Source organism: Corythoichthys intestinalis, chromosome 18 (genome assembly GCF_030265065.1).
Source record: "Corythoichthys intestinalis isolate RoL2023-P3 chromosome 18, ASM3026506v1, whole genome shotgun sequence".
Taxonomy (NCBI): domain Eukaryota; kingdom Metazoa; phylum Chordata; class Actinopteri; order Syngnathiformes; family Syngnathidae; genus Corythoichthys; species Corythoichthys intestinalis.
The window spans coordinates 25,787,137-26,075,494 of NC_080412.1; the positions used below are offsets into that span (position 1 = coordinate 25,787,137).

At 40.3% G+C, this 288,358-nt stretch overlaps 10 protein-coding genes, 2 long non-coding RNA genes and 1 other non-coding gene across 23 annotated transcripts; 6 read left to right on the forward strand and 7 right to left on the reverse strand.

Moving 5' to 3' along the window:
• Window positions 1–6,251: 6,251 nt before the first annotated feature.
• trnav-aac (transfer RNA valine (anticodon AAC)) lies at window positions 6,252–6,324 on the reverse strand. The gene has a single exon. It is a non-coding gene; the product is annotated as a tRNA-Val (tRNA).
• Window positions 6,325–7,056: 732 nt separating this feature from the next.
• On the reverse strand, window positions 7,057–10,821 carry LOC130906741 (heterogeneous nuclear ribonucleoprotein A/B-like). The gene is made up of 9 exons (XM_057821333.1): window positions 10,692–10,821; window positions 9,675–9,853; window positions 9,344–9,512; window positions 9,119–9,277; window positions 8,039–8,170; window positions 7,845–7,959; window positions 7,614–7,766; window positions 7,466–7,552; window positions 7,057–7,397 (listed from the first exon to the last, which is right to left on the reverse strand). The coding sequence occupies exons 2-8, from the start codon at window positions 9,827–9,829 to the stop codon at window positions 7,485–7,487; spliced, it is 951 nt and encodes a 316-aa protein (XP_057677316.1). The 5' UTR covers window positions 9,830–9,853; window positions 10,692–10,821; the 3' UTR covers window positions 7,057–7,397; window positions 7,466–7,484.
• Window positions 10,822–11,916: 1,095 nt separating this feature from the next.
• LOC130906742 (maternal B9.15 protein-like) lies at window positions 11,917–14,723 on the reverse strand. Its single transcript, XM_057821334.1, has 4 exons — window positions 14,393–14,723; window positions 14,179–14,316; window positions 12,970–13,228; window positions 11,917–12,333 (listed from the first exon to the last, which is right to left on the reverse strand). The coding sequence occupies exons 1-4, from the start codon at window positions 14,563–14,565 to the stop codon at window positions 12,118–12,120; spliced, it is 786 nt and encodes a 261-aa protein (XP_057677317.1). The 5' UTR covers window positions 14,566–14,723; the 3' UTR covers window positions 11,917–12,117.
• Window positions 14,724–14,945: 222 nt separating this feature from the next.
• slc25a14 (solute carrier family 25 member 14) lies at window positions 14,946–32,437 on the reverse strand. 2 transcript variants are annotated; one of them, XM_057821332.1, is made up of 9 exons: window positions 32,290–32,437; window positions 31,447–31,609; window positions 28,617–28,755; window positions 28,417–28,511; window positions 24,404–24,489; window positions 24,227–24,322; window positions 23,877–24,001; window positions 23,593–23,806; window positions 14,946–17,252 (listed from the first exon to the last, which is right to left on the reverse strand). In XM_057821332.1, exons 2-9 carry the CDS (start codon window positions 31,508–31,510, stop codon window positions 17,211–17,213), a joined length of 861 nt encoding a protein of 286 aa, XP_057677315.1. In that variant the 5' UTR covers window positions 31,511–31,609; window positions 32,290–32,437; the 3' UTR covers window positions 14,946–17,210. The 2 variants fall into 2 exon arrangements, with proteins under 2 accessions (XP_057677315.1, XP_057677314.1); XM_057821331.1 differs by lacking the exon at window positions 32,290–32,437 and having other exon boundaries at window positions 31,447–31,721.
• Window positions 32,438–33,932: 1,495 nt separating this feature from the next.
• Window positions 33,933–40,054, reverse strand: LOC130906370 (uncharacterized). Of its 2 annotated transcripts, none has more exons than XR_009061316.1 (3): window positions 39,853–40,054; window positions 36,208–36,333; window positions 33,933–34,181 (listed from the first exon to the last, which is right to left on the reverse strand). It is a non-coding gene; the product is annotated as an uncharacterized LOC130906370 (long non-coding RNA). The 2 variants fall into 2 exon arrangements; XR_009061315.1 differs by having other exon boundaries at window positions 36,185–36,333.
• On the forward strand, window positions 39,852–43,169 carry LOC130906371 (uncharacterized). The gene is made up of 3 exons (XR_009061317.1): window positions 39,852–40,237; window positions 42,267–42,416; window positions 42,639–43,169. It is a non-coding gene; the product is annotated as an uncharacterized LOC130906371 (long non-coding RNA).
• A 1,426-nt stretch (window positions 43,170–44,595) lies between these two features.
• Window positions 44,596–46,576, forward strand: LOC130906867 (glucose-dependent insulinotropic receptor). Its single transcript, XM_057821540.1, has 2 exons — window positions 44,596–45,082; window positions 45,237–46,576. The coding sequence occupies exons 1-2, from the start codon at window positions 44,596–44,598 to the stop codon at window positions 45,806–45,808; spliced, it is 1,059 nt and encodes a 352-aa protein (XP_057677523.1). The 3' UTR covers window positions 45,809–46,576.
• A 6,152-nt stretch (window positions 46,577–52,728) lies between these two features.
• Window positions 52,729–76,077, reverse strand: LOC130906368 (dual specificity protein kinase CLK2-like). Of its 2 annotated transcripts, XM_057820634.1 has the most exons (15): window positions 75,079–76,077; window positions 70,312–70,348; window positions 64,916–65,062; window positions 57,306–57,406; window positions 57,127–57,218; window positions 56,908–57,025; window positions 56,775–56,841; window positions 56,587–56,700; window positions 56,134–56,300; window positions 55,816–55,910; window positions 55,614–55,743; window positions 55,402–55,484; window positions 55,099–55,178; window positions 53,036–53,126; window positions 52,729–52,970 (listed from the first exon to the last, which is right to left on the reverse strand). In XM_057820634.1, exons 4-15 carry the CDS (start codon window positions 57,340–57,342, stop codon window positions 52,818–52,820), a joined length of 1,227 nt encoding a protein of 408 aa, XP_057676617.1. In that variant the 5' UTR covers window positions 57,343–57,406; window positions 64,916–65,062; window positions 70,312–70,348; window positions 75,079–76,077; the 3' UTR covers window positions 52,729–52,817. The 2 variants fall into 2 exon arrangements, with proteins under 2 accessions (XP_057676617.1, XP_057676618.1); XM_057820635.1 differs by lacking the exons at window positions 70,312–70,348; window positions 75,079–76,077 and having other exon boundaries at window positions 64,916–66,045.
• Window positions 71,526–75,531, forward strand: si:ch211-247j9.1 (rho GTPase-activating protein 24). Its single transcript, XM_057820636.1, has 10 exons — window positions 71,526–71,907; window positions 72,367–72,480; window positions 72,649–72,856; window positions 72,948–73,080; window positions 73,150–73,223; window positions 73,302–73,423; window positions 73,500–73,716; window positions 73,982–74,250; window positions 74,366–74,981; window positions 75,122–75,531. The coding sequence occupies exons 1-10, from the start codon at window positions 71,856–71,858 to the stop codon at window positions 75,393–75,395; spliced, it is 2,079 nt and encodes a 692-aa protein (XP_057676619.1). The 5' UTR covers window positions 71,526–71,855; the 3' UTR covers window positions 75,396–75,531.
• A 138-nt stretch (window positions 76,078–76,215) lies between the features above and the next one.
• On the reverse strand, window positions 76,216–92,626 carry LOC130906366 (putative monooxygenase p33MONOX). Of its 6 annotated transcripts, XM_057820628.1 has the most exons (10): window positions 91,495–91,651; window positions 90,868–91,061; window positions 87,850–87,897; window positions 81,237–81,298; window positions 80,981–81,156; window positions 80,750–80,864; window positions 80,526–80,653; window positions 78,714–78,817; window positions 78,462–78,634; window positions 76,216–77,926 (listed from the first exon to the last, which is right to left on the reverse strand). In XM_057820628.1, exons 4-10 carry the CDS (start codon window positions 81,259–81,261, stop codon window positions 77,712–77,714), a joined length of 936 nt encoding a protein of 311 aa, XP_057676611.1. In that variant the 5' UTR covers window positions 81,262–81,298; window positions 87,850–87,897; window positions 90,868–91,061; window positions 91,495–91,651; the 3' UTR covers window positions 76,216–77,711. The 6 variants fall into 6 exon arrangements, with proteins under 6 accessions (XP_057676611.1, XP_057676610.1, XP_057676613.1 ...); XM_057820627.1 differs by lacking the exon at window positions 87,850–87,897; XM_057820630.1 differs by lacking the exon at window positions 87,850–87,897 and having other exon boundaries at window positions 90,868–90,940; window positions 91,495–91,643.
• On the forward strand, window positions 91,929–117,596 carry pof1b (POF1B actin binding protein). Of its 3 annotated transcripts, XM_057820631.1 has the most exons (13): window positions 91,929–92,788; window positions 98,057–98,155; window positions 111,830–112,062; window positions 112,314–112,338; window positions 112,423–112,497; window positions 112,568–112,660; window positions 112,727–112,840; window positions 113,257–113,409; window positions 113,518–113,640; window positions 116,306–116,443; window positions 116,532–116,599; window positions 116,673–116,790; window positions 116,886–117,596. In XM_057820631.1, exons 1-13 carry the CDS (start codon window positions 92,417–92,419, stop codon window positions 116,889–116,891), a joined length of 1,617 nt encoding a protein of 538 aa, XP_057676614.1. In that variant the 5' UTR covers window positions 91,929–92,416; the 3' UTR covers window positions 116,892–117,596. The 3 variants fall into 3 exon arrangements, with proteins under 3 accessions (XP_057676614.1, XP_057676616.1, XP_057676615.1); XM_057820633.1 differs by lacking the exon at window positions 98,057–98,155 and having other exon boundaries at window positions 91,930–92,788; window positions 111,833–112,062; window positions 116,886–117,595; XM_057820632.1 differs by lacking the exon at window positions 98,057–98,155 and having other exon boundaries at window positions 91,931–92,788; window positions 116,886–117,592.
• A 5,905-nt stretch (window positions 117,597–123,501) lies between these two features.
• On the forward strand, window positions 123,502–130,022 carry LOC130906157 (homeodomain-interacting protein kinase 1-like). The gene is made up of 4 exons (XM_057820140.1): window positions 123,502–123,765; window positions 126,015–126,206; window positions 127,986–128,167; window positions 128,232–130,022. The coding sequence occupies exons 1-4, from the start codon at window positions 123,559–123,561 to the stop codon at window positions 128,413–128,415; spliced, it is 765 nt and encodes a 254-aa protein (XP_057676123.1). The 5' UTR covers window positions 123,502–123,558; the 3' UTR covers window positions 128,416–130,022.
• A 17,756-nt stretch (window positions 130,023–147,778) lies between these two features.
• Window positions 147,779–165,311, forward strand: LOC130906097 (protein sprouty homolog 3). Its single transcript, XM_057820032.1, has 2 exons — window positions 147,779–148,291; window positions 160,042–165,311. The coding sequence occupies exon 2, from the start codon at window positions 160,137–160,139 to the stop codon at window positions 161,019–161,021; it is 885 nt and encodes a 294-aa protein (XP_057676015.1). The 5' UTR covers window positions 147,779–148,291; window positions 160,042–160,136; the 3' UTR covers window positions 161,022–165,311.
• The last annotated feature ends 123,047 nt before the right edge of the window (window positions 165,312–288,358 follow it).

A 288,358-nucleotide genomic window follows, 5' to 3' on the forward strand; every position in this document is an offset into this window, starting at 1 on the left:
TTGCATTTCAATGTAAAAGTCGATTTCTCGTGCTAATGCTAACACAAACATGAAACTTTCCCTCCACATGGGAAAGTTCCCTTCTGCGTCACAGTTTACATAGTTTTCAGTTGTCGCCTTACCCCTCCAAATGTAAAGCTAGCATTTAAATATATGTTATAATGCAATGAAATAATCAAACTAGTACTTAAATACACAATTTTATCCATTTTACCATAAATGTCGCAATTGCCGCTGTCAGTTCCATTGAAAACCACTACAGCGCTGCTTGTGCTTGGAACTACCCACACCCTACAGCAGTACTTCTCAAATAGTGGGGTGCGCCCCCCCAGGGGGGCACAGAGCAATGTCAGGGGTGGCACATGTGACCTCGGGGAACATGCTTTTTTTTTTTTTTTTTTTTTTTTACCCGTACTGGAATAAAGTGTACTTGCACATCCACTCAGTGGGTGGCAGTGGCGCTCTCATTTTCAGAGTGTGCGCAATATTTTTGAACTAAGCAAGAGCACACAGAAAAGAGATATGAAGAGCTGTGAGTGTGCGGCGTTTTCGAAAGCCGTTTTCCAGCCGGACTCACACAGCGACCTTCTCCGGTTCTCACGTGTCCGCCCGAGAAGTGCCATTTTCGGCTTGGGATCGTCACGACGACCGCTCTCACCTACGGTTCTCCCTCGGCCACCGAGAATGCGCTTTTTATCGTGCCGTTTGCTTTTTAATACATTGGGAGATGAGGAAAGACCACTTTTTACCGTGTCTAAAAATAATTCTAGCAGACAGCCGGAAGCCAAATCAATTAAGATGCCATTTAAAGACATTATACCCCAATCTCATTGATAAACTGCTTTTTTTTCAGCGAAAACGTGCCGAATATTGCCAACAATCGTCCCGCTTTGTCATTGTAATATCAGTAAACCAGTGAGCACTGTTAGCCTGCTCAGTGCAAAATAACCCCACACCACTGCAAAGGAGGCAGGTGAGCAGCAAAAATAAAAACTGTCTCTTTTTTTTCTTTAATTCAGTTTTGTTTTTTTGGTCAAAATTTTTGGCATATTGTCCTCACGTTTCTAATCAATTTTAATTTGTTATTATTATCTGATTTTATTACACTTTTCTGTATCAAGTGGTCAAAAATGTACCTTGAGTGTATTTTACAGTTTGGATATGACTTTTTTTTTTAATTCAGGCAAATTGATGCGTGTTGAGTCTTTCCTGTTATAAACAAAACATTGTTAATAAAGTTATACTTTATTATAAGTTGATCTATGTTACTTTTTTCTGTAAAAGAAAAACAGGACAATGTTACGCAGAGGTGTACTTATTATTGTAATTTTATAGACAAATGATACTATTTACAGTAGCGGCAGAGAGTTTGGGGGGGCGTGGAACATTTACGTCTTCCTTGGGGGGGCGTAACAGAAAATAATTGAGAAGCACTGCCCTACAGGAACCACGTGACCACCTGCGGCGACATCAAAGAGTGTCGCGACTCTCTTTATACGACTCTGTGCTAGGCTAGGTAGCTGACAGCCTACAAGCTATGCCCACTTGATGCTACACTAGATATGATATGCATATAGAACTAGATGCGAAATGACAGACTGGGCGGCGTGAGTAAACAACCGCCATCTTAAAGCAGTTGACTTCTTAGAAAGGCTCTGTTGTAGTGAAACTTCCAAGCGAACCTAAGTATTTTTTTTTATCTGAAACACTCCTAAATCGGCAAAATCTTGACTTGAATCTCACTTTAAATGATGAAACAGTTGTAAAACTTTCACGTCGAACGTAGACAGAAGGGAACTAATGCAAAAACAGGAGCGATTTTAACAACTTTAACGGTTGATTCACTGAAGTACCATGAAGTGCAGCCATCAAAAGATATGATAGAAACTGCCAAAAGTGCTACATACAATTATAACAAAAGTCACGGTTAAATTTTAGTAATCATGATGTAGCTGAAGATATTGATTGTTCTTTCATTGCACCAGGTTATATGTGACAATATTACCAATAAATTCATATTATTTTTTAAATTGAGTTTTATTTTTGTTTCATATTGCACGTTATATAAAATGTTGTAAGATTAGTCATCAGTTTGTAAAGGCTTACGTCACTATTTGTAAGATTGCCAACGGCCTCGGGTTGACAGGTTTGATATCCCCTCATCATTTTGCATAACCAAAGATTTTTAGCACAAACTGTCATCAACTACTGCATCTCAGGAAGCTGACATGCATGCTCGTTGTTTTCATTGGGGTCTCAGACTCTCTGACATTCTTCGGTTGTTACCCACTTTAGTAGGCGAATGCTCACTCTCGATGGCGTATGTTATAAGTAATGAAGACAGAGTGTACACAGATTGGGAATATAGCGAATAAATAACGAGCAACAAGTGGTGATGTAGTGGTAAAATATAACAGTGCTTATATGATCATTCATAGTACTCAGACTAGGAGGAAGATGGATGACTTTGATATGACAGTGTAAACCAGTGGTCCCCAATCTTTTTTGCACTTGGTCTTCTCATCGCGTTTCATGACTCACCATCAGGTCAAAGGCAGTGACTTACCACCCTTGTATCCATAGGTTTCACTAACATTTGTGTTGATTCATGGTCATTACAGCTTGAAGGGCAATTAGCTCAAGTGGTAGAACGCTCGCTTATCCTTTGCGCCTGCTGCACTCTGCTGTTAGAGCAAAGTAAGCACAAGTAAACCCAAATTAACCCCCCAAAATAAGCCAAGTAAACCCAAAAAGTAAGCCAATCAGAACACCAATCAGCGTCTCTGTTGAGCCAATCGTGGCCTGAGCTGGTGGGTTTATTTAACGGCCATTGTGTCGTCGCTTCATCGCAAATTGTCAGAACTGCACTAGCGAACCGTAAGCTTGAAAATATTTTTCTCCGTTAACCAGTAAATATGTAATGTGTACTGGTATACTCATGAATGAACTCGTTCATTAGAAATATTGAGTCTCATCATGTCTATGACGTACATCTCTGTTTGGTTCAGAGCGCCAAACGGTTTAGCTGACATAAGCTATCATAATGCATTTATTAAAACCCTTGCTTTACGGAGATTCTGTCCTGCTGAATACAGTACATTGTACCGTCATTTTATTAATCATCTTCAATGCTATATTTTGTGCATCCCATAATGCTATGAAATCATATATCCCCCGCCAAAATAAAGAACCAAAAATGTACCCGATATTATACAAGCAAGTGCCATTTTTATTAATAATATATATATATATATATATATATATATATATATATATATATATATATATATATATATATATATATATATATATATATATATATATATACATATACATATATATATATATGTAATATACAGCGGGGAGAGCAAGTATTTGATACACTGCCGATTTTGCTGGTTTTCCCACTTGCAAGCCATGTAGAGGTCTGTAATATGTATCATAAGTTCTCTTCAACTGTGAGGGACGGAATCTAATACAAAAATCCAGAAAATCACGTTGTAGGATTTTTAAATAATAAATTTGCATTTAATTGCATGAAATAAGTATTTGACACATCACAAAAATCGAACTTAATATTTGGTACAGAAACCTTTGTTTGCTATTACAGATACCAAACGTTTCCTGTAGTCCTTGACAAGGTTTGCACACAGTGCAGCAGGGATTTTGGCCCACTCCTTCATGCAGATCTTCTCCAGAGCCTTCAGGTTTCGGGGCTGCTTCCGGGAAACACGAACTTTGCCAATGGGAAATCCCATTGGCAATGTATCAAATACTTGTTCTCCCCACTGTACAAATATATATATATATATATATATATATATATATATATATATATATATATATATATATATATATATATATATATATATATATATATATATATATACAGTTGTGGTCAAAAGTTTACAGACACTTCTGAAGAACATAATGTCATGGCTCTCTTGAGTTTCCAGTTATTTCTACAACTCTGATTTTTCTCTGATAAAGTGATTGAAACAGATACTTCTTTGTCACAAAAAACATTCATGAAGTTTGGTTCTTTTATGACTTTATTATGGGTGAACAGAAAAAAGTGATCAAATCTGCTGGGTCAAAAGTATACATACAGCAGCGCTAATATTTGGTAACATGTCCCTTGGCCATTTTCACTTCAATTAGGCGCTTTTGGTAGCCATCCACAAGCTTCTGGTTGAATCTTTGACCATTCCCCTTGACAGAATTGGTGCAGTTCAGTTAAATTTGATGGCTTTCTGACATGGACTTGTTTCTTCAGCATTGTCCACAAGTTCTCAATGGGGTTTAAGTCAGGACTTTGGGAAGGCCATTCGAAAACCTTAATTCTAGCCTGATTTAGCCATTCCATTACCACTTTTGATGTGTGTTTGGGGTCATTGTCCTGTTGGAACACCCAACTGCGCCCAAGACCCAATCTTCGGGCTGATGATGTTAGGTTATCTTGAAGAATTTGAAGGTAATCCTCCTTCTTCATTATCCCATTTACTCTCTGTAAAGCACCAGTTCCATTGGCAGCAAAACAGCCCCACAGCATAATACTACCACCACCGTGCTTGACGGTAGGCATGGTGTACTTGGGGTTAAAGGCCTCACCTTTTCTCCTCTAAACATATTGCTGGGCATTGTGGCCAAACAGCTCGATTTTTGTTTCGTCTGACCACAGAACTTTCCTCCAGAAGGTCTTATCTTTGTCCATGTGATCAGCAGCAAACTCGAGCCTTAAGGTGCCGCTTTTGGAGCAAGGGCTTCCTTCTTGCACGGCAGCCTCTCAGTCCATGGAGATGCAAAACACGCTTGACTGTGGACACTGACACCTGTGTTCCAGCAGCTTCTAATTCTTGGCAGATCTGCTTTTTGGTGATTCTTGGTTGAATCTTCACCCTCCTGACCAATTTTCTCTCAGCAGCAGGTGATAGCTTGCGTTTTCTTCCTGATCGTGGCAGTGACAAAACAGTGCCATGCACTTTATACTTACAAACAATCGTTTGCACTGTTGCTCTTGGGACCAGCAGCTGCTTTGAAATGGCTCCAAGTGACTTTCCTGACTTGTTCAAGTCAATGATTCGCTTTTTCAGATCCATGTATGTATTTTTTTGACCCAGCAGATTTGATCACTTTTTCTGTTAACCCATAATAAAGTCACAAAGGAACCAAACTTCATGAATGTTTTTTTGTGACAAAGAAGTATCTGTTCCAATCACTCTATCGGAGAAAAATCAGAGTTGTAGAAATAACTGGAAACTCAAGAGAGCCATGACATTATGTTCTTCATAAGTGTATGTAAACTTTTGACCACAACTGGGAAAACCCATTGGCAGTGTATCAAATACTTGTTCTCCCCACCGTATATATGTATGTATGTATATGTATATATGAAATAAAGTCCAATTTCAAGGTGGTTGTGGTAGGGGCCTGCTACTGTCAAGTGAGTTTGGGTAAAATGTTGCCTATTTGTAAATTCTTTGACTGCTGAGTACAGAAGGAGAAATATAAATTAAGTGTTTTTATTTATGATTTCAAAGAATATCTATGTATGCATACCCCGTTTTGCGCCAAACTCATCATAGTCAACTCCTCATGGTGCCGACTGAGGAGGTAAACAGGACGGTCCTGTTCTGCCATGTGCTGCCACATCAGCTGGGTCCAGTGCTGCAGACCAGGCTCTTGTGAGTTGGCTGCTCATTATTAGTCTTATTAGTTAGTGTTGTATTGAATTTCCCTTCAGGATGTATAAGTATTTTTCATTCATTCATTTCATGTGGTTTATTGATTCATTTTGATATTTCTACGCAGCCTACAGTTCTTGGACCTGATGACGTCCCTGGCTGGGATAAAGTCCAGGACTTGGCTGCATACCTGGTGTCCCTCCGTCACGCACTAGATGGATGAACAGCAGGTCACCGAGGTCGTCCGCCTGTGGATTGCTCTACCTGAAGGGGACAAGCGGAGGATCCACTACCAGCCCAGAAACCAGCCCAAGCTGGCCCATGGACGCTACAAGGCCCCTAAGAACACAGTGTGGACAGTGTGAAGAGTATGGTGGGAGAATGGCGCACACACGGCCTTTTAAGTCAAGGGTCGCGTTTCCTTTTAAGTCAAGGGTCGCGGTTTCGACACAGCCCGTGACATTACATTTTACTAATCTGGAATACAATATGCTAAAATGTTATCCAGTAGTTCTCCATTTACTATTTTATAAAACCCGGCCCCTCTCGCCGCAGATGCAAAATTTTTGTTTCCGCCCGGTCTCGAACCGGGGACCTTTCGCGTGTTAGGCGAACGTGATAACCACTACACTACGGAAACTAGTCGTCGTTACGACAGAGTAGTATTTATATTGTAAAAATGTTCCGTGCGGCATCATCTCTTTTGACCAACCTTTTACTCCACGTTTTACTGGCTGCCTTACATTAATGATTCGACTTCCGAGACAAAAAGAAACTCTTACGTTTGGGCAACTGTGTCATTAGCTCGTCATGATCAAGTAATGACAGATCGATTATGGTGGCCGCCATTTTGTTTTTCATGGACATTTCTTGTTCGCCAAGTAACCCAGCTGTTCTGTGCTATACTACCACCTACAGGAAAATACACGCAATGTGCTTTACAATAACATTTGGAAAAGGAAGTACTGTACTGTATTGAATAGTTGCCGCCCAATCTAAAGTTTGTGGGTTTGATGCCACACCCTGGCTAAGTAGGACACACGTGATCTTTGCAAAATTACCGCCATTGCAAACGTACTACTCAAAACACTTGTGTTCAAATATGGCGATCACGAGTGCATGTGTTACATGAATAATTGTATCCAAAATACATAAACTGTACAAGAAGTCCCAACATTAAATGGGCAAAAACTGACAATGAATTAAAGACAAAGATTTTTCCCAAAAATATTTCCTGCTTTGTGAAAATTGAACAAAGGTAAGAGAAACTAAAAACCTAATTAATTTGTAATTGGTTAAGGCCATTTTCAAACTTTCAATTAAAATAATTCAACATCCCTCTTGAATGGCTTGAATTAAAAGAACACAGTAATGAATTTTTCTTTTTTTTTTTTTATTTGTCAAAAAAGCTCGTTTACAGCGCCAAGACATCCAACCTGTAAAGCCTGCCGACATGTAAAATACCCTTAACAATACATTAGAATCAAAACGGGTACCAAAAAGTACAGTAAAATTACACTTCCTTTCAATGGAAATGTTGGGAAGGGAAGAAAAAAAAAAATAACACAGAAGGGAAAATAAAACCTTGAAAAAAATGAAAGAATACAATTAAAAAAAAAAAATGGAAAAGTTACATTTCTGTTTTTTTTCTGTACAAATGGTCTTCTGTCATAAAAGGAGTCGCGTCCATCCAGTTCAGTGTTTGCCTGGATCCTGAGGGAAATGAAAGGACAATGTAACTGTGTGGAAGGGGAAAGCAAAAGAAGGCAAGGACGACATACCTCACGTGTGTTACTCGCATCAGTATGGCTTGTAGGTGCTCTGATGGCCCCGTCTGGGAGCCTTGCCATAATTGGGGCTGCCCTGGCCTGGCAGAGCAAAAGCAGTTTACAACCACATTCCAAAAGACAATATTTAAATAGAACTTACTGTAGTCATAGCCGGGATATCCATAGTAACCACCGGAGGGGTAGTCGTAGCCGCCATAGCTGCTGTAGCCTCCGTAGCTGCCATAGCCTTGGCCGCTATATGCCTGGTTGTAGTAGCCCCCGTAGCCGCCCTGGTTCCAGCCTTGGCTCTGACCTGAGATTTCAGACGAAGCAAAGCCATTAGTATCATCAATCCTTACGACTTTCAAAATGAGACTCATTTTGATCAGACCTCCTCGGGCGCCTCTTCCTCGGCCGCTGAATCCACCGCCGCGTCCTACGGCATACTGCTGCTGTTGTTGCTGCTGCTGGTAAACCTCTTTGGGTTGGGCGATCTTCAGCTCGCACTGCGGAATGACCCGACATTAAAACACCTTGACGCATTTCTTTTCTTTACAGAAAAAAAATAAAATAAAGACGCCATACCGTTCCACCCCCAAGGCTTTGGAACTTCTTTGCCATGCACTTCTTGACGCTGGCTTCCTCTTTGTACGTGACGAAGATGAAGCCCCTCCTCTTCTTGGATTTGGGTTCCACCGGGAGCTCAATGGTTTCAATCTGCAGAACATATTAACAATGCGTTGAATGCGATGAGGTTTGATTTATTTAAAACGAGAGGACTGGCTTTGAATACTAGTCTTTCAGTGCCATTGACAGCGCCAGATGCCCAACCCATATTTGCCCCTCCCAGTTGGACGTCTAGCGCTGACAATGGCAAAGCGATGAGTTAATTGCTTAGGTAATTTGAGAATTAGGACAACTATTTTTCAACAAGGCACAGATTAACCTAGAATCAAATCTGTAAAAAAAAAAAAAAAAAAAAAAAAAAAAAAAAAAAAGTGAATAAACTACGACCGCCCGCCTCACTCTTTGAGTGTCTCTTCCCAACACGAACGTCCTCTACTGGCTACCTCAGAATATTCAGGCAACAATAAGTCAACAATCAAATCATCCCTGAGACCAAAAATAATAATTACTACTAGTGATCTGTCCTCTAATACAGGGGTTCCCAACCTATTCCACTAAGGCACACTGTGGGTGCAGGATTTCATTCTTACCAAACAAGATGACAACACTTTTTCCCCAATCTGGTGTTTTACAAGTGCAATCAGTTGATTGCAGTCAGGTGTGGCTTGTTTTAGCAGAAGCCTCATTGGTTCAACTGTCTCTGCTGGATCGGCTGGAACAAAAACCAGGACCCACAGTGTGCCTTGAGGACTGGGTTGAAAACCCCTGCTCTAATAACTGAGAACTAACAATTTTAGTGTGTATAAATATTTACAACCAAGTTTTTATTTATTTATTTTATTTTTTTTTTTTAATCAAAAAGCCACTCAACTAGCGATAAAAATATAAATTAAAATAAATGTAAATGTCATCTTTTTAATCAATAAACAGCCCCAAAAAAAAAAAAATGCATGTTACACATCTTGTTTTAAGTATTAACAACAATGAAAACTTTTTTTTGCTTGTTTGCCGACGCCACTAAAAACTGGCGGCGCTCACCTCTCCATAGGCGCCAAAGTGTTTCCTGATGCTTTCCTCGGTGGCCTCAGGGTTCAAGCCGCCTACAAAGATCTTCCTGGCGGGCTCCCTCTTCATGGCCAGCGCCCGCTTAGGGTCGATCTGGCGACCATCCAGTTTGTGCTGGCTCTGGTTCAGCACCTGCGCATTTGGAAAAATAAAGAACCGTAAGCGACCGCACCTTGTGCAGTTTCCGCAGGGACCCACCTTGTCCACGCTGGCGGAGTCTTTGAAAAGCACAAAGCCGAAGCCCCGGGAGCGTCCGGTGGCCGCGTCGATTTTGATGGTGCAGTCAGACACCTCGCCAAACTTGCTGAAGTAGTCCTTGAGGTCCTTTTTGTTGGTTTCCCAGCTCAGGCCACCCACGAACATTTTGCTGCAAAACACGGAGGCACAGCTTAAGTCATAGTCTGCCATTGACGGTGGTAGACGTCCGTTCCATTTGCACTGGGAGGGTGGCAGCGAATGAACGAATCTCCCAGGTCAAATGGAATGGATGTGTACTAGTGACAAACTCATTGAAATTCACAGCACTCACCCTGCATCTTCTTCACTTTTGCTGGCGTCGATCTTGTTGCCGTCGTCTCCGCCCTGGTTGTCGTCGTCGGCCATCAGCTCGGCCTCTGCGCCGTTCTGGTCCTCGTCACCGTTCTGTTCCGATGTCTCCATGAGCAGGATGTCAGCGTCAGCCATTGCAAGGATGAGTTTTTAAGGTAGCTTGAGGTGTATTGGGAAAAAAAAAACAAAAAAAAAAACCCAGCACATTAAATGCTGAACAACCGTAATTCTTTGAGGCGCTTATGACCAAATGAGTTTGAAGTAATACTGTTTGGAGAGCCTAGTTTGGGGGAAGTAGAATGTTTGAATTAAATAATGTTTGTGTGACTTATGGTCATTTTTTTGTAATTTTCACGCGTTCCCGGGGATTAAAGCCCTTAGTTACTTGAGCTTAAAATGGACTTTAATGGCCAACAGTGGGGGGGGGGGGAGCTTCTCATTCATACAAACGCACGCTGTTATCGAGACCAAAACATACGCAGTAAACAAGACCGCCGTTTGAAATTCGAAACCTACTACGTTGATTTCACATGAATCGCATTCAACCGAGATATTTATTCGACCCTGAAATCACCTAACGACGTGAAATGTTTGGTAACAATAAGATGGTGTCTGCGTGCTAACAAGCCGCGCATTCATGAAGGCCTTAGTTTACATTCGACCACCCGAAATTCAAACAAATCAGCGTCTACCTCACGAGGTAATTAGATGAATCGCAATAATGCATTTAAAATGTGCATTTAGCAAAAAATTTACCCTCGAATGCGTGCTAACCATTCATTCACCATACGTAACATACGCCTCAATGTAAACCATCACTGTTAGCCACCTAGCTCCCGATAGCATCGTCTCAGCGCTCTAGAAAATGCAATTCGACGCAATAAGGCCATAGTCGAAGGGTACCCCAGAGGGGATATCGTCACACACAAGCGAGTAAGTTCACGAGTTATAACAATAAATACTTAGATTGAACGAAAAAACAGCGAAAATATCTTACTTTTAGAAGGTGGGAAAAAGCGGGAGACGCCGGATAGTTGCTCAAAATGGACACTCCGAATTCGCCGCTAACTCGTGGTAGGTTATATACGACCGGATGTGGCCGAGCGTCGCTACACGTCTCAACAACGATCCTCCCGATTGGATGAAATAGTGCGCGCGCCAATAATGACGACGCGCCATTGGCCAGCCGGCGGCCGTGCCGAGAGGCTGTGACTTAAACATGGCGACTGAATGAATGTCTCGACTCAGTTGACTGTTGCTTAGCCTCGTCCTGTTGAAAACCTTCAGAGCATGTTATAAGCGATATCCTTGATTTTCAACGAGCAGTAGTTTTCACCTATAATCAAATTTTCTAGCTAGTGTGCACTAAAAGCCTACAGTACTTGTGCACGAACGTTGAGCCGGATATCAGCGTCAGGGATAAATTTATGGTCCATATAATGACTGGGTGAATACTGAATAGTATTGGAAATGCAGAGAAGACGCCGAAACGTATTGCAATTTGAAACTGATCGTTATATTTTGAGAGAATGGCCTAAAATGAGAGAACCCTGAGTGCATGAGATAGTGTAAAGCGCTTTGAGCGCCTAGAAAGGTGGAAAAGCGCTATATAAGTGTAACACCATTTACCATTAGTTAGGGGTGTGACAGTATATTAATATGGCCTAATCGCAATACTTGGCATCCCAACAGGTTTATCAATATATCCCCAAGAATCAATATAGTTTTAAGATGTTTAATAAAGGAACAGGTTGCTATCAAACATTTTCACTAGTGTTTTAACTTACTGGCTGCCATTGACGGCACTAAACAATCGTTTTAACTGGAAGGGGCACCAATGGCACTCAGACACAAGTAGCTTTTGACAAAATGGCCACTGTTGCTTTTCTTTAATCCTTACCCATGCATCGATAATTGTATCTCCATATTGCGAAATAGTTATCTTGAGTTTATCGGAATGTACCCAGATTTTCACCCCTAGTACGAGTTTTACTATTAGTAATATTCTCCAACTGACTTTTTGGTGCACAAGTAGAATAACTCCATATTACACACTTCCTTTGTGGAATTCAGTTGTCAAAAACTAATGCAGTTTCCCTTCACTTGAAACATTTAAGGATGAATGTACTACCAGTATGTTCACTTGACCTGAGGTCCATGTACTTGTGCACAGTCATAACACCAAAAATGGATGCGCATTCATATGAAAAAAAGTAAACAAATGAACTTAAGTGTTTATTTCTTTTCACCAACAATTCACAGTTTAGTTACTTTATTAAATGTAAGTGGAGTTTAAAAACACATTTACAGGTAGACTTAAAAGCACGAGAGTATTTCAAAACATTTAAAAATTTTAAATCATGAACAATAAGTGAAAAACCTATCCTTTAAAGAGTCAAACACTCCAGTCAATCTGAAAAGTTCTATGAGCGGGATTTGCTGACCCAGTGGTACTTGTCCACACGAGGCCCGGTGAAAGTGAACGTGGCCCGGTACGAATTGAAACCTTTGGTGGCAGTCAGCTGCTGCGGTGCAGGAGGAGGAAGGGGCGCGTGAGGCAGAAAGACATCCCCGCCGAAGGGCTTTCTCATGGGGTAGGTGAGCCACGTTTGGGGGGCGCCTGAAGCAAACTCGCTGAACTGAGGACAAAAATTTAAAAGAAACTTTACTTTTTTGTTTCAATTAGACAAAAGTGATTAAAAGTAAGGGTGGGACAAACCGAGTAATTACAATAAAATTAAGTCAATAATAAACAATCTCACACACGTTACATTTCAAACACTGAACTTTATCGGTGCACAATAACTGGGTACGCTTGAAAACAGAAAAAAATAAGATTTGGGTTTGTGCAAATAACCATAATGTTCTAGTCTTGACATAAAGGACCCACATATTTTTTGTGCCAAGGTTACATGGAATATTAGGCCTCTCCATTAACCATTTTTCTGGTTCCAGCAGAACTTTGCCATTTTTTGGTCTTTTGACCTTTAAAAAACACCCCGTTCTAAAAGAAATCCTACAATAGCGGTTTAACTTCAGATTACTAACCCCCCAGATTGTTTTTCCACATTTTTTAATTGAAATGCAATCAATTGCATTTTCCCCAGATTATACGATTCGATTAATTCATCCATCGAAATCATATCAATTTAAAAACATGGCTTTTTGGGAAAAATATTGCTATGCGACCAACCAACATTAATTCCCTTTAATTAAAAAAGTTAAAGGTTCATCCCTATTAAAAAGTTCTTTTCAGATGCCAAGGTCTGATTTACCCGGTAGACGCTGTTCGGGTTGCTGACAGTCGGGATAGTTCTGGGTTCGGTGCAAAGCGGAGACAGGCTGCCATTGCCATTGCAACAGTCCTCTTTCTCGTCATCGTTGTCATCGTCGTCGTGATCCGAAGAGCTATCCTCAGGCACATCCAGACCAGCGCGCTCCACAGCATCATGGACACGCCGAGTAAACTTCCCGTCAGAACGCCGCCTGGCGTCCAAAAGAGACACGCAGAAGGGCGAGCCGTGTTCACCGTACCTGCGGCAGAAGTCAGTCTCATTTTACCCAATTTTGAGGTTAGTGTCAAGCAAGGGTGTAGGTTTGGTCTCAACATTGGTAGGGACGATATAACAGCATAACCTCTATGTACACTTTTTAACTAGGGCCAGGACATTATTTAAAGAAAAAAAAAAAAAAAACATTGGGAGAACGGTTTTCAGGGCTACATTTCTCACAAATATAAACCTAATTAATTGATAGGCTAAATCATCAATGCAAAAATATATCTGTATTAACTTTCATGTGCATTGGTTTAGGTGATACACAGTTCGATTCAAACTTTTGTTTTCAAAAACTACTAAAGAAACATTTTGAAAACTTCAAGAAAGGATTTTATTACCTAACTGAAATAACACAATTTTGCCAATAACCTCAACTATCCAGGAATGCAAAAAATAAACATTTGTCTTAAAACCACTCAACATCGTCTAAATAACAAAAAACAGTCAGGGTATAACAAAAAAATGGAGCCTTCCTTCAGGTAAAACAGTACTCCTACTGTCCACAAGCACAGCTGAACAAAAAATTAAAACTTTTTACCTCTACTGTGATTAATAATGCATGATTTTTTGGAAGAAAAACTGCATATGCTGCAAATATATATTTTTTAAATAAATAATGTCGCAAAAAATACATTTTAAATACGGTAAATGAAACTCATTAGCCAATCAAACGTGCGTTTAAGGGGGGGGGGGGGGTGATTGACCGGCACTTTATGAAAATACTTAATAATGGTAGGGTCAGTTCCATCCTTACAAACATATGGGGACACAATGTAAATTACCTATATAACTGAAGTCATCATATGCAAATAAAATTGCTTTAAAGTTGGTAGGGACAATTTGAGCATCCTGAAAAGTTGGTAGTGTTATGTCCCTATGCAAACGTACGCCCTTGGTGTCAAGGTTGCACACAAAATATCTGCACACCTGCATGACACCTCGCCGGGGTCAACCCACACAGTGAACTCCCGTGGTAGGCCGAGGTCCTCGTAGCAGACACCGCTCCTCTCGCACGCCTTCTGAACCACCGGATCCTCTGGTTGCATGCGGTTCATTCTCAGACACCTGTACAAGAAACCATATCCAGTATACCCATGCTTTCAACCATTTTGGGAACACAAAAACTTCAACTGACGTGTACCTGTAGGCCTGTCCCTTGGTAGGCATGTTAGGGTACCAGTGATTCTTATAGCACTCCAACAAGGCCGATGTAAGCGCGGCGGCGAAGCATTCTCGCCCGTCGTTGTTTAGACTTCCGTAGCGCTTTACCAAACGGGTCATAAAAAACACAGCAGCGGCTATTTCTTCCTTCATGATGCAGTTTTGAATTCTGGAGGGTCAAGACCGCTGCTCTCCTAAAATGTGGGGACGGTGTTTAAAAACACGTAGGGTGCTCCTACAACAAAAAGTAAAATTAAAGAAGAAAAACAAGGGAAAAAAACAGCTCAAGCAAACAGATTTGCTGTTGGAGCTCCACAAATTAATCAGCACTTGTTCTTAAGTCAACACTTGTAGACAATTGAGTTAATTGGCATGGGCGGAGCTAATTATTTAATTGGTTCTAAAGGAGGAAGTCTATCATGTGGTGTCTGCTGTGAATTTATGAGTTTATCAGTAAGAGATGTTCAATCCATTTGAGCTGGGAAAACCCTCCCAGTTCAAATGGATTGGACGTCTATCAACATCACATTAGATTTTCCATTTACTCAGTTTATAATATTTTTTAAATATATCTTCAGCGCTTCTTTCCATTCATGAAATAAGAGTACAGTGCAGGGAACAATAAAATCACCAGATTCATTTTATTATTTGGAGTGTACATTTAATCAATTCTGACTCTCCCAGTAGATGAAAAACAAACTCACGTTCAAAACCTCCACCATAAAACCCCTAAATTCAAACAAGCACAGAAATAAAACTAACCACACGAAAATGCTGAGCAAAAAGTGCATTTTGTTGCATTTTTCATAAATTTAGTGTGGCCTTTATAAAAACATTTTAATGACCTATAGGTATAGTATATTTCAACTCTTTTATTCAACACAACATAAAGGCAAAAGGTGCTTTTAAAAGCTACAATCAAAAACTCCCCAAACACTTTAAAGTCCCAAAATTGTATTTTTTTTTTTTTGTAATAAGATGACTTTTTTGGGGAATGAACAACTGGAAGTGACAACTGGCGAACAAAGACGGGAGCGTAACAGAGTGAAATACTATATAAGCCGAGCACTGACAAAAGCAGCATCATTCAGAAGTGTTAAACCACAAAAATAAATACTCAAAAAAAAAAAAATCAACCCACTCGTGAAAATACATGCCAAACAACAACAATGTAATCAGAAGCCGCATTCTGTGATCAACACACTCACTACATGAGGCTTAAGGTATCAAAATATGACAATAGATGCATCCTAACATCCTTGTGGCGACCATTTGTTTGTGAACTGTCCATTGAAAAGAAATTCAAGCCAAAACTCCAAACGACAATTTCCCCCAAAATATATAACATGGCTCATTTTGTTTCGAAAGCTTTTCAGTGAACCCTAACAAAAAGTTAAATTGGAGCTAAGGACCTGTTTTCACAACATACTGTATCGCAGATTCGCATAAGTTGAAAAACTACACCGACAAAAACTTACATCAGTAAAACAAATGATCTTGACTGTGCCGTCAGAGTTTTACCAAGTATTGCCATTAAGAACTGTAAAATTCCACATGATTTGGTTTGTTCAAGCAAAAACTATGTAGCTTGATAAATTGCGTACATTAATTATGCAGGAGATACCCTCTAAGACATAACGTGATTGAGCAAAAAAAAAAAAATCAACCAAGCGATCCAAGGACTCCCACTTCTGCTCCTGTGTGAGACTCTTCCAGTCTCTTTGCATGTCTGTCGTATGAAATCAGAATTCTTGGCCTGTTTTACCGTCACTTCATTTCTCCTCTCTGTTGCGACCTACTGTGCCGAGAGTATCGCATAATGTCATGAGAAGGTTGTAACACACTGCAAGATGTCTTCCAAGCAGGAGAAAAGCGACAGTAAAATCAGGCTACTAAAATCCAAATGTTGTCAACTGAAAGTGTAAAAAGACTGAAAGAGTCACAGATTTAAGGTTTGTGTATTTAGTCAAAACCTCGTTAGCAACAAATTTTGGCACGTAGCAATGACCCGAATGAGTGCCGCCAGAGTTAGAATTTTTTTTTTCTCAGCATCAACATTCTAACAATAATTTTTACCAGCATCAAAATTCAGCAGCAATATTTGCGGCTCACTACTTTTTAATATGTGTAAAAATTCAGTGCTAGAATTTCGATGCAGAAAAAAATTCAAACTCCGGTAGCTCAGATGTTCTTCTGTACTTCCGCCTTGCAGTTGGAGCACACTTCTTTTAGCTGCTGTGCTTCCACCAGCTCCGCAGCAAAGGCTTTGTCTCAGATTGATACTCGTGTTGGGATTTTTCCGCCTCAAGAGTCACGAGCCACAAACAGAAATAAAACTATGGCACCTTACTATAAAGTCTGTTGTAACAGACGGACCGTTTCACTCATGAAACATTTCAAGCCTTGCAAAGCTTGTAACTACATATTTGAAGAAAAGCTGAGGTTTAAGCACACTTGGTGCGAGAGAGGAACAGGGTTCTAAGTCCCGCTCTTGCCAAACCGCTTGCAAAAAGTAGCTGCCTGGTCTCAGTGTTCACGACTGTTGAAACAGAATCGGTCACCCACAAATAAATAGCAAAACTCGAGAAAAGAAAATACATGAGGTGATGGATGAGTGTGTGTGTGGAGGTTGGCTGATGTTTTGGTTGAGTTGCTGGTCAAGGAGTGTGAATGTACAGTATACTGGGACCGCAACTCTGCCAGTGCTGCTGCCGCCTCTTCTGCATCTCTGCAAAACGCTGCGTGTCCAACTCACACAGTCCAATAGATCAGTGCTGTCCCGCTGCGTGTTTCCACGCTTACAACGGGAGCTTCTTTAGCTGCTCAAAGGTGATGAAGAACTGAAATGGTGGTGAAGGAAAACATTCGCTGACAAAAAAGCTAATACCGTCATTTTCCGACTATAAGCCGCTACTTTTTTCCTTCATTTAGAATCCTGTGGTTTATAGTCCAATGCGGCTTATTTGATGATTTATTTAGGTTAATAGGTAATACTTCATTTGGCAGCGGCGTCATAAGACCGTCATAATTATGACATTACACTATCATGGGCATTACTGAATGCTTATCACAGATGTTATTAAGTGTCATCCGGCAAATTATGTCACGAACTCCATTTAGGTCCAGCTCAGCTTTTTACATCCATTCAAAAGTGAGAATTTACCGGATCACACTAAACAACATCTGTTATAAGCATTCATTAATGCTCATGACTAGAGCTGGGAATCTTTGGGAACCTAATGATTCAATTATGATTACGATTCAGAGGCTCAGATTTGATTATAAAACGATTATTGATGCACCCCCCCCTTTCACCCCCCCCTTTTTTTATTTTTAAATGTTTTGTACATTAGTTCCAAAATTGTTCAAAAATCCTCTCAGGCTAAACCAAACTACTATTTCAGTATCAAGTTAACATATAACAGTAAACAAATATACAAAAATAACAGTAAATAAAAAACTCCAGTCCCCATTCTGTATCAGCAGCTTTAAACTACATTCAATTAATTTAATGTTGTGAATCAACTGTTACAGTTGTTAAAATTGCTCCTGTTATTCCACAATTTCGCTTCAGTCTACTTTTGTCAAAGTTTTAAAACTTTTTCATCATTTAAAGATAGATTAAAGCCAAGATTCTGCCGAATTATGAGTATTTTAGATAAAAAGTTAATTAGGTTCGCTACAACAGAGCCTTCTAGAGAGGTCTACTGCTTTAAGATGGCGGCCGTTTACTTACGCCGGAAAGTCTCATTTCGCATCTCTGTTCAATAATACATGTTCTAACACCGACGTCGTCTGTCATTTTGCATCTAGTTCTACATATATATGATATCTACTGTAGCCGTATTTTTTGTAGCAACTAGCAACTGGGTGTTGTTTGTAGCGGCTGTCAGCCGCAGTCAGGTATAATTGTTTTTTTTATCTAGCGGCATGAGTTGAACATGATATTCACTCTCGGTTCGTTCCTCATTGCGTCCCAAAGACCGCACTGACTGTGTTTTACTTCCGCTTTACCTGGTATAATTCAATAAATTCAATAATCGGAATTTTGATATTTGTGAATCGTTCTCGAATCTTCCACGGCAGAATCGCGAATAATCTAAGAATCGGAAATTTCGCACCCCTCTACTCATGACAGTGTCATATCATAATTATGATTGACTAATGAAAGTCTTATGGCACCACTGTCAAATTAAGTGTTACCACATACCATAACTAGCAATTTATGAAGCAATTGGAACAGTGACTGAAGAAAAAATTTGCACAGAACATGAATTTATATTGTTATTTACATCTGTAGCGCTGCATTGCATGCAAGGAGGCATGTAGGACAACAACAGTGCTGACAGCAGGTGGCAGCAGAGGTTAATTGTAAGGGAGCAGTGATGGCCAAATGAAGCTTCTTGAAGCAATGAAGCTTTGCAGTTAATTGGTTCAAAGCTTCATGGTGGTTCATTTGGTCTTATGCCAGTCGTATGATGCCGCTGTCAAATAAAGTGTTACCTGTCAATATCTTTTGGTGTAAATATCCCATAATACAGTGAGGACATCTGAACCTTATAGTCCAGTACGCCTTATTTATGAACAAATTTCGTTTTCGTGTCAAATTTAGTTGTTGGCGGCTTATAGTCAGGTGTGCCTTATAGTGCGAAAATTACAGTATTTTACAACCTTTGATTTTTTTTTTTGTTTTTTTTTTTGTCACTCCCTGAACATAGGACTACCTCTTACAACATTTTATATTTATTTGGATTTTATACTCTTATACTTGCAAGTCACTTTTGAGATTTTTATTTTGTCCTGCTCTGTAAAGGGAGATGCTCCACAATTTCATTGTACAACTGTATATTGACAATAAAGGGCTATTCTATTTTTTAGTAACGTTGTGCACTACATCCATACGCCGAGATGTTTTTTTTTTTTTTTTTTTTTTTTTTGGGGGGGGGGGGGAGCCCCCCGGGGGGGGGGGGAGATAGCCCCCCGGTGGCCAAAAAAGTCATTGCATGTAACTGACTTTCCTATATATGAATTTAAAATTGAGATTTTGCCGGTAAAATGTTGTCTATAAAAGTTGAAAAGCAATAAACAACAAAAATGAATGATATGAACAAAAATATATATTCATAATGCATTAAAATTATTTTTCGAACACATCATTTGACTAGCACCTTCGAGACGGCCATTTGCTTTGCTTAGCCAAAACCACCTGAGGACAGATTCTGGCTAGAATATTCAGGCAAAAAGGACGCGGCGTCTACTTCTCTGCTAGGTAAGACCGAAAAATGTGCTTGCCAACACATACACGCACACAGCCGGGATGCCAATATGTACACTGCTGGCCAAAAGTATTGGCAGCCCTGCAATTCGGTCAGACAATGCTCAATTTCTTCTAGAAAATGATTGCAATTACAAATGCTTTGGTAGTAATACCTTCATTTATTTTGCTTGCAATGAGAAACACAGGAGAGAATGGGAAAAAAAAAAATTTAACCATTATCATTTTACAAAAAACTCCAAAAATGGGCTGGACAAAAGTATTGGCACCCTCTGCCTAATATTTGGTAGCACAACCTTTAGACAAAGTAACTGCGAACAACCACTTCCGGTATCCATCAGAGAGTTTCTTACAATGCTCTGCTAGAATTTTAGACCATTCTTCTTTGGCCAACTTCTTCTGGTCTCAAAAATTTGAAGGCTGCCTTATCCAAATTGTCATTTTCAGATCTCTCCACAGGTGTTCTATGGGATTCAAGTTTGGTCTCATTGCTGGCCACTTTCGATGTCGCCGATGCTTTCTCTCAAATCATTTTCTAGTGCTTTTTAAAGTTTGTTTTGGGTCATTGTCCTAGTGGAAGACCCATGACCTCTGAGGAAGACCCACTTTTCTCACACTGGGCCCTACGTTATACTGCAAAATTTGTTGGTAGTCTTCAGACTTCATAATGCCATGCACACGGTCAAGCAGTCCAGTGCCAGAGGAAGCAAATCAACCCCAAAACATCAGGGAACCTCCGCCATGTTTGACTGTTGGGACCGTGTTTTTTTCTTTGAAGGTCTCGTTTTATTCCTGTAAACTCTATGTTGATGCCTTTTCCCAAAAAGCTCTACTTTTGTCTCATCTGATCAGAGAACATGCTTCCAAAACGTTTTGGCTTTTTTAGGTAGGTTTTCGCAAACTCCAGCCTGGCTTTTTTATGTCTCTGGGTCAGTAGTGGGCTCTTCCAGGGAATCCTACCATAGAGTCCCTTTTCATTCAGATGCCGACGGATAGTACGGGTTGCCACTGTTGTACCCTCGGATTGACTGCAGAACAGCTTGAACGTGTTTGGATGTTAGTCAAGGGTCTTTAACCACCAGCCGCACAATCTTTCGTTGGAATCGCTCGTCAATTTTTATTTTCCGTCCACATCTAGGGAGGTTAGCCACAGTGCCATGTGCTTTACACTTATTGATAAAACTGCGCAGGGTAGACACAAGAACATTCAAGTCTTTGTAGAGGGACTTGTAGCCTTGAAATTGCTCATGCTTCCTCACAATTTTGCTTCTCAAGTCCTCAGACTATTCTTTGGTCTTCTTTCTTGCTCAATGTGGTGTGGTACACACAAGGACGCAGTACAGAGGTTGAGTCAACTTTAATCCATTTTAACTGGCTGCAAGTGTGATTTAGCCATTACCACCACCTGTTACTGTATGTGCCACAGGTAAGTAACAGGTGCTGTTAATTACACAAATTAGAGAATCATCACAGGATTTTTCAAAGGGTGCCAATACTTTTGTCCGGCCTACTTTTGCAGTTATGTGTAAAATGATAATGTTTTTTTTCCCCATTCTCTTTTGTGTTTTATATTGCAAGCAAAATAAATAAAGATATTACTACCAAATCATTTGTAATGGCAATCATTTTCTGGAAGAAATTGAGCATTATCTGACAGAATTGCAGGGGTGCCAATATTTTTAGCCCGCAGTGTACGAGCATGGGCTAAGCTAATATCCGAGCGTATATCTTAATAGTTAATTTTATTGCTGACACTGTGTTTCAGGGTCATCAACATGTTTTGCCTCGCCACAAAGGTCGAACTCCGCCTATGACTACATCCTCTATAACGGGGTGGGCAAACCGGTCCTCGAGGGCCGCAGTGGGTCCTGGTCTTTGTTCCAACTGACCCAGCACAGATAGTATAACCAATGAGGTTTCAGCAGAAATGAGAAGCACCTGACTGCAATTGACTGATTGCACTTGTAAAACAGCAGATTGGTGAAAATGTGTCCTCTTAATGGGTTGCAACAAAAACCCGCACCCACTGCGGCCCTTTGTGGAATAGTTTGCCCACCCCTGCTCTATAACCTTTGATTGTGGGCTACTGCTTTTATGACGGTTTGTTACTACTGTCGATCTTAAGTAATGATGCAAATTAGTTAACAAAAGTGAAAACAAATCAAGGGAACCAACCACTTTTTGGCAGCCCTTTTAAATTTTGTCTTAGTTTAGTCTTCTGAACGAAAATACGTATTAGTCTTATTCATATTTTAGTCTTTTCAAAATGTGTTCGTTTTCGTTATGCTTTAATTGAGGGAATCTCAGCCAAATTTGGTCTAGTTTTAGTTGACCGCTACTCAAAATGTTTTCGTCTGTAAAATCCAAAACTTTTAGTTAAAAAAAAAAAAAAAAAAAAAAAAACTTTCCAGCTATTTCGAATGACCATTGACGACGAGCACATATTATACTGTCTACAAGGACGATGGCAATTTTGTGATGATAATACACACCATTATATATCGTCGTATTTCAAGCATGTTGTCATATTTCAAGACAAATGACGAGTCAAATTCGGATGTTGAAAGGATCGTATGTCGAGGTACCAGTGTATTGCGACTAGAGCTGAAACGAATACTCGAGCAACTCGAGTAACTCGAGTTTAAAAACTGATCCGAGTAATTTTATTCACCTCGAGTAATCGTTTATTTTGACAGCTCTAAGCATCACGTTTTGCTCGGACTACTTTTAATGCGGGACAACGCGCTGATGTCACGTGCGTAGAGGAAGAAGCAAAAAAAAAAAAAACTTACTGCAGCCGACAACCGCTACAAACGACGCCGACGTTGCTAAATACTAGCCCGCTCATGCTACGTTAGTTGCAGGTGGCGTCCAGTGAGTCTCATAGAGATCACATGTATGTTGAACTAGATGCGCAATGACAGACTAGGCCGCGTCTGGGCAGCGTTAGCAAACAGCCGCCATCTTAAAGCAGTAGAGCGCTAAGCGCTAATAAAGAGCGCTAAACGCTAATATACTGTATAAGATTAACGTTACTGTCACTACTAGCTCACCTTACGTTAGCACTGCGGAGGGCTAGGTTTCAATTAATTAAGACCGCTTTCGATGCGTGGCTAACGTGTCTTACATACAGGCTATAACATAACATAGCGTTGTGGAGTGATGAGCGTGTCAAATAAAAACTCAATAATGCTAACTATCAATTTTAGCTCAGTAATCATTGCTGGATAAAACACCAAGTAGCACTAGTCCCTGATGTGCTCCAATACAGCCTGTATCATACATTTATTTTGAACAGTGCAAAAACTCAAAATCCTATCAGGACTTACAGTTTAGACTAACTTAAAACTTAACTAGAACTTAAAAATGGCTTGACACAAATAGAAATTTAATTGAAAAACGTAGGAAAAAATCCTAACTTTTAAGTGATGTGTGTTATCAAGCGTAAAGGCATTTTTAGGTGTGTTTATATATATACATATATATATATATATATATACTTTTTAAAAATAAGATCTAAAGGTTTTTTGAGTGAAAGCAGTGAATTAGTCATTTTTTAAAATTCTAGTTACATCTGAGATGCAATTGTTGGCTGTTTTCAACAATATACATCAAAAATAAAGACATTGATTGACTGAAAATGATAAAATGTCTTGTTTTCTCATGTATATCTATAATTGCTCTTCACCTAAAAATATATTTGTTTTATCCAATTACTCGATTAATCGATAGAATTTTCAGTCGATTACTCGATTACTAAAATATTCGATAGCTGCAGCCCTAATTGCGACCTATCACCATAGGTATATTTACGAATTGTTTCACTGATATAAAAACGTGATTTCACTTGATATTTTCTAGATCCCTTATATATCTAGAACCCCTCCTCAAAATGAAAAGGATACAATAATGTTCCAAGGCCCCAGCCGCAGCCAGTTGGGCCAGAACCCTTTATAGAGCGCGAAGAAACCTTCGTTCCTCCACGTCTGCATCAAGCCATCCAACGTGCCTTTGTACATGGGTGACCCTGAAATCACCCGCTGGTTCATCATGCGCGTACGCACCACATCCACTGGGTTGGATGCCAGTGCTCCTGCCAGGCCGCATGTGAAACTTGAACTATGCACCCGAAAAAAAAAAGACATAGTTAAAGCCAAGATTGAGCTCAACTCTTAGCAAACAGCCTTACATGAAATGCGTCAAAATGGTGTCACCCATAACACCGGATCGGAGGAGGTGCTTCTTTGTGATATCGTAGACGGGAAGTTCCACGCCGACGACAATGGCAGCTCGCTGCGCCGTGGGGATGACACCCTGATGACCAGAAATTCACATTTTACTCTTTTGTTGCTTTTGACGATGATAGACGTCCAATCATGTGGCTCTTGTCATCCTTCTGCTGTGAATTTAAGCGAGTTTATCACTAGTAGATGTCCAATCCATTCGAAGTGTGATCCCTCCCATTTCAAAGGGATTGGATGCATATCGCTGTCAATGGCAGCTAAAGAGATTAAATGGATGTGAATGGTGCCAACTCACTCTCCACAGGCCTTTGGTCCCCTCTGTCTGGTAGATGTTGATGAAGTTGGACATCATGCTGCCTTGAAGCAGACTGCCCTGTGCCTGCATTCGGATCTGCAATCAAACAAATGTCGTATTTTAAAACCTGATGATTAATTTGTCTCTTGTTGAGGAAAAAAAATCATAAACGCTCACCTTAAGGACATCTGTGGGATTTGCCAAAGAGGATGACAGTACGCCAGAAACGACGCCACAGAAAACGTTGATGACCATGGTCTCATCTGCCATCAAAAAAACATTTGCTTCACATAATTTCAACAATTTTATTTACAGTTCGACCGAGATAGGATTTTCAAAGGCTGATACCAATTGAAAAATGTATATATTTTGTAATATACTATATTTGTAATATAGATTTTGTAAGCAGATATATGTATTTTTAAAGCACATTGATGAGGAAAGGCAATAGCATACTGCACGAATGCTATTTTTGGACCGCAAGGCTGCGTGACGTTACCATCATAAACCGGAAGAGGGTCAACGTAGAAGCACACTCGCATAAAACCAATACTAGTCTCCTTGTTTTCTGCCGGTAATCTTTCAAGAAAGAACATGCAGAGTAAAACACTGCTGCTATGGAGCTTGTAGAAACGACTCTAGACATTACGACCGTCCACATACAGTGCCTTGCAAAAGTATTCCCCCCCTTGAACCTTGCAACCTTTCGCCACATTTCAGGCTTCAAACATAAAGATATAAAATTTTAATTTTTTGTCAAGAATCAACAACAAGTGGGACACAATCGTGAAGTGGAACAACATTTATTGGATAATTTAAACTTTTTTAACAAATAAAAAACTGAAAAGTGGGGCGTGCAATATTATTCGGCCCCCTTGCGTTAATACTTTGTAGCGCCACCTTTTGCTCCAATTACAGCTGCAAGTCGCTTGGGGTATGTTTCTATCAGTTTTGCACATCGAGAGACTGACATTCTTGCCCATTCTTCCTTGCAAAACAGCTCGAGCTCAGTGAGGTTGGATGGAGAGTATTTGTGAACAGCAGTCTTCAGCTCTTTCCACAGATTCTCGATTGGATTCAGGTCTGGACTTTGACTTGGCCATTCTAACACCTGGATACGTTTATTTTTTAACCATTCCATTGTAGATTTGGCTTTATGTTTTGGATCATTGTCCTGTTGGACGATAAATCTCCGTCCCAGTCTCAGGTCTTGTGCAGATACCAACAGGTTTTCTTCCAAAATGTTCCTGTATTTGGCTGCATCCATCTTCCCGTCAATTTTAACCATCTTCCCTGTCCCTGCTGAAGAAAAGCAGGCCCAAACCATGATGCTGCCACCACCATGTTTGACAGTGGGGATGGTGTGTTCAGGGTGATGAGCTGTGTTGCTTTTACGCCAAACATATCGTTTTGCATTATGGCCAAAAAGTTCAATTTTGGTTTCATCTGACCAGAGCACCTTCTTCCACATGTTTGGTGTGTCTCCCAGGTGGCTTGTGGCAAACTTTAAACGAGACTTTTTATGGATATCTTTGAGAAATGGCTTTCTTCTTGCCACTCTTCCATAAAAGCCAGATTTGTGCAGTGTACGACTGATTGCTGTCCTATGAACAGACTCTCCCACCTCAGCTGTAGATCTCTGCAGTTCATCCAGAGTGATCATGGGCCTCTTGGCTGCATCTCTGATCAGTTTTCTCCTTGTTTGAGAAGAAAGTTTGGAAGGACGGCCGGGTCTTGGTAGATTTGCAGTGGTTTGATGCTCCTTCCATTTCAATATGATGGCTTGCACAGTGCTCCTTGAGATGTTTAAAGCTTGGGAAATCTTTTTGTGTCCAAATCCGGCTTTAAACTTCTCCACAACAGTATCTCAGACCTGCCTGGTGTGTTCCTTGGTTTTCATAATGCTCTCTGCACTTTAAACAGAACCCTGAGACGATCACAGAGCAGGTGCATTTATACGGAGACTTGATTACACACAGGTGGATTCTATTTATCATCATCGGTCATTTAGGACAACGTTGGATCATTCAGAGATCCTCACTGAACTTCTGGAGTGAGTTTGCTGCACTGAAAGTAAAGGGGCCGAATAATATTGCACGCCCCGCTTTTCAGTTTTTTATTTGTTAAAAAAGTTTAAATTATCCAATAAATGTTGTTCCACTTCACGATTGTGTCCCACTTGTTGTTGATTCTTGACAAAAAAATTAAATTTCATATATTTATGTTTGAAGCCTGAAATGTGGCGAAAGGTTGCAAGGTTCAAGGGGGCCGAATACTTTTGCAAGGCACTGTATGAAGGATGTTTTCTTTACACGTTTCCCGAAGCCAAAAACTAAGGGGAAAAAATGTGAACAAAGGATGAACTCGTGCAGACATCCAAAAGATCAGATTAAGCAAAGTGAATTCATTCGTCTTCATATGCAGTAAATATTTTGTTCGGGGCCCTGGTCCTACAGATCGCCAATCCTACCCCGAAGAGGTAAGCCATTTTGATATTTTTACTTATTTTTTTTAGCGTGCCGTTTTGCCGTGCTGCTTCTATCTGACAATGAATGACCTGAAAAAAATTAAAATTTTATTTTTATATCACAACAGTCATGTAGGCCTATTTTTCTAAAATACTGATATTTTAATAATTTAGCCATGTTTGGCCATGGTCTTTTTGTAGTAAGCCTGTTCATGCCTACAGGTAGGCTCCAGATTTAACAGCTTAACCTTTTCTGTTGTGAAGAAACAACCTTAGTAAGGAGGAAGTGTTCATGAAAAAATTGAAAGTGTTCGTTGGCTGTCACTGAGTAGCATTTGCGATCGCTACACAAAAATAGCTATATAAATTACCTCCAAGAACGGTCAGAGACGCAAGACAAACATAGAATATAATATATAAGAAAGACAGGGCATATGGTGGTAAAGGATAGCTTGTTGAAATAGGAGAATGTCAGTGTCGTAAAGCAATGCACACAAGAAAAAGGTGTCGATACAAATGCTACTTCTTGATCAGGTCTGCTCTTTTTCCCAGTCTTTTTCAGCCCTTAACACTCAAGCCATCTCTTTAACTGAAAATTTGTATGTTCTTCCACATCTTTACCAGTGAATTTGGCACCAGCGACATCATTTTCGGACAGAATTTGTAGGTTTATCTCAGTAAACAGCTGGTTTGTACACTATTTACAACCATCTAGCAGGAGGGACAAACGCGAGTTTGACCCCTCTAGCAACAGTTGCTAACATCATGAATATTATTGAGCAAACCTGACGTGTTACGAGCGGTACGCTATTAAAACACACACTATATAAATGTATGTATGAGAATTCAAATCTGCCAATAGCTCTCCAAACATTTAATGCACTTTAGTGTAACAGTACACACTTACGTGAAACAAAAAGTACAGAACGGGTAAGGAGCAGCAGAAAACGGCAAAATACAACATATAAGAAAGTCAAAACAGTAACCTGACTCACAAATGTTTTCAGTAGAAGTACTGGATTTAAATTATTTCCATCTTCTTTCTTAAGTTCAGAAAATGACTGCAGATTGGATGAGTTATTGCACACAACGATTATGGTTAGCGTTTAGCATTAGAAGTTAATGTTAGCAAATAGCTTCCATGCTATCAGTTAGCATCTACATAGCATAATCAATTACCGTATTGGCCCGAATATAAGACGGCCCTGATTATAAGACGACCCCCTCTTTTTCAAGACTCAAGTTTAAAAAAAGACTTTTTGAACACCAAATTAATTTTTATACAGAAAATAATTACAGTACATCTGAAACAAATGATTATAACAATATAGCGTCGTGAATGGGTATAAAGTCTAAATCGCGAATATAAGACGAGCGCGACTTTTTCATTCTTATTTCAATGCAAAAAAACACAGTCTTATATTCGGGCCAATTCGGTACATTCCTGGCCGACAGCAACAACTACATTAGCTTACGTATGGATGACACAATTGTTTTTTTGAGCTTACTTACAATGCTTGAACAAGGAACAAAACAAGAAAACTGGAGGTGCAAAATTCACATTTAACAAAGATCATCATCTAAACAGTGAAAATAAGTTATCCTGTTATATCGGCTTTTAATTTGTAAATCGTAAATTAAAAAAAAAAAAAAAAAAACTTCACAAATCAGCCAGCTGGTATATCAGTTGATGTTTAATCATATTTCTATGTTATAATGTTACCTTCCGGGCGACTGACAAAAAGCCTCTTCAGGGAGTTATAAGTTCCAATCTTGATGGTCCCGTAAGATGCTTGTCTCAAGAGCGCAGGTGAGATCCTGCGAAAAGCACACACAGAGTTTTTTTTATTAATAAAGAAGACGTATTTTTTCAGTTTAGTTTTCTCTTAAACTGTTACTACTTGAAAATGCAAAGTTTTTGACCCCGAGTAGAGTGCCCGGATGCCCTCCTCTTTGCCGATCCTGAACAGGGCGTGGAACATTCCCCTGTAGCGCACTTCCGTGTACTGGGACTGACCCTGCACCTGGAGTCGCGTCTTTGTCAGATCGATGGGGAATGTGCCTAAAAAAATATATATATAAACGCAGTTGTTAGTACACTGCGGGTGTGGTTCTAACCTTGTGTTTGTTCCTTTGGAACATTAAAATACTCAATAGTCACTATGACCAAGCCGCATATTCGATTAACTATTAACACTTTCAGTGCCGTTGGCAAAGATTGACATTTAATCATGTGGCTTGTTTTTATCCTGCTGCTGTGAATTTAAATGAGTTTATCACTAAAAAACATCCAATCCATTTGAACTGGGAGACTGGCAGCTGCTAACGCTCCCATATCAAGTGGACTGGATGTGTATTGTCATTGGCAGCCAATTAGTTAAAAAGACAAATATGTAAAACTTGAACATTTACACATTTACTATCGGCTGTTTTCAGAAGAGCCGAGCCCTGATTGACAGACATTTTAACACATTTCTACTTTGATTTTTCAAGACTCATAAAATATTGTGCTCCGTCTTCATATAAGGTCAAGGGCGTAGGTTTGCATAGGGACGGTAGGGACTAGAGGTGTGCAAAATTTCCGATTCTTAGATTATTCGCGATTCGGCCGTGGAAGATTCGAGAACGATTCACAAACATCCAAATTCCGATTATTGAAATATGCCAAGTAAAGCAGAAGTACGACACACTCAGCGCGCCGCGCGGTCTTCGGTACGCAATTAGGGACGGAGCGAGAGTAGCTAAACATCATGCTTCTCATTACCCGGCCCCTCGCCAATGCTCAACTCACGGCTCTAGCTCAACTCATGCCACGAGATAAAAAAAAAAAAAAAAAAACATACCTGACTGCTGCCGAAAAGCTGCTACAAGCCACATTATGTTACGGTAGATATCATTTATATAGGACTAGATGCCTTATAGCTTCGGTATCGTTACCAGCACATCTACAAAAAACTAGATGCGGGCGTTAGTAACGGCCGCCATCTTAAAGCAGTACACTTCCCTGCAAGGCTGTTGTTGCGAACCTTCCAAGCGAACCTAATTAACTTTTTATCTAAAATACTCCTAAATCGGTAAAATATTGACTTGAATCTATCTTTAAAATAGTTTTAAAACTTTTACATGTTGAAACTAGACAAAAGAGAAATTATGGAATAACAGGAGCAATTTTAACAACTTTAACGGTTGATTCACAACATTAAATTAATTGAAAGTAGTTTAAAGCTGCTGATATAGAATGGGGACTGGAGTTTTTTTATTTACTGTTATTTTTGTATATTTGTTTACTGCTATATGTTAACTTGATATTGAAATAGTAGTTTGGTTTAGCCTGAGAGGATTTTTGAACAATTTTGGAACTAATGTACAAAACAAATTAAAAAAAAAAAAAAAAAAAAAGGAGTGGGGTGCATCAATAATCGTTTTATAATCGAATCGGAGCCTCTGAATCGTAATCGTAATCGAATCGTTAGGTGCCCAAAGATTCCCAGCTCTAGTAGGGACATAACCCTACCAACTTTTCAGGATGCTGAAATTGTCCCCACCAACTTTTAAGCAACCTTATTTGCATTATATAATGACTTCAGTTATTTAGTTCATTTAGATTGCCTTCCCATATGTTGTAAGGATAGAGTTGACCCTACCATTATTAAGTGAATTACAGTACCTTAATTATGTTCAGACTTACATTGACCACTTTTCACTTGCAGAATGTGTCAGTCCATTTTTTCCCCTCAAACGCACATTTGATTGGCTGATTACTTCACCCCCCCAACCACACACACAGACAAACACACACGCATTCACAACCTGACAGAAATAAAACATGCCGCCGCCTCCGCCCTCTTTGAAAACGAGGGATATTACAAGTTTTTTTCTGCCAGCAGCCGCCACTGTAAGTAATGTAAAAAGATGTCAATGTAGTGGAGGTGGGAAACACACCACTAATTTTTCTACAGAAAGTCTGACCTGCATTAGAGTTAGCAAAACATTAATCTGTGTAAATTTCTTGAATTTCGAGAAGGAAGCTGGGTTGAGAGAAATATCCTCCTGTATGTTTTCTACTGTTAACGTTAAATAAACTAAGAAATGTAGTGAAGTAAGGATTGCCGCCTTATAGACAGTTAATTGATGATTACCAAGTTCGTATTTCTTGTGTATGTTAATATAATTTGTGTCCAGATATTGAAATTTAAATTTGCTGATAAAATCCAGACATTTTTTGGTTTTCAAGTTTTCAAAATGTTTCTTTTATTAGTTTTTGAAAACAAAGGTTTGGATCTAACGGTGTATCACCTGAACCAATACACATGAAAGTTAATTTTTAATTAATTATTAATTTTGCATTAATCATTTAGCTTATCAAGTAATTATGTTCATATTGGTGAGAAATTTAGCCCTGACCAATGTTCACCCAGTCTGTTTGGTCTTATAAATGTCCCGTTCCCAGCAAAAAGTGCACATGCATGTTATGCTGTTATATCATCCCTACCAATATTGAGACCAAACCTACGCCCTTGTATACAGTACATCTGCTCTATCTGATAGAATAACTCTAATATGACTGTTTGTACACTATAAATAAAACAAAATGTCCTCCGATAAATGTAATAAAATAACCCCAATAAATTCAGAGAAAATATCATGAAAATGTGTCAACTGCATGTTTAAAAAAAATTTATAAAGTAACTTTACATGATAAAAAAAAACAATGATTGCCGTGTCTCGATCTTTGACGAGGTGCATCACCTACCGAATTCTGCGACAATCGAGGCCATCCCGCCGTAGATGAACGGCTTCCAGTTCAGGTTGGTCATCTCTCCTGCTGCGGCAGCGCCGGCTGCGGCCGCCTCTGCCTGCTGAAGTCCGGCTAGGAACAACAGCAAAGCCCCCAGACACAGGTCTACGCAGCAGCGCTGTGACAGGAGGCGAATAAGCGCAACGTAAAACATGATGCTATCGAGATGATCGGGGACTCTCTCATCAGCATCCGCACTCGATAGAACACTGCGGCCGGAAATTGACAACTGGGCGGCGTCACGACGGCTGCTTCAATGCTATTGGCTCTCGTACATGCCAATCAAAACCACAATGTAATGTCGAAGGACGGTTGAATATAATAAGAATTTTAAATAAGTTTTCTTTTTGTTGGTTTTATGAAGACACGACACGACGTGTAAAAAACTATACACGCATAAAAAATGATAATAACTAAATATTTTAGAACAGACGGACACGGCGGCAAAAGTCACGAAACGACGCTTCGTCGCAATTGGTTGATCACTAACATCAGTCATACGCTCCGCGATTCTATTGGAGGAGGACGAACCTTGCCGAGTGACCGTCGAATGTAACAACAATAAAATAACTTCTTGATTAACTCACGTAATTGACAGTCAAATTAATATATTTATATTAAAATGTAACTTCATCATAAAAATCTTGAATTTCTAAACATGAATAGCTGAAATCGAAGAACACTGTCCTAATGAGTTAGCCGTTGTCGGCTAGTCAACTAGCACTTTCAGGGGATTACTACTAGCCTGTTGGATCGCTTCCAAACACTTTCCGATACAGATAAATTATTCTTACGTACCTGAGCAGTGTCAATAAAATGCAGCAACTGCTAGTCCGCTAGCTTTTCCATGATTCAACACTTATGTAGGGTTAACTCCGACGAAGCGAAGAATGACAAACTTGTTTGTCGTCGCGTTCTGCTTAGCTCCATGTAAGCTAATGTCAAGTGTAACGGAACCATTTTAGCCATGGTTTCCGGTTTGCGCTTTCAAAGTAAAACGGCTGTAAAGCTCAATATCGTAATGTTTTTGTTGTTTGTGATAAAAATCCAAGAATAAAAAGATGGAAAATGTGCAATGTGCATAAAAACTTTGGCACTCCAACAGAAAACATATCAATTTTCAATAGATCTTCCTTTTGTGCAAATAACACCTTCTAGACGTTTCCTATGACTTTCAGTTAGTTTCTGGATTTTGGATAGAGGTATTATGGACTTTTGGAATTTTTGCCCCTGTGTAACTATTTTGATGCATTTTCACATTTTAGTCGAATATGTAGCATAGGGAACTAGTCCCTATTTGTTAGATTCCTGTTAAATGTTGGGGGGGAAATTTTTTGTTTGTTTGTTTGTTTATTTTTTTGATAAATGTGTTGAACTCACTTATCAACGCAATAAACTTACAATATATATGGTGGAAAACACTCAGGTGACTTGAAGTTCCACTCAGACATCCCCAATTTGGCCAAATTTCAAAATTGTCCTATATGCATGAGTGAAGCATCGTTTAAAAGCTTAAAATCCCTATTTTCTGGGTGAAGAAAATTTTTGAACTGGAGGGTATTAGAAAAAAATAATTAAACCCCTAAACCCTACCTCGAGGTGAGAGCATGAGAGAACATAATTAAAGACACCATTTTTTATTTTTATTTTAACTAGATATTATCGCATACTTACCTCATTTCGAACCAAAACCTTCGTATAGCATGTATCACAGGCTGTCAAGACACAGCTGTGAATGCCCACAGCCGGACTTTTTAGGGATTTTATGGGTGAAACACGGTAATATAACTAGGGTCGCAATGTAGAAATCATAGACATCAATCAAGGAGTGGGTGAGATTTTCTTTTTCAAATATTTACCCTTTAAAATGTTTTTTTTTTTCTATTTTTCTTTGTTTGGCTCGTTTATTTATCATCTAAAATATCGGGAAAATGCAACATTAACAAAAAAATACAATTAAGGGATAGTTATGAGGTAGATATCCGTGACCTATTTACAGACACTATTTTTTTTTCATTGTGATGTAATTTGTTTAAAAGTTGAAAATATGCAAGTGAATAATTTTTTTAAAGTTTTTTTTTTAACTAATTATGAGACATCAATGAATGATTAAGCTAAAAATTATAGACATTTCGAATAATAAATATAATTACTTACCTTCTTATTGTGGCTGAGTTCAAAAACGATTGCGCTGTGTTTGTAAACGGGGGTCTCCAGGGTAAAATGGACAAATTGAAAATAGTTTGGGGGCTTAATGCGCCATGAAACAGTAAACATATATACAGTAATTGAAAAAAAAAGAGTAAACTATCAGGTTTGGCCAAATGTTTTCATATACTGTATATTTATGCACTATTTACAACGCAAGCTGCCCAGGCACAGGTTATTGTGACTGTAGATGCAATTAAAATACTCATGAAGCCAATATATGGATGGCGTAGTTTAATTTAAATCAAACAACATAAGTCAATAGCAATCGTGTTAAAAAAAATAGTAAGAAGGTGGTGTTGGTGCTGAGGCCACCACAGCGGCAGCAGCAGGAAACATCACTTTTCTAATCATGGTCCATTACTAATAAATATTATTACTGCTCATTTATGCTGTCGTCATTTCCAGCCAAGGTTCAAACAATGTTGCGAAGCAGGTGGCCGAACCTCTTGGAAAGTTGCTGGAACAGTGACATCAGGTTGCTATGGCGACAAAGAGCAAACATGAGCCAGTGAGGAGAGAAATATTAGCGGTGAAAATACAAACGTCAAGGATCCACGTAATGAGTTCAGAAAGACCTTTTGCATCTATAGTTTAAAGCAGGGGTCAGCAACTCGTGGCTCCGGAGCAACATGCAGCTCTTTGAAACTTGAAGTGGCTCAGTTTTATATTAAATAAATGAATATTTGATTAAAGTTTATTCTAGGGATTGTGAGATAGAACAAAGAAATGTAACGTCCCTTTAATAGGTAGATCAAGTCATTAATTCACCAACTACATAAAATCACAGTTGTCACCGGGAAGGTGTACCTACAAGTCTTTGCTCTATTCACAGGCGCAAAGATGTTTAAATGGGGATTAAATCCTTATTTATGTCAAATATGCACCACAGAATATATGTATACATAAATATATATGACGGAAAACACTCAGGCGACTTGAAGTTCCGCTCTGAGACCCCCAATTTAGCCAACTTTCAAAATTGTACATCATTGGAAAGCTTAAAATCTCAATTTTCTGAGGGAAGAAAAATTTTGAACAGGAGGGCATTTTTAAAAAGAAAAAAAAAAAGTTTTTTTAAACAGCAAAACCCTATCTGGAGGTGGGAGCACGCGAGAGCAGAATTACAGACGCTATGACTTTAAGGAGATATAGAGTACTTGCCTTGTTTCGATCCAAAAACTCCTGTAGCATGTATCACTGAGTGTCAAGACACAGCTGTGAATGGCCACAGCTGGATTTTTTTTTAGGTATTTTATGAGTGAAACATGGTAATATAACAAGGGTCGTGATGCAGAAATCGCAGACATCAAGGAGTGGTCGAGATGTTCTTTTTCATATATTTACACTTTTAAACATTTTTTTTTCTATTTTTTTGTTTGGATCGATTATTTATCATCTAACATATCGGAGAAAATGCGACAGTAACAAAAAAAATACAATTAAGCGATAGTTATGAGGTAGATATCCGTGACTTTTTTACAGACGCCATTTTTTTCATTGTGACATAATTTGTTTAAAAGTTTAAAATATGTGAATGAATAATTTTTTAGAGTCGATTTTTTAAATAAAAAAAATAAAATTTTAAATATGAGACATCAATTAATGATTCTAAGCTAAAAATGACAGACATTTTGAATAGTAAGTATAATCAATTACCTTGGTTTTATGGCTGGGTTGAAAGAAATGCGGTTGCATGACGTCTGTAAACACTGGTTTCCAGGGTAAAACGGACAAATTAAAAATAGTTCGGGGGCTTAATGCGCCATGAATCTGATAGGGCAGTATTTAGACATATTGTTCTATCAAACACAACTGTTATTTTGGCTTAAAATATAGCAGTTTATTTTAAAGAGGGGTGCAAGAGCAGAAACTGCTTTTTCAGTCTTTTCTGTGTTTTCCGCCATATACATACACACATACACAGTCGACCTGATGCAATCAGTTCAAAAGTCATTATGTGCGTGCGGCTCCTAAAGATGACTATTTTGCCGAAACTAAGTCGAAATGGCTCTTTGAGGGTCAAAGGTTGCCAACCCATGGTCTACAGTGTAAGAATTGATGTATATAGAAAATAATAATGTCCTAAAAGACTTTGTAAGGTACACCTGCACATTCTTATTTGTTACAACTCTTAATTGTATTTTTATCAAAATAATCATGTATTTAGCAACATAGTTTTTTGCTCGTAATGTTCACTTGCTGATCAAAAAATGGGATTTGTCAAACACATATACTTCTACTGTCACAACACAAATTCTGCTTTATATAATCTGTTAGATCTTAAAAGTTTTCAACTTCCCAGATTCCAGTAAAACAAAACCAACAAAAATCTGCTATGCTGCTGATTTTGATTCATTCATCTTTTGTCACATTTTGTAATTCACATTATAGCTGCATTAAACACCCGTGGTGTAACCCTCATGGAAATACAAAATGTACATTTGATGTCATTCGGGTAGTATGCTGTAGAGTGGGGGTGTACCTAATAAAGTGAGCAAGCCTCACCGGGGTCCGGCTGAGGTTCCGCCACTGCCGCCGCTGCGTTGGCGCTGACGGCACAGTAGCTTGGCCGCATGCCTGACGCAGTACATCACCACGGACAACAGGGGGCTCTTGGGGGGCATCTTCAGCCTGAGACACAAGTGAAAACGGGAAATGTATGATGTATAATGTGTGAGCAGAGTCCGGTGGCTGGATGGAGCCCTGGTGGCCATTTATCTTGCTTAATACTTTAATGCCATTGGCGTAGTCACCTGCCACTCAAACATGTCGGAAGTAGCGTGGAAGTTGAATCTTTGTGTCAAAATGATTCAATCGAAAAAAAAAAAGTCCCTTCAAAACTCTTTTTACTTAAAAAAAAAAAAAAAAAAAAAAAAAAAAACGTGCGTTCAAAACTTTTTCCACTTAAAAAAGAAAAAAAAAAAAAAAAAAAAAAAGAGTTTAAAACTTTTTGCTTTTCAAAAAAAGTGACACTTCAATAAAAAAATATATATATTTCAAATAATATATATATTTTTTTTTTCAAAAAAAAATATTTTTGCAAATGTTTTTTTTCTTTGATTAAAAATAGTTTTTTTGACTGAGGCAACTTTTATTGGGATTGGATGATTTAGACACAAATGTCCTACCCATAATATGGTTCAAACACAAAAAGGATTGCCTTAATCAGAGAAAGAAAAGTGTTCAAATGCGAATTTCTGAGTCTCAGATATTTTTTCACATTCAAACCTTTTTTTTCTACGATTTTTTTTTTTTTTTGATTGAAGTGATTTTTCTTTTGAAAATATATATTTTTTGTTTGAAGCAACTTATTTTTAATTGAATAACAAAGACACAAATGTCCAAGCCAAAATGTGGTCCAAACGCAAAATTACATTACTTCAATCAAAAAAGTTGTTTCAATAAAAAAAAAAAAAACTTGACTTAAATTTTTTTTTAAAATGTTTCAATCAAATAAGAATAGTTTTCAAATACATTTTTTTAAGTTTCAAATTTATTTTTGCATTCAAACACTTTTTTTTTTTTTTTTTTGATTGAAGTGACTTTTTCTTCGATTGAAAATACATATGATCGAAGCAACTTTTTTTTTGGATTGAATAATAAAGACACAAATCTACCTCTACCTAAATCTACCTATATAGTTGTAAAGCAATAAAACTGCAACAAAAATGAATGAAATGAAGCAACTTAGACGGTCATGTGCTTTGCATATAAAAAAAATAATAAATTCTAATGATTTTTTGGGATTAAATGATTTAGACACAAATGTCCTGCCCATAATATGGCCCAAACAAAAAAAGGATTGCTTCAAGCAAAGAAAACTTCTTCAATGAAAAATTAAGTGTTCAAATGCAAATTTTTCAAAGTCAAATATTTTTTCGCATTCAAAAATTTCTACCATAAGTGAAATTTTTCTTTTTTTGATTGAAATGATTTTTCTTTTTGAATATATATATATATATATATATATATATATATATATATACATACATACAATTTTTTAAGCAACTTATTTTTTGATTGAATAATGACAAAAATGTCCTAGCCAAAATGTGGCCCAAACACAAATCAACATTACTTCAATCAAAAAAGTTGCTTCAATCAATTAAAAAAAAAAAAAAAAAAAAAAGAAAGAAAAATAGCTTTCGCATGCATTTTTTTGAGTTTCAAATGTATGTTTGCATTCAAACACTTTTTTTTTGTTTGAAGCGACTTTTTTGGGGGTTGAAAATATGTATTTTGATTTGACTTTTTTTTTTTAATTGAATCAACTTTTTTTTTTTTTGATTGAATAATAAAGACACAAATCTACCTCCATATGGCTCTGCCCAGGAGAGATACAATTTTTGACTGAGGTAACTACATTGGCACGACACCACCGAGCGTACCATATTCAATGGATGACGATCTTGGCAAAAAGTATTGCCTAAGCAGCCTGATTTTGAATTCCCCTCAAGAATGATGGGAAACAAAAAAACACTCATTGTCAATTTATTATTATAAATATTCTGGTAAGTTAATTTTATTGCTGACACTGCATTTCGGGGTTATCAACGTGTTGTGCCTCCCTGCCCCAAAAGTCAAACTCCGCCTATGAATATACTATACAATAAATATAGGCTGTTTTTCTAAATACAATGCCAAGATACTTTAAGCATTTCAGTTCTCAACAAATTTAAACCGGCAGAAAGAAAGAGTAATCGCACAAAACGCTTTATTCAGTTTTACTTACTGATTCTTCCTCGATCACCTTGGTAACAAAAAAAAATGTGAAGTCAGGAAGGAGGCGTTGTCTCAGGCTGTTAACAGAACCCAAATCGGAACTCTAACCTCGCTCCCACGGACCACAGGCCGCCATAAATGCTGAGGCGTGCGCTTTGCAAAAGGTCCTGAAAGGTCCAGTGGCGCTTGGATAACATTGACGCATTGTGTCAAATGTGGCAAGAGCTATTTATGTGTTTTTTTTAGAGAGGGGTGGGCTGTCATGTTGTTAAAAAGCTCTCAGGTTGCTGTTAAGTCTTATCGACAAGTCATTGAAAGCTGATGAACCAGATGATGCTTGTTATGTGACAGTCAAAAGTAAATTCCTGTAGTTATTTTATTTATAAATGTTTGGCAAGTAATGGGTGTTAATTTTGTAAAATTATGCTACCGCACGTTAATAGCATTTCTTTCAGTATTTTGTTTGCTTCTGATTAGTATTAGTTCAGATTATTATGAAGTCAGTTATTTAAGTCAGTTTGAAAAAAAAGTCATTGCTTTGATAGCGTTGTAGTTTTGGCCAACTAAATAATCATTTTACATAAAGAGTTACTGTAGTATAATTACTAGGGTTGGGAATCTCTGGCATGAAGCCGATTCGATATGTATCTAGATACACAGGTTACGATTCGATTAAAAAACGATACATTCTTAAGGCCGAGCGATTCGATATGATTCGATACAGTTTAAGAACGATACGGTTCGATCCAGAGTGGAAACGATACGATAGTAAACATTTGTTGTGTGTGTTCGTACAGTATTTTAAACATATAAAAAAAAGATTAAAAATTAAATTAAACAAAAAAATTTCATACCACTGTTATGTTTTATTTTTTTATGAAAAAAAAATAAAGCTTACTATATGACCGTCATTTTGTTGGATGGGATTGATAATAAAATAAAACTCCAGTGACAGACAACAATAAAGTGCAGTAATTTAATTAATGTATTTCCTAGTGTTTTGAACACAATAGGTAAGTAATTTAAGTGCAAACTTTCAATGTGAACATCTTACAAGCAAAAAATATTCGTTATATGCAGCAGCTCTAGAAAAAAAAAAAAAGAATTAAACCTGTTAGTGTTATCATAAATAAATAATAAATTATGCTTTACCACTGGTATAACTGGGGGAATAAAAACATGGCATTTTAGACGGACAGGTCTATAATCATTACTTTAACCTTATACACAACAAAGTCATTAATATGCCTGTGCTTCCACATTTTTTTATTCCTCATGACTGTCTATATCTTTTTTGAAGGGCAGATTTTTCTTAAGGAAGACCAACTGATCCACATGATCATGTTTAAGTAGACTGCGTTTCGTGGAAACAATATGCCGCCCTTTCCACCATTGTAGTGGGTTATTTTTCAGTTGTTAATAACTCACGATGTCTGTACCGCTTCACACTAGCTCTGTCCCATTCGAACAGATCTGGCTGCCTTCGTCACTTCAAAGTCCGACTTTAGTTTTCCTGGGTGCGTTGAAAATCAATCGCTGCACGTCGCTGGCGTGGTGCGCAAACTGTCAATTGTTTTAGCATGTTGCTTCGTTGCCACTACTAGTTTCGTTTTGGGCTGTGAAGAAAACGCTACGGAGTGGGCGTTACAGTGGTTTTGTTAGCTCTTGCGTTGTTATGACACGCCCGTGACGATCGGGTAATGACGGCGACTACCAGCGGTTCTGCCTAAATGAATGGGAAGTTAAGGCAACCACGACGGCGGTCACCATCTAAGTGCGCTGTGTGGTGAATGACTCAAGCGCAGCATGTGAGGTAAAAGCTAAATTATTATCATATTAAACAATGCATTGAACTAGGCATTAGAAGCCGATTCTTGTGCTCGCGATAGCCGGATTCTATCTCTACTATCGGTTCATTGAATATTTAATGGCTAATTACTGTCAAATGGTAACTTTACTATCGATACAGCTGTATCTCTCACTTGTAAAATCGGATATCCGGTCGTATCGGTTTATCGTTCTCAAGCTTAATAATTACGTGACGGTAAAACTGGTTCAGGCAAGATTATAAAGGGGAAACAGAATAGACAAGTTTCCGAGGTACTTCCGCTTTACTTCCTAATGTCTGCAAGCGACTTCCGTTTTGCAATTTCTCCATCCAAAACAACAGTGGAGCTGGAGTAACATTACTCATCACAAATCCCTTAAAAAAGACAATTTGGAAATATCGCATCGATCTGACATCATCACGACAGGGGAGGACAATATGTTCATGAAAGCAGATGTGGAACCAAGCTCGTGCCACCACAAAGACCGGGTGATTTTGTAACCATGTTGCCGCTGTGTTATGGAAGGTATGTTCTTCCTATCCCTGCATTTTCGTGTGTCTGGTGCTCAAAAAATATACTAAAGCCAATATGTTGCGTATGATAGATAGATAGATAGATAGATAGATAGATAGATAGATAGATAGATAGATAGATAGATAGATAGATAGATAGATAGATAGATAGATAGATAGATAGATAGATAAATTTATTAACAGACTCTAGGTCCAAGCCACAACCACACAATACAAGGGAACAAACCATACAAAACTAAAAACAACATAACAATAAAAGAAGGTAAACTACAGTGATACAAAAATTAGGCCATCTATTGGCCCAGTTTTAAAAGGCACCTATTCCAGTGCTTCCAGAACAGTGACAAGCAGCGAGTAGAACTATGCGAAATGTTTGTCAGGCCCCAGACAATCACATTTTCAGAACATTTCAAACGATGAATAAAATTAAACATTAGCACCCTTAGAAGGGCCTGGAGTGTATTCACCCGAGCAGATACAAACATTTCAGAGGCACTGCACCATCTAGGCTTTTTCAGCAAGATTCTCAAAGAATCATTGTATGCCACTTGCAGTCTCTGAAAACTTGTCTTAGTGTAATTTGACCACAGATGTGCAGTGTATAGGGGAGTACAATAAGCCTTGAACAGGGCGAGCTTGACCTCATCAGAGCATGGACCAAATTTTCGAGAGAGAACATTGGCTTGGACATATAATGAGCGACACTGTCGCAATATGTCCTCGTTGTCAGTCAGAGTGTCCGTGAACAGATGAACAAGGTATTTTACCTGACTACAGGACTTTAAAACTTGACCAGACAAATTAAAATTAGGGAAAACCAACCGTTTGTCCTCTTTGGTTCTTAGAATCATAATGACACTCTTTGATTCATTGTATTTAATGCTGTGTAACTCCCCATACCCGGAAGAGCTTGGGCTGAGAAGCACATAATCATCTGCATACATTAGATGGTTGACCACCAAGCCACCAACCATGCAGCCATTTCTACACTTATTTAAAAGTTTTGACAGGTCATTCATATAAAAATTGAATAAAATTGGAGACAAAATGCTCCCCTGTCTGACCCCATTGGTAACTTGGAAGGGGGCAGACATACAGCCGTCCCACTTAACCTGCATAGTTTGATGAGTGTACCAATATAAAAGAATTCTTATGATGTCATTGGGAACTCCCGCTTGGCTTAATTTCCTAAACAACTTCCCGTGGTTTACACGATCAAAGGCTTTGGAAGCGTCTAGAAATCACATAAACATAGACGAGTTTTTCCTCAAATAGGTGTTGACCAATTCTTTTAAAACATAAATACACATGTCTGTGCCATTGCTAGGTTTAAAGCCAAACTGATTATCTAAAGAGTTGATTAATGTACTAACTCTCTCCAGCATGAGGAGTTCAAATACCTTAGAGAGAACACTAGCAAGGGCGATTGGTCTGTAATTGTCCGAGCTGCTTACTTTCCCTGCTTTATCCTTGATGACAGGGACCAGCATCACCGACATCATAGAGTCGGGAAGACAGCCGTGAACCATAAAGGAAGTAAAGCAGAGTGCAAGAAGTGGAACTAGCCTCGGACTAGCATGCATAAGATGTTCAGCAGATATAGAATCCATACCTGTGGACCTATTAACTGGTAAGTTTTTAATGACGTGAAACACCTCATGGGTCTTAATTGCGCACACCTCTTCGACATTGCCCACTTGATAGACTTGTTGCTTTTGATATTGTTATTAAGATGATGATTGTAATTATGATGATCTTTTATTTACTACAACTACTGTATCTGCTGCTAGCCTGTCGCTGATAACATAATTGTGCCATCTACACATACTTAACTATGTTCGTTTATTTACAGGTGGCAGTTAGGCAAGGGAAGATAAATCGGTGTGCCTCACAGCAACACTTACTGTATATTGATGGACATATATCGAGACTACGTTGTTCCACCCACGGGCGGCCAAAAGGCTGGGGCTGGAGGCGGTGTCTCGCCTTGCGGCGGACTGTCAGCTCGATCCCGACATCCAACTTTTTTAACTGCAGCAACTTTAAGATACGCTATTTGAGCTGGAATTACCAGGACAGCGGGAGAAAACCTGTCTGGAGGCCGTAATGTCAGGAGGCTCCGTAACCCTGCTGTCTGATATCATAATAATAATAATGATAATAATAATAATAATACATTTTATTTCTAGAGCGCTTTTCAAAACACACAAAGACGCTTCACAAGAGACATGGAATCACAGTACGATAAAAAGGTATTAAAAGGATAAAAAATTAAAAGCACAATAAAAAAAAGTAAAAATATAACAGAGCTATGGGTTATGGTGGGTAACAAAGAGTGAACAGTTGTGTTTTCAGTCTAGATTTCAAAAGTGATTGGGTAGATATGCTGCGAAGATCAGGGGGTAGGGCGTTCCAGAGCTGGGGGGCGCAATGACTAAAAGCTCTGGAACCAAAGGTGGAGATACGGACATGGGGGACGGAGAGGGGAAGAATAGTGGTAGAGCGAAGTGAACGGGTTGGATTGTTTAGACGGAGAAGATCGCAAAGGTAGGGAGGGGCCAGGGCATGGAGTATTTTGAAGGTGATGATGAGGATCTTGTAGTTGATTCTTTGTTTGACGGGAAGCCAGTGAAGTTGACGGAGGATGGGGGTGATGTGGTGTGTTGCGGGGGTTCGAGTGATGAGGCGTGCTGCTGAGTTCTGGAGGAGCTGCAGTTTCTGGAGGGACTTGTTAGGGAGACCGAAGAGCAGTGAGTTGCAATAATCGAGCCGGGAGGTTATTAGATTACAGACCAGGGTGGAAGCGGTATGGCGGGTGAGAGAAGGGAGGAGGCGAGAAATGTTGCGAAAGTGGAAATAGGCTGATCTGGTGATTCTGTTGATATGTGACCGGAAGGAAAGTGTGCTGTCGAGGATGACACCCAGACTCTTAACCTGAGACGAAGGAGAGATCGTAAATCGAGATAAATTGTGATTTACTGACGTGTTTTGCAGATGCACCAATTGCACCAAATCCGTTTCAGCCCTTCTGCGTTCGGCAATTGTAATATAATTTGTAATTAACTTCATATTGGTCACTCAAGTGGCTGGCGTATCAATCTAAACTTCATATCAACACAGGCTGACAGGTTGTTATGAATTTGTCCACAAATGATCAACTAAATGATAAGAACAAGCATACAATCTCATCTACGTCGTGCTGAATCCATTTTTGGAGCATTTTGATTTTGCAATATCAACTTTGTCAACACACTTCTTCAACCGCAATTCATGTTGTTCTTTCTAAACCGGAAGTTAAGAGCAGACATTTTCCAAGATGGCGCCGTCCATATTTTGCTCAGGAAACTTGTCTATAACTGTAAAACATTTGGGGACCCCAGAAGGGAAAAAGCCAAAAGGAAAAGAAGAAAATCAGTGTTGTTTTCAACTACAATGGTGACTTAATCCTGGTCTGTTGAGGACAAATACAATGATAAATTAGCATAAAGTATACCAGAACAATGTTAAAATGTATTTTTTTTACAATACGACTTCATCAAACCTTTCGATTTTTGGTCCTATTGCGCGAGGCTGTGCAAAAGGCTAATTAGCCACATCTGTTTGTGTGTGAAGCCGAGTGGAAAATGTCTCTCCTGCAGGTGGGTGTGAGTGAAGTGGCGCTAGCGGATTGGACTTTAACTGGAGCACCTGTTTAAAAAAACTCACCTAGGCCGGATCCTAGGCGGGCATGTCGGAAAAAGAACTTAATTTTATCAAGGGGCCAGATGGCAGAAGGTTGCAAGTAGAATCCAGATCGCATTGGCGCCGGTATGACTGTGTCCGAGGTGAAGCCGCGGGTGACTGCTTGGATCCTGAGCGTAGCCTCTTGTCTGATTGTGGGAACCAATATCCTGGTGGCCACTGCCCTTCTGCGGCTCCTGGCCAAGAGGCGCAGCCAGAGCTGGTGTTTCGTCCTCAACCTAGCCCTGGCCGACAGCCTGGTGGGCTTAGCAATCACCGGCCTGGCCACCGAGGACTTTGGTACCAACGTCACCTACGTGGACCTCGGGCATGACGCACGTCAAGGTAGCGGAAACACCTCGTCTGTCGCTCCGGGAAAGGGCCGGTGTTTGATGCGGATGGCCTTCGTGATGTCGCCGTGCACAGCGTCCATTTTGTCCATGTTTCTGATCTCACTTGACCGCTACGCTGCTATCAAGGTACCCCTGAGGTACTCCAGGCTCTCTGGAAAGGGGACGGCGACCGGGTCTCTTCTGGCTCTTTGGGCTTGTTCGTTCATCATGGGATTCTTACCAGGTAAAACTGCCGAGTTCATCCATCACTACAATTGGATGCTGAATGTAGTCATCCCCTGTTCATGGTCCCTCCATATCACAGCAATTTTTTGGGGTCCAATACAGCTAATCAGCATATCTAGTGAGTAGGATGTATATTTCCAACATGTCCACAGTGATGGTCCGCCAGTTGCAGACAGACGGCTACGGCGGCCTGTGCGCTTTCTTCTCCGTCATCTACCCGACCGGCATCATTGTCCTCTTCAGCGTCTGCTTCTTCCCCGTCCTTTCTGTGTTCGTCTACATTTACATGGACATACTGAAGATAGCTTGCGGTCACCAAAGGCAGATCTTCCAGATCAGTCAGGCAGGATCTCGTACCACAGCCGAGGGCATCCACCGCCTGCAAACTCAATGGCCCCAAGCAAGGAACCGGTACTGGAGTCACGTCAAGGCCTTGAGGACTGTGGCCTTACTGGTGGGCTGCTTCCTGACCCTGTGGTGCCCCTTCTTTGTGGTTAGCATCGTGCAGCTGCTGTGTAAAAGCTGCCGTCTTATCGCAGTGTTGGAGAACCACCTATGGCTGTTGGGCATGTCTAACTCGCTCATCAATCCGTTGGTGTACGCCTTTTGGCAGAGGGAGGTGAGGACGCAGATTGCAGGCATGTTTGCGTGCATGGCAGGAAGGGGTTCGACTCCCGGTCCGGTCTTGGAGGGTGGTGATCTTCAGTCGCATGCGCAGACTTGAGTTAAATCTGGCAGTTTGAATTTAAATTTGTGGAGCCAGTATACTTTACATAGGTTACATCCAGGAATGGTCCCCATCCACCAAGACATTTTCACCATGACGTCACCTACTGTATACCAAAATCTTTAACCATCTCTTTGTGTCCAATACGCAGGGGTCAAAGTGGGCCAGAACGGTCAGGAACGCAGTTCCGGTATAAGATTCAGGGCCAGAATGCAGTTCCGGTATAAGATTCAGAGCCGGAATGCTATTCTGGTACACGGTGCTTTGATTCCGAAAATATGACGGCAACTGTCAAAACGTAATTTAAAAAAAAAACAAAAAAATGCTAAGATGCCACACATGCATTTCATCTCCATGAAGAAAACAATCTACCAACATCAGATTTACATACACAAGTGTTAACAACAAGCGCAATAAAGTGCTTGTAGCATAATCCATTTCCACCAATATTTATTATTGATTTTATTCCACGGACTGCATAGAGGTTTCCCCAGCTGCTGCAGTTATCTGTGTCAGACGATGACGAGTCACGTCAAAGTGCGAATGCATGCAGCAAAGCAAAACGCCTGGACTCATTTATCCGTTCAATTGGCTGACATACTGACATGTGCATGTTTTCTGGAACAGCAAAAAAAAAAAAAAAGTTGTTGAATTGATGCGACAAAAATAGGGCAATGCAACATAAAATGCATCAAATCTTTAAGAGCAATGAAAGAGTTGAGGAGGCGTATTTATCATAATTAGTTAGAACATCTTAGCTGTCAATGTGCACTTTGGACTTATATTTGTTTATTTAAGTTAGGCTACTTATTAATTTCCTTATGATTTAAAAAAGTCAATGTTTGCGCGATCTTCAAAATATATTCCATTTCCCTCTGCATGTTATAAGTCAGTTGTACTTATTTTTCTGAATGTATGTTACTTATATCTTTATTATTTAAAAAAAAAAAAAAAAGTAAATGTTTACATCAATTTACATTACTTCAATTTTAATATACATCCTACATTCTTAAGTCGTTAAAATTGAGATTTGGCATTTAGTATGTGAGGAAATGTGGGAAAATTTAGGAGCTGGAGGGAGGTTGGCGTTATTGCTGTTTTTGTTAACTTTTTTTTTGCAAATCATTGAAAAAAGACAACTTTGAATGAAAATCAGTTTTTGTATGTGTTTTATAAATAACTGTTCTAAAACAGTTTTCTTTGCATTTCAGTAGTTTAAGAGGTTTGACAAAAAAAAGAAAGAAAGAAAGAAAGGAAAAAATAAATAAACAAAATTTCTGGCTCCGTGGCGACCTTCACGCCGGGGAGTTCCGGCAAGAAATTCTAGCCACTTTCACCCCTGCCAATACGTACATATTGTGCTTGACAGTAATTCTAACTGATTTACTGTGGGGCTCTTGTTGATAACAAACCCACAGACTCTGGTTTATCTAAAGGTTTTCATGTGTAGTTAATTATTCAGTCATGGAAACATCCTGGTTCGCTCCACTGCAAATAAATCTGCCAGTGAGGCCACATGGATGATGCTCAGCTTGGATACATATTGACTTAAGTGTGACTGCAGGCTGTCGTGTCTGTGTAATCTAATAAGGTAAGGCAGGTTGTAAGGACTCATTTGGAGCTATATTCCGTATCAGAGGGGTCCTGTTGCACCATCAAACAATTCCAAACGGGATATTTTCAACGGTGCGTATTTATTCACAAGAAAAAAGTGAAAAGCATGCCAATGTGATTCAGCAACAGGAATGCTCTCCATTATGACAAAATTCAGTTTAAAAATTCAACAAACTCAAACCCTTAACTCATTCATTGCCTATGATAGACAGCAATAGATGTCCAATTAATTTAAATCGAGAGGACTGACGGTGAATGCTCATACTGTATTTCAGTGTCAGTGACGTTAATTCGCCCCTCCAAGTCAAAATTGATTGGACGTCTCGCATCGTCTTTGGCAGCCAATGAGTTAAGCAGTAGCTAGAGGTAGAATGTAACTCTATATACAGTAAACACTTGATGATATATATATATATATACAGTACACATCTATACATTAATAGGGTGTTCCAAAATATGTATACACACTTTAACAGCTGATAATTAAATGATCAGTTTTTTTCCCCAGATTAAACACATTTAAATCAATGATGTTAGCTAGTTTAAACAATGAATGAAGGAAATTAATCTAAAATGCTACTCAAAGTGCAAAAAAAGTTTAAATATAAACATTTTATGTTATTGGCTGCTATATATATACACACACATATACAGTGGGGCAAATAAGTATTTAGTCAACCACTAATTGTGCAAGTTCTCCCACTTGAAAATATTAGAGAGGCCTGGAATTGTCAACATGGGTAAACCTCAACCATGAGAGACAGAATGTGGGAAAAAAAACAGAAAATCACATTGTTTGATTTTTAAAGAATTTATTTGCAAATCGTGGTGGAAAATAAGTATTTGATCAATACCTAAAGTTCATCTCAAATTTCTCAATACTTTGTTATGTACCCTTTGTTGGCAATAACAGAGGCCAAACGTTTTCTGTAACTCTTCACAAGCTTTTCACACACTGTTGCTGGTATTTTGGCACATTCCTCCATGCAGATCTCCTCCAGAGCAGCGATGTTTAGGAGCTGCCATTGGGCAACACAGACTTTCAACTCCCTCCACAGATTTTCTATGGGGTTGAGATCTGTAGACTGGCTAGGCCACTCCAGGACCTTGAAATGCTTCTTACGAAGCCACTCCTTTGTTTCCCTGGCTGTGTGTTTGGGATCATTGTCATGCTGAAAGACACAGCCACGTCTCATCTTCAATGCCCTTGCTGATGGAAGGAGATTTTCACTCAAAATCTCTCGATACATGGCCCCATTCATTCTTTCCTTTACACAGATCAGTCGTCCTGGTCCCTTTGCAGAGAAACAGCTCCAAAGCATGATGTTTCCACCCCCATGCTTCACAGTGGGTATGGTGTTCTTCGGATGCAATTCAGTATTCTTTCTCTTCCAAACACGAGAACCTGTGTTTCTACCAAAAAGTTCTATTTTGGTTTCATCTGACCATAACACATTCTCCCAGTCCTCTTCTGGATCATCCAAATGCTCTCTAGCAATCCGCAGACGGGCCTGGATGTGTACTAGCTTCAGCAGGGGGGACACGTCTGGCAGTGCAGGATTTGAGTCACTGGCAGCGCATTGTGTTACTGATAGTAGCCTTTGTTACTGTGGTCCCAGCTCTCTGCAGGTCATTCACTAGCTCCCCCCGTGTGGTTCTGGGATTTTTGCTCACCGTTCTTGTTATCATTTTGACGCAGTGACGTGCGGTCAGGGGAGGCAGGTGAGGCAGAGCCTCACCTGTCATCATGACAAAAAAATAATTATAGCATCAAATTTATATTAATATTTGTCCATTGCTCTTTATGTATGACTCATTTCAAACATTTTTTATTGTCAAAATCGCTGAATTTGCCCATTTCCTGTTCAAATAACGAAATGAAACGAGAGGTGCGGCAGCAACGAGTAAAGCCTCACCTCTGATTGCGCAATCCATAACAAACTGGGTTGATACATGGAATTGGAGCGTGCTGGTTGCCGTACATCTGCATGTCGCCATTATAATGTTTCCAGATACGTTTATTTGACCTGATTTTCCACAGTCTGGCTAATGTCTTTAACCCTTAAAGTTTAATGTTTGTTAGCGACATATTTAGTTTTGCTGATGGGAAATAAAACCGCAGTGAAAAAGCACAGGCTGCGGCAGATAGTACTCTGCCGCACTGAAAGGGGGCGTACGTGAAACTGGACTTTCCGTCAAAAGTGGACGCGATTAACAACACCGGAGTTAAAAGGTTTGCTTCAAACTACGGGACAGAAGATAACTCGCGCTTTTCAAACGGACTGGTACACCCGAAAAGACTGGCTATGTGGCTGTCCTTCGAAAAAAATCGGCTTTGCTGCTTTCCCTGCCTTTTTTTCTCAACTTGTGCCAATGTCTGGACTAACACGAGATATTGTGACATTAAAAAACTACCACGAAGCCTCAGCAAACACGAGAGCTCGACCACTCACATTAAAAGCCTGATTGCTTTAAAAACTTTTGGAAGCTCAAGGATCGATTTGGCTTTGACGAACAGCGGAAGCTCAACGGTAGCATCCAGAACGCTAAGGTAAAGAGTTTAAAATACCTCATTAATGCAACCTGCATCCCAGCTAAACAGGAGTTAACATTTCGTGGTAACGATGAGCGTGTAAGCTCTTCTAAACGTGGCATATATGTAGAACGATTACATGGTTTTGCTGAGAAAGATGAAAGGTTAGCTAGACATTTGGACACATCCACTGTGTGTTCTGGCTTGTCAAATAGAACACAGCGATCTAATTGAAGCAAGCCTCTCCATTGAGGCGGAGAGATTTTTTTAAAGTAAAGGAAAATAAGGAGGACTTTTACAAAAAGGGCGTAGGTTTGCATAGGGACGGTAGGGACATAACACTACCAACTTTTCAGGATGCTAAAATTGTCCCCACCAACGTTTAAGCAACCTTACCTTTTTTGCATGATATAATGTTCAGTTATTTAGAGAATTTAGATCTTTCAATAGTTCCATATGTTGTAAGGATAGAATTGACCCTACCATTATTAGTGAATTATTTTCATTATGTTTATGCTAATAAAAACCAGACATTTATTCAGGAAGTTTTCAAAATGTTTCTTTAGTATTTTTTGAAAACAAAGGTTTGAATCGAACAGTGTATCATCTGAACCAATGCACATAAAAGTTATTATCAGTAGATAAGGATTTATTTTGCATTGATCATTTTGCCTATTAATTAACTAGGTTCATATACATGAGAAATGTGGCCCTTTGCCCCCTTCATCCAATCTGTTTGGTCTTATTAATGTCCCGTCCCCTGCAAAAAGTGTACCTACATGCAGGTTTTGCTGTTATATCGTCCCTTCGAATGTTGAGACCAAACCTATGCCCTTCCAAAGTAACGGCGGTTTTTGTGGTGAAGGACAGGCGCAAGACCACAAACAGTTTTCATTTCAATCTTATAAAAAAAAAAAAAAAAAAAAAAAGAGCTTAGACTAAGAAAAATACAATAGAATATTTAAAAACTAAATTTTGGCCTTAAATAAAATATTCTTTGTTTTTCTTTTCAAACTTTTTGTTTAGCAATCTGTAATAAATTGATTAAAGTATCAGAATTACAAGTTTTAGGTCAGAATTCTGTGGTTTTGTACACCACTCTTTACTCTCATTTATGTTGCATGAATTATCGCAAATGCATGTTATTTTCTTACTTTTACGTATCGATAATATGTACCGTGTGTGCGTGTTTTGTGAAGAATGCTGATGAGATATGAAATAACCAGTAGCCAATTGAATAAGCTACCCTTTTTGGTTTATATATTTGGAAATCTGACACTAAAGGAGTCAGTGCCTCACCAACCATGAACCTCACCGCACGTCACTGTTTTGACGCCACAGGGTGAATTCTTGCCTGGAGCCCCAGATCGAGGGAGAATATCAGTGGTCTTGTATGTCTTCCATTTTGTAATAATTGCTCCCACAGTTGATTTCTTTACACCAAGCGTTTTACCTATTGCAGATTCAGTCTCCCCAGCCTGGTGCAGGTCTACAATTTTGTCTCTGGTGTCCTTCGACAGCTCTTTGGTCTTGGCCGTAGTGGAATTTGGAGTGTGACTGACTGAGTTTGCGGACAGGTGTCTTTTATACCGATAATGAGTTAAAACTGGTGCCATTAATACAGGTAACGAGTGGAGCCTCGTTAGACCTCGTTAGAAGTTAGACCTCTTTGACAGCCAGAAATGTTGCTTGTTTGTAGATGACCAAATACTTATTTACCACTCTAATTTGCAACAAAATTCTTTAAAAATCAAACAATGTGATTTTTTTCCCACATTCTGTCTCTCATGGTTGAGGTTTACCCATGTTGACAATTACAGGCCTCTCTAATCTTTTCAAGTAGGAGAACTTGCACAATTGGTGGTTGACTAAATACTTATTTGCCCCACTGTATATACATGTATACATACACACACACACACACACACACATATATATATAGGAGGAAATGTATTTGCACCTCTTGTGATTTTGCAAGTTGACCCACTTAGAAAATAGGTAGAGGTCTGAAGTTTCAATCATATATGCATTTCCACCTATAGAGACATAATCTAAAAAAATAAAATAAAATCCGGAACTCACATTGTATGATTTTTCAATAATTTATTTGTAATTTACTGGGGTCTATAAGAATTTATACCCCTGAGAATAAGCAATAATTATGACACTCAAAGAGTTGTCAGTCTACTTGTACTGTATACAGCAGAGAATGAATGTATCAAATCAAATGTATTGTCAGATTTTGAGCCACAACCTCCTTTCCTCAGTCCGAGACTTGAAGTCGTGGCTAGATCTTCCAACATAACAATGATCCGAAAAACATAGCCAAGCTGTCAAAGGGGTGGCTGCGTGAAAAGCATACCAAGGTTTGTAATGGCCAAGCCAGTCTCCAGACCTCAATCCAACAGAAAATCTTTGATGGAGCTGAAACTTGGTGTTTCTCAACGACAGCCCCAAAACCTGACAGATCTAGAGAACATTTGTGTGGAGGAATGAGCCAAAATCCCTGTTTCCATATGTGAAAGCCTGGTGATAAACTACAGAAAGCGTCTGACCTCTGTAATTGCAAACAAAGGCTTCTGCACTTAAGATTAGCACAGATTTTCTCAGGAGTACAAATACTTATGAAGCACAGTAAATTACAAATAAAACATTGATAAATCATACACTGTGAGTTCTGGATTTTTTTTTTTTTTTTAGATTATGTCTCTATAAGTGGAAATGCATCTACAGTATGATTGAAATTTCAGACCTCTACCTATTTTCTAAGTAGGTGAATTTGCAAAATCACAAGGGGTACAAATACTTCTGCTCCTCACTGTATATTTTTTAGATTCCCGGTATGTGTGTGTACGTGTGCTAGCTTTGTTTATGTCTGGCCGTTCTGGCGGGTTGGAAAAACGGGTGCCACAGCGCCTCTTCCAGGGTGATTCGCCGGTCCACGTCGTAATCAAACATGCAAGCCAGAAGATCAAACAGCTGCCGCTCATCCTCACTGCGCCTCGGGAAACTCTGTCACACCAGACCACACTACATTATTCCTGTTTTTATTCCTATTTGACTTGTGTATTGTGTACCTTGAGAGGCTTGCAGTGTTTTCGGACATATTTTCCCGAGGAGCTACGCTCGTCCCAGTCAAGTCGCCCGTTGAGGACGTACTGCTGCTTTCTGAATAGTCGACAAGAGAGTGGTTTACTCATTGACGGTGATAAACGTCCAATCCATTTTGACTGTGAGGGCTGGCAGGCGATTGTTTAATGAAATGCCAGTCATCCAAGTTGAAATGGACTTGTTGTCTGTCACCTCTCAACAGCAGTGATTGAGTTACATGTAGATCGTACCCCAACTCTCGGACTTTCTTTTGGGACCAATAACTCACTCAAACCCACAGTTGTTCTCCTGCTGCACTGTAGCTTAGGCTTCTGTTCTTGACTGACTCTAGTTTTAGCTAAACAAGCATGAGTGTGCCACATCACACTACAGGCTAAAGGCTGCGCACGCACACCCTCTATTGGCAAACCCGGAACTTACAAGCATAGACTTCACCATTAGTTGACGAGACAGCTCCTAAATACATTGCCCCACGCCTTCCCGTAGGGGCCCGACCCTGGCTGAGCGTTGTGAAGGCTTTCACTGTGATAAACTTAAACACACGCTGCATTCTAACGCAGGATTTATGTGTAAACTGGATGAAAGTTTTACAGCATTCAAGATAATTATTATGTAAAATAGCACCATGCATACACTTTGAAACATTGTGGAAAAAATGTAATAAATGGAAAAAACTAGCGTAACTTAAGCTTGAAATATTTACATGAAATGTATGACAACTGCCCGTTTTTTTGCTTTTGACCAAGAATCTAGACTGTTTTACGTTCATATTTATAGAAAATTCCAGGATTTACACATTTGTTTACATGAATTTTCAATTTAAAAAGGTATTTTTTTGTGATGGCCGCCATGTTGGATTTTGTATCTATACATAATAGCGTAAATTTACATTCAAATAATCTGGTTATTTTCGGCCAACTGCCCATTTTTTAGCAAAAAAAAAAAAAAGTCACTTAGACATTTCTGCGTCCATACAAAACAAACCTCAGCTTTTACGTGTTTTATTTTATGTAACATTTCAATCTAAAAACGACAAGGGCTAGATAGCTGGCAAGACATGCTGAGGCAATTGTGACATTGGAATTAGACCTAAATAAGTTGTGATTGTAGATGGAAAAATGCAAATTTTGCTTTTGTTGAGTAATATATTAAGATGATTCTGCATGCTTTCCTCGAGTATTAAGTTTCTAATGTGAAAATTGAGTGATTTATTAGCTGTTAAAAACATTTAAAAAATTAAGTCGGTATTTCGGGCAAAAACCTAAAAAAATATATACTATTGATCCTGAAAATATAGGTGACGATGCCTGCATTTGGGGACTTTTGGGCATCTAGCGTAAAATCTGAGAATTTTATTAGCATTTTAAGTTTTCTTATACTTATATAAAAAATAATTAATCAGGATTTTATTAGGGAACGACTGAATTTTTTGATGCCACTGCTCATGAAGACTCATAAATGCCAAAGGGAACTGCCTGTTTTGGTTTTAGGTCGCCAGCGGCTTTGATTTAGAAAAAAATTTGAATTTTAAGTTTTTTACAAAAGGATAGTAAACTGATAGTAAATTCTATGCTACAAGCGACACAGGCACCGATAAGTCCATGTGCTTTGCACACATTCTACTGGCAAATTCCTAACCTACATAACTACTAACCAACTCCAAACTATAATTCGGTAATTGATTAATCAGCCTTGATACAAAAAAATTACAAAATAGGGCTCAGAGGATCGATATATACTGGCCCATACTAAATAGCTACCAAGTTTTAAGACGATCAGTTCACGAATGACTGAGTATTAGGACTTTAAAGCCAGCGTCCAAGAGAAGAACAACAACAATCTGAATGGCGGCTTAACAGGCCTTCAGCCAGTAAAAAATTGCAAATATTTTGTTATACAGTGGATGACCAACATTTGTGAATAATTGACACCCATTAAACTTTTTAAAACCAAAAGGCTTTTTGAATAATATGGGGTGATTTATACTTTAAAAAAATGTACATAGAGTAGATATTTGTATCTGTGTTACCTGGTTTGTTTCAGCAGTTTTGACGGGATGGGTCCCAGAACTTTCTCCATCATGGCCAAATGTTCCTTACTGTCATGGGTCTGGACAACACACAACAATATGAGCAACTGGCTTTTGATGGACAAAAAAAGGACTTTCATTTGGGTTATTCACGATTGGCATGCTATAATACAATACTGGTAGAATACAATAATTCAATCTTAAACCATCAAGAAAACCGTTTCAGCAAACATCGTTTGGAATCTTTAAATCAGAAATGACAGGGTTTAATAAGTGAAGACCAGCTGTGGCACGTGTTCATACCGGGAATAGCATCTGTCCAAGGTAGTACTCCATGAGAACGCAGGCCAAACTCCAAACATCACAGGACTGATTCCAGCCAAGATCTGAACAGAAATGTTAAAAAAAAAAAAAAAAAACTGAAAAGCTTCGATTTATTTCCATGCAGCAAGATAATTTGAAATATGAGTATTTTGAGTGATAAACTGGTCCTGGAAAAAAACACGTGTTAATACCAAGTATGATTTCCGGAGCTCGATAGTGCCGTGTTGACACCACGGATTCATGGTGCTCGTGATCGAAAACGGCAGTGCCGAAGTCCACCACCTTTACATCCAGACTCCTCATCTTCATCTCGTCTAGTTTCTGACATAAACAAGTGTTTTCTATTCAGTACTTTTTTAGAGGGCTCAAGAGAAACTGTAGGGAATCTTTTACCGTATCGTTGTTGAACTCCATGTCGTAGTCAGAGCAAACAAATAGGATGTTTTCCGGTTTTAGATCGGTGTGAGTCAGCTTATTGCGGTGAAGGACTGAAAAGACACATGAAAAAAAAAACTCTTCTCAACACATTTAACCCTTTCAATGCCCTTGACGATGATAGACATCCAATCATGTGGTTATTTTCATCCTTCTGCTATGAACTTGAATGAATTTATAAGTAGATGTCCAATCCAGTTCAAATGGATTGGATGTCTACTGGTGATCATGAAATGGATGGGGTTGAGCTTTGGAAGTGCAAAACTCTTGACTTACAACTGACAGCTCTGAAGATTTGGTAGGCCATGTGTCGGATCTGTTCCACGCTGAACGGTAGGAAGTGGTTTTGCCACAGGATCTCATAGGTACTGAGACCCAGCAGCTCCAAGACCAGGCACACATGACCTTGGTGCTCGAACCAGTCCAACATCCTCACACAGGCACTGGAGAAAATTGTAAAAAAAAATTAAAAAGGGAAAAAGTTGCTGTGAGGAATTATTTAAAATCAGAAGTTTGACACTCAGACCCTTGGATTCACAAAGAGTAGTGTTTCACTTTGTTTCTGAAGTTGCGGGGTTCCGCACAGCTCCTTTGTAGACACCATTTTTGTTGTTTTTGCTTTATTAAGGAAATGGCTCTTTTGGTACAATTGAAAGCAACTGTGCAGTACTTTGGGATTATTATTTCAAATACCACTTGAGGAAGTCTTTGTAGCACGAATCAACTCACAATCTGTTGTCGTCATCCAAGGAGTTGATCTCCTCCAAAACAGCAACCTCACACTTGGCTGCCTGCCAGAAGCTTTTGTTGTTGCGGGCGATCTTCATCGCCACATGTGTACCTCTGAAACATTAGCAAAAGCACTTCCGATTAACGCATGAAACTGATTTCCTGCTAAATATCAAAATGGAGCTTACTTGACTCTGTCAATACACTCCACCACCTTCCCGAATGCTCCAACTCCAAGTGTTGACACCACCTCATCTGGAAAGCACTTTCAATTACGACCGACTGATTTCCCAAAGACAGAAAGAACAAAAAGCCACGTACAGCGTTCCTTAATCACCAGTCCGTCGTGGTAGAGCATGTGGCCCGCCTCCTCATCAGACTCGTGGCTGCTCTCTGTTCGACTACTCGGAACATCATCGTTGAGGTGAGTGGACTTGAACTGGAGTGAAAAAAATGTATGACACTGAAGCACATCTACCATTTCTTATTTAAAACCTGTGAAACCAGTATATCAGACACAAAGTTGGGGAAAGTGCATACCGAATGGTGAGTCCCTGCTGAGATGTGTTGGTCGTCACTTATGGTGTTCCTTGTCTTATCATGGACTGAGTCGCTTTTGGCCTTATGGCTGTCTACCAAAGAAGACAAATCACAGATCAACGTGGATCAAGCACAAGCATTTCAAGGTCATAACTTAAAAAAGATTCATGTGGAAATACCTAACCAAAAACCCAAGTCCTGGTCTTTCCTGCCCATGGTGCTGTTCTTAGGCTGCTGAGCCTTGCCTCAGCTTCTCCAATAAAGAATCGAGACTTGACACCTGGAGCCACGAAAAGAGAAGTTTTATGATAGCTACGAGATGGCGAAATGACAAACACGACTGCTACTGTAATGCATTGCAGTAGACTCCAGTTAGGACTGGTACCGTATTTTTCGGACTATAAGTCGCACCTGAGTATAAGTCGCAACAGCCATAAAATGCTCAATGAAGTGGAAAAAAACATATATAAGTCGCACCGGAGTATAAGTTGCATTTTTGGGGGAAATTTACTTGATAAAATCCAACACATAGAAGAGATATGTCATCTTGAAAGGCAATTTAAAATAAAAATATAATAGAGAACAACATGCTGAATAAGTGTACAGTATGATAATTAGGGTTGTTCCGATCATGTTTTTTTGCTCCGATCCGATCCCAATCGTTTTAGTTTGAGTATCTGCCGATCCCGATATTTCCCGATCCGATTGCTTTTTTTTTTGCTCCCGATTCAATTCCAATCATTCCCGATAATTTTTCCCGATCATATACATTTTGGCAATGCATTAAGAAAAAAATGAATAAAACTCTGACGAATATATACATTCAACATACAGTACATAAGTACTGTATTTGTTTATTATGACAATAAATCCTCAAGATGGCATTTACATTATTAACATTCTTTCTGTGAGAGGGATCCACGGATAGAAAGACTTGTAACTTTGTATATTGTGACTAAATATTGCCATCTAGTGTATTTGTTGAGCTTGCAGTAAATGATATTGTGGCCATGCCCAAATGCATGATGGGAAGTGGAACCATGACTGTGCATAGTGCTACCTATTGATATACCTTCTCTGCGTTGGGAAATACCATAAGGTGTTAAGAAAAAGATCAATTGCTACCTTGCTTCCCCACATTGCTTCCCACTATATTTCTAATCGTAGGGAGAGGGATTGTAAGGCTTTAGCCAAATAAAAAAAGGCTCCAAAGGCTGCCAAAATTCACTCTACTCATTTTACGCTGCCTTTTATCTCTCTATATAGGTAAAAGGGCGCCATTACAGATTGAGCGCGACAATGCGTGAGTGGATCGTGCGGCGCATGCATTAATTGCGTTACATATTTTAACGTGATACATTCTTTAAAAAATTAATTACCACCGTTATTGGGATAAATCTGATAACCCTACCTTAAGCCTAAACTAAAGACTCTGGATGAGTGTAACATATTATGTCTGTAACGTTAAATACAATTAGAAAACGTTTACAAAATATATATATCTTAAAAAAAAGGCATGGCCGATATTTTTTGCTGATTCCGATACTTTAAAATTACGTGATCGGACCCGATCGATCGGGATGCCGATCGATCATCTCTAATGATAATGTTACATGATGCATGAACAACGAAATGCGAACGTGGCCTGTATGTTAAGGTAACATGGCTATTAAGAGTTATTTAATAACTATAGCATAAAGAACATGCTAACAAGTTAATATGTTAATAATTTCACACATAAGTCGCTCCAGAGTATAAGTCGCATCCCCAGCCAAACTATGAAAAAAAACAGCGACTTATAGTCCAAAAAATACGGTACTTTATTTTATTTGCAGTTAAGTGCCATCGGTGAAATTCTTTTGAAAAGTCATTGCAAATTGAAAATTCTGCTTTTTTTCCTTTGGTTAGCTTTCATGTATCATGGATTTTGTCTTGCGATTTGCGATATTCTGTTTCTGTCTCAGAGAGAACTGGTTTCAACTTGTGACCTCAATGTAAAAGAGGACTGCAAATGGCACAGAGAGATGATGGATGTTTACAGCTTGGAACGCGCGCCTTGAATCCGCCCAGAATTCCGTTCTCGAGGTGTCCCCAGCTTCATGAAACACTGATTCCAGCGTGTCTGTTTTCAAAGCTATACATAGTGAATGAGCCGTTTCGGCTTCCTGCAGAGGTGACATGATAACGTTCCCTATGGAGAAATTTGTTACATGACATGGGGACCTCAATACAATTTTTCTTTTTCTTCAGATCTCGGACCTAAATTGAATGCCCTCTTTGCCGCGTCATTGTTCAGTTCATTCCTTAATTTTAATAGACCGCCATTTCACTTGGATACTTTTTTCTAGATTCTTAGAGGAAGTTAAACTGTGTTGATTGCTGCTTTGACAAGTCAAGTGCAATTATATGATGTTACTCACGCAGGCCGAGGTCTCGCACCCCTCCCCCAAACAACCATAAACCCATTTCTACAAATAGGGAACATACCTTTGGCTGCAGGCTTGGTGGGTGGGTGTGGGTGCTATTACCCTCTATGTTGTTTCTTACTCATCTTTTCATCCCCTCATGCTCCCTTCACGAATGAGATGGGCAATGCTTTCTAGCAAAGCATTTGGGGTTTATTCACAAATGCAGGTGTAGCATACGGAATAAGTCCCTATTTGTTAGATTCCTGTAAAATGTTGGAAATTTTGTTTGTTTGTTTGTTTTTTGATAAAATGTGCTGAACTCACTTATCAACGCAATGAACTAACAATATATATGGCGGAAAACACTCAGGTGTCTTGAAGTTCTGCTCTGCTACCCCCAATTTGGCCAAATTTTAAAATTGTCCTATATACGTACATGTGTGATGCATCGTTTGAAAGCTTAAAATCCCTATTTTCTGGGGGAAGAAAAAATTTGAACAGGAGGGCATTAAAAAAAAAAAAAAATGAAACCCCTAAACCCTAACTCGAGATGAGAGCATGAGAGAGCATAATTAAAGACACAATTTGTTTTTATTTTAACGAGATATTATCGCATACTTACCTCATTTCGATCCAAAACCTCCGTATAGCATGCACAGTGGGGCAAATACGTATTTAGTTAACCACCAATTGTGCAAGTTCTCCTACTTGAAAAGATTAGAGAGGCCTGTAATTGTCAACATGGGTAAACCTCAACCATGAGAGACAGAATGTGGAGAAAAAAACAGAAAATCACATTGTTTGATTTTTAAAGAATTTATTTCCAAATTAGAGTGGAAAATAAGTATTTGGTCACCTACAAACAAGCAAGATTTCTGGCTGTCAAAGAGGTCTAACGAGGCTCCACTCGTTACCTGTATTAATGGCACCTGTTTTAACTCATTATCGGTATAAAAGACACCTGTCCACAACTTCAGTCAGTCACACTCCAAACTCCTCTATGGCCAAGACCAAAGAGCTGTCAAAGGACACCAGAGACAAAATTGTAGACCTTCACCAGGCTGGGAAGACTGAATCTGCAATAGGTAAAATGCTTGGTGTAAAGAAATCAACTGTGGGAGCAATTATTACAAAATAGAAGACATACAAGACCACTGATAATCTCCCTCGATCTCGGGCAAGATCTCACCCTGTGGCGTCAAAATGATAACAAGAACGGTGAGCAAAAATCCCAGAACCACATGGGGGGACCAAGTGAATGACCTACAGAGAGCTGGCACCACAGTAACAAAGGCTATTATCAGTAACACAATGCGCCGCCAGGGACTCAAATCCTGCACTGTCAGACATGTCCCCCTGCTGAAGAAAGTACACGTCCAGGCCCGTCTGCGGTTCGCTAGAGAGCATTTCGATGATCCAGAAGAGGACTGGGAGAATGTGTTATGTCAGATGAAACCAAAAATAGAACTTTTTGGTAGAAACACAGGTTCTCGTGTTTGGAGGAGAAAGAATAATGAATTGCATCCGAAGAAAACCATACCCACTGAGGTCATGAGAGGGAATGAAGGTGAAATAATTTCATAACAAGAGAAAACAGTGTTTTAACATGTCTAACATTAATTGACAGTCAAATGTAATGGCAGAGGCATTCATATAAGTTCCAGGAAATAACATAACAGATGTGTGCGAAGGCACAATTACAGGACTTGCAGAACAAGCCCACAGTCAATCACAGGAAGGGGGGCAGCCGCTCTCTTTTGTGTCAAAAGGCGGGTAAAACAACCCGGCTGTCCCGCATACTGAGAGGGACCCCCCGGAGATAAAGAGAGAAGACCTCGCCATCTTGCAGAGGAATTTAAACCAATCAGAGCAAGCTAAGAATAATTGCAGATATCACATAGCCAATCAATAGTCGATAGGAACATGTATTTGCATATTGTGTAGTATGAATCATTCTTGGGCAACTCGGGGTGTGTGCTTCTCCTGATAGACACAGGGAAGTACGAGGCTGTACTGAGAGGGACCCGAGACCCAAGTGCTGTATTAGATTTACTTGTTAGGACTAAATCCACTCGTGTGTGAAAATGCCGGCTTCCTGACGCCTTTCTTTTCAGAACGAATACGCGTAATTGTTGGAAGAGTGTTTGGTGATAAGGTAAAACTTATATAACACTAAAACGGAGTCAGGTAATTATTGCGTAATATTTTAAGGTATGAATTATTCCCAACACCACTGTGAAGTATGGGGGTGGAAACATCATGCTTTGGCGCTGTTTTACTGCAAAGGGAGCAGGACGACTGATCTGTGTAAAGGAAAGAATGAATGGGGCCATATCTCGAGAGATTTTGAGTGAAAATCTCCTTACATCAGCAAGGGCATTGAAGATGAGACGTGGCTGGGTCTTTCAGCATGACAATGATCCCAAACACACAGCCAGGTCAACAAAGGAGTGGCTTTGTAAGAAGCATTTCAAGGTCCTGGAGTGGCCTAGCCAGTCTCCAGATCTCAACCCCATAGAAAATCTTTGGAAGGAGTTGAAAGTCCGTGTTGCCCAACGACAGCCCCAAAACATCGCTGCTCTAGAGGAGATCTGCATGGAGGAATGGGCCAAAATACCAGCAACAGTGTGTGAAAAGCTTGTGAAAAGTTACAGAAAACATTTGGCCTCCGTTATTGCCAATAAAGGTTACATAACAAAGTATTGAGATGAACTTTTGGTATTGACCAAATACTTATTTTCTACCATGATTTGCAGATATTTTTTTAGAGCAGTCAAAGTTATCGCATTAACGGGCGGTAATTAATTTTTTTAATTAATCACATTAAAATATTTGACACATTTAACGCACATGCCCAGCTCAAACAGAATAAAATGACAGCACAGTGTAATGTGTGTTGTTACTTGTGTTTTTCGGTGTTTTGTCGCCCTCTGCTGGCGCTTGGGTGCGACTGATTTTATGGGTTTCAGCACCACATGAGCATTGTGTAATTATTGACATCAACAATGGCGAGCTACTGGTTTATTTTTTGATTGAAAATTTTACAAATTTTATTAAAACGAAAACATTAAGAGGAGTTTTGATATAAAATTTCTATAACTTGTACTAACATTTATCTTTTAAGAACTACAAGTCTTTCTATCCATAGATCGCTTTCACATAATGTTAATAATGTTAATGCCAGCTTGTTGAGTTATTGTTATAATAAACAAATACAGTACTTATGTACCGTATGTTGAATGTATATATCCATCTTGTGTCTTATCTTTCCATTCCAACAATAATTTACAGAAAAATATGGCATATTTTATAGATGGTTTGAATTGCGATTAATTACAATTGATTAATTTTTAAGCTGCAATTAACTCGATTAAAAATTTTAATCGTTTGACAGCCCTAAAATAAACTGCTGTATTTTAAGCCAAAAGAACTGTTGTGTTTGATAAAACAATATGTCTATATGCTGCCAGAGCAGATTCATGGCACATTAAGCCCCTGACCTATTCTTAATTTGTCCGTTTTACACTGCAGACCCCCGTTTACAGACGTCGCGCAACCGCTTTTGTTTCAACCCAGCCGTAAAAAGATATGTAATTATATTTCTTATTCAAAATGTCTGTCATTTTTAGCTTAGAATATTTTATTTAAAAAACCAACAAAAAAAAAAACAACTGAAAAAAAATTATTTACTCGCATATTTTAAAGTTTTAAACAAATTACGTCACAATGAAAAAATTGGCGTCTGTAAAAAAGTTACAGATATCTACCTAATAACTATCACTTAATTTTATTTTTTTCGTTACTGTCGCATTTTCCCCAATATTTTAGATGATAATCGATCCAAACAAAGAAAAAAAAAAAAAAAAAAAAGTTTAAAAAGGGTAAATACATGAAAATGAAAATCTCGATTACTCCATGACGTCTGCGATTTCTGCATCGCGACCCTAGTTACGTATATTACCATGTTTCACCCATAAAATCCCGAAAATTTCCAGCTGTGGCCAATCATATCTGTGTCTTCAAACTTGATGATACAAGCAATATGGAGTTTTTGGATCGAAAAAAGGTAAGTACGCGATAATATCTCGTTAAAATCATGGCGTCTTTAATTCTGCTCTCGCGTGCTACCACCTCCAGTTAGGATTTTTTTTTTTTTTTTTTTTTAAACCCTCCTGTTCAAAAATTTTCTTCCCCCAGAAAATTTACATTTTAAGCTTTCAAATGATGTATCACACGTGCAAATCGGACAGTTTTGAAATTTTGACAAATTCGAGGTCTCAGAGCGGAACTTCAAGTCACCTAAGTGTTTTCTGCCATATATATATATATATATATATATATATATATATATATATATATATATATATATATAGAGAGAGAGAGAGAGAGAGAGAGAGAGAGAGAGAGAGAGAGAGAGAGAGAGAGAGAGAGAGAGAGAGAGAGAGAGAGAGAGAGAGAGAGAGAGAGAGAGAGAGAGATAATGGACAGATGGAATTTTTAAATAACACATTTACCAAGTGTCATTCTCGCTCACTCTGTTAGGGTCACTGCCAAATTAGAAGCCCACAGCTTTGTGCTTTATGCCTATTATGTGATTCAAAAATCATATGGTGTCAGCGACTGAGGCGCTAGACTGTAAATCAACGGTGGCAAGGAAGACTCTTAGCGCTTGTCAACACGCAGGATTGTTGTCACTCACTTTAGAGCCTGAAAGTCTCAAAGGTGCTGCCAATGGTGTCGAATGGACTGGACGTCCCACCGGCCAAGCTGCAGCGTATTCAGGGTCTGGCTAGCCACTAATTACATTTAGGTTCTATAATCCATTTCTATTAGGCTGGTATGACCAAAACGTCTTCAACTTGTTCATATTCTGCTAGGCCTGGGTGATATATCGATTTTATTAATGAGCTTTTTGAGCTTTTGAAATCATGGAATCATTTTTCATCAAAATTATTCCATAATAACCAATTGTCATACTTTTAATGAAAAACATCTTAACAATTTTGATTTCAACTTTTTTTTCTATATTTTGAATTTAGATATTTCAAAAGTTGAATTAAAATAATTGTTAGAATTAATGACTATTTCAGACAAAATTTTTATTGAACAAAGATTTAATAAAATAAAGAATCATCCCTCAGATACTGTGATCTTTGTGTAGTTTTCATTTATAATTAATATTTCCAGTATATTTGCTGATTACTAATTGCGTAGAGAGGGGCCAAATTTTGCCACATCAAACCTAATTTCATATTACAGTATTTCCATTCCTTTGCTTGTTTGGGGACATTTATCACAAGTTAGCCTGGCAAGTTATTATGAATCGAATTATAAAGTCAGTTTTTGGCTTTTATTCGACTCTGAAAAATCTTTGAACTTACCTTAATTCAACGAACGCAGAATAAGTGTTTCTCTGTTGTGCGTTCTCTTGGCCTGATGTTCTTAATGCTTTCCTGCAGCTTTGACTCCTTCTTGCTCCTCTTCTTCCTCCCCACAAGGTGGAACGTGAGTGCCTGATGCCACGCGGCCTGCCAAAAAAGGGGTTATGGAATTGGCGTGACCAGTGCAATAAAACATGATGTCCTTCGAAAAAGCAAGACGTCGGACATTCCCTCGAAACACCGCGCCAGCGGTAAAAGTCACAGCCAGCCGCAGTGAAATGAGACACGAGGAGTAAGGTGGGTGGGGGGAAGGAAACACCACTACCCCCGACCCAGATGACGACCCGACACGGGCTCTTCTTTCAAAAAAGAAAACACGGCCCTTCTAATTTTACTAGCAGATAATGGTTTTGTAATGTAAGGGTACACTGTATTTGAGGAGGTGTTGTATCTTATGCAGTGTTGTTCCTCACCTAGAATGTCAAGATGCGTCACTCGTTTAATGATAAACATTGAAAACCTAGTGCTTCATTTTGTCCAGTAGCGGTGCTACGCAGGGATCCTTTGTAGATTTTAAAGTCAATATTGTTAAAATAAACTCAACTAACTGTAACTGACAACATTAAGTTTTTTGCTACAAGGTGAGACAAAATGAGAGATGGTGTTCCTCAGGGCTCATGTCATAGCCCCCTCTTATTTAAAAACAAAGATTTGCTACTGTGGTGACAGTTTGTTGGATATCGACGATGTGGAGGTGGCACCAAAACAAACAGCTTAGCAATGTTCCTGTTCCTTAATTCACATGGTATGTCAACACCTATCTTTAGCGGCAAGTGGCAAGAGAGCAAGGCAACAGCGCCTTATCTAAAAAGTCAAACTAAAATTAACAAGACAACACCATTGGCTATGCGCACTCCAACCGCCGGCCAGACAGCAGAACAATTTTACAACAGCTGCCTCACGTTCTTGCGGTGACCCACCGTGGGAGGGAGTGATTTGGTTATTAGATATTGAAATTACCGCAGTTACATAACATGCTAAGGGGAAAAGATGACACTTGAAATTTCACTTTAATGGTGTCAATCTAATTACATAACGGGTTTATTGAAGTCACAATGAATGTATGGACAAAATGTGGAATCTGTTACAGTTCACCTTTTTTGACGATATCAATATATTTGTCATAATACAGGTTTTATTTGCGACATACAGTGAGGAGCAGAAGTATTTGCATCCCTTGTGATTTTGCAAGTTCACCCACTTAAAAAATAGGTAAAAGTCTGAAATTTCAATCATAGATGCATTTCCACTGATAGAGACATAATCTAAAAAAAAATCTGGAACTCACATCGTATGTTTTTTTCAATACTTTATCTGTAATTTACTGCAGTTCATAAGTATTTGTACCCCTAAGAATATCAGTGCTCATATTTAGTGCAGAAGCCTTTGTTTGCATTTACAGAGGTCAGACGCTTTCTGTAGTTCATCAGGTTTTCACATTTGGAAACAGGGATTTTGGCCCATTCCTCCACAGAAATCTGCTCTAGATCTGTCAGGTTTCTGGGCTGTCGTCGAGAAACACCAAGTATAGGCACTATCCAAAGATTTTCTATTGCATTGAGGTCTGGAGACTGGCTAGGCCACTCCTTGGTCAGCTTGGCTGTGTACTTCGGATCATTGTCATGTTGGAAGATCCAGCAACGATTTATGTTTAAGTCTCTGACCGGGGGAAGGAGGTTGTGGCTCAAAATCTGACGATACATTTCACCATTCATTCTCTGCTTTATACAGTACAGTCATCCTGTCCCCTTTGCCGAAAAGCAGCCCTAAAGCATGAGGTTTTCACCAGCATACTTCACAGTGGGGATGGTGTTCTTGAGATTGTACTCCTTCTTTTACCTCCACACACGATGAGTAATATTTGCACCAAAAAGTTCTACTTTCGTCTCATCTAATCACCGACTTTCTCCCATGACCCCTTTGCATAATTCAGATGGTCCCTGGCAAACTTCAAATGGGCCTTCACATGTACTGGCTTCAACACGGGAACCTTCTGAGCAATGCATGATTTAATAACATTGCACCACAGTGATCTACTGACAGTAGCCTTTTAAACTGTGCATCCAGCTCTCTGCAGGTCATTGACCAGCTCCTGCCATGTAGTTCTAGACTGAGCCCTCACTTTTCTTATCATGAGTGATGCCCCACGAGGAGAGATCTTACATGGAGCCCCAGTAGATTATAAATCATGTTTAGCCTTTTCCATTTTCTAACAATTGCTGCAACTGTTGATTTATTCCCGCCAAGCCGATTTCCAATTGTTCCATCGCCTTTTCCAGCTTTGTGGAGCGCAACATTTTTTTCTCTTGTGTCTTTCAAAAGCTCTCTGGTCTTGCCCATTGTAGCTGTTGGATTATGACTGACTGCGGGATGCACAGGTGGCAATATTGAGCTCAAACGGGTTGTGGGTGGTTACTCATGGGGTAAATGTGGACTTTTTTTAAGGTAGACCGACAACTCAGTCATAATTATTGCTGATTCTCAGGGGTACAAATACTTATGAACCCCAGTAAATTACAAATGAATTATTTAAAAAACGATATAATGTAATTTCTGGATATTTTTTTAGATTATGTCTCTGTGAGTGGAGATGCATCTATGCTTGAAATTTCAGACCTCTACCTATTTTCTAAGTGGGTGAACTTGCAAAATCACAAGGGGTGCAAATACTTCCGCCTCTCACTGTATGCATTTGGCAGTAAAAATTACTATATGAAGTAGAGATGTCACGTCATTTTCAAAGTATCGGAATCGGCAAAAAAATATCGGCCATGCCTTTTTTTAATATATATATATATTTTAATTAAATCGTTTTCTAATTGTATTTAACGTTACAGACATAATATGTTACACTCATCCAGAGTCTTTAGTTTAGGCTTAAGGTAGGGTTATCAAATTTATCCCGATAATGGCGGTTATTAATTTTTTAAAAAATGTATCACGTTAAAATATTTAACGCAATTAATGCATGCACTGCACGACCCACTCACGCATTGTCGCGCTCAATCTGTAATGGCGTCGATTTACCTATATAGAGAGATTAAAGGCAGCGTAGAATGAGTAAAGTAACTTTTGGCAGCCTTTGGAGCCTTTTTTTAATTGGCTAAAGCCTTACAATCCCTCTCCCTACGATTAGAAATATCATGGGAAGCACTGTGGGGAAGCAAGGTAGCAATTGATCTTTTTCTTAACACCTTATGTTATTTCCCAAAGCAGAGAAGATATATCAATTGGTAGCACTACGCACAGTCATGGTTCCACTTCCCATCACGCATTTAGGCATGGCTACAGTGTCATTTACTGAAAGCTCAACAAATACACTAGATGGCAATATTTAGTCACAATATACAAAGTCAAGTCTTTCTATCCGTGGATCCCTCTCACAGAAAGAATGTTAATAATGTAAATGCCATCTTGAGGATTTATTGTCATAATAAACAAATACAGTACTTATGTACTGTATGTTGAATGTATATATTCGTCCGAGTTTTATTCATTTTTTTCTTAATGCATTGCCAAAATGTATATGATCGGGAAAAATTATCAGGAATGATTGGAATTGAATCGGGAGCAAAAAAAGCAATCGGATCGGGAAATATCGGGATCGGCAGATACTCAAACTAAAACGATCAGGATCGGACCGGGAGCAAAAAAACATGATCGGAACAACCCTAATATAAAGTACTCTAAGTTAAAATTTGTTGAAAAGCCATTAATTTAAAAAATAGTACAGTCATATAAAATGGAGAAGAATTTTCCTTCTTTCATCCTTCAATCGAAGAGGTAAAAAAAATATACAATTTTTGTTGCACATTTACTGGAGCGTGATTTATTCATTCAATTAGTGTGAGGAGGTGCTTCAATATTTCATTCATTGAAAAGCTTGTTACTCAGGCGCACGCAGAGTTATGTCGTCATCATGGTGATCCTCAGTTCTGTTCAGATCGACGGACAGCTGTTAAAGCTCTCGGCCGGAATTAGAAGTCTGGGAGACCATCGATCAGTTAGACATACGGCCGGCCGTTAATATCTATTGTGTGCTCCTGAACTGATAGAGGATCATTGTGTGTGTGTGTGTGTGGGGGGGGGGGGGTTATTGTGTTTTCACATGTACAATGTTTTGCACCATTTACCTGGCATCTTTTTAGACTTAGAAATCAATCTTGTGGGGTTCCTCAGGGCTGCTTTCAAGAGCCAATGTTCTCTTGTTCTTTGTGAGAGTTTTTACATCCCATTTAGACTTGTGGTAATGAAAATGATTCCCATGTTACTCCAAAACTCATAAGATTCTCCGTGTTGGCCTAGCTCAAATGCAATACATAGTCTTCGTATCTTATCCTGAGGCAACCAGAGGTTTCCACCCTTAGTCTATATACAGCATAACTGCAATTTACTTGTGACTATATGCAGAGTTAACTCCACTTCTTTTCTCCCAAGTCAGTAGAGAAAGGTGCCAGTTCGCCTGCCTAAAGAAAACAGATGGAAGAAATGTTCAGCTGTAGCAGCCTTTCCAATAAGTTGATCCAAAATAGGTTTCCAGGGAGTTTTAATCAGGGTGCCAATTATCCAAGTGAAAGTAGCTACACATTTTCTAATTGATTTAATTAAATTAAACAATTTGTAAATTATTTCCAAGACGGCACAAAGAAAAAAATGAAATCAAGTTGACATAGGGGAGCTTTTTACATTGAGTTTAAAAGTTGACAGAGAAAACCAGTCTGTCTCGCTCTAATGTAAATCATGGAGACACTGTGTGTGAGCGTGTCTTGCAGCAGACCATATCTCAGCGACAGAATCAGAAGCAGATCATCTCTATCTTTCCCCTCTGTCTTACCCGCTCTCTCTCTTTCTGCTGTGATTACTGGAGTAAAAGAGGGCTGCGTCGCAGAGAACCAATTTTCCTAATGCACTAGCACACATATACGGCATCACGGTTATTGATGATGTAAATGGGGAGGGGGGCAACACGAGGCCACACGTAGTGCTGGGAAGTGGGAGAGAGAGGGAGGGAGAAGGAAGATAGGGAAAGGACAAGCTGGACAAAGAGAGGGACAAGCCGGGCAAGGAAGAAAGAAGGGGGGACAGGATGGAGGCGAGGGAAGAGGACACCCAGATGTTGTAGGATGGGACAAGACATCCAGTTAGAGGGAGTGTGAAAAGGGGGCTGCTTTAGTATTGGATTTTTATGAGTGTACAAGAGGAAAAAAATGGGACAGAACTTCCAAGACTGACGGAATAATGCTGCTTTTGTGATTTCAGACAGCCAGACAAAAAAATGGGCTTACAGAGTAAGTCCAGGGCAGTCCAAAGAGGGTGTTGTCTACTGTGGGACTTACCCTTTAACTGGAGGAGTCAACGACTGAAGGAGGAAAGCTTTCAGAGAGAGAAATAAGCACATTTGTATGAAGACACTTGTTCAATGAGGATGCAAGAGATGGATGATGTCGGTTTTCTTTAAATGATTCAGCTGTTAGGCACGCCACGGACAAGGAGAACAGAACAGTGGGCTTGTGAGGCCCACCACCAGAAAGACTAGCTCTCAACTTTTTATTTTCCACTTGGGGATTGATTTTCACCTTTATGATTATCTCCAAGATCAAAAAATCCCAAATCACCATTGAAGGTTCTGGAACTACCATGGACATACCACCTTATCCTGTTGTCGAGCGCTTTCTGTTCCATCCCAAACTTTATGATTTCCACAGTGGAATATCTCCTGGATCAAAATATCTGTAACTGCAAGTTTCCACCTCTAATCTCCGAGACCTCAATTCTGACATCCTCCCTTGGACAATCTTCTCTTTTAGTTTCCTCCTTTTAATAGATATTCTACCAAAGACACTTTTCAGGTTTTGGATCTCTCAGGATCATTTAAAAACATGAAAACTGACTCAGAATGTCAAGCATTTACAATGAACCAGGAGTGGAGGTTTAATCTCCAGACGTCATTGTCCTTCCTTGGACATCATGGGTTTCTCTACTTTCCATGCTGTATGGTTTTCACTGATTTTTTTTTCTGATCTCCTGAACCTAAATATTGATACTCAGAAATCTTGACCCTGAACTCCTTTGGGTAGAACTCTTTATTTGTATAAGTACCATGATCATCTCTTTAACAACTTGGAAACAAGGTTTCAATATTAAGTATTCAAAAAGGCACCAAGAGTGGAGGTTTAGAGTCTTCCAGAATGGGTTTTTCTTTCCTAAGCCTTTTTTGTAGGAGCATCGGATCCTTTAGTATCTGCATGGCCAATTCTGTTAATCTGTAGCCCAGATGATACCCTGGACTGACAACAAATCATCCATAAGGCTGTATTGAATGAAGATCAATGCAACACCCGATGAAGAAAACATTCCGGGACCATCCATCATTCCACTTAAATTGTTCTAGAGCAGGGCAGGAGTCTGTCTGTCTGTCTGTCTGTCTATCTCTCTCACTTAGTGAACCACACCCAGGACAGGTCGCCTGCCAGTCATTGCAATTGATTCAACATCATCTAGCGATGTGAATTACTACACGTATTCCAGAGCCATCAATTAACTTCCCTGTAGCGTATATTTGTCCAGGGTCATGGTAGAGACTGGATTCTATCCCATTTGATTTTGAAAAGTCAGCAAAGTGAACCGCTACATAATTTCTAGAACCCCTTGACCAAAGATGCGTCATTTCTAATTTAGTGCAGATGGAGCAGAAGACAAAAAGAGCTAAAAATTAAACGATTGATGTCACAGAACACCTCAGATTGGCTGATTTTGTACCACCCTTATCAAAAAAAAGTTCAACCTGCTTGATCTGCACGTGAGCGTTTAACAATCATTGTTACAAAGACAATCTGCGAGTGAGAAAGAGAGAAAGAAAAGAGCGTGTGAGTTTTGCAGCATGGGACTCAGCTGCTTCAAGTCCTGGAAACATGACCGAGCAGGCCTCAAAGGTGACATACACACAAACAACATATTAATCCCATTAGATCATATGGGTGTCCTTGAAGTCAAATGCTTACTTGGGGCTTTTAACGTTCCTTAATCTAACTTTGAAAATGGGAGCATGATGGAACCTATAAGTATCATCATGCATCTTGTAACTGATGTGTGCGTCATGGATGGAAAAAAATTAAGTTAAAAGAAGAATCTTTAGAAACTACTGTAAATCTATGGAGACTGTCTTGACAATAATTGAGATGTTTAGAGCCTCAGCCTCCTGTGATCTTATCTTGCATTAGCATAATGTAATTTCCCCTTCAGCTCAATAAGTAGCTTCTGCTACCCCACAAAACGTGGCTCAACCAGGGGAAAAAAAAAAGACCACACATCATTTTGACGTTAATGTTTTGGATAAGATTGGATTATTCTCAACCAAAACATAAAAAGCATTTTCGGGTTGGTTTCTGCAGGGAACAGAGATGTGTTGGCCAGCCCAGGCTCATACTTCTTCCTGTCCAACAGCGCTGGCCAGGGGGACGAGTGGCTGAAAAGCCTCAACAAGGGAGTCTGGATCCCCTTCACAGGTATATTAAATCAGCCTTTTTGTCCTCGAATTCATCCTGAAATTGCTTTGCACATTACTAAGCAGCTCTCATTAGTGTAAACGTGGGTGAAGCCAATTCTACCACAGCTCAGTAAGCCTTTAAACGGTACAGGTTTAAACTACTGCATCCCCACAATCTCCTGCCTAGGTGTCTTTGGCCAGCGTCTAGAAGAAACGGTACTGTACGAGCGTCGTTACGGCATAAGCTCGGTACCCCTTGTAGTGGAGCAGTGCGTGGCCTTCATTCGCGAGCGGGGTCTCCAGGAGGTGGGCTTGTTTCGACAACCGGGACGAGCAAGCTTAGTGAAGGAGCTGCAGGAGGCGTTCGACGCTGGGGAGAGGCCCTCTTTCGACAGGTGGGGACAGTAAACCTCATCATAAAAAAAAAAAAAAATGCTGTCATCCAAGTCTCATGGAAATTTCAAGCAAAGCTTGCTGTGTTTGCAGTAACACAGACGTCCACACAGTGGCGTCGCTGTTGAAGCTCTACCTGCGACAGCTGCCAGAGCCTTTGGTTCCTTTCAGTCACTATGAGGACTTCTTGCTCAGTGGCCAAATGCTTTTAAGTGACCGCATGCAGGTGACACAATACTCGAAGAAAATTAAATTACTCCTGAAAAGTAAAACATTGCAAACACTCTCTGTACAGGGATTGGAGGAATTGAGCAATCTTCTCCAGGAGCTACCAGTTGCCAATTTCAATCTGCTGAAATTCATATGCCAGTAAATCCCATAGATACTTAATACTCGTTTCTGGCTGCTTGTACCAGTGTAAAGAATCTTTGCTTTGCTTGTGCACAGGTTTCTCAATGAGGTCCAAAGTCACTCAAAGGGGAACAAGATGAGCTGCAATAATTTGGCCACAGTCTTCGGGCCAAACATTCTCCGAGCCAAAACAGAGGACCCGCAAAGCATCATGGGGGGTAAACGCCAACTCATAGAGTTCATGTGGTCTGGCTTTTATGTCAGAAAGAGTCCAGTTGAATGATTTTGTTGTAGGTGCAGGACTGGTTCAAGCACTGATGTTGGAAATGATCAGGGAGCATCAGTCCCTGTTCTCCAGAGTCTTAGTACCGGTTCCTGCACATACAACTGCAGGGTTTTACGCATCGCCTGCTGCTCTCAGACGACCTCATCTGCACCAGTGCCCCTGCCCTCGCCAGATGTCACTGCCGCTTATTGCGGAGCGATGCCGAGAGCCGGCACAGAGTACCAGGTATGCTTGAGATTTCCAAGTGAGTTCCATGCTTCCAACTCTCAAAAATATCTAAATCCTGTAAAGAAACATTCAATCCAAAGACGGCCAACCGTACACATGCTCTGCACTTCAAGAACAGTCAAAAAACTTCAGAAATACAAAATGCAAAACTTTATTGAGGTCAATGAATAAAGTGTCGATAGTTGGCTATTAATTTAAAATATTTAGACCATTAACATAAGAATTTGAAAGCGTACACCATTTTTTTCCTTTCTTCCTACAGCTCTGTTTCTCCAGCTGCGGCCACGTCCGGCCACAAGACACTCCTTGGCCATCGCTACACATCTTCGCATCCAGAAACCTGCTTCTTTCCACTACTTTCCCCAAGTAAGAACCATTACGAGGGGAGAACCAGAGAGCAATGCCAGCAGCTGATCAGTGGTGGATCGCCCCCTGCAGATGTCCATAGCTCTAAGGAACCTAAATCTGAGCACATGAGCTGGATGGAAGTCTGGAATAGTCTTGGAGAGCCGCGCGACACCGTTGGCAAAGGTACTTGTAGTCTGTAGCAGTGTAGATAGTTGTGTAAAAACAATATTATAGAAGTTGAAATACAGATGTGAACATGATACTTGCATCATTTAACCAAGTATTTTTTACTTTCGAGCACTGGCAGATGAGCCATTGTGGATTCCTGGTGCCACCCAAATGGCAGTGGCAGAAGGCGACTGCACCAAAGGGACTGACACAAATGTGCCCAGTAGGAGCAGCAGTGGAACGCAGGAAGACAGCACCCCATCCGATTATGACAATCTGGACAGCGCGCATTCCAGTCAGATCATGGAGGATGTCGCCAGTGAACATTTAGACCCCAAAGAAGAACGAGACTCTGGTGAAGAATCCGAGGAAGCGTGGCAGACAGTCGACGACTCCTCATCATGGTCCTCCTGCGAGGTTTTACCACTGCTTAAGAGTGGGAGTCAGGTTAGTCTTGACGTGACACCAAAGAGATCCCCGTCAAGCCAAGCAGCAGAAGATGACAAACGACTTGACGGCGATGCAGAAAGTGACCATAACGAAGGACGCCATCTGAACACTCCAACATCTGGCTCAATCCTCAGCCCTCTCAGCACAGGGAGCTCTGAGGTGTTCCTCCCCTCGGGTCCTCCAGAACTTTCGGGTCCTGAGAACCAGTCACAGCCTGATGACGCGCAGTTGCTCCTGGCCGAGCTTCGGCAGCAGATGGCCCAGCAGAGGACCGAGTACCAGGCCAGGATCCACAGGTAGTGATACAAAACTCTGGGTTCTGCAGTATTCTGGCAAGCTGTATTTTCCTGGATTATAACCAATGTAAATGACAAAAAAAGCAGAAATGCTAACCTGGCAGTATTCACAAGAACCTTTTGATTCTTTTGCCACACAGACTGGTGCGCTGCAACGATGCCCTCGAACGGCAGGTGGCGGCACTTCGCGACAGTCTGGAGAGGCAGAGGCGCAGCCAGAGCGCGGCTGAGGTCAGGATCCGCGATGTGGAGCGGGCCAGGGCTGCAGCGGACTGCCACAACTCCACACTGCAGGCAGACATGGAGCTGTTTTTCCAGACAAACAGAAAGATCCGAACGCAGGAATGGAAGGACGATAATGTTGATGATGCTGATAAGGGAGGAAAGACTGAACGCACCTTAAAGAGCCTATGAGAATGAAGGAAAGGATGAAATATCAGTCCTTTAAACTTTTATACACATAAGAGGTCTGTGTTCACTTGCATGATTACTTTTAATATAGAGGACCGAATACAAACGTTCAACCCTTTGTGTGTTTTTAAAAAACTTATCGACATCATGACCTAGAAAAGTGGGTGTGCCAACAGCTAATGGATGGCAGTGCAATGACACAAAATAAACTGAAAGCAGAATTTAAGGTAAAAAAAAAACAGTATCAAAAAAGGACTGCTTTAATGACAATATGTGTACACCATTTTTAAGACAGGCTAAATACTTAATTCTATAACTGAGACATTGATTCATCCGTGAATGGACCAAACATTAAAATCCCCAGTTTACAGTGTATTTACGACACACTGAAGTGACTGAACACTTCAACAGGTAAGACTAAATCTTAAGCCCACAGACAAAATTTAATATAAAACACAAACCTTTTTGAAGAGAATTAGACATTTATTCTCAATTCCAGTCGGAGACAAACATATCCAGGCGCTACGAGTCAAAACAAACAAGGAGGACGTGTTTTGAGACATACTTCAGTCCATTTTGAGGATTGGTGGGTACGATACAACACAAAGATCTTACATAGAGGCCTGCAAGTGCACTTTGTTCGGGCCTGCCATGCATTTCTAAAACTAATTAATTCATTGACGCTTTAGCTAGGATATGACCCAAAAAAAAAAAACAAAAAAAAAAAACTATACTTCTTATTGTATGTTTCTGTATATTATACAGTATTCACAACCTCAAAAAGTACATTTGTCAAGTAGTTTCAGCACAATTTATGTATTTCTTTTTTTTTTTTTTTTTTTTAATTTTTTTTAATTTATTTAGAACTGTTTATTTATTTAGGGAATCATTACCCATGTAACAATTTTTATGTAATCTATGTCAACTGGTAAATCTCTGTTCCTTATTCCCAGTAGGGCCCTTGCAAGACTTAATCAACTCTTTGGATATTGACAGACACAGACAAAAATATTGACTTTTGACAGCTGGTGTTATTATTTTTTCTTCGTTTTAGGAGGCGGGAATGCCACAGTAAGGTAACAGCAACACCACTTGGGCCACAATAAATCAAAGTGCAAAAGCAACAAAAACAACTAAAAAGTGCTACTTAAAGAAAATACAGGCCTGACATACAACATAACCGTTTAAAGAGCAGTCTGGATTGCTCCGTGCTGCATTTCAGGCATTTTGACGGCGGCAAAAACAACAGGAAATCTTCACTACACATCTAGTCATTAAAACAATTATAAAAAGATTGAAAAAAAGAATTTTCAGTTCGAGTGGATCTCCCATTTTCATTAGATGCACATTTTTAAATTCAGTATACTTCATAAATATCTTCATATATTTTGATTGGACCATGGCTCAACTTTGTAAATCATAGCAGGAAGATGAATATACCGTGCAATTAAAGAACAAGAACCCTCAGTTAGTTTGAAATGATTTGGTAACATTATTAAGGGTGATCGTTTTATTTTGCCACTACTTGCTCCACATTGGTTATTATTAACAAAGTATAGTGATTTGTCAAGTTAACAAATTTCAGTTTCGATTCACACTGCAACACAAATTTAAAATTCCCGTTATTAACCTTGCATCAACATTTTACAGTATTAGTGATAATTAGTATTAGTTAATTACAATGCAGTGGGACCTCTGGAGTCTTTAAGAATAACCACTGAAAAGCTGTTACTTGTATTACACAGTGCACAACATCTCTGTACTTTTAGGAATATCGCTACAAAACAAACATGGTACTGTTTAGTTTAGGTTGATTACAACTTGAATTAAAGTCAACCCTTACGAGTTGCTGAGGTCATTTTTTTCTCTATAAATACTAAACTTGTATTTATTATCTGTATTTTCGTGGACTTTATGTAATATGTTATATTGTGGCGGTTAACAGCTACTCATAAGGAACAAAAAGTCCCCAAAAAAGATATTAATGTACTAAAAATAGGGTTTTTCTTTATAGTCAAAAACAAGTTTTCGGGCCTTTTTTTTTTTTTTTTAAAATACACCAGATAATAAGTCAGACACATATTATCAAGGGTGACATTTCAAGATGACTTTGAAATGATAGTGAAATGGTCCAATTTTTTTTCTGTTTTTGTGCTCAGCTCACAGTCTAATATTTTAAAGAATTGCTTCCTAATTATAGGTTCTACTTTAGAAAGGAGCTGGCTTCATGAGATGTAGCTGAAAACTAATAAAATGAAAAGGGGAAGCAGTACGTGACCTCGTAATAGAGTGGCTGTCAATCTGGTAACAAGACGTGGTCTAAAAACCAGAAGGTGTCAGGATGTTCATGTCGCGTGGCTTGAGCTTGTGCGGACGAGCGCCCTGCCGACGCCCGTCCACTGTCGGGATCTCCATCTTAGGTGGGGCGGCTGCCTTCTGGGCGTCGGGGCCGTCAGCAAGTCGGGTGGCCGTCTGTGACTTCGCTGCCTCTGCGGCGCTGGCCTTGTTGCCACGGTACACCTGCAGCGCAAAGCCTGCAGGGTAAAATAACATAAAAAGAGAGTAAATAAATAATATAGAATAAAGCAAATTGTGCAGACCAGTGTCACACTGAAGTCCAATCGTTGCGTAGTCACATACTGCATGTGAACTAAAGACTCATGCTAAACTGACACACCTAATTCTTCAGTCACCTACCCATAGTTTTGCTGGGGCAAAAGTTACGTCTTCCACATTCACAAAGTCCTGTTCCCCTGTGCTGTCTGTGTGAATGTGTGGCACGCTTGTTTTTTATTTTTGTTTTTATAAGCAGACATCCACAACAGCCACTGGTCTGAAGGTCATCCGTTCACTCATTAACATGCACCTCCTCTTTTGTTTGCCTTTAGTTTCGCTTCCCGCCTAAGTGTCTTTGCTCCATTTATTCACAAACATAAAAATGTTTACACGATGACTAGCAACCTCGTGGGATAAGTCCCATACTGCTTCATTAAGTCTAAAGCCATATGTACACAGAGTCTTCTGCATTCACCACGACACTATTCGGCAACAGAAGCAGTCTGTAAAGACCTGGCGTTGAAGGATCGGCGCCAAGATCGGAGGTGGACTTGTGCACGAGTGGCCGTGGCCCAAACACGCCCCAGCGCTCCAGCATGCCTCCTCCTCCGTCACCTCCTACCAAGTCCACGCTGCTGTTGGAGGAACTCACGCTGACGTCTGAGCTGGTGCTACTGAACCAGCTCCTAAACAAAAAAAAGTCAACAACAAATGTGGGCAGGGGGCGGCTAAATATTAGCTCTGATAGTTAAGGTCTGGGTGTACCTGCGCTGATGTTTAGGTGAGGTGTGCGGTGTGGTGGATGGCGTGGACTGGGCTGATGAGTTATGACGCTCCTCCCGAGCCTCCATGCTCTGGATCTGCATTTTCTACAAAACAAAGAAAGCGTGAATGCAAGTTTAAAAGGCAAAAAGGCAAGATTTTAGCTGTAATATTCAAACTAATCGGGATCCCAAATGGTGAACAAAGGTTGCAAACAGTAAAACAAAGTTGTTTTATTTATAATAACTAGGAGTAGGAACCATTGACGGTGCTAGATGTCCAATTCATTTCAATTAGAAGTCCAATTGATTTGGACTTCCAATCCAGTCCAAATAAATTGGATGTCTAGCGCTGTCAATGGCAGCCAATACGTTAACACGGACACTATTACAGTGGAAAATTTCTAAATTGAATGGAAAATACAGTGGTACAGTGTATCACAAAAGTGAGTATCCGCATTTCTGCAGATATTTAAGTATATCTTTTCATGGGACAACACTGACAAAATGACACTTTGACACAATGAAAAGTAGTCTGAGTGCAGCTTACATAACATTTTCCCCCTCAAAATAACTCAAAATATAGCCATTACTATCTAAACTGGCAAAAAAAGTGATTACACCCCTTAGAAACTACGTACATCCCTAAACGTCCAAATTGAGTACTGCTTGTCATTTTCCCTCCAAAATGTCATGTGACTCGTTACAGGAGTGCTGCCAGCATTGCTGCAGAGATTGAAGAGGTGGGGGGGTCAGCCTGTTAGTGCTCAGACCATACGCCGCACTCTACATCAAATTGGTGTGCATGGCTGTCACCCCAGGAGGAAGCCTCTTCTGACGACTGTACACAAGAATGTCAGCAAACAGTTTGCTGAAGACATGTCAACAAAGCACATGGATTACTGGAACCATGTCCTATGGTCTGATAAGACGGGCGGGCTTGTGTACTCGCTTTTGTTGCCAGGAGTTTAGATATTAATGGCTATATTTTGAGGGGAAAATAAATTAACTATTATATAAGCTGCACACATACTACTTTTCATTGTCAAAGTGTCATTTTGTCAGTGTTGTCCCATGAAAAGATATACTTAAATATCTGCAGAAATGCGAGGGGTGTACTCACGTTTGTGACACACTGTACCTCTATTTACGAACGTCTCTATGTACAGAATTTTCAGGTTAAGACATGTCTCAACGGAAGAATATTGCCTCTTGTTAAGAAAGAAATTTTAGGATACGAAAGGCAAAAATACAGTATGGTACTCACAGCTCCCTGAGGTTACTGAATGCAACATACTTATAGCTGCTCTGCCATTGGGTATTGCCTAGCATTCCTGGCTTCCAAATGGTAAAGAGGGATCTCTACTGTATGTGTGTATCCCAGCACCCTCTTCATTCGCTCCTTGTTTTCCAACAGCTTTACATGCGTGTAGTAACTTTTATTCTTTATTCTTGTTTTTATTTACATTATGCACAACTCAGATTTTATGTTTATTGTGCAGTAATCTAATCGTAACATTTTTTTGTTCAATGTTTTGATGCATTTTTATGCATTATAAAAGGTTAATGTCTGAGTTTTGGAAAGCTTGGAACAGATTTCGGCATTTACAAGGAAAACGCTTCTCTATGTACAGAATTTTCAAGTTAAGAAACTACTTCCAGAACCAATCAATTTCATAAGTAGAGGTACCACTGTATATTGATTCTTGGCAGCAGCACACTAGTAACTTATTGGGATTTAAATTCTAACAATATACCACAATAGGGATATATTTTCACACCCCTAATAATAATACAGAAAAATTCACAGAATTACCTGGAAGGATTCTGGCATACGGTGGTGGTGTCTTGTCTCATCTGCAGTGAGACCTTTGTGGGGTGTGTAGCTGGTGTCGGTCAGCCCCGCCTTCTGCTCAAATTTGTACATGCTGTCATGAGTCTGCTCTATGAGAAAAACCCACCCGCCCGCAAATATGGTAAGAAAGGCCTTCAAATGTTAACTACTATCATATAGTTAAAGGTTGGCTTTAGTTTCCCTACTGGTGATGAGAGAGTTGAGGATGAGGGAGGAAGCTTTGGTCTTCACCACACTCGTGGGCCTTGATGGTGCGCTATCGTACATGTTAGAATGACGCAAAGCAACACCTTCGTCTTCCTGGTGGCGAAACACATAGACCAAAACTAAAACTCATTCATATTATTTATTTTTATATTATTTGTTTTCTTAATGTTTTTGCAAGAAACACGGATGGTTGTGGATTTGTGTCTCACCTCAGCCAGTTGATTAAACTTCCTCTCGGGCACAACAGGGCGCCTCCAAAGATTGGTGATGTTCATGTCGTGCGGGGGGGTGGACATAGGCGCCTCCAGGTTGTCATCGTAACTGAGCGCCCGGCGAGTCATGCCGATGGGGAGCTTCATCCCGCCCATTCCAGAACCTTCAATAGCTGCCAATGCAAACACCATTTTATTGTATTTTTCTTCATTAACGAGCACAATATTAGTCCAAATATTCTTTTCAGTTTACCTGGTAAGTCACCTGAACCAGACATGGCTTCTGTACTGTTTGGAGTAAATATTGAGCAGAACCTGTGGAAACAGGGACGTAAATATTTTCCCACTTTTCACATGACACAATCAGAGGTGGGTAGTAACGCGTTAAATTTACTCTGTTACATTTACTTGAGTAATGTTTTGAGAAAATTATACTTTTTAGAGTAGTTTTACTCCAGCATACTTTGTACTTAAGTAGATTTGTGAAGAAGAAACAATACTCTTACTCCGCTAATTTGGGCTACACTAGAGTTGTTACAGTTTCCCTATTTATTCTACATATTGACTTCATTTTTGTCATTGATGCTGAAAGCGGCCGTCTCAGTTTCACCAATGAGCCATTGCGACAATAAACACATGACTCCATTATACCAATTTGAGGTAAAAAAAAAAAAAAAAAATCTCCACAAGAGGGCACTCATCCTCTTTGGACAGGCAATTTGTCATAGTGTTTGTTACGAGTACCCCTGGTGGTCAGGGGCCGCGGCGTAACATAAGACGGCAGGTGTGCAATGAGGAGGCAGTGACAAGTCAAAATTGCAAATAAAAAGTTTATTTAACAAAAAAGAAACAATGGCTACAGAGCACACAAACATTTACCCAACCCCCTGCACTATGCAGCAAACACCAAATAAAAGTTCCAAAAACCCCAACTAAACCTAGAACCTAAAACAACCCCCAAACTAAAACACTACAGTGACAGGCACCTATTGTGCCCCAAAATACATGGGTGGTGTTGCCGCTCTATCTAATGGACTAATACAGAGAGTTGGTACCTACGTGAGGTGGGAGACACGATGTATACCTGCAGGTGTATAGCTAAAGTCCCTACCTCTGTGCTCTGCGCCAACCTAAAGAAAAAGACAAAAGAGACCATTAATAAACAAGTGGCAGAAAGTAAACTTCACAAAAAGAATCAAAGGCAAAACATAACAGGCTTCAACAAACCAAGACAACCAAAATGAGAGCTGCCACCGCCTCTCTTGAACAGAGCAAACAATTCAACTTATATAGTGGCAGGACGAACAGATGATTGGATGATTGACTAATGAGGAAGTGGTTCCAGCTGTGGAGGCCTTCTGAGATCACAGGTGGAAACTACTGCAAATGAAATATACAGGTGAAAACAAACATAAACCAGTATAAAGTGAAAGGGAACACATACATACCTGAACAAAAGATAAATTACTCTCCATCTGTAACACTCCCCCCCTAAAATATCAACTTCCAGTTGATAAACAGGCCTATCCGGAATAGCCCATCCAGCCAATGCAAGCGAAATTTCAAAAGGGTAGCAAAGCTATGGCGAAGTAACTAAACTGGCTTCGAACCAAAATAAAAGATGCCACATCATAAATAAAAACCCTGCTACTGACCACGAGACAGGGCATCAGCAAATACGTTGTCAACACCCTTTCTGTGTTTAATGACGAGGTCATAGCCCTGGAGACACAAAGACCACCGCATCAACCGCCGATTGTGATTGTACATTTTATGTATATACACCAATGGGTTGTGATCTGTATATACAATCACGGGCGCAACACTGGAGCCCACATACACATCAAAAAATTGCAAAGCCAGAAGAAGAGCCAGGGTCTCCTGTTCAATAGTCGAATACTTCTGTTGACATCGATTGAATTTTTTTGAGAAGTAGGCAACCGGGTGGTCCAACCCTTCATCGTCTGGCTGCAATAAAACTGCTCCAGCACCCGTACAACTGGCGTCGACCTCCAAGGAAAATGGTCTTGAGAAATCTGGAGCGCTCAAAACTGGGGCACTACATAATAGAGCCTTACAATTTTCAAATGCTCGTTGGCATAGGTCAGTCCACTGAAATGGATGCTTCGGACTGACAAGGTCCGTTAGTGGTGCGGCCACAGAAGAAAAATTCTTACAAAAACTCCGATAATATCCTGCCATACCCAGGAAGCGCCGCAATTCCCTCCTGGTGGTAGGCACTGGAAAGGAGTTTATGGCTTCAATCTTGGCTGCCAAGGGGCGCACTTTTCCACCACCCACTTGCTTACCCAAGTAGGTGACTGAAGCCTTACCGAACTCGCACTTAGCCAAATTAATGGTAAGTGAGGCATCAGCTAGACGCTGAAAGATGGTTCTGAGAGTCCTAATGTGATCTTCCCACTCATTTGAATGGATGACCACATCATCCAAATATGCAGTACAATCTGGGACATCGCCCAGGACGGTATTGACCAACTTTTGAAACGAAGCCGGCGCATTCTTAAGCCCAAAAGGCATCACAGTGTACTGCAGAAAGTTGTCTGGTGTTACAAAAGCAGAGATATCCGACGCACGATCAGTAAGGGCCACTTGCCAATACCCCTTTAACAAGTCCAACTTTGACACGTAACGTGCCGAGCCAACTGTATCAACACAGTCATCAACGCGAGGAAGAGGAAATGCATCTGGCACAGTCAGGTTATTCACCTTCCGGTAGTCAGTGCAAAACCTGAACGTTGAATCGGGCTTTGGAACAAGGAGGCATGGACTACTCCATGGACTAGAGCTAGGTTTTGCCAGACCATGCTCGAGAAGATATTGAGTCTCCAGTCTCATGGCCGCCCTCTTTACTGCATCGACCCGATATGGATGCTGTTTTATGGGTCGTGCATCACCGACATCAATGTCGTGCTTTAAAACGTTTGTGCGAGATGGAACATCTCCAAACAACACAGTGTTTTTAAAAATCAAGGACTCCAAATCCTTCTGCTGGTCAGTGCTCAAGTGAGTCATCAGACTGGACAAATTGTTCAACATTTCCGTATTGGACAACCGAGGAGTTTGCAACTGGAGCCTACTGGTGTCCAACCCGTCGTCATCACACTCCGTTGTGTACTCCTCTGAACTGGAAACAGTCACCGCAACTGCGGCCACTAAAGGCCCACTCCCAGTACTAGAACGGTTATGATATGGTTTGAGCATGTTAACATGGCATACACGTGTTTTTCGCTTACGGTCGGGAGTCTTGATGGCGTAATCGGTTTCACTGAGCTTTTTCTCCACAGTGTATGGACCTGAAAACCGAGCAGACAAAGATGAACCTGGAACAGGTAACAAAACCAGTACCTGGTCACCCGGCCCAAACGAACGACAAACGGCGGTCTTGTCATACCGTTTCTTCATGTCGCTCTGCACTCCCGACAAACACTCCTTGGCCAAACTACATGCTCTGTGTAGCCGCTCACGAAACCGGCTCACATAACTGAGGATTCGATGTGTGAGACAATGTTGTTAACACCTGCTCAAAAACACCAGGAAGGAAACTGGTACCCTGATCAGTCTGTACCAATTTCAGCAGCCCAAAAGTAGAAAAGAACTTGATCAGAGCCTTGACTACAGACTGCGATGTTATTTTTCCCTGAGTGGTATGGCTTCAGGATATCTTGTCGCTACACACATCATAGTGAGTAAATATTGATTACCCCTCTTCGTCATGGGTAGCGGGCCGACGCAATCGACAAGGATATGTTCGAATGCTTTGCCCAGCACAGGGATAGGATGTAGGAGGGGCTGGTTTAAGCACCCGACTCTGCTTCCCCACCACTTGGCACGTATGGCATGTTCGGCAATACTGCACAACATCCTTTTTCAAACCTGGCCAGAAAAACTGTTCCAATACATGATCGTAAGTTTTTGTCACCCCTAAATGACCTGCCCATGCATTTTCGTGAGCTAGTGATAAAACTGCATGGCGGTAACGTACAGGGACAACAACTTGAACAACGCTAAAATCTGTGTACAAACGAGACTTCCATTTTAACAGCATCCCATTTTCAATAAAATACTTTGCATCTTTATTTTTTAATGCATGCGGGTGCTGAACAGCCTCAAAACATTTGTTCAAACTGGTGTCAGATTTCTGCGCAGCAATAAGGTCATCGCGAGTCATAGCTAAAGAAACTGAATCAAAAGCCGATCCTTTTAACTCCGTCTCTGTAGTCTCACTCTTCTTCAAGTCAACTAATCCGTCCGCGAAAAAGGTGTTCGATAAATCGACCTCATTACCCAGCTTTTTCGCTTGTGCACGAGTGACGACAAAGACCGGAAACACATCAGGGTAAGCCTGCCCCAATTCATCTGATTGCGACTCATTTGGTTTCTGCACGACTTCCAACACCGGCGTGACCTTTCCACCGGCGATGTCGTTCCCCAACAAAATAGTGACACCTGGCATCGGCAACGATGGGCGAACACCCACCGAAAATGTGCCTGCCAAGAGATCACAAGACAAGTTTACACAGTGTAAAGGTACAGAGAGGTACTCCATTCCAATTCCTTGGACCAATACATTCGAGCCACATGAAGACTCTTCATTAAAAGGCAATATATCACTCAAGATAAAAGATTGGGCAGCTCCGGTGTCCCGAAGGATGCGTATCGAGCACTTCTCACCTGAGCCCAGAGAAACATAATCATCGAGCATAAAAGGTTCATAAGACGAACCCCCACCTTCATGTACTCGAACCGGTTCAGAGCGCACAGCGCATAACCCAATCGGGGAAGATTCAGCCTTACGGTCATCATTTTTCCGCTCTGGACAGTTGGCTATTAAATGATCATTTTTATGACAAAGAAAACAGCGACGTTCTGCCGAAGGAGGTGACGACCCCCGCCCTGACCAAGACCGGCTTTTAAAACTCGATTCACTTTTGTCCCGTTTCTCAAAGTCATCTTTTTTATCAATGTGCTGTCGATGAGTAATCACATACTCATCTACCAGCACAGCTGCCTCGGACACGTTAGTGACCTTCTGTTCATTTAAATAAGTGGCCAGCCGATCCGATAGGCTATTTTTAAAATCCTCCATCAAAATTAAATCACAGAGCGAATTAAAATCCGTGACTTCACTTGCCTTTAACCAACGATTGAAAAGAGTTTGCTTTTCACTAGCAAACTCAACAAATGTTTTCTCCGGGGCCTTCCTGTGAACACGGAAACGCTGTCTATATGCTTCAGGAACAAGGCTATATGAACGCAGGACAGTCTCTTTTAACGTAGCATAAACCATGCTATCCCTCAGAGGCATTTTGTTCATCACATCGCGAGCTTTCCCAATCAACTTGCTCTGTAGCAAGGGCGCCCACGCCTCCGGTGGCCATTTAAAAGCCGTGGCTATTCTTTCGAAGGTCTCAAAATACTCATCCACCTCCGACTCTCGGAATTCGGGGACGAGACCAATTTGCCGACTAGCGTCAAATGGCTTCTGTGACGAATTATCACCCTGAGTTGCGACCAAATGAGTTCCGGACGTTACATCAAGCCTTTTCATTTCTAGTTCCAATTCCTTTAAGCGGACAGCATTTCTAGCCTCAAGTTCTAATTTATACATGGCCTGCTGATGTTTGTATTCGAGCTCACGGTCCCTCTCCTCTTTTTCAAGCTTCAAACGAGCTAAGCGAACCCTTAACCGAGGGGATGAACCGGCTCCATCAAAAGATGACCTACGGCTAGTGGGAGGAGTCGCACTCCCCACAACCCGAAAAACCGGAGGAACTTCCTCCTGAGAATCCAAAAGACCCTCTACCCCCTCAACAGACACGCCCTCTTTAACCAGCAAATCAACGACCGATGCCTTCAGTTGAGCCCAAGTTTTAGACATCAGGAGCTCAACACCAAAATGCGCACCGATCGCACAAAAATCCGCTTTTCTATAAAGGTCCAATTGTCCCACCGTGGGACCTGCCAAGAAATCCTCAACACTAAAGCCTGTGGCCATTATCTACCACGGCGCGCAGGGAATTACCAAAAAAGTTAAAGTTAAATAAACAAAACTCGCAATCCGACCGCCACTGCACACCAACACACCTGCCGCCTCCGCGGAACCACAAAGTTCCCGGACGAGCCCCCAAATGTTACGAGTACCCCTGGTGGTCAGGGGCCGCGGCGTAACATAAGACGGCAGGTGTGCAATGAGGAGGCAGTGACAAGTCAAAATTGCAAATAAAAAGTTTATTTAACAAAAAAGAAACAATGGCTACAGAGCACACAAACATTTACCCAACCCCCTGCACTATGCAGCAAACACCAAATAAAAGTTCCAAAAACCCCAACTAAACCTAGAACCTAAAACAACCCCCAAACTAAAACACTACAGTGACAGGCACCTATTGTGCCCCAAAATACATGGGTGGTGTTGCCGCTCTATCTAATGGACTAATACAGAGAGTTGGTACCTACGTGAGGTGGGAGACACGATGTATACCTGCAGGTGTATAGCTAAAGTCCCTACCTCTGTGCTCTGCGCCAACCTAAAGAAAAAGACAAAAGAGACCATTAATAAACAAGTGGCAGAAAGTAAACTTCACAAAAAGAATCAAAGGCAAAACATAACAGGCTTCAACAAACCAAGACAACCAAAATGAGAGCTGCCACCGCCTCTCTTGAACAGAGCAAACAATTCAACTTATATAGTGGCAGGACGAACAGATGATTGGATGATTGACTAATGAGGAAGTGGTTCCAGCTGTGGAGGCCTTCTGAGATCACAGGTGGAAACTACTGCAAATGAAATATACAGGTGAAAACAAACATAAACCAGTATAAAGTGAAAGGGAACACATACATACCTGAACAAAAGATAAATTACTCTCCATCTGTAACAGTGTTGTTCTGGTCTGAAATAGATGATTTTTGTGTAACTATTTTGGCATAATATGGTCATGTAATAGGTCATATTACAGTACAATAACAGATCATACTGATGAAGTTGTGCTGAGAAAAAAAAAAACAATTTTAACCAGTTCAGACCTAAACATGCTGCTAATGTGACACGACACATTCGCGTCTCTGAACCATTTAATACACCTAATTTAGTTGCTATTGCCACTTCTGTGAGATGATTGGATGAAACGTTACCCATCGAAATCAAATAATGAGGTTTGGCACGCCCTCTTTGCTATTTTTGGCTCTTTGAAAATGACTGACCAAACATGAGTATCTGAACCTTTTGGAATTTCTCACATTTCTGCATAAATTCCCCATCAAATGTGATCTGATCTTTGTCGAAATCACACCGATGAAAATACAGTGTCTTTAACTTTAACTAAAACCCAAATATTAATAGGTTTTAATATTGTAATGTGGTAGGCATGCAAACAATAACAGAAGGAGGGAAAAATAAGTGACCCCTCTCCATAAGGCAATTTAAAGAGCAATTGAAACCATTTTTACCACACATTTTAAGTCAGGTGTGTACCCAATCACTGATGAATGGTTTAAAGCTGCCCTGCCCACTATTAAACACTATAAAATCACACAAATGAAAAAACAATAACAAAAACCATACAAACATTTATAGGTTTTCATATTTTAATGAAGATAGTATACAAACAATGACAGAAGGGGGGAAATAAGTAAGTGAACAATCACACTTAATATTTTGTGCCCCCCGCCCCCTTTGGCAGCAATAACTTCAACCAGACGCTTCCTGTAGCTGCAGATCAGTCTGGCACCACGATCAGGACTAATCTTGCCCCATTCTTCTCTACAAAACTGCTGTAGTTCAGTCATATTCCTGGGATGTCTGGCATGATTCGCTCTCTTTAGGTCATGCTACAGCATCTCAATGGGGTTCAAGTCTGGACTTTGACTTGGCCACTCCAGAACGTGTATTTTGTTCTTCTGAAACCATTCTGAAGTTGATTTACTTATGTGTTTTGGATCATTGTCTTGTCGCTGCATCCATCCTCTTGCTAGCTTACACTGTTTTACAGGCGGCCTCAGGTTTTCCTGCAAAACATCCTGATAAACGTTTGACTTAATTCTTCCATTAATGATTGCAAGTTGTCCAGGCCCTGAGGTAGCAAAACAGACTGAAATCATGATGCTCCCTCCACCAAGCTTCAGGGTGGGGATGAGATGTTGATGTTGGTTAGCTGTTCCATTTTTCCTCCACTTGGACGTTGTGCGTTACTCACAAACAATTCAACTTTGGTTTCATCAGTCCACAAAATATTTGCCAAAACTTCTGTGGAGTGTCCAAGTGCCATGTGCGAACATTAAACAAGCAACGTTTTTTTTTTTTGGACCGCAGTAGCTTCCTCCGTTAAGCCCTCCCATGAACACCATTCTTGGCCATTGTTTTACATATAGTTGATGCGTGCACAGAGAGATTGGACTGTGCCAGTGATTTCTGTAAGTCTTTAGCAGACAAGCTGGGGTTCTTTTTTCCCTCTGAGTATTCTGCGCTAAACTCTTGGCGTCATTTATGGTGGACGGCCACTCCTTGGGAGAGAAGCAACAGTGCCAAACTCTCCCCATTTGTAGACAACTTCTCTGGTCACAGGCGGTTTTTGCTATGGGCAATGTGGGCGACCGCCCAGGGCGCAATCTATTTGGGGGCGCACAAGCGCCCTCGAGAAAAAAAAAAAAAAAAAAAAAATCCGCTAGTTTTCTGGACTAATACCGCTCATTTCCACGTCAAGTTAGTAGGGTGGGCGCTAGGGCGCCCCTTACTATCATGTCAACTGCTGCTGAGAGTCGTGTGTGTCAGAAGAATAGGCAGGGGGAGACGGGAGGGGGATCAGCTGCTCGCAACTGCAGAGTGAGTGAGCAGTACGAGTCTCACTCACTCTCAGAGGAAAAGCAAGGAGGGGGGCGGGGGATAGACTGAGCTCTCATGATCCCAGGCCACACAACACAAACTCCTGCTTCCAAATAAATTGTATTTAATTCATGAAATTAACATAGATATTATTAAATGTTGTTCAATAATATATTTAACAAAATAACGTAAAAAACGGAACACATTCTTGTGTTTGGTGTTGGGGGGGGGGGCACATCAGTCAATGCTTCTCATAAGGACATTTCTTAGCAGGTCTATGTTTTACAGTGGGCGGGGCAGCTTTAAACCACTCATCAGTGATTGGGTACACACCTGACTTAAAATGTGCAGTAAAAATAGTTTCAATTGCTCTTTAAGTCTCCTTATGGAGAGGGTTCACTTACTTATTTTTCGCCCTTCTGTTAATGTTTGCATGCCTACCACATTACAATATTAAAACCTATTAGTGTTTGGACGGTTTTAGTTAAAGCAGACACTGTATGATCATCTGTGTGATTTTGACAAAGATCAGATCACATTTGATGGGGATTTTATGCAGAAATGTGAGGAATTCCAAAAGGTTCAGATACTTTTTCATACCACTGTAACTTCAAAAAGGATAACGTAAAGTGCTAATTTCTCATCAAAAACACATTAACATTAGAAATAACCAATAAAAGCATTAAATATCCCCAACCCAAAAATGCACTTGGTTCTGGTGTTATGGTGGTGTAAAAATCAGTGCAGATTTTTATTTTTATTTTTGCCCAGCAGAAAAAATACGGGTCTGAAGGGGTTAAAACAATCGGACATTGTCAACAGTTACTCACAATGTTACAAATTATTTGAGTATTCTTTGCAACGAATAAATTTCTACTTGTGCTCGAGTAAATTTTTGGATGAGTACTTTTACTTTTACTTGAATAATATTATTTAGAACTGACACTTTTCTTACTTGGGTCATTTTTTTGGCTACTTTACACCAACCTCTGGTCTGGACACAATAGAAAAATAGTACTCTGTATACAAGCAGCTATTTAACCTGTGATTAGAGTGGCAGTGGAGACCAGAAGCAGGCCATGGATGTGCTCATCACGCCTGAGGTGGGTTTACTGCTGTGGACCAAAATGATGGAGAAGCTGAGGTTACATCAGGTCTGATGGGACATGACAACAAGTACACTGGCTGTTCATTGCTGGTAAAAGGCCACGGGCATCCAAGCCAGAGGATGAGCAACTGCACAAACAGGAGAGAATCATTGTCAACACTGTAACATCTTGATATCCCGTGGCCAACCATGACAAACACAAAATCCGATTCAAAATAAGTGCTAGCAGTGCTGAAGTCGAAAGCTAAACGTTAGTAATTTTCAACGGCGCTCCACTGTAGGACGAACGAAGGAAACTCGTTGGCTTTAACGCTAAACATTTGTATAACGACGGTTTGCGTGCGTGTCACCTACGCCGAATTGAAGAGTGGTAGATTAACCATACATGTCAACGCATAATAGGCGTACAACAACGTTCGAAGTGAAAACATATTAGTGTTTTTCATTCGTAAATTATCGCAACGCGATTTGGTGCCGAAAAAAAATAGCGGAACAAATCCATGGCATGAAGGACAAAACCGATGGACACAGCTGGAGGCGGCAGCGGTATATCTGTCTTACCAAACGGCGACTTCAGGGCGTTTGGCTATAGTTTCCAGTGTAAATTTCCGACGATGAATGGACAGTTTGGGAAACAGTTGATGATTTGTTCGACGGCCATTATGATGATTTATTATACAAAAGATTTCCGGAATGAACGGACGAGGTTGTCATAGTCTCGCGAGAGTTCCGGGCTATTGTTCCGAAGGGAAAATAAACTAACGTTTTACTCACAACTTTGAAGCCATTTAAATTGTATTTTAGTCTTATTATCGACTTTTTCTGTTGCAAATATATACCAATACTTTTTTAGTGACGTACAGCATTAAACAATTATCTGATTCACTGGTGGCTCTCTGGCTACATCTAGTGGTCAATTGAGCAATTGCGCACAGAATGACGTAATACAAAATGACCTGTTGTTACATTCATGAGCCGAGTGGCAGACGTTTCCATGGCGAAAAGGGACTTAGTATCCGTCGAGTAAATAAGTCAATTTAAAATAGTTGTTTGAGCATTTATTGGATTGCATAAATAAGGAATGAGTATACTTGACGTAAAGCAGTTTGCCTGGGCGTTTATCATCAGAACACAGTCTTTCATTCCTAATTTTAAAAAGATGTACTGCACCAGCAAGGCATTGAATCAAACTGCTCGAACGAGACAACAACAAGTGAAACTTCCCTTCGGTTCCACCCACTTTCACGGAGACAACGTCGACAATTGCCTACCGAGCAACAACAGCACCTCCCCTCGAGCGCTGGCTTCTCCACCCCACCCCCGGGAGCGACTCTACTAACCGGACTTTCCTCCCGAGTACTGCCGGCAGAGGAGGAAGTAACACCGAAAGACTCACCTCTCCTCTCCGCCAGGCACCAGCGTGTTGGAAACACTTTCAAAACTTTTCTGGAGGAAGTGTTTTGTCCGTATCTCTACAACAACAATGTCCGTCCAGAGCCAAAAAACTACCACGACTACTTACCGGACCGTGAACGTGGCCTCGCCCGAGCCGGTGATCGGCGGCACGACCACCTACCGGACCTTGAACGTGGCATCTCCCGAGCCGGTGAGCGGCAGCACGGTGCTGACCGCCACGACGGGCCGCTCGGCCTCACCGCTCCAGTATGCCGTCAACGGCAACTACAGTACGCTGCGCTACCTGGTGCCGGTGCAGCCGACTGTGCAGCAGCAGTCGTACGTGCTCGTGCAGCAGCCATCCGTCATGCAACAGGTGATGTCGCCCGTCTACCTGCAGGGCGTTCCCCGCTTGAGCGTCAGCAGTGTGGACTCGGAGCTTCTGTACCAGCAGAACACGGTGAGGTCCGAGTTTACCTTGAACGCCACTACTTTACTACACTACTCAGCAGGGGTGAAAGTGGTTAGAATTTCTTGCCGGAACTCCCCGACGTGAAGGTCGCCACGGAGCCAGAAATTTTTATCTTTTTTATTTATTTTCTTTTTTCTTTTTTTTTTTTTTTTTTTGGGGGGGGGGGGTCAAAACAACTGCAAATGCAAATGCAAAGCAAGCTGTTTTGGTCAGTTATTTCTATAACACATACAAACACTGATTTTCACTCTAAATTGTGTATTTTTTTCAATGATTTGCAAAATAAAAGTTAACAAAAACAGCTATAACCCCAACCTCCATCTCCTAATTTTTATTTTCCCTCATTTCCTCACATACTACATGCCAAATCTCAATTTTAACTACTTAAGAACATAGGATATATATATTAAAATTGAAGATGTAATGTAAACGTAAACATTTACTTTTTATTGTGCTTTTTAATAATAAAGATATAAGTAACATACATTCAGAAAAAATAAGTGCAAATGACTTATATCCTGCAGAGTTAAATGGAATATATTTTCAAGATCGCGCAAACATTTACTTTTTTAAATCATAAGGAAATGAATAGGTAGCCTAACACAAATGAACAAATATAAGCCCAAAGTGCACATTGACAGCTAAGATGTTCTGAACCTCCCCATCAGAGCAAATAAAAAGAAATATGATAAATAAGCCACCTTAGCTCTTTCCTTGTGCTTAAAGATTTGATCCGTTTTCTGTTGCATTGCCTTATTATTATTATTATTATTATTTTTTTTTTTTTTTTTTTGCTGTTTCAGAAAAATTGCACATCTGAACCAATCAGAGCTAAGTATCTCTGGTGATCACATGTCAGTATGTCAGCAAATTGAACGGATAAATGAGTCCAGGCGTTTTGCTTTGCCTCGTGGATTCGTCAGACTCAGATAACTGCAGCAGCTGGGGAAACCTCCATGCCATCCGTGGAATAAAATAAATAATAAATATCGGTGGAAACTGATTACCCTACACAGCACTTTATTATGCTTGTTGTTAACACTTGTGTATGCAAATTTGATGTTGGTAGATTGTTTTCTTCTTGGAGATGAAATGCATGTGTGGCAGCTTTGTATTTTTCTTTTTCTACCTAGCGTTTTGACAGTCGTCGTCATATTTTCGGATTCAAAGCACCGTATACCGGAACAGCGTTCCTGCCCTGACTCTTACACCGGAACTGCGTTCCAGCCCTGAATCTACTACGGTTTTTCACTTTTTGCGGCGGGTTCGAGTCCCCATTAACCACGAAAAACGAGGGATCACTGTATACGACATAGTCTAATTACATAAAGGGCTGCAATTAATAATTATTTTCATACTCGATTAATCCGGCGATTAATTAAACGATTAATCGATTAATCAGATAAATGTCACTTCTTTCAGTTACCTTCACAATTTACTTTAAAGTTGTGTTTGGCATGTTGTAGTTGCAATGAAGACAAAATGGATGACTATTTCTATCAACTGTATCGATTATCAAATTTGTTGGCAACTAATTTATAAATCGATTTAATCGATTAGTTGTTGCAGCCTTATTGAGAAGCTAGTTTAGACAATAAGATGAATGAAAATTTGCAAAAATGTGAATTGTTGTTTTCCAAAGTAAAAGCAGCATTTTTGTTCATGTCGTACTTTGACTTAACAAAAATATAATGAAGAAATCTGATAATATTTACAATTGAGAAGTTATATGTATGTTATAATTTCAAGAATTTAGACGAGTTTAAGGTGAAGACAGTCCTAAACGATTAATGGGTTGTTAAAATAGTTGTTGATTAATTTGCTCACCGATTAGTTGTCGATTAATCGATTAATTGTTGCACCTATAATTACATAATTACATTTAAAAATGTATCGATACAATTTTTATATTGCTTTATCTTCAAGTATGTTCTCTGTACTCACAAGTAGAAACACTTTGGCAGACCGCTAGAACTTTATTTTGGAACAATTCCTGTTATTTGCTGATAAACTCACCTAACCACTGTGCCCAATTTGTGGTTTGGTGCCAAATCATTTATGTAATCTGAGATGATAGTATCATTTAGTCAAAGTAGTGCTGTTGCCACCATCTTGTAACATTTATAATGCAACCTGTTTTACGTGGCTTCAATTACTTGGGGATTTTGAGGGGAACTCTATGGTATAGAATTTCTAATATAACTTTGGCACACTACAATGTTACAAGACAGTTTTGCCTCATAGTAACATGTAGTTGCCCTTAGAGTACGGTAAATTTAATACTCTATTGTGCAGAAACATACAGTAGTGGAAAAAATGTGATTACGTTGGATATTGGTATGAAATTAATGCTCAAATTACTTTCTATTTCATAAAGTGTATTATTGCATGAAGGATACTACATTTTCCTTTAAAATATACTAATACTCAGGTGTGATGAATGGATAGACTCTATTATTGTATTTTTCCACAATACTGTAATAGCAATTAGCTTGATTAGTACACAACTATAATGGCTGTGTACAATGCATATACAGTATGTGCGCTTGTGTTTTGCTTAAACTTGTGTTTGAAAGATGGCTTCATGTGATTAATAAACATTCCTAAAGTTGACTTTTTAAACTTTTGGGAGTTCCAATATAACATAAGTGAACCATGTGTGATGAGGTGTCTTAATTTAGCAATGCTGTGTGTGGGCGTTTGCATTTTGTGCAGCATGTATCATCATTTTGGAAGCATAATTTGCATTGCGGAATTTGATTGAATCATCATATTCCAGCTTCTTTGCATGCATGGACGAGAAGACAGTTCATGAATAATTCATTTCTTGTGTGTGTATTTTTAGGTGGGATGCATGATGCAAAACTGTTTGCATGTGCATGTAGTGTCATCTGACCTCATTTTAACACGCCGCCTTGACTTCTCGGAGCCTATCATGAGCAATTGTTTGTCATCATGATGGATATGAGTGACTTGTCACTCATGTTGATGTATCTTTTTCACCCTGTTCAGTGAATGAAATTGAAACTAAACAAAGTCCATCTGCCGAGGATAACTGCTACTGACTGGAGCGGAGTTGGGCCAATTGCCTAGTGAAAGTTTTTCAAAGAAAACACTGGAAAACACCAGCTGCGTACCAAAAAGGTCCACTTCCTGGTCAGTTCTGGCCATGGGTCCTTGTGACTTTTTGGTGCATCCTGTTATTCCAGACGTGTACACCCAATTTCAAATCAATCAGTGAAACTGGCCAGGAGGGCTTATTTTTTCCCAACTTTTGAGTTTTAAAATTGTTCCCAAAATGGCTCCTTTAAACCAAAACAGCCTCCTTATCGCTCAATTTCAGCCTAAAAGACCTTTTCATGCCTCCTGTTATGGTAAACATCCCAATTTTTAATAAATTGAGTGAGTGGTGTTAGGACTATCCCTGAAAATCCGTCTCCAAACAGCTGCTTAAATCTAAAATGAGTGACTTTCTGTACAATTTCCAGGATGGGTGCTTGAATCCTTTATGTATATCCTAACATGTCCTTCTAATTTCGTGCTGATTGCTGAAACTGGTATCACGGGGATCTATTTTGGTTAAGTTTTCCTTCAAGATTGTTCTGACTAAACTCTTTCAAAATATAACAGCCACTTCCTGTGCTTTGCTTTTATTTGGACCCTACCGTTGTTTTTTGAACATTTATTACCAAAGGATTTCCTCTGGATCCTCTTTGTCTTTCAACCCCACAAATTTGTTCTCCTGTTTGAGTAGCTCAAGTTTAACAGAAAACGAGCGAGTGCCATATCCCGCTTACTTGGCTGTCAAGGTGGCACACCTTAAAGTCCAAAAAGATAACATATTCTTCCACCCGGTTGCCCCCCCTTCCTGATTTGGTGGCCATTGTCTGAGTTCATATGAGGCCGAAAAAGAAGAAAAAAAAAAAAAAACATTAAAATTGAAGACAACGCAACAATTTCTAATATATTCAGACAGACGAGAGATGCTAGTCTTATGAATAATATTTGAAAAGCGGTTGTTGGAAATGACGTTACATTAATACTCTGGAAGGACAAGTTCCTATTGTTTTCAATAAGACGTTAGGCTTCACAGGCAGAATGAAAGTCACTCCTACAACTAAATAGCAGACGTAGCATAGTACAGCTACTTGGTGTCAGGTTATCAACTCCAACCTGACAGGTGAGGCTATAAAGTGATGGTGCTAGGACCAGAGTAAAACAAAAAGAACATGATTTAAAGGCGTTTGAAGCCAGTAACATTCTTCAGCTTCTCTTTGTGCTGCTGCTTAGTGCTCAAAGAGTCATTATGTAACACCATGTGGACTTGTACAGCCAGCAGAGCTGTTTGGTTAGGGCTGTTTTCGACAAATATGCTTGTATTTAAAGAGAAGAACCAGGAAAACCTAATACAATATAATTAAAAGCATCTAATTGTTGAGTTGCAAATGATTGGAGTTCATAAAGTTTTGGAACTGATTTTTAAAAACAAAAATAACAATTCAAAAGTAAATACTACATTAGGATTTTTTGCCCAAATTAATTTGTACTGAAACCACCTTAAATCTAATGAAATTTGTGATGTAGTTTTAAGCTTACACTGTTTATTTAGTTGTACACTTCCATTAATTAAACTGTCGCTTGTATAGCTAATTATGTAACAAAATCTAGAGGGATCAAATGGCTTTAAAAAAAAAAAAAAAAACTGATTTCATTTTTTTTTTAAATTTAATTACCATAGTAATATAATAGCCGCAATTTAACCCGCCCTCCCCACCACACACACACACACACACACACACACACACACACACACACACACACACACACACACACACAAAACATCTCACAATCACACAGCGTCCCGCAAGGTTTAGTTAAAAAGAAATAGTTTGTGTGTGGTACTCATCTCATTTTTACCCAAAAATTCATAAAAACTATTTCTTAACATGATACTTGAAGTAACCACAAAACTCCACTGCCTGAAAGCACTTTGAAAACATGTCTGAAACGACAATGACTTATTTGATCTGAGTCTTGACTTTTATCACAGTTGCGTGCTTGATAGTCTGCCAGTTAACACAGTTCCGGTCATTACATTCTAACAGTAGCGTCTACATTGACAGCTTTTAGTAGCGGAGCAGACTGACTTCCCACATATTCCTCAAACAGGAGTACAAAGACGCATTATTCGTGGGTTACAGGACTCCGGCGGCCACGGCTTTCTATGAACATGGCTCTTTCTTCCTCTTGTCTCAGAGTGTGAGCAGGAACTCGTCCTCAGGGTTGAGCTTGTCCTCCAGTCCCCCCAAGAGCCCCGAGCCCAGTGTGGAGGAGGAAGAGGAGGAGGAGGACGAGGCAAGGCACACACAAACACACCAGTTTTAGTTTCCCCACCGCAGTTAAAGCCATCTCGTAATGGTGGAAAATCTCTGGGATGCTGTCCGCCTGGCAGGTGCACAAAAATGTGTCCTTTGCTTAGGAAAGCCATTGGTCTTTGTTTGCTTATTTTTGTGTTGTGAATTAAGCCTTTGCTCTAAGGAAACAACAATACATTCTCTTCAGTTTCGGAGCTTAAAACCTGTCACAACAGGTTGTAGGAGTTGACTTTCAAGTGTTATTAGTGCTGCAAAACTGATGACAAAAAAAAAAAAATCATTATTTCCGAATTTTAAAGGCATTTGCACCGAATGAGATTATGATGCTTGTTTTAAAACGCTCAGCTAATTTAGAGCTCCTTAATTTAAAGCAACTCACTTTTTTGATAACTAATAATAAAATTAACCGAATAATGACATCACATTTGTGGCCACAATATTAACGTTTGCGATACTTTCCACGTGGATGCCAGGTCTCAGTTACAATTACAGTATATAATATCATTAATTATAGTAATTCACATTTGCATTTATGTTCTCATTTCAAGAATGAGACTAGGTCCTAAATTTGCTGGAAAGTGTCTTACGTTTGACCCAACCAAACTGGGGGAGTGTGTGTGTGTGTCTATCTGTGTGTACGTGCAGACACGCCCATCAGCGCCGAAAGCGAATGAGCATGTGTTGGTAGTTCAATGTGTGTATGACAAAAAATTCAAGGGTGTGTATGTGTAACTAGAAAGGTGTGTCCGTGGCCACTTCCCACACGTTTTTGCTGTGGGTGGGTACATTTTGTGGAATGTCAACTTGCAGCATCACGTATAAGACGGGCGTGGTCACAACTGATCTGATTTACAGTATAGACTCACTCTTATTCTTGGAAATCACCTTTCCTATTAAAATGACACACAGTTGATTGATCTTATAGTTACAGTCCAGTCATTGCGTATTCACTACGTTCCTCCCTTAACTAGCATTTCTTCAAAATTAAAGGTTAATAAAGACTGTCATGAACTTTTCCCACCAGCTACGAGAGTTAACTCCAGCGTGTTTTATGTATCTAGCGGTGGTAAAACGTTGAGTTTTTTTCTCTGGCAACTGTCCGTGTTGAGAAAGAGAATGTGTGTATAACCTAAACCTAAGACGAGTCATCCACACGTGCTTTTAATGGAAAATAATTCATTTTGGTTCTGATGGTAATAATGTTGAGCTGTGGGTTTAGGACTGCATTTATTTTCATTTTATTTAGAATATTTTTTTAAATTTTTATTTTAACTTAACATTATACTTATGTTCCAATTTGCTAATATGTTTTTAAAAATGATCTTTTTATTTTTAAACCCAGATATCTCAAACACATTTTAGAGCTGAAATTGCAAAACCGTGATACTGTTAAACCGTGATATTTTGGCTTAAGGTTATCATACCATCAGAATATTATACTGGCACATGCCTATATACAGCCATAACATTTTGTAGGCCACAGTTGTGTACCAACTGTTAATATTGTTGCTTTCATGACTCTAAATGTCCCCCCAAGTCGTTTTTTTTTTTTTTTTGGTTTATTTATTTATTTTCTTAAAATAACAAAAATAATCACTTGCCCTATTAAGGGTTAAGAGGATTCAGTAAATGCTTTAATTGAAAGATGAGCAACTTTCGCTTACTTTGACGTACTCGTGCCTAATTGGGGCTACAGCTAACTGTACTTTTAAGCACGTCTCTGTTCTCGTGTGGACGGAGCATTAGCTGAGGCGGTCGTTCTCGCTGCTGCGAGGAATGTGCGGCATTCCCGGCTAATTATAGGCCACCTTCGTGAGGCTCAAGCATTGTGATGAAGATGGGAATGCCAAAAGGGAATTTGTGTGTTTGTTGTGAAAACAAAATCAACATTCTCTGCATGAATTGGATTGTTTGGGTTCAGTATACTAGTGTTGTTTTGGGCAGCCCTTTGAATTTTAGTCTTAGTCTTTTTGACGATAATACTTATTAGTCTTAGTCATATTTTAGTCATTTCAAAATGTGTTTGTTTTCGTCTAGTTTTTGTTGACAAAAATTCAGACTACCATAATTTTCGCACTATAAGGCGCAGCTGACTATAAGCCACCACCCACCAAATTTGACACGAAAATGGCATTTGATCATGGATAACTGCACTGGACTATAAGCCGCAGCTTTCCTCACTGTATTATGAGCTATTTACACCAAAAGATATCATTCAGTAAAACTTTATTTGACAGCGGCATCATAAGACTGTTTTAAGACCAAATGAACCACCATGAAGCTTTGAACCAATTTGTCCATCACTGTGCTCTTGTGGGAGACAGTCAACCTCTTCTGCCACCTGCTGTCAACACTGGTGTCGTCCAACATGCCTCCTAGGATGTATTACAGCGCTGCTTATGTAAATAACAACTCAAAATTGATGTTATGTGCTAATTATTTCTTCAGTTACTGTTCTAGCTGTTTCATTCATTGCTATTTATGGAATTTGGTAACGCTTTATTTGACAGTGGCGCCAAAAGACTGTTATAAGACCATCATAATTATGACATGACACTGCCATGAGCATTAATGAATGCTCATGACAGATGTCCTTTTGTGTCATCCGTCAAATTATCTCCCTTTTGAACGGATGAAAAGATCGGAGTTGGACATAAATGGAGTTAGTGACATAATTTGCCGGATGACATTTAGTGACATCTGTCATCATCATTCATTAATGCCGATGATAATGTCATGTCATAATTATGACGGTCTTATGATGCCGATGTCACATAAAGTGTTACCTATTAACCCAAATAAATAAAAAAATAAGCCGCATTGGACTATAAACCGCAGGATTCAAAATGAGGGAAAAAGTAGCGTCTTATAGTCCGAAAATTACGGTAATTTCTTTTAGTTTTAGTCAACGTTTACTCAATATTTTCGTCTTTAAAATTCGCAAGTTTCATTCCAAAAACAAATAAATAAAACAAGTTTTCTAAGTTTCAACTATTTCATATGAACATTGACAGACAGGCACACAGTGTAGCATCTACAAATCTATCATGTGATAATACACACGCGGCAGGAAAACAGTCCATTTCTTTCAATTAATTATACCCCCCTGGACGTCACGAACTGTATGTTGTCAGAGTTTAAGAGGATGCTCGCCGTTAGACATAGCCTAATGCTAACGCGAACGTGAATGCTATGCTAACGCTATGAGTTACATTTTGTGTGTGATGATCACTCAGTACAGACCTTTAAATGCTAAAGCAACATTGTATAATCTCTATTTCGAAGATAAAAAGACAAATCTTACCGGGTGTTTCTCAAAACAAGCAGTGGGAACACTGGAGAAGACTCATGTAGGTGAGTTGGGTGGGGCGCAGCAGGTCACATGAGTGACACAATCAGATACTGTTATAATGTAGGCTAATTACATGTAAAATGTCACACATTGTGAACATGTGACAGAAACTGGCACATTTTCGTCTCGTTCTCATCTCGTGAGACGAAAACTGGCATTCGTGTCATTATGTTTTAGTCACACAAGACCTGTTTTTAGATCATTATTGTCTCGTCATTGTCATAAAAAAAAAGTTCGACGAAATATTTTCGTTTTAGTCATTGTTGACGAAACTAACACTGGTCTCTACTTTGTAATAGAATCGTCAATAGGAATAATTAAGACCTTTTCCTTTGACTTGTTCAGTGCCATTGACGGTGATGTGGCTCTTTTTATCCATATATATATATATTTATCCAATATATGTAAATGAGTTCACTAGTTTATCACGATTCAGTGTCCAATCCATTTGAACTGAGAGGGTGGCAGCTTCGTTCATTCGCTGCCAACCCTTCCACCTAAATGGATTGAATGTCTAACACCATCAGTGGCAGCCAATGCGTTCTTTTTTGTGTGAGAGACTTCACACAAGGTGAGGGAACATTTGATTGTTGCTTTTATATGTCCTTTAATCAAATTGTTTTCTTGACCATAACCTGAAAATTCCATTCTTGACGCTCTATAGCGCTCAGTGTTTCCTTTCCTTACAAATAAATTCTATGGTGACATCACCGATGAATAGCAGAACATTTGCAGTTTGATAGTTAAAAGATCTGGTGGCTATGAAAGCAGTATACATTAGACCCACTAATAAAAGTAGGTGTGTGTGTATCACTGGTAATGTAGGTCAGTGGGTGACACAGTGGCTCTCAGAGTGTAACGTTAGAGGTTGTTATTGAGAAAGAGTCAGTTTACCAGACTGCCTCTTTGTGGAAGTCTTTGTGTTTTTCCATGTCATTAAGATTTCTTTTTCGTCATAATATAATACTGTGTATTCCACCAAATGGTGTCCCATGAAAAATACTGTAAATGCCCATTACAGCAAATATAATTAGGTTTCATGATCACACTCACTGTTGAGTCCATTTGAACCATGCTGCAAGCATAGACAGGTTTCTTCAAGTATTTTTCTTGTATAGTTAATCTTTTTTTCCTTGAAAACCAAGACATGAAGGCACAAGACTATTCTTGCAAATTTACTTGTATTTTACCTTCAGAAAAAAATACATAACAGCTCACACGATTGGACATTTTTCTTTCTCAAAAAATGTATATGAATTGCAAGTCAAAGCAATGTTTTCCTAATAAACGTATTCTGATTTTAGTACGTTTTGGACTTTTTAACTAAGAATTAATGACTATTCTGTTTACATTCCTTGATGGTAGTTGTTGTTTTAATCTCAAGTCCACTTATCGTAACTTCCAATGATGTTTGTAGGAAAAATAGACTCCCACTTTTGCAGCGGAGTTCATTAACAGCCTCGGCAGCTATTTTTACTTGTTTAGTTGTTGGTCTCGTCCCGTCTAGGGTCTGGCATGAACTCAGCCTTAAGATTTGGCATCTGCTGATTGTCTATAAAGCCAGCAAAGCACTTTCTCTTATTGTGTGATTATGAACACTACTACCTCTGTCCTAGCATCACCTAATGAGGGCTTTTAAATTTCTTCACATTCAGTGTTACTGTACAGTGTTATTTCTACTCATTTGATATTCAAGTCAATTGATTGAAATGCTCACTCATGGTGCCCCTTTATCTCAAAGCAATTATTTATATGCGTCTTCATCAAACTGACAGTCCTTGACCGGTTTTTGGACTGCACTTGCTTGGTTTCTACGCATGTATGACTGGCATGCGACACACCCGCATATGAGTTTTAACCTTAACTCATTGGCTGCAATTGACGGCGATAGACATCCAATCCGTTTGAACTGGAAGTGCTGCAGCCCTACAAGTTCAAATGCATTGGATGTCTTCTAGTGACAAACTCATTTAAATTCACAGCAGAGAGTTGTCACCATTATGTCAATTTGTGATGTTCCATCGAGTCCTTGTGGAATCTAGCAAAGCGACTCCGAGTATTTACAAAGCGATGACATCAACACTTTTTGTAAGACGCAAACGCCAAAGTATGGGCTAAAATGTCAGTACACGCCACTCAGTCGAGTTGGTCAACTAATCAATTAGGATTGTCATTTACAGTCTTACTAATTACAGTAATTACTGGGTAGTTGTATTTCAAAATAATTGTCATTTAATACATTGAATGCAAAACATAACCTATGCTGAAATGTTAGCAAAGTACTTAAAGCAACACCAGGTAACTTTTCAACCTTTATGAATCATTTTCATAACATTTGTGATATGTAGACTGACAACTAGTTGAATGAAACCTCTTTTATATCTTGAGGGGGTCTTTATCACTTTTACCGGCACTGATTGACTTTGAGGATGGTGGCAGGAGCCCTGCCACACACAAAAAAAATACAAATGTGCTGACTGCTTTACGGCATACGTCACTTCCCCCTTTTCCCATTCATTATAGACAAGTTTCCTGAGCGAAATATGGGCGGCGCCGTTTTGGACAATGTCTGCCTCGAAAAAACTCATGAGTTGCAGTTGAAGTTAGCAGTGTGTTAAAGAAGATAAAACTACAAAATCAAGCCAGAGAAACCCACAGAATCTCCAAAAATGGATTCAGCATGATGTAGATGAGACGTAGATGAGATTGTATGATTGTTCATATCACTTAGTTGATCATTCGTGGACAAAATTATAACAACCTGTCAGCCTGTGTTGACGTGAGGCATAGATTAATACCTGAGTGACCAAAATGCGGTGAAATCAAAAATTACATTACATAGGGGTGTGACAAAATATCGAAATGGTGATATATCGTGATACTTTGTATCCCAAAAGGTTATCGATATGCTCCTGCAAAGAATCGAGATATTGTTTTAAAAAGGTGTCACTGTTTAAAAAAAAAAAAAAAAAGCAACCAACAAGTTGCTACCAAAATCTTCCACCATAATAATGTCTCAGTTAACTCTAAGGCTGCATTGTCCAATCCATTTAGACTGGGAACGTTTTTTTCTTTTTTTCATTCGAAACCAGAGCATTCACAGTTTTTCTTTCCGATTTTCAGGGCATTTACAGGTCATTTCCTGTTGAGTTTGAGTCACTGCCTATTCATTTGGGTGATTCTCAGGTCACTTCCTGTTCTGTAACTCAAACAGGAAGTGACCCATAAAATACCCCAAAATCAACAGGAAGTAACTCAAAATCAACTGGCCCAAAATTACCCCATTGCCTGGCATTGGCTGTCACTGACGGCCATAGACGTCCAATCCGTTTGAAGTGGCTGCCACCCTCCCAGTCCAACCCGTTTGAAGTGGCTGCCACCCTCCCAGTTAAAATGGATTGGACGTCTACTAGTGAAAAACTCATTCCAATTCACAGCAGAAGCTTGTTTTTCTGTGTATTAGCTGTTTGTAGAATATCCCAGAATGATTTCCTGACCAGTGTATCGATAATCGTTGTATCGCCATATCGTCAGATCATTGTTATCGTGAGCTTTGTATCGCACATCGTATCGTATTGTGAGGTACAAAGAGGTTCCCACTCCTAATATTACATTTGCGAAATGCAGAAGGGCTGTCACGGATTTTCTTGTTACAAGGAAATACTATAATGTATGTACATATAAACAAAAATAGTATTTCATTCTTTTTTATTGCAGATATTGATCGCAATAAAGCATTTGGGCAACACTATTCCATTTCTTGTTTGATTTAATACGACTAGTGCATGTGCAAAACAGGTCAATAAATCACAACTTACAAAATGATTAGAAAAATATTCACCAAGGTTCAGCATACGAGGAATGTGTTATCAGACAGCAGAGCTTGAAGGAGCCAAACTTTCACCCGACATTACGAAACCCTAAGTGGCATTCCGATGGGCCTTCCCCCGCTGTCCGAGGTAATTCCAGCTCCTTCCAGCTCCAATAACGTATCTTAAAGTTGCTGCAGTTAAAAAGCTCGTAGATGGATCCCGGGGTCGAGCTGACGGTCCACCGCGAGGCAAGACACCATCTGTCCCAGCCCCTGCCTAAAGTAGAACGTACGTAGTCTTGATATATGTCCATCAACGTGCAAGTCAAGATTTCTTCCCTTGCCTTACAGCGTTTTCCAGCTGTAAACAAACTGAAAAAAATAAACTTGTAACACTTTCAGTTATGCATTTACATGATTGTGCCATACTACATGTACTGATTAGCAAGGGGCTAGCAGCAGATATAGTAGTTGCTAGTTGTAGTAAATAATGTTAAAGCTCATCATAATTGCAATCATCGTAATAACAATATCAAAGGCAACGAGTCGTTTCATGCGCAAGATTTTAGCTTTAGTATTTTTTGAGCACCGGACACATGAAAATGCAGAACATACCTTCCAAAACACAGCGGCAACTCGGCTACAAAACACCCAGTCTTTGTGGTGGCACGAGCTTGATTCCACATCCGCCTTCATGAACATATTGTCCTCCCCTGTCGGGATGATGATGGTAGATGGATGCGATATTTCCAAATGGTCTTTTTTAAGGGATTTTGATGAGTAATGTTACTCCTGCTCCACTGTTGTTTTGAATGGGAAAATTCTAAAACGGAAGTTATTTGCAAACATAGGGAAGTAGAGCGGAAGTACCTGGGAAACTTGTATATAAATTGGAGGTGTATTGCGCGAATTTTGCTAAGATGGCTGAGCACCAAAGGGACAAAAAGTTTTGTCTCAGCAGGAAAAAGAAAGGAGGCTACCACAATATAAAGAATAAACATTGGCTCAGCTTTCACTCGCTGGCATGACACCCTCAACCGAACTCGTCAGCGCTTACAAGTTCTGGTGGGGTTGTGGGGTTAGCCACAGTAAACCACACAGTTGCTAACCGTCAGAAGCTATGGTTTTGCCACAACTGGATTCATTACCTTATTACTTTTCATCCTTCACACTGCTGCTGGAAACAGAAATGTTGTTTAATCCATCTGCAGGCGACCATCATGATTTTACAACACTATGCGTGTGTGCGCTGGTCCTCATGGGAAATGCAGCACTAGTCCTCATGGGAAACGCAGTCTTCCTTTAGGCAAAACACTACCTCTTTTGTCCACCGGAGTCGCTAAATCGACCAAAACTGAAAAGTTACCAAGTGTTGCTTTAAAATTTTAATGAAAAAACACTTTTTGGACATAGAAAACAAACACTATTATAAACTGAAGACAGCCTGCACTGGAAATGATGACAGCTGCCCTCTTTTCTTTGTTACTTGGTGTCCTTATACTTTTATCCATTCGGTCTGCATTGAAAAAAATCGCGGCCAAAGTGCAGGCAGCCGCACCTTTTCTTTTTATGACAAGTATGTAATTGGCCTACAGCCTCTATTAAATATAAAGCATCATTCCATTTCCATTTTTTGTGTTAATTTTGAAAACCAAATCTTGAAACACTCATTTTTTAATTAGCAATTGAAAATGCCGAAACCGAACGATACGCAGAAAGAGTCAAAGTGACAAACCGGTCATCCAGTTTGAACAACAACAAAACCAAGAGATAAAACTTTCGCTTCATTCCCATATCAATCACTTTTGCGGCGTCTCGAACAAAATAATTTCAGGTGTCTGCTGACAAAGGAGAGAGTGACAGGTGAATGTTTACAGAGTAAAGTTGTGTGCTCTTGTGCAGAATGATTGCAGATAACAGGTTATGCAACATTGAGTAGGACTATGTGGCTACAGATAAGGTGGAGGCGGCGCTGGGTGTGTTTGGGCTTATGTTGCTTGAGAAGCAATGGTCGACCTCATTGGAATCCGTTTTTTTAAGAAAGTTTGTCCTGAGTACGTTTTTACAGCAAAGTTTACTGGTTGAGTTGAATCTCCTCCTGAACGCACATAGATGGAAGTTCTCTGTCGTAGTGACGGAAATATGTCAGCAGGGGGTGGTGCTGGATGGTAATGCATGGGCCTGTGATTATTTTACAAGCATTTGTGATTGTTACAATTGTTTTATGTACAGTACTGTGCAAAAGTTTTAGGCAGGACACCTGCCTAAAACTTTTGCACAGTACTGTATATTTTTATTATATTATGTATATTCAGGATATACTGTATGTATATATTTTCCCCAAGTGGAAGCTTCCATGATCCTAATAAATTTAATAATCAAAAAAACATATATACAGTACTGTGCAAAAGTTTTAGGCAGGTGTCCTGCCTAAAACTTTTGCACAGTACTGTATATCAGGTTTGCTGTGCAAACTTAATTAATTAGGCTTTATTGTTATAAACCAAGAAGGTTAAGCTATGCAATTGGAAAGAATCCAGTCTTTAAATGCAATTTACCTATAGTCACTTTCCCGTTCTTATTTTTATCATTGGTCTTTGAGCTAGGGTGGGCTAGATTGTGGCTTCTTTCCAAAATTCTTGTTATGCTATTCATTTTCACGCAAAAAATAACGTGGGTTGTAATAGCCCTTTTGTCCAAAACGGACCAAGGCATCAAGCAAGTCTGTGGCGAGAGTCACGAAGGAAGGTTCTGGTCTACCTCGAGAACTGCCTGGAACCGCCAGACTATTCTCCCTGTATTTTTCAAACACTGTAAGAAATAGTCTAGGACCCAGCCCATTAACGGCCTCTCGAGCAAGGTACAAAATCAATCGTCCAATCAGATTTGTTTATTTGCGTGACGTGTTCTTAACGAGTAACGTCACTCTTGCGTGCCGAAAGTCGTCTCTACAACAACACAAATGGCGAACGGGAGAGCCGAGAAAATGTTCCAATCCGCGGTAAAACCAGTTTTAAATGACCAAAAACACATCGAAAAAAGTCATTGACAACAATCAACATGGCTCGTGCTAGCCATGTTGAATAAACTCCTCCATTCTCCGCTCACGCTAATTACTTGTCGCTTTAACAACGTCACGTCTGCCCAACGCTGATTGGTCCACTCCGCTGTCTGTGGCTGGCTCCGCCCTCGGAATTTGATCCGCCGGACGATCGCCAGACTCAATCGCTGGAACAGCGGTGAGTCTGGTATACCAGGCAACCTCGAGAAGTCGGGAAACGTGACAATAACCTCCAAGTTTGAGGCTGAAGGCGAAGCATTCGAGTGATGTCATTGGTCGGCAGCAGCAGTTTTTCTAGTTTGTTACGGCATAAGTTATTGAAATTATGTAACTTCATTATAAATGTCCAATTAACGAAAATTAGTTGATTTACCTTAACTGAACTAAGCACCTCAAAAACCACCTCGGCTATCCCCCCCCCAATGTTTACTCTAGGCAATGTTTCTGGGGTTTCTAGATTATTTGCACCCCTGAAAATCAGTAATAATCACAACACCGAAAGAGTTGTCAGTCTACCTTAAAAAAGTCCACCTTTACCCCATGAGTAACCACCCATTTGAGCTCATAATTGTCACCTGTGCACCCCACAGTCAGTCATAATCCAACTGCTACTATGGGCAAGACCAGAGAGCTTTTGAAAGACAACAAAGGAAAAAAAATTGAGCTCCACAATGCTGGAAAAGGCTATGCGACAATTGGAAAGCATAATAATATAATAGATAATCTACCTCGGACTGGGGCTCCATGTAAAATTTCTCCACGTGGGGCATCACTCATGATGAGATAAGTGAGGGCTCAGCCGAGAACTACACGGCAGGAGCTGGTCAATGACCTGAAGAGAGCTGGATGCAGTTTCAAAGGCTGCTGTCAGTAGAACACTACGATGCAATGGTTTAAAACCATGCATTGCTCAGAAAGCCAGTACGTGTGAAGGCCCGTCTGAAGTTTGCCAGGGACCATCTGAATGACGCAGAGGGGTCATGGGAGAAAGTCATGTGGTCAGGTGAGACCAAAGTAGAACTTTTTGGTGTAAACCTTACTCGTCATGTGTGGAGGAAAAAGAAGGATGAGTACAATCTCAAGAACACCATCCCCACTGTGAAGTATGGGGTGGAAACCTCATGCTTTGGGGCTGCTTTTCCGCAAAGGGGACAAGACGACTGTACTGTATAAAACAGAGAATGAGTGGTTAAATGTATCGTCAGATTTGGAGCCACAAACTCCTTCTCTCAGTCAGAGACTTGAAGACGAATCCTGGCTGGATCTTCCAACATGACAATGATCCGAAGCACACAGTCAAGCTGACCAAGAAGTAAAAAGCATATCAAGGTTCTGGAGTGGCCTAGCCAGTCTCCAGACCTCAATCCAATAGAAAATATTTGGATGTAGCTGAAACTTTGTGTTTCTCAACGGCATTCCCTAAACCTGACAGATCTAGAGAAGATTTTTGTAGAGGAATGGGCCAAAATCCCTGTTTCCATATGTGAAAACCTGGTGAAGAACTACGGAAAGTGTTTGACCGCTCTAATCGCAAACAAAGGCTTCTGCACTAAATATTAGCAATGATTTTCTCGGGTACAAATACTTACAGTGGGGCAAATAAGTATTTAGTCAACCACTAATTGTGCAAGTTCTCCCACTTGAAAATTAAATTAGAGAGGCCTGTAATTGTCAACATGGGTAAACCTCAACCATGAGAGACAGAATGCGGAAAACCCCCCAGAAAATCACATTGTTTAATTTTTAAAGAATTTATTTGCAAATCATGGTGGAGAAGAAGTATTTGGTCAATACCAAAAGTTCATCTCAATACTTTGTTATGTACCCTTTGTTGGCAATAACGGAGGCCAAACGTTTTCTGTAACTCTTCACAAGCTTTTCACACACTGTTGCTGGTATTTTGGCCCATTCCTCCGTGCAGATCTCCTCTAGAGCAGTGATGTTTTGGGGCTGACGTTGGGCAACACGGACTTTCAACTCCCTCCACAGATTTTCTATGGGGTTGAGATCTGGAGACTGGCTAGGTCACTCCAGGACCTTGAAGCCACTCCTTTGTTTCCCTGGCTGTGTGTCTGGGATCATTGTCATGCTGAAAGACCCAACCACGTCTCATCTTCAATGCCCTTGCTAATGGAAGGAGATTTTCATTTAAAATCTCTCAATATATGGCCCCATTCATTCTGTCCTTTACACAAATCAGTCGTCCTGGTCCCTTTGCAGAAAAACAGCCCCAAAGCATGATGTTTCCAGCCCCATGCTTCACAGTTGGTATGGTGTTCTTCGAATGCAATACAGTATTCTATTCTAGCGAACCGCAGACGGGCCTGGACGTGTACTTTCTTCAGCAAGGGACACGTCTGGCAGTGCAGGATTTGAGTCCCTGGCGGCGCGTTGTGTTACTGATAGTAGCCTTTGTCACTGTGGTCCCAGCTCTCTGTAGGTCATTCACTAGGTCCCGAATGGTTCTGGGATTTTTTCTCACCGTTCTTGTTATCATTTTGACGCCACGGGGTGAGATCTTGCATGGAGCCTCAGATCGAGGGAGATTATCAGTGGTCTTGTATGTCTTCCACTTTCTAGTAATTCCTCCCACAGTTGATTTCTTTACACCAAGCATTTTACCTATTGCAAATTCAGTCTTCCCAGCCTGGTGCAGGTCTACAATTTTGTCTCTGGTGTCCCTCGACAGCTCTTTGGTCTTGGCCATAGTGGAGTTTGGAGTATGACTGACTGAGTTGTGGACAGGTGTCTTATATACCGATAATGAGTCAAAACAGGTGCCATTAATACAGGTAACGAGTGGAGCCTCATTAGACCTCGTTAGAAGAAGTTAGACCTCTTTGACAGCCAGAAATCTTGCTTGTTTGTAGGTGGCCAAATACTTATTGTCCACTCTAATTTGGAAATAAATTCTTTAAAAATCAAACAATGTGATTTTCTGTTTTTTTTTCCCACATTCTGTCTCTCATGGTTGAGGTTTACCCATGTTGACAATTACAGGCCTCTCTAATCTTTTCAAGTTGGAAAACTTGCACAATTGGTGGTTGACTAAGTACTATTTTGCCCCACTGTATGAACCCCAGTAAATTACAAATACGTAAATTATTGAAAAATCATATAATGTGAGTTCTGAATTAAAAATATTTTTAAATCATTTCTCAATAAGTGGAAATGCATCTATGCTTGAAATTTCAGACCTCTACCTATTTTCTAAGTGGGTGAAAATCACAAGGGGTGCAAATACTTTGGCTCCTCACTGTATATATAATAATAAAATAAAACAGAAAAAGAGTTTCAGTCAATTTTTTTCCACTTTAATCCATGTGCTCACGTTCTTCCTCAGCAGCAAGAATGAAGCCTTCAAGGATACAGGAAGAAGCAGAGAGGACAAAAAGTTGTAAAACATCTAAGTTCTACACTTTGCTTCCAGGAGGAGGAGGATGAGGAAGCAGTGGAAGTAGAGGAAGTGGAGATCGTCAACGTTATACAGCAGAAGCCGCCGCCGGCCATCGAGAAGATCTCCCGCACAGAAGTGAAAACCGACCTAACCGAGGCAACCAAGATGGACACGCGCTACTTTGCCGCGTTGCTGGCTGACGTCTACAGGAAGAACTGTGACATCCACTCCTGTATCTCCGAGCATGTGTCCAAGATCAGAGGACAGTAAGTCCAAGTCGGATTGAATGTTCTTAACCCCCTAAAAAGTTGTCTTAGGTGATCAGTCTCAAAGAATTCTCAAAAGGCCAGACAGACGTGTGATATTTGACACCTGACGTTGTTACACAAACATAACATTATGTGGCCAAATTCAACAGTGGAGTAGGAGCAGGAATTTCAGAACATTGTTTTCTGTTAATTTCCTTTAATGTCCGATCAAGGATATGTACTGATTCTTCCTCCATTTTGTGTTACAGGAAAGTGGATCTCAGCGTTGACCAGGTGAGACTGCAGCCCTCCAATTTCAAATTGATGGTCATCTAGAGCCGTGAATGGCAAAAGTTGTAATGATGTGGGTGTGTTCAGGTAGAAGATGTTGAGAGTATGCTTCCTAAAGGAGCCACTGAGCTGACCAAACAGCAAATCCGCTACCTACTGCAGGTCAGTTATTAGGAATCTGCTGCAAAATGACCATGTCTAACAAATTGTCAATGGTTATGCATACGTGTAGACTCGCCTAACTGCAGATAAGAGCATGCGTCTGCTGCTCTCCACCTTCAGCAGTCTGCGAGAGGAACTCCTCCACATGTCCGAGGATCTGCGGGTAAACAACAACGGTGCGCTCGACGGTTTTAATACGACTGGCCTTCAAATGTTTTGTGCATTCCAGCGTCTGGAGAACGAGAAGGAGACCCTGGAGAGAGATCTGGCCTTCAAAGTGGATCAGGCTCGCCAGTACGACAGCCTCCTGGAGGAGGTGCGTGAAAACAACAGACAGCTTCAGGTAAGAAGAATATGCGGCCGAGCCCGGGCATGGGCGCATATTAAGTCATTAAGCCATTAAGTTAATAAATAAGTGAAGTGCAATATAAAGGTTTGAAAAAAAATCTTCACGGTCTGTCTTGAAAATGCAGTTAGATCTTGAATTCTTAAAATTTTAAATTGTGCTGCATTGCTTCGATTAGTTATTTCTTGGAGTTGCTGATTTTTTGAGAGTTTGGCTGTGAAATTTGTCTCAGAATTGGCATGACATTTTATTTGAAATGCTTTTAAAAGATGTTTAAAAAGTCTTAAATTTCACTTGGTGACATGTGTAGAAACACAAAGATGCGTTTCCACCAAGCACAGCAGTTCTGTTTGGTGTTAACACTGTTCTGAATTAAAAGTCCGATCTGTAGACATTCTATTTTGTGTATCCAGGTATCACTGAAGGAAACCACCGCCTCCCAGCGTTCCCTGGAGAGCCAGCTCATGAGCGCCCGTAACACCGACTCAAGCCGTGACTTCCGAATACGAGAGCTGGAGGGACGCATCCGAGCTCTGGAGAAAGAGAACGAGATTCTCCGGCAGAAGGTTGCCAACTCCACCCATTTTCAGTCGAACCTCCTCACTTTAAGTCGAAAATGTCTCCTTCTAACTGTCTTCCTAAATACCCCCCAATCACCCCTACTCACCTTGCAGCAATTATTAGGGCAGTCTAACAGCAGCACACTGCACATCAAGACCGAGGAGTTGTCGCGTCAGTTCAACGAGCAGCTCGGGACCATGAGACAGGAGAAAGACCAAGAGATTCAGCGGCTGCGGGTGAATGTCTTTTATTGACCAGCTTAGGAAAATTAGTCATGTTTAAATTCTACTGTCATTTTTCAGGTAGAATTTTCTAACTTTCTTTCTTCAAATTTTCTTTTATACCAAAAGCATCATTGTGAATGCCAGGGGCAAAATTCATATCGTAGGTGCAGACAGAATTAAGAAAATCTCTCACATTGTATTGATTTTTTAGTTTAATAGTACCTAGGGATTATGAAAAAAGTGTGCTTACATCCCACTATGATACATATTGTCTGATATTACAATTTTCAACATCAATCGTCAGCAGGGCCGGCCGAGGCCATTTGAGGGCCCTAAGCAAAATAATGCAAAGGGGCCCATATTTTTGGCCCACCATTTCGTCACAGTGTACTGTGAAACCCATACATGCAATCCAACCCATACGTCCATATTTTGTATATTAATCAGATTTTGTTGCACTGCATACTTCAAACTTCTCACCCCAAATGATTGTCAGTACTTACAGTAGATAGCGCCAAACCTTTTTCTAAAAGAGGAAAGAAAGAGGTTAAGGAAGAACTTTAATTTTTTAAGCTTGTAATCAAGTCTCAAAACTCACAAAAGTCAAATAAAGCAAACTGTAGTAAACAAAATAGAATACAAATTAAACAATTGCCAGATTGGGGGCCCCCTAGTGGTCAGGGGCCCTAAGCAGCTGCATAGTCTGCGTATAGGCTGGGCCGGATCGTCAGTGGAATTTATGTGGGAATGTATGCATACTCCAACCTCTGAGAATATCACAGCTATCATCCCAATATTTTGGACTCGACGAATGTTTTAAACTGTCCTGTTTCAAGCGTCAAAACAAGAATCGTATATATTTTGTTCTTTATTGAACGGTAAATTGCTAGTGGCGGAAAACACAGACAAGACTGAAAAAGCAGTTTCTGTTCTTGCACTCCTCTTTATAAGAAACTGCTGTATTTTAAGTGAAAAGAACTGTTGTGTTTGATAGAATAATATGTCTATATTAGGGGTGTCCAAACCTTTTTCAAAGGGGGCCAGATTTGGTGTGGTAAAAATGTGGGGGGCCGACCTTGACTGACGTCCTTAATATATCTAAGCAAATTTTAGCAAGCTATTCTGTGTGTCACATTTGCTTTATTATTTTTTTTCAATTAATATTTTTAACAATCTCGCAACTAGCTTTTGTGGCGTTCTCTTTCGACTCTTGGGCTCTAGCGAAATACTGCTGCTGTGAAATTAAACTAACTTAATGTTGCTTCAATTTCTTGCTGCGTATCTTCCCTATAATCTTGTCGTACATGTCAGCGTGTCTTGTTTGGTAATAGCGCCTCACATAGAACTCTTTAAAAACGCCGACTGTCTCTTTGCAAATGAGGCAAACACAGCTGTTGCGTATATTAGTGAAGAAATAGTCCAATTTCCACCTATCTTTTAAGCGTCTGCCATCGCAGTTAACTTTCTTTTGTTGATTGTCGCCATTTTAGAAAATTGCAAGTAAAGGGTAACATGGGGTAATGTTGTTTAAAGTGCTGCTGCCCTTTAGTGGGTAAATGAGGAGCAGCATTTAGTGTGTAAGCTACTTCATATGCTGGTAGCAGTACTGCTAACCAATTTATTAAGTCTGTGTGCGGGCCAGACGTTATTGATTTTATGACAGAGGCTGGGGGCCGGATAAAATTTGACCACAGGCCGCATTTGGCCCCCGGGCCGGACTTTGGACATGTCTGGTCTATATGCTGCCATAGCAGATTCATGGCGCATTAAGCCCCCAAACCATTTTTAATTTGCCCGTTTTACCCTGGAAACCCCCGTTTACAGACGTCCCGCAACCGTTTTTTTAACCCAGCCATGAAAACAAGGTAATTATATTTATTATTCAAAATTTCTGTCATTTTTAGCTTAGAATCATTAATTGATGTCTAATATTTTGTTTAGAAAAAAAAAAAAAAAACGGCTTTAAAAAATTATTCACTCGCATATTTTAAACTTTTAAACAAATTAGGTCACAATGAAAAAAATGGCGTCTGTAAAAAAGTCACGAATATCTACCTCATAACTAGCGCTAAATTGTATTTTTTGTTACTGTCACATTTTTCCCGATATGTTAGATGATAAATAATTGATCCAAACCAAGAAGAACTTGAAGAAAAAAACGTTTAGAAGGGTAAATATATGAAAAACAAAATCTCGGCCACTCCTTGATGTCTGCGATTTCTGCATCGCGACCCTTGTTATATTGCCATGTTTCACCCATAAAAACTCCCAAAAATCCAGCTGTGGCCATTCACAGCTGTATCTTGACACTCAGTAATACATGTGACATGGAGTTTTTGGAACAAGGTAAGTACGTGATAATATCTCGTTAAAGTCATGGCGTCTGTAATTCTGCTCTCGCGTGCTCTCACCTCCAGATAAGGTTTTGCTGTTTAATTTTTCTTTTTTTAAATGCCCCCCCGTTCAAAATTTTTCTTCCCCAGAAAATTGAGATTTTAAGCTTTCCAATTATGTATCACACATGCGTATCAGACAATTTTTAAATTTGGCCAAATTGGGGGTCTCAAAGCGGAACTTCAACTCACCTGAGTGTTTTCCGCCTCGTGTTTTGTATTTTGTGATGAAAAAATTTATGAGAATCAGAATGCTTATCTGCTGTGTGTCTCTCTCTTTCAAGACCCAGATTACTAAGCTCCAGACAGAGATCACCACCGAAAGGACTTCATCTGCATCGGAGAAGAGTCTCCAGTTGAAGATCTCCGAGCTGCTCGCCATGCTGGAGCAGCGACAGACCACCATCACCCGACAGGAGGAGGTCGGCAAAACAACAGCAACAAAAAACAAAACATACATATTCTGTTCAAGTGTGTGATGCTAAAATTAGAATCCTGACATGCCTTTAGGAGATCCGGAGGTTGATGACAGAGAGAAACGACAGCTCCAAAACCACCAAGACTATTATCACCAAAAGGTAAGTTGCGCCACAACTTCATTTATCCATCCTACCCTGACCATGTGATTTTTATTCTTTTATGTCACTGTAGGTACAGAAACCATTACCCCATCCTCGGCCTGCTGAGTGACGACTACGAGGTGACCAGCTCACCCATTGGCGAAGACAAAACTGTTGTCATTGAAAGATCCGGAGAGATTCTTAGAAGGGTATGTAACAGAACTGTTCCACCAATGAATTGCCTCCTCTTGGTGGCTTTAAAGTGTTACTGCAGGCAATTTAGTGACCGCTTCTCTCGCGATAGGAATGAGAAAACAAGAAGAACAAGTAGATCGTCCATCAAGTCCATTCCATCAAGTCTGTAGCGTAGTTTCAATGTGGGAATGCAACTGATGTTTTATTTTTATACTAATACAACCATTCAAATATATTTTTTGCATTGACCAATTTTGGGCAAACGATGCCTAGCATTGTTTTTGCTCATTTGATGAGGTTATCCCAGTAAGGTAGAATTGACGCTGTAAATATTTAAATATATATATTTGTGAGCCGGTTATGAGAATAGGGGAACTTTTACATCTGATGCTAATGTCTAATCACATTTATTTAAGGGTGTTATGAAGGGTGTGCATGGATAGAGGTGCTTTTGGTTATGGAGTTTTTAAAAGCACAATATAATGTCAACTATTATTTTTGGTGTGAATGCTTTTTTTTTTGTCCACTAGGAACTAATCTGCAGCCTGGTTAGCATGGGATGCTAACTCATTAGCGATAAAACCTGCTTTAGAAAATACTTTTTTAAAACTGAATACTCATTACAGGTTTGTCTGATGTTTCCAAAAATGTTATGTTAGCAATGTAGGAGGCTTCTGTCATTTCTGCTGTGTCTGAGATTAAAAAACATTTTCTTAATTTGGATTTGTTTTTCTCGTTGTGTGCTTTGTTTCATTGCCTCCCGGCCTTTCCCAGTTGAAAAGGATTAGACAACACCTGGTTGTGTGATTTTGGCTGATACCCAGGGGTGAAAGTGGCTAGAATTTCTTGGAACTCCCCAACGTGAAGGTCGCCACGGAGCCAGAAATTTGATTGATAGATTTTTTTTTTCCTTTCCTTTTTTTTTTTTTTTTTTTGTCAAACCTCTTGAACTACTGAAATGCAATGAAAACTTTAGCACAGTTATTTCTCTAACACATACAAAAACTGATTTTCGTTCAAAATTATTTAAAAATTATTTTTTTAATGATTTGCAAAATAAAAGTGAACAAAAACAGCAATAACCCCAACCTCCATCTCCTAATTTTTATTTTCCCTCATTTCCTCACATACTAAATGCCAAATCTCAATTTTGACTACTTAAGAACATAGGATATACTATATTTAAGTTAATGTAAGCATTTACTTTTTTTTTAAATAATAAAGGTTAATAATAAAGGACAAAAGTAACATGCATTCAGAAAAATAAGTACAAATGCGTATATTATGCAGAGTGAAATGGAATATATTTTGAAGATCACACAAACATTGACTTTTTTTAAATCATAAGGAAATGAATAAGTAGCCCAACATAAATGAACAAATACAAGTCCAAAGTGATCATTGACAGCTAAGATGTTCTGAACGTTGTGTGTTTCTCCCAAACAATTCACTTTTGGTTTTATCAGTCCACAAAATATTTTGCCACAGCGTCTGTGGCGTGTCCAAGTGCCTTTTTGCGAACATTAAATAATCAACATTGTGGCTTCCCCCGTGGTCCTCCCATGAACACCATTCTTGGCCATTGTTTTACATACACAGTAGTTGTGTGCACAGAGATATTGGACTGTGCCAGTGATTTCTCTAAGTCTTTAGCAGACACTCTAGTGTTCTTTTTTTTTTTTTACCTTTTTGAGTATTCTGCGCTGAACTATTGGCGTCATCTTTGGTGGACGGCCACTCCTTGGAGAGAAGCAATAGTGGCAAACTCTCTAAATTTGTAGACAACTTCTCTGACAGTCAATTGATGAACATCCAGACTTTTAGAGATGGTTTTGTATCCTTTCCCAACTTTATACAAATCAACAATCATTGATCGCCGGTCTTCAGACTGCTCTTTTGACTGAGCCATGATGCACATCAGACAATGCTTCTCAAAAAGACAATTCTTATCAGGTGTGCGTTTATAGTGGGCAGGGCAGCTTTAAACCACTCAACAGTGATTGGGCACACATCTGACTTAAATTGTTTGGTAAAAATTGGTTTAAATTGCTCTTTAAATGTAGTTAGGCAGAGGGTTCACTTACTTATTTTTCCCCCTTCGGTCAATGTTTGCATGCTATCCTCATTAAAATACGAAAACCTACCTTTTTCATACCACTGTATGCTTTTGGCCAAGATGCCTGTCCATTGAATATAGTATATCCGGTCGTGTCTCTGATTTACAATTTACGTCTTTAGTGGGGCAAACTGAAACCCCGCTCGCTATTTTGGTGGTGCACTCTGTCATTTCATGATCCATGTCTTCAGTCCTTGGTTCTCGCTGAGTAGTTGTTGTCGCTTTGAAAGCTTCGGTTTGGAAAAAAATACGTATATCCATCTTGCCTCTTCTGTCTTCAGGTGGTTTATGTTAAGCAAAGCAAATGACAGTCTCTAAGGTGCTAGTCACATGATCTGTTCAAAAAATAATTTTGATCTATTATACAAATATTTTTTTCTTCATTTAATTAATTTTTGTTGTTTGTTATATTGCTTTACAACGTTTATCGACAACATTTTACCAGCAAAGTCTTAATTTTAAATTCATATGTAGGAAAGTCAATTACATGCAATTATATTTGCGGCCACCTAAGGGGGTATGTCCCCCAGCTACCCCCTAAATCTCCGAACATTCGTTCATTTTCTGCCACCTTCCCGCGTCAAATCGATTGGACAATCTACTACTAAACTAATTTGTGAGAGGCTGTTTCTTGGCCAGAGGAAGAACACATTATATATTTTTTACCACACTGGCTGCCATTGACAGTGCTAGACGTCCAATCCATTAGACATGGGAGGGTTAGCGGCAAATGAACAAATTTTTTTGTGGCATTATTTTAGTGCAGTGGGTTCGATCGAACCACAGGGGTTCAATGAGTAAGTCTAAGGGGTTCGACGAAGGTAAAGAAATGCAGAGCCCTATTTTTGTATGCTGATTAAATCTAGGCAAAGTAGATTTTTAGACCAGGTTTTGGACTGATTTGTTCCCAATTTACAGGCTTAATCCATTTTTTAACTACTAGACCTAGATCTGATGCGAGGAGGAACCGGTTTGCTCAGTGGAAGGTTGACTCACACTTGGTATGAGGGAATACAACAGACCAATGGGCAGCGTGGTCTCAAATTTTGACCTCTTTATAAAACAAGCTGTCAAAATGAGAAGAATTTTGAATGGGAATTTGCTATATCATTAACTTGCTAGCTTAGATATATCAGTTTTTAATTAAAAAAAAAAAATCTATATATTTATCATCATATTCAGAAGTGTTCAGTGAATCCAAATAGGAAACTTGTGGGGTTCTGTATCTTTAGCAAGGTTAAGAGCCGATACTGATACAAATTTTGGGACCAATATTAGTATCAGTATCGTTGTAAAAAAATAATGGCGCCCAATGAGTTAATTTGTTAAATTTTGCACTGTAGTGATAAAACCAGCAGATGACGCTATTTACTCCCCACATGAAATGAGGTCACTACAGCTCTTTTGCGTTTGTTGGCTGCCTGGCCGACTGCTCTTCACTACACTCCACGTAATCCAAGATTCAAAAGACATCCCTGATAGGCATTCAAAATGAAGAATAGAAAACGACATGTGAGAATTACGTATAAAAAGAGAGGCTCCACCACGTTGTAATCCCTCCCCGCCATTGTCTCACTTACACGTTTCTGGACTCGATCGATTATGCAGGCCGTTCGACGCTATGTAGGCCTCGTGAATTAATTATGAGGCGTGACAGTGGAAGGGGCGGGGGCGAAGGAAAAAAAAAAAAAGCAAACACAAACAAATTTCAGCTGTGAGATGGCACAAAAAGGTCAAATATGTAAAATCCTGCAGAAGAAATTAGGATATGTTAGCGTAATGTTAACTGCGACTAACACAATTGATGTTCCACAGCCATTACTTTACCCTGAGTGTCATCTTGGATAAAGTCTTTGGGAAAAAAAAGTCAAAACACAAAAATTTCTCTCAATATTTCTCCTTATTGTTGGCGCAAAATCATCGTAAAAACATAATTCTGATATTATTTGGATGTTGTTTGATTTTGTGCACAAACCTGAAAGTAGACATGCGACAATTAACTGAAGAAAACCTATCATTTAAATCAAATAAATCAAGTTAGAACTATTTTTAAAATCGTTGAGAACATTTGTCCTAAAATGATCAAAATCCTTGGAATTTCAGCCATTCGACAGTAGATATTTTGTAATTTTTTTGTCTAGTCCTCCATGCAATCTGCCTCATTATCTTAGCACTCATATCCTGTATTTGAATAAGGATATTAGTAATCATCGGAATATAAATTGAATATTAAAAGCTATAGTCAAAATATGCACAAACAGTAACTTCCATATCATTCAACCAGCTCGTGTGGACCGCGTGCAATTCCTAGTGTGGGTGTCAGATGCATCCATGTAAACCCAATCTCCCTGTGAAGGGCCTGGGGGGAATTTTAGAGCAATGGAGGCAGGAAGAGCAACTGCATTGTCCACATCAAAAATGTTGTTAGCCATAATCAATGCTGCCTACATTATTACGAGCCCCCCACCGCCCCCACGACTGTACCCTATGCATACTACACTATAATCAGATCAACAGGCTTTATCGGCACATTTTGGCAGTTTCCATTTTGACATGAGTGGGAAAATTGCGTTAAATAAACTTGAACATACTATGTATATATGGGTTACATATTGTTTGGATTACAGTTCACAAAAAGTGGTTTATGTACATTCCAAAATTTTAACTTCTTTCAAAATAATTAATCATAAAAGACAGATGTAGAAGTAAAAAAACAGCAAGTCAGAATTCTTGCCCAAAATAAACTCCGGTTGACTGCTGACCCCCTGGGTATGTGGGGCACTGTTTCTTTCTGGGGTAACAGAGTCGATAGGCCTTGCAGGCTTTTGAAGGGGGAGGGTCAAAATGATGGTAGTACACAAGCTCATTGAAAGTTTATGTAATGAGATGTTAAACCATTACAATGTTCAACAGCCACGAAAACACCCTCAGAATCCCTCGTTCTTTCTGATCAAATGATTTTTACTAATGTGACACAAAGTTTGACTTTTGGGGCAGTGGGGGGCACAACATGTTGATAACGCCCGAAACTCGTGTAAACAATAAAATTAACACACAAGAATATTTATAATAATAAGTTAAAAATGAGCGTTTTTTTTTTTTTTTTTTTGTATCCCATCATTTTTTAGGGGAATTTTAAATCAGGCAGCTTAGGAGAGTTATACTTTTCACCAAGATCGTCATCCATTGAATATGGTACGCCCAGCGGTGTTGTGCCAATGTATTTACCCCCGTCAAAAACTGTATCCCCTGGGCGGAGCCACTGCGCTGCACTGATTTTCTTGATTTCCGTGTTTCGGTGATGTAGTTATCTACGAGGTTTTAAAACACACCCCATCCATAAAAAAAAATAAAAAAAAAAAAAAAAAAATTCTGTCGTACAATGTAACATACGTTCTGAACGTAAAAAAAACGGCAATGTTTTACTGTTTTACTCGTAGGATGACCTGTAACTGTTATTACTGTAAGTCAAGTCCTGTATGGAGTTTCTCCAGTTTAATAAATGTTGATGTCCAAAATATATAATTGTGGTTCTTATCTCGCGTCAATTATCTCGCGTCAAATAATTGTTTAAGTTAACATAACTCATAACTAATGTGTGTGTGCGCGCTCCCACAGCCAGGGGATAAAATTTTTGACGGGGGTAACTACGGCAAGACACCGGTGGTGGCTCTGTTGTACATTTGGCATCTTTAGTGGTGCAAATTGAAACTCTGCTCACCATTTTGGCGGTGCTCTCTGGCGTTTCATGGTCCACATTTTTAACCCTTGGTTCATGCTCAGTAGTTGTCTCTTTTGAAAGCTTATGTTTGAAAAAACTATGCATATCCATCTTGCCTCTTTAATCCTCGGGTGGTTTTGGCTAAGCAAAGCAAATGACTGTTCGAAAACTAATTTTGACCCATTTTTAAAATATCGTTCATTTTTGTTGTTGTTGTTGTTGTTTTTTTATTTATTGCTTTACAACTTTTCTAGACAATATTTTACCGGAAAACTCTTAATTTTAAAATCATATACAGGAAAGTCAATTACATCCAATAACACTTTTCGGACACCGTGGGGGCTGGCCCCTCCAATCTCCCCTTAAACTCCGTGTATGCCCAAAATACACAAAAAATTGAAGTCATTGTTTTGTATTGGTGCGATAAAGTTTGTATGGGCTAAGTCACTGGCATTAGATCAAGTAGGCATACCTCATCAAAACGTATTTAAACGAGGAAGACAGATGTAAATTTGATATTTTGTCAACTTCTGTATCAAGTGATTTAAACTACCATAAAACATACTCAGTGACCTAGGACTGGCAGTGAATGAGATAAACAAATGATAACTTTTGAATAGACGTCCACTATCCCTGAAAGTGTTAAAAGTATTAGGATTATATTTTCTTTATAATGCTTTAAATAATAATTAATACGAAACTTTATTCTGTTACATTTTCATCCCTCAAGGTGATGTCAGACTCACGGCACTGTTTAATGTCAAAAAGAAACTGCAAACATCATTGATGTCATACTTTATTACAATTCAACACTTTGTGTGTTGCCTGTCTTTGATCATCTTTGTGTGCCGCCAGATTGTTTGAGTTCCGTTCCTTAGGACGCTTGAACAAACAAAATGCTTTCCACGTAAAGTAGATAGAAAGTGGAAATTAGTAGTGATAAAGATGGATTCATCCCCGTGCGAGGCCGCCGACTGCCTGTGCCCGGGAGCCAGGCTTCACTCGCCATCCTCCGGCTACAAGGTACTCTCTGTGATGGGCGAGGGCACCTTTGGCAGAGTGGCCAAATGCCACAAGACAGACACCAACACGACGGTGGCAGTGAAAATGATCAGAGACCAGGGAAACTTTGCTGTTCAGGCAAGGTTTGAGGTCAGAACACAACACACCCAAACAATATGTTGAACTAGACATGTGCCGATTACCGGTTTCAAGGTATACTGTGATATGAATTTTTTTTCCCGTCATACCGTCCCTAAGGTATTAACTATTGTTTATGTCCTAAAAATGTATAGAGAAATCCCTCACTTGCAGCTGTAAGGCTCAATCCTCCAATCCTTGCTCAATGTCAGTGAGTCAACTACTCTACACGATGTCTGGAGGAAGTGAAACTCCTGAACTTTTCCCCCTGTCAAAGAAAACGAAATCGCTGTTACGGGAATACTTTGGTTACAGATACAATGGGGCAAATAAGTATTTAGTCAACCACCAGTTGTGCAAGTTCTCCTACTGAAAAGATTAGAGAGGCCTGTAATTGTCAACAAATTATCGGTATAAAAGACACCTGTCCACAATCTCAATCAGTCACACTCCAAACTCCATTATGGCCAAGACCAAAAAGCTGTCGAAGGACACCATAGACAAAATTATAGACCTGCACCAGACTGGGAAGACTGAATCTGCAATAGGGAAAACGCTTGGTGTAAAGAAATCAACTGTGGGAGCAATTATTAGAAAATGGAAGACATACAAGACCACTGATAATCTCCCTCGATCTGGGGCTCCATGCAAGATCTCACCCCGTGGCATCAAAATGATAACAAGAACGGTGAGTAAAAATCCCAGAACCACACGGGGGGGACCTAGTGAATGACCTACAGAGAGCTAGGACCACAGTAACAAAGGCTACTATCATTAATACAATGCACCGCCAGGGACTCAAATCCTGCACTGCCAGACGTGTCCCCCTGCTAAAGCCAGTACACGTCCAGGCCTGTCTGCGGTTCGCTAGGGAGCATTTGGATAATCCAGAAGAGGACTGGGAGAATGTGCTATGGTTAGATGAAACCAAAATAGAACTTTTTGGTAGAAACACAGGTTCTCGTGTTTGGAGGAGAAATAATACTGAATTGCATCCGAAGAACACCATACCCACTGTGAAGCATGGGGGTGGAAACATCATGCTTTGGGGCTGTGTCTCTGCAAAGGGACCAGGACGACTGATCTGTGTAAAGGAAAGAATGAATGGGGCCATGTATCGAGAGATTTTGAGTGAAAATCTCCTTCCATTAGCAAGGGCATTTAAGATGAGACGTGGCTGGGTCTTTCAGCATGACAATGATCCCAAACACACAGCCAGGGCAACAAAGGAGTGGCTTCGTAAGAAGCATTTCAAGGTCCTGGAGTGGCTTAGCCAGTCTCCAGATCTCAACCCCATAGAAAATCTGTGGAAGTAGTTGAAAGTCCGTGTTGCCCAATGACAGCCCCAAAACATCACTGGTCTAGAGGAAATCTGCATGGAGGAATGGGCCAAAATACCAGCAACAGTGTGTGAAAAGCTTGTGAAGAGTTACAGAAAATGTTTGGCCTCCGTTATTGCCAACAAAGGGTACATAACAAAGTATTGAGATTAACTTTTGGTATTGACCAAATACTTATTTTCTACCATTATTTGTAAATAAATTCTTTAAAAATCAATGTGATTTTCTGGGTTTTGTTTCCACATTCTGTCTCTCATGGCTGAGGTTTACCCATGTTGACAATTACAGGCCTTTGTAATATTTTCAAGTGGGAGATCTTGCACAATTCGTGGGTGACTAAATACTTATTTGCTCCACTGTAGGGTAGAGATGGCCGCGGCTTAGAGAAGGAGGGTCTTGAACGTTTACCACCAGTTACGAGTGTTAACTTCAGCATGTTTAGTGTGTATAGCGGTGGTAAAACATATGGTGCTTTTTTTTTTCTCTGGCAACTGTCTGTGTTGCGAAAGAGTGTATGTAAACATGTAAAAAAATACGAGTCATACACATTTTTATGGAAAATCAATTATTTTTGTTCTGATGGTAATAATGTTGAGCTGTGGGTTTATGCTCACCTAAGGGACTGCATTTATTTTAATTTCATTTAGAATATTTTGTTATTCTTGTATTTTACTTGAATTAACGTTATACTTATGTTCCAATTTGCTAATATGTTTTGAAAAATAATAATCCTGGTCAATGTTTTCTTTTTTTTAACCCAGATATCTCAAAGTAGCACATTTTAGAGCTGTAATTGCAATACCATGATACCGTGAAACCGTGATAATTTAGCTTAAGGTTATCATAACGTCAGAATATCATACAGGCACATGCCTACGTAGAACATTCCACACTTGAGAACCGCAATTCTCGTATCTATAGATTGAGGCACTACAGAAAATTCAAATGCTGAAAAACTACACTAGTCACCTTGTCCAGTGGCTCAGCACCTTCAGCTACATGGGTTACATCTGCCTTGAATTTGAATACTTGGACAAGAGTTTGTTCGACTTCATGAAGGAGCGACATTTCCAACCTTTGCAAGTTATGGAGGTCCGACCAATCGTCCGCCAGGTACACTTCCACTTTGCCATGTTACAATCACATGGATGTACAGAAAACATGCAGGTGTATTGGTCATATTTATGTGAGAAATATTACCCACATACAGTGCCTTGCAAAAGTATTCGGCCCCCTTGAATCTTGCAACCTTTCGCCACATTTCAGGCTTCAAACATAAAGATATGAAATTTAATTTTTTTGTCAAGAATCAACAACAAGTGGGACACAATCGTGAAGTGGAACATTTATTGGATAATTTAAACTTTTTTAACAAATAAAAAACTGAAAAGTGGGGCGTGCAATATTATTAGGCCCCTTTACTTTCAGTGCAGCAAACTCACTCCAGAAGTTCAGTGAGGATCTCTGAATGATCCAATGTTGTCCTAAATGACCGATGATGATAAACAGAATCCACCTGTGTGTAATCAAGTCTCCGTATAAATGCAGCTGCTCTGTGATAGTCTCAGGGTTCTGTTTAAAGTGCAGAGAGCATTATGAAAACCAAGGAACACACCAGGCAGGTCCGAGATACTGTTGTGGAGAAGTTTAAAGCCGGATTTGGATACAAAAAGATTTCCCAAGCTTTAAACATCTCAAGGAGCACTGTGCAAGCCACCATATTGAAATGGAAGGAGCATCAGACCACTGCAAATCTACCAAGACCCGGCCGTCCTTCCAAACTTTCTTCTCAAACAAGGAGAAAACTGATCAGAGATGCAGCCAAGAGGCCCATGATCACTCTGGATGAACTGCAGAGATCTACAGCTGAAGTGGGAGAGTCTGTCCATAGGACAACAATCAGTCGTACACTGCACAAATCTGGCCTTTATGGAAGAGTGGCAAGAAGAAAGCCATTTCTCAAAGATATCCATAAAAAGTCTCGTTTAAAGTTTGCCACAAGCCACCTGGGAGAGACACCAAACATGTGGAAGAAGGTGCTCTGGTCAGATGAAACCAAAATTGAACTTTTTGGCCACAATGCAAAACGTTATGTTTGGCGTAAAAGCAACACAGCTCATCACCCTGAACACACCATCCCCACTGTCAAACATGGTGGTGGCAGCATCATGGTTTGGGCCTGCTTTTCTTCAGCTGGGACAGTTAAGATGGTTAAAATTGACGGGAAGATGGATGCAGCCAAATACAGGAATATTCTGGAAGAAAACCTGTTGGTATCTGCACAAGACCTGAGACTGGGACGGAGATTTATCCTCCAACAGGACAATGATCCAAAACATAAAGCCAAATCTACAATGGAATGGTTAAAAAATAAACGTATCCAGGTGTTAGAATGGCCAAGTCAAAGTCAAGACCTGAATCCAATCGAGAATCTGTGGAAAGAGCTGAAGACTGCTGTTCACAAACACTCTCCATCCAACCTCACTGAGCTCGAGCTGTTTTGCAAGGAAGAATGGGCAAGAATGTCAGTCTCTCGATGTGCAAAACTGATAGAAACATACCTCAAGCGACTTGCAGCTGTAATTGGAGCAAAAGGTGGCGCTACAAAGTATTAACGCAAGGGGGCCGAATAATATTGCACGCCCCACTTTTCAGTTTTTTTATTTGTTAAAAAAGTTGAAATTATCCAATAAATTTTGTTCCACTTCACGATTGTGTCCCACTTGTTGTTGATTCTTGAGAAAAAAATTAAAATTTTAAATCTTTATCTTTGAAGCCTGAAATGTGGCGAAAGGTTGAAAGGTTCAAGGGGGCCGAATACTTTTGCAAGGCACTGTACTAGCTGACCATGACAAACGTTGGCTATTTGTTTTTCACCCGGTTTTTTGTCAGCTGGCAAGGGCTCTGGACCACCTTAAAGGTGCACGAATCATTCATGCTGACATTAAGTTAGAGAACATCATGTTTATCAACCACCGAGAGCAGCCTTACTGCGTAAAAGTCATCGACTTTGGACTGACGCACGACGTTGCGGACGCCAGACCGGGCTCATACATTCAGAGCTGCCCCTACCGGTAATTTTCTGGTCGTTTCCGACATTTTTCTAGAGCCGATTTAATATTGTTGATGATTGCTCAGGTCTCCGGAGATCTTGGTGGGGGCACCGTATAACGAGGCCATCGACGTTTGGTCCATGGGATGCGTAACTGCTTTTTTGTACATGGGCACACTTATTTTTCCAGGCAAGAATGACTACGAAATGGTAAATATCAGTCAAGGTTCGAATTTGGATCTCTTCTTGGTTGAACCAAATGGTTCCTAAGGTTAAGATTAGTGGGATTATTATTAGATTATTCGAAAATTGATTGGATTGTAAATGTTCTCCCTTCTCTCTACATATGTAATATTAGATATTTTCGAGTGAAAAACAAATTTATGATTCGCTTAAACACCAAAAAAGGCTTAAGAGAGTGCCATCATGGTTACAGATGACTGCAAAGGAAGAGGAGGTGGTGCTTGCCAGTATCAACAGATCTGCCACAATGATTGCAAAGATTTCTGGGACTTTTTATTTTTTGTGTAGTTTTAGGGTGTAGATTAAGGTTTTGGTATGTTTTTAGTGTTTAAGGGAATTTTTTGAATGCTTTTTGATCAGGGGAGTGGTTCTTGTTCTCAAGTAACACTATGTTTGCCTTTTAAAGTCACAGGTTCCCATGGCGACTTTGTTGTGTTGTATCTTCAGATAAGGTACATCACAGAGACTCAAGGAGCCCTTCCAGACAGCCTTCTGGTTTCTGGCAAAAAGACTGAACACTTTTTCCACAAGGAAAGTGAAACCAGTCTCTGGAGCTTTAAGGTACTCACTCATTTGTGCATCAAGGTGGGATTGAACTGACTCGTGTCCTGTTCAGGGGTGATTTTCACAATAATGTTAAGAAAAAACAATTCTATGATCACCGTATGCTTTTCACCAGAGGATGTCATAGGTCTCATACAGTAATCCATACAGTAAGTACTGTAGGTCAAGTGTTAGACTTCAAGTTCCAAGTAAGTTCCAAGTACTTGTGTCAATGTGAAATGTTTCTGATTTTTGAGTTGCAAACCTTGCAGATGTTAAAATGGAAACGGGCAAAACTTGTCAAATGGTGTATTTGAAGTCTTCTCATGCATAACAAGTAGTGTTGCACCGATACCATTTTTTGGCCCCGATACCTGGCTGTTCAGTATCGGCCGATACCGATACCATTCCAATACCACAAATATATATGGCGGAAAACGCTCAGGTGACTTGAAGTTCCGCTCTGAGACCCCCAATTTGGCTAAATTTCAAAATTGTTATATGCATGTGTGATATATCATTGGAAAGCTTAAACGCTCGATTTTCTGGGGGAAGAAAAATTTTGAACAGCAGGGCATTTAAAAAAAAAAAAAAAAAAAAAAATTAAACAGCAAAACCCTAACTTGAGCCGAGAGCACACGAGAGCAGAATTAAAGACGCCACTAGTTTAACGAGATATTATCGCGTACCTGCCTTGTTTCGATCCAAAAACTCCGTGTAGCATGTATCACCGGGTGTCAAGACACAGCTGTGAATGGCCACAGCCAGATTTTTTTTTTTTGATTTTATGGGTGAAACATGGTGATATAACAAGGGTCGCGATGCAGAAATCGCAGACAAGGAGTGGTTGAGATTTTCTTTTTCATATAGTTACCCTTTTAAACGTTATTTTTCAATTTTTCTTTGTTTGGATCGATTATTTATCATCCAACATATCAGGGAAAATGCGACAGTAACAAAAAAAATACAATTATACGATAGTTACGTATGTGGTAGATATCCGTGACTTTTTTACGGACGCCAAATTTTTCATTGTGACATACAGTGCCCTCCATAATTATTGGCACCCCTGGTTAAGATGTGTTTATTTAGCTTCTAATATATTTTTTTTAATTCAAATAATATGGGACCTTAATGGAAAAAAAGAGACAAATCCAACCATTAATACAAGTGCATTTATTCAGTGGGGAAAAAATCCCACATAAAGGAATAATTATTTGACAGTAAATAATGTGTGTCAAAATTATTAGCACCCCTGGCCAAAAGCACACGGTCCCAGTTGAAGCCTGGGACTATGTGCTTTGGTCAGATAAGACCAAGATTGAGCTTTTTGGCAACAAACACTCTAAGTGGGTCTGGCGTGCCACGAAAGATGCGCATGCTGAAAAGCACCTCATACCCACTGTGAAGTATGGGGGTGGGTCAGTGATGCTGTGGGGCTGTTTCGCTTCCAAAGGCCCTGGGAACCTTGTTAGGGTGCATGGCATCATTAATGCTTTGAAATACCAGGACATTTTAAATCAAAATCTGAAATACCAGGACATTTTAAATCAAAATCTGTTGCCCTCTGCCCAAAAGCTGAAGATGGGTCGTCACTGGGTCTTTCAGCAAGACAATGACCCTAAACATATGGCCAAATCTACACAGAAATGGTTCCCCAGACACAAAATCAAGCTCCTCCCATGGCCATCTCAGTCCCCAGACCTTGTTTTGTTGATAAAAGGGGGTTGTACAAAGTATTAACACCAGGGGTGCTAATAATTGTGGCACACATTATTTGATGTCAAATAATTATTTTTTTATGTGGGATTTTTTCCCCACTGAATAAATGCACTTGTATTGAAGGTTGGATTTTTCTCTTTTTTTCCATTAAGGTCCCATATTATTTGAATACAAAAAAAAAAATTATTACAAGCTAAAAACCACATCTTAACCATGGGTCCCAATAATTATGGAGGGCACTGTAATTTGTTTAAAAGTTTAAAATATGCGAGTGAATATTTTTCTTTTTCTTTTTTTTTTAAACTACATATTAGACATCAGGTGGCACAGTGGCTGAGTGGTTAGCACGTCTGCCTCACAGTTCTAAGATCAAGGGTTCAATCCCGGGCTTCGGCCTTCCTGTGTGGAGTTTGCATGTTCTCCCCGTGCCTGCGTGGATTTCCTCCGGGAACTCCGGTTTCCTCCCACATCCCAAAAACATGCATGGTAGGCTGATTGAACACTCTAAATTGTCCGTAGGTATGAGTGTGCGCGTAAATGGTTGTATGTCTCCTTGTGCCCTGCAATTGGCTGGCAACCAGTTCAGGGTGTCCCCTGCCTACTGCCCCGAGTTAGCTGGGATAGGCTCCAGCAACTCCGCGACCCTCGTGAGGAAAAAGCGGCATGGAAAATGAATGAATGAATGAATATTAGACATCAATTAATGATTCTGAACCGAAAATGACAGACACTTTGAATAATAATTATCATTACTTACCTTCTTTTTATGGCTAGGTTGAAACAAAAGCGGTTGCGGTATGTCTGTAAACGGGGGTTTTCAGGGTAAAACGGACAAATTAAAAGTAGTTCGGGGGCTTAATGCCCCATGAATCTGCTATGGCAGCATATAGACATATTGTTCTATCAAACACAACAGTTGTTTTGGCTTAAAATACTGCAGTTTCTTTTAAAGAGGAGTGCAAGAGAAGAAACTGCGTTTTCAGTCTTGTCTGTGTTTTCTGCCATATACTGTTTATATGAAGAGCGACATACTTGGATATGAAATTATTTCTATCATGACTTTGTCAGGCTGCTGCTTACCTTTGTGAAACAGGAAAAAGACTAATACAAAGTAAATCCAGCACAACAACTCTTTATTGCATACCTGGTATGGGTGACGAATAATAATAATAATTCAATACTAATTGATCACAGCATCCTGTCTCTCTATCAGCCTCCCTCTCTGTGCACCAGCAGCAACATAACTACATCTTTATAGCAATGCATAAATGCAAACAGTGCACAAGGCTCTCTCACACACTTACTTTGCTTACTTCCACAGCACTTTTGAGTCCAACGTCAACAGGTCTCAAAGTACAGTGGCATTTCTTTCAGTTAAAGACAACAAAAGTACAGTACCGTAGATGAAGTGAACTGACCAGGGTTTGCTGCGCCGGTCCAGCCCCCTTCTTCCGAACAGCAGTCCTGCTTTTGCAGCCTCTATCTATTTGTGTTCATTCACATGTTTCATCTTCAAATGTTTTATCGGGTTCGAGGCATTGAAACTGTCCGATTTAACTCCACCTCTTGAAACTTTCAGGCCGGAAATCTTGCATGCAGCCATTGTACTCAATGTTTCTATGCTGAAATATTTTGAGACCGCCGACATTTCTCACCTGGTTTGTTTTTCCTCCATGGGACATTTCTCACCTGGTTTGTTTTTCCTCCATGGGAAAAAGTTGCACTGGCATTGGTTATGGGCAGCTATTGGCCTGCTCTCATTGGCCTGGAGCAAGCCAATAGCAATAGCTGCTTAAATGGCATGCAAAGTGATCACGTGTCATCACACAAGACAGAGTGTAGTGAGTGTCAGGAGAAAGAAGGTTGCGTTCAAGTGATACCAGTAAATGGTATCGGCGCCCTATTTGTTGGTACTCGCCGAAACCGATGCCACCATTTTAGTGCAGTATCAGTCCCCCCGCCGATACTGGTATCGGTGCAACATTAATAACACGTCAAAGCCCACCTGAATTTAATTCAATGTTAACTCCCTTCAGACATCAGAAACGTACCAGCAAGAAACCGGGATCAACGTTAGGACACATAAGAAGCTCAATTTAAGTTCCCTTGATCACCTCCTACAAGTACGCTTTAAAAGTATCGAATAAGAATCTTCATGAAGTCCTCATAAGGTTTGTTTTCCAGCTCCAGCAGTTCCAGTGGTCTTACACGAAAGAACCCTTGGACCAGCTCGTTTATTGGGCCGATAAACTGATGTTTGTGGATATGCTGAAAGGAATGTTCCGCCTCGATGCGTCCCTGCGGATGACTCCCCAGCAGGTGCTCGACCATCAGTTCATCAGCATGACTCACCTGTGGCCTCACTTCGCCCTCAGCCCCCAGTAAGAACCTAAAAACTCAATTTATCGGTGTCCGCCTGTTAACGGGAGCTTTTTTTTTCTCACCCCAGCGTCAGGTTTTGCGGTAGACTCATGGCCACCACTGAGCCCAAGTATCCCGATGATAAAAAGATGGAAGCGTTGCCACAGAATCTCCCTGGCAGTATTTACCCAAAAAACCATCAATGTAGCTGTGGCTCAAAGAAGAACCAGTCAGGACAGAAGAAGAAAATCGAGGATGGAATAGCGGACCAAGAACGGCCCCTTACCAAAAAGCTGAAGACTGTAAATGCATCGTGTCAACCCAGGTAGGCTCAGCTACCGTGATCATCATCAACATGTAACACCATTCTTACGGTCCTTTTCCAAAACCAGTTTCATGTCCGACCACCTCTATGTGCGGCGTCTAGAGGACTCCGTGCAACCGGTCCCCCCTCAGTCCAAGGTCTCCAAGAAAACAAGGCAGCATTCAACAGTGTGTCTCAGGAAGGACATGAGGAGGGCCCCAGTACTGGAGCAGGAACGGAACGGCGTCCCAACCACCCCCTAAACTGAACTTGCCATAACAGTAATCTTTTCAAATTTTAATTCTAACGCCTAACCAAAATCCTGATGCCCGTTACCCTCTGTAAAGGAATAAAATATGTATTTTTGGAATTACTCGTTTAGTTTAGGAACAGGGTCTGGATTCACTAACTGCAACATCCTCTAAATTTAACCTAATCCTTTTGTTGCATCCCTACTCGGATTCTACACTTTTTATATCCTCAACAGGAATCTTAACCTCCTCTGAAATGAAATATGTCCAATCTAAGAAAACAACCCTCTGAAATGAAATCAGTCAAGACACCAGGATGGTTCCGTCATAGGCAGTGTTGAGAGTAACGGGGTAATCTAACTAATTACTTTTTCCGCCGTTACAACGCCGTTACCGTTACTGACGGTCAAAAGCGGTGCGTTACTTACTCTGAATAAATTGAAGAAACTACCAGCCGTGTCGAGTTGACTCTCTGCTCTGTTGATGTGTCATCCAAGACTTGGGGTGCGTTCAGGTTCGAGAATAGTGCACGTACTTCTGACTCCAAGCTGTTTGTCCCTGCTCATTCAATTAGACAATGCTTTCCAAAGTTTGGTAACGTTTCTGTGTTTGCTACACATGATGCTAGCCTCGTTCCCATCTCCCATTGGCAGCCAGCAATAATTCTGCTTTCATCTTGAGGACGGCAGACGCTTTGAAGGTGACGTGAATTGTCGGGAAACGAGCCTACCTGAATGCAGCCCCTCGAGAGATGCGATGGAAGTGATTGTGATTGGTTGAGGGTTAGAGTCATGTGTCATGGTAAGCCAATAAAAGCCGGTGATTTCACAAGCAAACCGGAACAGTGCGTGCGGCAAACACACACACGCAAAACAGATGCACAGGGTCGGGATGGCAGAGCATTCAGAAGAAAAATTGTCCTTTAAGAGGTGGAGATATAGACACTAGTTCAAGATTGTCGAAATTAAAGGAAAAAACCTGCATGTAATGTATAATTTATGTCCCGGGGCAAAGCTTTTGTCGACATCTGTGGTAAGCAATTCAAATCTGCTGAAGCACCTAGCAAGTTAACTACCTGTCTGTTCTCTATTCCACTGACTCGAATACTGCTCAGAAAATTTCAAATTCTTTGACATACAACAAGTTCTTTTTAAAGTAACGGAAATAGTTACTTTCCCTGGTAACTAGTCACTTTTACTTTAGAGTAATTCAGTTACTAACTCAGTTACTTTTTTGAAGAAGTAGTGAGTAATGTAACTAATTAATTTTTTAAAGTAACGTGCCCAACACTGGTCATAGGAAAAGAAACTGCATCCCAACCATTTCCTACGTAGCTCAATTTTTTACCGTTTATTTCAAAATAAAAGCTTATCATGGATTTTTGTTCCGTCTCGGTGTTTTCTCTTCTCTTTTCTCGTCTTAAAATAGTGAAAGGATTTCAAAATACATAGCAATTTTGCTCATTCATATCTATTCTTTCCTCAATGTGTGTGAGTACACAAATTGACATAGCGAACATAAAAAGCTCTGAAAAGAAATCAGACGTTGTGGCAAAGTTGCATGGGCTGTACTGAAGTCATCAATTCTCTTGACAGGAGTATGTTTCCTGATATATATTTTTTTAAGCCAAACTGAAAATAAAACGTGTCAATAACTTGCACAAGTCACAAAATAACACAAAGTATTAGGGATGTCCCGATCCAGGTTTTTGCACTTCCGATCCGATACCGATACTGGCCGATATCGATACCGACCTATCTGAGCATGTGTTAAAGTTTAAAGTTATTTAGCCTCCTTACTTAGTTGTCAGACTCATGTTGAAATAGGTTTTAGAACTCTTGATAACAACTAGCCAGCTGAATTAGATGAGTTTGAATAACACACAACGGTTGGTAACAAGAAACTGACCTGTTTATTCAGTGACAAACACAAAACATTATAAATAACAAACAGAAATGGCAAAGTCAGTCAGTAAAACGTGCAAATAATATTGTAAACTGTCTTAAAAAAAGCAAAACACACCAACAACTTCAGTGGAAAATCCAACAAATCCCCCAAGCTATTAGATGCTTTTAATGTTTCATGCATTAGTTACAAAAATTGCATAAAAAGCCTCTCAGGTTTAAAGAACCGACTATTTCAGTATCAAGTTAACATTTTAAAACAGTAAATAAAATAGTTCCCATTCTGTATCAGCAGTTGTAAACTACATTCAATTCATTTAATTTTGCGAATCAACTGTTAAAGTTGTTAAAATTGCTCCCGTTATTCCATAATTTCCCTTCTGTCTACTTTCGACATGTGAAAGTTTTAAAACTGTTTTTAAGATAGATTCAAGTCAAGATTTTGCCGATGTAGGAGTATTTTAGATAAAAAGTTAATTAGGTTTACTTGGAAGGTTCACAACAGCCTACTAGGGAAGTCTTCTGCTTTAAGATGAGATGGCGGCTGTTTACTAACGCATCTGGTTGTCAATACTTCAATGTTGCTAATACAGTCGAGTCTGTCGTGTAGCATCTGGTTCTATATACATAGGATATCTATTATCTCCAGTAAAACGACGTTGACGTAGTTTGTAGCGGCTGTCAGCAGCAGTCAGGTATTCTTGTGTTTTTTATCCAGCGGCATAAGTTGAGCTAAAGCCGTGAGTTGAGCCATTGGCATTACCTGGGTCTATGACAAGCATTATGTTTACTTTCGGGATGCAATGCGGTCAATTTCTCATAGGAGGGTTTCAGTTACGTCACTGTCATGACGCGCGAATTCAGACGGAGGGCAGGAAGTTAAAATGGAGAATGCGTCTATGGTGGAAACTGTTGCGGAGAGTCGGTATTGTAAGGATTTAGACCCAATTTCAAAACAAAGATATACAAAATTAATTAGCAAATATGTTGGAAGCGACCCGTATGTTATGAAAATGAGCGCGTTTTCGACAGAACTTCGAGATTTACCGGTGTTCTATTACGAACTATCTGGTCCTACAGACCTCATACTACACCAGACAGCAGATGAAAGCCTACAAAAGTCTGGAGGCATATAATTTTTTTGTCAGCGGGTGGGTAAATCACCTCGGTACTAAACGGCTTCGCGATAATCATCGATTGGTCTTTGCCAGGGTGAGTATTTACTCATTTATTGTTTGACGTGTTAAGATGCTAGCAGTACCTGCTGTAATGTTAACAAACATGCATTACATCTTAACGATCATAGACGTGAGTCTGACAGTCGTTGTGGAGACGAGGTCGGGCCATAGTTAACACTATTAGTGTTACCTCTTTCCATACAACAGAGCAAAAAGGCACAAAATATCTGCTAATGTATTCACATTTTTCCCACTGTGATTTTAGTGCCCACACTCTCACCAAGATGAGGCCAATCTGCGCTTGTGTGCTGGAGGAAAGGGCTTCTGCCTCATCAACGATGGGGAAAATGTCATACTGAACCGGAGTCATGACTACTATTACCAAGTTCAGGCACAGCTTCACATTGTAGATGCTGAGTACTGTGACTTTGTTGTGTGGAACCGCCATGATATTTTTGTTCAAAGGATTTTGCCTGATCCTGCATTTTGGGATAGTGTGATTCCCAAAGCTGAGTTTTTTTTTGTTAGTTTTTTTTAGAAAAAGTTTACTTCCAGAAATACTGGGACAGCAAGTTACAAACTTAGATGTGTAATTCAATTGTAAATATGTACATCCACACACTCTTGAAAGTGGGCAATATATTATTAAATCAATACTGTTTTATGAGACAAGATGACGTTTTGAATATAGTTCTGGCTGTTGTATAATGTTCCTTGAAAATTAAATTCACATTACTTGTCAGAATTGGTTCACATTTTGTGAGAGCACTGTAATTGGGTTGTATATTGAATAGCACTGAAGATGTTTATTGAAAAGATTAAATGCCATTGAGACAGTAATACATGGTGGTTTATTTACAAGATAAGATTTTTCAACAATTGTTATATCAGCTACAATAACATAGTGTGCAATATATCAGCTACAATAACAGTGTGCAATAATAAATTGGAATCCATTTAACTACAAATAACATATTAATACAGTTGGACCATGAGTGAGAGCTCAGGTGCGGGACTGATTAACAGCCCCCCCCCACACACACACACACAGCAGTGGGGACCATATTAGTTAATTCATGAATATGCAACTTTGACAGTCTTAATCTGCTGTCAATCACATTTGTAATATTTGCTTTTAATGCTGTTTACACACCTTAGTAGGACTGCAATAATTTACCTAGATTATTTAATGTCCCATTCCCACTGATGTCCTCTGATTGTGAGTTGTCAGCTAGCTGCATCGGTTTTGAGTTCGCAGCTGTCTGCCTCAGGTCCGGGCTCATACTCCGGCTCTTAGCTGTCTGTTGTAGATCCAACATAGCCTCTGCACATTCCCACTGTCGCTGTTGGTCTTCGTTGAGTTTGATCCTATGTTCTTGTTTCAGGGATGCCTCTGATTTGGACTTAGTTTTTTGGTAACCGATGTTGACCGCCGGAGCCCAGTCTAGTGAGTCAACCTCACCCAAAGCGCTGCGGCAGCCTAAAAAGTCCCAAATAAGTCTATATTACACCACCGGTAATTAACAGATAACTACTAACAACAACCTAATGTCTTATAAGCACAACCACAAAAAATAAGTCGGCTGGCTAACATACCTCTGACGAAGTGGTCGGAGCAGACTCGGGCATTAGCAGACTCAGCTCCCCCCGAGAGTAGACGTAAGTTTGAAATCCACTTTTTACGGCGTTGTTTTGTGAGTTTTTTTTTACATCTCTCACCTTTGTGGACGACAATGTTTGTCACTCTAAAAAACTTCTTTTCTTTTTCTCGGTTAGAACGATTGGAGCAACCGTAAACAGCACAGAACATTGGCATTTTTCCAGACGACAAATCCTGTTTCTAAATAGCGGTACTTCACTTCCTGCCCTCCATCTGATTTTGGCGCTCTCACAAGGCAGCGCTGTGACGTCACGTGAAACCCTCCTATTGCGTCCCGAAGACCGCGCTGTGTATTAGTTCCGCTTTACTTGACATATTTCAATAATCGGAATTTGGATGTTTGTGAATCTTTCTCGAATCTTCCACGGCCGAATCTCTCAAGGATGTAATGACGGCTGGGCATGTTGAACCGTGGTTCTAAGTGTTGGATCGTGCGTCTTTACTCACGTGAGATAATGTCTCGTCATCCAGAATGAATTCTTCGGCAATGACTCTTGTTATTCCCTGGGCTTTGGGACTGTCGAGTGCCAGTTTGTCACGCATAGCAAAAGTTTCTGCCAGTGTTAGTTGCGTAGGACCTTTCTTTTTGTCTTCGGTTTTCTTAACATACTCCTCATATTGTTTGTGGTGGTATTTCGCTAAATGCTTGATTAGGTTGGTTGTATTAAAACTTCTTACAGCTTTACCACTACGCTTGACTTTATTGTGGCATATGTTGCTCTCTGCCTCTTCGTCTTTGTCGTCCTTTAAGGTGAAATTATCCCGCACAGCTGACATTTTTACCGATAAAATCTCTCGGTAAATTGGGAGACGGTAATGTAAATGTAGTGTGTTGAAGGTGTGCCGTAAAATGCGGACCGGATTTTCGGGAAACCAAAGCAAAAACTGGAATGGATTATGTAAATCGGTGCGCTTGAAAACCCGGACCGGACTTTCAAAAAAACTGGATCGGAAGTCTGGATCGGAATTTTTCCCGTGTCCCGATCCGATCCGATATTTGGATCGGATCGGGACATCTCTACAAAGTATACACACATGTGTCCATTTGAGCAATAGCACTAGCAAATTAGCTCACAAGCAACAAACAATGTAACTGCCTTTCAGTATATATGTACATAAAATGAAATACACATACAGTAACTTAGAACTATGCAATTCCCATGAATATATACAAATGAGGACTATAACTCACAAGGGATTCCTGTATTAGACACAGTGTGATGAGACTGTGAGAAGTGCCACTAAGTACTGGATTCAGACGTTAGCTGGTCTGTATAGCAATATCTATTAGTATGGGTTCGCGTTGACATATAATCACGTCAGCAGTGAGCGCAGAAAACCAATAACATCAGTCCCAAGCGCCAGCAGAGGGCGACAAAACACCAAAAAACACATGCAAGTAACAAGTGGACATGGCAGTATCTGTATTTTCTCACCCATCATGCATCGCAATAAGGGAAGAGCGGGACGGCCACTGATGCACTGGTGCTCATTATTAAAACTTTTATTCTTAGTCAGGAAATGCATTCGAGCCCCGGTGGCTGGAGCTCCTTTCAGACACAGGAAATGGCCGCTTGGCCAACAGCCAATCGCGCTATCTCAAGGGGGAGGGAGGAGGGAGGAGGGGTTCATCCGGAGCCAATCAAGCCAGGCCTGGTCGCTTAATGGATCGTTGTGTCGACTCATCTGCGCACACACATATCAGTGCAATTAGAGGGCGTGTGGGTGTTACTGCTGAACTCTTTTACTGCCATTGACGATGATAGACGTCTCTTCATGTGCCTCTTGTCATTCTTCCGTGAATTTGAGTTCATCACCATTAGACATCCAAATACATTTGAACTGGGAGGGAAGTCTGCGTGCACACTGAGACGCAAAAGTGCATGAAGTTAGTAATATGCATGCTCAGTGTGTTGGTGGCAGCACAACTAAAATGTTGAGTCCTGCATGTAACCCTTCTGCTCCAGTTACGGAATTATGGGAGGCTGTTGCCAGATTAAATTAAGCTATTTTCAATGACTCGAGTTGGGAGATTGTGACGGAATATTTGGGCCACACAAAGAAAGAAAAAAATAGGCATATGAGAATAAGGTTGTACCACTACAAAATGAATTAGCCGCTCTGCATCCATACTTATTATGTAAAGATACACAATATAACAACTTTAATCTCATAATATTGCAGTGTGTTTCTCTGACTTTAATATCACATTATTAAGACTGTATTCTCGTAGTCATATTTATTTTTTGAGCAGCTCTCATGTCTTTTTGATATAGCATTGGCAACCCCGGAGATAGCTGCCACCGAAACTGTTTTTTTTGTGTGTGTGTTTTCAACTGTTTAAACCGCAACGACAGGGTGGACATTATCAAGATTTTTACATTTTCAGCCCCCTAAAATGTGGTCTCCGTCTAAACGATATGGACATCTGAAAACGATTTTTGCGTTTTCCCCTCGTTACCATTGCCCTTACTCAGGTTTACTATGTGTAGACTGCAGGGCGTAGGTTTGCATAGGGACGGTAGGGACACAACACGAGCAACTTTTCAGGATGCTCAAATTGTCCTTACCGACTTTAAAACAACCTTATTTGCATGATATAATAGGTAATTTAAATTATCTTTCCATATGTTGTAAGGATAGAATTGACCCTACCATTATGATGTGAATTATGTTCCTGATGTTTAGACTTAGACTGACCTCTTTTCACTTGCTGAATGTGCCAGTCAATTTTTTTTCCCCTCAAATGCACGTGAGATTGGCTGACGACTTAATTTATTTAAAATGCATTCATTTATTTTCTACTTTATTTTATTTAATTGGAGCCTATCCAGGCCTTTTTTTCAGATAAACATACATTCATCATCATCGAGGTTGTCATTTTTTTGTAGAGTTTGGATGTACTTGTGGACAAAAGCAGTAGTGTTATACCTGAATGAAGGCTCCAGTTTTTAAAAATTTATCTGTTATACCTTCACTAAGAAGTTTTTTCAATTCTAAATTATTTATGTATTTCGATGTTCAGTGATTTTAAGACAAATTTTTATTTTATGCATTCCTGGATTCAAGGGCGTGGGTTTGGTCTCAACATTGGTAGGGACGATATAACAGCATAACCTGCATGTACATTTTTTGCTCGGGATGGGACATTAATAAGACCAAACAAATTGGGTGAACTGGAGTCAGGGCTACATTTCTCACGAATATGAACCTAATTAATTGATATGCTATATCAGGGATGCACATTACGACGATCATGATCGAGCACGTTTTTCTAGTTCTATAGTTTCCAGCAGAGTTCACTAAATTTCTCACAGTTTAAGTAACATTAACAGTAGATAACACAAACAGAAGGACACTTATCTCTAAGCAGCTTCTTACACGAGTTATGTAGGTTAGCAAGTTCACACAGTTTAATGTTATGCTAACTCTGATGCAGATCGAACCTATAGTAGCAAAAGATGTGTTCTCCGCCATGTCTTTTTACATTACTTACAGTGGCTGCTGCTGGCCGAAAAAACTTCTAATATTCCCTACTTCGAAGGGGGTGGTGGAGGCGGCATGTTGTCAACATGTATTTTTGTCGGGGCTGTGTTTGAGCGTGCATGTGTGTGTCAGGGTGGGTCAAGCCAATTGAACGTGCTTTTGGGGGGGGGGGGGGGGGACTGGTGCATTCAGCAAGTGAAAAGGGGTAAATGTAAGTCTGCACATATTGAAAATAATACACTTAATAATAGTAGGCTCAATTCTATCCTTACAACATATGGGAAGACAATCTAAATTACCTATATACAGTGGTATGAAAAGGTATCTGAACCTTTTGGAATTTCTCACATTTCTGCATAAAATCACCATCAAATCCAGCTTTGTCAAAATCACACAGATGAAAAAACAGTGTCTGCTTTAACTAAAACCACCCAAACATTTATAGGTTTTCATATTTTAATGAGGATAGTATGCAAACAATGACAGAAGGGGTAAAAATAAGTAAGTTAACCATCACATTTAAAATTTGTGCCCCCCCTTTGGCAGCAATAACTTCGACCAGACGCTTCCTGTAGCTGCAGAACAGTCTGGCTGGCACATTGATCAGGACTAATCTTGGCCCATTCTTCTCTACAAAACTGATGTAGTTGAATCAGATTCCTGGGATGCCTGGCATCAATCGCTGTCTTTAGGTCATGCCACAGCATCTCAATGGGGTTCAAGTCTTTTGACTTGGCCACTCCAGAACGTGTATTTTGTTCTTCTGAAACCATTCTCTTCTCTTCTCTTCGCTCGACCGGCCAGCTTTTTTTTAGATGTTCCGAGGTCAAAACTTAAACAGTGGGGAGACCGATCCTTTGCGGTTGCTGCCCCCAGGCTGTGGAACAGCCTTCCCTCCGAAATCCGCACCACCACGGATGTAGGTCTTTTTAAGTCTCGGCTAAAAACGCACCTTTTTAGACTCGCCTTTTACAAAGATTAGGATAGCCTGGTTTTATTAGCTTAAGGACTTTTTTTTAATGTTTTTCGATTTTATCGGTTTTATTGTTTTACTTGCTGGACTTTTATTGTGATGCGCTCTTTGTTTTACTTTATTTTTTAAATGTCATTGTATAATATCTTCCCATGGGCTCACCACCTGTGGGAGGGGCCAAAGGGGTCGGGTGCGTAGGGAGTTGGGCGGCAGCCAAAGGCGGGGGCCTTGGCGGTCCGACCCCCAGCTGCTGAAGCTAACTCTTGGGACATGGAATGTCACCTCTCTGGCAGGGAAGGAGCCTGAGCTGGTGTGTGAGGCAGAGAAGTTCCGACTAGATATAGTCGGACTCTCCTCCACACACAGCTTGGGTTCTGGTACCAATCCTCTCGAGAGGGGTTGGACTCTCTTCCACTCTGGAGTTGCCCATGGTGAGAGGCGCCGGGCAGGTGTGGGCATACTTATTGCCCCCCGGCTTAGCGCCTGTACGTTGGGGTTTACCCCGGTAGACGAGAGGGTAGCCTCCCTCCGCCTTCGGGTGGGGGGACGGGTTCTAACTGTTGTTTGTGCTTATGCACCGCACAGCAGTTCAGAATACCCACCCTTTTTGGAGTCCTTGGAGGGTGTGCTAGAGAGCGCCCCCTCTGGGGACTCCCTCGTTCTACTGGGGGACTTCAACGCTCACGTGGGCAATGACAGTGAGACCTGGAGGGGCGTGATTGGGAGGAACGGCCCCCCCGATCAGAACCCGAGTGGTGTTCTGTTATTGGACTTCTGTGCTCGTCACGGTTTGTCTATAACGAACACCATGTTCAAACATAGGGGTGTCCATATGTGCACTTGGCACCAGGACACCCTAGGCCGCAGTTCGATGATCGACTTCGTAATCGTGTCATCGGACTTGCGGCCGCATGTTTTGGACACTCGGGTGAAGAGAGGGGCGGAGCTGTCAACTGATCACCACCTGGTGGTGTGTTGGCTCCGATGGCGGGGGAAGATGCTGGCCAGACCTGGCAGGCCCAAACGTATTGTGAGGGTCTGCTGGGAACGTCTGGCAGAATCCCCTGTCAGAAAGAGTTTCAACACCCACCTCCGGCAGAACTTCTCCCTTGTCCCGGGGGAGGTGGGGGACATTGAGTCCGAGTGGGCCATGTTCCGCACCTCCATTGTTGAGGCGGCCGATCAGAGCTGTGGCCGTAAGGTGGTTGGTGCCTGTCGTGGCGGCAATCCCCGAACCCGCTGGTGGACACCAGCGGTAAGGGATGCCGTCAAGCTGAAGAAGGAGGCCTATCGGGCCTTTTTGGCCTGTGGGACTCCGGAGGCAGCTGACAGGTACCGGCTGGCCAAGCGGACTGCGGCCTCGGCGGTTGCCGAGGCAAAAACTCGGACATGGGAGGAGTTCGGTGAGGCCATGGAAAACGACTTCCGGATGGCGTCGAGGAAATTCTGGTCCACCATCCGGCGTCTGAGGAGGGGAAAGCAGTGCACTATTAACACTGTGTATAGTGAAGATGGTGTACTGCTGACCTCGACTCGGGACGTCGTGAGTCGGTGGAGAGAATACTTCGAAGCCCTCCTCAATTCCACCGACACGCCTTCCTTTGAGGAAGCAGAGTCTGGGGACTCTGAGGTGGGCTCTTCGATCTCTGGGGTTGAAGTCACTGAGGCGGTTGGTAAGCTCCTCGGTGGCAAGGCCCCGGGGGTGGATGAGATCCGCCCGGAGTTCCTAAAGGCTCTGGATGTTGTAGGGCTGTCATGGCTGACACGCCTCTACAACATCGCGTGGACATCGGGGACAGTGCCTCTGGATTGGCAGACCGGGGTGGTGGTCCCCCTTTTTAAAAAGGGGGACCGGAGGGTGTGTTCCAATTATAGAGGAATCACACTCCTCAGTCTCCCCGGTAAAGTCTATTCAGGGGTGCTGGAGAGGAGGGTCCGTCGGGAAGTCGAATCTCAGATTCAGGAGGAGCAGTGTGGTTTTCGTCCCGGCCGTGGAACAGTGGACCAGCTCTACACCCTCAGCAGGGTCCTCGAGGGTGCATGGGAGTTCGCCCAACCAGTCTACATGTGTTTTGTGGATTTGGAGAAGGCGTTCGACCGTGTGCCTAGGGGAATCCTGTGGAGGGTGCTCCGGGAGTACGGGGTACCGAGCCCCTTGGTAAGGGCTGTTCGGTCCCTGTACGACCGGTGTCAGAGTCTGGTCCGCATTGCCGGCAGTAAGTCGAATTCGTTCCCAGTGAGGGTTGGACTCCGCCAAGGCTGCCCTTTGTCACCGATTTTGTTCATAACTTTTATGGACAGAATTTCTAGGCGCAGCCGAAGCGTTGAGGGGCTCCGGTTTGGTGACCTCAGCATTGAATCTCTGCTTTTTGCAGATGATTTAGTGCTGTTGGCTTCATCAAGCCGTGACCTCCAACTCTCACTGGAGCGGTTCGCAGCTGAGTGTGAAGCGGTTGGGATGAAGATCAGCACCTCCAAATCCGAGACCATGGTCCTCAGTCGGAAAAGGGTGGAGTGCCCTCTCCGGGTCGGGGATGAGATCCTGCCCCAAGTGGAGGAGTTCAAGTATCTTGGGGTCTTGTTCACGAGTGACGGTAGGAGGGAGCGGGAGATCGACAGGCGAATCGGTGCGGCGTCTGCAGTAATGCGGACGCTGCACCAGTCCGTAGTGGTGAAGAAGGAGCTGAGCCGAAAGGCAAAGCTCTCGATTTACCAGTCGATCTACGTTCCTACCCTCACCTATGGTCACGAGCTTTGGGTCGTGACCGAAAGAACAAGATCCCGGATACAAGCGGCCGAAATGAGTTTCCTCCGCAGGGTGTCCAGGCTCTCCCTTAGAGATAGGGTGAGAAGCTCGGTCATCCGGGAGGGACTCGGCGTCGAGCCGCTACTCCTCCGCGTAGAGAGGAGCCAGCTGAGGTGGCTCGGGCATCTGGTTCGGATGCCTCCCGGACGCCTCCCTGGAGAGGTGTTCCGGGCATGTCCCACCGGCGGGAGGCCCCGGGGACGACCCAGGACACGCTGGAGAGACTATGTCTCTCGGCTGGCCTGGGAACGCCTTGGGATCCCGCCGGAGGAGCTGGTTGAAGTGGCTGGGGAGAGGGAAGTCTGGGCTTCCCTGTTAAAGCTGCTGCCCCCGCGACCCGACCCCGGAACAAGCGGAAGATAATGGATGGATGGATGTATAATATTTTCCTGCCTTTTATTTATCTTGAGCCATGTTTTGTTGTAAAGCACTTTGAGGGCCTTTCGGGTTTTAGTAAAGGGCTATATAAATAAATTTGATTGATTGATTGATTCTGAAGTCTATTTACTTCATTGTCTTGTTGCAGCATCCATCCTCTTTTTAGCTCCAACTGTCTGACAGACGGCCTCAGGTTTTCCTGCAAAACATCCTGATAAACTTTTGAATTCATTCTTCCATTGATGATTGCAAGTTGTTTGAAGCTCCCTCCACCATGCTTCACGGTGGGGTTGAGCTGTTCCATGTTTCCTCCACACATGACGTTGTGTGTTACTCTCAAACAATTCAACTTTGGTTTCATCAGTTCACAAAATATTTGGCCATAACTTGTGTGGAGTGTCCAAGTGCCTTTTTGAGAACATCAAACGAGCAACAATGTTTTTTTAGACAGCAGTGGCTTCCTCTGCGGAGTCCTCCCATGAACACCATTCTTGGCCATAGTTTTACATATAGTTGATGTGTGCACAGAGTTATTGGACTGTGCTAGTGATTTCTGTAAGTCTTTAGCAGACACGCTAGGGTTCTTTTTTTTTTTTTTTTTTTTTTTTACCTTTCTGAGTATTCTGCACTGAACTCTTGGCGTCATCTTTGGTGGACAGTCACTCCTTGGGGGAGAAGCAACGGTGCCAAACTCTCTGCATTTGTCGACAAATTCTCTGACTGTCGATTGATGAACATCCAGACTTTTAGAGATATTTTTTAATCCTTTCCCAGCTTTATACAAATCAACAGTCTTTGATCGCAGGTCTTCAGACAGCTCTTTTGACCGAGCCATGATGCACATCAGACAATGCTTTTCATCAAGACAATTGTTACCAGGTGTGTGTTTTATAGTGGTCAGGGCAGTTTTAAACCACTCATCAGTGATTGGGCACACACCTGACTTAAATTGTTTAGTAAAAATTGGTTTCAATTGCTCTTTAAGTGTCCTTAGGCAGAGGGTTCACTTACTTATTTTTCCCCTTTCGCCATTATTTGCATGCTATCCTCATTAAAATATGAAAACCTATAAATGTTTGTGTGGTTTTAGTTAAAACAGAAACTGTTTTTACATCTGTGTGATTTTGACAAAAATCAGATCACATTTGACTGTGAAATTCCAAAGGTTCAGATACTTTTTCATATCAGAGTAATTAAACTCATTATATCATTCATATAAGGTTGCTTAAAAGTTGGTGGGGACAATTTGAGCATCCAGAAAAGTTGTTAGTGTGTCCCTATACGCCCTTGCCTGGATAATTAAGATTATTAACATGTGCGTATGTTAATATAATGTATGTTCAAATATTGCAATTTATATTTGCTTATAAAATACAGACATTTATTCTGGAAGTTTTCAAAAATGTTTCTTTTGTAGTTTTTGAATGTTGTATCACCTGAACCAATACATATAGAAAGTTATTATGAGTCAATAAAGATTCATTTTGCATCGATCATCTAGCCTATCAATTAATTAGGTTCATATTCATAGAAATGAAGCCCTGACCCCCATTCACACCCAGCAAAAAGTGTTCATGCAGGTTATGCTGTCCCTACCAATGTTGAGACCAAACCTACGCCCTTGGTAGACTGGACACACTACTGGTCCTAGTTGAGTTACATTTGCGATTGCTACTTTAGTACACGTGCATAAAGTGGCTTTAATTCAATGATGGGAGAGGGTGGGGGTTGAGAGGGAGGAGTATATGTGTGCGAGAGAGAGCGAGAGAGCAAAAGTGCGAGAGAGCGCACAGCCGTCTGAGCCATTCATCTCTGGAGATGAGACGTGGACGCGACAAGAGGGCAGGAAAGGAGTTCTTTGGAACAATTTGTGCCTCTCATCTTTTGACTTTTATGCACTTCCTCACTCTTTAAGCTGCTCCCGTCCATGAACAGGCACTTCTTCCTCATCCCTGACTTGCCCGCTCGCCAGCATCCTCAGAAGGCAAACACTCTGTCTCATTTTGAGAAGAAGGCGGTGGTGGTGGGGGAGGAGGTGACCTCAGGAGGACGCACAGGGATCCCAGCTCCGGGAAAAGGAGGAGGAAGAGGAGGAGGAGGAAGAGGGCACATCCTGCTGATAGAAAGCATCTACGAAGCCTTTCTATCCCTCCGTGCACACGCACATGGACATTTAGGGCCTGTTTTCATGCAAACTATTACAAGGGTTGAGAAGTGAATCTCTAGCTACCACAGGCGTGTATAGTGAACATCACTAGTTTACGTGAGGATAATCTGCATTAAAGGACAATAAGGACGAGCTGCGCGAGTGCAAAATGGATCTCAATCGAATCAGAGGTAAGTGCATCCTTTAAAAGTTTGTGGCTAGGGACCAAATATCAGGTGCATTCATCACTTTGTAAGGACAAAAGTTTGCTAACACAGTCACGTGTACTTTTGATGTCAAGGAACGAAAATCATATGTGAGTGTGTGTGTTTAGGTATTTATGACTTCATAAAATCCGGCAAAAAAACCACACTGCCATATTTTGAAGGTGTTTAACCCCAAAGACCTGGTTCTGTCATACTTGGACATGACATTTTGGGTCATGTAGGCCTAAGTGTTAACATTTGGTATTAAAGTGATTGTGTATACCGTCCAAAATGTCATCCACTTAAAAAAAACATAAAATGAATCACTAGTTGGACTGATTGTGAATGGCCATCTTCTGCGTTCGTTTATTCGCCCCTCCCTGTCAAAATGGATCGGACATCTAGTGCCGTCAATGGCAGCCAATGCTTTAAATGAGTGCCCTACTGTATATAATGAGGAGGCCTGATCATACTTGTGTCTTGTGGTGTGGGCACCAAAAACCACAGACCCATAAAGGAAGTTCATGCTCACATGTGTTCTTGTAAAGTGGTGAAAAGTACACCCAGTACATCCCAACACATTTCTCAATAACTATCATATCATATCTATTGTCAAATTAACCTGATAAGGTGACAGAAAAGTTCTCATAAACTGATGAATAAAACAAAAAGTCTCATATTGCAATATGGCGACCAAAAATTACCACCTCCCACAGAAGGTGTTTGAGTGGATACTCCATCATGTTATGGGGGCCCCGTGCAGCATGACAGATAATTCCCTGTCCCACCCTATTTATCAACTCATCGAAGTTTCTTTTTCAATTCATCATGAGGATCTCTTCTGGCCTGGGTACCAAAAATCAAAATTTTGGTCTGTTTTTCAGGTTTTATTTGGTCACAAAATAACACAAAAAATCATGCACCATTCCATAACGGACATTTGTGTGTGGGTGTGTGTGTAAACGTGACCGGGACGCTTGCAGGGGTTGCCATCGATTGTCCTCAAGGTCGGATGCAGAATGTCGATACCCATCTCCGCTGGGGTGGGCCGATGGATGGTGGGAGTGATGGAGTGACGTTGGGGGAAAAGTGAATGTGAATGATCGAGCGGAGAAGTGCTTGAAGGAATAACCAACCAAGGCAGAGAGGGGAGCTGCGAGGCGGAAGTGGGGGTGAGGAGGGAGGGTTGGAGGGAGGGGGGTTGTCAAATGATGAAATGGATGAATGGATGATGGAGGAAAGGAGGGAGGGGATGAATGGAGTTTTTTTGCCACAGCAGAAGCACTAATGCGCCGACTAATGCACTGTAGAACCACAGCGCAACAGAAATGTATGATTTGCACGAAAAGACAACTTTACAAAGTTAGATTTCCCTCACATTGCTGTTAAAAAGTATTGGGACATGCCCCTTAACTCTTTATAGGGTAGTTTAACTCAATGTCTGCTATTGCAAATGCTGAAAATCCAATCCATTCCTATTTAATGTCAAATCAACTTGATAATGTGACACTGTTTGAATAAGGTATATCCTGTATAGACCCTACCCACCGACGTCACAAAATCACGTGCTCGCTGTATGGTTCCGCCCACTTGTCCGTCATTTTGTGTCTGTAATATCAATAGCAATTTATAATGCATTTCATGGAAGACCCGGTGCTTTCGGATGCCGTAAACTCACTTGATGCGTTGCATAAAAGGCGTTATGTGGAAAAGCTTCAGTTTATTCATTCGCCAGATCCATATTTGATGCCTAAATCGATGTTTTTCGACCCGCTGTCTGCGCCGTATTTGCCTGACATCTGCTAGCTACCCTGAACTGTACAACTATCTTGTCCACACAAAATCAGCCTATTCTCACGAAAGTTTGAAAAACTTTAAGAGCTTGGAGGCTTATAAATACTTCGTTGCTGGTTGGGTGAAACAGGTCCTCATCCACGAAAATTCGGCAGGAATCTATCTTGTGCTTGGAAAGGTGAGTTACGAAATTTTCAATTCAAAATCTTTTGTTATTGCTAACATCCACTGTCAAATCTAATGTATTTCATGTCGTTTGTCAATGGAGTTAGGGCTTTTAATGTTCATATGGTTTAGCGATAGCACTCTCACTACATACATACGTGTATGTTGTCGGCGATTAGCCTAGCAATGATCTTAATTGTGGTTGTCAGCCCAAAACCCTCTAAATATATATTAAATGCATCTTACCAGATATAAAATGACTACTACATAATCTGTGGTAATCGTTTGGAGCCCAGTCTTCTCGTCGAATTGCAGCAGCCCATCTCGCTCTCTTCTCTCCGGGTCTCTCGGAATCCAGTAGAACTTCAAGTCTCTCCGTCTTCTCCGTCTATCTTCTCTGTTATTGCAACCGACCGCCACACACGCCTTCACCATTTTGATTATTAATGTTAACGAGCAGAAAAACACATCGTAAATAGGAGGAATGTACGTAGCCGTAACAGGGAAACATGATGTGTTGACGGACAATTGGGCGGCACCAGTCAGGAGGAAGGAGTTGTGACGTCACGTGGGTAGGGTCTATAGCAGTGATCCCCAACCACCAGGCTCGAGGCCGGTACCGGTCCGTGGCCCATTTGCGACCGGGCCGCAGAGAATAATGAAAATTTGTTAACGACCGCAATCTCGCCTGTACCTTTTGACACTTCAATACTAATCCAAGTAGAGATGGGTGTACGCGCCCTCTTGTGGTTGGCCGCCCTTACTGGGGTGTTTGCAGCCCAGCATCAGTTAATGTAAACAGTGACGTTACGTAACGTACGTGTCTTTGGACACCTTTTTTCACGGGAAAAGGCCACCTTCTGAGCCAGAAGAGGATGCCACAACCAAGTCCATTCTGCATAATATACAGGTATGGCTAAAAGCTAGCAAACGAGGCAACAAAAGCAAATAGACTGAGAGCATCATACCTCGTGATGAACCGTATTGCAAGAAACTTTTCATGATTGGAGATAACTCCTTATGCTTGCGACTAAGGATATTTGACGTCAAGTTTTAAGAGAGGCCGCTGTTAAAAAAGGTTGTTCAGTGAGTTATCTTTCCCTTGATTTAATGTCCGTTTTTATATTTTCTGTCATTTTCTGCCACACATTTCCGGTCTGTGCAAAAAAGGCCCATGTCACATACAGTGCCCTCCATAATTATTGGCACCCCTGAAAAAGATGTGTTTTTTAGCTTCTAATATATTTTTTTAATTCAAATAATATGGGACCTTAATGGAAAAAAAGAGAAAAATCCAACCTTCAATACAAGTGCATTCATTCCGTGGGGAAAAAATCCCACATAAAGAAAAAATTATTTGACATCAAATAATGTGTGTCACAATTATTAGCACCCCTGGTGTTAAATCTTTGTATAACCCCCTTTTGCCAACAAAACAAGGTCTGGGGACTGAGATGGCCATGGGAGGAGCTTGATTTTGTGTCTGGTGAACCATTTCTGTGTAGATTTGGCAATATGTTTAAGGTCATTGTCTTGCTGAAAGACCCAGTGATGACCCATCTTCAGCTTTCGGGCAGAGGGCAACAGATTTTGATTTAAAATGTCCTGGTATTTCAGATTTTGATTTAAAATGTCCTGGTATTTCAAAGCATTCATGATGCCATGCACCCTAACAAGGTTCCCAGGGCCTTTGGAAGCGAAACAGCCCCACAGCATCACTGACCCACTCCCAAACTTCACAGTGGGTATGAGGTGCTTTTCAGCATGCGCATCTTTTATGGCACGCCAGACTCACTTAGAGTGTTTGTTGCCAAAAAGCTCAATCTTGGTCTCACACAAAAATACACATGGTCCCAGGCTTCAACTGGGACCGTGTGCTTTGGTCAGATGAGACCAAGAATTAAAAAAAAAAAAAAAAAAAAAAAATATATATATATATATATATATATATATATATATATATATATATATATATATTTTTTAGAATCTAAAAAACACATCTTTTTCAGGGGTGCACTGTAGATCCGTGGTGCAAAAAAGGTTGGGGACCACTGCTGTATAGTGTATATTCATTTGTTTTTAACATTTTATTAATTGTTCCGGAAGGTAAGGGGCATATAAGTTGTATGCAGAGTTAGCCAAAAACCTGCGGTTCCTCCATAATTCACCAAAAACTTTCCCATTTATTATTACTAATGGGATACCATTGCCATGTATATCGTTTTATCCATTTCTAATGTCCAAATTTTCCCCCTTCATTTTCAATGGCAGAAAAACATGGGTGGTTGTGATTTTTGACCAAAAACGTACTATCACAGCCCATTCACATTCAACTGGCGCCCAACTAAGTTGATGCATTGACAGCCATGTACTGTAACTCGATTCTATTGATGCTGATTTACTTGGATTCCACTGACAGCCATGTACGTCCATGCCATTGACGGGCATGTATGCCCATGCCATTGACAGCCATGTACGTCATTGCCATTGACAGCCATGTTTGTACATGCCAATGACGGTCATATATTATGATTCTAATGATGCCAATGCACATGGATTTCACTGACACATATGTAAGTCAATGCCATTGATGGCCATGTACGTCAAAATATCAACACGAATTGACATGATATCAGCAGTAAATGACCCTAAAATGTCCACCAAATCAACAGGAAGTGACCTGAAATCTGAAGGCTGTCACAACAAGGGGTTTACTTGCGAAAGCAAAGCTACCGTCGCAATTCCTCCAGAAATTGCATCTTCTAGTTTAAACATGTGTTTATTCATTAAAGAATTTAAAAATAATATTAAAAAGAACAATAATGATTAATATAAAAAAATCACACACTTGTAAACAAAATGTTAATATTGTGGCCTACATGACCCAAAATGTGATGAGAAAACTGGTATGGCCTAGTGCAGACATGTCTAAAGTCCGGCCCCGGGGCCAAATGCGGCCCGTGGTCAAATTTCATCCGGCCCCCAGCCGCTGTCACAAAATCAATAACGTCTGGCCCGCACACAGACTTAATAAATTGGTCAGCAGTACTAATACCAGCATATGAAGTAGCGTACACACTAAATGCTGCTCCTCATTTACCCACCAAAAGTCAGCAGCACTCTAAGCAACATTACCCCATGTGACCCTTCCAATTTTCTAAAATGGCGACAATCAACAAAAAAAAAAGTTGACTGCGACAGCCGACGCTTCAAGGATAGGTGGAAATTGGACTATTTCTCACTAAAATACGCAACAACTGTGTCTGCCTCATTTGCAAAGAGACAGTCGCTGTTTTTAAATAGTTCAATCTGAGACGATATTACCAAACAACACACTCTGACATGTACGACAAGATTACAGGGAAGATACGCTCTGAGAAATTGAAGCTAGGTCAATTTCACACCTGCAGTATTTCGCAAGAGCCTGAGAGTCGAAAGAGAACGCCACAAAGGCTAGTTATGAGATTGTTGAAATTATGAATTTAAAAAAATAATAATAAAGCAAATGTGACGCACAGAATGGCTTGCTAAAATTTGCTTAAATATATTGTTCTACGTAAAGGACGTCAGCCAAGGTCGGCCCCCCACATTTTTACCACACCAAATCCGGCCCTCTTTGCAAAAAGTTTGGACACCCCTGGCCTAGTGGGTGACATCAGAAACACTATAGCTTCTTGTGAGTATTTTATTTATTTATTTGTGTGTATATTTGTTTGACTTTTTGTCTCGGTCATGAAATGGCTTATCTTGACACAGCCAAACTGGCGGGAAAATTGAACTTTTTTGTGGAACTGTTCATGACAGACACGACTACCAAAATGAACAATGTCATCTAAAACCGGTTTCTGAGGTCGAATTTTCTTTTAATTCCAGGGTCTACAACAAAGCCAATTTTGGAAGAAAGCCCTTAAATCCCAAAACATTGAACCTGCAAATGCGAATACATCCTAAAAATGGTCCGTTGTTGCTTCGTACTTTTTCATCAGTTTATCATGGCCCTCTTGGGACCTTGTCCAAACTCAAATGGTTCCCCACCCCTATGGGAACTTGCTCTCCGACTTTCCCCTCAGACGTCCTTTCATCATATTTAGATTTCAAAATCATTCACAGCGTCATGATCCTTCGGTCATTGGCTGACCCTTCCCTTCCTGTGACCGCCCCCGCTCCCCTCCCGGTCTTCAGTGTCTATTTCAGTCTTTCCGTCACGGTCAGATTCAGCACATCCGGTATCTCATCAAGTTTATTGTCATCCAATCCTGCTGCTGCTGCTCCCAGGAGACCATCAAGGAAGGAAAGCCTCTGGGTCTTAGTGCCTAGTGTTTCCAGAGAGCCAAAATTGTCTTTGAAATGGGTAATTAGCTGTGTCAGGTGGTGTTCTTCCACTTTTAAAGCCTCTAAATATCTTGATCTTACACGTCAACTATTTTTTCTCTTGGAAACAGAATTACCCCCCCCCCCCTCCACCTTTTACTTGCAGTGGCTTTTCAACATAGCTTGGTTGCTTGCATGAGGTCATCACGGAGATAGCTTGTTCAGTCCATTAAAAAGCCCCATCGACCGTCCACACTCAGCGGAAGTCAGAGCAAAGAAACACATTTCGACCTTGAGTGAGTGCGTTTTGAATGCATCATTTTTCAAATAAATCTTGCATTGCATTTGATGGTGTGTCTGATAAAATCTTCAAAAACTGTTTTTGTGAAGGGCCAGGAGCATAGTGCACGTTTAGTTACACGCGTGCGAGTTTGCGTACGTGTGTGGTGGTCCGCTCATCCCGTCACACTGATACTCCCCCAGCACCGCGCTGGGCCTTGCTCAGGTTACTACATTGCTGGCCCTTCGTTTACATTTTCTGCATTTCACTTTAATAACAAGTAATAATCAGAGTCTGCAATTATGTTTCCAGCTTGACATTAACTCATTGGCAGTTCAAATAGGATGCTTCGGAGAAGATGGCATCTGTAATTCATAATCTAAAGTTGGGCAAATGATAGCTGGCATAAGATTTTTGCCAAGGATCCACAAAGGTTAAGTTGATGGGACTTTTTGATATACAGTGGGGCAAAAAAGTATTTAGTCAACCACCAATTGTGCAAGTTCTCCTACTTGAAAAGATTAGAGAGGCCTGTAATTGTCAACATGGGTAAACCTCAACCATGAGAGACAGAATGTGGAGAAAAAACCCCCCAGAAAATCATATTTTTTGATTTTTAAAGAATTTATTTCCAAATTAGAGTGGAAAATAGGTATTTGGTCACCTATAAAACAAACAAGATTTCTGGCTGTCAAAGACGTCTAACTTCTTCTTAAGAGGATCCACTCGTTACCTGTATTAATGGCACCTGTTTTAACTCATTATCGGTATAAAAGACACCTGTCCAAAATCTCAGTCAGTCACACTCCAAACTCCCTTATGGCCAAGACCAAAGAGCTGTCAAAGGACACTAGAGACAAAATTGTAGACCTGCACTAGGCTGGGAAGACTGAATCTGCAATAGGTAAAACCCTTGGTGTAAAGAAATCAACTGTGGGAGCAATTATTAGAAAATGGAAGACATAAAAGACCGCTGATAATCTCCCTCGATCTGGGGCTCAATGCAAGATCTCACCCCGTGGCGTCAAAATGATAACAAGAACGGTGAGCAAAAATCCCAGAACCACAGACCACCAGACCTAGTGAATGACCTACAGAGAGCTGGGACCGCAGTCACAAAGGCTACTATCAGTAACACAATACGCCGCCAGAGACTCAAATCCTGCACTGCCAGATGTGTCCCCCTGCTCAAGCCAGTACACGTCCAGGCCTGTCTGCGGTTCGCTAGAGAGCATTTGGATGATCCAGAAGAGGACTGGGAGAATGTGTTATGGTCAGATGAAACAAAAATAGAACTTTTTGGTAGAAAAACAGGTTCTCGTGTTTGGAGGAGAAAGAATACTGAATTGCACCCGAAGAACGCCATACCCACCCATGGGGGTGGAAACATCATGCTTTGGGGCTGTTTTTCTGCAAAGGGACCAGGACGACTGATATGTGTAAAGGAAAGAATGAATGGGACCATGTATCGAGAGATTTTGAGTGAAAATCTCCTTCCATCAGCAAGGGCATTGAAGATGAGACGTGGCTGGGTCTTTCAGCATGACAATGATCCCGAACACACAGCCAGGGCAACAAAGGAGTGGCTTCGTAAGAAGCATTTCAAGGTCCTGGAGTGGCCTAGCCAGTATCCAGATCTCAACCCCATAGAAAATCTGTGGAGGGAGATGAAAGTCCGTGTTACCCAACGACAGCCCCAAAATATCACTGCTCTAGAGGAGATCTGCATGGAGGAATGGGCCAAAATACCAGCAACAGTGTCTGAAAAGCTTGTGAAGAGTTACAGAAAACGTTTGGCCTCCGTTATTGCCAACAAAGGCTACATAACAAAGTATTGAGACTGAACTTTTCATATTGACCAAATACTTATTTCCCACCATGATTTGCAAATAAATTCTTTAAAAATCAAACAATGTGATTTTCTGTTGTTTTTTTTCCACATTCTGTCCCTCATGGTTGAGGTTTACCCATGTTGACAATTACAGGCCTCTCTAATATTTTCAAGTGGGAGAACTTGCACAATTGGTGGTTGACTAAATACTTATTTGCCCCACTGTATATACATGTATACATACACACACACACACACACATATATATAGGAGGAAATGTCACTTTTGAAATTTGGTCAAATTGGGGTCTCAGATCCAAACTTCAAGTCACCCGAGTGTTTTCCGCCAAATACTTATTTGCCCCACTGTATTTGACCTTGAATCCTGAAGGAAGTGAAATGTCTTCAATGTTTTGCTGAAATACAGACATGTAGCTTATGACGAGTATGTAAATTTGAGTTGATTCTCTAACCTATTCCCCTTTCACAAACGTATCCCGGTAAATTCCCGTGTAGGGTGACATGGGATTTACTCGCGTCATTGCTTTCACGCATGTAGAGATATCCCGGGAATGACGTGGGCTGGACACTTTCACTAACTTGTCCCGTGTTGCCCACTGGCACTCTCTTTGCCGGTCTTGCGAAATTTTATAACACGGACATTACGTCATTTTTGGTCAGCATCGACTGTCACAATGTTAGTCAAATCGTGTTTTTTTTTACAGAGCCATTTATGGGAGCGTTCCCAATGTCGTAACTGCAGCCAATTTAGGCTCATCAAGACTGTATTCAAGCCCAAGAGGGTGGCGAGATATTAACTTACTGGGCGCAATTCAACACCTCTGCCGCCCTTATTTTGAAATCCCCTACGTCGTGCTGGTATTTGAGTGTTGTTTTGTTCTCTTATCGGTTCTCTGCCTACTGCTTAGGTTACTATTATTGATCCCCGTCGACCTACTGTCACGGAATATTTGTGTTATTTCCCCTTTACCGCGATCGCATGTATTTTTCTTTGTATTTAATAAACCCTTGAACGCATCCCTTTGTTGTTTTATGATTTGAGGTCCAACCTTGTTTCTGCAGTTGCGGACCCTATCATCGGCAACAAAATAAACCACACATTAAATTTGGACGATGGACTCTCTTCTTAGGCTCTACGATCCAGTAGCAATTTAATTTCGTTATGTTTTTAGTTTAACTTAGCTATCTCCAGCTTGCTATGTTGATAATTACAATGTTTGTTTACCGCTTTTCGTCTTACTGTGAAGAAAGAGGAAGTGACGATCGGCCCGCCATCATATTTACATCATCTGCTACCGTGCCGTCACCCGGGAATTTAATGCTTGCTTTCACATACGCCTCATTCAGGGACTTTTCTGGGCATTATTCTTTTATTCTTCTAAGATGGGACCCGGGATATGTCCGCGGAATCTCCGTGTCAGTCGACCCGGGAACATAAGCGGATTTTAAGGGGGAGTTCTGGGGGTCCAGCCCCCCCCCCGGTGGCCGAAAAGTGCTTGAAGTGTAATTGCTTGAAATTGACTTTCCTATATATATATAAAAGTTGTAAAGCAATAAAACTGCAACAAAAATAAATGAAAAAAAGTAAAAATAAAAAAATTATAATGGGTCAAAATTATTTTTCGAAGAGATCATGTGACTAGCACCTTATACGGTCATTTGCTTGCATATAATTTTCAACAACAACAACAAAAAATTAGGGGAGGACAATTTTAATTTTCAAATGATTTTTTTCTTTAATTGAAAATGTTTTTTTTGATTGACTTTTTGGGGGGATTGAATGATTTAGACACAAATGTCCCAACCATAATATGGCCCAAACAAAAAAGATTGCTTCAATCAAACTTTTTCAATGAAAAATTAAGTGTTCAAATGCAAATTTTTCAATCTCAAATATTTTTTCGCACTCTAAAACGTTTTCTATGATTGATTTTTTTCTTTTTTTGATTGAAGTGATTTTTCTTTTTGAAAATATATATATTTTTGAAGTAACTTATTTTTTGATTGAATAACAAAGACAAAACGTCCGAGACAAAATGTGGTGCAAACCTAAATCAACATTACGTCAATCGAAAAAAAAACTTCAAAGAAAAATAGCTTTCACATGCATTTTTTTGAGATTCAAATTTATTTTTGCATTCAAACACATTTGTTTTAATTGAAGAGACTTTTTTTAAAAAATTGAAAATATATATTTTGATTGAAGCAACTGTTTTTTTGTTTTTTTTTTATTGAAGCAACTTTTATTTTTTGATTGAATAATAAAGACACAAATCTACCTCCATTCCATTCCTTCAAGAATGATGGGAAACAAAAAACGCTCATTTTCAACTTGTTATTACAAATCTTCTTGTAAGTTAATTTTATAGCTGACACTGCGTTTCGGGGTCATCAACATGTTGTGCCCCTCCTGCCCCAAAAGTCAAAACTCCGCCCATGCCCGGGAAATTGCATTCATATGTTTTGGCTGCCCGTTTAAATCCTGGGATTTTAACGGTGTTTCGGTGTATGTGAACAGGCTCCAGACCTCAAACACAACTCTTAGACTGAAGAGGAAAATGAAGTTCAGACTTCGAGGAGGCCTCAAGTTTATGTCAGGTTCTTCCCTCTCCCAATTGACTAGATGTCCACAAACAGACAAAAGAAATCTTTGGTCATGCTTTTATCTATGCTCTACTTACATTTTTGGCGTACCCCTTGAACGGTCGTCTGAGGCGAGCATTGTCTTTAATGAGAGACTTCTGCCTTTTCTCGCATCTGCTTATCCATTCATCTGGAGCTTTTATTCAATTGAGTCTACTTTGCTGCGCGTGCATTTCCTGCACTTGTCTTTATTTTCCTTTCCCGAACGTCTATCTGACATCTCGACACCTAATTTATGCAGGGACACAAGGCCCTCTCTGTTGGCCTGAACGCTATCACAAGCAATGACCTATATTTATGACCTATATTCTTATATTTCTTCAGGAAATTTTCTTATTATGTTGATTTTTATTACATGAGTTTGTTAAGTTAATGTGAACTCCTAAAATTGTAATGTTGCATGGCTGTAACTTGTAATGGGAATGCCTCCATTTGTGGGCCATTCTCAAGGTTTTCCTCAGATGGAGTTTTAAGTTTTTCTCTGCCCTTTTGGGGTTTAGATCAGGGGATTTCGGCATATTTCTCAAATGTGAGCCCGTGAATCCCTGACTAAGGGCTATATAAATAAATTTGACTTGACTTTTCCTGACTTAAATTGGGCATCTTGTTAAGATTATGCAAAAGCCTCTGGTGGCATTTTGGCACCAGGCGACTAACCAACACTCTTATTTTATGACCCCTTTGGTTGCAGGTCTGTCCGATGTGCCTTGAGCCTCGGCCCAGTGCCTCACACCTTGGTCCCACCCGCCGTGGCAGTCAGACTTGGACGCCACTCAGTCCGTTAGGATGGAGCTGGACGGAATGGACCTCCAGCAGGTCCCGGTGCTGTCGATCGACCAGATCCGAGCCATCCGGGCCCACAATGACTATGTAGACCGGCCGGTGGCGCTGGAACTGGCGTCACAGTCGGGATTTTTCTACGCCCACGATGAGCGCCACCCACATGGGATATACTCGCAGTACCCTCAGCCGTCCCGCCACACCGCTCTGCCCCGCAGCCAAAGTCAGCAGCACGCTCACACGTCCCGCATCAGCCGCTCCAGTACCATCAGCTCCTCCATGTCCCGGACCAGCGCCGGTTCAGACCAGAGGCTGCTGGCGGGTCTGACGCCCTCGCACTCCGGCCTGGCCTCGGTGGTGCGCGCTCAACCAAAAGGGGAGCTCAAAGCTGACAATTCCTTAAGCAAAATCTTAGCCGAAGACGAACTAGGCCGGCACCAATTCATCTGCGAGCGCTGCGCCCGCTGCAAGTGCCACGAATGTTGCGCCCCGCGCCGACTGCCCTCCTGCTGGGCCTGCGGTCAGCGTTGCCTATGCTCAGCCGAAAGCGCGGTGGAGTATGGCACCTGCTTGTGCTGCGTCAAGGGCATTTTCTACCACTGCTCGGCTCAGGATGATGAGGACAACTGCGCCGACCGTCCGTGCTCTTGCGCCCCGGCCCACGCTCTGGCCCGCTGGGGCACCATGGGTCTCCTGGCTCTTTGCCTGCCCTGCCTATGCTGCTATCCCCCCGCCCGGCTGTGCCTCGCATTGTGCCGCTGTGCCCACGACCGGGCCACGCGACCCGGCTGCAGGTGCAGCAACACCAACACCGTGTGCCGCAAGATCTCTGCCTCCAACCCCAACCCGGGCCATCCCTCCGTAAGCAAAGGTGCGGAGAAGTCGCTATGACAGGCCTGGACGGGTGGCATCTAGGTGCCTACCTTACTAGTGCTCACCTACTATGTATGCATCCACCTGTTCTCCAGCTCAGGAGGGACCAAAAGCTTTACTGTGCCTGTTCGCCTTGGAAACTACAAGCTCAATCTAAGAACTGAACTGAACTCGCCTTCCTTCTTCTGCCTAATCGGGACGTCTAACAATATTTATTTATTATTGGACGCCTGCTGACCCTTTGGGGTCGAAATCCAGACTACGGACTATGTAAGGAACTCTCGGTTAAACTACATATGGGATGTAGATGCACCTAAAGGTTTGAAAGCTAAGAAATGGATGGTGCAAACATTCACGGCAGATCTAGAACAATTTGACACACTTAAAAAAAAGGAACCACACATTGTCTGAATGGAATTTCAATGCCATCATTTGTATATAAATGCACACACTGCATTGCGTAAAACTCGTGGGCCACTGAGGTAAATTGTACTTGGGTTAAATCTCAGGCAACTTTCAAAGTTCCTGGAGAATCAAATGGTGGTTTCCAGGACTTTTCACTCAATCCTCGGCCAAAATCAATGGGTTCTACATGCCATTTCTTCAGAAATCTCAAAGAAAAGCCTTCTACCTGAATCTTTCCTCACACTAACTTTTTGGTAGCAGCCTCAGTCTTTTGCGCTGTACATTTTGCAGCACCTCTGGAACACTTTGACACCTGGACGATACTGTGCAAAAGTTGCAGGTCATCAATAGTGAGCGACTGGTTCCTGGGCGATCAGACATTTGATTCTGGGACTGTGCACTTGCTTGAAATGCTTGGGATACATCCTTGCACGAAGTCGGTGGTAACTTATGCGTTGTATGTGCAGCATCTCTGGAACTTTCATCTTCAAAGACTGAAACTGCATTCGCCACCAAAAACCAATGCGCCAGCCTTCTTGAAAATCAACAATGAAAAAAGAAAAGGTGGCCTCAAACTTTTGCACAGTACCGTACAATGTTTAACAGTTGGTTATTCAACAGCAGGGTGGGCCAGGTGGGCGTTTGCCCATCGAGTCTTTGTGTGTGCGTGTGTTGGTGTACTGTATGTGTGAAGAAGAAGAAGAGGGAGCTGTCTTTGTCTTTTTTTAGCCTCGCTGCTACATCTTTGCGCTGGTCCGCTCGGGTTTCTCAGCGTGTCGCTGCCCAAACCTCGGTCCTCCCGCATCTCCACCCTACCCTGTTCACCAGTTTATCCTACTATCCCATCCGCCGCGCCTGCCTCTCCTCTTTCGTCGGCCGGTGGGCTAAAAGCCTCCCGGCGAGAGTTGATCAGACGGGCAATTATCTCCGTGATTGCTCTTAATGGGCCAGACGAGAAGCAGGAAGGAGTTGCGGTGTTTTGGCGGACGGAGAAGAAAGCGGGACGAGGGGGAAAAAAAGGGCCTGGCTCGGGTTTCCAGACGTGTGTGTGCATGTGTGTGCATGTTCTCAAGCGAACGTGCGCGTGTGTTATGGGGTTGCATGAAAACAACACCCGAAGCGTTAAGACCTTCCTTTGCGATTATATTTTTATATGCAGATACGAGCGAGCGGCGTTGAAATAATTTTTTTATCGAGCTTTCATGAACAGTCAGGGGGAACATACACAAAGGAATTTCAAAAATGATGCACAAGGATTTAATAGGGTAGGATACAAATGGTTTAGCCATTGACAGCGCTAGACGTCCAATTGATTTCGAGTGGGAACTGTGAATGAATGTTTATTCGCCTCTCCCAGTTGTAAGTGACTCGACGTCTAGTGCCGTCAATGACACTGAAATATGAGCATTCAGTCTTCCTGGTTTAAACAAATTGGACATCTATGACTGTCAATGGCATGCGAAGAGTTAAATATTATGAAGAAAAAACAGTTTAATTTTAAAACTTATAAGCCGCTACTTTTTTCCTTCATTTTGAATCCTGCAGCTTACAGTCCAGTGCGGCTTATTTATTGATTTATTTGGGTTAATAGGCAACACGTGCCTCATAGCATGCATTGCAGCGCTACAGATGTAAATAACAATCGAAATTCATGTTCTGTGCTAATTATTTATTCAGCTATTGTTCCAGTTGTTTAATTAATTGCTAGTTATGGTTTTTGGTAACAATTTATTTGACAGCGGCGTCATAAGACTGTCATAAGACCGTCATAATTATGACATGACACTATCATGGGCATTACTGAATGCTTATGATGGATGTCATTAAGTGTCACGTGGTGAATTATGTTGCTAACTCCATTTATGACTAGCTCAGATGTTTAATATCTATTCAAAAGTAAGATAATTTGGCGGATTATACAAAGTGAAATCTGTTATAAGTATTTATAATATATATATATATATATATATATATATATATACATATATATATATAAGCATTCATGCTCATGTCATATTATGATTGTATAATCTGGTGTAATCTGGTATAATCTGTTTTATGGTGCCACTGTCAAATAAAGTGTTAGCAAATGCCCGTAGTTAGCTGGGATAGGCTCCGGCACCTCCGCGACCCTCGTGAGGAATAAGCGGCATGGAAGATGAATGAATGAATGAAATACCATAACTAGCAATTAATGAAACAACTGGAACAGTAGCTGAAGAAATAATTAGCACAGAACATGAATTTTGATTGTTATCTACATCTGTAGCGCTGCAATACATGCTAGGAGGCATGTTGGAAAACAACAGCGTTGACAACAGATGGTAGAAGAGGTTGACTGTCTCCCCCACGGGTGCAGTGATGGCCAAATCAAGCTTCTTGAAGCAATGAAGCTTTGACCCAATTGTTTGCAACCATCATGAAGCTTTGAACCAATTGGCTGCAAAGCTTCATGATGGTTCATTTCTTCTTGTTATTGTCGTATGATGCCGCTGTCAAATAAAGTGTTACCAGTTAATATCCTTTGGTGTAGATATCCCATAATACAGTGAGGACAGCTGAGGCTTATTTATGAACAAATGCCCTTTTTGTTTCACATTTGATGGGTGGTGGCTTATAGTCAGATGCGCCTATTAATGCTAAAAATTCGATATTTAATTTAGAGTGTTACTTGTAGTCAAAACCAATGTGTTTTTCTGTTTTTATTCATTTCTATTTAATTAATTTAGTGTTTATTTGCACTGTGTTGATTTGAAAATGCATTTATAAATTAAAGAAATATATATATATAAATCACCACTATGATTAATACTTTTAAAACATACAGTAAAACCAAACTTAACACATGCTAATATTTAAATAGTCACTTCCCCTATAAAGGTCTTAAGTGTCAATTTTTGAATAGCTGTCCACTGAAGTGATCACTGTCCTTGAAAGGGTTACAAGTAACACTACAGTGACAAAGATCTTGTGTTTTGAGAATATAATCGTAAAACTACAATTTAACATTTTTCTCTAAACTCACTTCCATTTGACAGCAGATGTCCAATCCATTTGAACTGGGGAGCTGGCAGTGATCGTTAACTGTGAGCAGCAGCAAATGATTGCAGTGCCTTTTTGACCATTAAATCCGACTAAATCCTTGCAAGAATAAAACCGACCATAGGGAAAAAGAAATATACAAAGAGACCACTATGAACTGTCATGTGACTGCTCATGTTGGAGAAAATACTTTTATTTGACTGAAAACAAAACTTGAATTTATTCTTGGATGTGCGCGTAGAGGTACGTGTTATATTTTAATATTTATTTGTTTCACGTTGTATGACGCACATGGATTATGGAATGGTTTTTTTGTACGGAGGAGGCATTTTTGGTTTGTGCTGGCGGCTAACTCCAGTTGGCTGTCTCTACGATGGAGGTGGGTAACCTTTCTTCCAATCAGGGGCAGTTTCAGTCCTCCAAGGGCTACATTTATAATATGTGTAATGTGATTTTGTCTTTTTTTAAACAGCAGTATATTGTTTTTTTTTTGCATGTTGGGGCCGGATCAAATGCGCTTCCGGGAGAGGCTGCATTTTGCCCCCTACACCTTAGGTTGCCCACCCCATGCTTCTCACATTATAACCACTACACAAGCTTTTGGTACACAATTGGCATCTTGTTTGTTTGTTATAGAGCAATTTAAGGAGAGTATATGGAGAAAATATATGTAAAAGTCTCTTTTTTTAATTATTATTATGCTACATGAACATGTATTTCTTTGCCCATGTGGTGTCATTGGTTATTTATTTCCAGGTTAACCGTCACCATGGCGTGAAAACAGTGTGAGTGTGCTTGTTGTATGTTTTTGTTGTTGATTTTCTGCCTATTTGGTGTGGCTGCTGATGACCATCCAATAAAAAGGAGCTTTCCAAAGATCCATCAACATCTCTGTGTGTTTTTTTACAGGTGAGTTGTAAAATTATACGATTGGAGAATCGAATGAAGGCTTAACATTAAGAGAAAAACAGGGTAATACAAAATTTTGTGATTGAACTTATAGTATGAGTTTGCGAAAAAAAGATCTGACGAAGGGCTACACCTAAAACAGTTGGATTAATGATAATTTTGCAAATTAAAGTTTCAATTTTATTTTACACAGAGAAGACATACAAAGTGCTATAAACAACAGAAATGTACACTCACCGGCCACTTTATTAGGTACACCATGCTAGTAACGGGTTGGACCCCCTTTTGCCTTCAGAACTGCCTCAATTCTTCGTGGCACAGATTCAACAAGGTGTTGGAAGCATTCCTCGGAGAGTTTGGTCCATATTGAAATGATGGCATCACACGGTCGGTGCAGATTTGTCGGCTGCACATCCATGATGCGAATCTCCCGTTCCACCACATCCCAAAGATGCTCTATTGGATTGAGATCTGGTGACTGTGGAGGACTGTGAACTCATTGTCATGTTCAAGAAACCAGTCTGAGATGATTCCAGCTTTATGACATGGCGCATTATCCTGCTGAAACTAGCCATCAGAAGTTGGGTACATTGTGGTCATAAATGGATGGACATGGTCAGCAACAATACTCAGGTCGGCTGTGGCGTTCCAACGATGCTCAATTGGTACCAAGGGGCCCAAAGAGTGCCAAGAAAATATTCCCCACACCATTACACCACCACCACAAGCCTGAACGGTTGATACAAGGCAGGATGGATCCATGCTTTCATGTTGTTGACGCCAAATTCTGACCCTACCATTCGAATGTCGCAGCAGAAATCGAGACTCATCAGACCAGGCAACGTTTTTCCAATCTTCTATTGTCCAATTTCGATGAGCTTGAGCAAATTGTAGCCTCAGTTTCCTGTTCTTAGCTGAAAGGAGTGGCACCCGGCGTGGTCTTCTGCTGCTGTAGCCCATCTGCCTCAAAGTTCGACGTACTGTGCGTTCAGAGATGCTCTTCTGCCTACCTTGGTTGTAACGGGTGGTTACTTGAGTCACGGTTGCCTTTCTATCAGCTCGAACTAGTCTGGCCATTCTCCTCTGACCTCTGTCATAAACAAGGCATTTCCACCCACAGAACTGCCGCTCATTGGATATTTTTTCGTTTTCGGACCATTCTCTGTAAACCCTAGATATGGTTGTGCATGAAAATCCCAGTAGATCAGCAGTTTCTGAAATACTCAGACCACCCCTTTTGGCACCAACAACCATGCCACGTTCAAAGTCACTCAAATCACCTTTCTTCCCCATACTGATGCTCGGTTTCAACTGCAGGAGATTGTCTTAGACCATGTCTACATGCCTAAATGCACTGAGTTGCCGCCATGTGATTGGCTGATTAGAAATTAAGTGTTAACGAGCAGTTGGACAGGTGTACCCTAATAAAGTGGCCGGTGAGTGCATTTCATAGTTCATAAGAGGATAAAATAATCAAATGTTTAAAGTAGACCTCAGACTTCAAGGCTTGTAGGCTCTAATAAGCCACAATTGTTCTCTTTTACTATAATATGTTACATGTTTTGTACATGTACCTACGGAGGGCACCATGTTTTACGCAAGCAATGGACGCTTGGGTTATGACGTGGATTGTCACTGTCACTCGACAAATACTACCGGGTTACTGCAATTCATTCTATGCGGCGAGACGTCCAACACATACGCTCTTCGGTTAAAAGCAGCGAGTACTTACTATTTGTGTTTTTATTGTGTTATTGATGTTGTCTTTTGTTATCTTTTCATTGTCTCAAAATGCTTTTTACATGTGTTTCCCTCTCATACTTTTAAGCATTGTCTTTTCTTGTGTTAGCTTTAAAACAGATTGTTGATTTGTTGACCACATTAGTCATGTAGCATATTTAACCCTATATTGCCAAACGTATCACATTTGATACACCTAAAATTTCATGATTTTGAGACTAATTCAGAATTTTGACATTTCTTTTTGAAAAAAAAAAAAAAAAGATGGATGCAAGTCAACACATGCATCTGCAGGTTCCATGAAAAAAACAAACAGGATTTAGCAAGGGTTATAGATATCTGAGCGCTTATTACACATATTGATTTTGACTTTTCTTTTTACAAATTTGAAAAAAAGGTTTCATTAGGACCTTATTTTTCATATTTTGGGATTCTCTAAAAATTGCTTCATATTGCTGGCATTAAAGGGTTAAGCTACCCTTATTTGATATTTCTACATCGACGTATTTTCTTAAGGCATCTTTAGTATGTTCTGCCTGTATGCATCTGAATAAAACAAGCTGAAAGTGCATGGTAGAACTTTGGGTGTCAAATTCGCCTCTTGTAGGATATTTTGCCGGTGTATCACATTTCGGCAGAACACCGTTTTCTTTCCTACTCTCGTTTCGTCTCATCCCATCTTTCCTGTTCATTTTGCTTTTGCTGCTCGTTTTGTGAAATATCGACAGTGCTGTCATGCTCATTAATGTTCCTCTTGGGTTCAAACTGAAAGGGTTGAACAGATGACATGTTTATGTCGCTAGAGTCATACTCTGGAAGCTTGGCAGCGTAACTATGTGACGTCATCGCCCTGTGACATCAACAACAATGGCGACCAACTAGTTAAACTAATTTTACAAATTGTATAAAACTGAAAATATCAACAGTGCTTTCAATATCAAATTATTTTAACTCATAATAACTTCTATCTTTTAAGAACTACAAGTCTTTCTATTCGTGGATCAATTTAAAGTAACGAGAGTAAAGTTAAATCATGATAAATATTTGTCAAATTGGAAGAGCAGAGTTTTAATATAACAAATAATAAATTTGTAACATTAAGAAAACTTATGATATTGCAAAAACAAAGTCAAAATAGTTGTATTTCTAAAACTCTTGCTATAGGATTAGAGTTGACATGTTGGAATAAATCAGTGTAATGTCACAGAAACAAACCCCTATGTTCCCAATAAAACAAGATACCCTGAATATTACAATAAACATTACTAATTTTTTCAATAAATTTGTGAAGTTATTCAAAAGTATTAATGTCGCGAAAATAAAGTCGCATGATGAACTTAAAAAGCAGTCCTTTTAAGAAAAAAATATGATTCTACCACTTGAATGTCAGTTCTGAACCTTTGGCATTTGTCCAGTGCCCTTGTCAATGATAAATTTAGATCGGACGACAATCAGCTATCGACCCAAGATAAGTGCCTCGCCTTTTGGTCGGCGACAGCGATCCAATGGATGGCTCGACACTTGAGGTTGTTTACTGAGTGATCATTGAAGAATGTGCGGATGGCGCACAAAGAGAGTCTTCCTGCTCTCCAAGTGAACAGACAACCAGCCGTTGACCCCCTCTGTCAAAGCAAGGGGACCCCCCTATCCTCTTGTCGCCCCTGGGAGTCCCCCTCATCGGGACAAAGCAAGCTGTCCGTCAAAGGCCCATACAACTGTCAATCAATCACGAGGCTACCCGGAATGTTTACTATTATTTTTGTTGTTGTTTACAGCTGTCAACACTGGGTAGGCAAAATGAACCAGGGGTCAGAGGTCAGAGTGGGCGACACATCGGTATCTCAGGAGGAGGGAAAAGGGGAAATTTCCTCTCAAGTTGTGAAGGCTTTACAGCTATTTTGGTAAGCGAGGCAAAGAAAATGCACAAGAAAGCAGCCATTTTATTTTGAACAAACCAATTTAGGATCATTCTGGATATTTCCCAGTCACAGGGTCTCACAATTTTCTCCAGGTTTGGATTTTTTTGGAGTTTAATCCTTTATAAGATGACTATTTTTGGTAATCAACTGAAAACAAAACTCCACATATGACCAGATCACATTTCGGGTTATCTCGGCCACAATATTAACATTTGCAATTGTGGCTAGTGTTTTTTTTTCTTAAGTATTAATAATAATATTTCTTTAATATTAGTCTCAAATAAAAATATAATTCCATCAAGTGTTATTAAAAACAAACTTATTTTATAGAATACATACATAATACAAAATATACTACAATGCAATGACAGTCTAAAGCAATGATTCTTAACCTGGGTTCGATCGACCCCAGGGGTTCGGCAAAGGTTAAGACTCACCCTATTTTCATATGCTGTCTAAAGTTTTGGACTGGTTTGCTCCCAATTTACACACTTCATTCCACTCTTTCAACTGCTATCTCTCTATCGTATGGGAGAAGAAACTGGTTTGTTCAGTGGAAGGTTGACTCGCACTTGGTATGAGGAAATATAATCTGACCTACAGGCAGCGTGGACTGCGCAAATAATTAAAATAAAAAATAAAAAAAAATAAAATACAAACAAAATTTGCCTCATTTTACGCCATGAAAATAGTATGTGATGCAAGGATGCGACGATAAAATGAGAATGTAGACATGAAAATAACAAAACGAACAGTGTGAAATCACAAGATAATTTCCCAACTTGAAAATCAACAGCAAAAGGTAAAATTATTTGGAGTCAATTTAATATTTGAATGTGATTTCACTTAGATATTAGCTCGCTAGCTTAGCTTGGCTAACATTGGGGGGGATAATAATGCCGAGGTGGTATTTGAGGAGCTTAATTCAGTTAAGGTAAATCAACTTATTTTCATTAATTGGACATTTATAATGAAGTTTTTAGTTTATATTCATTTCAATGATAACAATACAAAATTTCAATAACTTATCAAACAAGAAAAAGTGTCGTTGCAGAACAATTGCATCACTTGAATGCTCGCCTTCAGCCTCAAACTAGGAAGTTATCATCACGTTTCCCGACTTATGGGGTAGACCAGAACCTTCCTTCGTGACTCTGGACACAAGCTTGCTTGATGCCTTGGTCCATTTTGGACAAAAGGACTATTATAACAAGCATCATTTTTTGCGTGAAAATGGGTAGCCCAACAATAATTTTGGAATGAAGCCACAATCTAGCCCAGTCTATCTCAAAAACCAATGACAAAAATAAGAACTTGAAAGTCACCATGGGTAAATTGCATGTACAGACTGGATTCTTTCCAGTTGAATAGCTTAACTTTGTTGGTTTATGATAACAAAGCCTAATTAATTAAGTTTCAATAGTCCCCCAGTGGTCCTCAACCTTTTTTGCACCAACGACCGGTGTGATATGGGCCTTTTTTTCACCGACGGGCAGTGTGTGGCAGAAAATGACAGTAAATACAAAATAAGATGACAGGGCTGGAAACGAACATTAAATGTAGGGAACATTTAACTCACCATCAGTGTTCTTAATCTTACTTTTAAAATGTAATTAATTACAGTTACAAAGTACTTCTCCCAAAAAATGTAATCGCGTTAGTAAATCACTTACCTGAAGGTAAGAGTAATTAGTTACTTGGCAAAGTAACTGGTGATAATTTTTTTTTTTTTTTCCCCTCAAAAACAAAAAACAAAAAACAGGTCACACAATGTGAAGTTTAAAGGGTTTTTGGGACAATTGGCCCTGGCCCAATTCTTTACCCTAAACTTAACTAGACACAGGGGTATTGCGGATATTGTGATAACTAGATAGTAATCTTTGCTATGTTTGGAAGTCATTTAATGTTGTGAATCAACCGTTAAAGTTGCTCCCGTTATTACATTAGTTCTTTACTGTTTACTTTCGACATGAGAAAGTTTTAAAACTGTTTCATCATTTCAAGTTAGATTTAAGTCAAGATTTTGCTGATTTAGGAGCATTTTAGATAAAAAGTTACTTAGGTTCGCTAGGAAGGTTCTCTACAACAGAGCCTTCCTGAAAAGTCTACTGCTTTAAGATGGCGGCTGTTTACTAATGCATCTAGTTCTTTATACTTTATACAGAGTTGAACTCACAACCTCTGGGTTGGGGAACAACTTCTCTACCACTGAGCCACGCACGGGCTCAGGTATACTGTGTTCAATGTGACGTGGCACAACAATGGAAAGCAACTTCAGAAAGAGCGTGTAGCAGCGATGAAGAAAATTTATTAAATTTTGGTTCATTTAATAATTTATATATTTCTTTGATATTTCAAAAAAAACCTTCCAATTCGCAGACATGTTGCGTGTGAGCCAGTAGTTTTAGCGAGACATCGTCAGCCAGCGTGTTGCCTGTTTTGATTATGTTACCAAACAAGAGGACTAAGGTTCTTCACACTATTTTGTGTTTCGGTGCCGAATTTTCGGTCACATCTCTAATTTTTACATTAAACGAGATGAACCAAATGAACCAGATGTTATTTAATTATTTGACAAATTATAATATTTTCTCGGATTTTGGCATGAGATGAATGAAGATATGATTGGACATGTCAGAGCAGACACTACTCTTTCTTACACTGAATTTTGAATCTGGAAGACTGGAAGGAGATCAAATTGAGAAATATTTGTGACTGGCACAATATAAGGTTGCTCCACGAGATCAGTAAAAGAGCAAGCGTTGAGGAAAGTTGAAGAAATAAAATACTTTGCTCATCCTTATCATTACTGAGACTGTGACTCCAAGTAAGGAGATTTTGAAATTGAGACGCATTTGAGATCGACACAAGTACTCATAGTTGTCTCTTGGTGAGATCTTGAAAGGAGACAACTGTGACACTTTGTTCAAAAATCGTGCCAGTAGAACTATTCTCAAGACCTTGTCATGTAATGCTCACTATGAGACTTGAAACATGAAACAAATTTGAGAAAAATGAGAAAATTACTCTGGTCTCGATTATTGCTGATTCGTTTCTCAGAGATGTAAATGAGACATGAACAAGATCTCATCTTCAATTTTGCTTTGCTATGGTTAGACATAGGCCTACCACTCTTCCTTTCGTGAAATGTCGAGCTGCCAACCCGCGTCATCACCAACGTCTGTTGTGCCGAGTAAATCGTCGTCATCTGACGCCTCAGGTTCAAACATGTAGGGATTAATTGTAGATAATCTTTCCTGGGAGCCTTTGCCATTGTTAGCGTCACGCAAGAGCGATCCTAAATGGTTACTTTCGGTGGAAATATCACTAATATTGTTGCTGCTGCTATGCTCGCTGTGGATAGTCTTCTGTTGTACTCGGGAATTTACGTCACACTTCCAGGTTTGGGAACGGACTAATAACGGAGTGCAAAAAAACAAAACAAAAACGAAAATTATCCTCATAGCTACGCTTTAAGGTTTAAGGTTTATGGTTGTTTTGACAAACTCATCCAAAGTTTATATTCGTAAAATTACACCGAAATACGAAACACTCTTCAACTGCCCTTTTAACAGGGAAGACTGGCTATGAAGGCTTATCTCTGTATTTTATTTATGGTGCTAGACGTCCAATCAATTTTGACTAGGAGTGGCGAATGATCCTTATTTTTTCGCCCCTTCCAGTCAAAATGGATTAGACGCCTGACGCTGTCAATGGCAACCGAAAGAGTTAAATGAGTTCCCTACAAAAGGGTTAATTCAGCATTGTGAATTTTATTTTGGCATGCACACAAAAAATGCTAAAGAAGCCGTACCTGGAAAATTATAAAATGCCTTCACTAAAAATGACCAAGAAAGCAGAAAATGTTGGTTCAAAGCAGCCATTTTTGATAATTTACCAAAAACATGAAAACTGTTTCAGCCAAAAGGAGAAAGAACAGAACTTTCACAAAGAGGAGGATAGTGGGATGGAGGGTTATGGGGCTTGGAGGGGGGGTAGGATGGGAATGTTATCAGCAGGGGTCACGCGGTCAGGCGAGAAGTTTCAACTCGCTTCCTGTTTCTGCTGCTGGGATGACAACAACAACAACTCCCCTGTGGAATTCAAACGCATCCCCTACCGACCGTTCCTCCTTCATTTTTGGAGCAATTTACAACACGATCCTTTTGGAATGAAACAAAAAGTCAAACATGGAATGTCAGTTAAGAGTTGTTGGCTTGTGTTCAAGCATGCAGCTGCTGTGTTCAAGGACGCCGATAAAGCATCTGCTCGCAGCACGTTCCCACCCTGTTTACGAGCTCGGTCGAGACCTTTGCGCTTTGTATGTAGGAAGGGAAATAGATGGAGAAAGTACAGACTTGGGAAAAATTATGACATTTGTACTCCCACTTTCATAGACAAAACATGTTTACTTAACTACACTGTAAAAAAACAACAACAAAACTCAAATTCAGGGAAAATTCTGTGGCAGCTGTCGTTTCCAGAGTTTAACATTTTGAAAAACCGGGAGAATGTATAGTACTTTGTTAAACGTCAACTGTAGATTAGAATTTTGTGGTTGAAAATTATGATAGTATAATCTTATGATTGATAAGTAATAATCTACAAATGTCATGGAACAAGTCTTGATGATGGTGACATCACATCACTCTTTTTCAGAGGTGGGTAGTAACACGTTACATTCACTGAGCTGTTATATTTGTTTGGTTACCTATTTCTTCTTTATTCTACATGTTGACTTTATTTTTGCCAGATATGCCAACAGTGGCTGTCTCATTTCCACCAATGAGACATTGCAATAATAACACGACTTTATACCATTATAGACAAGTTTCCGAGGTACTTCCGCTTTACTTCTGCATGTCTGCAAGAAACTTCCGTTTTAGAATTTCTCCATCCGAAACAGTGGAGCTGGAGTAACATTGCTCATCAAAATCCCTTAAAAAAGACAATTTGGAGCAGAGGTTGCGCTAGACATTTTCGTTGTCTGTCATTTTGACTGACAGGGTCATAAAAATCCAGTCATAATCTATTTTTACCAGTCACTTAAATTTTTAAAATGATAATGATGACATATTCAATAGTATTTAGTTTTCATTCATTTTTAATTAATATTGTAATGCTTGTTTGGCGGCGAAAAATTAGACACGGAAGTTGTATTTTTCTCCCCCTTTCTTACTCTGCTTACCGCCAACACCAACAAAACAACTCCACTCCCAAAGAAAAAGAGGCAACTATATAGACCCCAATCACCAACGTCACACAATGATCTTAATTGTGGTTGTCAGCCCAAAATCTTCTAAATATATATTAAATGCATCTTACCAGACATAAAATGACTACTACATAGTCTGTGGATCGTTTGGTGCCCAGATTTCTTGTCGAATTACAGCAGTCCATCTCGCTCTCCTCTTCGGGTCTCTCAGAATACGGTAGAACTTCAAGTCTCTCCGTCTATCTTCTCTGTTACTGCAACCAACCGCCACACACTTCTTCACCATTTTGATTATTAATGTTAACGAGCAGAAAAACACGCCGTAATAGGAGGCATGTACGTAGCGGTAATGTGTAAACACGACGAGCTGACGGACAATATGGCTGCTCCAGTCAGGGGGCGGAGTTGTGACGTCATGTGATTGGGGTCTATAGACAAGTTTCCTGAGCGAAATACGGGCGCCGCCATCTTGGAAAATGTCTGCTTCTCACTTCCGGTCCGGTCGAGTAGCAGTGTATTAGCAGTGTATTGACGACGATAAAACTACGAAATCAAGCCAGAGCAACCCATGGAATCTTCAAAAATTGATTCAGCACGACCTAGATGACATGTAGATGAGATTGGATGGCAGTTCGTGTCACTTCGTTGATCATTCGTGGACAAAATTATTAACAACGGTCAGCCTGTGTTAACGTGAGGAATGGATTGATACTACGGCCATTGGTGACCAAAATGTGGTGAAATTACAAGTTATATTACATTTGCCGACTGCAGAAGGGCTGACATGGATTGTTTTGTTACAAGGAAATGCTACAAGGTTATGTACATATGATGTAAACACAAATAGTATGTCATTCTTTTTTTTATTGCAGACATTGATCGCAATAAAACATTTAGCCATGATTCAATTTCTTGTTTTATTTAAAACGATTGGTGCACTCCAAAACAGGTCAATAAATCACATTTATAAAAGTATTGCAAAAATAGCATACGAGAATGTGATATCAGACCGCAGAGCTCCGGAGCCTCGTGAACAAATAGCGACATCACGGAGGCCCTCGGCGGCATTTCGATGTGCTTTTTTCTCGTCCTCGGTAATTCCCGCTCCAATAGCATATATTTAAAGATGCTACCGTTCACAAGTTCGTAGTTGGATCACGGCGATCTCGGCGAACCACCGTCTGTCACAATTCCTGCCTCTCTCGGCCTCTCCCGGGAGTCGAGCTGTCATCATCATTGTGGAACGCAAACGATATATGTTCGATATATGTCCATCAACGTACAAGTCAAGTTGTCTTCTCTTTTATAACAGCATTTCCCAGCTGTAAACAAACGAATAAAAACTTGTAACACTTGGATTTATGCGGTGCATTCAAACACGATTAGCAACAGGCGACTAGCAGCAGTAGCAGAAGCTAGTTGTTGTAAAAATGATAAAACTTCGTAATTACAATCATCATCGTAATATCAATAGCAAAGGCAACAAGTCGTTTCATGCGCCAGATTTTAGGTTTCGTATTTTTAAAACACATTACCTTCCATAACAGCGGGGGCATGACTGCAGGAGCTGTCAGTTTTGTACATCTCCTTCCCTCCCACCTGTATGACGAGTACGAGCACCCATGGTTTGGAAATCGACATGGTACGAAGCATGGAGGCCTTGGCTTGGTTCTCCACCCGCCTACATCAAAATAACATTCCCGGGATCTTGTATAAAGACCTTCCAACTTCGATTCCACCGCCATTGACTTCAACGGTAAACAGGCGGAAACGGAAGGGGAAGGAAGACATAAGGAAGTAAACCGGAAGTACCTCGGAAACTTGTCTATACACAGGCGACAATCTAGTCCACCAATTGGGTGACGCACTGGCACACCGGGTGCACCAATAAGAACCTCGCGTTGATGTGTCAATCACGGTGCTGCCGCCAGACCACGGTGATGCTACAATATTCTGACAGAATAGCCAACGACGTCATGCATTAAGAGAGACAATAGCTAATTAATATGCCACCCTGTGGTCTGGGGTGTGAATTGCAACCTGTCAAAATGACGGACGGACTTCAGTTTTTTCCGTCACCGTTTTAAAAAACCGGTCAACGACGGAAAATATTCGGTTAACGCGACCCCTGATTTGGAGATACCGCGTCCATCTACCATCATTACAACAGGGGAGGACAACATGTTCATGAAGGCAGATTTGGAACTCCACCACAACGGCCAGCAGTTTTTGTAGCCATGTTGCCGTTGTGTTTTGGAAGGTATGTTCTTCCTATCCCTGCATTTTCATGTGTCCCGTGCTAAAAAAATACTACTTTATACTTTAATCGAGTTAATCACTGCTTAAAAATTAATTAATCGTAATTAATCACAATTCAAACCATCTATAAAATATGCCATGTTTTTCTTTAAATTATTGCTGGAATGGAAAGATAAGTAAAGTAGTGATTGAAAATACACCACCAGGTGTCAATGGCGAGTTTAAAATTAATTAGAGATCTAGCCAAGGCAAAGTAAGAGTAAGTTTTTAAAAAGAGTGTTTTTTTTTTTCTTTTTGCATTGTGCGCTTTTCTTTTTGTGAACTTTTTTTTTTTTTTTTTTTTTTTTTGAGAGATAGGAATATATTTTTTGTTGTGCTTTCACTAAATGATACTGTAGCGACTTAACTGTTCTGCCCAAATGCATGATGGGAAGTTGGGCAACCATGACTGTCAGTGGTGGCTGCAAATGGTATACAGTAAGTTCTGCGATGTGTTAAATTAAGTGTGTTAAGAAAAAGATTGTCTCCTGCTCTGCCCAAATGCATGCTGGGAAGTTGGGCAACCATGACTGTCAGTAGTGGCTGCAAATGGTATACAATATGTTCTGCGCTGTGTTCAATTAAGCGTGTTAAGAAAAAGATTGTCTCCTGCTTCGTCCAAATGTATGCTGGGAAGTTGGGCAACCATGACTGTCAGTAGTGGCTGCAAATGGTACACAATATTTTCTGTGTTGTATTCAATTAAGTGTGTTAAGAAAAAGATGGTCTAATCGTCAATGAAAGCCTGTGTCCACTCACATTTCTCTGCCTTTTCGCTCCCAGTGTGCTAAAACTGCGTCATTGTAAACTGTTTGAGGCATCGCACAAACGGGTAATTCCGTGCATGCGTTAATTGCGTCAAATATTTGAACATTAATAATTTAAAAAATTAATTACCGGCCGTGAACGTGATAAATTTCGCAGCCCTAAAAAATACTAAAGCTAAAATCTTGCACATGAAACGACTTGTTGTCTTTAAAAGTGTTATTACGATGATGATTGTAATTATGATGATCTTTAATATTATTTACTACAACTACTGTATCTGCTGCTAGCCTATTGCTAATCAGTATGTGTAGATGGCACAATTATGTTAACGCATAAACGCAAGTTTTACAAGTTTTTTGTTCGTTTGTTTACAGGTGGAAAACGCTGTTAGGCAAAATAAGTTGATGTGCCTCACAGCAACACTTACTGTACTTTGATAGACATACACTCACCGGCCACTTTATTAGGTACACCTGTCCAACTGCTCGTTAACACTTAATTTCTAATCAGCTAATCACATGGCGGCAACTCAGTGCATTTAGGCATGTAGACATGGTTTAAGACAATCTCCTGCAGTTCAAACCGAGCATCAGTATGGGGAAGAAAGATGATTTGAGTGACTTTGAACGTGGCATGGTTGTTGGTGCCAGAAGGGCTGGTCTGAGTATTTCAGAAACTGCTGATCTACTGGGATTTTCATGCACAACCATCTCTAGGGTTTACAGAGAATGGTCCGAAAAAGATAAAATATCCAGTGAGCGGCAGTTCGGTGGCCGGAAATGCCTTGTTGATGCCAAAAGAATGGCCAGACTGGTTCGAGCTGATAGAAAGGCAACCGTGACTCAAATAACCACCCGTTACAACCAAGGTAGGCAGAAGAGCATTTCTGAACGCACAGTACGTTGAACTTTGAGGCAGATGGGCTACAAATCTGCACCAACTGTGTGATGCCATCATGTCAATATGGACCAAACTCTCTGAGGAATGCTTCCAGCACCTTGTTGAAGCCACGAAGAATTGAGGCAGTTCTGAAGGCAAAAGGTGGTCCAACCCGTTACTAGCATGGTGTACCCAATGAAGTGGCCGGTGAGTGTATATCGAAACAATCTCTTTCTTACCGGGGGCGGCTGAAAGGCTGGGGCTGGAGGCGGTGGCTTGCCTCGCAACCGATAATAATAATTCCAATAATTTTATAAATTGTGATTTATTGACCTGTTTTGCACATGCACCAATCGTTTTAAATAAAACAAGACATGAAATCATGTTGTCCAAATGTTTTATTGCGATCAATATCTGCAATAAGAAAGAATTACATACTATTTTGTTTACAGTCTATGTACATACCTTGTAGTATTTCCTTGTAACCAAAATCCGTGTCAGTCATTTTGCATTTGGCAAATGTAAGATTATTTGTACTTTCACCGCATTTTGGTCACTCAAGTGGCCGGCACATCAATCTATACCTCATGTCAACACAGGCTGACAGGTTGTTATAATTTTGTCCACAAATGATCAACGAAGTGATAAAAACCATCATACAATCCCATCTACGCCTCATCTATGTCGTGCTGAATCCATTTTTGGAGATTCCGTGGGTTCCTCTGGCTCGATTTTGCAGTTTTAACTTTATCAACACATTGCTTACTTCAACCGCAACTAATGAGGTTTTTTTTCTAAACCGGAAGTTCGATGCAGAAAATTTCCAAGATGATGCCGCCCATATTTTGCTCAGGAAACTCGTCTACACCAATAAGAGGTAACAATGTTTTTTTCTCCACCAGAGGGCACTCATGCTCTTTGGAGGGGTGTTGTTTCTTACATTGTTTTGGTCTAAATTGGATGATTTTTGTGTCATCTTTTTGGCCTAATATGGTCATGTACTGTAATAGGGTATAGTACAGTATTCATTGCCCCTCTACTCCAGTCGGAATTCCCCCACACTTTTATCTTAGCAGTTATAGCCCAGAAAAAAATATTGAAGCGTTATACCCAATAGCAACACTAGAGGGCATGAGCGACATTTGAATGAAATCAGACTCACAATTGCGACGTCAGCGCATACGCACTTCCTTTTGGAAAGTTGGCCTTTCTAATTGAGAGGGAAAAGTTTCGTTCCAGAAAGATATAAAAAGATAAAGAAAAGAAAATTGACAGATGGATCAACTGTTGCTGTGTGCGTCTGTTGCTTAATACGAATTCAGTTGGTCGCATGGTGAAAATATTGAGCAGAAACCACTCAGTAAGATGTGGAAACACAATTCGCTAATGTTAAATTTACATTCATGGCTAACTGGTAGCGCCTTATTCATTCAGGCCAAAAGCCTTGTGTGAGAGGAAGAGGACCAGGCGTAGTCAGTTAAGACTATAGAGGAAGTCGGCGTGATGACGTCACCTCGCTTAGCAACGTGTCGCCATTTTGCGAAGGGGGCACGCTTAGCTAAACATTCTGTAGACAAACATCTGAAATTCATATATTTCAGGTGTGTTTTGCATTTTTTTTCATAAAAACGTCTTAAACATGGCTTACTACTATCATGAGTCACTGCTGACAGACACGAGGAGGCGATACAATTTAAAATTACCGTGTATTGGCTTGCAAATCTGTCCAAACAAAGCCGCAGCTGATAGCTGGATGATCAATCCAAAGGAATGGCCTGCAGTGGAGTTCGGAAACATCTACAACTACCTCATAAAGTCACCCAATAAGTTGACCTTTATAAATTACGTGGAATATGTACTATGTGGAACTAAGAAAACCGGTAGTATATACGGAGTGACTATTTCTGCCGTAACCGGTAATTCGCCTCCAAGCGTTATTTAACCGTGAACACGTCACGGCAAAATAACCAATTCCAACCAGGCCAATAATATACCGATTGACTAATTAGAGAAGTTCACCGCAAAAGAAAAATAACGCTTTGCGAGTTGCTAGTTACGTTACTAATAACCACTGCCTAGTCTATTGAATCCTAGCAGCTAATTGTGGCAAAAAAAATCGATTAAAGTTTACCCACCAGTAATAAAATGTTGGCTGCAAACGTAAATGTGCTTGGATTTAGGTTCCCACAGGCGAGAATAGTCCACAGAACCGTCTTCTTTTACTGTTCCTCGATTAATTGCTTTCAGCCATTTGTTTCTCCTGTTCTTTTCACGAGGAAGAATGAAAAACTTCAAATGCGGCTCCGAACTCTCCCTTGTGTGACAACCCGCAACACAGCAACTTTTAGTCATTCCGACGGAAAAAAGACCGCAAATAAGACGAAAGTTCAGTGCGTTTGTATTACAATGCACGACAGAGCAACTGCTTGTGACTCGTCTTTTGCCCCTATTTCAATATGGCGACGCTTTGTTGTGGCTGGTGACGTCATTAATGCCCGGATGTCCGACTGCCTCTATTCGTTGAGATGATTTTATTTTTATAATGTTCTGTTGTTTAAAATGGTATAAAATATATTTTCCATTTGGAAGGAAAAGAAATGTAATTTATGTTTTTGATTATGGAAAATATACCATTTACAGTATTGCATACAAAACGCTTTTGAAAGCGTAATTAACATTTTTGTGTTTGAAAATATTATTTATTGCATACAAAATGCTTGTTGATGATTAGATGTTTCATTATTGCATGTTTACGCTCAGTATTATTTGAAAAAGTTGTACAACAAAAAAATTGAAGTGAAAGATTGAAACTGAAAAGATTGTAACCCAAGACCTGTGTTAAATTCAGGTCAGGTTTTTTTTTTGTGATTAAAAAAAAAAGAAAGGTCATCAGCATGGATTCAACGATGGTGAGCTAACCCAGAGTGATTTGAAGAACCAAGGACCTCGAAAATTCTGGACTAACTGTGTGGTAGGATTGTATCAGTCATCGGACTGATACCTACATTTTTCCTTTTTCTTCCAAAAAGTTCACTTCAACAAACATTGGGGGAAAAAACTATAGCAATAGAAAACTGAGACATTGAATTAGTTGCCATTGCAGCTAATATTGGACAATTTTGACTTTGACAAAACAATTGACTTAGACTAGACACAAGACAATTTTTTTTTAATTTTATTGTTTGTTATTACTGGTTCATTGTTGTTAAATGTTAAATTTTTTCATTGTATTGTTCATTAATAACATAGGTTTCCAACTGCCTAAAACTGATGTTTGATGTGGTCATCGTATCAAAAACAATAAGCCGAACCTAGATTGCAGCTCCTACCATTGTACATATCAAAGGTTATAGATAGGGGCTACACAGTCAAACGTGCTAACTACTGAGCTCCTGCAGACCAGTGGGTAGAAGTGTTGTGCATGTAGAACAGGGGTCGGCAACCTATGACACGCGTGTCAGCACTGGCACGCGAAGGGTTAACCAGTGACACGCGAGCGCAAGGCAAAAAAAACAAGAAAAAAGCGCCTTTTTACCTGAAATTCAGACATTTTCTGTTGCGCGCCCTGTTATTTAAGCCACACACACATCCAAGGGAATTCCTGTGTAAAGCGACATGGGATTTACGTCAGTGCTTTCACGTATAAAAAGATGTCCCGAGAATGGAGCGGGTTGGACGCTTTCACAGACTTGTCCCGTATTGCCCACTGGCGCTCTCTGTGCGGGAAGGGCCGCTGGCGCGAGTTTATAACCTCTGACATTACGTCATTTTTGGTAGGCATCGGCTGTCACAATGTTGGTCATATCGTGTTTTATTCCAGAGTCAGCGTTCCCAACGTCGTAACTGCAGCCAATTCAATCTCATCAAGATTGTATTTAAGAGTGTTATTCCCCCACCAAGATCTGCACCCGCGGCTCCACCCGGGCTGGTATGGGGCTAGATCAGTCTTCTAGCCCCACACGCCCGCGCCTTCCTTGGGCACCACGAGAGCGAGCCTCTCTCTCCCCGGGGAAAGGCTCGCTCCTCGCGGCTCCACCCGGGCCCGCGCCCGAGCCTTTCGTGCGCACCGCAAGAGCCAGCCTCCCGGGGGCCGCGGCGGCTCCACCCGGGCCCGTGCCTCTCCCGGGGAGAACAAGTGTCAAACGTTATTACGAGACAAAACATGAAAATTCATTCAAGGATGAGTCTGACAAGGCAGCGACATTAAAACGTGCAGTGTCCAGGTACAGTAAAGAAACACACCCTGAAAACCTTTGTCACTGCTAAAAACACCGCCACCGAAGCAAGCTATCACTTTGCTCACTGCATTGCAAAGCAAGGAAAACCTGATGAAAAAAAGAAAAACTGATGGCGAATATATCAAAGAGGCGATCTTGTCAAGCTCAGAGGTTTTGGTTGATGGCTTGACTAACAAAGAGACACTCAAAAAAAAAAAGGATAAGCAGCTTAAAGTCACAAAGTACAACCCTGAAATCAGAGCTGAGCCAAGGAAAACAAGGCCAGGGATCATATTAAGGTAGGCATCTTTTATCTTTGTAATATAAAACAATATCTAAAATGCTGCATATAATTTACTGTTTAAGTTGATAGTGAACAACTAGCTAGTGAACTGTTGCACTTATTTTCAGGTTTTGACATTTTCTATAATATGCATTTATTTTTTAGTTAATTGAAAAAGAATGGTAGTTATACGATTTCAATATATGTTCATGTTGTTTTCTTTGGGGTAAAATTACAGCTCTGTTGGATATAAAAAATTGGATGTGCGTCATTAATCTCGGTGTGGCACACTGATTGACAAGAAAATTTGAAAGTGGCACACCACACCAAAAAGGTTGCTGACCCCTGATGTAGAAGATTATGAAAACATAACTACCTGAGACCTTAAAACAGGGGTCCCCAAACTTTTTCCTGTGAGGGCCACATAACCCTTCTCTTCTCTGATGAGGGGCCGGGGTCAGTTTGTAACAGAAAAAGTGTGACGATTGCAGGAGTGCCTAAATGTAAAAATGTATTGAGAAAGCCACAATCAAATAACCCTTTCTGGATTCTTCACGGAACCAAAGTAAATAAAATAAAAATGATATAATATAATATAATATAGTATAATATAATATAATATAATTAGGGCTGTCAAATTATTAAAATTTTTAAGCGAGTTAATCACAGCTTAAAAATTAATCGTAATTAATCGCAATTCAAACATCTCTAAAATATGCCTTATTTTTCTGTAAATTATTGTTGGAATGGAAAGATAAGACACAAGACGGATATATACATTCAACATACTGTACATAAGTACTGTATTTGTTTATTATAACAATAAATCAACAAGATGGCATTAACATTAATATTCTGTCAAAGCAATCCCTGGATAGAAAGACTTGTAGTTCTTAAAAGATAGATTTTAGTACAAATTATAGAAATTTTATGTTAAAACCCCTCTTAATGTTTTCGTTTTAATAAAATTGGTAAAATTTTCAATCAAAAAAATTAACTAGTAGCTCACCATTGTTGATGTCAAGAATTACACAATGCTCATGGTGCATAAAATCAGTCGCACCCAAGCGCCAGCAGAGGGAGAGAAAAAACACAAGTAACAAGTGGACATGACACTGCTGTCATTTTAATCTGTTTGAGCGGGGCATATGCGTTAATTGCGTCAAATATTTTAACGTGATTAATGAAAAAAATTAATTACCGCCCGTTAACGCGATAACTTTGACAGCCCTTAATATCATATCATATCATATCATATCATATCATATCATATCATATCATATCATATCATATCATATCATATCATATCATATCATATCATATCATATCATATCATCAGGGGTGCACATAATTTTTTTGCCCAGGTTCTCAGAGGAGGACCTGGAGATGTGACTTGGTCCTCATTGAGCTTGAGAGCCGACTCACCTGATGCGATAAATTTATGACAAGCTTTACTTAGAGCCAATTATCTTTGATTAATTATATTAACAGTTAATGCTTGATTAACATCAACTGGCACAACAAAATTGCCATTACTTTGAAGTGAAATGTAAAGAAATAAACATAAAAGCACCAATTCAAAATAAAGGGCATTATGCGGCTCCCACATTAACTCCAAGCCTTTTTAAAAGTGGGATGTCCTCCTCATAAGACCTCATTGAACGTGCATGTTTAGCTTTGTAAAATGCGAGCAAACGTTTGTCAGTGCATGTCGCTGTTCATTACCTTTATTCCGCCCTATTCCGCCACATGTCCATAGGGCGAGTGGGGTCCTGTTTGACATCGATAGTTTGCTTAATTGCCACATGCTCTCTGTTTTTTTTCGTGCTTTTCAAAGTTTGGATGGCTGAAATTCTTTGACCCTACATAAAATGCGTTGCTCTAATCGGCGACATTGGGATTCTCACGGCACATTTTGTACCGCATTTCCGTGCGAGCATCATTCGCCTCTAGCCATGGTACCTCCTGTAGCCACTTTTCAGCAAAAGTCCTTTTTTTCGGTAGCTCCGGTGACGTCTCTGTCGTCTGTCTGTCTTTTGACGGGGGTGGGGGAACACAGAAGTAATTACTCAGTGTGGCCTGCCTCATCGACATTTTGAGAGGTTATTTTCTCGTGTCCGCCGCAAATAGAGTGGTCAGCCATCGGTACGCAAAAGCGTATGGAAGCCGTTGAGGGCCAGCGCGTTTGTCTACGTCCAGTACGCATGTGCGGACCACTTATGTGCACCCCTGAATAAAATATAATATAATATAATATCATGTAATATAATATAATATAATAATACTGTATTAATTAAATAGATAATAACCAAATAACCATTGCTCAGTTCTTCACAGAAAAAAGCCAGGACATAAATAACTCTATTGAGAAAAAAAAAATATATATATATATATTTTTTTACATTTTTTTTTGTTTTGTTTTGTTCAGGGGGCCGGACCAAATGTGGCTGCGGGCCGTATCCGGCCCGCGGGCCGTAGTTTGGGGACCCCTGCCTTAAAAGATTGAACTAGCATGTCAAGACAGACTATGCTGTTGGCTCAGTATTTAGCAGACCTGACTGCCACGGTGACAGTTTAGGTTCAAACTCTAGTTAGAGAAGGAGTAGAACAATAAAAGAAAGCCCTGGTGCATTACGACCATGAGACTGCTTGAAGATGTGTAATTTGAGGTAAAACATCAGATCTAGATTCTAAAAATACTGTAAAATGGCTGTGTATGTGGATGGGATATGCTTAAAATGGCGTACTGCACGCAGGCTATTTTTAGACCGTGACATCGCATCGTAAAGCGGAAGTAAAGCCGAAGTGGGACATTATAGACCCGCCCTCGCATAGAAACCATGTTAAAGGTGCTACTTTTCTTCGGTAATCTTTCAAAAACGAACATGCCGATCACACATTGCTTTTTTTGGAACTTGTAGAAACGACTCTAGACATTACGACATATGTTATACGACACAAATGGATGTTTTCTTTATACGTTTTCCCGAAATCAAAAACTCGGAGGAAAAAATGTGAAGAATGAATCAACTTGCGCGGACTTTTAACGACAGCTCGGTGAATACATTCACATTTCATATGCAGTAAACATTTTGTTGGGTTGGTATGGTCTTTCAGAGGACAAAGAGGTAAGCCATTTTGATATTTTTAATTTATTTTTTAACGTGACATGCAGTGCTGCTTCTGTCTGACAATGAATGACCTGAAAATAATTAAAATGGTATCTGACTGCCAGTTACCTTTTCTGTTATTTAAAAAAAAAAAAAAAACTTTAGTAAGGGGGAAGTGTAAATAAATAATAGAATTAAGATTTGTTATCAATGAAAAAATTAAAAGTGTTCGTTGGCTGTCACTGAGTAGCATTTGCGATCGCTACACAAAACTAACGTAGGACAACCAGAGGATATAATGTATAAGAAAGACAGGGCTGGTGGTAAAGGATAGCTTGTTGAAACAGGAGAATGTCATTGTCAGTCGCGTAAGAAAAATGTGTCGATAAAAAAGCTAAGGCTATGCCTCGGTCGGCTCGTTTATTTCGTCTTTTTCAACCCTCGACACTCAAGCCATCTATTTAACTGAACATTTTTATGTTCTTCCACATCTTTGCCAGTGAATTTGGCACCAGGGACATCATTTTCAGAGAGAATTGGTAGGTTTAGCTCTGTAAACATCTCCTTCGTACACGATTTCCATTCATTTACTATTGGGGACAAGCTCTTGTTTGTCCCCCACTTAGCAACAGTAGCTATCGCTATGAATATTAATGAGCGGAAGTGACGTGTAACGTGCGGTACCCCATTGCTTCTTTCAAACAAAATGGCTGACTTTCTGTTCAATTTTGGGTACGGTCTGTTTTTGAGACTTTTTTGTGCTTCTTACTGTGAAAGATATGTTCATTCGTTTTCATATTGATTAACTGGTGGAGGGTGAATTTTCCATCTCTCCAAGAATTGCAAATAAATCTCAAAAGTAGATTATAATAACCAAAACGACAGACTCTTTTTTGATTTTGAGCATGGGTCCTTGAGACTTTTTCGTGCATCCTTTTATGACAGACATGTCCTCCCAATTTCATGTCATCTGGTGAAACAGGTGCAAAGGGCTGAATTTTTTTCAAACTTGACAGAGCATGCTGATGAACGATTCGACTACAAAATAAATGATTTCAACTAAGATGGCTGATTTGATGTTGATTACCATCAATGGCAGTGAATATTTTGGTGGCCTACGTAACCCACAATGTGACACAAGTTCTTTTTTTTTTTTTTAAATGACCAAAAAAATAGGCACTTGCCCCATAACGGGTTAAACAAAATGGCTGACTCGTTTCATATTGGCAATGGATCCTTCAAACTTGGCATTTCACTGTAGTCATTTTTGTCTCACGGAATAACATTGATAATTCAAGCCACTCTTCAGTCATTTGCGGCCGAACCCCCAAAGACGAGTGGTCGGCCGGACGGACGGATGCTCCAAGACACAGCACTTAACCTCGCGGCAGTGCCATCAGCGGCAGTCAGCCATTACGGCTCAGGAAATATGCTGAATTATTCAATGGCTTCCTCTCACTGCATCCTCTCACACAGGATGCACAATAGAAATGAGTGACTGGCACTTTCTCGCCACGTACTCAACGCGCAAACTTGACCTATATTACACGCTTTTGACAACAAAATACAGGTGGGAAACATTTATACCTCAAGTGTTCAAAATGGACAGATTGTAAATGACCACCTATAGAGAATAATGAGTAATGAATAATAACAAAAATAATACAATCTGATCAATTTTTTGAAATGCTACTTTTTCCTTATGATTGTATTTTTTGTTGCTGTTTTTAATTACTCCTTTTTATTTTTACATTTCTGTTTTATCTTATCTTGACTGACATTAAAAGCGAGAGATAGACCGATTATTTGCACCGATATTTGGATATTTGACATACATCGTATCGGCCTTTTTTTTATTAAAATCTGGCTGGCCCATATGAAAAAAAACTATTTAAAACTGGGGTATTTCGGCTCAGATTAAGCCACGCCTCTCTCCTCGCTGCGGTATCCTGCACTAGTATTCATCCCGTCCTCTGATTGGTTAATTAAATAGTAATGGTAAATGGAGTTGCACTTGTATTGTGGCTTTCCACCTTTTTATTGCCCTCAAAGTGCTTCACACTACAGTGATCCCTTGTTTTTCGCGGTTAATGGGGACCAGAACCTGCCGCGATAAGTGAAAAACTGCGAAGTAGCGCCCCCCCCCATATTTTTTATTGTGTGTGTGTTTTTTTCAATGTATTTATTCAGATCTATCATTTGAAATAGATACATATAAGACGTTTTTTTTTTAAACCTTTTTCCCCAAAGTATAATTACATTTTTTAAATGATATTTATTTTAATATATGTTTTTTAAGCACTTTAAATGTAATAATTATGATAAGTTTTAATCATGGTACTGTCCCACAGAATTTTAAATAAAAAAAGCTTGTCGTTATTAAATGCTTCATTGAATGTCCACTCAAATCCGCTCCAGCTGCTCGCTTACACACAAAGAGTTGCCGCTGCCACAGCAACTGTTTAACAAGTTAAACGATGATTGACGCATGCGGCGCTTTGAAGGTCGAGTCTCTAGCAAGATCAAAGCTTAACTGTCTGTCAATCATCGTTTACTTTAATAAGCAACTCCCGTTCACTCTCAGACGAACAAAGAGCAGGGAGGGAGGAAGGGAGGGAGTGTGAGACTATACAATTGGCTCCGGATAGGTCATCTGCATTTATTTATATATATATTTTTTTTAATTGAAAAAAAAATCCGCGATGGACTGAGGGCGTGAAGTAGCGAGGGGACACAGTATATCTTCATCTAACTACTAGTGACACAACACCAGGAGAAATTTGAGATTTAGTATCTTTTCTCAAGCATACTTAGATGAGGTCATCAGAGTGGAGAAATCTGGGTTGGGGAACAACTACTCTACCACTGAACCACACCATCCCCTATTATTAGCTATTATTTTCTATTTGTGTGGTTCAATAAACATGCTTTCGGCATTTCATTGTTTGCATTATTCAATGTTTTTGCGCCCATTTTTTTTTTTTTTTTTACACTTTTACTGCAAATGAATGAATCGGCTCCAAAATCGGTTATCGGCCAATCTCTATTAAAAACTAAAAATATCATTACAAAAAGTCAAAAGTACATCTTACAATATTTTATTTATTATTGAAAGATTAGTGATATTTAGTTTTTAAAATGTAAAATTGTTTATATTTACTATTAATTGACATTTTAGGATTTAGGAACAATTATTATTACAAAAAGTAATGTTCAAAATATAGTGTAATGATATAATAATAATTATAACCATTACTGTGAATTATTATTATTATTTTCAAAAAGGAATTTTTACCGGGGCAAAGGGGGGATGTAATGGGCAGTGTTGTTAATCTTACTGAAAAAAAGTAATTAATTATAGTTACAAATTACTTCTCCCAAAAAGTAATTGCGTTAGTAACTCAATTACCTGAATGTAAGAGTAATTAGTTACTTGGCAAAGTAATTGGTGATAATTACTTTTTTTTTTTTTTCCCCTCAAAAAAAAAAAAAAAAACATTGGCCACACTATGTGAAGTTTTTTGTGAAGGTTTTTGGTACAATTGGCCCGAGCCCAATTCTTTACCCTAATTTACCCTTTACCCTGAATCAACTGTAAAAAGTTGTTAAAATTGCTCCCATTATTGCATTTGTTCCCTTCTCTCTACTTTCGACATATGAAAGTTTTAAAACTGTTTCATCATTTAAAGATAGATTCAAGTCAAGATTTTGCCGATTTAGAAGTATTTATATAAAAAGATAAAAAAATAATAAAAAGTTACTTAGGTTCGCTAGGAAGGTTCTCTACAACAGAGCCGTCCTAAAAAGTCTACTGCTTTAAGATGGCGGCTGTCTACTAACGCATTTAGTGCCATGCAGTGTTGTTAATTTTACTTTAAAAAAGTAATTAATTACAGTTACAAATTACTTCTCCCAAAAAGTAATTGCGTTAGTAACTCAGTTACCTGAATGTAAGAGTAATTAGTTACTTGGCAAAGTAACTAGTGATATGTTTTTTTCTTTCTCAAAAAAAAAAAAAAAAACACACACACAGGTCACACAATGTGAAGCTTAAAGTGTTTGGGGGACAATTGGCCCTAGCCCAATTCTTTACCCTCCACTTAACTAGACACAAGGGTATTGCGATAACTAGCTAGTAACCTTTGCTATGTGTGGAAGTCATTTAAAGTTGTGAATCAATCGTTAAAGTTGTTAAAATTTCTCCCGTTATTGCATTAGTTCCCTTCTGTCTACTTTAAACATGTGTAAGTTTTAAAACTGTTTCATCATTTAAAGATAGATTTAAGTTAAGATTTTGCCGATTTAGGAGCATTTTAGATTTTAAAAAATTACTTAGGTTCGCTAGGAAGGATCTCTACATCAGGGCCTTCCTGAGAGGTCTACTGCTTTAAGATGGCGGCTGTTTACAAACGCATGTAGTCCTTAAAACATGTTGGCAGTGCAGCAGTGTCTATCGTTTGCATCTAGTTCTATAATATGATATCTACCGTGTCATGTGGGCGTAGTTTGTCGGCTATGGCTGCAGTCAGGTATTATTGGAGCCACTTAGCATCGCGGTTGCAACGGCGTCTTCCCCACACCTCCCTGCTCTGCTCTCGTCCCCGTGAGTCCGTTTCTCTCAGACTTTTTTTTATTCAACCAACTTAGTAACGCATAGTAACGCACGCCTTTCCCGCCTCAGTAACGGTAACGGCGTTGCCAAGATGAGAAAAGTAATTAATTAGATTACTCATTACTGAAAAAAATAACGCCGTTAGTAACGCCGTTATATTGTAACGCCGTTATTAACAACACTGGTAATGGGGGCTTTAAATTCAGCGCTTTCATCCAACAGGAAACAGGAAGCCGGTTGTTAAAGGGCGCCTTGCGTATTAGAGCAATTTTTTCCCACGCTGCTCCAAAGTGAAAAGGATCGAGCCCCCGAATAGAGGCCTGCGGCCGCCAACAGCTACAAAGAGTCACAACGGCAGCAAGGAGACAAGAAAGAAACTTGCAAGCACATTTACACGTTGTTAGTCTAAAACTCAAAATGTACTCATCTTCATTTCCAGTGCGGAATGCTTATACGTGCGTTGAATCATTATTATGCTATTTAGAAAAATAAGTCTCTTTTACAGGTCATGGGGTGTCATTTATTAGAGTTTCTGTTTGGAGTTTTGGCTCCCTCTGTTGGCTGTTTGTCATACTCTTACACATTTGTCAACGCATCTCTAAGTGCCTCAGTAATGTTCAACCATAGACTTCACTATCAGTTAACGAAAAACGGGGAGCGGGGCCGCTCCATAGGAGGCCTATTTTCAGAAACTTAAAATATTTTCAATACCAAAGCCGCTTGCGACCTAAAACCAAAACGGGCACTTCACTTAGGCATATTTGAGTCTCCATGAGCAGTGGCATAAAAAATTTAAAGTCGTTCCGAAATAAAACCTAAAACTTAAAACGGATTTAAAATTCTCGGATTTTACGTTAGATGCACATAAATCACCAAATGCAGAGATAATCATGTATATTTTCAGGATCAATAGCAATATTTAACATATACTGTATAATGATAGCACCAACATATTCATAGTTTGCGTAGGCGTTCAATGTATTTCTTGTTGTTGTTTGTACTTATTCTGTCCTTTTTTTCTGTCCCCTCATAACTCCTTCCTGTTTGCTGATTTCTACAAATAAACAAGGCATGTTGAATGAAGCAGCTGAACAGGAAACTTTAAAAATAGCGAGACACTCCTGCCCGGTTGTATGTACTAAAACTTCCTGTTTCCACCTAAATCCAGTGTTAGAATGCAGCGTTTGTTTGTCCCCTACGGGAAGCTGTGGCGCAATGTCCATAGGAGCTATCTCGTCAACTGATAGTGAAATCTATGGTTCAACATTAACTGCACGTAAACATCAATAAACAATTTGACATGCCAAAAGAAAAAGTGCTAATAAGAAACCTGGCAAATTTGAATTAGAACAAAACAGTGTTGTTTTCGCCAACGATGACGATAACGAAAATATTTTGTCAACGAACACATTTTTCATGACGATGAAGAGACGACCACGAGCTAAAAATGTGTTTTGAGGGACTAAAACATATAATGACACAAATGCCAGTTTTCGTCTGATGAGATGAGAATTAGATGAAAATGCGCTATAGTTTCCGCCACATGTTCACAATGAGTGACATTTATTTTGTAGTTTGCCTACATCGTAGCGGTGTCTGGTTGTGTCACACATGACGTGCTGTGCCCCCCCCCCCACCCCCTCCCGATTCACCAGGGTGAAGTCTCCAGTCTCCATGCAGGCTTGCACAGTTTTATTGGCCAGAGAGAGTATACATTGTTGCTTTAGCCTTTCAGGTTCTGTGCTGGGTGATCATCACACACTAAATGTAACTTGTAGCGTTAGCATAGTGTTTGCGTTAACATGAGGCTAATGCTAACGGCGAGCATCCTTTTAAACTCGTCGTCTAAACTCTTATTAGAGAGAATGCATTTTTGCTTTAGCCTTTAAGGTTCTGTGTTGGGTGATCATCACACACTAAATGTAACTTGTAGCGTAAGCATAGTGTTTGCGTTAATATGAGGCTAATGCTAACGGCTAGCATCCTCTTAAACTCGTCGTCTAAACTCTTATCAACATATTTTGACATACAGTTCATGGCGTCCAGGTGGGTATAATTAAACGAAAATAATGTACTATTTTCCTGCTGAGTGTGTATCGTCACCAAGTTGGCGTTGCCCTTATAGACGCTACAATACATGCTGGTCTGTCAATGTTCATTCGAAATAATTGGAAACTGTTATTTATTTTTGAGTGAATCTAAATATTTTACATACGAAAACATGTTTCGAAAACATCGACCAAAACTAGGCGAAATTAGTCCTGAGTTTTCATTAACAAAAACTAGACAATGACAAACACATTTTGAGATGACTAAAATATAACGTAGACAATAAGTGTTATCGTCTAAAAGACTAAGACATAATTTAAAAGGTCTGCCAAAAACAATGCTGCAGGTCTCAGAAACTGTGCTCAAACCACATCCTGCTTCATTTATATTTTTAGTTATATTTCCTATGTCATATACGTTTTATCCTTATTTAACTCATGTTTTTGTTGTTGTTGTTTTTTTTTGAATGAATTCTTTATTTAATTTATTGTTATTTTTCATGTTTATTGTCATTCATGATTTATTGACCCTATTCAAATGAGCTTTTATTTTAAGTTATATATCAAAAATAAAAATCTTTACCCTGGGATTTTTCTTCATTCCAACATGTTGTAATGCATGCAGTACTACAATTAGCCACAGAGAGTCAGTATCAGCACACTGTTTATGACTAGAGGCTTCGAGACAATTAGGATGAGCAGGTGCAAACCAACAACAGAAGAGGTGGTAAAAGTCGAAGTAAGAAAAGTCGGCAGAAAAAAATATATCTAAAAAAGCTGGGGGAAAAAATCAACGAAAGTACCATAACTATTTGTACTTGGTGAGATTTCCCCCAAATTGTCTAGGATGTACAATATCTCAGAAGGGAAGTGAGCACAGCATTTATTTGGTAACATTTATGGTTTTTTGTTTTTGTTTTTTTTTCTGGGAAAACTTTGAAAAAAAATTGAAGAATTTGTCTCATCTAATTGCAGCAAAAGTAAATACATACAGGAATGAAAAATTCCACATTAGGCCTATTTGACCATTTTTGATCATGATCGTTCCTTGTAAAAAGTACACAACCTCTAATTGAGAGAAATAGTTAATAGACAAGACATCACTTAGTGTGAGTGGGGCAAGGTGCAATCTGTGCTGAAATGCACTGATATAAAATTTTTACACGGCTGCACTCAGCTGAGCACACAACACAGAGTTCATGCAAGGGTCACTGCAAATCGTATTAATAACCTCTGAACCCCAAGTGAGACACACACAAACAGGAATGATCAATAAAGAGCGCTAAGGGAGGTTAGCTGTCATTCACCAGTGTGAGCTGAGAATCCCCAAAGCTTGTGATCCCTTCTGTGATTCGCTCACTTGGCGGTGGTTACCTCCTCCAAGGAAGCTCCCAAATTGTACACTATCCCAATATCCAAGTTTGTTGACAAACAAACAAAACGACATCGGAGTAGGAAGCCTGACTCCGCTTGTGATGTTGGGACTCAGAAGGGGGTACGCCGAGACGGATTTGATCTTCAATCCCTCTCCGCCAGGAGCCTTCAAAGGCGGCCTTGCGAACGCAGCAGCTTGATATTCACATTTGTGTTTGATTTTTTTAAGGGGGTGTTGCTCACCCTCCAAATAAAAGCACCCACGGATCAAATGTTGACGCCGTGTTGAAAGATGGTCGACACCTTGAGTCAGAAACCTCTTTTATCTGTGCAAACAACAAATAAAAAGTCTTAAGTTGAGACTGTATATTCAGCATAGGCGGAGTTTGACTTTTGTGGCAGGGGAGGCACAAATGTTCATGACCCCGAAACGCAGTGTCAGTAATAAAATTAACTTACATCATATACACTCGGATAGTAGCTTAGCCGATGCTCGTATATACAGGCATCCCAGCTGTGTGTGTGTGTGCGTGCGTGATTGTGCGCTTTTCTGTCTTACCTAGTGGAGAAGTACATGCCGCATCCGTTTTGACTGAAGATTCCACCCAGGAACATTCATAATAATACGTTGAAAATAGAGCTGAAACGAATACTCGAGCAACTCGAGTAACTCAAGTTTAAAAACTGATACGAGTTATTTTATTCACCTCGAGTAATCGTTTAATTTTGACAGCTCTAAGCATCACGTTTTGCCCGGACTACTTTTAATGCAGGACAACGTGCTGATGTCACGTGCGTAGAGGAAGAAGCAATAAAAAAAAAAAAAAATTACTGCAGCCGACAGCCGCTACAAACGACGCCGACGTTGCTAAAAATTAGCCCGCATGATGCTACGGTGGTAGCAGGTAGCGTCTGATGCGTCTCATAGAGATGACATGTATGTTGAACTAGATGCGAAATGACAGAGTCAGCGGCGCTAGTAAACAGCCGCCATCTTAAAGCAGTAGACTTCTAAGCGCTAATAAATAAGGTTAACGTTACGGTCACTCGCTCACGTAACGTTAGCCCTGCGGAGGGCTAAGTTTCTATTAATTATTACCACTGTCGATGCATGGCTAACGTGTCTTACACACAGGCTTTATTTAATCTGTGAAAACATAGCGCTGTAGAGTGATGAGTGTGTAAAATAAAAACTTAATAATGCTAACTGTCTATTTTAGCTCAGTAGTCATTGCTGGATAAAACACCAAGTAGCACTGGTGCCTAATGTGCTCCACTACAGCAGGTATCATACATTTATTTTGAACACTGCAAAAACTCAAAATCCTATAAGGACTTACAGTTTAGACTAACTTAAAACTTAACTACGACTTAAAAATAGCTTGACACAAATAGAAAATTCAATTTAAACAAGTGGGAAAAACACCTAAGTGTTTTAAGTGATGTGTGTTATGAAGCGTAATGGCATTTTAGGTAAGAATATGGTATGAGTATATATATATATATATATATATATATACACAGTATATACATACACATTATAAGATCTAAAAGTTTTTTGAGTGAAAGCAGTGAAGTAGTCTTTTTTTGTTTATTCTAGTTACATCTGAGATGCAATTGTTGGCTGTTATTAACAATGTACATCGAAAATAAAGAAATGGATTGACTGAAAATCGTTAAATATTAGATGAAATGTCTTCTTTTCTCATGTATATTTATAATTGCTCTTCACCTAAAAATAAATCTGATGTATCTGATTACTTGATTAATTGATAGAATTTTCAATCGATTACTCGATTACTAAAATATTCGATAGCTGCTGGCTTAGTTAAAAATGAGCTTTTTTTGTGTTTCCCATCATTCTTTGGGTTAAAGTCTTTAATGGAGCAAACTGAAACTCCACTCACCATTTTGGTGGTGCTCTCCGGTGTTCCATGCTCCACATCTTCAATCCATGGTTCTCGCTCAGTAGTCACTGTTGCTTTTGAAAGCTTAGGTTTGAAAAAAATTACGTATATCCATCTTGCCTCTTCTGTCCTCTGGTGTTTTTTTGGGGTTGGCTAAGCAAAGCAAATTACCATCTCTTCGTTGCTAGTCACATGATCTGTTTGGAAAATAATTTTGACCCATTATAAGAATTTTTTTTTTTTTGTTAATTTTATCCATTTTTGTTGTTTTATTGCTTTACAACTTTTATAGACAACTTTTTACCAGCAAAGTCTTAATTTTAAATTCATACACAAATATTATTATCATTATTACTATTATTAAGTTATTATTCTGATTTTTATTCATAATTTATTCGTTTTGCTCTGTGTAATTGCTATTTGCAATAGTACCAACAGCATTTATTAAGGATTTACTGTAGGTTTTCGGGCTGTGGAGCGAATTAATGGAATTAGAATGTATTCTTATGCGAAAATCCTGCTCGACATACGACCATTTCGACTTACAAACAAGGTCCTGGACCGAATTAACTTCGTATGTAGAGGTATCGCTTTATTGGAAAGTCAATTATATGCAATGACATTTTATGCCACCAGGAGGTCTATGCTCCCCAGGCCCCCCTTCATCAACCTATTCAAGGACAGTTCCACTTGTTTCAATTTCATATTTTTTTTCTCGTCGAGAAGAAACAATTGCAGAAGAGACAGAGGGCAAAGTGCAGTAAAATCGAGAGTACGGACTATGTCCAGAGTCAAGGCATGTTTTTTGCTACCTGCTCTTGTCTTTGATTTAGGCTGGTTGCTGTTGCTCAGAAGGTAAGTTTTATCCAAGAAGAAGAGACTAAGGTCAAAGTGCAGCAAAACTGAGACTACGGAGTATAATTTTGTGGTGTGGGGTATAATCCACACTTCACGATCATCTGCTTTTGTCAAATTATTATTATTTTTTTTTCAGTTGTTGGTAAAAAGACCAGTTTTATCCAAAAGGAGACTAAGGGCAAAATATAGTAAAATAAAATAAAAATAAGATTGAAAAATTTTTGTCCATTTTTGGTTAAAACTATTCAACTAGCCCCATGGTCGTTTTTATAAACAAAACAAAAAGTTTTAGAACATTATAATTAGAAGAGTTCCAAAAAATCGATTATTACATGCATCGCGATGCGACACGTGACGATTTGATTACGATTCATAAAGGTTCAAAAACAATGATTTTCCCTCATAACTTTGACAGTCGCTTGTAGCGGAACGAAATTCAAGACACGTCTGTCGCCCGGACACCGTTAACGGACGCACGCACAACGTTATGATGGATGCTCCCGGTTGCTGGGAGGGAGATTTACTCCTTTTTAAAAGACTGGAAAATAATTTGTGTATGAGACAGGCAGGGTCGCGCTTCTTTGCGCAAGTTATTTTTTAGAGCGAGAGGGGAAGAGAGATAGTTCGTTGCTCCTTGTCTTTCAGATGTCCAGCAGTAATTTTAGGGCATTTCAATTGAAAAATGTCCTGAGTGTGTTGCTAAGACCTGTGTGTGTCTATAAGAGAACACGAACCCTTTTGTACTGTTTAGCCTTTATTGTTGTTTTTGAGATGTTAATAGTTAGCGCCGAGCACTAAGCTAATTAGCTAATTTGCTAACGTGTATTTCATATGCAGAACATGTAAAACCATGATTAAGTACAGCGGTAACACCACAAAGATGTGAAGTAGTACTGAAATCTTGTTGCAAGTGCTGCCTGGGAGCCGACAGGTGTGTTGTGTGCGCGTGGTCGGGCAGGGAGAGAAGAAAGTGCACGCGCTGTAATGAGTGTGTGGTGTGTGTGTGTAGGTGTGTGTGTGTGTGTGTGTGTGTGTGTGTGTGTGTGTGTGTGTGTGTGTGTGTGTGTGTGGCTATGTTGGAGGCTGCCGGACTTTTTTATGTCCTCGGCAAGAAATGCCACAAGTTAATAGTGATCAAGAGCAGTTGTGATTTCCACCTGTCACCCCAAAATTTACACAAGGGAGGTAACACTGTTACATGTGCATTCCACCAGTGTAAATGTTATTGGATTGTTGAGAGAGATAAGTACTCCCTCTAAAATGGCTAATGTTTTTGCACTTTCGTGTAAAAAAATAAATAAATAAAAAAGCAGCTTAAGAGCAGCTTTTTGTTGTATGGGCATGTTTCCATCCTTCCAGTTGAATCATAAGGATATTTTAAATAAATAATAGACATAAATTTGTTTGGCTACTTTATTAATCAGTAATGTACGATGCAGTGATAATCGTGATAATCGCGATAACTGTGATCATCGTCAATAATCATCAGTCATCAGTCAAAAATCGAATCGTAGCACCCTGAATCGTAATCAAATCGAATCTTGGGTTGCCTAAGATTGCACACCCCTAATTACAATACAACAAAGATTAGCTAAACTAACCTGTAGTTTTAACTCATTGGCTGCCATTGGCTAGACGTCCAATCTGTTTGGTGGGCTGGTAGCAATCATTCGCTGCCTGCTACTCCCAGTTGGATTGGCGTTAATAGTGGTGAACAGTTTACTTAAGGACTTAAGAATTTTGTATTTTGCTGTACTTCATTTAGGTTTTTTTTCTTGCTTTTTAACTCGACAGCTATTGTATCAAATTTTTCTCCAACCAAGTAAAAAAAAGGGAGATGGGGGCTGTTTGTCTGTAGCGGATGTTCTCTTCTTTTCTGTTTTCCTGCATTTTCCAACACATGTAAAAAAAGTGATTGAAATCCCAGCAGGCCTCATTACGCCGAGGCCCCCTGAGAGTTTTAAGGTCTTCAAGTAACGATTGAAACATGATTTGTATGAAAGGCGGCCAGACGGCATACTCAATCCTGTGCCCAACACCCTCCCGAATTGCCGAATGAAAAGCTGTAACATTCAATAATAAGGTGAGATGAGTTCCCATAGTCTATTTTTTGATTCATTAAGAGCGGTGTCCGTGTTTGATGCTGAGGGTGCGAATCCCACGAGCGACTTCGGACTTGTTAATAGAAATGCTTTAGCCTAGCAAATATACACAACGTTATCTCAAGGTTGTTTTCAGATTTCTGACTGTGCTTTGATCAGGAAATTTGTTCACTTGAACATTTTACCAAATAAGTACACATAAATTTCAAATCAAATTAGTGTTGCACCAATAACATTTTTTGACAACCCGTACCGACCCCCCGGGTTGTGTGGCTGAAGCTAATACTCAACCGGTACCACGTTTTTTTGAAAAAATGTTATTTTATAGACAAGTTTCCTGAGCGAAACATGGGCAGAGCCATCTTCGGCAATTTCTGCTACGGACTTCCGTTTTAGAAAGAACACCATGAATTGCGGTTGAAGTAGACAAAGTTTTAAACTGCCAAATCAAACCAGAGGAATGCATGGATTCTCCCATAATGGATTCGGCACGACGTAGATAAGGCTCTGCGACTTTCTGTGTTGTGCATGAACCCCTGGAAGCGCCTATATACCGTAATTTCCCGAATTTAAGGCGCACCCGTGTATAACGCGCACCCCAAATTTACTTGTAAAACCTAGGGGAAATTATTGTACCCGTGTATAACGCGCACCCTAATTTTAGCACCAATAAATAGACGAATACAAGAAAACAGAGCTCGTGTACAGATACAGAAATGTCATATTACTGACTGGTGAATCACAGCACAAGCATAGCGCAGTGGTAGTTCAAAACATTACCGTAAACTGACAATATGCACAGTAATAATATGATCTGACAACTTCTCCAACAGAATAACAGGAGAAAACAAAACAGATGTGACTTTTCTTTTAAAGGCTGCTCTATAACTTGCTCGTTTCATCATGATGAATAAATGTTTCTTTCATGGATTGATACGGTAAAATAAAAGTGGGGACTGAAGTCGGAAATCGGAACGAGCGCATTGCTGTTGACTAACAAGAGGAACTATTGTCATTTGGGTTTGAGTTTCCTGCTGGACAGATATAATTGATGGCCACAGGAAGTCTGTGTTGTGTTACGTTTGTTATGGTCCGATTTGCCGAGTTGCAATAAACGTTGACTCAAATGAGTTCAGCAAACTAAATTCTGTGCTTTATGAAGAGTGAAAATAACAGAATTTAACACAGACGAAATCATTCGACCAATCAGAGTGAAGTATTACCGAAACAAAATGGTGACATCATGTACCGTAATGGTTGGCAACGGATCACCGCATACGTTTTCTTCAACACAAGATGGCCATGTAAATAAAAAAATCGGTCTTTATGTATATACCATATATATATATTTCTGTCTCCATGCCTGTACCCGTGTATAATGAGCACCATGATGTTACAAATTGATTTTGTGGGAAAAAAGTGCGCGTTATATTCGGGAAATTGGAAGTGGAATGTTTTGAAAGGCGCCGAGCTTCAAAGCGCCAGTGTGGATCTACCTCGTAATACGCCCTAAATCGAAAGCAGCAGCAGATTAAGGATTTGCCTCGTAGTTTTAACCCTAAAACATCCACCTAAAAGATTGCATGTTTGTTCTTATCACTTTGTTGATCATTGGTGGACAGAATTCTAACAATCTGTGCAGCCTGTGTTAACATGTGGTGTAGATTGATATGCCGGCCACTTGAGTAACCAAAATGAGGGAAAATTACAAATATTACAGTTGCCGAATGCAGAAGAGCTGAAACGGATTTTGTTGTTACAAGGAAATAATGTCATTTTCATCTAGTTAGGTTTTAGATATGGTATTATGAGCTCATCGCACATGTTTATGGCAGAAAACACAGACAAGGCTGAAAAAGCAGTTTCTGCTCTTGCACCACTCTTTAAAATAAACTGCTGTATTTTAAGCCGAAAGATGTTTGATGGAACAATATGTCTATATGCTGCCATAGCAGTTTCACGATGCATTGAGCCCCCAAACTATTTTTAATTTGTCGGTTTTACCCTGGAAACCCCCATTTACAGACACCATGCAAACGCTTTTGTTTCAACCCAGCCATGAAAAGAAGGTAATTATATTTATTACTCGAAATATCTATCATTTTTAGCTTAGAATCATTAATTGATGTCTAATATATCGTGTAAAAAAAAAAAAAAGGAAAAAAACGACTTTATAAAATTATTCATTTGCATATTTTAAACTTTTAAACAAATTACGTCACAGTGATAAAAATAAGGTCTGTAAATCGGTTGCGGATATGTACCTCATAACGATCGCTTAATTGTATATTTATTTTGTTACTGTCACATTTTCCTGATATTTTAGATGATTAATAATCTCCCCCCCCCCCAAAAAAAAAACACCTTTAAAGGGGTAAATATTTGAAAAAAAAAAATCTCGACCACTCCTTGATGTCTGCGATTTCTGCATTGTGACCCTTGTTATATTACCATGTTTCACCCATAAAATCCCCAAAAAGTCTGACTGTGCCATTCACAGCTGTGTCTTGACACTCGGTGAGACATGCTACACTGAGTTTTTGGATCGAAACAAGGTAAATACGCGATAAAATCTCGTTAAAATCCTGGTGTCTTTAATATGCTCTCTCATGCTCTCCCCTCGAGTTAGGCTTTAGGGGTTTCTTTTTTTTTTTTAAATGCCCTCCAGTTCAAAATTTTTCTTCCCTCAGAAAATTGAGATTTTAAGCTTTCCAATGATGTATCACACATGAACAGTGGGGCAAATAAGTGTTTAGTCAACCACTAATTGTGCAAGTTCTCCCACTTGAAAAGATTAGAGAGGCCTGTAATTGTCAACATGGGTAAGCCTCAAGCATGAGAGACAGAATGTGGAGAAAAAAAAACAGAAATCGCATTGCTTGATTTTTAAATAATTTATTTCCAAATTAGAGTGGAAAATAAGCATTTGGTCACCTACACACAAGCAAGATTTCTGGCTGTCAAAGAGGTCTAACTTCTTCTAAAGAGGTCTTACGAGGCTCCACTCGTTGCCTGTATCAATGGCACCTGCTTTAACTCATTATCGGTATAAAAGACACCAGACCTAAGAGCTGTCGAAGAACACCAGAGACAAAATTGTAGACCTGCACCAGGCTGGAAAGACTGAATCTGCAATAGGTAAAACGCTTGGTGTAAAGAAATCAACTGTGGGAGCAGTTATTAGAAAATGGAAGACAAACAAGACCACTGATAATCTCCCTCGATCTGGGGCTCCGTGCAAGATCTCACCCCGCGGCGTCAAAATGATAACAAGAACGGTGAGCATAAATCCCAGAACCACACAGGGGGACCTAGTGAATGACATACAGAGAGCTGGGACCACAGTAACAAAGGCTACTATCAGTAACACAATGCACTGCCAGGGACTCAAATCCTGCACTGCCAGACGTGTCCCCCTGCTAAAGAAAGTACACGTCCAGGCCCGAATGCGGTTCGCTAGAGAGCATTTGGATGATCCAGAAGAGGACTGGGAGAATGTGTTATGGTCAGATGAAACCAAAATAGAACTTTTTGGTCGAAACACAGGTTCTCGTGTTTGGAGGAGAAAGAATACTGAATTGCATCCGAAGAACACCATACCCACTGTGAAACATGTGGGTAGAAACATCATGCTTTGGGGCTGCTTTTCTGCAAAGGGACCAGGACGACTGATCTGCGTAAAGGAAAGAATGAATGGGTCCATGTATCGAGAGATTTTGAGTAAAAATCTCCTTCCATCAGCAAGGGCATTGACGATGAGACGTGGCTGGGTCTTTCAGCATGACAATGATCCCAAACACACAGCCAGGGCAACAAAGGAGTGGCTTCGTAAGAAGCATTTCAAGGTCCTGGAGTGGCCTAGCCAGTCCCCAGATCTCAACCCCATAGAAAATCTGTGGAGGGAGTTGAAAGTCCGTGTTGCCCAACGACGGCCCCAAAACATCACTGCTCAAGAAGAGGTCTGCATGGAGGAATGGGCCAAAATACCAGCAACAGTGTGTGAAAAGCTTGTGAAGAGTTACAGAAAACGTTCGGCCTCCGTTATTGCAAACAAAGGGTACATAACAAAGTTATGAGATGAACTTTTGGTATTGACCAAATACTTATTTTCCACCATGATTTGCAAATAAATTCTTTAAAAATCAATCAATGTGATTTTTTTTTTTTTTTTTTTTTTTCTTTCCACATTCTGTCTCTCGTGGTTGTGGTTTACCGATGTTGACAATTACAGGCCTCTGTAATATTTTCAAGTGGGAGAACTTGCACAATTAGTGGTTGACTAAATACTTATTTGCCCCACTGAATATAGGACAATTTTGAAATGTGGTCAAATTGGGGTCTCAGAGCCGAACTTCAAGTCACCTGAGTGTTTTCCGCCATATATAAACAACAATAGTATGTCATTTTTTTAATTGCAGAGACTGATCGCAATAAAACTTTTGGACAGTATGATTCCATTTCTTGTTTTATTTAAAACAATTCGTGCATGTGCAAAACACGTCATGAAATCACAATTTATAAAATTATTAGAAAAATACTAATGAAGGTGGAGAATAAATCGAGCCTTCCATCATAAAGATAGAACACATTCATGTAGTCTCGATATATGTTCATCAACGTAAGTGTTGCTGTGAGGCACATCAAGTTGTCGTCCCTTGCCTAACAGCGTTTTACACCTGTAAACAAACAAACAAAAAATGTGTAAGACTTGAATTTAGGCATTTAGGGTAAAAAGCCCTCTCTGGCTTGTAGTAGATGAGTGTTTTCCATTCTTTGTCGTTGAAGCTAATGCAAAGCTAATGATGTCTCAGCTGTGACGCAACACTGAATTGTAGTCAAATTGAACATAATGGCGTACTACGTGCAACACGTAACTTTTGCTCATTAATATTCATGACGTCAGCAATTGTTGCTAGGTGGGTCAAGCTCACGTTTGTCCCTTAGGCTAAATGCATGGAAATAGTGTATGAACGAGATGTTTACTGAGCTAAACCTACCAATTCTGTCTGAAAATGATGTCCCTGGTGCCAAATTCATTGGTAAAGATGTGGAAAAACATACAAATGTCCATTTAAAGACATGGCTTGAGTGCCGTGGGCTGAAAAAGACAGGGAAAAAGACCTGATCCAGAGGTAGCTTTTTTATCGACACCTTTTTCTTGTGTGCATTGCCTTACACCAGTGACAATGACATTCTCCTGTTTCAACAATCTATTCTTTACCACCATAAGCCCTGTCTTTCTTATATATTATATCCTCTGGTTGTCTTATGAGTCTGACCGTTCTTGGGGGTAATTTACATTGCTATTTTTGTGTAGCGATCGCAAATGCTACTCAGTGACAGACAACGAACACTTTTAATTTTTTCATTAATAACAAATCTTAATTCTATAATTTATTTACAGTTTCCCCTTACTATAGTTGTTTTTTTTAACAACAGAAAAGGTAACAACAGTGGCAGTCAGATACCATTTTATTTTTTTTCAGGTCATTCATTGTCAGACAGAAGCAGCACGGGAAAACGCCACGCTAAAAAATAAGTAAAAATTTCAAAATGGCTTCCCTCTTCGTCCTCTGAAGGTACAACAGAAAAGGTAACAACAGTGGCAGTCAGATACCATTTTTTTTTTTTCAGGCCATTCATTGTCGGACAGAAGCAGCACGGCAAAACGCCACGCTAAGGGTTAGCCTACAAGTTGATCCATTGTTTACATTTTTTTCCTCTTTTTTGGCTTCGGGAAACAAATGAAGAAATCATCCTTCATATGTCGTCCTTCCTACAAGTTCCATAGCAGCAGTGTTTACTCGGCATGTTCTTTTTTGAAAGATTACCAGCAGAAAACAAGCAGGAATAACATGAATTGTATGCGAGAGCGTGTGTATGTTGACCCACTTCCTGGTTACGATGGCAACGTGATGATCTACAAATAGCATTCGTACGGTACGCTATTGTACCTGTTATTGCTTTGTGGTCGCACTGTCTTGGTTTCACGTCTGCCTTCATGAAAACAAAATTCCCACATTCACGTATTAGAACACATTCAACTGGATGCTTTAGAGCTTTTCTGGTCCCTGATTGCGTTTCCACCCACTGCCATTAAATCAATAAAATACCAAACGATTTTGGTTGTGGTGACTCTTAGCCATTTCTTTATGTTGTCCTCCCATGTCGTGATGATGGCAGATGGATGTGGCATTTCCAAATTGTCTTTTTGGAGGGATGTTGATGAGTAATGCCACTGTTGTTTTGGTTAGGAAAAGTGGAAAACGGAATTTGCGAGCAGAAAAGCGGATGTACCTCAGAAACTTGTCTATAAATTATTTTAATACTAAATTACTGCATATTCATTTGACTGTAAAGTAATTACTATCATGGCTTGGTAAAACACTGCTTAACTCATCAGCTGCCACTGACAGCTCTAGACGTCCAATCCATTTGATTGGGCGTCTACTAGTGACAAACTAATTAATGGGAGGAAACGTTCATCTTTTTTTTTTTTTTTACGTCAGCATGCGTAGTTAGTGGCCATTTTGGGTAGGGTGACCAGCGGTTTGATTCAGTGCAACGCTAAATGAAATTATATCTCGTCCTCCGTTTCATGACCCCCAAAGTGACTCTAAAAAATGAGAAGCAGACCTCCAGCTCATTTCGTCCTTCTCCTCACGTTCTCTTCTCACTTCCCAGCTCGTCCAGGTGAGAAAAAAAAAAGCTTTGAAGGAGGCATCTATCGATCGGCCTCCGCCATCATTGTGAGCCTACCTCCCACCTTAGCCCGTATCGATCGCTCCCGGCTAGCGGACGAGTCGGACGAAGGGTCCGAGGAGGACTCTGGGAGGATGATTGACAGTTGTCGCGAGAAGCGTTATTCGGGAAGTTAATGAGACACCCGTGCCCCACAATGTCTGAGTCCATTTTCCCCCTGCAAGATCGCGCTTCAAAAATGTGGCTATAACTCGACTGTACAGGATACGGGGGTGTGCTATCGAATCCCTGGGACTCACTTCTCGGTGTCAAAGAGGCTTCAAGTTGCAAGCAAGACTGCTACCTACAAACAAAAAACTTAAAATCATAAATCGTCATCTGTACTACTTCGCGAGACTATCGCTATTAAAATTTGTAATGTCTGGTTCCCAAAGCGACAAAAATGATTAGCTCAGAATCATCTTTGTTTGTGGGTACTCAATCCAGGAGACAGTGAAGCAGCAGAAAGAAGCCTGACCCTGAAGGTTGTTATTGGGTATGGAGAGGATTAGGACATCATCCGGTGCTAATGAGACCGGCTCAGCTCCAAATCCCTGTGAATCAATAAGATGAGCTACTAAACAGTTACTGATCTCAGACATTGGACACAAGCTGACGGTCACCTCTCCATCATGCCTGAAATTTTCCCTTAATCGGACATCTTTAGTTCAAAATTCCCAGTGGAGACCTCCTGAAAAGTGGCTTTTATTTATTTATTAGTATTATTACTTTTTTACACCTTCAAGCCACTGCTGCCTCCCAAATAAAGATGGTATTTCCGGCAGTGTTTTTCAACCGTTTTTGATCCACGGCACTCTTTTATCATTAAGGCACACCAACTAGAAAAAAACGTAAAAATGAATTTTTCTAGACTATATTTACAATATAAAGTTTAGTATTGAATAGGAATAAAACAAATACACAGAAAAACACATTTTATAATCATATTCTTACTCACTTAGTGTGACACCTAGGCTTCTGTATTGAAGTAAGTAGTGCTGCATCCCCATTGAAATTTAATCAAGTTACTGTATGTTCAGTTCATTATGGAGGACCAGAAGGGCAAAAATTAAATAAATAACTATACAATCGAATAAATAATTAAAAGTGTCATTAAAATGCTCCTATTTCAAGATTTATTTATTTATTTATTTCAATATTTCTTTCAACAATTATTTTCAATATTTATTTCAATTTGTATTTATTTATTTGTATTTCTAACTATTTTTTCAATTTTCATTTATTTCAATTTGTACCTATTTCAATTTTTATGTATCTATTTCAATTTTTATTGATTTATTTGTATTTATTTATTTCCATATTTATTTATTTATTTCAACATTTGTTTATTTATTCCAATATATATTTATTTCAATTTGTATTTATTTATTTCATTATTAATATAGTTATTTCAACATTTATTTAATTCCCTTTTTTATTTATTTCATTCTTGCACTCTTGTTCCCCGTGTGGCTGCATGAAATAATTTTATCTGTCATTCGCCCATTAAACTCAGTGGGCAGGCGTGAACTAGGCCGGGTTTGAGTTGAGTGAGTCAAGCTACATGGCTCTGGAGTCAGGATAATGCCATTTTAATGACACTTTTCATTATTTCTTTAATTGTGTATTTATTTATTTCATTTTTGCACTCTTGGTCCTCCAGAGTTCTTTACAGTCCAGCGTAAATCCTATTGAAAGATAGCTTTTGCTTATCGCTTTTTACCAGAGACTCTCTGAGAGGAAATGGTCTTTACTTCCATTTGACTGCCATTCAATGAATTTTGTCCAGTTTTGAGTTAGGATCTTACCTTTTTAAAACCTTTACCATTGCTGTCAACGTTATAGTTTGGCTAGCGAGCAGCTACCGCTAGCCCCAATGCCACTCTTCCGCATTACTAAACAAAGTAATTAGCTACCTATTGTCGGGCGACCAAACGTCCTCTTTTGCCCGGACATGTCCAATTTTACATCCTGTCCGGGGCGTCCGGCGTTTTTTTTTTTTTTTTTAATTCAAGAAAATGTCAGGTTTTCGTTATTTTTCCCGAGACCAATTAGCGTGTGTTGAAATTGACTGATGCTTTGCACAGAATACTACAGTACTGTGCTGCCTGTGATGTGTTCCCAGAGTGCCTGCCCAGTTGTTAAGACTTTTAGCATGATTAGCATCTATATAACCAAATGCTCGTGTACCCAAAAGAGTACTTAAGTCGAAAATACATTTATTCTACTTTGGATACCAGTTTGCGCATGCGTGCGCAGTCTCAGACTGGCTTTAACATGCGGTCATTCCCAAACTAACCTTCGTCACGGCAAGACGTCACAGGGTATTGGGATGTACAGTTGCTAAATTTACCTTTCGTCCACTGTTGACTTCTGTTGGAGCTTTGTATTGGTGTCATCTGTAAAATCCCATTTGGTGTCGCATCCTTGCGCTGCCGATGAAACTTTTATAGCAATGTTTGATTTTTGCCTCGGCTACAGGTGCTTGTTAATAGGGTAGCTGTCAGTGAGCTAAGCTGCGCTAGGCATTATGGAAAATGGAGTTTAGAACTGCTGCGTTTGGAAACATGCTTGTTGAATTGCTGGTATGTTTATTTCGGTTTTTGTTTGAGTGCAATCTAGAACAATGAATGAGGATAATAGTTGAGTGGGAATATCAATTTCTCAACAACAATTGTATTGATAGTAATTTATAAAAATGTTTTAATGGCACATAGCCTACTGTGTGTGTGTATTGACTGGACTACACTTCAATGGGTCTGCATTATATTCATAAAATATTCAGCTATTACTTTTTGAACAACTTCTGTGTAATGATGACGTTGCTGACTATGATTATATGGAGGTAGATTTGTGTCTTTATTGTTCATTCAATCAAAAAAAAAAGTTGCTTCATTCAAAAATAAAAAAAGTTCAATTTAAAAAAAGTGTTTGACGTCTAAGTAGAGCTGAAACGAATACTGGAGCAACTCGAGTAACTCGAGTTTAAAAACTGATCCGACTAATTTTATTCACCTCGAGGAATGGTTTAATTTTGCCAGCTCTAAGCATCACGTTTTGTCCGGACTACTTTTAATGCGGGACAACATGCTGACGTCACGTGCATAGAGGAAGAAGCAATAAAAAAACAAAAAAAAACGACAGCTGCTACAAACTACGCCGACGTTGCTAAAAACAACGCCCGCATGATGCTAGTGTGGTAGCAGGTAGTGTCCGATGTGTCTCATAGATATCGCATGCATTTAGGACTAGATGGGAAATGACAGACTTGGCCCCGTCTGGGCAGCGTTAGTAAACAGCCGCCATGTTTAAGCAGTAGACTTCTCATTGCTAATAAATATAACGTTACTGTCAATCGCTCACGTAACGTTAGCCCTGCGGAGGGCTAGGTTTCTATTGATTATGACCACTGTCGATGCGTGGCTAACGTGTTTTACATACAGGCTTTATTTAATCTGTAAAAACACAGCGCTGTAGAATGATGAGGGTGTAACATTAAAACATAATAAAGCTAACTGTCAGTTTTAGCTCAGTAGTCATTGCCAAATAAAACACCAAGTAGCACTGGTCCCTAATGTGCTCCAAAACAGCAGGTATCTTACATTTGTTTTGAACACTGCAAAAACTCAAAATCCTATCAGTACTTACAGTTTACATACTAACTTAAAACTTAACTAGAAGTTAAAAATAGCTTTACACCAGTGGTCTCAAACCGGTCCTCAAAGGGCCGCAGGGGGTACTGGATTTCATTCCAACCAAACGAGACAAATACCTTTTCACCAATCTGGTTTCTTACAAGTGTAATCAGTTGATTGCAATCAGGTGCTGCTTATGTTAGTAGAAACCTCATTGGTTGAACTGTTTGTGCTGGATCTGTTGGAACAAAAACCAGGACCCACTGCGGCCCTTTGTGGAGTCGGTTTGAGACCACTGCTAAATGGAAATTCAGTCGAAACACGTAGGGAAAAACACGTAGCTTTCAAGTGATGTGTGTTATCAAGCGTAATTACATTTTTAGGTAAGAAATATGTTTTTTTTTTGTTGATAAGATCTAGAAGTTTTTTGAGTGAAAGCAGTGAATTTTTTCTCTAGTCACATCTGAGATGCAATTGTTGGCTGTTTTCAACAATGTACATTGAAAATAAAGACATTGATTGACTGAAAATGGTTCAATATTGGATTAAATGTCTTTTTTTCTCATGTATATTTATAATTGCTCTTTAACTAAAAAAAAAAAAAAAAAGTTTTATCCGATTACTCGATAGAATTTTCAGTCGATTACCCAATTACTAAAATATTCGATAGCTGCAGCCCTACTTCGAAGATAAAACTAAATTTTCCTACCCAGACGGAGGAGGCAAACTTTTAAATATATCCAAGTGAAAAGGCATCTTTGATTGAACTTTGAGTAAAATGTAAGTATCTCGAGGCTTGGTCGAGTGTCCTCTTTTTTGAAAATCAAAATATGGTCACCCTAACCTATTGAAACCAACTGATATGGAAGAGTATTGCATGATTACCGACCATTGGACAGTACAGATACCGGATTTTGCACTTTTGTGGATTCATTTTCCAAAAACATTTTTACATGAATTTGGTGAAAGTGAATGATTTTCTACAGCGCGCCAGACACCACGGCATTGTAGTGTGCCACGGCACTGTGGTTGAAAAACACTGGTTTAGAGCAAGGGTCTCCAACCCGGTCCTCAAAGGCCCACTGTGGGTGCAGGATAAAATTCCAACCAAACAAGATGTCTACAGTTTTTCACCAATCTGGTGTTTTACAAGTGCAATGAGTTGAGTGCAGCCAGGTGATGATTGTTTTAGCAGAAACCTAATTGGTTCAGCTATCTGTGCTGGATCGGCAGGAACAAAACCCACGACCAACAGCGGGCCTTTGAGAACCGGGTTGGAGACCACTGGTTTAGAGCACTGGTTTTGTTACCCCAAAGAGAGGTAAAGATTTACATCTGCACAGAACATTCATTCCATCAAATCCCAGAACATCTTAAAGCTAATGATGCAGGGTTATAAACAGACCCAAGAAGTCTTTTGCTGCCAGCCTTAGACGTCTGTCGCCATCAGTGGTCGTGAATGAATGACTGATCACTGCCACCATTTCTTCAGACTTACTGTTGCTGCTCTGACCCATTTGGCAGCAGCTCAACAGTATGTGAACTGCACCCCCTGGTGGAAACAGGCTTTTAAAAACAGGGTTATAAACACAGCTAAGAAACATACCGGATGCAGTAACAGTTAGGAAACAAGTCAGCGCCTGACACTTTTCCCAGGATGCAACATCTGAAGTGACAGTAAGCGGGAAGCAAACATCTCTTGTCTTTGTTGTCCACCATCGCGGGTAGACACCACCCGAAAAAAACAACCCACCCCCCATTTCTGGAGATCTCTTGGGGAAGTTGGGAGCGAGAGAGAGTGTGTTGATGGCGCCTTGATCAAGCCTTAATCCAGGGAGGAAGCGCACCCCCTCCTCAAGTTACCCCCCTGCCTCCAGCTCGTCCCACTTTGGCCTGTTCTACGCCAACTGCGTCTGTGCATGCTAAATAGCCCTGATGTCAGAGATGAGGAGACGCAGCGGGGGTGACAGACGTGGGATGAACGAGGTTCGAGATCATGGGCATGGGGGGTCGCTAGGGGTGCGACTTCCTCGCTGCCTCTGAATCATTCTAAGCTTGAAAGTGCCACGCTTTCATTTTTTTTGGGGGGGGGGCAAGAGTTGCAAGGCTCAAACGTCACCCAGCCTTTCTTGCAAATTAGCCCATCTTTTAAAGGCCGCACGTCTATGATATGTGAATAAAACACACAAAAATGTTTTGTCCCACTTCAATGCTCCCTGAGAAGGAGGTGAAACACAAGAAAACCAACTGGGTGTTAACTAGAATTGTCAAAACTTCATTTTGGGCCTACCTAAGAGAAGTAGTGAACACCAAGGACTCTCATTTGGCCTTACTCAGCTGCCCTTTGTTAAGTGTGTGCTTAAAGGGATTCACGAATAGAAAGACTTGTGGTTCTTAAAAGTAAACGTTATAATGAGTTAAAATCATTTGATATTGAAACCCCTCTTAATGTTATCGTTTTTATACAATTTGTAAAATCACAGGATGGTGACGTCACATAGTTACGCTGCCAAGCTTCCATAGTATGTCTTTAGCATGTCATCTGTTCGACCCTTTCAATTTGAACCCGAGAGGAACATGAATGAGCATGACAGCACTGTCGATAATTCACAAAACGAACACCAAAAACAAAATGAACAGGAAAGACAGGATGAGACAAGATGAGAGTAGGAAAAAAAGTGTTCTGCCAAAATGTGCTACACCGGCAAAACGTCCTACAAGAGGCGAATTTGACACCCAAAGTACTACCGTGTGCTTTCAGCTTGTTGTTTTTAGATTCATACAGACAGACCTTATGAAAATACTTAAATGTAGTGATATCAAATAAGGGTGGTTTAAATATACTACTTGACTAATGTAGTTAACAGATCAACAATCTGCTTTAAATCAAGCACAAAAATGCTTGAAAGTATGAAAGGTAAACACATGCAAAAAGTACTTTGAGGAAATGAAAAGGTAATAAAAAACTTTAAAAAAAACCCCACAAATAGTAAGAACTCGCCGCTTTTAACCTATGAGCGCATGTGTTGGACGTCTCGCCGCGTAGAAGGAATTGCAGTAACCCGGTGTTCTAACATATCAAGATGCCCATCATATGAGCATACCTTTCCATTCATCGCGGTGGCATACCGGAGACAACAGAGAAGCAAAATAATGATTTTAACGATGGTTACATGTTACATTTTACTGAATACATGTTTTTTGATATACTTATAATACCCAAAAAGAGCTAAGCATTTCCTTTGTTTTTGAACAGTTTTCGGATTGTGAACTCTGCTATCACCTTTTGGCGTGGGTCACGATCTGCGTTCTTATATTGGGTATTCACGTTTACAGTATTATTCACTGTATCGTTAAATTTAAACAATTTGTCGTAGCAACTATACGTCAGCTCTAACATGATGTAGAATTGTTCCATATATTAGAACATCGTTGTAGCATACAGAGGAATGCTACTCTGGTAATCACTGAAACATTGTTGTAGTATATGTAGGAATGCTTCTCTGATCAATTGTACCAGCCCAAAATAAAAACACAAAAGGATGAAAGAAAACACGGTTGTCTTGTGTGAATAATTTAAAATGTGAAGGAAAGTACGTAAGTCTTCAAATTCTGAAATGAGCCAACTAATAGAACATCGTCGTAGCATAAGTAGAGTGCTACTGTGATTACGTAAACTCGCACGATAGACACTGGTCTGGCAGAACAACGGTAATATTCGTCGCGTGACAGTGACCCGCGTCTATAAAACATGCCACCCTCCATAGGTCAAAACATGTACTAAATATTATAGATTTTTAAATCAATGGCAATGTGTTTCTAATAACATATTTTAGTAAAAGACAACAATTTTGGCTTATTAAGCCTACAAGTCTTTAAAGTGATCCTCTAACTTAAATACATGTAGGCTCTAATAAACCACAATTGTTCTCTTGTACTAAAATATGTTGTGCGAAGTAAAATGCCACGATGTGCTGCTTTTGGATGCAATTTCCAGTCAAATGGAAACAAGAGGAGTGAAGTGAGTGGTCAAGGTGGAATTATTATTTTTAGTGAATAAATGTGCATAAGTGGAAGCTTCTCCCCCTTTTTGGTCTCTGTATGCACGTACCCTACCCACCACGCGTTACAACTGGTGCCCGAACATATTTCCCGGATCCTCAGTCAAGTAAGGGATCCGTCTATTTTCTGGATCCGACGGTCCCACCACGTCTGCAATATTGGTTTCGGATCTGTCCATTTTTTTGATTCGTCGGTCCCACAGCGGCTTTACGGATGAGTCTATTTTGTGGAATCGACGGCTGCGACATTGCAATGGGATCGTTCTAATTCCTGGATCTTCGAGTGAGTAAAAAACGCGGATTTGGACTACTAATGCTATCTTTTATGTTGACTATTCTTCGTGGGAGTTTTCCCCAAATCATACTAAATAATTAAAGCACTATGGCACGCTACAGTGACGACACTGACTCTGACGTGGACCTCACAACAATGGAGTTCGTCAGGGAACGCATGTTTGCTTACTGCTGAGCTCCCGAGTGAAGAGTGGTCAAGGTGGAAATATTTTTTTTTTGTGAATAAATGTGCATAGTGGAAGCTTCTCCCCTTTTTGGTACTTTTATACATGTATCCTAGCCACCACGCGTTACAATGTACAAGACATGGATTACACAAGGTGTGCTCTTTGGCCTGTACTGTATGTAAAGCACACGACAGCTCTGGATGCTAACAATCTACATAATTATATTGGGATAAGTGTGAAAACGCAATATGCTTACCTTGAATATCTGCTAATAAAACCGGACAGCATACACTCTCGCTCCCAACCGGAGTTCCCAACAGGACTCTCTCGCATCACCAGTTTTGCCCAACCTTTGTCTTATCAGGTATTTGCTGCACGCATTTTTCCCTGAAGCTCGTCTTGTGAACGACCGACAGTGCTGTCCTGCTCTTCACTTTTCAGATCTGGTTCAAATAGGAAGGGTAGAACTGATGACATGTTAGGAAAGCTAACGAGTGACACGCTGGAATTTCGGCAACGGGACCAGTGACGTCACGCACTGCGACGTAACAAGAATGGCGACCTATCACTTAAAATAATTTTACAAACTTTATTAAAACAAAAACATTAAGAGGGGTTTTAATATCAAATTATTATTACTCATACTAACATTTATCTTTTAAGAATTACTTGTCTTAAAAATAGAGGATCCCTGTAAGTCCAAGGTTCCCTTCAAAAGTCGTCCATCTGCCTATTATCTGCAGTTTTTTTTTTTAAAATAGTAAGCTTGTGCTGTCACATCCTACCAAATCAACAGTCATGATCTCTAATTTTGAAATGACAGGAAGTAGATTGCTCTGGAGAAAGAGGAAGTAGAAAACTAGGAAATCAATGGAAACAGCTAATGTGAAAGAAGCTAGTTTGTGAACACTCAACATACTGAACTGCTACTAAAATGGAGAAAGGAGAGATTGATAAGACAAACTGCAGGGATACTACTGGTGGGACAATGTTAATTCTAAATATGCAAATTAGTGTTTAGTTTTCAAATGTTTCTTGAGTTCTAGCTAGCTACCAGTTTAGCAACTTTTGCAACATGGTAATGCTACTATGCTTTAGTTTTGATTATTAAATGAATTAAAATGTTATTTAGGAAATATGAACTGCAGTAATTTGGTTTCACATAGAAAATGAACCTTTGCACCACTGTTTACGAATGTGGGGTGGGAAACCTCTGAGTACCTCCTAATTTAATCCGATTTGTGATACAAGGCTCTCGATAACGATTATCTCACACAGTGGTGATACGACAAATATTGATATATGGGTCAGGAAATCAATTTATGATAATCTATGATACAACTATTAAAGAGAAGAACAAGCTATTTATAAATAAAATATTTAAAAACAATGTTTCTTTTTTTAGTCTGTCATCGACAAAATTTCAGTGCAACATTTCTGAAAATAAATACAACAACACTAAATTATTGCAACATTCTCCTTGTAAACAAATGAGTGTCTTTCTTAACGTGTTGCCTGCCATTCACCGCAATACATGTCAAATTCCTTTGAACTGGGAGGACAGACTTTAAAGTGCCTGTGACACGAAAAAGCATGTTTATTTCATAATACACGCAGTATTTTATGCCCCTGAATGATATGGGCCACTTGGATGTGTGTGGAAGCGATCGCTATTTTTATTAAGTTTTTTGAATCCCGCGCCATGAAAATGAGTGACTTCCGGCTTCGGTCTTGCATTGAGGAGGAGGGCGCTATGACTTGTACGGTAGAAGACGTCCTCTTTACGCTACAGTGTACTGTTGTGTATGAGGACGAAGGATTCAGCTGATTTTGCGGATTAATACGTTTATTTTTCGCATCAAGCCAGCCAAACGGCTGCAGAAAAATCATTCTCTATGAGGGAGAGGCGTATGCGCCTTTTTGGAGTTTCAAAAGGTTCCCATTCACCGTGGATATTTACTGTGGGACCATTGGACTTACGAGGAAGTGAGTAAACATCTTGTTTTGTATTATGTCAAATGCGAATACAGCGATTACAAAGTAAACACTACAAACTTCCTTTAAATGAAGGACTACTTACGTTTGATCATTGATAGGCATGTAAAAAGCTCTCCTAATGCTCATTAGCAGCAGCACGTTAGCTGCACAACAAATCCAGCCACCCTCCTCCGGGGAACGAACTGTAAATTGCTCTCCGCCGGGCGGTTTGCCCATCCACTAAGACAATCGACAACCGGGTCGTCATGTCAAATAATCCAGGATAGTTATGTGTGATTTTCCACTTCGAAGACTTTGAAACATCACTCGGTTCGGGTTAGCATGTCGGCTAGCTGTCACGGCTTCTGGTTTGTTTACATTCTCCGAAGCCGGGGAAGGGAAATGACATATGTCCGATTTAGGTGTCATAAAATATCGTTCGGGAGGTGCGACAGTAAAGGTGAAGTCGACATTTTTTACCATTATGGAGTAATTTTGCCATGTCGTCCTGAAAAAATACATTTTTATTATTTCATATTCCATTCAGCACAAGACTGTTATTTGTCATGAACATGCCATTTATTTAGCAATTGGGGAAAATACTTGGATAAAAAGAATATCCTGTAAAAATATTGAAGTAAAGAGACAGAAACAATGACATTTTGCCGCTCTCTTCGTCGCGTTTTCCTCGTTGTGAATAGTTCCCCCTCGACGGGCTGACTGGTCCTTCTCGAGCCATTTATATAGCTATTGGGGAAAATACTTGGATAAAAAGAATATCCTGTAAAAATATTGGAGTAGAGAGACTGAAACAATGACATTTTGCGGCTCTCTTCGTCGCGTTTTCCTCGTTGTGAATAATTCCCCCTCAATGGGCTGAATAGTAAAACCGATGAGCCCAGTCTACCGCTGACGTCATCCACCGGTTGGGGACGCTAAAGCCCTATAATGGTAGGCGTGGCTAACCGGCAGATTAAAAGACTAATTTCTCGTCATCTGTGCTTTTCTAAATTGTTGTATATAGTCGAATCATCTCAAAATATGATTCTAATTCACATAATAATGCCATTTAAGACTTTTTTTCTCGTGTCATATGCTCTTTAAATTCTCACGTTTAAGTGCCATTGACGGCACTAAACGTCCAATTCATTTTGAATGTTCATCGATTCTTGGGGAAGGCGTATCAATAACCTAAAGTATAAAGTATCGTGATATAGCGCCATTTCAATATATTGTCACACCCTTAATACAAATGATCTTTCAAGCGTACATTCACTGAAATTTCTATTGGAATCAACAACGCTTACTTTCCATTAACAAATACAGCGCCCCCTATAATATGTTCCATCACACTGCATCTTCTACAGCAATAAGAAGTGCGGTTATTCACAGCGACAGGCTGGTGCAGGTGGGAGGGTTAAGAATCTTTCAGATCAGGTACACATAATGGGCCTCGTTAATATTCATAGTTTCCGCGGGTACGGTGAAGGTTAAATTTGACTTACTTTTCAACTCTCATTACTAATACATGGCGCCAATAAGAATATTCAAAGCGGACGGGTGACCAAAGGTTGATGAGAAGCGTACCTTTCCTCTGACATTTAAAGCGCATTACCATTTGAGCGCACCGCCCCACCTTCCTTCCCCTTAAACACACCAGAATATATCTGATATAATCATCTGTCGATGTGACATGATAGTGGTGGTGGTGGTGATAACTCATTCACTGCCATTGACGAGAATAGACGTCCAATAAATTTGAAGTAGGAGAGCAATGATTGATCATTTGTTTATTCACCCCTCCCAGTCAAAAAGAATTGGACGTCTACCACCTTCAACGGCAGAGAATGAGTTGACTTGATTCCTACCTGGCAACATTTGTATGTGTGTGTTTCCTAAGGGTATTCATATGACACGGTCGCTTCAGGTGAACAAACGTGTGACAAAAAGTGGCCGTCGGGAGCCATCAGCATCAGCCGCTGGCTTGACATTCGGCGACGTGTCTGGCGCCCGAGGCGGTCGCTGCGGCAACAAGTCGATGGAATGACAGAGCGGCAGAGAGGACAGGTGACAGCAGGGAAGAAACATACCGACACATACCTACACATGCACACCATGTTTGATTAAATGGATTGAATTGAGGGGTTCAATGTATGAATCCTACAGAGATTTCATTTGAGTTCCAGAAGAAGAGCAATATTTCAATCTTAACCTGAGCATCATCATTCATCGATAATTTGCTTTTTTCTTTGCAGTTATCACTGGTCATTATCTGCTTGTTCGTTTATTCCTTTGTATGTATAAAAACCAGAGCTGCAGCTATCAAATATTTCAGTAGTCAATTCATCGATTAACTAGTTAGTCTGAATAATCGAGTAATCAAATAAAGTACATGAAAATTTAAAATACCTGAGCTGAGCCTCAAACTCTATAAAAAATAAGTAAATGAGTGTCTAAGTACAAAAAGAACAATTACAAACTTACATACCAAATAAATGCTATAAAATGCTAACTTTTTTTTTTTTTAACAATGCTCTTAACAAATGGTTCAAACATATATTCCCACACAAAAACAGCTAGTCACATCTATTAACTAAATTACGAATGCATGAAACATTAGCTTCAACAAAGACTTAGCTTATGTTGGTTTTAACAGGGAGCAGCTGGATTCAGCCATGTGAAATAAGTTATGTTATATTCACTGTTGTCACTAGAGGGCAGTGTATCCACCCAAATCAATAAAACTAAATGCAAACACTTTCAAAACAAACCATTACAGCGAATTACACGAATTAATTCATTAATCGTTGCAGTACTAATAAAAACATTCAATAAAAATAAGGAAATATTCTAACATAAGTTCAACGTAAGTCCTTCTCAAAAAATTAGCCTATTGTGATAAAGTTCATTGTTTTCTGTAATGTACTGATAAACATTAGACTTTCATATAGTTTAGATTCATTACACACAACTGAAGTAGTTCAAGCCTTTTATTTTTTTAATATTGATGATTTTGGCAAAAAAATCAAGAAAAAAACTACAATCCCTATCTAAAAAAATTAGCATATCATGAAAAGGTAGTCTAAAGAAGCTACTAACCTAATCATCTGAATCAACGAATTAACTCAAAACCCCTGCGAAAGATTGCTGAGGCTTTTAAAAACTCCCAGCCTGGTTCATTACTCAAAACCGCAATCATGGGCAAGACTGCCGACCTGACTGCTGTCCAGAAGGCCATCATTGACACGCTCAAGCAAGAGGCCAAGACACAGAAAGAAATTTCTAAGCGAATAGGCTGTTCCCAGAGTGCTATACCAAGGCACCTCAGTGGGAAGTCTGTGGGAAGGAAAAAGTGTGGCAGGAAACGCTGCACAATCAGAAGAGGGGACCGCACCCTGAGAAAGATTGTGGAGAAGGGCCGATTCCAGACTTTGGGGGACCTGCAGAAACAATGGACTGAGTCTGGAGTAGAAACATCCAGAGCCACCGTGCACAGGCGTGTGCTGGAAATGGCAGAAGCGCCTGACCTGGGCTACAGAGAAGCAGCACTAGACTGTTGATCAGTGGTCCAAAGTACTTTTTTCAGATGAAAGCAAATTTTGCATGTCATTCGGAAATCAAGGTGCCAGAGTTTGGAGGAAGACTGGGGAGAAGGAAATGCCAAAATGCCTGAAGTCCAGTGTCAAGGACCCACACTCAGTGATGGTCTGGGGTGCCATGTCAGCTGCTGGTGTTGGTCTACTGTGTTTTATCAAGGGCAGGGTCAATGCAGCTAGTTATCAGGAGATTTTGGAGGATTTCATGCGTGTCACTTCTGCTGAAAAGCTTTATGGAGATGAAGATTTCATTTTTCAGCACGACCTGGCACCTGCTCACAGTGCCAAAACCACTGGTATATGGTTTATTGACCATGGCATTACTGTGCTCAATTGGCCTGCCAACTCTCCTGACCTGAACCCCATAGAGAATCTGTGGGATATTGTGAAGAGGAACTTGAGAGACACCAGACCCAACACTGTGGGTGAGCTTAAGACTGCTATCGAAGCATCCTGGGCCTCAATAACACCTCAGGAGTGCCACAGGCTGATTGCCTCCATGCCACGCCGCATTGAAGCAGTCATTTCTGCAAAAGGATTCCCGACCAAGTATTGAGTGCATAGCTGATATAATTAATTGAAGGTTGACTTTTTTTTTAAATTAAAAAACCCTTTTTTGTATTGGTCCGATTAAATATGCTAATTTTTTGAGATAGGGATTTTTTGTTTTTCTTGACTTTTTTGCCAAACTCATCAATATTAAAACAATTAAAGGCTTGAACTATTTCAGTTGTGTGTAATGAATCTAAAATATATGATAGTCTAATGTTTATCTGTACATCACAGAAAATAATGAACTTTATCACAATATGCTAATTTTTTGAGAAGGACTAGTATATTGGATAATATCGACATGGGTTTTAATTATCGGATTTCGGCCAATATGCATGTTGCCTTCAAAGTGAATGTAGAAGCCTTCTGCCTTTGTACAAGGGCTGGTCACAGCTTAACACAGCAGTTATGCTTATTGACCATTAGTTGTCTCCAAACTAAGATGCTTGAGATTTGTTATGTGAGCACACCATTTGACCAAATTAAAATGAACAACAAATGATTGAAATATAATGAATATGTTAAGTCCACGAGCGCATATATCTGTATCGAATTTTTGGAGTTGGACAATATCGGGATATCGGTTATCGGTTAAAAAGTAATTATCGGACAATTCAAGTTCCAGCCAAATATTTTTATCGTTTCAAAAAAATTGAAAGATAAAGAGTGATCCCTTGCTACGTTGCGCTTCAAACTTGGCGCCCTCAGTCCATCGCAGAATTTTTTGTCAACTAAAAACAAAAAATTGTCTCACCCCTCCCTCTCTCTCTCTCTCTGCTCGTTGTTGTTCAGGCAGTAAGTGCGCTAGAGTTGCTTGAAGTTAAAAATGATTGACAGACGTTGATGTTGCCAGAGAACCAAGCTTCAAAATGTTGCATGCGTTAATCATCGTTTGAGTTGTTAAATAGATGCTGTGGCAACTCATTGTGTGTAAGTGAGCAGCTTTGGATTTGAGTGGACTCACTCAATGGAGAATTTAATAAAGCCAAGCATTTTTCTGCTTTAGTCCAGTGATGTGGGAAAATATTACATTATGCTTTTGTGATGTATGATTGCTTCTGTGACATAGATTGTAACAACTTCTATTGTTTTTCACTTTGTTCTTATAGTTAGGAGACACGCTTGAGAATCTCACGAGATAACTTGTTTTCCACCATAATAAACGCCTGGGTCCCATAGAGATAACTTGTTTTGCACCCATAATATTTACCATTTGTTGCATCTGTCGCAGCACAGCTCATATGTCCCATGTGAAAAGCCCTTTTTCAATGGGGCTGAACCAAAAGTAGCTTAAATGTTTGTGATTGGACGGGGCCGCGCGGCTCGGGGGCGGAAGTTGGCCTCTCCGCCTCCAGGGGGCGCGTCCCTACAAAAACCGAACATTTCTGGGCGACCAGTGAAGTCCGCCATAGGGTCACGTACGGATCGCCTGGCTTTGTCCTTTTGCCGCTTTACTGGAGTGTTGCTGGCTTCCCACTCATTTGTCACGGTAAACGATTTTCATTGCTAACGGGAGATTTTGTTTTGCTGTATCGGTAACGTGGGGATTCTGGGGTTGACAAACTCAAGTCTAGCGTCATCGTTGACATTTGTTGATACTTGTTTACTTGCTCTTGTGGGATTGTAATCAATACTTCATTTATTCTGCATTTTCTAATCAATAAACATTGTCTATTGAGCAAAAGTGTGCCTGTTACTGATTCACCACGAACCTGGAAATTTCGGAAAACAGTCCTGTTTAATAATAATTCGGTGGGACAGTAACATTTAAAACTTATCATAATTATTACATTTGAAGTGCTTAAAAAACACTTACTAAAAAAATATAAATTTTTTTTCAAATTATACTCTGGGGGGAAAAGTGAAAAAACATGTCTCTTATGTATATCTTTCCAATGGTAAATCTGAATAAATACAACGAACACACCAAAAAAACTTTTCACTTATCGTATCAGGTTCCGTTCCCAATTAACCGTGAAAAATGAGGGATCACTGCATATGAAGTTTGTTCAGTGGACAAATTTTACTGTAATATTAAATAATTTAATACAATTCTGAAAATGCAATAGGATTTTAGTGAGAAGTAGTCTGTTGCTTGATAAATCTATAGTCAACAGTTTAGATGTTTTTGTTAGTTATTGGGATTATGTGATGGGTTGCATGTTTAATTATTTTTGTCAATATTGGAAATGGTAAATGGTGTTATATTTATATAGCGCTTTTCCACCTTTCAAAAGTCACCTTTTTGCCATTTTAGTCAACATATGCAATATATAGTACTGTACTGAAAGCAAAAAGATAGCTAGCAGAAGAATCCATTCTTCCCCTTGTAAAAAAAAGTCAATTTGTTTGTAACTTTTTGGAACTTTTTATAAATATTCATTTTGAACCCACAACATAACAGGAGGCATATAAAAGAAGATGTTGCATTTTGAATCAGTTCCATCCCTTTAAGAAGGCTTTCAAGTTCAGCTCCGCAGCAGGAAACAGCTCAACTTTGACTAAATTAGCTCTCGGACTGCCACTAAATACTTCGGACCCCCTCCTGGCCCCGCCCTCATCTTGCCCGAATCCCCCTCTGGCCTGTTTGTCACTTAAACGGACACCCTCAGACTGACAGGCCGACATCGCCCACTCTTCAAAACCAAAACGAACGGCCGATAAATTTTTCATCGTCGCTCATCAGTGACGGACGGTCCCTCCCGAAAATTCCTCCTCAGCGTGCGTCCCCTGCGGGCAACTCCTGCACGCCGCGGAAACCCGAGGTTTTCATCCTAAACGGCGGTAAATGGCCCGCCGCACAAATAATGCATAAACAGCTGTTTTGCCCAAGTAAGTTATCCTCTTAAAAGATTCAGAACCCTCTCCCGCTCGCTCTGCTCTCTCTTTGCCGTCCGACAGACTCTCACTCGGTTAATTCATCAATTTCTTATGATAGCAACAGTTTGGCTCGACGCTAGCGTTTAAGTACCAATTAGGAGGGGGGGGGGGCACACCTCTCGATGTTTTTTCAAAGCGGCCTGGCCCGTCTTTTCACGCCCGTCAAATCATTTACCGGCAGGACTTGCGATTAACTTTTTAGTACTGTCAATTATTTATCCTGGATAATCGCGGATCAAACAGGCAGAAAAAAACACATCAATCAGGGAGGACGTCTTGCAAATCCAAACAAATTGGGGACTTCTATTACTTTTACGTTCATTTTTAATATGTTGTGTTGTTCCCGGGTGGTCTGAACATTTGGGAAAACGCTGGTGGGCTTCAAATTTGAAGACACCACAGCCCCATCCTGGCATTGTGATTAAGTAGGATAGCTCCTGTGAAAGACTTAACTTGAAGTGCTGCCACTCTGCTTGGCGGAGGCGTCTTCGGGCAGACATTTTGTGTCTCTGGAGTCGCTCAGATGTTACTGCCAAACGTCTGCAAAGATAGAACAACAAGAAGTATCTTTGTAGGGAGAATCTAAATCCCACTCGTGTCTTCTGGTTGGCGAGCGAACAGGTTTTTTTTTCAGTTCCTCGAGTTTCTAGCTTGTCAGGATTCATGAGGTTGGTGACCAAAGCCTTTAAAAATAGGGATTTTTTTTTTTAAGTGTATCAACTATGAGAGTCATGATGTGCTGTGCTCAAGACCAAGACTTGCCCAAAACCAGAAATTACTGATGCCAAATCAATCCATCTACCCATCCATCTTCTCCTGCTTATCCAAGGTTGGGTAGCAGGGGCAGCAGCTTTAGCAGGGAAGCTCATCCTTCCCTCTCCCCAGCCACTTCATCCAGCTCTTCTTGGGCCATCCCAAGGCATTTCCAGGCCAGCCAGGAGACCTAGTGTGTCCTGGGTCGGTCCTGCGGTTTCCTCTCAGTGGGATGTGCCCGAAAAACCTCACCAGGGAAGTGCCCCGGAGGCATCCTAACCAGATGCCCGAGCCATCTCATCTGGCGCCTCTCAATGCGGAGGAGCAGCGGCTCTACTACGAGCCACTCCCGGATGACTGAGCTTCTCACGTTATCTCTACACAACGGAGGAAACGAATTTCGGCCACTTGTATCCAGGATTCTGTTCTTTTGGTCACGACACACAGCTCGTGACCAGAGGTGAGGACAGGAACGTAGATCGACCAGTAATTGGAGAGCTTCGCCTCTCGGCTTAGCTCCCTCTTCACCACGATGGACCGGTGGAGAGTCCGGATGAGGAGGTCCGGTTTGGTGGCCTCTGTATTGCATCTCTGCTTTTTGCAGATGAAGCAGTTCTTTTGGCTTCATCAGGCCGTGACCTTCAATTCTCACAGAAAAGGTTCGCAGCCGAGTGTGAAACGGTTGGCATGAGAATAAGCACCTCCAAATGTGAGACCGTTGTTCTCAGTCGGGAAAAGGTGGAATGCCCTCTCCGGATCAGGAATGAGGTCCTTTCCCAATTGGAGGAGTTCAAGTATCTTGGGGTCTTGTTCACGGGTGATGGAAAAATGGAACGGGAGATCGAAAGGCAGATCGGTGCTGCGTCTGCAGTGATACCAACAAAAAAAAAAAAAAAAAAAAAAAAAAAAAATGGGTATCAGTATCATGGCAAGATTAGCTTAAAAACCTAAATCACTGACACGAAGTCAAGTTTAAGACATTTGGGTGTCAAAACCAAGACCGAGATAGTCCTATTGGTGTTGAAGTCCGGGAGTAGACCAAGGCCCTTAAAGTGTGTTCTTGAAGACCGGTCTGGAGTGTACAAGATTAGCTTGACTGAAGGGCAAACAAAGAAGAATCTTATGCATGGATGGATCCAGGCAAAAGTAATCATCTGATGCCTAATGTTGTTAGTCAAGATTGTAATCCACCAGTTATGTAGTATTCTTGAGCTAGATGACCAAAGGTTAAAAAAAATTAGATACTCTGCCTCCATTACAGGTAAAAATCATGAGAATCATGGATTTGCATGTTCTGGCAAGGGGAGGAACACAAAATGGTCATCTGCAGAGCTGGATACTGGCAATGTTGCACCTCAAGATCCTGGGTCATTAGCATGTTCAATTCCTGATCGTGGTGAACACAGTTAAATTGACCGACACACTGAAGAGTTTCCGATGGTTAACGTTCATAACGGACCTGCTTGTTAGCATGCTCATTCACCATTCATTGCCATTACACATCCTGCCATTTTTCTGGCTCTCCATCCCGTGCGTGGTATACCAATGTGGTGTGGGAGAATTCCAAGTCAAACCCTTAAACGCCGAGCTGTGAATTTACGGCTTTGCGGGGTGGTAATCCGTACAAAATGAAGGCGGAAAATTATTGAACAAGAAGCAAAAAGGAGCCTCGAGGCCCTTGAGGAAGTTTAGCGCGACCTCCAACCTTCGGGGGACAAGCGCTTTCCCTTTCCCGGGACACCACGCTTTTTACGCGTGAATATTTCATGATACTTTTAGCGCATGTACTGTATGTTCGAGGCTAACACACCGCTATACATTTTTACCCTCATAATCCCTTCTTCTTCGACCCCCTCTTGTCTACTCTTTACTTTTACGCTGTGTTTTTTTGCGCGTTTCATAATTGCGTGAAATATTCATAAAGCTGATCTCATGCTGGGAGGGGAGACGGGGGAGTGTGTGTTTTTGTTTGTTTTATCCCCGTCTTCCTTCTTCTTGTCGGCAACGCTCTATTTTCCACCAGTCGAAGCACGACCAATCAAAAAGCGCTTCCTTCACAAGAAGTCCGAGACTTTGAAAAATAGGCGTCCTGAGATTTGCCTTCATTTTCTTACGCGAGACATTTGGTTGCATCAAGGCAATTAGCTCTTTGGCGTCACCCCCAATTATCCCGTTCAATTAACGCCTCTTCCAAGATAATAAAGGTCCGTAATTGATTTTTTATTCGAGAGCCTTTTTTCTCTTCTCGTTTTTCCGCCGTCTTACCCTCATTAGGCGAATCAACATACCGCGCTTGTGTAAAATCATTTGTCAAACACTGCCTTTAATTGGACGGGTGGTGCAAATCGGTGGCGTTTGTTGCTCCTCTTTTGTTGCCGGTGGGGCTCCTGAGTTGGGTGGTAGTGGAGGTGGTGGAGGGGTTAAATGAATCATTCATTAGGGTCCACAGAGGAAGAAGAGAAGAGACAGAGGAGGAGGATGTTCAAAGGAGAAACGATGTTGGCTTTTTTTTCCCTCGCTGGCCCGTTCGAGAAGCAGGAGGTCGGTCGCCTCAGGGGAGCCTGGCCCATCTCCAGTCCAAAGATGGGCGGCGGCGGTTTCTGTACGGACCCCCCTCCCACACATATCTACCACCTCCTTCCACCCAAGTGCCCCCGGGCTGCTAGGGTCGGCCTCTAATGAAGCCCCCGGCTGGGTTGAGAAACGCTGCAAAGAGTGTCAAGAAGTGAAGCTATTTCAATCTGGCTCGGACAGACGTGGCAGAATGTGGTCGTGATGAAAACCAACCGATCAAGTCCAAGTTGGAGACGCCCTGCCAAGGACGATCATGTTTCAGGGCCAGTGACGACGATAGACGTTCAATCCCATTTTGACTGCGAAGGGCGAATGAATGAATGTCAGTAGATAAGTGAAAGTGCATTATTACTTTTATTCCCTTTGGAAATATACGTCGAAGGCGGCATTTAATGTTTCGAAACTCACGGTATTATCTCGTTTGTGTTAGCTTGTGCACACGTCTGCAGGGACTTGACGGCTAATATGAGTGCGCGCGGGTGCTAATTAAGCTAATAGAAATACTTTGAGAGCTTTCCTAATGAGACTAATTATGGACGCGGCCGGCGAGTGGGCGGCTGGTTGTTAGCGCTGCTTGTTTGAATGATGCTGTTGAAGAATTGAAAAAACCCCTGGAATGAATCTATATTTGTTGTATATTTTATTCTAACGACAGTTTTATTTGTTATTGTAGATAGTTGTTTTTAATTATTAAGAATTTAGTATATTATTATTTTTAAATCATAAAGTATTAAGAACAGTAAGCATGACAACTGGGTCTGCACCTGCAAAGAAATACGGCATAGCAGCAGTATAGACCAGAGGTAGTAGAGCAGAGAGAGTAAGACCAGAGCTATGCTGCGTTGCAGTTTTCAGAATCTCATCATCAATATTCTGTCTTTACTTCTATGTTTATTGGATTACTACATGAGCTGTGATCTCAGTAAAGTGCTTGCCATCATACACCTTACAACTGAATTGAAATTTGACTCCCGTTGTCACATTCTTGTGTAGCAATATTAGAAAAATACACATACAGTACACATAAATTACCGTATTGGCCCGAATATAAGACGGCCCTGATTATAAGACGACCCCTCTTTTTCAAGACTCAAATTTGAAAAAAGACTTTTTGAACACCGAATAAATTTTTATACAGAAAATAATTACAGTACATCTCAAACAAATCATTATAATGGTAAATGGTATTATACTTATATAGCGCTTTTCCACTTTTCAAGGCACTCAAAGCGCTTTACATAATATATTTGAGAGAAAAAAGCATACTTTGCCGCATTCAAATCTTAAGATCTGAACATTTAAATATGTAAACTGAAGTGCAATCACATTCGTATATAAATGGCTCCTGGTTTTTGAAATGTAAATAAACCAATCTATTGTGATAAAACAACAAAATTCCAATAAATGCATTAACCATCAAAGTGAAGTCTAACTGTAACTGCAGTCTTGAAACAAATCTGAATAAGGAAAAATAAATAAAATAATGCAAACTGGTTAAACTTGAGAGTAGCTGAGATCTGTCATGACAGAACATTGCTTCAATGATATCTGGCGCCATCTAGCGTCATGAATGGGTATAAAGTCTAGATCGCGAATATAAGACGACCCCCACTTTTTCAGTCTTATTTCAATGCAAAAAACACCGTCTCATATTCGGGCCAATACGGTACATCACTCAGCGTCATTGTCGAAGACTTCGGGAAGGCCTGAAACCTTTTTTTGGGGTCCCGCCTACTTAAAATCAAACATAATTGGTTGAGTCTCCTGTCATTCTCTAAGGCTAGGCTAATGCTGCAGGTCTTAATGCACAATTCTGATTTTTGTCATATCTGTTTTTTTGGCGTGCCCGTTCAGACTGCCTTTGTCCTTTGAGCCCATTCAAGTATTACACATGCACACTAATTCGATACGCACTGAGCAAACTGACACGCATGCGCAGAAGTATCAAAACAAATAACTATGCGTGCATGACGCACACACATAAGCCTTATGTGTGTGCCACAGTTTGCGCCGACTCGGCCATGTAAGCAAAATCATGGAATATTGCTCATTAGGCGCAAAGTAAGAAACAGAGCATTATCAGGCTCATCCTTTTCTTTCATTGATTTTTTTTTTTTTTTATGACTGTGGTCAAGCCCGCTTTCTGTGTAGTAAAAGCCGAGTTCAAGCTAGGTGCTAACGCTAATGAACAACTGCATCGCTTACGTAAGTGCTGCATGAATTCCAATTTTGGTGAGTTGACAGTCATAGACTGCTGCCACATTCTGGAAAAATGTTGCCCAGATCGTATTTAAACCACATACGAAAGTGATCCAGATTAGATTTGAAAAGGTCCACTTCAATGCGACTTGTGCCGTTCAGACCGTCAAGTTAATGCCTCATTCGAGTCGGGAAAAACACGAAAAAATCGGACCCTTGTAATCCTTTAGTTGCTGATTTTACTTTGACAGCAGACATGACAAGATAACAGATAAGAGAAAATGTGTTGATGCACTTTAATTGAAATGGACAATTTTAATGATCAATATTTAAGATGTTTTACTCATTTTATGTTTAATACTTTTTTCTTAAATTTATTTAATTGCCCATAGTATTTTTGTCCTCATCTGAAGGTATAGAAGGCCCTGAAAGATCCCCACTGTGCCACACTCAGCTGTGGGTAAATTCCATCACATGAAAAAAATCCTTCCAATTAAGTATCAAAACGTTCCGTCAGGTTTTGGGCCTGAAAGTTTTTCCGGCCTCCCGCCAAACTTTAGCAGCATCGATCCGACCACCGAACAACCCCCCAATCCCTTTCCTTCCCAGTTCAACCCGCTCCATGTCGGAATAAAAAGCGTGCGTGTACAGTAGAGTGCACTGAGTGGACGCGGGGGCCGAGCGCAGGCAGAAAAACAAGGGGCCCCTACATCCATAATTCAGAGGCAGGCAGAGAGTGTACAGTGTGTGTGTTGCTTGGTGGGGGAGAGGCATAGCATTAATGGACTTATCTGCTCAGACTAGAAAAAGCAACCAAAAAAAAAAAAATACAGATTTTACCTACATTTTTTTATGATAGTCTACCTAGTGACGACGAATATACAGTGCTCTCATGTTGAACAATTACCAGTACCCCAAACTAATAATAAAACTAAATGTGAACAATTATCAGCAGTTATAGTTCAAGATAAAAAAATGTGATATTTTTTTAATTTATGGTAAATTTGTGCAGTGTTATTATAATCAATGTAGCATGGATTATGATTTTAAAATGGAAACATATATTTTTTTGTGAACTCATACGGCAGGAATGATACAAATTAAAATGTTATTTTTATTATTGCTATTACCGTATTGGCTCGAATATAAGACAGTATTTTTTGCATTGAAATAACGAATATAAGACGGTATTTTTGCATTGAAATAAGACTGAAAAAGATGGGGTCGTCCTATATTCGCGGTCTTAACATTATACCCAATTCGCGACGCTAGATGGCGCCAGATATCATTGAAGCGATGTTTTGTCATGACAGATCTCAGCTACTCTTTTTAGTTTAACCAGTTTGCATTATTTTATTGCAATGTTTTTCCTTATTCAGATTTGTTTCAAGACTACAGTTAAAGTTAGACTTCACTTTGATGGTTATTGCAGTTATTGCAATTTTGTTGTTTTATCACAATAGATTGGTTTATTTACATTTCAAAAACCAGGAGCCATTTATATACGAATGTGATTGCACTTTAGTTTACATATTTAAATGTTCAGATCTTAAGATTTGAATGCGGCAAAGTATGCTTTTTCTCTCAAATATATTGTTATAATCATTTGTTTCGGATTTACTGTAATTATTTTCTGTATAAAAATTAATTTTGTGTCCAAAAAATCTTTTTTCAAACTTGAGTCTTGAAAAAGAGGGGGGTCGTCTTATAATCAGGGCCGTCTTATATTCGGGCTAAATATGGTATTATTAGATGATGAGTGATAGTGATGGAATAAGCTGTTCAGTCGAAATATATGATTTTAACTATATACATTTTTACTAGGGAATTAAAATGTTGTCTAAGAAATACGATTTTTAAACATATTATAGTAATATTATTCATTCTTAATCACAAAGATAATATTGAAAATAAAAAAATCGAATAAATGATACCAAAAAACAAATTCAAAGAACAAATTTATATAAAAAAAAAAAATAATAAAATAAAATTCAAATAATAATAGTTGACTATTAAACACCTCCAATAAAGTGTATTTCCAGTCAGTCTTCCCAATGGGACGCACAAAGTGGACGGGCGGCCATTATGTGCAATGACCACTCAAGTATGTCACTGAGTGTTTTGTTGCTTTTTCCATACACGTGTGCACTCAAATGACTCGTCTTAGGGGACCTGCGGCATTTTATACTATAGCCGGGCCCAGAGCACCACCTGCAATATTTCACTCAATCCTATTTGTAGAGAAATTGTTCTAAAACGGAAATTACATTCAGATTCATTCATTATTTAGTAGGGGCACAAAAATCTTGGTTCGGTACGTACCTCGGTTTTGAGGTCATGGTTTGGTTCATTTTCGTTACAGTAAGAAAACCAAATGCAAAATATAAATATGCTAGTTGTATATCACACACTTTTGTGCTTTCAACAATAGGAACATTAGCATATACAAAGCTAGAATTCTGCTCAAAAAGTAGCGGGTATTTAAAGATAATCCAACAACAATTTGCCTTTCAGACCCCACGCATTGGTCAGCTTTCTTTCTGAAAGAAAGAGGAAAAAAGAAGTCCTGTGCTAAAGAGAAAAGCAATCCCAATGACAAAGATTTTAACATGTATTTTACAAATGAAATCCCTCAATGAAACATTTTTTTTCTCATGAACGGTTTTCAAAAGCTTTATTGGTGGATTTTCTCAAGTTAAAGCGCCACACAGAAATTAATAAATTTAATTGTATAAGCAGGATGTGTGTATTATCCTTATTATTTAATTACAGGTGTTTTAGCTCATTTCAATTTATTTTATTTAAATGTGCTATTATTTATTTTATTATGTGTTTATATTTTACAAATGTGATGTAGTATTCATTTATATTGTATATTTTATGTTGTATAACTTTAGTTCCTATGTGAATATTAGTTCCTACTTGTTATGTTGTGGTAGGAAGGTTTTGTATTGAACATGGGGCCGTGTTGGTTATTATTATAGCAGAGAAGACCAAATATCAACATAGACAAGTCAACTGTGCCCCGATCTACCACTCAAGAGATCTGATGGACTCAAAAAGTAGATTACGATTGACTATTAGTTTGAAAATCGACCGGATCCACCGTATTTTTACACAAGTGACTTCTGGCCCGATCCTAGCTACCAGCAGTAGTATTGACGCAGGAGGGCCGCGTCTCGCGTCAAATAATAAACTCTGCCAGTCTTTTCGCGTGCGTAGCGTTGAGCACTTCTGGGACGCATCTAACATGCGGCCGCGCCGTTGACGTTTCTGGGTTATACTGTTTAACCGTGTTGGTCCTCATTATAGTAGAGAAGACGGAATATAATCTACACAAAAAAACTGTAACCCAATCGACTCACAGCTTCAAAAAGTAAGGGTTATAGTACGTCAGAAACTCGTTCGGTACGCGTCCGTTCCGAACCGAGCACCACGTACCGAAACGGTTCAATACTATTACATGTACCGTTACATCCTTATTATTTACGAATAATGTCCATTGTGCAGAAGGGATTTTTGATTAATTACATCTGGAATCCAATCGAGGTCAAGTGTACTACACATCTGAAAAACATGCACACGTATTTATTTCTATACTTGGACGCACACAAAGGAGTGCGTGTAGCGCTTGGTCGCAGACGCTCAGGGAGTGGCGGCCTCCTCATTGATTCTCGCTCACTGACTGTCCCACCGGCCTTGTCCTTTAAAAACACGACTCAACTTGTGTGTGAGTGCGTGTGTGTGTGGCTGAGCTACTTCCTTACATCATCTGCATGGCTGAACTCGGAGCACTAACACAGCCATGATTTCTCTTACCCTGGGAGACCGTGTGTGTATGCGTGTGTGTGTGAGATCAGCTTTGCTTGCAGATTTGGGGTCACGATGAAGTGTTTTGTTTGTTTTCTCTCGTATTCTTGCCCAGCTATTTGTCCTCCCCATCTTTTCACTCCATTCCTCAGGAGGACCACAACCATCACATGACCCATCTGGAGGACAAGCCCGCCTTGATGCCCAAATAGGATTTTTTTTTTTTTTCACTCATCTTTGCAGTATATTTGTCTTAAATTAGGTTGCAATGATGAGGAAATTGGCTGATAGAAGTTTACTTTCATAAAAGGGGAGACTGTCAGAAATCTCCACCTTTAACTCAAATGGCTTTATTTACTGGTTTATTGGTTCTTCTGGAGACTCTTGTGAGTCTTGTTTCAAGAATCAAACAAATTGCTGCTCAAACCTCTAAGGCGTAGATTTGCATAGGGACGGTAGGGACATAACACTACCAACTTTTAGGATGCTCAAATTTTCCAAACCAACTTTTAAGCAACCTTATCTGCAGTATATATATAATTCAGTTATATAAGAAAAATGTGGATTGTCTTCCCATATGTAGTAAGGATAGAATAGACCCTACTATAATTAAGTGAAATATTTTAATTATGTTCGGACTTACATTTATCCCTTTTCATTTGGCACGTTTGACTGGCTGATGATTTGCCCCCGCCACACACAATACACACACTCACACAGCCCCGACAGATTCACGTCGACAACATGCCGCCTCCTCCGCCCCCTTCGAAGAGCAGGGATATTAGAAGTTTTTCTTCAGCCAGCAGGAAGAAGTAAGTAATGTAAAAAGTAGGGCTGTCAAACGATTAACATTTTTAATCGAGTTAATCACATCTTAGAAATCAACTAATTGTAATTAATTGCAATTCAAACCATCTCTAAAATATGCCATATTTTTCTGTAAATTATTGTTGGAATGGAAAGATAGGACACAAGACGGATATATACATTCAAGATACTGTACATAAGTAGAGTATTTGTTTATTATAACAATAAATCCACAAGATAGGATCAACATTATTAACATTCTTTCTATTAAAGGGATCCATGGATAGATAAACTTGTAGTTCTTAAAAGATTTATAGTAATTTTATTTTAAAACCTCTCTTAATGTTTTCATTTTAATAAAATTTGTAAAATTTTCAATCAAAAAATAAACTAGTAGCTCGCCATTGTTGACGTCGCCGAACGGTGACGTCACATGGGCTCCCTGCGGTGCTTCCACAGTGTCTTTAACTACGTAAGGTAGTGATTGAAATACACCACAAGGTGTCAATGGTGAGTTTTAAATTACTTAGAAATCAAGCCAATGAGTGTGTTTTGTCCCTCGACTGACGCCATAGTTCCCTGATTACTGGTCCATACATTGTACACGGTCATTTGAGTGCTGGCTTCACAACGTACGGGACTTCTGATAGTTTGTATATTGTGACTAAATATTGCCATCCAGTGTATTTGTTGAGCTAAACAAAATGTTTGACCAAAGTCTGAGTAAGTTTTATGTGTATTTTGCATAGCTATTTTGATTGGGAATTAACATTATTATTATTATTTTTTTTTTTTGAGAGCCTGGAATATTATTTTTGTTGTGCTTTCACTAAACGATACTTATGCTTGTTGCGAAAGAGCTTATGTCAATAAACGGCGCGGTCCAATGAACGCCTGTGTCCACTCACCTTTCTCTGCCTCTTAGCTCTCAATGTGCAAAAAACAGTGTCATTGTAATCTGTTTGAGGCAATGCATGAGCAGGTCATTCCGCGCATGTGTTAAATGCGTCAAATATTTTAACGTGATTAATTAAAAAAAAAAAAAAAATTACCGCCTGTTAACGCGATATATTTGACAGCACTAGTAAAATTACGTCAATATTGTGGAGGTGGGGGAAACACCACTAATTTTGCTACTTAAAGTCCAACCTGCATCACAAATTAAACTGTGAACTTGCTAACCTGCAAAAATACTGCGGTCAGGCCAGCCTCCACAAGAAAAAAACAAAGTCATCATCATTTGGATCATTGTTTGCTTACATGCATTACGGTAATGCAACGCAGTGGCTTCAGAGTGCAAGTCCCTTTATTAATTAAAAAAAAAAAAAAAATGCGTCGCTATTCAAGGTGGATCCACTTCAGGGGGACACTTTGCCTGGCACGGCCAGACTGTTCTCCCTGTATTTTTCAAACACTGTGAGAATAGTCTGGGACCAACCTCCTTAACGGCCTCTCGAGCCAGTATGAAATCATCCGTCCGATCAGATTTGTTTATTTGCGTGACGTGTTCTTAACGAGCAACGTCACTGTTCCGCGTCGGAAGTCGTCTCCACAACAACACAAATGGCGAACAAGAGAGCCGAGAATATGCTCCAATCCACGGTAAAATAAATTTTAAATGACCAAAAACTCATCGACACAAGTTATTGACAACAGTCTGTCTCACGCTAGCCAGGTTAAATAAACGTCTCCATTCTCCGCTCGTGCCGTGCGAGAGTTGTCGCTTTTCCAACATCATGTCTGCCCGTCGCTGATTGGTTCACTCCGCTGTCTGTTTGCTGTGGCCTGCTCCGCCCTGGAAATTTGATCCGCTCATTGGTCGCCAGACTCTATAGCTGAAACAGCGGTAAGTCTGGGGTCGCCAGACTCTATAGCTGAAACAGCGGTAAGTCTGGTGTACCAGGCTAGGGGACACTGACATGAAAAAAAAAATCTGTGAAATGAAATCACATCAGAATTTCATGAGGGTACTTTGGTTTGAATCTTGGGGTAGTTTAGTTTGGCCAATGCTTAGGATCTTTTTTAGTTTGCCCCATCTAAAAACAGCCGTTTCGGTCCAAATTCGTCATGCCTGCGCGTTTTCTCCATACAAGTTTACGTGCTACAACTAGGCTCTTACAAAGACAGTGTTTTATTTTACCTACAGTGTGTGTTGTAGTTTTTGTATTGAAAATAAAAACGCCCGTATATTATAGTACCATCCCCCACGGCTAGATGGCGCAATGACACACAAACACATTTAAAAGTTAAAAAGTCAAATTGGCCCTGGTTTAACGCCCCCTTTTCACAAATAGCGCCTTATTCAACGTGACCCAATACCAAGTTATTTAAAAAAAAAAAAAAAAGAAACTTTTTCAAGATACATTGGTACCTCTTCATACGAAGTTAATTCATTCCAGGACCTTGTTTGTAAGTCGAAATGGTCGTATGTCGAGCGGGATTTTCCCATAGGAATACATTATAATTCCATTAATTCGTTCCACAACCCAAAAACCTACACTAAATCCTTAATAAATACTGCTGTTACTATTGCAAATAGCAATTACAAAGAACAGAGCAAATAAATTATGAATAAAAATCAGAATAACAATAATATAATAATAGTAAAAATGTTAATAATACCTATAATAATGTAATGAATCGGGTTCTAATGTGACGTCCTTTTTTTGCTGTACCTGAACGCAGTGCGGTGCTGACGTAACTTTACTTTCTGTTTTGATCCTGGCGTCAAAGGCAGTGGACACTAGGCGTGTTAATAGAATAAATGATTAGAAACCTGACGATGCTGGGGATTTCTTTGGCAATGTTACCACAATAAGAATGTCACCTTAACTTATAAAGACTGGCGAATGTAGGAGGACCCCCAGCCGAGATCGACATTCTAAGGCCCAATTGTCGACGCAGTTAATGGATGCACACAACATGCATATATTTTGCTGTCATTCACATCTTCATTTCAATGGTAAGGTCACCTTTTCTCATTTTTTTCTCCACCTGCCCTATCCGTTTTGGATCCAGTGTTTATTTGTCTCACAAGAAAATCAGCCGTGCGTCCGTCTACTGGCAAAACAAAGAAACTGCGGCGCTGTCAAAAATCGTCGTATTTCGAGCATGTCGTCGGTTCTAAAAACAAATGGCGAGTCAACGTCGGATGTCGAAAAGATCGTGTGTCGAAGCGATCGTATGTCGAGGTACCACTGTATATATCTAAATCTCAAAGTTAAATACTAATGTTAATAATGTTTTATTTATTTAATTTTTATCTTTACCTCCCCTCCCACCAAAAATCTCCCAAAACACTTTTTTTTCTCCCCAACACCAGGGGGTGCTACAGCACCCCACTTGCAATGTAACTGGATGAATTCATGAATTTTCAAAATATTCTGGGGCACTACCGACAAGATCAAAATGAGCCTTTATTGACCGCTTCAAACAGTTATGGCTGCCGTGCTGTATCTTTTCTAGCATAGCCACTTAAGACTTTTTTGTGTGTCTAAACATGTTTGACCTGCCTACTAAATTTCATCTTTCTAAGTGAAACTGGCTTCGGGAGTTAATTCAAACTGATCTGAATTTTCAAAACAACAACCAGACAAAAAAAGTTAACCTCCCAAAAGATTTTAACATTTTGTTTTTTGGTGTTTTAGCCGCTGTTTTAAACTTTTTTTTTTTTTAACACTTGAAGAACACTTTCAGAATTTGAAGCTATGAAAAAAAGTTGAGCAAAGACATTCCAGCTCCATAAATAGAGCCATAAAGACAATAAACGTCTAGTTCGATAAGTGTTAAATAATGTAGCCTAACACGTCGTAAAGCTCAGTCGAGCGGCACTGCACCAAACGTCGGTTCTACGGCCTGCCGTCGCAGACACGACCTTTTGCCTCCAGCACTGAAACGCTCCCTCAAGTATCTCCATTTGTCTTCTTCTTCTTCTGCTACCACCACTCTTCTCCACCTCTAACCCCAGGAGGATGTTTCACGCTGCACCGCGCTGCTTTTTTGTGTGCTTTTTTCTTTTTACGTGCCATTGGCTTAGCCATGTTACAGTTCTGTCCGCTGCCTCTTGCATCATTTAACAGTAGCCTCCCACGGCGTGATGATGGCAGACAGGTAGAAGAAGTAGAAGAGGACACAGGGGAAACTGAGTAGGATGTGGGAAGAGAAAAGATAAAATAAAAACAAGTTGCAGAAACAAGTCTTTCACATCCAAAGTTTGATGCAATGTTCCATCGATGGTAAAGGCCGAAAGTCTTGGCAATTTAGCTTTGCCCATCTATTGAAGATACTGTACATGCTTACAACTGAGGCGGCATTGCGCTTTCAGTAGTTTTGAGAGTTTTCACCATTTAACTTTGAGGGGAGCACTGCAAGAACAAAATGAAGTGATGGAATTGGAAGTGTGAATGAGGGGGAAACATCAAGCATAACTGCGGAAGAAAAATCTATCACGCTTTATAAAAGCCTTCTTTTGTTTTAGGTAACTCAAAGTTAGATGTATAGGTATTTGTGAAAATGGAGTCCTTGGATAGAACTTTCCAAGCGGTGCTACTGAATGACTTTACTTTGGAGAGCACGCTTACGTCAGAATCCCTTTTCATCCTCTGCTGTGTACATGACTTCATTGTCCTCTTATGACTCATCTAAAGTTGATGTCACTTTTGCAAAAGCAGCTCCGAGTTACACACGGGGGTTTCGTCAACCTCCCGATTGGCACAACGGCAGTGAAGTGTTATAAATTCCTCCAGCTTTTAGGCTTCAAAGGGAGGGTTGGGGTTTTTTCAGCTCAGGGCTGAGAGGCACTGTTCTCTACTTGGACTACACTTGTATATTTCATGTGGCCCTCACACCTCCTCAGACACCGCCCAGAGGAGGGTAATCCATCCCAAATGCTAGTCTTTAAGCATTTATCCTAGTGGGATGTTGTCTGAGAGTGTGTTCACAGTTTTGATCTGGTCCAGACACTCATATGTCACTAGGAGAGGACGGTTTAGATGTCCTGCACTGAATCTGTGATCTCAAATGCACCAAATTTTAAATCTGAGGTAGCCGAGACCACTTCCATCCACGGAGTAGGTTTTAAATTTACCAAACCTCCGTGAGTGTAGACATCTAGTCGAAATAACTGGTTGGTGCCTTTGGTCTATGAGGCATTCATGCATGAGTGGGAAGAAATGGATTAGAAAAAATACAGAATTTACTCCTGACCTATGCCTGACTTGCCTGAGACTAGAAATCATACAGACCTAGTCAAGATCAAGGTTTTTGGAGGTGAAGATGTTGGGATGAACCAGATCAAGACCCTTGAAATATGGTCTCTAACCAACACAAATCTTTCGTGTAAATTACTTTTGCAGAACTAAATTAATATGCATGCCGACTTCTGATTGTGTTGGCTGATCCTATCAGCGTTCACTTACAAGTCGACAAAAACTACCTCTATCTGTAGACTTGTTTTAATGGGACCAAACCTATGTGAACACAGACTTCCAATTGGGTTTGCTTGTTTTTGTCTTTTATCTTTGAAGTAGAGGACAACTGAACAGTCTGCCGTTTACTTGGTAGATGCTATGTCTTCAATTAGGGGCCGTTTACATGGTGACTCTCCGAGAATACGAAAAATTCGGGAGCAAAAAACATGATCGGAACAACCCTAGTCTCTTCCATCCTTACAACATATGGGAAGACAATCTAAATGACCTCTATAACTGAAGCCATTATATAATGCCAAAAAACGTTGCTTAAAAGTTGGTCGGGACAATTTGAGAATCCTGAAAAGTTGCTAGTGTTATGTCCCCACCGTCCCTATGCAAACCTACGCCCTTGCTCAGACATCTATGCCCATGTAGTGTTCACACTTGAGGGTACGGACATCAAACCATTCTCAGTGAAGATTTTTATTTTTTTTATTTTTTTTTACCAACACCGTGCATTGATTGGGAGTCATTTAAAACATATTTATAAACTTATTTATTTCCTGAACAGTTATAACAGGTAACAATGGGAGAAAGGTGCAGCAGAAAAAGTCTGAAATAGGCCAAAATGAGTCAGAGGAAATAAGATAAACAAAATAAGATGGTGGAGGTTAGGACACACCTGGCAAGGGGTCAGCGAAGCACTCTGCGCACATAACCAGGTTAATGGGGAAGCGGGCAGGCGCCTAGATGGACCTGATGGGAAAAAGAAGGGAGGGTTGTTTTTGAGTGGAGCTTTAGTGTAAAGTAAAAGGGGGAAGGAGGTATGGGCCAAATGGGATGCTGGAGGAAGATTTTTTTCTTGTCCGCCTTCCTATTTTCTTCTTCCCCACTTCTGCCTCCCATGCCTGTTTTAATCTGACTAAATAGGATAACCTGCTCTTCATAAAAAATGGATGCCACTTCATTTGACGGGACCCACCGGCTGCGCCCCCCGGAGGCTTGGGGCCGGCCGAGCGCGGGGATCTCCGCTGCCAAAACTCACTGGCCGTAATTAATTACCCGCCCGCTTGGCCACCGCCCCTGCCGGTACCCCCGTCGCTCGGCGTCTTCACCCTCCCTTCGCCGCCTCCGCAAATTTCGGAGTGGTGAGATTGAGAGGTGTAAGCAGAAAAACAGAATGGATGGTAGGTGGGGGGTGATGGGGTGGCTGCTTGCTAGGCACTGCGAGCTTTTTAGCCAATCACGTGGGGGAGTTTGTCAAGCAGGAGATTGCAGTCTGAAATATTAATGTTGAACCCGCTTACGCCCCCCTTCCCCACCGCCAACCACCCTCCTCCTTCTCGCTCCTGGAAGGGACACTTGCCTGTCAATATTTCATGAGGCGGGCCCAGACACGGGCAGGCGCTGCTGGGCCGCCCGCCCCTCGCACCCCCATCTGCCCCCTTAACGGTACACGCATCAGCCACCCTTATGCCTTTAATGCAACCAGCGGTTGTGGAGGAAGAAGCGAAGTTGGGCGGTGTGGGAAAGAGGCTGTAGGGTCGGCAGTGAAGTACGGGTGAGCAAAGTCCTCTTGGACCTGGCCGAAACTGAAGAGGAGGTGCGCTGAAAGTTACGTGGAGAACTCGCAGCGTTTCATGTAGGGTTGCGGGGGTGAGCGGGGTAGGAGGGAGGTCACTAGTTCTAAGTCTTCAGAACCCCTCGGAGGTGCCGAGCACTTCTGCGGAACAAGAGATCTGAGTCTGTCAGGCATCTGGGGAGCCAGGAGGTCGCTCTGAGCGAGTTTAGCTGTTTTTCAAGTCTGACGTGCGGCTGGACGCCAGCGCATGAATGTAGTTGACGCTGCAAAAAAAAAAAAAAAAAAATCAAATTCTTACAACAGCAGACTTTATATTACTCCAAACTGATGGTTCATAACCCCAGAGGGCCTCAGTAGATGGTGGGTCGTCCAATCCCATAGAGCAGAGAAGGCCAGAAGCAAAAGAAAAATTGAAGATTGACTTGACTTATAATGGCGCACTACAATCCAAACTCGTTTGCAAAATCAAAACAAGCATGCAGGCATGAAATATTTATACGTCACTCGTTGCTGGTCATAAACAAAACAAGGTTAGAAAAGTTTACTCACGAGCAGTATTAAAATGTGGTCTCAACCTCAGCTGCTGTTATATATCTGCTGGACTTCTGCCAAGGCTTTGAGGTAAAGATTGTTGCTTCAATTTCTGGCAAGACTCACAAAACAACATCAAACCACACAGAATCATGTAAATAATATGTTGCGATATTCAAATGTTAAAATCAAAGCGCATCAAAACATATTGACTCATACCTCAGGTTAAAGCCCCTGACCAGAACTTTTGAGATTTGCTACATTTTTGTTAGTACAGTAGTACCTCGACATACGATCGCTTCGACACACGATCTTTTCGCCATCCGACGTTAACTCACCATTTGTTTCTACATCCGACAACATGCTCGAAATACGACGATTTATGACAGTGCCGCAGTTTCTTTGTTTTCCCGCAACACAGATGCACGGCAGATTTTCTTGTGAGAGAAATCAACATGGGTTCCATGGTGCAGGTGGTGAAAAAAGGAAAAAGGTGATGTTTTTCCATTGAATTGAAGATGGAAATGTTAGAAAAATATGAGCGTGGTGTGCGCGTCCGTTAACTGGCTCGTCAATACCGCCGTAGAATGTCTACGACAGGGGTCCCCAACCTTTTTCGCACCACGGACCGGTGTTATTTGGGTCGTTTTTTTCACGGACCGGTGTTCTGTCAAATTTAGCACCCTTAGAAAATGTTGCTCCCAAAGCTTTTGTGGCGCGGAAAAAGCCCTCTTTTATATTCAGTTGGACTCTCAATGTTATCCAACGGTGCTAAAAAACTATTTCATCATAAACATACATGTGCAACACGAAAATGGCGTAAATTACGATACGGCGAAGTCGTTAAGTGAGAGAGCTGCGTGCAGTTGTTGTGTGCAGCTAACATGGCAAATGTAAGTTAATATTCCTTTCTTTAAAGAAAGTTTGTAGTGTATACTTTGTAGTGTTATACTCTGGAATCGCCGCGAATGCTACCATTTTTAATGTTACGCGCATGCAAAATTTGTCAGAACACCGGCAATGTGCGGCAGAAAAATACAGCAAATATAGGATAACATTTCTTTTTAGCCCCGTCGTGTGAAGTGCAGGGAAAATATAACTCACCAGTTGAATCAGTGGGAGGCCTGAGCTTGTTTCGTTGAGACGAGATGGTCCCATCGATGTGTGATAGGAGAGTGAGAGAAGCCGGCTTCACAAAGATACTATGTTGGAAATTGTAGCGCGGTTTTCAATGCTCTCCTAGCGATGTCAGGATATTCCGGAATGATTTTAATCCAGAACCTCGGTAGAGTTGTTGTCTCAAATGTACATTTAAGGTCGCCGTCATTTGTGATCTCTACAAATTGATCCACCTGTTGCACAGACATGCTCGAAACGCTCGGTTCATTCACAAACGGGTCACAAATCCACTCCTTCGCAGTTCCTGGGTGTTTAGCGATTGGGAAGTAGCGTAGATTTTGTTTTCTTTGAGGTTGTAGGCTCATCTTCTGGCTCGTCAGGTGCCCTTTTCCACATAAAAAAATCTGTCCAAAGACGCGTTTTTCAGTCATACTAATGTGGGGCTAATTATTTCCGGGAACAAATGTGATTCGCCGGCCGGCTGTTGGGGACCCCTGGTCTACGATCTTGAAGGTCCATCTCCGACCACCGTCAAGTTAAGGTGACAATTATTATTGTGGTAACATCGCCAAAAAAATCGCCAGCTTTGTCAGGTTTTTAGTCATTTCAGAAATTGTGCATCACAACATGCATACTGTCCGTCGCAGCTGAACATGACAAGTGAAAGTAAAAAGTCCTCTTTCACTCTGTCAAGTCAGCCACGCGGTGCCACGCAAAACACACCTGCCATATTAGAACCCGATTCGTTACATTATTACAGGTATTATTATTATTATTACTATTGTTATATTGTTATTCCGATTTTCATTAATAATTTATTGGTTTTGCTCTGTTTAATTGCTATTTGCAATCGTACCAGCAGCATTTATTAAGGATTTACTGTAGGTTTTCGGGCTGTGGAACGAATTAATAGAATTCTGAATTATAATATATTCTCATGGGAAAATCCTACTCGTCATACGACCATTTCAACTTACAAACAAGGTCCTGGAATGAATTAACTTTGTATGTAGAGGTACCACTGTATATCATTGTGCATGCTAAGGAAATGGCTCAAGACAGAAAGTTGCAATGTGTGTATTCTGAAAGATTATGATGACACCCTGTGGGTTGAATCTCCACTGGATTGTGTGTGAATATGAGTGCTTAAGGTGAGGGACACTAAGGCCCCCTGAAAGCCCTTCAGAGTCCCAGTCTCTTGAACTTTGAACTCCCCCAGAGCTCTTGGTGTGTCCTCACACCTCAATAATTGATGTGAAGAAGTAGCAACAACTCTCTCTCACAGGCACACACACCTGCATGCACACATACTGTATGTCGCTCACACACACGCGGGCTTATTGATTTTGTTAAGCGAGTCGATGTGGACACGCAAGGCGAGTGGTGAGTAAACATATCTTTTCGCGCCTTTGACAGTCTTCTCTCAAGATTCTGTTTGTATGATCCGACACAGCGGCCGCAAGATGCCCACCGGCTGTAACTTTGCCTGTCGGCCGTAGCTTCACCGCAACTGTATTTGCCCATCCCTGTTTTTCTGGGTTTAAAACTTTTGGCTCAGGTGTCTCAACCGGTTTGGACTGATTGGGAAGGCATGTGCCTTCTTTTTTCTGCACAAGGCGTTCAAGATGGAGGAAATGTCGCTATTTTATGACAGACCAGGTGTGAAATTGAACTGTTCCCCTTATTGGGCGATCCTTGGATGAAGCGCTGGCTTGCTGGGGGGATTAAATATGGATACTTTTATAAACCAAGGATTACTATTGGTTATTCAAAAATTAAAACTTAACCCCATAAAATCCTGATGTCCACATATGTGGAGATACATATGTGTATTGTGGATATCACATTTTGGGTTATAAAGGCCAAAAGATTAACATTTTCCATACAATTGTGGCCTACATAACTCAAAATTTGATGACCCATATGTACAGTGTAAAGTGAGCACATCTCGCATTTCTGCAGATATTGAAGTATATCTTTTCAAGGGAAAACACTGACAAAGTGACACTTTGACACAATGAAAAGTAGTCTGTGTGCAGCTTATATAATACAGTTAATTTATTTCCCCCTCAAAATAACTCAAAATATATCCATTAATATCTAAACCCCTGGCAACAAAAGTGAGTACACCGCATGGGAACTACAGTATATACATCCCTAAATATCCAAATTGAGTACTGCTTGTCATTTTCCTTCCAAAATGTCATGTGACTCACTACAGGAGTGCTGTCAGCATTGCTGCACAGACTGAAGAGGCGATTAATGGTGTGAGATTAACTGCGATTAATCGCATACATCCAACACAATAGATATAATTTATATTTGGGATGAATTAATGAGTGTATAAAATAAATAACTACGCTAATTAAATTTTGGTGTTAACTCGGATTTAACTTCCCCAGTCTTAACTCTTTAATGCCTGCAATATGAAGCAATTGTCAGAGAATCACAAAATATAAAAAATAAGGTCTTAATGAAACCTTTTTTTCAAATTTGTAAAAAAGAAAAAAACAATATGTAATAAGCGCTCTAATATCTATAACTGTTGCTAAATCCTGTTTTTTTTTCTCATGGAACCTGCAGATGCATGAGTTGACTTGCATCCATTTTATTTTTTTTTTTTGAGGAAAGATATTTCATAATTCTGAATTAGTCTCAAAATCATGAAATTCTAAGTGTATCAAATGTGAAACATTTGTCAAGAAGGGGTTACATATTTAGTATATTTTTTAAAATTAAATGTAATTTATCAATTAATAATACAGTGGTACCTCTACATGCAAATTCATTCTAGGACCTTGTTTGTAAGTCGAAATGGTCGTATGTCGAGTAGGATTTTCCCATATGAATACATTATAATTCCACTAATTCGTTCCACAGCCCAAAAACCTACACTAAATCTTTAATAAGTACTGATTGTACTATTAGAAATGGCAATTACACATAGCAAAACGAATAAATTATAAATAAAAATCTGAGTACTAATATAATAATAATAATTCCTGTAATAATGTAACGAATTAGGTTCTAATGTGGCGGCCGTGTTTTGCGTACTGTAACTGAAAACACCACGTTGCTGACGTGACAGAGAGAGAAAGGTGTGTAGAGATTTTACTTTCTCTTTCAATGTTTTGTTGTTGGCGTCAAGTCCGGCGGACAGTATTCGTGCTGTGTTGCACAAGTTCTGAAATAAATGAAAAACCTGACGAAGCTGGCGGTTTCTTTGGCGATGTTACCACAATAATAATTGTCACATTAACTTATAAAAACTGGCAAACGAAGGTCGGAGGAGGACCGTCGAGATCGTAGACATTCTACGGCCGTATTGTCACACTAGTTCACGGATGCGTACACCACACTCATATTTTTCTATCATTTCCATCTTTATTTCAATGGGAAGCGTCACCTTTTCCCTTTTTTCACCACCTACACTAACATTCTTGGAACCCGTGTTGATTTCTCTCACATGAAAATCCGCCTCGTGTCCGTCTTGCGGGACAACAAAGAAACTGGCACTGTCATAAATTGACGTTTTCGAGCATGTCGTCAGATGTAGAAACAATTTTACGTCGGATGTAAAAAAGATCGTGTGTCGAAGTGATTGTATGTCGAGGTACCACTGCATTTGAATAGAAACAAAATGATATAATTAAAATAAATAAAAACAGAAATACTCTCGTGTATGGCACCAATAAAACTAAAGTCGATTTTTTTTCTCAACACATTACCTGCCAATGGGAACGACAGATATACAATTCATTCAAGCTAGAAGGACTGGATGTGAATGTTCATCCTTCAGTACCATTGACGGCGCCATAAAGGGTTCAAATATGGAATAGCCTTATGCTGCCATTGAAAAGCATACAAAATGTTATCATTTGCTCTATGTCATCATCACCTTCAATAGCACGAGAAGGTGAACATTCAATATCTAGCACTACTGCACCAGTACCCCAACGTTGGGTTGGGAGGGTTCCTTTCTAGCTGCTTCTCTCTCGAGTGAGCAGCGACCGCTGTGACTGATCATTCACCGTGAGCCTTCCCATTTCAAAATGATCGGACTATCATGCTAGCAAACGAGTCAAGGGTGATAGCTATACTAGTTTGCAAGGTTTTTATATCCCTAAAACAAACATGGTAAATTTATCATGGTGGCGGCAACCACCCCCTACCTCAGCCCCAACAGACAGGGAGCTCTAATTGTATGCTTAGGGGAGTCCCTCAGACGGATGGGAAATGTATCAAATATTTACCGTCAGGCGGTGACACACACACAGCATGAATTTAACATGGCCGCCGCCGAGACAAAAGGCACGGCCGCCAGGAGCTGACTTCCAAAGGGCCGGACTCTGAGTGTGGGGGGGCACAAGAAGGCTCAGGCTCGGCCTGAAGGCTGCGCCGGTGAGTCGCATGGCAGGCGAGTGCATGCCAGATCCTGGCACGCATGCTTTTATTTCCTCTGTGTGTGTGTGTTTTGCCTTAAATTACGGGTGCTGTTTGTTGAGTGGTCCAGTGGAGCGCACAGTGACAGATGATGTAAATTATTAATTGCTTTCCTGTAGCTGAGTGTGGTGGGCCTTGTCCTCCTTCCCTCTCTTCCGTCTTTCTCCCTCGGTTACCCTCTTTGTCTCTCTGTTTCGTTTTTTTTTTTTTCGTGTGTCTGTGAGTGTGGGTGCCCCTTGTTTCTTGAAACAGCCACCCACATTTGCCTGCCAAAGTTGCTTATTTGAGTTCCGAAAACTTGAAATATTACAGAAGGCGACAAAAATGAAGGTGGGGTTTTAAACCTAAAGAGAAACATAGGAGTTTAAGATCTAGACCCAAAACAATTAATAAATATGTTGATTGGGAAGATCATGTTTTGTTGTTTAACAAAACCAAAAACATTAACTGGGACTAGTTTGGGACAGGTCTTTTCTGATTATGACCTTATGTAATTTTTCTTTTACATGTTTCACATAAACACAGGAGTGAAAGTAGGCCAGAACGGTCAGGAACGCAGTTCCTGTATAAGATTCAAGGCCAGAGCGCAGTTCCGGTACACGGTGCTTTGATTCCGAAAATATGACGGCAACTGTCAAAATGCTGTGTAAAAAAAAAATGCTAGGCTGCCACACATGCATTTCATCTCCAAGAAGAAAACAATCTACCAACATCAGATTTACATACACAAGTGTTAACAACAAGCATAATAAAGTGCTTGTGTAGCGTAATCCGTTTCCAACAATATTTATTATTTATTTTATTCCACGGACGGCATGGAGGTTTCCCCAGCTGCTACAGTTATCTGAGTCTGACGAGGATGAGTCACGTCCATGTGCGAATGCACACAGCAAAGCAAAACTCCTGGACTCATTTAGTCGTTCAATTGGCTGACATACTGACATGTGATCAGCAGAGATAGTTAGCTCTGATTGGTTCATTGATTGATTCTGTTTCTGGAACAGCAAAAAAGAAAAAAGTTTTCTGAAACAGCAAAAAAAAAAAAAAAAAAAAAAAAGGTTGAATGATACGACAAAAAAAGAGCAATGCAACATAAAATGGATCAAATCTTTAAGAGCAATGAAGAGTTGAGGAGGCTTATTTATCATGTTTAGTTTTATTTGCTCTGATGGGGAGGTTCAGAACATCTTAGCTGTCAATGTGAACTTTGGACTTATATTTGTTCATTAATGTTAGGCTACTTATCCATTTCCTTCTCATTTAAAAAAGTCAGTGTTTGCGTGATATTCAAAATACTAGTATATTTCATTTCACTCTGCATAATATAAGTAATTTGTACTTATTTTTCTGAATGTATGTTACTTATATCTTTATTATTTAAAAAAAAGTAAATGTTTACATTAACTTCAATTTTAATATACGTCCTATGTTCTTAAGTAGTTAAAATTGAGATTTGGCATTTAGTATGTGAGGAAATGAGGGAAAATAAAAATTAGGAGATGGAGGTTGGGGTTATTGCTGTTTTTGTTACATTTTATTTTGCAAATCATTGAAAAAATACCATTATGAATGAAAATCAGTTTTTGTATGTGTTATAGAAATAACTGTGCTAAAACAGTTTTCTTTGCATTTCAGTAGTTTAAGAAGTTTGACCCCCCCCCCATTCCCACCCCCACCAGAAAATAAATTAATAATGAAAGAAAAAATAAATAAATAAAATTTCTGGGTTCGTGGCAACCCTCACGTTGGGGAGTTCCGGCAAGAAATTCTAGCCACTTTCACCCCTGCATAACACACGTTGGGCGTTTGGAAAATCTTATTGGACTTTGCTTATTAGAGGGTTTGATGTCCTTGGTTTGGAAGGTGCAAAAATGGGACAGAAGCAGCTCCATTGTCTTTGTTTGTACCTGTCCTGTTAAGGCTCTACCCTCCCTTCACTGTACACCATACACAAAGCCAATCACTCTCCCTACGAGTGTTCTGCTCAAGAACACACTTCATCTGATACCGAGACCTGCCCGAAACCGAGACTTTAACCAGATCAAGACTTTTGAGATTCAAGACCAAAACCAAAGTTGAGGTTTTTTGGGGGGAGTCCAGTACATGATATGACTGAATCAAAGCCTGTCAGAAAATGGACAAGGCCACAATAAACAAGCAGTGTAGCATCCAGGTCATAGCCCACAATTCGAAAAACAACTACAGGTAGCCCCCGGGTTACAATGTACTCGACTTACGCGATTTCGACTTTACGACGCCGGAGTATCGTCCGTCATTTTGTCTCCAGTCGTTGTTTTTTGTTGTTGTTGTTGTTGTTGTTTGTCTCATAAACAGTACCTTATTGTACCTCACATTATCCTATTTTTTTTTTACTTTATTATTATGAGGTGCTTTGTCCTCACTAAACGTGAAGTTGTTCAGCTTTACAGACAGCAAACAAGGCAATTCTGCTTTTTGAAGCTTTTTAATTCAATTTTGACAGTTTGCAAAGCTTTAACACACATATGTACACTTATGTTCAATAGACACACATTTTAACAATGAAACACTTGACACAAAGAAACTGGTGTTCAAATGTCCGTCTAGTCTGAGCAATATGTAAGTTTACAGGGTGACCCAAAAAAAAGTTTACACTGCCATAATACAACTTAAATGCCATGTTTATTCATCTTAGAATTAGAATTTAATCACAAATTATACATTATTGTAAAGAACATGTACAGTACACTCTATTTTTCAATGTGTCCTCCCTTAAGTGTCACAACAGCCTCCAAGCGCCTGCGGAACGCTTGACAGGTCTTCTTTATGTAGGATGCTGTCATCTTTTCCCAAGATCTAACAATGGACCTCTCCAAGGCTGCCACATAAGTTTGTGGCTTCTTACATGCACTGTCCTCCACAGTTGCCCATATGCTATATAATCCAGGGGATTGAGATCTGAACTCTGGGTGGCCACATATCACCTTGTCAATCAACTTTTTGGTCCCCACAGATCGGGCACTTCCAGACCCAGGTTTTTGTGAGGCTGTTCCAGTATCTTTCAGCTTCTTTTTAACTTTGTAGACTGCACATCTGGATATTCTCAGATTTGCTGCAATCTCAGTAGGTGTCAGACCGGCACGCAGCAATTCAGGTACAGCTAAAGTTTTCTTCATTTTCAGCAGAAGCACAGGAATTGTAGAGACGAGAGATTACCAGCTGCATTGAGTGACCTTAATGAATCACTTAAGCATGACAACCTATTCAGATATGTTTCAATGGCTTTTAAACAAGCAGTCAACTGAGTGTAAACTTTTTTTTGGGTCACCCTGTAGAGTCCGCTATCTTAAATGCAAACATATTTAAAATTCTCATAGCAAATTGCTCACACATACAGTGGAGAAAATAAGTATTTGAACACCCTGCTATTTTGGAAGTTCTCCCACTTAGAAATCATGGAGGAGTCTGAAATTTTAATCACAGGTGCATGTCCACTGTTAGAGAGATAATCTAAAAAGAAAAAAAGGCCAGTAAATACAATGCATGATTTTTAACTATTTATGTGTGTGATACAGCTGCAAATAAGTATTTGAACACCTGTATATCAGCTAGAATTCTGACCTTGAAAGACCTGTTAGTTCGCCTATTAAAAGTCCATCTCCTCTCCATGTATTATCTTGATTCGGATGCAGCATAAACACACCTGTCCTCCCCATACAATCAGTAAGACTCAAACTTATAACATGGTCAAGACCAAAGAGCTGTCCAAAGACACCAGAGACAAAATTGTCTCCACAAAGCTGGTAAGGGCTACGGAGCAATTACCAAGCAGCTTGGTGAAAAAATGTCCACTGTTGGAGCAATCATTAGAAAATGGAAGAAGCTAAACATGATGGTTAGTCTCGTGGGGTCTCAATGATCCTAAGAAAGGTGAGGAATCAGCCTAGAACTACACAACAGGAGTTGGTCAATGACCTGAAAAAAGCTGGGACCACCATTTCCAAGGTTACTGTTGGTAATACACTAAGACATCATGGTTTGAAATCGTGCATGGCACGATTGTGCTTAAGCCAGCACATGTCAAGGCCCGTCTTAAGTTTGCCTATGAGCATTTGGATGATGTAGAGGAGTCATGGGAAGTTTTGTGGTCAGATGAGAGTAAAATAGAACTTTTTGGTCATAATTCCACTAATCGTTTTTGGAAGAAGAAGAATGATGAGGACTATCTCAAAGAACACCATCCCTACTGTGAAGCACGGGGGTGTTAGCATCATGCTTTGGGGGTGTTTTTCTGCGCATGGAACAGGACGAGCGCACTGTATTAAAGAGAAGATGACTGGGCCCTGTATTGTGAGATTTTGGGGAACAACTTTCTTCCTTCAGTCAGAGCATTGAAGATGGGTCGTGCCTGGGTCTTCCAACATGACAATGACCCGAAGCACACAGCCAGGAAAACCAAGGAGTGGCTCTGTAAGAAGCATAACAAGGTTCTAGCATGGCCTAGCCGGTCTTCAGATTTAAACCCAATAGAAAACCTTTGGAGGGAGCTCAAACTCTGTGTTTCGCAGCAACAGCCCAGAAACCTGACTGATGGATGGGCCAAGAACCCTCCTGTAGTGTGTGCAAACCTGATAAAAAACTACAGGAAATTTTTGACCTCTGTAATTGCAAACAAAGACTACTGTGCCAAATATTAACATTCCTTTTCTTGGGTGTTCAAATACTTATTTGCAGTTGTATCACACAAATAAATCTTTAAAAAAAAAATCATACGTTGTGATTTCTGGATTTTTCTTTGTAGATATCGCTCTCACAGTGGACATGCACCTACGAGGAAAATTTAAGACCCCTCCATGATTTCTAAAGTGGGAGAACTTGCAAAATAGCAGGGTGTTCAAATACTTATTTTCTTCACTGTAACTCTGCAAACTGTAGCTCTAAACTAAACAAATGCATATACAAACATATATTAGCTGAAACAACTTACAGCCTGATGTGGACCAAACCAGAGCGCAGCTATCCTTATGCCAGACTCCAAGATCTGCTCCTGAGTTATACAAGGTGACAGTCCAGCCAGAGCCAACGCTGCCACTAGAGGGTAGTGTATCTTCCATCATTAAACAAAATACACAAACTTTTAGACTTTTTAGATAGTTGTTTTGAGATTTAAGGGTACTTAAAGTGTTTATTCCGACTTACAATTCGGGTTACTTCGCCAGTTCGTAACCCAGTGACTGGACTACCTGTAATCCATTATTACTAGGGTTAACTACCACCTTAGCCAAGTACCTCTGTATGTAGAATAAGAAACTAAAGGCCGTTTCTCAGAGTGAATCCATGAAAATATAAAGAAGATACTAGAGTGGGTGCTTCACAGCCCTGAATAAGTGGAGGTGTACCCAAAATTTAACTGAAAACCCTAACAATTCTCAGTCACTCAATGAAATATTGATGAAATTTTCACAGTGAGGTCATTTCTTTTCTCTCGCGTCGCATACCGTCAGCAGGTATGTTGTCACACCCTCCATTTTTGTACATATGACCACGCGACGTTTCGGAAAGGGACGGGGGCGCGTAAATGCGTGCGAGCTGACGAGGGGGCCATTTGCAGGTGGGGGAAATGGACACGCCGCGGCACTCAAGAGGGCGGCGCCCGCCTTTCCGTGTGCACCGAGCGGAATCGACACAGAGCTGGCAGATGAGGGGGCCGGAGAAGCGTTTGCTTTTTACGCCGATGAAAGCCAAAGTGAGAGTCAAGACATGTGACTGAAATGAAGACATCTTACTTAGCCAGACTCCTTTTTATAGTGGCATAGTTGGAATTTCGGACAACAATATGACATTTTTTATTTTGTAAATATATTCTAGATTTTGCGTTAATAGTGAAAATGCCTTCTTTTTATGTTTTGTGTTGTATTAATATTTGAGAGTGGTGTAGAAATGTACACATACTGTACATACACAGGATAGAGACAGTTTCCATTGATTCCTGGATGAACATCGATCACATGCACAATTAATTGTTCTCTCAAGCGTGGTGATCATCATCCAACTTCAGGGGGTGCGATCAATACTGAGAACCTTTGTTGACAGAACATGCTACACCTGTAAGATAACACCATGTGTCGATAGGAAACATCACTGGATGACCCGTAGGCCGTATCGGACATTTCGGATTCGAGACCTAAGGGAAATATTCAAACCTTGGATTCTTCGAAAATGCATTGATAATACTTGGGGGGAAAAAAATCAATTAACTGCGAAGTCGTATGAGGCTCGTAACTCAAAGTCAATTTGCAAGCCTTGTAAGCAATCGTATGCTTGTCGTCAAAAAGAAGCATTAAAGAAAAAAAAAATATTGAGCAAGTGGCCTTTTTTGTTTAAAAAAAAAATAGTAATAATAAAGACCTGGCGTCACATTTTGGGTCATATAGGCCAAAATGTCAACATTTAGTATACAAATGTGGCCTACATGACACAAAATGTCTCAGTTTTATTAGTGTTTTTATTAATTATTTTCAATTGTTTTGATAGTTAAAGTGTTACCTTGAAATACAAACGTATCGACATAAGATACTTTTGACATGCAACATATAATTTGACTCGTCATCGGTCTCTACATATGATGACATGTTCCGAATACGACGATTTACGACAGCATTTTCATTGTTTTCCCGCAAGACGGCAGCACGTCAGATTTTCTTGTGAGGGAAATCCTCCTGGCTACCAAGAAGTTAAATGCAGTGGTGACAAACGAAGGGGTTACACTTACCACTGAAATGAAGAAAGAAATCATTGAAAAATATGAGCGTGTGTGCGTGTGTGTGAACTGGCAAGGCAACACAGCTCACCGTATCCTCCTTTACCTCCAACACCTGCTGTCTCCTCCGACCTCCATGTCAGGGAAATTCAATTTTGAACTCAAAGACAAGTGTCAACTCGATAGCTCGATGAGAAATGAATCAGAACCCAACCATGGATTGCTTGCTTCGAAGGCTTTATGAACAAGAGCTCTCGGGGAACAGACGCGGAGCCACGCACAAAGTGTCCTGTCCGCATGTGGACAAAAGAGAAATGCAGAGCATGCCTCTATTTATGGATTGACATCATAGAAACAAAACCGAAACTTACTATAGCATATCCTGGTAAAAACATCTCAAGTTAGAGAAAAACTCTAGTAGGGGAAAAAAAACACCTCATGTTATGACCTCGAACACCGGCTTTGGCTAGAACGATGATGAGCTCAGTCTGATAAGCCACAGTCGCCCATTGTATTCATTCAGGGCATATTGGAAAACACAGGAATATAACAGTCCATATTTGGGCAAATTGTGATACCGTCTACAATAGTCAAGGCTATGGGAAGGAACACTCAAAGAGGTTAATATAACGGTGATGGTACAATGTTCTCATGCGAGCATAACAAAAGCATACAAATTATGATGTATAATGGTTGTGTTTTAACCATGAATAAAATTCTCTCATCCTCCGTTCAGCAGTAACTTAAGGTGACAATAAAAACGATTTTCAAAATTTATTTATTCATAATTTATATGGTTTACATGTGTCTGATATAGCAGCATTTGTTAAATTAGAACACGGCTCACCGTATCCTCTATCTCCACACCTGCGGTCTCCTTCCATCTCCGTTCGCCAGTCTCTATAAGTTGAGGTGGCAATAAAAACGTTTTTTTAAATATCCAATGTATTTATAATTTATTTGTTTTGCTATGTGTAATTGCTATTTGTAACTGTACCTGCAGTATTTATTGATAATTTATCGCAGGATTTTGGCCTGTGGGATGAATTAATCAAATTCTAATGTATTCTTATGGGAAATCCCTCTCCACATGAGACCATTTCGACATACACTGCAAAAACACCTCCTTAACACTAGTTAATTAATTCCATTGTTTTCAGTGTGATTGTAATATAAATAAGTTAAATTATCTGCCAGCGCTTCAAATACATTTTATTCAGATTTCTTGAAATAAGAAAAATGGCAAGCTGAAAATGAGCTTAACACACTTATTTTAAGCAATAAGTTAGTATATTTATTCTTGAAAAAAGCTTTGAAATGTCAAAATGTTCTTAATTTAAGATATTGTTCAAAACAGTGATTCCCACCCTTTTTTGCAGCACGGACCGGTGTGATGTGGGCCTTTTTTTCACTGACTGGCAGAAAACAGAAAACATAAAATAACATTATTCTAGGGTGCTTAGTCTCTATTTGCAGAAGCAGCTTCAAAGGCCTCGTTTGATAATGTTTGGCCACATATTACGCAGAGACTTGGTGTAGGTTTCTCTTCTGGCTCGTCAGGTAGCCTTTTCCCTGTAGAAAGCTGTCCAAAGACGATGGTTTTTTAGTCATCTTCGCTCGCTTGTGGGCTTATTTCCGGGAACAAATCTGATGCGCCTACGTAATATGTCATTATGGAGGACAAGCGCACACAGATTAAAAAAAAACAACAACAAAAAACAGATGCTAGCTCCAAATGATTTCTATGACAACATACTATCCAGTTTTATAATAGTCTCTATTGACTAATCTGAGCAAAACGACTGGAAATACCCCATCCTCCATTGCTGAGGTGTGCCACCAGCAGCAGGCGGCTAACGTTACTGTTTACATTGACTGACGCTGGGCTGCTACTGAGGTGTGTAAACACATCAGTAATGGCGGCCACCACTACAGCGCAGCGTCCACATACCTCTACTCGGACTAGTCAATAGAGTTGGCAGGCAGGTTGGTGTGTCAAGACTCTAAGAGTCACAGGCAAGAATGCGATCGTTAATAAGTTATGATTTCTGTGCGGCCCGGTAGCATATGCGCCACGGACCGGTCCCGGTCCCCGGCCCGGTGGTTGGAGACCGCTGATTCAAAACATTATTTGAAAGAAAATTTTCCTTGATTTAGGTGAAAACTTTTAGATGTACAGTATGGTCTTAATAGGAACAAATAGTAATATGTACTTAAGTAAGTTAAATAATCTCTTGCATTAATCTGTTAACTGGTCTTTAACTCTGAAAACAAGATGGAGAACATTATTTGACTAGATTTAAGAAAAGTAATCTGAGTAAGATGTTATAAATTTGCACTGTACAAATCCAGGTCCTGGAACGAATCAAGTTCATATGTCGAGGCGAAAATAAAATTATTTTGGTGAGAAAAAAAGTTAATAGTATTTCGGGAATTACATTTTAAAGCGCCTGTGACATGAAAAAACATGTTTATTTTAGGGCTGTCAAAATTATCGCGTTAACGGGCGGTAATTAATTTTTTTAATTAATCACGTTAAAATATTTGACGCAATTAACGCACTAGCCCCGCTCAGACAGATTTAAATGTCAGTATAGTGAAAGGCCAACTTGTTAATTGTGTTTTATGGAGTTTTTCCGCCCTCTGCTGGCGCTTGGGTGCGACTGCTTTTATAGGGGTGGCGTGGCTCAGTGGTAGAATAGTTGTCCCCCAAACCCAGAGGTTGTGGGTTCAATTCTCCGCCCTGATGAACACGCCTAAGTGTCCTTGAGCAAGATACTGAACCCCACGTTGCTCCTGGTGCTGCGTCACCAGTAGGTGGATGGTGAGATAGTGTAAAGCGCTTTGAGCGCCTTGAAAGGTGGAAAAGCGCTATATAAGTGTAACACCATTTACCATAGGCTTCAGCATCCATTACCATTGTGTAAGTAGTTATTGACATCAACAATGGCGGGCTACTAGTTTACTTTTTGATTGAAAATTTTACAAATTTTATTAAAACGAAAACATTAAGAGGGGTTTTAATATAAAATTTCTATAACTTGTACTAATATTCATCTTTAAGAACTACAAGTCTTTCTATCCATGGATCACTTTAACAGAATGTTAATAATGTTATTGCCATCTTGTTGATTTATTGTAAACAAATACAGTACTTATGTACCGTATGTTGAATTTATATATCCATCTTGTGTCTTATCTTTCCATTCCAACAATAATATACAGAAAAATATGGCATATTTTATAGATGGTTTGAATTGCGATTAATTGCGATTAATTACGATTAATTAATTTTTAAGCTGTAATTAACTCGATTAAAAATTTTAATCGTTTGACAGCCCTAGTTTATTTCATAATGCACGCAGTATTTTATGCTTCTGAATGAAATGGACCGCTTGGTTGTGTGTGTGGAAGCAATCGCTATATTTATTTAGATTTTTCAATCCCGCGCCATGAAAATGAGTGACTTCCGGCACCAGTCTCGAGCTGAGAAAGAGGGCGCTGTGATATGTATGGAGGAAGGAGTCCTCTTCACTATACAGCCGTATTGTTGTATGAGAAGGACTAAGGATTCCGCTGATTTTGCGGATTAATACGTTTATTTTTCACATCACGCCAGCCAAACGGCTGCAGAGAAATCTTGCTGTATGAGGGAGAGGCGTGTGCGCCTTTTTGGGGTTTCGAAAGGTTCCCATTCACCGGTGGATATTGGCCAAAACAAGCCCTACTACTGTGGGACCATGGGACTTACGAGGAAGTGAGTGAACATCATCTTTTTATTATGTCAAATACTGCGATCATTTTAATATGTAGGTGGCTTGCATTTTGTGGCTGACATGCTCCTTGTCCCCTCAGCCAACGACCGGCGGCTTGTCACACATCCCCCCCGCCGCGAGAGCACTATACTCGGCTTATAGCCCTCTTCATGTGCCCGGTGTTCTGTCAAATTTTCCGACTGATCAGAAATGGCAACTTTGTGTTAACTTTGTAATCGCTGTATTCGTGGCTATTTTTAACACTATAAACTTTCTTTAAATAAAGGACTACTTACGTTTGATCATGGATAGTCATGTAAAAAGCTCTCCTTATACACATTAGCTGCACGTTAGCTGCGCAACAACTGCAGCCGCGTTCCTCCACTGAGCATCTCACTGTTTACGACTTCACCGTGTAGTAAAGCATTATTTTGCCATATTCGTGTTGACCATTTGGCAGCTACGCGCTGCTCCGATGTCGGCTGGTTTGTTCGGTGGTCATTGTCCAGCTGCTTCCCCCGCGAGCTCTCCTGTCACTAGTAGCTGGGGAACGAGCTGTAAATTGCTCTCCGCCGGCCGGTTTGCCAATCGACATCCCTAGACTTTGAAACATCACTCGGTTCGGGTTAGCATGTCGGCTAGCTGTCATGCCTTGTTTTCCGAAATTTCCAGGTTCGCGGTGAATACGTAACAGGCACACTTTTGCTCAATAGACGATGTTTATTGATTAGAAAATGTAGAATAAATGAGATTTATTGATTAAAATCCTACAAAAGCAAGCAAACAGATATCAAAAACAAGCAAACAAATGGTAACGTGATGCTAGATTTGAGTTTGTCAATCTCAGACTCCCCGCGTTACGTCACAGCACAACTAGTTGTCCCTTAGAAATGAAAATCGCTTACCGTGACAAACGAGTGGGAAGCCAACAACACTCCAGTAAAGCGTCAAAAGGACAAAAGCCAGGCAATCCGTACGTGACCCACTGGTGGACCTCACCGGTCGCCCGGAAATGTCCGGTTTTGTAAGGATGCACCCCTCGGAGGTGGAGAGGCCAACTTCCGCCCCCGAGCGGCGCGGCCCCGTCCAATCACCAACATTTAAGCTACTTTTGGTTCAGCCCACTTGAAAAAGGGCTTTTCACATGGGACAAATTAGCTGTGCTGCAACAGATGCCAACAAATGGTAAATATTATGAGTGCAAAACAAGTTATCTTGATGGGACCCAGGCGTGTCACTATGGGACCCAGGCGTGTAGTAAAACAATACTATGGTGCAAAACAAGTTATTTTGTGAGATTCTCAAGCGCGTCTCCTAACTATGGGAACAAGGTGAAAAACAATAAAAGTTGTTACAATCTATGTCACAGAAGCAATCATACATCACAAAAGCATAATGTAATATTTTCCCACATCATGCCTCTTGGTTTGTTGACATTCTCCGAAGCCGGGGAAGGAAAATGCCCGATTTAGGTGGCATAAAATATCGTTCGGGAGGTGCGACAGTAAAGGTGAAGTCGACAGTTTTGACCATTATGGAGTAATTTTGCCATGTCGTCTTGAATAAATGCATTTTTATTATTTCATATTCCATTTAACACAAGACTGTTATTTGTCATGACCATGCCATTTATTTAGCGATAGGGGGAAAAATACTTAGATAAAAAGAATATCCTTAAAAATATTGGAGTACAGAGACTGAAACAATTCGTTTTGCGGCTCTCTTCGTCACGTTGTCCTCATTCTGAATAATTCCCCCTCAACTGGCTGACTAGTCCTTCTCAAGCCATTTATTTAGCTACTGGGGAAAATACTTGGATTAAAGAATATCCTGTAAAAATATTGGAGTAGAGAGACTGAATCAATAACATTTGGTGGCTCTCTTCGTCGCGTTTTCCTCGTTGTGAATAATTCCCCCTCAATGGGCTACATACTAAATCAGATGAAATCGTGACTCTGCTGACGTCATCCACCTGTTGGGGACGCTAGAGCCCTATAATGGTAGGCGTGGCTAACCGGCAGATTAAAAGACTAATTTCTCGTCATCTGCACTTTGCTAAATCGTTGAATATAGTCGAATCGTCTCTAAATATGATTCTAATTCACATACAGTAATAATCCTATTTAAGACTTTTTTTCTCCTGTCGTACGCACTTTAAAGAATAAATTCTCATTTTCAAGATTTTTTATGTATCACAAGGATCGTGGGGGTGCTGGAGAAAGTTAAGAGAAAAGCTAAGTCCAAATCAAAATACAAATAATAGACCACAAATAAACAAATATATATTTTTAATGTAAATAAAATGACATTCTTAAAAGTAAGTACACTAGAGAACTGATATCAAATCCAAATTTATGGAGGAATCGTTGTCGGCCCCTCATGCCTCAGATAATCGGGTATGTGTGTCAGGTGTGGCGTGCACGCCTCACCTCTTGTCACTCGTCATTCTTCCGGGTTGCAGCGGCCCCCACATGAAAAGCGCCGTCGGTCCTCTGTGGGAATTTTAAAGGGCCGTCAATTAAGCGGCCCGTCGGTTCCCCTGCTCTGCATGCGAACTCCACTCGGGGGGGGTCTTGATCCCGCGCTCACCTCGCGCTTCATATGCAAACGAGAAGCAGAGAAGATGGACAATGAGGCGCGAAATGAGCGCAGTGCGAATACATCTGCATGCGTGAGAGTGAACGCATCGAAATACAAAAATGGCCGCTGCAGAAATTTTGACGTTACCGAGGTCGCAAAGATCAACTCGTTTGCTTTATGTCTTGGCTTTTTAGAGTTCGGAGTTAAGAAAGCGTTTGATGGGTTGAAGTTTCTAAATTCCTTGAGTACGAGACATTCTCGTAATTGTGGAAATTTAATTTCTCTTAAAACAACTTGGTCACAAAATTATGATAAACGGGATCATTATTTTCTGATTCGGCATTCACTTCCTTTGTAGGAAAAAGAAGTTGATATATTCTTTTTACAGATTCTTTTATTCTCATAACGAACAGGAGATGACAACACACAATGGAGGGACCAAAAGAAAGCAATAATAACCTAAGATATATAAATTTAGCAAGGAAAGAGTACCGACATTTTCGGACTATAAGGCGCACCTGACTAAAGGCCACTAGCCATTTTCACATGAAATCCGCAGTTGTTCACCGATAAGCCGCAGCTATTCTCATTGCATTATGGGATATTTACACCAAAAGATATTAATCGGTGGGGCTCGGACGGGCACAGCCCGAACCGAAGACATGGGTTCGTCGTCCCGTGGACTCAACACCCGCAGGTTGAATCCACAGGGTCCGGTGCAATGTGGATCGGGTAACAAACCAAGGAGGGGACCTCAGCGGTCTGATCCCCGGTTGTGGAAACTGGCATTTGGGACATGTAACGTCACCTCTCTGGCGGGGAAGGAGCGGGAGCTTGTGGAAGAGGTTTAGCAATTCCGGTTAGATATAGTCGGCCTCACCTCGACACATAGCTCTGGCTCTGGAACCCAGGTTCTCGAGAGGGGTTGGACACTCTCCTTTTCTGAAGTTGCTCCGGAGAGGTGGAGGGCTGGGGTGGGTCTTTTGATTGCCCCCATGGCTTTCTGCCTCTGTGTTGGAGTTTACCCCGGTAGACGAAAGGGTTGCTTCCCTGTGCCTTAGGGTCGGGGAATGGATTCTCACTATTATCAGTGCATATGCACCGAATGGTAGTGCAGATTACCTACCCTTTTTGGAGTCCCTTGGAAGAGTACTGGAAAGTGCCTCAATAGGGGACTCTATTGTCCTACTGGGGGACTTAAACGCCCACGTGGGCAATGACAGTGTGACCTGGAGAGGAGTGGTTGGGAGGAACGGCCTGCCTGATCTGAACCCGAGTGGTGTTCAGTTATTTGACTTCTGTGCTACCTTCAGTTTGGGCATAACGAACACCGTGTTCGAACATAAGGATGTTCATCGGTGCACATGGCACCAGGACATCTTAGGCCGCCAGTCGATGAACGATTTTGTAGTCGTATCAATAGACCTGTGGCCGTATGTTCTGGACACTCAGATAAAGAGAGGAGCAGAGCTGTCAAGTGACCACCACCTGGTTGTGAGTTGGATCAGATGGCAGGGGAAGCTACTGACTTCAACTGAGGACATTGTCGGGTGGTGGAAGGAATACTTTATAATACTCGATGATGGTGACGATATTAATCGGTAACACTTTATTTGACAGTGGTATCATAAAACTGTCCAATGAACCACCATGAAGCTTTGAACCAATTGACTGCGAAGCTTCATTGCTTCAAGAAGCTTCATTTGGCCATCACTGCACCCTTGGGAGAGACAATCAACCTCTGCTGCCACCTGCTATCGACACTGTTTTTCACCAACATGCCTCCTAACCAAAGGTTGCGCTAGACATTTTCGTTGTCTGTCATTTTGACTGACAGGGTCATAAAAATCCGGTCATAATCTATTTTTACCCATCACTTAAATTTTTAAAATGATAATGATGACATATTCAATAGTATTTCGTTTTCATTCATTTTTAATTAATATAGTAACGCTTGCTTGGTGGCGAAAAATTAGACACGGAAGTCGTGGTATTTTTCTCGCTCTTTTTACTCTGCTTACCGCCAACAACACCAGCAAAACAACAACTCCGTCCCCAAAGAAAAAGAGGCAACTATATAGACCCCAATCACCAACGTCACACAATGATCTTAATTGTGGTTGTCAGCCCAAAATCTTCTAAATATATATTAAATGCATCTTACCAGATATAAAATGACTGCTACCTGTGGTGATCGTTTGGTGCCCAGATTTCTTGTCGAATTACAGCAGTCCATCTCGCTCGCCTCTTCGGGTCTCTCAGAATACGGTAGAACTTCAAGTCTCTCCGTCTATCTTCTCTGTTACTGCAACCAACCGCCACACACGCCTTCACCATTTTGATTATTTTGATTATTAATGTTAACGAGCAGAAAAACACGCCGTAATAGGAGGCATGTATGTAGCGGTAATGTGTAAACACGACGAGCTGCCACACAATATGGCGGCTCCAGTCTGGGGCGCGGAGTTGTGACGTCATGTGATTGGGGTCTATACACAGGCGGCAATCTAGTCCACCAATTGGATGACGCGCTGGCACACCGGGTGCACCAATAAGAACCTCGCGTTGATGTGTCAATCACGGTGCCGCCGCCAGACCCCGGTGACGCTACAATATTCTGACAGAATAGCCAACGACGTCATGCATTAAGAGGGACAATAGCTAATTAATATGCTCACTCGCCACCCTGTGGTCTGGGGTGTGAATTGCAACCTGACAAAATGACGGACGGACTTCAGTTTTTTTCCGTCACCGTTTTAAAAAACCGGTCAACGATGGAAAATATTCAGTTAACGCGACCCCTGCTCCTAACATGCATTGCAGCGCTACAGTAAATAATCAAAATTCATGTTCTGTGCTAATTATTTTTTCAGTTACTGTTCCAATTATTTGATTAATTGCTAGTTATGGTATCTGGTAACACTTTATTTGACAGTTGTGCTATAAGACTGTCATAAGACCATCATAATTATTACATGACACTGCCATGAGCATTAATGAATGCTTATGACAGATGTCATTTTGTGTCATCCGGCAAATTATCTCTCTTTTGAATGGATATAAAAGACCCAAGCAGGACATAAAAGGAGTTAGTGACATAATTTGCCAGATGACACATAATGACATCTGTCATATGCATTAATTAATGCTCATGATAGTGTCATGTCATAATTACGATGGTCTTATGTTTTTAAAATGTTTGTTTTTAAATGTCGTGAAATGAACAGATACATGTTCAAGTGAATAAATGGAAATATATATCTACACTTTCAACAAAAAAAGTTTGTCATTCTATAGTTGCGAATGGGAGCCAATGAGCTGATAGAAAACCATACATTTTTGATGGAGAGGACTATCTTTATTCAGGAAAAAAATAAATAAATAAAACTAAACAAAACTTTGCAGAAGAAAAGCCCCATTCATTTCCAATGACAAAATCATTTACATTTTCAAGAATTGACAAAAACATCCCCATTTATTTCCAGTGGTCCCATGCATTCCCAATGGGGAAACTATTCACCCAATATCAACAAGAAATGACCTAAAATAGCCCCAAAATCTACAGGAAGTGACCCTGGAATGCCCCAAAATGTACAGGAAGTGACCAAAAATCAACAAGAAGAGACCTGTATGTCCAAAATTAACTAATTGCCCTCCACTGACAACGATAGACAGCCAATTCCTTTAAACTAGAAGCCCATCCTTCATTCCCATTGACTTGGAAGTTTAGCGCCGTTGATGGAGCCAATGAGCTAAAAAAGAAGTGATCAGAAAATGTTAATTAAAAAAGTGACCCATAGCGTTTAAACATCGCCTTCGCAATTTGCGCATGCAGAATAGTCCCATCGCAGGACGTGCGATTGTTTTTTTTGTTTGTTTGTTTTTAATGTTTGTCTTCATAAAAGCAGAAGTTTTGCAGAGACATGGTTTTCTAGAACCCCTTTATATGCACCAATCTTCATCTTTCACAGATAAACCCCCTTTGCCTGGATTAAACGGTATTATATGAATACTCGGGATGTCCCGATCGCATATTTTTGCACCAGAGTCCGAGTCACCTGATTTTGAGTATCTGCCAATTCCGAGTCCAAGCAGATACCACTTTGCTTTGACGTTCACGTTGCCGAGAACAGCCTCTCACTTGCAGCCCTCACACAATGAATAGCCGCAGCACACTTCAGACTGTGTATCAAGCTTAACGATGATTAACACATTTGTGTTTTTGACCGTAGAGCTACCGAGGCTTCTCAGGTCAGATCAAAGCTACAAACCTTTCAATCATCCTTAACGTTAAGTACCAAATGCCAGCTGCACTGATGACCAAGAAAAACAGTTTGGTCGAACTGCCTAGCAGGAGGGAGGGTGAGAGGCTGTACGAACATGAAGCAAAAAAAACATAAATATATTAAACCCGATCCTTTTCACCCGATTCTGATCCTCTTAAAAATGGCACGATTTTATCTAATGAATACAGTGTGGCCATCTGGTGAAAATTCTTCTTGTTTTAATATCGCAATATATATCGCAAGATATCTTAACCGCCCAAAAAGCCGCAATGTCAGTTTTTTCCAATATCGTTTAGCCCTACCCATGAAACACCAAAGCATCTCCACCCAATTTCTCCCGAAATTAGACTTTCTACTTCTCTATTATTATTTGTTTAATCTTGTATTGTTTATTCTGGTAACTTGACACCCAACCCCCCTCCATAATAATTTCTTGAATTAACATTTGTCCTCCACTACCACTGAAATGCATAAATCGGCTCTAAGACAAGCGAGTTGTATATCCCCTCACGTAATATTAGCGGTACGCGGCGTCAGCAGACATGATCCGTCCTAACAAGTGCATGCATATTGCATCACTTTGACATATGTTTTCGGGGAATATCTGTTTTATGCATTAACGCCGATCCCGCCGAGCTTTTGGCGCAATGTTGCGACCGCTGAAGACGCCAAATAAAGCAATCAAAAGAGACAAATACATTTCCATTCTCGGATCTTTCTGACGTTCAGCCCTGTGGCGGAAGAAGTCGCGGTGAGGGGTGCCCCAGGGGCACTACTAGGCCTTGTTAATGGAGTAGGAGGGTGCTTAAACATGACCTAATCTGCTTTAGAAAAGCAACAGTAGGAATAATCTTGCTCATGCTGTTGTCATCAGCTCACAGTTTGACTCGATATGTTCCCAGAACACAACCGAGTCTCCTCCATGTTTTACAATAGTGTACTTTTCTGTGAGCAATTTGGTGACGATTTTATGTGGTTATCTTTTTTTCTACAAACTCATATTTGTAACTTAAAGGGATCCGTGGATCGAAAGACTTGCAGTTCTTAAACGATAAATGTTATTATGAGTTGAAATAATTTGATATTGAAACCCCTCTTGATGTTTTTGGTTTTATACAATTTGTAGAATTAGTTTAACCCCTTCAAACCCTCATTTTTTTTGCTAGGCAAAAAAAAAAAAAAAAAAAGAATAAACTTTGCTGATATTTACTCAACTCAAATACCAGAACAGTGTGCAATTTTTTGGTCGGGGATATTTCATGCTTTTATTGTTTGTTTTTTTTATGTTAATGTTACATTGTTTCGATGAGAAATGAGCACTTACATTTGCCTTTTTGAAGTTGCGTTTTGTCTCAGCCATTTTCAAAAAGCCAGAAATAGCAAAGAGGGTGTGCTCAACCTCATGATTTGATTTCAATGGGTAAAGTTTCGTCCAATCATCTCCCAGAAGTGGCAATAGCAACTAAATTCAGTGTATTTATTGATTAAGAGACGCGAACGCGTCATGTCCTTCAGCAGCATGCTCAGGTTTGAAGGGTTTAACTAGTAAGTCGCCATTGTTGTTGACGTCGCAGGACGGTGACGTCACATGGTTACACTGCCGGGCTTCCAGAATATGACTCTTGTGACATAAACATGTCATCTCTTCAACCCTTTCAATTTGAACCCGAGGGGAACATTAATGAGCATGACAGCACAGTCGATATTTCACCAAAACGAGCAGCAAAAGCAAAATGAACAGGAAAGATGGGATGATGAGATGACGATGTCCTACATCGAAATGTCCTACAAGAGGCGAATTTGACACCCAAAGTACTACCGTGCGCTTTCAGCTTGTTTTGTTTAGATGCATACAGACAGAACATGCTAAAAATGCCTGAGGGTGGTTTAAGTATGCTACACGACTAATGTGGTCAACGGATCAAGAATCTGCTTTAAAGCTACCGCAAGAAAACACAATGCTTAAAAGTATGACAGGGAAACGCATGCAAAAAGTATTGTGAGGCAATGAAAAGGTAATAAAAGACTCAATAAAAACACAAATAGTACTAGCCGCTTTTAACCGATGGGCGCATGTGTTGGACGTCTCGCAAGGAATTGCAGTGACCCGGTAGTATTCGTCGAGTGACAGTGACAATCTATGTCATCAACCCGAGCGTCCATTGCGCGTATAAAACATGGCGCCCTCCGTAGGTCAAAACAAGTGCTAAATATTATAGATTTTTAAATCAATGGCAATATTTTTGTGTTTCTAACAAGGACGTAGGTTTGGCCTCAACCATTGGTAGGGACAATATGGCTTAACCTGCATGTACACTTTTTGCTGGGGACAGGGAATTCTTAATGATCAATGCAAAATAAATCTGTATTGACTTATACTAACTTTTATATGTATTGGTTCAGCCTACACCGTTCAATTCAAACTTTGTTTTCAAAAATTACTAAAGAAACATTTTGAAAACTTTCAGGGAAAATGTCCTGATTTTATGAGCAAATTTAAATTGCATTATTTGAAAATAAATTATATTAACATACACAATGAATACAAGCTTGTTAATCATCTCTTAACTATCCATGAATGCAAAAAAATAAAGATTTGTCTTAAGACCACTCAACATTGTTTAAATGAAGAAATTAAATATAGTGTCGCAAATAAGTATTTAGTCAACCACTAATTGTGCAAGTTCTCCCACTTGAGAATATTAGAGAGGCCTGTAATTGTCAACATGGGTAAACCTCAACCATGAGAGACAGAATGTGGAAAAAAAAACAGAAAATCACATTGTTTGATTTTTAAAGAATGTATTTTTAAATCATGGTGGAAAATAAGTATTTGGTCAATACCAAAAGTTCATCTCAATACTTTGTTATGTAACCTTTGTTGGCAATATCGGAGGTCAAACATTTTCTGTAACTCTTCACAAGGTTTTCACAAACTGTTGCTGGTATTTTGGCCCAGTCCTCCATGCAGACCTCCTCTAGAGCAGTGATGTTTTGGGGCTGTCGTTGGGAAACACCGACTTTCAACTCCCTCCACAGATTATCTATGGGGTTGAGATCTGGAGACTGGCTAGGCCACCCTAGGACCTTGAATTGCTTCTTACGAAGCCACTCCTTTGTTGCCCTTGCTGTGTGTTTGGGACCATTGTCATGCTGAAAGACCCAGCCACGTCTCATCTTCAATGCCCTTACTGATGAAAGGAGATTTTCACTCAAAATCTCTCGATACATGGCCCCATTCATTCTTTCCTTTACACAGATCAGTCGTCCTGGTCCCTTTGCAGAAAAACAGTCCCAAAGCATGATGTTTCCACCCTCATGCTTCACATTCGGTATGGTGTTCTTCAGATGCAATTCAGTATTCTTTCTCCTCCAAACACGAGAACGTGTGTTTCTACCAAAAAGTTCTATTTTGGTTTCATCTGACCATAACACATTCTTTCAGTCCTCTTCTGGATCATCCAAATGCTCTCTAGCGAACCGCAGATGGGTCTGGACGTGTACATTCTTCAGCTGGGGGACACGTCTGGCAGTGCAGAATTTGAGTCCCTGGTGGCGCATTGTGTTACTGATAGTAGCCTTTGTTGCTGTGGTCCCAGCTCTCTGTAGGTCATTCACTAGGTCCCCCCGTGTGGTTCTGGGATTTTTGCTCACCGTTCTTGTTATCATTTTGACGCCACGGGGGGAGATCTTGCATGAAGCCCCAGATCAAGGGAGATTATCAGTGGTCTTGTATGTCTTCCATTTTCTAATAATTGCTCCCACAGTTGATTTCTTTACACCAAGCGTTTTACCTATTGCAGATTCAGTCTTCCCAGTCTGGTGCAGGTCTACAATTTTGTCTCTGGTGTCCTTCAACAGCTCTTTGGTCTTGGCCATAGTGGAGTTTGGAGTGTGACTGACTGAGGTTGTGAACAAGTGGCTTTTATACCGATAATGAGTCAAAACAGGTGCTATTAATACAGGTAACGAGTGGAACCTCGTTAGAAGGAGTTAGACCTCTTTGACAGCCAGAAATCTTGCTTGTTTGTAGGTGACCAAATACTTGTTTTCCACTCTAATTGGAAATAAGTTCTTAAAAAAAAAAAAACAATGGGATTTTCTGGGTTTTTTCCCACATTCTGTCTCTCGTGATTGAGGTTTACCCATGTTGACAATTACAGGTCTCTCTAATATTTTCAAGTGGGAGAACTTACACAATTAGTGGTTGACTAAATACATATTTTCCCCACTGTAACTGAAAAAAACTTATTTGTCAGGGAATAACACACACACACAAGAGGAGCCGTCCTTCAGGTAAAACACTACTGCTTTTGTCAAAAAATTGAAAGCTCGTGTAGGCTGCTTTAAGACTACACGAGAAAAAAAAGTAAAATTTGGGAGAATGGGGTAAAACAAGTTAATTCCATTTCTCACAGTTTAATTAACGTTCACAGTAGAAAACACATACAGGACGACACTTCTCTCTAAGCAGCTACCTACTCGAGTTTTTCAGGTTAGCAAGTTCACACAATTTAATGTTATGCTAACTCCGATGCAGGTCGGGCTTTCAGTAGCAAAATTAGTGGTGTGTTCCCCACTTCCACAACATTGACGTCTTTTGTTTCATTTCGTATAGTGGCTGCTGCTGGCGGAAAAAATGTCTACTACACCTAATTTCTAATATCTGTGTTTGTTTGTCTGTGTGTGTGGTGGGGGAGGGGGCAAGTCTTCAGCCAATCAATTGTGCGTTTAGGAGGAAAAAAATGGACCGGCACATTAAGCAAGTGAAAAGTGGTAAATGTACTAAGTCTGAACACAATGAAAATAATTCACTTAATAATTGGTGGGGTCAATTACAACAATTAAAACATATGGGAAGACAATCTAAATGACCTGTATGACTGAAGTCATTATATAACGCAAATAAGGTTGCCTTAAAGTTGGTGCGGACAATTCGAGCATCCTGAAAAGTTGGTAGTGTTATGTCCCTACCGTCCCGATGCAAACCTACGCCCTTGGTTCCTAATAACATATTTTAGTAAAAGAGAACAATTGTGGCTTATTAGAGCCTACAAGTCTTTAAGCCCGAGGTTCCGTTTAAAATAATGAAGAAAGGCCTTTGATAAAGAAATACTCAAAAAATAATAACTTTCTAGGGTGGGGGTCCTGAGCCATCATGTTTGCGTGAGTTTGGGAAGGGCGGGTGGCTCCCCCCCAATGGGACGCATTAACAAGCCCATCAAGTTAAATGCAGCCCCCTGTACTAGCTAATGTAGCAGCAGTGTAGGAGACAGCCGCATCCATTATTGATCACATGGAACTTCGCCAGCGATGTTGGAAGCTGGCGGACAGAGGGGCACTTGCGTGGGGTGGAGGGGCAAACTTGAGGGGGGTAAAGTATTTTGTTGTGTAAAGATGGAGATGGGTCACTTTATGACTTCCTGTTGAGCAAATGAAAATTCAAGTCATGCCTTAATATGCGAATTTAATTCGTAGTTCACAGAAGTCAAATCATATTTCCCAATCGAAATGAACGGAAACGCCTGTAATCCGGTCCGCTTCCTGCTGTCTTTGTATAACTTGGCTGCTTTTTCCTCCTCGATGCTTGAGGCCCATTGAGTCACAGGGGATATGGGATTTTGTAAATATGTCACAGAGTCTCTTTCCTTTACATGTCCTTGTGTATTATTGTCAAACTTTCTCTTCATCTCTCTAGTTTGTGTGTGTTGGTGTGTGTTTAAGAGGAGGGGGTTGAATTATTGATGCAGTTGCCGTGCAGAATTGTGTGACAGTGCGCTTTAATTCCCATTTATTTGCGATGTAGTGGAGACAGTGCTACGTTAACTGATCAATACGACATGAGCTTGGCGTGCTGACTGATGTTTGACACACATGCACGCAAAAGGAAAGAAATGTTATTTGATATTTGATAGTTTTATATATATATATATATATATATAAAACTATTTTTTTTTTTAGGTTTATAGAAAACATTTTTATGTCTTATTTTACAATATTTCATTACATGTATATAATGAAATATTGGCGAAAACCATTTTAAGTAATATAGTATTGATATGATACAGTGGGGAGAACAACTATTTGATACACAGTCAATGGGAAAACCCATTGGCAGTATATCAAATACTTGTTCTCCCCACTGTATATACAGTAGTTACAAACATTACTGCACTGTTAAATCATAGCACATTGGCTAATGATGGTATATTTATTATGGTGAATAGTAGTAGTAGCAGTAACATTATTAATAAATAATGTAATCATATTTGAATATTAAATCCTATTAAAATTATAAATGAAATACTAAGAATGCTATTAACTCACTATTGCAAAAATAAGAATATTAAAGCAGCAGTAGTACTATTACTAATGTTAATAATATAATTCAATATGTAAATAATTGTTAATACTATATTGCAACAAATATTTGTATAGATAATTATTTGTTTCTGGTGCTTTATAAAATTTATAACACATTTCCGTATCAATATAGCATGATTATTTATAAATTCTATAATGAAAAATTCCCAAAATATTATTCCCCCAATTTATAAAAAATATTTTCTCAAAGGATTAGGATTGAAACATTGCAATTTCAACAGATATTCAAAACACTACTCAATAGAAATCATCATTATTCTGTTGAATTTTTACACCTGAAGAAATTTTTACTTCATTTGACACTCACTGGTCATGTGACGACGTCACCAACGACGACAGTTCCAACTGCCAATACTTTTTCTCCTTCCCCCTTCCCCCCCTTCCCCCATCTCCCACTTGCACTTTCCCCCTCTCCACACTTGTCGCCCCGATTATGCAGATGCGCATTTGCGGCAGGCCCTAAAAAGCAGATTAGGGCTCAGGAGCCTCTCTGAACGGGACGTGGCTATTCCGCTGAGGCTGAGCGTATACATTGGCATTAGCATCTTCACCCATTTGGGCTCCGCCTGTTTAGAAAAGGCCCCTAGATGGAGAGAGCAAGATGGCGGGCCCACTTAGCGCATGCACCCATATGTGTGTGCGTGTGACCATAAGAGGGCTTTAATGGGAGTAGGGGGAGCAGTCATTGGCCGCTGTATGCCAGAACCAGAGTGCCACTATATGCGCCATATGTGCAGTCCACCTCCTGCCACATTAAATAGACTTCACTTAAAGCTGACTCAGTATACAGCACAGCAGTCGGGAGTGACTTGCATTTATGTGAATAGTCGGACTCCTGCTGAATGTGACAAAATTTCACTGAACTCTAAGTAGATTATCTGAGGCACTCTGGTGTTAAATGTGCCACCAGGAGTTAAAAAACTTGGCCAGTGATCTTTGGTCAGGTGTGGTTGGTAACCATAGTGGAATTTCAAGGGTACTGCTAACTTTATGCAAATACTAAGGGGCTGCTTTGCAACATCCAGCGCCGGATGTTTCTTGAACATGCGCAATGCATGTTGAAATATCAACTTTATTAATAATCTCAGGATTTTCAGAAAACTCTGAAATTGATCATTGGTTACCCAAAATAATAAGTAATTGTATCCGAGGGCTGCTTTGCTACCTCAGGCACTGGGTTCCTCGAATTGGTGCATGGAAAATTTTTATCAAATGTTTTCTAAAGATAAATGTGCTGCCCAGTGATGGATTATGATTCTTCTCAACCAAAGATATTATTTTGACTAAATGTGAGATTATAACCCTTTCTGGGCAAGTATTTTTGGCGCTTAAAAAAACAGCCCCATATAGACCTAGCATCCATGTATTTTGACATCACATTTTGTGTGATGCAGGCCCCAAGATTAACATTTGGTATACAAGGGGAATAGGGCGGTTGGTGGGTCCCACACCTTTTCTCTAGCGCATGGCTCCCGGGGCATGGCCTCCTCTCTGCCTTGGGTTCTCGGCGCTCTCCTGCTTCCGCCTTCCCCTCTCTTTTATGCCTTGGTATCCTCCATGCGTTCTGGTGAAAGTCGCTGGCTGTGTGCCGGTGGGTCGGCTGGGTATCGCCTGCTCCGTGTGGGGGTCCTGTCCTTCCCTGGGCTAAGTGGGCAGTAGGGGTCCCGCGGTGTGCCGTGTCGGTTGGAGGGCTGTGGCAGTGGCTCATGGGCCGGGTGGGTGGGCGGCTATGGGGTTGGGCAAAGGGGGGTGGTAGCGCGTCCCCACATCCCATCCCTGAAGGCCGGTTGATGGGGGCGCGGATTGTCCGGGGAACCACCCTGGATCCCGGGGGGATGACAGCGGGCAGCGGGATAAACTGCGCTGGCTCACCCCCTCCAATTGGCCGGGGAGAGGCTCTTGCGCGGCATTTCCATTTGTCTGCAGGATTATCACATGTCTGATGGGATTCATGCATGACTAGGTGCAATTAGACACACTCGAGTAGAAAAACTCGGTGTCAGGATTAGCGATGAGGCAACATAGAATAGGATGCCGATATATCCATACTCACAAGGGATTCAGACAAATACTGGGTTCTACACCTCATATCGCTGATTTTTCTTCACTTCACCCCTCCCAATCGCTAGCTTTCTGACTCCCCATCCCTCTCCCCTTTCTCCTTGGTCATCAGGCCCCCCACATGGTGTCAACTGGAAATACAACTAGATAACGATAGCACCAACATTCATAGTTAGTGTAGGCGTTGAATGTATTTTTTGTTGTTGTTTTTGCTTCTTCTGTCTCTCCGTCTCTCTTTTCTTCTGTCCCCCCATTACTCCTTCCTGTTTGCTGCTTTCTCCTAATAGATGAGGCACGTTGAATGGTCACAATGGGAGTATGTCATACATATGTGATACATTAAAACTGTTCAGACCAATCGGCCACTCAGTAGCTGAACAGGACAGGTAAAGAGAAAAAGAAAAAAGAAAAAAAAAAACTTTGGTATACAGTGGGGCAAATAAGTATTTAGTCAACCACCAATTGTGCAAGTTCTTCTACTTGAAAAGATTAGAGAGGCCTGTAATTGTCAACATGGGTAAACCTCAACCATGAGAGACAGAATGTGGAAAAAAAAAAACAGAAAATCACATTGTTTGATTTTTAAAGACTGTATTTCCAAATTAGAGTGAAAAATAAGTATTTGGTCACCTACAAACAAGCAAAATTTCTGGCTGTCAAAGAGGTCTAACTTCTTCTAACGAGGTCTAACGAGGCTCCACTAGTTACCTGTATTAGTGGCACCTGTTTTAACTCATTATTGGTATAAAAGACACCTGTCCACAAACTCAGTCAGTCACACTCCAAACTCCACTACGGCCAAGACCAAAGAGCTGTCGAAGGACACCAGAGACAAAATTTTAGACCTGCACCAGGCTGTGAAAACTGAATCTGCAATAGGTAAAACGCTTGGTGTAAATAAATCAACGGTGGGAGCAATTATTAGAAAATGGAAGCCATACAAGACCATTGATGATCTCCCTTGATCTGGGGCTCGATGCAAGATCTCACCCCGTGGCGTCAAAATGATAACAACAACGGTGAGCAAAAATCCCAGAACCACACGGGGGGAGCTAGTGAATGACCTACAGAGAGCTGGGACCACAGCAACAAAGTCTACTATCAGTAACACAATGCGCCACCAGGGACTCAAATCCTGCACTGCCAGACGTGTCCCCCTGCTGAAGAAAGTACACTTCCAGGCCCGTCTGCGGTTCGCTAGAGAGCATTTGGATGATCCAGGAGAGGACTGGGAGAATGTGTTATGGTCAGATGAAACCAAAATAGACCTTTTTGGTAGAAGCGCAGGTTATCATGTTTGGAGGAGAAAGAATACTGAATTGCATCCGAAGAACACCATACCCACTCTGAAGCATGGGGGTGGAAACATCATGCTTTGGGGCTGTTTTTCTGTCAAGGGACCATGACAACTGATCTGTGTAAAGGAAAGAATGAATGGGGCCATGTATCAAGAGATTTTGAGTGAAAATCTCCTTCCACCAGCGAGGGCATTGAAGATGAGACGTGGCTGGATATTTCAGCATGACAATGATCCCAGACACACAGCCAGGGTAACAAAGGAGCTTCGTAAGAAGCATTTCAAGGTCCTGGAGTGGCCAAGCCAGTTTCCAGATCTTAACCCCATAGAACATCTGTGGAGGCAGTTGAAAGTCGTGTTGCTCAACGACAGCCCCAGAACATCACTCCCCTAGAGGAGCTCTGCATGAAGGAATGGGCCAAAATACCAGCAACAGTGTGTGAAAAGCTTGTGAAGAGTTACAGAAAACGTTTGGCCTCCGTTATTGCCAACAAAGGGTACATAACAAAGTACTGAGATGAACTTTTGGTATTGATCAAATACAGTGATACCTCAGCTCACGAGCGCTTTTAAGTTCACTAACTTTTTGCCTCAAGAACATTAAATTCGCGAGCATATAGTCTCTGCTGACGAACTAGTTTTCGGCGGACGAACCAAACCACGCGGTCGAACAGCGCCACGAGAAGCTGACGCACACTCACGGCGTCCCAGTTCGTCCCCTCCCTTTAGTTGAGTGCGGACGTGGTTTGTGTTTGATAGACATTTTGGACCATATTGAGTGAACTTTTTCTATTATGGGACCGAAAAAGACCCCACCACAGGCTAGTGTTAAGCCTAAGAGGACATTAAAGAAAATAAGGTATATTTTTGTGTAGTTTTAAGGCTTATTTAGTAGAAGATTATGTTTTATGTGGACCTGGGAACGGATTATTCTCATTTTAATGGTTTCTTACGGGAAATAAATGTTCGGAAGACGAACTTTTCGCCTTACACACACTTTTTGGGAACCACTTATGTTCGTGAGCTGAGGTATCACTGTACTTATTTTCCACCATGATTTGCAAATAAATTCTTTAATAATCAAACAATGAGATTTTCTGTTTTTTTTCCCACATTCTGTCTCTCATGGTTGAGGTTTACCCATGTTGACAATTACAGGCCTCGCTAATATTTTCAAGTGGCAGAACTTGCAAAATTAGTTGTTGACTAAATACTTATTTGCCCCACTCTATTGTGGCAAAGGTATGTGCCCTACTAAGTGGCCCCACTGGTTTGACAAAGGTATAATTTGTTCATGAATGGTTTAAATCTGGGTTTTTAAAAGTCTACGTGCTAGCTGATATTGAACATTGTGTTAATGAGGTGTACAGCAGGACCCTGTGGACCGTCACCTGACCCTAATTAAACTCTATTAACCCCCAGACACTTCCACAACCCTTTGCTCAATCAAACCTCAGTTGCCACGTGCCACGAATAAAATCAAATCTACTCTGACTTCTTATTTAATTAAGCGCTGGAGGTGAAGAGGTGGTTTGTGGGAGAATCTTAAATTCTTGGTGAAAAGAAAGAGGAGAAAAGCTGCCGGGGTCACGCTCCCTGCTAATTTGCCGACACAGGGGTTCCGTCGAGGAGGCTTCCTTGTAAGATTGCTTTATTGAAGGAGTGGCAGCAAGCGTGAAGGGGGAGGGGTACGAAAGTAACCCTGCCTGGCGAACCCTGTCGCCAATTAGTCGATATCAATAATTGAACTGCATTGTCTGCGCGAGGGGCAGTGCGGCAGATTGAGTTTCTCCCCGTTCTGCCAGTCGGGATTGTTATGACAAGCCGAGCCTACATAATGATATTAGCTATTAATAATTCACCTGCCGGCACCGAGAGCAGAGGTGACGGTAGGCCGCTCTCGGGCCAATTACGGCAGGTCAGGAATCGGAAGTGGAAATTGAAAAGCGTTGAGTTGGGAGCCAGGACTCTCCTTGATTACCGGACTCAACCTTTTTCCCCATTCCACATTTTATGACGTCTTTTGAGTGTTGTATTGTATGTACTATGTACTACACTCACCGGCCACTTTATTAGGTACACCATGCTAGTAACGGGTTGGACCCCCTTTTGCCTTCAGAACTGCCTCAATTCTTCGTGGCATAGATTCAACAAGGTGCTGGAAGCATTCCTCAGACAGTTTGGTCTATATTGACATGATGGCATCACACAGTTTGTGCAGATTTGTCGGCTGCATACCCATGATGCGAATCTCCCGTTCCACCACATCCCAAAGATGCTCTATTGGATTGAGATCTGGTGACTGTGGAGGCCGTTTGAGTACATTGTCATGTTCAAGAAACCAGTCTGAGATGATTCCAGCTTTATGACATGGCGCATTATCCTGCTGAAAGTAGCCATCAGAAGTTGGGTACATTGTGGTCATAAGGGGATGGACATGGTCAGCAACAATACTCAGGTAGGCTGTGGCGTTCCAACGATGCTCAATTGGTACCAAGGAGCCCAAAGAGTGCCAAGAAAATATTCCCCACACCATTACACTACCACCAGCCTGAACTGTTGATACAAGGCAGGATGGATCCATGCTTTCATGTAGTTGACGCCAAATTCTGACCCTACCATCCGAATGTCGCAGCAGAAATCGAGACTCATCAGACCAGGCAAAGTTTTTCCAATCTTCTATTGTCCAATTTCGATGAGCTTGTGCAAATTGTAGCCTCAGTTTCCTGTTCTTAGCTGAAAGGAGTGGCACCCGGCGTGGTCTTCTGCTGCTGTAGCCCATCTGCCTCAAAGTTTGACGTACTGCGCGTTCAGAGATACTCTTCTGCCTACCTTGGTTGTAACGGGTGGTTATTTGAGTTAGGGCAGGGCGGTAAACCGAAAATTTACCATCACCGAAATTCTTAACGATGACCGACGTAATTTTGACCATGTCGGTAAATTCGGTAAATTAATAAAACAAGAAAATATAGTCTTTTCATCCCGCTTTGATTCTGTGTTGTTCGTCTATGTTCATTCCCCTTTAAGAAAGCAGTCAATGGGCTTACGTAGGGAGTCACGTGATCATCTAGAAGCCAATCAAACAAAATCCCGGTAAGCTAACGCTAGCAGCTAACGCTACAAGCAAAACGTGATGGAGTGTGGCTTAAGGGAGGTTCACCAAACTTTCAACCGACATTTAGTAGACTCTTGGTGGCATCCAGACGGGCTTTCACCCGCTGTCCTCCCTTGTTGTCACGATTTTCGGAGATGGTGCTTTCAGTGCTTTCTACTGGTAGCCAGGCTAACGCTAGCTAGCGGCTAACGCTACAAATGAACGTGATGGAGTCGGATAGCGGCTCTAACCTTGTCGAAACGGCTGAACTTAATGAGTGGATTGGGCACGGACTGCATCTAGCAATTACTATGTTGCGTTATTTTGTATCTGTCTGTGTGTGATTCCTCTGATAGCTTTTGTGATGGTAAAGCATTCAGCATAAAGTACAATCCAACGGCGAAACTTATAATTACCGAGAAATGGCCCCAGCTATTTTTCTGTATGTGCTTATTTCTGTGTCATTATTGCTATCATAAAATCTTAAGCGTTTCATTTGAAGAAGATCAATATAGCTTTAATGTGTGTGTCTCTCTCTGTTTGTTTGGGGGTTCATTTGTGCGTGCATTTATTAGAAAATGCACTGGGGGGGACCCTGAAACCATAATGTAAACACTTGTATTTAATAATTATGTCACAGCAGCCATTAACAACAAGTTGTCTTTTTGAAGTGTACTGTTCAAGCTGCAAGTCATTTGTGTTACAATGACATGTTTGCACAGGCATATTGATTTTGATAATGTACATTGTTCAAGTCATACACGCTGTTATAAATGTTCATACTTGAACTCTTATTGCTTACAATACATTTTTATAAATTTAATGTTTAGACTGCATGTACAATTGTTAAATACAGTATATGAAATTGAATGCTGGTAAATAAATCAACAAGAAACAGTTAATCTGTATTTCATGCATTGATTCAGATTTTCAAATTATATAACAGTACGCTTGGGCGAATTTATCGTCATTTATCGTTATCGAGATAAATCTGCTCAATTTATCGTGATACATGTTTAAGGCCATATCGCCCAGCCCTAATTTGAGTCACTGTTGCCTTTCTATCAGCTCAAACCAGTCAGGCCATTCTCCTCTGACCTCTGGCATTAACAAGGCATTTACGCCCACAGAACTGCCGCTCACTGGATATCTTTTCTTTTTTGGACCATTCTCTGTAAACCCTAGAGATGGTTGTGCGTGAAAATCCCAGTAGATCAGCAGTTTCTGAAATACTCAGACCAGCCCTTCTGGCACCAACAACCATGCCACGTTCAAAGTCACTCAAATCACCTTTCTTCCATAGTGATGCTCGGTTTGAACTGCAGAAGATTGTCTTAAACCATGTCTACATGCCTAAATGCACTAAGTTGCCGCCATGTGATTGGCTGATTAGAAATTAAGTGTTAACGAGCAGTTGGACAGGTGTACCTAATAAAGTGGCCGGTGAGTGTATACTAGTGTTTGTACTATTTTCTGTCAAGAAATATTCACTACGTGTGTGCGTACATTTTGGCTGTCTCCATCCGGTGTCCCGGCAGGCCCAGATGCAATGCTTTTTTGACCGCCGTCTTGAGAGCCCTGAGGAGCAGCTGCACCAGCAGGTCTCCTGTCACTGCAGCAGATGTTGGAATGACAAGACATCCCCTATGGCTCTACTCTCCATAAAGATTAAAAACATCTTGCCTTTCTTTGTTGCCCACACAGTGAAAAACAAAACACTAATTAAAAGCAGGCTATTGTTACAGTTGAGGTAGCTTTTTCGATGATACTCGACTTAAATGAAGGCAATAAAAGGCACAGCTGGAGGAAGGCAAACCCCCCCCTCACCCCCATCTATGCTCAGTACCACTTTGTTGCAACATTAAAAATTTTTGCTTCCTTATTCACTTTATGTTTCTCTCCCTCAGAGGCGCTTCAAGCCTCCCCTACTAAAGCGGCGTCTTAGCACAACACTTAATAATACATCCTGGCATCAGAGGGGTAAATTGTATTCTCTCTACGCTGCTCAGATCCTCTGATTGACATTTGACCTTCGTTATCTGTAGGGGGTAATCAATAAATAAGCGACACAGCCGTCAGATCCACGCCTCCTCGCTACCGTGCATTATTTATCCGAGTGGATTGCGGGCGGTGATTACTGAGCTAAATAGCGACTTGTGACTTTTTATTTTTTTGATTGACATGTTGCCATGAAGTGATTTGAAGGCACTCTAGAGTCACTCTTAACCCCTTGATGCCTATTGTCGTAAATTAGTGACATTCCTGATCGAAGACGCACCAATGCCTTTTTACCAGAGTTGTTCGATAATGACTTTTTAACCGATATCCCGATATTGTCCACCTCCAGAAATCCGATAACGATATCAAACCGATACCGATAGATGCGGTCATGGACTTAACATGTTATGGCTAATTGTATTGTGATGCCCCACTGGATGTTTTAAAAATGATAAACGTAACAACTTCAAGGTTTTCCAAATAAATATTCTGTGAAAAACAGTGGCACGTGAAGTGGGGTGCTGAGGGTGCTGCAGCACCCTCTGGTGTTGAGGAGATTAAAAGTGTTTTGGGAGATTTTTTGTTGTTGTTGTTAAGACTAAATTAATAAATTATACATTGAAACAATGGCGTGATATAATTTTGGAGATTAAATATACATGTTGAAAATGTTTTCTTTTTTTTGTTTGTTTTTTTTGTTTTTTTCTTTAATAACATAGTCACCACCTGCCACCTTGCTTGCTAGCAGGACATGTTGGATAAGGCGCAATTGGAACGGAAAAAATTAACTGCTGACAGAGGTGTTAAAATGGCCCTAAAACGAATTAGCGTTTTTTTTTTTTTTTTTTTTGTCTTAACAAAAACAGCAAAAATTTAAAATTTAAATTAAATTAGCCTTTAAATTTTAAACTTAATTCTAGGTCAAAAATGAAGATGATTAAGATAGATCATAATAGTGCCTAGCAAGGAAAAGCTAACTGCAGATTTAGACAGTGGAGAACTTCAAATAGTTAGCGTTGTAACCATGTTATGGTTTGTTGTTGCTGTTGAGCTGCCACTGTGCAGAGCACTGTTGGATATCCGTGTGCAATTTATATGAGTTTTTATTTATTATTTTATTTAGTTTTTATTTATTTGAAAAGTGAGTGGTAAACCGAGGCTTATTGGACGTTTTATTTTTCAAATGGGTTTGTGTGTCAGTGCGCTGTCTAGCTGCGGAGATTGGCATTATAATACATGGGCGCTTTTATTTCCAATACAAAAACTCCAACACACACTTTAGGTGAAATAGAACACTGTCTTTGCCTAGTAGTAGTACGTAAAATATCCAGCATGTGTCTGTACTTCCACTGGGCACGCCTTGTATGGAGGGTATGACAAATTTGGACTGAAATGGCTAGTTTTGGATGGGGAAAAACAAAATAAGATCCTCAGCACCCCCTGCTGTGAGTGACTTTCAGCACTCTTGGTGAAACGTAAGAGAACAACTGAAGTTTAGAACTCAATATTTTTCAATCATTTATTGTTCCTTTGATTTTTGCACTATGGACACAAATGGTCTGCTCACATAACAAATCCCAAGTATCTTAGTTTGGAGATATCTAATGGTCTATAAGCATATCTGCTGTGCTAAGCCCTTGCACATAGACAGAAGGCTTCTTCATTCACTTTGAAGGCAACATGAATATTGGCCATAAACCGATAATGAAAAACTGATGTCAACATTATCCGATATCATTTTAAAATGCTTTTATTAGCCGATATTATCAGCTACCCGATAATATCGAACAACTGTACTTTTTAATGTATTATTGTTTATTCATCATCATTAATCTAGTATTAACATGTATTTTAATTCATCTGCTACCATTGACAGCGATAGACGTCCAATCCTTTTGGACCGGCTTTGATCTCATTAATTAGTCCAATCCCTGAAAAAAATATATAATTATTAGTGCTATCAAAATTATCGCGTTAAAGGGCGGTAATTAATTTTTTAAATTAATTTGGTTAAAATATTTGACACAATTAACGCATGCCCGGAATGACCCGTTCATGCGTTGCCTCAAACAGTTTACAATGACGCCGTTTTAGCACATTGAGAGCGAATAGGCAGAGAAATGCGAGTGGACACAGGCGTTCTAGCGTTCATTGGACCGCGCCTTTCATTGGCTTAAGCTTTGGCAACTCTTATCACAACACGTATAAGTATTGTGGCGAACGACGTGGGGAAGAATGACAGGAGACATTATTTTTCTTAAAACGCTTAACTGGACACAACGCAGAACATACTGTATACAATTTGCAGCCACCACTGACAGTCATGGTTGCCCAACTTCCCATCATGCATTTGGGCGGAACAGTTAAGTTGCTACAGTATCGTTTAGTGAATGCACAACAAAAATAATATTCCTATCGCTCAAAAATATAATGTTCACAAAAAGAAAAGCGCTCAATGCAAAGAGAACTGGCATTCCCAATCAAAATAGCGATGCAAAATTCACATAAAACTGACTCAGACTTTGCCTTGGCTATATCTCTAATTAATTAATTAATTAAGATCTCTAATAAATTTAAATACACCACAAGGTGTCAAACCTTGTGGTGTATTTTAATCATTACCATACGTAGTTAAAGACACTGTGGAAGAACGGCATTGAGCCCATGTGACGTCCCACTCGGCAACGTCAACAATGGCGAGCTAGTAGTTTATTTTTTGATTGAAAAATTATACAAATTTTATTAAAATGAAAACAGTAAGAGGGGTTTTAATATAAAATTACTATAACTTATACTCAAATGTATCTTTTAAGAACTACAAGTCTTTCAATCCGTCGATCCCTTTAACAGAAAGAATGTTAATAATGTTAATGCCATCTTTTGGATTTATTGTTATAATAAACAAATACAGTACTTACAGTGCCCTCCATAATTATTGGCACTCCTGAAAAAGATGTGTTTTTCATCTGACCAAAGCACACGGTCCCAGTTGAAGCCTGGGACTGTGTGTATTTTTTACGGAGACCAAGATTGAGCTTTTTGGCAACAAACACTCTAAGTGGATCTGGCGTACCACGAAAGATGCGCATGCTGAAAAGCACCTCATACCCACTGTGAAGTATGGGGGTGGGTCAGTGATGCTGTGGGGCTGTTTCACTTCCAAAGGCCCTGGGAACTTTGTTAGGGTGCATGGCATCATGAATGCTTTGAAATACCAGGACATTTTAAATCAAAATCTGTCGCCCTCTGCCCGAAAGCTGAAGATGGGTCGTCACTGGGTCTTTCAGCAAGACAATGACCCTAAACATATGGCCAAATCTACACAGAAATGGTTCACCAGACACAAAATCAAGCTCCTCCCATGGCCATCTCAGTTCCCAGATGTTGTTTTGTTGGCAAAAGGGGGTTGTACAAAGTATTAACACCAGGGGTGCTAATAATTGTGACACACATTATTATTTGATGTCAAATAAAAAAAAATTTATGTGGGATTTTTTTTCCCACTGAATGAATGCAATTGTATTGAAGGTTGGCTTTTTCTCTTTTTTTCCATTATGGTCCCATATTATTTGAATAATAAAAGTATATATTAGAAGCTAAAAAACACATCTTTTTCAGGGGTGCCAATAATTATGGAGGGCACTGTAAGTACAGTATGTTGAATGTTTATGTCTGTCTTGTGTGTTTCCGTTCCAACAATAATTTACAGAAAAATATGGCATATTTTAGAGATGGTTTGAATTGCTATCAATTACAATTAATTTTTAAGCTGTGATTAACTCGATTAAGAATTTTAATCTTTTGACAGCCCTAATAATTATAGCTATGATCTGGCATCCACATACATGGACATCACATTTTGGGTATGAAGGCCATACTTGTATCGCAAATGTCAACATTGTGGCCCAGGTCTCTGTGGGGTTAGTTACACTAAAAAAGTCATAAGGGTTAACTGATTTACTATGAGGGGTGAGGGGGGCTTGTTACACTGTTTTTATAGGACAGTTATAAATGTCCTGTACAGTTAATAAAGGTTTGATGATGGCAACTCTGGTGTCTCTGTGATACTCCAGCCTGGCAAAGTGATGCAAAAAGAGCCTTAAAGAGCCTGGGGGGTACAATGTATAAATAATGTAACCTGTAGTAAAAGAGAGGAAGAGAATGAGAGACGCACTGGCCGTTGTGCCGCATTCCGTCCCCTCACCAAACTAACGGTGCGACAATCGTACCCGTACCATTACCTCATGATTAAACCCGTCGTCATCAGCTTACCCTTTAGCGCCGCGTCATGTTTCTGTATTTGTGTTTGTCTGAGGCTTATGCCAGGCCATTAAAAAAGAATAAGAGCTTATGACAAATTCAAAGAGGGCATGTCTGGAGTATAAAGTCAAGGAGGGGGAAGCTATGATTCATTAATGGCACCATGAATAGATAACCGCTGTTGTATGATATCATATTCACTATTGAATTCACGGCCGGCGACTCCTCTTCAAATAATCCGCGTGAACGTGTGTAGCACGGATTTATCTTTAAACAATTCATAAGCGCACTGAGCTATTACACTCGTCTTCTGTTTAAGATTCCGTGTTCCCTTTTGCATAATGAAGACACTGTTCATGTCAGACGTAAACAAACGTTGACATGAAGTGGTCAAATACTGTTGTATTTTTTATCTTTAGTCATACTGAATGAGTCATATTGTCCCGTGTCGTCTTGTGATTGCAGAGTTTCACCCAATTCGCAGGATGGGAATTAAAGATGCACCGATACCGATACTAGTATCGGCAGGGGGCGCCGATCCGGCCCGAAATGGTGGTATCGGTATCGGCGAGTACCAACAAAGACGGCGCCGATACCATTTACCGGTCCATTATTATAACATTTGACCGCAGCCTTTTCTTTTTTTTTCCTCCTGGCGCTTCCTCTGTCTCCGTGTTGTGTGATGACACGTGAACACTAAGCAGCTATCGCTATTGGCCTGCTCCAGACCAATGAGAACGGGCCAATAGCCACTCCTGACCAATGACAAGGCCGCTTGGCGGCGCGGCGGCACCAACATGGCGGCGGTCGGGAAACATTTCAAACTAGAAATCCCGTCGATTAAAATCAGTGGCTGCATGTAAGATTTGCGGCCTGAAAGTTTCGAGATGTGGAGTTAAATCGGCCAGTTTCAATACCTCGAACATGATAAAACATTTGAAGACGAAGCGTGAACGAACACAACGAGTTTGAGCCTGCAAGAGCAGGACTGCTATGGAAGGGCGCTGGACCGGTGCAGCAATCTCTGGTCAGTTCACTACGTCAACTTTACTTTGTCTTTTACTTAAAGAAATGCTGCAGTAATTTGGGAACCTTTTCCAAAGTAGGGTTGCCACCTTTCAGAAATAGAAATAAGGGACTCTCCCCTCCCTCCCGAAAAAAGGAGGCTAATAGAGAGACTGGATGCTGAGGTCAATTATTATTACTTATAATTGTTAGCGTCCGCAAATGCGGAAACAAGGTTGGACCTCGAAGCGGACAACAAGCGGGGGCTACGTACAAGGGTTTAATGATTGCAAACACAAAAAAAACACGCGATCGCGGGATAGTAGAAATAACAAAAGGAGTCCGTGACAGCAGGTCGACGGAGTTCAATACTACAAACTCGAAAGGTTAACTAAGACGATAGGCAGCGAGCCAAAAAGTCTAATAAAAACACTCAAATACCTGCACAGGGTAGGGGTTACAAACGAGTCCAGCACACTAACAGAAAAAAACCAATACAGGGGCGTAACAAGCAAATGTAGCGAGACTATAGTGCGAGATGTCAAATGGCAATCAGCAAAGCAAATATCTCGGCAGCCTTCTCTGAGCTCACCCGTGCTTAAATGCTGCGTTGATGAGCCTGCATTGGATTCAGGTGCGACGTCAGGAACGCCCCCCACTAACAGCCCAGCAACAAAACACAATCTAACCAGCAGCAGAATGTGACAATAATTTCATGAAAGTTGCACTGTTTGGCCTTTGAGAGGTTTAAAAAAAAAAGTTTACTCAGTTTATTCAGAATTTATTATTATGAACTTATTTTTACTTTCTTACTGTTGGGCTAGTATTATACTTTGTACAAATCCTTTTCCTATTTTGCAAAGGTAAGCAACAGCCTGACAAAGCCTTGATAGCAATGATTTCACATCCAATTATGTAGCTCTTTGGGGAAAAAAAAACAAAAAACGGGGTGGTATCGGTATGGTATCGGTATCGGCCGATACTGCACAGCCAGGTATCGGTATCAGTATCGGGGCCAAAAAATGATATCGGTGCAACACTAATGGGAATGTTACATCTTTACAGAGGATGAGGTTCCATATGGTCTAGTGGTGAGGATCTGTAGCAGGACTGACTGCAATCAACTGATTACACTTGTAAGACACCAAATTAGTGGAAAGATGTTGTCTTGTTTTGTTGGAATTAAATCCAGCACCCACTGCGGCCCAATGTGGAAAGGGTTGGCTACCCCTGATCTATAGATAATCTAACCATGATGTTGAAGTTGTATACTTCAGAAGATTCTTGGTTCTTGACCACACTTCAGAGTTTTTTGTCTGATTTCAGATGAGTCTCACAAAAGTTTAGCAGTGGTCCTGACTCCCAAAAGTCATGTTTGTCACCTATTATTGAACACACCCATTTTTTTTGGTTTGACCTGGCCTAAGTGATATGTCTTGGGTCATGGTTTTGAGCACAACAAAAATCGGTATCCTGTTTCTTGGCTACCTGAGAAAGTTTTGGAGAAGCAGATGTGCAAATGTAGTATTCTTTGGGTTCAACTCTAGGGGTGTGACAAAATATCGAAACGGTGATACATCGTGATACATTGTATCCCAAAAGGTTATCGATATGCTCCTGCCAAGAATCGAGATATCATTTTAAAAAGGTGCAAATATTAAAAAAAAATAATAATAATAATAATAATAAAAAAGGAACCAACAAGTTGCTATCAAAATCTTCCACCACAATAGTGTCTCAGTTAACTCTAAGGCTGCCATTGACGGTGCTTGACTCCAATCCATTTAGACTGGGAACATTAGTTCATTCGACACCAGAGCATTCGCAGTCATTCTGTCCGATTTTCGGGACATTTACAGGTCACTTGCTTTTCATTTACAGGTCATTTCCTGTTGAATTTGAGTCACTGCCTGTTCATTTGGGTGATTCCCAGGTCACTTCCTGTTCTGTAACTCAAAATAAACAGGAAGTGACTAGAGCTGTCCCGACTAGTCGACATTGTCGACGTCATCGATGACGTATATATATATATATATATATATATATATATATATATATATATATATATATATATATATATATATATATATATATACAGGGGTGCACATATTTGTTTTGCCAAGGTTCTCAGAGGAGGACCTGGAGATGTGACTTGGTCCTCATTGAGCTTGAGAGCCGACCCGCCTGATGCGATAAATTTATGACAAGCTTTACTTAGAGCCAATTAACTTTAATTAATTATATTAACAATTAATGCTTGATTAACATCAACTGGCACAACAAAATTGCCATTACTTTGAAGTGAAATGTAAAGAAATAAGAAGCACCAATTCAAAATAAAGGGCATTATGCGGCTCCCACTTTAACTCCAAGCCTTTTTAAAAGTGGGATATCCTCCTCATAAGACCTCATTGAACGTGCATGTTTAGCTTTGTAAAATGCGAGCAAAAACACGTTTGTCAGTGCATGTCGCTGTTCATTACCTTTATTCCGCCACTTGTCCATAGGGCGAGTGGGGTCCTGTTTGACATCGATTGTTTGCTCTCTGTTTTTTCCGTGCTTTTCAAAGTTTGGATGGCTGAAATTCTTTGACCCTACATAAAATGCGCTGCTCTTATCGGCGACATTGGGATTCTCACGGCACATTTTGTACCGCATTTCCGTGCGAGCCTCATTTGCTTCCAGCCATGGTACCTCCTGTAGCCACTTTTCAGCAAAAGTCCTTTTTTTCGGTAGCTCCGGTGACGTCTCTGTCGTCTGTCTGTCTTTTGACGGGGGTGGGGGAACACGGAAGTAATTTAGTGATGGCCAAATGAAGCCTCATGAAGTAATGAAGCTTTGCAGCCAATTGGTTTGCACATGTAGCAAAGCTTCATGGTGCTTCATTTACCCTATGGCGCCATCAAGTGGTCTAGAAGCCCAAGAGGTCAACATTGTTAAGAATTCAATGGCTATTTGCTTAAGACAAAGATATGAATGTGCTTGTGTTAGTAATTTAGTATGTGAACAAAATACAACAAGTGCTAAGGGTAATTTGTTATTCATTTATATTTAGAAATAATAGCTTTCCCACAGTGGCTGGCTTTAAACAGTTTCTTTTTTTTTGGAAAATATTTCACCAGCTTTAGAAAATATTCTTTCACAAGGCACAGATGAAGCTGGGGTGCAGAGAAATGTGAGTGCCAGTTTATATAAATTTGGGTAGGTATTCTTTTGTGCCTTCCAGTACACTAATGGATTGTTCATTCTGTTGATGTTTGGTTCAGACACACACACACACTCACATTTATATTAAAGTAGTTTTTCTCCCTTACCTTATTGAAAGCAATCAAATCAAAATGTTCCCATACAGGGGAGGATCGCTCTTTTCGCGCAGGTTCCATCGCAAGCAAAGGACAAGGCTCGAAAAAAGATTGCACTGGTTGCACTGTTGCGCACAGATGTAACAAGTACAGGAGCCCGAAATCCACAAAATGTGAGATAACAGGCGATCGCCATTGCGTTTTGCAACCAATTTATACCGTAGTCTGTCCTGTTTTTGCAATGTGCGCCAAACGTTGGATCACTTCCGAAGCACTCACGAGATTCAGCTGGCCGCCGGCGAGGCTTCCCATGTCATCATTTCCGGGTTTTGCCGAAATGAAGCGCGCCTCGCTACAAGCTTCGTGGAAACCCCCCTCCCATTACTCGACACAAGCTTCGGAACCTCGGCTCATTTCATCCCATCACTAAAGTAATTACTCAGTGTGGCCTGCCTCTTCAAAATTTTGAGAAGTTATTTTCTCGTGTCCGCCGCAAATACAGTGGTCAGCCATCGGTACGCAAAAGCGTACGGAAGCCGTTGAGGGCCAGCGCATTTGTCTACGTCCAGTATGCATGCGCGCATGCGGACCACTTCTGTGCACCCCTGTATATATATATATATGCAATTCATTTTAACAGTTAGAACAATATAGACAATGACATATCTCAAAAAGAGTAAGAATTGTTTTGACTCCTGTTAAAGAGGTGAAGTCACAGTGTTTCCGTTTACATTTATTTTGCACTAGTTAATGCCAGCAGCATTTGACCTCATTGTTTGTGATTTATTATTGATATGTATGTTATTTATTTATATGTTAATAAAGAATTTAGGTGTTCCAAAATGTTTTTTTTTGTGTGTGAATTAATAAGCTTCAACAAAAATTTCATGATTAAATTAGTAAAAAAAAGAAATTATTAGATTAGTCAACTAATCGTAAAAATAGTCGGCTGACTAATCGGGAGGAAATTAGTCGTTTGGGACAGCCCTAGAAGTGACCCATAAAATACCCCAAAATTAACAGGAAGTAACTAAAAATCAACAGGTAAATGACCTCAAATGGCCCAAATTTACCTCATTGCCTGGCATTGGCTGCCACTGACGGCCATACTAGTGATAAACTCATTCCAATTCACAGCAGAAGCTTGTTTTTCTGTTTATTAGTTGTTTGCAGAATATCCTAGAATGATTTCCTGACGAATGTATCGATAATCGTTGTATCGCCATATCGTCAGATCATTATCATGAGCTTTGTATCGCAAATCGTATCGTATCGTGAGATAATAAGAGGTTTCCACTCCCAACATCTCATCTAACTACCTTGCGTTTGCCATACTAGCCATTGCTCTAGACAAGAAGTCTGATCTTCTTTGGAAGTCTCCATTTTAGCTTTGACTTCCTTTGATTTCTGATTTTAAGCAAGTCCTGGGCGTTGCCCTGTGCACAATATTAGTGACTCTAGTATTTCCCAGTTACTTGGAAAATTTAGACTACAGGTTTGGGTACAGAATCACGTACAGTCAGTAAGTACGGTGAGGTTTCCTGGTTTTCCCGAAGTCAACCAGGATCAAATCCTTGTTTGGGAATCAAACCTTTTGCCTGTAGTTCTTCATTGTATCGATTCTAGACTTCAGCTTGAGGTTGTTTGTCTTGTCTCAACTCTGTCTCCAACATATCTCGAATCTAGAAAGATTGTCTTCCATAGAATTGATAAAGAAACCATTACACGGTTTTACATACCATCACTTTTACCTAAACCAACTGGGCCTAATTCTTT

Bases quoted from the DNA above. Each gene is read 5' to 3' on its own strand.
- LOC130906741 (XM_057821333.1), bottom strand. From the start codon at position 9,829: ATGGCTGACGCTGACATCCTGCTCATGGAGACATCGGAACAGAACGGT. The intron at 9,278-9,343 runs GTGGGTCCCTGC...CCAAATGCGCAG, and splicing joins ACTCCGCCAGCGTGGACAAG to GTGCTGAACCAGAGCCAGCA. The intron at 7,960-8,038 runs GTATGGCGTCTT...GTCATTCCGCAG, and splicing joins AAAGCCTTGGGGGTGGAACG to TGCGAGCTGAAGATCGCCCA.
- LOC130906742 (XM_057821334.1), bottom strand. From the start codon at position 14,565: ATGAAGGAAGAAATAGCCGCTGCTGTGTTTTTTATGACCCGTTTGGTA. The intron at 14,317-14,392 runs GTACACGTCAGT...TTTCTTGTACAG, and splicing joins ACCAAGGGACAGGCCTACAG to GTGTCTGAGAATGAACCGCA. The intron at 12,334-12,969 runs GTAAATCAGACC...TTTTGTCCTCAG, and splicing joins ACCCGAACAGCGTCTACCGG to TTCAGCGAGTTTGCTTCAGG.
- slc25a14 (XM_057821331.1), bottom strand. From the start codon at position 31,645: ATGTTTTACGTTGCGCTTATTCGCCTCCTGTCACAGCGCTGCTGCGTA. The intron at 24,323-24,403 runs GTGAGCGTTTAT...GTTTGATTGCAG, and splicing joins ATCCCACAGATGTCCTTAAG to ATCCGAATGCAGGCACAGGG. The intron at 17,253-23,592 runs GTATCCTTTTCA...CCACCATTTCAG, and splicing joins TGGGGCCTTGGAACATTATT to TTCTTCATCACCTTTGAGCA.
- LOC130906867 (XM_057821540.1), top strand. From the start codon at position 44,596: ATGACTGTGTCCGAGGTGAAGCCGCGGGTGACTGCTTGGATCCTGAGC. The intron at 45,083-45,236 runs GTAAAACTGCCG...ACATGTCCACAG, and splicing joins CATCATGGGATTCTTACCAG to TGATGGTCCGCCAGTTGCAG.
- LOC130906368 (XM_057820634.1), bottom strand. From the start codon at position 57,342: ATGGGCAGGAAAGACCAGGACTTGGGTTTTTGGTTAG. The intron at 55,179-55,401 runs GTATGAACACGT...TGTGTTGTCCAG, and splicing joins TTGGACAGATGCTATTCCCG to ACCCATGACAGTAAGGAACA. The intron at 52,971-53,035 runs GTACACAATACA...CTGGTGTGACAG, and splicing joins AACACTGCAAGCCTCTCAAG to AGTTTCCCGAGGCGCAGTGA.
- si:ch211-247j9.1 (XM_057820636.1), top strand. From the start codon at position 71,856: ATGGGACTCAGCTGCTTCAAGTCCTGGAAACATGACCGAGCAGGCCTC. The intron at 72,481-72,648 runs GTATATTAAATC...TCTCCTGCCTAG, and splicing joins AGTCTGGATCCCCTTCACAG to GTGTCTTTGGCCAGCGTCTA. The intron at 74,982-75,121 runs GTAGTGATACAA...TTTGCCACACAG, and splicing joins TACCAGGCCAGGATCCACAG to ACTGGTGCGCTGCAACGATG.
- LOC130906366 (XM_057820626.1), bottom strand. From the start codon at position 86,999: ATGGCCACAGGCTTTAGTGTTGAGGATTTCTTGGCAGGTCCCACGGTG.
- pof1b (XM_057820631.1), top strand. From the start codon at position 92,417: ATGTCCGTCCAGAGCCAAAAAACTACCACGACTACTTACCGGACCGTG. The intron at 112,661-112,726 runs GTAAACAACAAC...TGTGCATTCCAG, and splicing joins ACATGTCCGAGGATCTGCGG to CGTCTGGAGAACGAGAAGGA. The intron at 113,410-113,517 runs GTTGCCAACTCC...CTCACCTTGCAG, and splicing joins ACGAGATTCTCCGGCAGAAG to CAATTATTAGGGCAGTCTAA.
- LOC130906157 (XM_057820140.1), top strand. From the start codon at position 123,559: ATGGATTCATCCCCGTGCGAGGCCGCCGACTGCCTGTGCCCGGGAGCC. The intron at 123,766-126,014 runs GTCAGAACACAA...TCGTATCTATAG, and splicing joins CTGTTCAGGCAAGGTTTGAG to ATTGAGGCACTACAGAAAAT. The intron at 126,207-127,985 runs GTACACTTCCAC...GTTTTTTGTCAG, and splicing joins TCCGACCAATCGTCCGCCAG to CTGGCAAGGGCTCTGGACCA.
- LOC130906097 (XM_057820032.1), top strand. From the start codon at position 160,137: ATGGAGCTGGACGGAATGGACCTCCAGCAGGTCCCGGTGCTGTCGATC.